The sequence below is a fragment of the Andrographis paniculata genome, unplaced genomic scaffold, assembly GCF_009805555.1.
Source record: "Andrographis paniculata isolate CXL003 unplaced genomic scaffold, ASM980555v1 Contig45END, whole genome shotgun sequence".
Taxonomy (NCBI): Eukaryota; Viridiplantae; Streptophyta; class Magnoliopsida; order Lamiales; family Acanthaceae; genus Andrographis; species Andrographis paniculata.
The window spans coordinates 2,722,082-2,991,260 of record NW_026137579.1 but is presented as its reverse complement, the minus strand read 5'-3'; the positions used below and the strand labels follow the sequence as shown (position 1 = coordinate 2,991,260).

The window sequence follows — 269,179 nt, the reverse complement described above, 5'->3', positions numbered from 1 at the left end:
AAGATCGATATGAAAATTAAAAGGAAAGAAATGTGAAAGAAATAGTTTAGATATTAATTTTACTTACAATTGTATTTATGTCTATAGTTCACCTAATTTATCTATTGGTATATTTAAAGTATATTAAGGATGACTTTATTTTTTTTAAAAGGGTTATAGTGTTATTTAAAGGAAATAAATTTTAACTTATATTCACATAGAAACTTGTAATAAAAATCAGATTTACAACCAAAAATTATGAAATTTAATTTCGTCGATTGTCAAGTCTCATTGGTGGCATTTATAGCAGGATGGCCTAATATGTCTTGCAACCAGCAACTCATTGATTTGAGTTGATGATCATCGATTATTACTAAAATATTTCTCGACACTAATGTGACAGCCCCAACACACACACATAGAAAAACTCTATATATGTATATACATAAATATATATATATGTATGTATATAAACAATATTTAATTCAATGAAGACATAATTAATTCATAACATTCAATTTCGAGGAAGAAATAAGAGTTGAGAAGGAGGAGGAGACAGGTTAGCTACAACATCATTTCGCTGTCCTCAACAACCCATTCACCCCCACATTATTATTACATACCATTCTACTCCAATTCTTACATAATTAAATTATTATTATTATTATTTTTATCATCGATAAATATTTTTTCTTGTGACAATATAATTATATACGAATTTGATCACTGATATAACATTTCAACTGTGTCTCAATTATATATATATATATACACATATGTATGTCTACATAATTGTAGTATTGTAATGTGTGCCTGTGAAGACTGACTAAGAAAATGACGCTGCTACTGTTAGTAGTATTTATAATTTATATACTCCATAGACCATACTTTAATGATTTCTGCATACGTGTTGTGGGGGGTGCCTGGTCTCCGGAACCCATCACGGCTATATATCATGTCATCGACGGTGTGGATTTATCGGGAGTGTGGATCCCGGGACTTGTAAAAATCAACGCCTTCTAAACAGTAAACACCAACTTCTGCAATTATTGGAGGACTGTTTAATTTATTTAGTAGCTATCTGCCAACACACGCACAAAAATAATACTCCCTTCCAAACTCTATAATATATATATTTTTTTATATGTTTCAAACATTTTATAATATTTTTAAAATAAAAAATAATTAATTATATTTGATTTTTATCTTATATTTTATCACTTTACATCGTTCAAATAAAAAAATAAAATATATATTTCTCTCTCCATCGCATCACATAATTTTTAAATTATTCTATTTAATATTACTCACCTAAAAATTTGTGCAAAAAGCAAATATTGTACCTTATTTTGGTCGGAGAGAGTACTTACATATACTCCATCTGTTCCACATACCATGTCGACGTTGCCGTTTCTGTTCGTCCCACGTTCCTTGTCATTTTTCTTTTTTGGAAAATGATTACACACTTTAATCTCATTTTAAATTTTTTAATTTTAATTAAACTAATTAGTTGTTTTAATTTTAATTTATAATTATTTCTATGATAGGATAATTATTTTTACTAATACATTTTTAATTATCTAATAATTACATCCCTCCTAAAATGCTGTATCTACAGTGTAGCAGATACGGTATATGAGACGGAGGGCGGAGGGAGTATTAGGGAGTATTAGATATGTCTGAACTCAACAGTATTGTCTGAAAAGAATTATTTATTGACTTAAGAAGATGTTTAAATTAAAGCTAAATATATTTGTTGGTGTGTTTTTGACTTTTAGCAGTACTTAGATTTTGTTTTAATTCAAACATTACTAATAATTCTCTGGCGTTTACCTTTGGCTTTCACAATTATTTGACATTTCTAATTTTGTCCCCCACCCCATATACAAAAAGAAAAAAGAAAATAAAATTTATGTGCAAAAGGCATTTCTGTTCGTCATTTTTTTTTTACCCATTGGGTTTAAATAAATTAAAGCTGAATACACACACTTTGACAGTGATCTTACCATTATTAATATTTTACTCTCGCTTAATGATGATTCTTAAAAAGGGTGTATTAATTGTCATTTTTAGTTTTAATTTGTCACTATAATATTTTCAATTAATTTAACTGTTCGAAACACGTCCAACCACACCCTAAATGATTTTATTGGTTTAATATACTCTAATATAAATGTCAACTTAGAAATACATATTTATTTATTTAATTATTTATTAACTCAATAGGTAGGCATACACATCAAATCTCACTGTAACGACTTTTAATAATGCTAAAAAATTAGTTGCAGCAGTAATCGAGGGCATTTCCGTCAAATCATCACCGTTCTGTCACAGACATAAATTCACTTGAATATATTTTTTGAAAATATATTAACGTTAATCGACCGTTACTAATTTCGTAAGTGGCTGTGGGGCTGAGCCAGAGCCGTTCTCTCTTTTAATTAACCACATTTACAATAATTACAAAATTAGCGGTATTGTGTATATCCACACTACACAGGCAACCTTAATTAAGTACGTAGTCAAGGCTGTAATGGTCGCCGGAATACGGTCGGAATCTCAGCCGTTGGGGGGTGGTTTTCGCGGTTGCGCATAACCACACGGCTCATCCACAAAATCTGGGGTGAAAAATAAAATTCATTAGAAAATCAATTAATCTTACATCATTAAGGATGAAGCCGAGAAAATGGAGGCTTCTATAAAGGGAGATTCTTACATCTCTCTCATCCCCTCGCACCACTCCTCCAATCAATCTTTCCCCCTCTTTCTCTATCTACACTTCCTTTGTTCCACCTTTCTTTCTTTTGTTTTTTTTTTTTTTTTCATCATATATGGCTTGTCCCACATTCTGCATTTAAAGTTTCTGGCAAAGAATTTCTGGGCTTCACATGAAAACGGCAGAAAACTCCCATGTTTTCTGTCTGAAAAAAACAAAAAGGAAGAAGAAGGGTTAAAGGGGTTGGCTTCCGTTGGTTGCTTTGATTATTATTATTAAGGGGGAGCTGCATTGGGAAATTTCTGACCCATTCTGTGTAATAATTTTCATTTTTGATTTTTCTGGTGAGGAGTGGGTTTTCGGGTACGAATATATAGTGTGGGGAGGTTCGAGCTAAGTGTTTTCTGACATTCCAGCTCTCGTGCTTTCATTTGCTTTTGCGTTTCAACGAAGCAAAATTTAAAGAAAATATTCTTGCACTTTTCGCAAAGGGGGTAAAGGAAATCCTATATATTCTCGCCTGATAGATCTTGATTTTTGCCGCAAGCCTTGTCCTGTCCTGTTCGGCTCTGTCTTTCTTTTTTTTTTTTTTCCTTACAACATTAATATTTGTAAGGATTAGAAGAAGAAGAAGAAGAAGTCAATGAGTCAGTTTGGGTCGTCGACGTATCTTCCCGACACGTTTTCGGGGACGAGGGATGATTTCACAGAGCAATTTCTGGTAATATGGGGGCAGATCAAGGAGCCGTTGATCGTCCCGTTGCTGAAAGTTGGTGTGTTTTTGTGCCTGGTGATGTCAGTGATGCTGTTCATCGAGAGGGTTTACATGGCGGTCGTCATTTGCCTCGTCAAACTGTTTGGTAAAACGCCCCATAAACGCTACAAATGGGAGCCGTTGAAGGACGACTTGGAGCTCGGCAATTCTGCCTATCCTATGGTTCTTGTCCAAATTCCAATGTACAATGAAAAGGAGGTCCGCTCTAATGATCGCTATCTCCCTGTCCATATATATATATATTCTTGTCTGAACATTTGTTTCTTGATTTTGAACTGTACCAACACACACACAGGTTTATCAGCTCTCCATTGGAGCTGCATGTGGCCTTTCTTGGCCCTCCGACAGGATCATCGTTCAAGTCCTCGATGATTCAACCGACCCTATCATCAAGGTATGTTATCCATTCTTTGAATCTCTCCAGTTTTGCATGCCGCAGCTAGCTACCATGGAAACAACCAATAAATCAATTAATTAATTTAATTTAATTGTGTGGTGTCTTGACATGGACAGAATCTGGTGGAGATGGAGTGCCAGAGATGGGCAAGTAAGGGAATAAATATCAAATACGAAATCAGGGACAACAGGAATGGCTACAAAGCAGGAGCCTTGAAAGAAGGCCTAAAGCACTCATACGTCAAACAATGCGAATATGTCGCCATTTTGGATGCCGATTTCCAGCCCGAACCCGATTTCCTCTGGCGGACAATTCCCTTCCTAGTCCACAATCCTCAGCTCGCCCTCGTCCAGGCACGTTGGAAATTCGGTACGTATCAATCATCATTATTAATTAATTAATTAATGCATTGCTTCCAGCACCCTTTCAGTAGCTAATAATATTATTAATTGCACTGCTAATTATTACTATATTATATAAATATACATATAGTAGTATTTATTGCCCTCCTTCCTTCCCCTCCTTTTCATCTAATTATAGCTTGCAATAATACAAACTTTTATTAACGTCATAATCAGAATGTTAATTGTCCGGATCAGAAACTGTCGGTGAGACCACAAACAGTAGACCGGACCAAAATTGACGAAAAAGATAGAAATAAAAGTGTGCTAATAATAAAATCCAGTGGCTTCCGAATAGCAGCAGCCACTGCGAATTGGACAGACAGGTAGGTAGGTGTAGGTGTGGATTTGGGAGTTTGTCATATTATCTTATTTAATCAAAATCATTAATCAAAGTCTGAAGGCTTTGAAAGAAGGCTGGCTGCTCAGTGCTCAATCACTGTGTTTGACCATTACATCACAGAAAAAAAGTGGCGATATATTTTTCTAGGATTCATTTTCTGTGGTGTAAGAAAAAAAAGCTGGCTTGTCTATTGTAAGTAAAAAAGAAAGTAGCAAATTAGTAAAAGGGGTTTTCGTTTTGGTTTTCTTCATGAGCACTTCATGACTGGTGGATGGACTTCATTATCGTTGTGGTCTTTTCCATGGAGGTAAATAAAAAAGCTGCAGGTGGCACAAACTGGAAGTGTGGTAGAAGATACATAGGATAGGATAGGATATGTTGCATGCAATAAGGAGGGTGTTTTCGTCCTTTCACAGGCCTAACTTTCCATACCCAGCAATTCCATGTGCTGCTGTGGCTATGGGCTGTCTGAAGTGGTGGACCTCTTCTCCCCTTCTATAGTGACCCGACCGACAATGCCTCATTTATATCTGTGGCTGGCACCTATTTTGCAATAATTTTTCTATGGGGGAAATAAAATGGACTCGACCTAATAATGGAAACAGAGTTTAGTTGTCACTACTCTGTGACTGTCCAAATAACAATAAAATATACTAATTCTGAATTCTTACATGAAAGTGTGTGTTTGTGTATCCTTGTCAGTGAATGCGGATGAATGCTTGCTGACAAGAATGCAAGAAATGTCACTTGACTATCACTTCACCGTGGAGCAGGAAGTAGGCTCTTCCACTTACGCCTTCTTTGGCTTCAATGGTACCAATCCATCAACACCATCAATTCACAATGTTAATTCCTGTAATAAAAACACTTAATAATAATAATAATCAATTCAAGGGACTGCTGGCATCTGGAGAATTTCTGCCATTGAAGAGGCTGGAGGATGGAAGGATCGGACCACAGTCGAGGATATGGACTTGGCTGTTCGCGCCACGCTTAAAGGATGGAAATTCTTGTATCTTGGCTCCGTCAGGGTACTTACATTTTTTTCTATTACATGTCTCTTCTTTCCTGTCGTCATTTTCAGACATTTTATAACTGTGTGTTCTTTCCGTACAGGTTAAGAACGAATTGCCGAGCACGCTCAAGGCTTATCGCTACCAACAGCACCGATGGTCGTGCGGCCCTGCTAACCTATTCAGAAAAATGTTTGGAGAGATTGTAAGAAACAAGGTTAGTTCGATTTTCAATTTCGTTTTCCCTCCCATTTGATGCAATTTAAAACTGACAATGGTGTTTTCCAGAAAGTGTCACTGTGGAAGAAGGTCCACGTCATCTACAGCTTCTTCTTCGTGAGGAAGATCATCGCCCACATCGTGACATTCATATTCTACTGCGTCGTGCTGCCTGCCTCCGTATTAGTCCCTGAAGTTGCTATCCCCAAATGGGGAGCAGTTTACATCCCTTCCATCATTACATTGCTCAATGCTGTCGGAACTCCGAGGTTGGATCATGATCATGATCTGCATAAATCAAAGTGAGCTCGACTTAGAGTCTGCATGTATCATTTCAGGTCACTCCATTTACTCGTGTTCTGGATCCTCTTCGAAAATGTGATGTCGCTCCACCGGACAAAAGCCACATTCATCGGCTTGCTCGAGGCAGGCAGAGTCAACGAATGGATCGTCACAGAGAAACTCGGCGACGCCCTCAAGTTGAAATCAGCTCTCAAAGCTTTCAGAAGGCCACGTTTCAGAATTGGAGAAAGGTAGCAAATTTACCAATCTGAGTTCGATAATCTGAAAATTACATAATCTGAAAATTATATGGCCTAACAGAGTTCATCTGCTCGAGCTCGCCACCGGGTGCTTCCTCTTCTTCTGCGGCTGCTACGACATTGCCTTCGGGAACAACTACTTTTTCGTCTACTTGTTCATTCAGGCCACGGCATTTTTCGTCATCGGATTCGGTTACGTCGGAACCTTTGTCCCTTCTTAGCTTTAACTATCAAGCATTGCTGGAATGATCGATCAATGCTCTTCATCATCCATTTCTTTCTGTGAATGTATGCAAGCTTTTTGATTTGCTGCTTTTTTTTTTGGCTTGATTTTGTATACTTGTATTTTTACATGTAGAAAGAATGTCGTTATTCTTTAAAGGTTTAAGCATAAGAGAGTGAGTGAGTGAGTTCTTCTTGCTCACCATTTGAGTTCAATTCAAATCATCTTTTATTTAACTTTTTGTTACTTTTGCATTTTTTGCTATGATAGATTTGTCACATCGCTCCATCTACCCGTATATTAATAGCACTTATGATTTTCTGATATGAGAAAAGGACTTGAATTGAATTGAAATAAAAATAATTGTTGAAATTGAGGAATTTAATAAATAGAGGGGGTTGAATAATTTTTTATTTATATTTGCAATATTGATTCTCAATAGGAAAATGAATAATAACGATAATAAAGAGAGCGGTCAATAAGGCCGGCAAGTGGTTTGCGTCTTTAATACGAGTTTACAAACACTACACCCTGTACAACAAACTACTGCATTTATTATTTGCAGGTATATATATATATATATATATATATGTATACATTGAAAGCATTATACATTTGTAATTACATTAATCTAATTAATTTCTAATATTCATTCATTTTTTATTTTTTTTTAAATTTTTTAAAATTTAATAGAAATGGGTTGGACTGATTTGGGATGTAAAATAATTGGGCGTATACTAGGCCCATGCCCATCCCCAGAAAGAAAGTAGTACTCTCCACGCACTCACCGGAAAATCAAGTGCTGCGGAACGGAGTAACTATGGCGGCGAGACGGTGGAGCCGTCTGGTTCCCTCGAAATCTTTCTGCAGCTCCTCCGCCACAGAGCGGATAACTGAAAACAAGCTTCCAGAAGATCTCAGGAAAATCAGAGTCCTCATCCAGCAGAATCGAATCGAGACGGCGAAACGCCACCTCCATGCGCTCATTCCTCTTCACTCCGTTTCCCAGCTCCACAGTGTTTTCTCCCAATCTTCGCCCCCTCCCAACACTAAGCCAGTTTTCGAAGATGTGCTTTTGACAGTTTGCGCGGAGTGTAAGCGCGTCAAGGAGGCTACTGAATTGTACAGTTTGATGAGAAGTAATGGTAATTTCCCTTCCCTGTCGTCTTTTAATCTGTTTCTGGGGACTCTGGTGGGCTCGCGTCAGTTTGATAAGTGTTTGAAGGTTTTTCCCGATCCTGCGGATGCTGGATTCCGGGTCGATAAGTCCAGTTATGAGTATGCAATACAATCCGCAGTGAAATTGAGAAATGTGGGAAAAGGTTTGGAGTTAATGAATCAGATGAAGAAATTCGGGGTGCGGCTGAGTGGATTTGTGTACAATGTTTTGATTGGTGGTTTGTGTAAGGAAGGCAGATTAGATGATGCGAACAAGCTGTTCGACGAAATGCTCAAGAGAAATGTGGGCCCAAATAGAGTTACCTACAATAGTCTTATTGATGGGCATTGTAAATCCGGACAATTACAAAGGGCATTTGAATTGAGAGATAAGATGAAGAACGACAATGTGGAGCCTAATGTCGTGACTTACAACACCTTGCTGGGGGGACTCTGTAAATTGGGGAGAATGGAAGAGGCAACCAAGGTTTTGCAGGAGATGGGTGACAACGGATTAGTCCCTGATGCATTTTCGTACAGTATTCTTTTTGACGGCCATTCAAGGCGTGGGGATGTAGACACTGCCATGACATTGTTTGAAGATGCTAAGAAGAAAGGAGTGGTAATGAATGAGCATACATACAGCATTTTATTGAATGGACTGTGCAAGGAAGGTAAAATGGATAGAGCAGAGGAGTTGTTGGTGGATTTGAAGGCCCGTGGGGTTGTTTTGACAGAAGTGATATTGAATACGATGGTGAATGGTTATTGCAAAGTGGGGATGATTGACCAAGTATCACTCTTTGTTGAAGAAATGGAGAAGGAAGGGGTGAAGCCCAGCAGCATAACTTATAACACAGTTATCAGCAAATTCTGTGACTTGGGTTGTATGGATGATGCTAATGAGTGGGTAAGAAAGATGAAGGTGAAGGGGACCTGTCCAGATGTGGCGACCTATAATATCTTAATAGGTGGCTATGGCCGTCATTGTGAGCTTACCGAGTGCTTGAAGATTCTTGAGGAAATGCAGAATGATGGGTTGAAGCCTAATGCAGTCACTTACGGATCATTGATAAATAGTTTCTGCAAGAAGGGGCGACTTCTTGAAGCCGAAGCTATTCTCAAAGATATGTTGAACAAAAGCATTACACCGAATGCCCAGATATATAATATGCTCATAGGTGGGCATTGTGCAGTAGGAAACACAGAAAATGCATTCAAAATTTTTGAGGAGATGTTAAGAAGTGGTATCCCTTCGTCTGTGGTGACACTCAATGAACTTGTAAATGGGCTCAGCAAAACCGGTAAAGTTGTAGAAGCCGAAGCATTCACCTTTAGTGGATCAAATAGTGCAACTCCGGACATCATCACATACAATTCCTTAATCACTGGATTCTCAGTTGCCGGTAATGTGGAGAAATGTTTGGAGTTGTATGAGAGGATGAAAAACTCAGGCATCAAGGCAACCTTGCACACCTATCACCCCCTGATAAGAGTATGCAGCAGAAAGGATCGACTAGATCTTGTAGAGAGACTTGTTGACGAAATGTCTGCATCAAACCTGACTCCCGATCGCCTTGTATACAACGAGCTAATCAGTTGCTATGGACAGCGTGGGGACATTCAGAAGGCAGTTTCGCTTGCCTCTGAGATGCAAAATCATGGGATCCCACCCGACAATATGACATACAATAGCTTGATTATTTGCCGCATAAAAGAGGGCCATACTGAGGGAGCAAGGGCCCTTTTTGACCACATGATATCCATGGGTGTATCCCCCAATGATGCAACTTTCAACGCTTTAATTGAAGGGCATTGCAAGGTGAAGGATTTCGACGGGGCCTATGTTTGGTACAAAGAAATGCAGAAAATGGGATTGTACCCTCTTGCCTCCATTTGCAAGGAGCTTCTATCTGGGCTTCGGGACGCCGGGAGATTTGAGGAGGCTGATGCACTTTGCTCTGAAATGAGCAATGTTAAAGGAATCGATGATGACCTTCCAGCTGTTCCGGCCACATAAGGCAGCTTCAATATGCTACAATGGCCTCACCACTTTGATCATTTTTGCAACCTAAGAATCATGGTGTGCTCATTAGAGGTAAGTTGTATAATGTGTTCTTATGTTTTTACTTTTTGCTCCAGAATCTTTTATTTTGTTCCACTGTTTTTAACATTACTGTTACTATTACTATTTTAAGGAGTGGGAATTGTTCTAAGTTGCTGTCCCTGTCTGATCTGTGAAGATAACAAGAAATGCATGAACTTATTTGGTAGGTGACAAGCAATGTCCAAATACACTTGTGAACCTTTTCTATTTATTTGGTTGACCTTAGTGGGATGACACACAACACCATGCTCGTTTGCTCTCCGCACCAAATTGTTGACTTCATGCTTCATGTGGCTTATGACTTCATCATTTGTTGTTCTGCTGCCTTAGCCCTACATTTTTATTTTCTATTGTTGTCTATTGTGTAAAATTAGCAAGGTCTGACTCAAATTTATTATATAAAATTCAATAGTTTGTTTATAAAATTTTGGTTTTGCTTAGAGATTGGTATTTGAAATTGAGATTTTTATTTGAATTTTTATTTAAACAAATGTTTGTGAAATGAAACATGAAATACTGACTGTGACCATGAGATCATTGTATCAAACTATGTCTTAGATAGTGAGAAGAGGAGTGGATAAGTATTAGAGCTTTGTAAAAAAAATAAAAAAATACTATAATGGTAAAACTACTTAAAAGTATATCTAAATAATGCCAAAAATGATTTTAATAAAACAATCCAGATATATGAACACGTTCTAATATTGGGTTGTAATACTTGACTATTATAATTGATTATTTAGAGCGATGGTTGATATAAGTACCTTACATTTCTTTCTTCAAACATTTCAACTATAATAAATTTAACAAAAAACAATACGGAGTATAACGTATATTTAAAAAATATATAAATATTTTTATGAGCTAGTTTATATTAATTATGATTCTAATTAATAACAAAAATTATCTATTGTTGTAGATAATAATAGATAAGAAATAATATAACAGATTATATTTAGAATTAATCCTAGCATAACATGACTTGAGAGGCATATGCTATTTTCAAAAATTGTAGCCCTAAATTTGGAATATTCTAGAGAACCTTTCGGCTAACGGTCGTTTAATATGTTCCAAGGGTTGGTTTTCTTGTTGCCCAATTAATTAACGTTAATCTAATAAAATAATCGACGGCTAAGATAAACCCACGCTCTTATTATATAAAGTGGTGGGCGAGTCCAACTCCTCCTGTACTTCTTTCATCTTCTTCCAAGTTCCTTATTCACAGATCTAATCACTCTCTAATGGCCACTATCAAGTCCGTCAAAGCTCGTCAGATCTTCGACAGTCGTGGAAATCCTACGGTCGAGGTTCATTTCCACCCTTTATGCGCATCTTTATCGATCCTGTCGAAGTTGAAGATTTTTGTTTGTTGGTTTCAAGTTCGAGGTTTTGTTTAAATTCACTGTAATACCTTGAGTAGTAATTATTGGTTGACTGCAGGTTGATGTGCATGTATCTACTGGTGTCTTTGCTAGGGCTGCTGTCCCTAGTGGTGCATCCACTGGTAAGATCCATTAACAACTCGCTCATCCATTTTTACTGTTTTCTGTAAAATTCTTAGATCAGGGTTTTGAACCGTATTGATTTTTGTTGATGCTGTAATCTTAGTTTGGAAGGTATTTGAGGTGTTTGATTTGATTTTATTGTTCATCGTTTGAAATTGAAATAAGCCTTCACAACTATGTTGAGTGCATGTTCTTTTTTCCATTTATATTTCTGAATAATAAAAAAAATGACACTGTTTGCTGGTTAGTGATTCCTCTTTGTTTCTGTTCTTATTTTAGGAATTTACGAGGCTCTTGAACTAAGAGATGGAGGATCAGACTACCTTGGCAAGGGTGTCTCAAAGGTCAGTGTTTAAATTTGGATTACTGATGAATCTGTATTATAATTTATTCGTAGTCAATAGGATACGTAAATTTGGTTGATAATCTAAAGATTCTGGTATATTTGTGTAGGCTGTGAGTAATGTCAACACCATCATTGGCCCTGCCCTTGTTGGGAAGGTTTGTGTTTCTTTTAGTGATTTTCTTGGTTGTCAAATGCGTAGATGTGTTTATACGCCATGGCAATGCTGAATATATAAAAATTCCTTATGCAGGACCCAACAGATCAAACTGGTATTGATAATTTCATGGTTCAACAACTCGACGGAACCCAGAATGAGTGGGGTTGGTGCAAGCAAAAGGTGCCTTTGTAAATCAATATATAAGTCCCTGTAAATTTTGTCTTACCTCTGGGTGGTATGTTAAAACAAGTGCAATTTGTGTTTCTGCAGCTTGGTGCAAATGCTATTCTTGCTGTATCTCTTGCTGTATGCAAAGCTGGGGCAGCTGTCCTTAATATTCCATTGTACAAGGTTTGTTATAAGCATTTCTTTAAATCCATCGGGTTTCGCCATTTTGATCACTGACATGGTTGCTTTCTCTACCTTCAGCACATTGCTAACCTAGCTGGCAACAAGAAACTAGTGCTACCTGTTCCGGCTTTTAATGTTATCAATGGTGGATCACATGCTGGAAACAAACTTGCTATGCAGGCATGTCTCTCTATAAGTTTATGCTTTGACGATTTATCTTAATATTGTTATTAACACAAACTATTTGTGCCAGGAATTCATGATTCTTCCTGTTGGAGCTTCTTCATTCAAAGAGGCCATGAAGATGGGTGTGGAAGTATATCATCATTTGAAGGCAAGTCTAGTCAAATATTTCCATCACTTTATGAGAAGGCTGATAGATTTTTGTCCTTAGTGTGAAATATAGTGCGAGACAACATCAATTTTGTAGTTTCATTGGCTTTTATGGAAGTTATGAATGGTTATGGCTTAGGTTGCAACGTTTATTCTGCTTGCATGATTGAAATGTGTGGATCTTGTTGTTTTCAGTCTGTTATTAAGAAGAAATATGGGCAAGATGCTACAAATGTTGGTGATGAGGGTGGCTTTGCACCCAACATTCAGGTAAAGCAGTATTCAGTATTCATAGCTTCGTATCTCTATTTTTTTCTCAATGTTATATGCTGACATTTCTAATTATTATTCCAGGAAAACAAGGAAGGTCTTGAGCTGCTTAAGACAGCCATTGAGAAAGCTGGTTATACAGGAAAAGTAAGGTTTTGTAGTGTCTGTTGTATGTGTATTGAATCACATTTATTAGAATGGTGCTGATGAAAGGATTCGTGTAGGTTGTTATTGGAATGGATGTTGCTGCATCTGAATTTTATTCATCAGACAAGACTTATGATTTGAACTTCAAGGAAGAGGCTAGTTCCTATGCTGTCTTGAATATCCTTAAATATAAGAGGGTTCAGTAAATGCTACATTTGTTCTTGAGTTCTCACCCATTGCTTTGTCATTGCAGAGCAATGATGGGTCCCAAAAGATATCCGGCGATCAACTCAAGGATCTCTACAAGTCATTTGTTTCTGAGTACCCAATTGTGTCTATTGAAGATCCATTTGATCAGGATGACTGGGAGACCTATGCAAAACTCACCAAAGAAATTGGTGCTGAAGTACAGATAGTGGGAGATGATCTCCTCGTCACTAACCCCAAGGTGATTGATTCTGATGATTGAAAACCTTACGATGCTTATTCATAGCCTTGTTTTGGAGTAAATGTTGGTTTTCTTGTTTCTCATTATTTTTAATTTTTTTTAATGTGGACAGAGAGTTGAGAAGGCAATCAAGGAGAAGACTTGCAATGCACTTCTTCTTAAGGTATACATTGTTACCGTATATTACAATGCGCGTATTCATTCAAGTTAAAATTTCTTTGGGGCCTCAAAAGACGATTCTTGCCCTTTTTGTTGGACTTTCAGGTTAACCAGATTGGTTCTGTGACTGAAAGTATTGAAGCTGTAAAAATGTCGAAGCATGCTGGTTGGGGAGTGATGGCCAGCCACAGAAGGTATGAAATGTGGACTTAAACAGTAGTTTGGCAAATTTCAAAAACTATTTATTCCATGTCTTAACAATCAATACAATATCTGGATACAGTGGAGAGACAGAGGACACCTTCATTGCGGATCTCTCTGTTGGACTGGCCACGGTAACTGTTCATTAGCTGTTTATTGTATATATCGGTATCACACCTATAATTAACTATTACTATGTATTAACTGAAATCTAACAACATCGTTATTATCAGGGCCAAATCAAGACAGGGGCTCCTTGCAGATCAGAACGTCTGGCAAAATACAACCAAGTAAGAGCATATTCTGAATTTATTAGTGTCTGATATTACACAACAGACGGACGACAAGAACCTTACGAGTGAAACTTGAATTTTCTTTGGATGCAGCTGTTGAGGATTGAAGAGGAATTAGGTTCCGAGGCAGTATATGCAGGAGCAAGCTTCCGCGCACCTGTTGAGCCTTATTAAATTTGCACTTTGCACTGCTCCAAATGCAGCTTGAGAATTTATATCCAATTATTAGAAGACCCGATCTTTGTTTTGTGGATTCCGAGCCTTTATTTTTCTTTAATAAGCGAGAGTTATGTTTTGACCTTAAACCTTACCACTCTGGTCTTAAACTGCGAGAACACTGATCGCATTTTGTATTTTGGCATTCTTATCTTTGCTATATATTTATACAGCCTCCGAACTCACTAGCCTTTGATGCATTAGCTTTATTCTATGTTTCATTATATTTGTTATTACTTTTATTCTCACATAGATAAGGAGTTTGTTTACTAAGTAGATCTGTACGAAAGTATTGTTATTAATTTTTTTTTTTTGTTTGCATATTATATTTTATTTGATGATATTTAGAAAAAAAAATATACTATTTAAAAAATATATTTTTATAATTTTGACAAAAAAAATCATATTTTCAATAATATTTTTAGAAAGTGGCCCAGATTAGGCGTTATTACTTGGGCATTATTTGTTTCTAGGATGTTATTACCCCGCTGCTGATTTGAAATCTACAGTTTCTTCTTGGTAAAGTTCCCTGTACGGTGCGAGTACATTGCAACCTCACATGTGCAAACAAAGTATATTTTGTAAGATAAGATGGCTCCTAACAGAGCACGAAAGAAACCAACAGCCAGCAAAATCTAAATGGGGAAATATATATATGTTAATCTAAAGGAGAGATGAGCTAGAAAAAGCAAAAAAAAAAAAAAAAACTTATGGAATTTTCAATCAATCAATCCAAAATTGTCAAGAAATGCAAAAGAACCTCACAGCACTCTTTGATTAATCCCCCAATGCAATCATTCACCCATCTGAAGGGCTATGCATCGTCTGTAAAAGGTCCCCCCATAAGTTACTTGCCATGCTTAGCTTTTGTGTGGGATTCCAGGCCTTTTTCGGAGCCAAACGTCCTGCAGCACATAACCAAGTTATCAATTATTTAGGTACCATCGTATGTGTATTTAATTAATCTTCCCAGTGTATGAAAATGTACTTGTTGCAACTCTTGCAGGAATGTCCTCCAGATTTTGGTGACTCTTGATTTGGCTTATTAGCCGGAGTCTTCTTCCCCGCCTGCTTTGCTGGGTGAGGTGTATCCACGTGACCACCAGCTTTCTTGCCGTCTAAACCAATATAACATACATAATCATACTGATATACAGCTAGACATATAATTGCTGCATAATAGGAAACATCGTATGCAAGATAATCACCAGTTTTTTGAGGAGTAACTTTCGCCTTTTTGCTCTGAACAGGAGTTTTGGTGGCAGATTCTGGGGCTCGCTTCTTGCTCACCACATCCTTCAGGAGACCAAAACCAATGTTAAAGATTGAAATGAATAAGACAAACCATTGCACATACAATAGTGACTGATATTGCAAATTACCTTCTTAGGCGTCTCTTCTTCGCTAGTATCATCTTCAGAATCATCCTCATCCTTCAATTTTGGCAAATAAGCACCACATTTTAGCAAGACAGCATCAACAAATTGCAGATGGACATCCCCAAATAAATGTCTAGATGTACAAACTAAATTACACAAGACTATTACACCTATGAATGCAAATTCAGTTAAGTGACTAGATGCATCACCTGATAAAACTGTAACTTACAAATATACCAGCAATGTGAAGATTTATCATCATCACAAATGCAATGTCAGGTCTTTCAAATGAGACGTGTATAAATTGAAATTCATACAAGGTTATTCAGAATAAACAAACAAAAAAGGTAATTCTGAAACAGGTAATTACCTCAGAGTCATCATCGTCGTCATCGTCCTCAGACATTGAGTCATCATCACTGCTATCATCCTCTTCAGGTTTCTCATCTTTCTTTGGCTCTACAATCTTAACCTTCTGCTTACCAGTATCAGAATCCTTGGCAGCCTTGGCCTTTTGTGCATCTGCAGATGTATCTGGCTTCGCCTTAGGCTCAGGCTTTCCTGTGAATATTCAAATCACTTCAAAATCATACATAGACCAGCATACTAATTTATCTAATATTAACTATAAGTTACAACTAGATACCATTACTTGCAACAGTTAATGGTATATCTTCCTCCTCTGAATCTGATGAATCTGAAAATAGAAAATATTTATATACATTATAGGAAGATGGATGTATAAATGAAATGGTGAAGGGGGTGAAAAGGAAAAATTAAAAAAAAAAAATACCAGAATCTCCTACTGGCATCTCCGTGGCATCAATAAAACATTGAGTCAAGGATCTCTCAAATAATAAATTTATTGTGCATAATTTAACGGACAGGGTATCATAACAATTGAAATTTTCGAAGGATATTCTTCTGGAGCATTAGAAGCCTTGTATCCATAGAAGTAGACGCATCCAGCTTTCCAGTTGTGAGATAGCTCAAAATCTCTGTCAAACACTAGATCAAACTGTTGCTGGGGTAGCTTTTCAGAAAACAAAGTTCCAAGGACAAGTTTTTTTCCATCAACATCCACAGACAAGCATACAGATTCATTCCCTTTCTCCTTTTTTAGCTCACCTAGACAAGCCTGCCAGAAAATGTCAATTTAAAAATACTAGAAAGGCTATGACAGGGAAAAATCAGAAAAAGTAGATGTAGCACTGCAAGACCTGAGAAAGATGCAAAACCATGCCATCACCTGGCTTAACCTTAAGAGTCTCTCCACTTTTTACCTCAACACCTGCAGTAATACAAGCATTCAGTATGCTATACGCCAAAAACATATAACTTGAAAGCTTCTACAAGAAACTGCAATCTCGCAATAAATTGAAACAGAAATCCAATACAATCATACCCTAGCATGCTTTTTATATAGCAATCAGTTCATGATCGGAAATGACACTTAAAATTTATACTGCAATTCGTTAGTGATTCTGTTTCGAAATCACTCCCCACAATCAACCACAGCAGTAAAATAGGATGACTGCATCTAAAATGTTATCCGTCACCTCACCGTAATACCAGCGCTGGCATCACAGCATAGCGAAGTGCGAAAATATAAGTAATGTCAAAAGTGCTAGTCTAATATGCAGTCCCTAACGCAAACCGACTCTATCAGAAAACAGATGCCACGATCTCGCGCGTTACATGGCCACTAATCAGCACAGAAGACATGCTTAAATACGAACACAGAACTAACATATCAGAAAAAAAATCTACGCTGTAATGTAACCATTTACATTCAACTACCAAACCATCCGATTGACACAGAAATACAAACGCAAACGTAAATGAATAAAACATAAAGTGAGGGCAGATAAAAAAAAAAAAAAAAACACAACGCAATTTCCGAATAATAGAGAACAATAAGCACACGTACAAAAAATGTAGCCAATAAATAAATAAGCTGCGATCACCCAGAATTCGGAAAGATTGAATAGAGAAATGAGCAACAAAAGAACTCACCCCAAAACTCCATAGCTGAAGAATCCCAGAGAAGCTCAGAGGAGTGCAGGCGAGAGTGGCGGGAGAGGAAAAGGTGGGTTTTTAGGGTTTAAGGAACCTTGTGAATTGAATATATAGTGGTGCATGTTTGCAGGCCCAACCGTATGTAGGCCTCCGGCCCAAATTTGGATCGTGGACTCGGTCTAACTGCCTAACCTAAAAAGTGAGTCTAGAAATATTATTTTCAAATAATATATACATGAATATATAATTCGTCATCAGTTACCATCAATAGGAAGGAATCCATGGATCTCGACGTTGTGCTGTCTGCTCTCACTCCTTCATGGACTTCGGTCAGTCTGCTTGGTCACTCGTTTCATGGATTGTAGATTTTTCTGTGTATTGACCTAATGATCGATGCTGGTTTGTTATCCTGTTAAATTTTCCACTAGGCTGTTATGCTACTCGCATTTTTCACCTACTTGGCAATAGCTGGTTCCATTTTACCGGGTAGAATCGTTCCCGGAGTGCCACTATCAGATGGCTCTCGCCTCCATTACCGCTGCAATGGTTAGAAATCTGATTTTGTCCTGCCTTTCGTTTGCTAGAGAGAGAATGCATTTTGGATTTGTTTTTTCAATTTATCTATATATATATATATTCTCCTGATGAATCTAGGATTACTTGCGCTGCTATTACTGGTTTCCGTGCTGGGAATCAGCAGTTGGATGGATCTTCTATCTCCCGCGGTGAGAACTGAAATCACTCATTATTTCATATGGTACTCTTATTGGAAAGAGTTGGTGGTGTATGTTTAATGAAAGCTATGGCGCACATGGGCAAACGTGTTTTGTTGATTCATATTGTAGGCTATTGCTGACAGAGGTCTTGAGCTTCTATCGACAACATTTATATTCAGTGTACTCGTAAGTTTCAGCTTCTACATTTTTAGGTTTCATTCAGTACTTAATCGACACAAAATCAAGTACAGTCATAGCATTGTAGATATTTCATCGTTCTCAAATGTTTTGGCCTATTCCAGGTAACATTGCTACTTTACATATCTGGTTGTGGATCTCATCATCAAAGCTCGTCTTTGAAGCCTCACATTAGCGGGAACTTACTCCATGACTGGTATGCCTGTAGCTCTAGATTTCATCTCAGGATGTGCAAATTGCATGTATGTTTTCTATGCTTGACAAAATAAAGACTTGGAATCATTCCAATGGACATCCTAATCCAAAAAATTAATTTAATAAGCATAAAGCTTTACATATTTCATTTCTCCAATTTAGAACAATGGTGTAATTTTCTTCCACTCTCTGCCTAACTTTATTGTAATGGTCCTGTGATTGAGAAATGTAACATTATAGAACTGTAGATCATATACTGCTTAAACAAATGAGCATAAAAAGAACTTGGAAAATGGCAATGTACATATTAACTTTAAGTCTTGCATGGACCAGAGATCATTTTAATGTTTTTTTATAATCCAAGTTGTATAACCAACTTTTGCAGATTCGTCCAGCCACAAACCCTCTGTATTAATACTGCTGTGTATACTCCTTTTGTTTTGACAGGTGGTTTGGGATACAGTTGAATCCTCAATTCATGGGAATTGACCTCAAGTATGCACCAGGCTATTGACATTATAACAGTTTAGATTTGCTAAATGATACTTTAAAATCATCTTGTTTTGGCCATATATTATAATTTACTACTTGCTATATATATATATATATATATATAAAGAAATGGACAAGTAGCAAAATCAACACATTTTTACAGCATCGCATTTCTTACTGTTAATCTGCTCTCCTTTAGGTTCTTTTTTGTTCGAGCTGGCATGATGGGATGGCTTCTTATAAATCTTTCTGTTCTCGCAAAGTCCATTAAGGAATCAAACACTAGCACATCACTTATTCTCTATGAAGTGTTTTGTCTCGTAAGTTGATAATGCCTAGCTTTTTTCTTTTGTTATGGAAGCCAAAAGGATGTGTTTTTTTTAGGGTTTGGGTTTTTGAATAGTAAAATTTTTAATTTAAATAGTTGTTGATGCAATGCTATATATTTTTAATGTAAAATTGATTTTTAGTAGTATATTAAAAATAAAAAATCTACAAAAGAAGATAACTAATTTTTTAGTTTTTTCTTCGTTAATGCAGCTTTACATTCTGGACTACTTCTTCTATGAGGAGTACATGACCTCCACGTAAGTAAAACCCTTCTTTCATCACTAGTGCAGACTCTTTCTGCTCAAATGTGTCAGCATTATTATTTCTTGCCATATGCCTTTTGTTTGGATATGGCTTAAGAGCTTCTTATTTGTTGAGCAATTGAATTACTTTGCCACAAGTTTGTAACTCTAAACTTCAGTAGATGGGGCATCTTCTCAGATGGGATATAATTGCTGAGAGATTGGGATTCATGCTTGTGTTTGGAGATTTGGTCTGGATTCCATTCACATTCAGTATCCAGGTATGCTACAAGTTTTTGCTGTATGAAACTACTAGATGTTGGACAATCTAACTTATGATACGGTATGCCCCAGTTCCTACTCCATTTACACTTAGACAATATTAGATCATATGATGAATGCTTTTAGTTCCAGGTTTTATTTTCTATTTTTTCTAATTTAGTTCCAGGTTTTGAATAGTAAAAATCTTTAATTTGAATAGTTGATTGATGTGATATAAATAGGATTTGATATATGTTTTAAGTATAAAATTGATTTTTAGTATAATAATAAAAAATAAGAGTATGATTTGATGTGGTTTGGGGAAAAAAATTGTAAATAATAGAAGTTTTTAGAAAAACCTCCGGACAAAAACACAACCCAGCCACACTAAATTTAGCTTCAGTTAAAAATTTCATTAGGATGATGCTATAAATTGTACTAGTTTACACTTTACAGCCAACTTCTATGTATTTATTTTTAGTTATTTTTCTGTGTTTGAAAGGGCTGGTGGCTTCTATATAATGAAGTGGACTTAACTAGTGCAGCTATTGTTGCAAACTGCCTTGTCTTCCTGTTTGGGTAATATTCTCATTTCAGATGTCGCCATTGTTAGAACAGTTGTAAATGGTATTCCATTCCTATTTCCTAGTCCACAGAATAAGATTGTTTCAAATCACTTGGGTGATTAACTCACAATTTTCTTCTTCCTTTGATGATTTTGAAGCTATTGTGTCTTTAGAGGTGCCAACAAGCAGAAGCATGATTTCAAGAAGAATCCCAAAGCACCCATTTGGGGTAAGCCCCCAAAAGTCATTGGGCAAAAGTTGCTTGCTTCTGGTTATTGGTAAGTTCATTATGTACATTAGATCCTTTATGATATGAAAATATGACGTTACCTTGGGAGGTCTTCAGTTACTTTTTTCCTGCAGCATTATATTTTCCCAAAAACATTATGCATGTGTATTCATGTTTTCTACCTAATAAATAGATGCAATAGTTAGTTAGATCTCCACAATTAAAACGTCTCTGGCTAAATGGCGCCTTCAAATCCATTAATTCTACATTTTTTTTTTTTTTTTCATTTCATTTTCAGGGGCATTGCCAGGCACTGTAACTATCTTGGAGACTTGTTGCTAGCTCTGTCATTCAGTTTACCATGTGGGATAAGGTAACATTCTGCACTAATATTCTTATGCTCAATGAAAAAACATAACAGTAACTGCATTTTAATTTCTAGCACATCTCCTGCAGCTCCCCACTTCCATATTTCTATCCTATATACCTTTTCATACTTCTAATATGGAGAGAGAGAAGAGACGAAGCCCGGTGTGCACAGAAGTATAAAGAAGTATGGGCAGAATACAGGAAATTGGTTCCTTGGAGGATATTCCCATACATATATTGACAAAAAAGATCCTGGATTTTGTATGATGCCATGTTCTTTCATCAGTGTATCATTCCAAAAAGAATATCGTGAAGCCATTTCCAAAATGGTCTCTTGTATCATTAGTATTTTAGGGCCATTTCATTCCTCAGTTTATTGGCCTAGGGAACCCTTGAATCTAATTAACAATCTACTGATTTTCTCATTGATGTGTCTACTGATTTTGTCTTGAGATACCTCCATTCATCTTGTTGATTTTAATCGAGTGGTTTGAGTTATATTTAATTTAATATTTTGTAAATGAGAAAAAAAAAAAAAAAATGTATTGAAAAGAAGAGTGGAAAAGTCAAGCATAGTCAGCAGGACCACGCGTATTCATTTAGTACTAACAATACCAGTCTACCCTTCTTTATCGATACTGTGGGCAGAAGACACGAATTCATAAATATTCCGACAAGGCTATAAGTATGTGCAGAATAATTACACGTAAAATATCTTTTTATTTACTTCAACAATCTAGGGCACACTTGACATGCAAAAAATGTATATAAAATTCCCAGTAATAATTTATTGATATGGATGCATCGGTAAAATTGCAGCAATAAATAAAGTAACTGTAAACGTGGCAGACACAGTTGTATAACGTGTTGAATGCAACCCCCTCTTTACTTTGCTGGTTTTCTGTGCATCTCACAAGTGGCACTATAATTTTTTTTTCTTGTGAAAAATATTATTGATACATAATAATATACATTTAGGATTATGTAAATTTAAACTCTGCAGGATCATCTACAATTTTCTTTTTCCCGGCTTAGTAAACAACACCAATTTTTATGAACAAGACATTTATTTCTATGTTAAATAATAATAATAATAATAATAACCTTTATTTACTAGATTACAGAAAGATAAAGCATAGTAATAAATCAAGCAAATTGTTTATTAAATTTGGTAACTGTCGGATTTATTTGAACTCATTACAAAAACTTGTTCGTTTGCTAAATGACTCGATGAATAATACTGGTACGAATAATATGTTCATTTTGGGCTTGTTCCGACTTTCGCCGGGTCCCGAGTCAAATAAAAATAAAAGCTCTATTGCAGCGGGCTGACAGTAATCCAGCACAAAGCTATCGACAAAGACTAACAACATATTATTGTGATTTATAAATTTTAAATATGAAATTTTAGAATCAAATTACAAAATCTCAAAATAAATGAGAAAAAATAAATTGATTGTGTTATAAAGTAGGGTGAAAAAAAAAAAAAAAAAGAAAGCAAATTAAGTAATTACAAATTAAAAAGAGTGACATACATTGTACTTTTCTTTCATCATAATTAATACTATGAAAATTAATAATTTTAACCATTAATATTAAAAAATGAATTTCATAAATAATATATATTTAATTATTACATAAATTATAACATGAATTTCTTATTTTAATTATGAATAAGTTATATTTATAAAAATTATATATCAATACGCGTGTGTATATATATATATTATTATAAAAATAAATAAAATGAGCCTCAATTTACAACAGACCTTAGTCGAGAATTTCTTTTGTCCGAACTAGGGCCGGCCCTGTATTCATTTCTTATTAGAACTCATGTATAAGAACTCTAGAATCAAACCGTTGGGAACAATTTTTGTATGGCCTCACGTAAGAATAAAATATGTTAGTGGTTGTTTTTATTTTTATATTATATTAAAAATTAATTTTATATTTCAAATATTGCATTAATATGTATTTATATTAATTTAAATTTAAATTCAAATCCAAACTTTCAAATATTTTTTTTTTATTTTTGTCTATAGTTAATTTGGAAATTTAATTCTTTATTAAATAATATTTATTAATATTTTGTAAAAAAAAAAATTAATGTTTATTAAAAAATTATATAAAATTCAAATAATAAAAATTATAAAAAAATATATCAAAAGACTAATCAAAATGATTATATATGTTTTTCAAATTTATATATATTTTTTCTTGAAAATTATTTAAATATAAAAGGTAAATCAATTTTTCTCAAATTAAATCTAAAAAAATTAATTCAGATATTTGTCAACATCCTACGACATGTTTGGAGAGAGATATTACCATAATGTTACAATGCTATATTTTCTGAAATTAACTCTAATATTTGTCAACATCTTACAACATGTCTTCCTGTCTGGTCTGAAAAGAGAAGTTGTCACACAGTATATAATGTTATACATACTGTATTATTTTAAACAAACTCTAATATTTGTTAACATCTTAATTGATACAAAATATATCATGTTATATATCCTATATTTTTTAAAACTAACTCTAATATTTGTTTAACATCCTACAACATGTCTAGTCTGTATAAAAAGTTGATGACAAAATATAAAATTTTATATATGTTATATTTTCTGAAATTAACTTTAATATTTGTCAATATCCTACAAAATGTTTAGGTTGCAGAGAAAAATTATCACAAAATATATGATGTTATATATGCTATATTTTCTGAAACTAAGTCTAATATTTTTCAACATCCTACAAAATTTCTATTTTGCAAAGAGAAGTTGTCACAAAATATATAATATTATATTTTATATTTTTTAAATTAACTCTAATATTTGTCAAAATTCTACAAAATGTCTAGTTTGCAAAGAAAAATTACCGCAAAATATATGATGTTATATATGCTATATTTTCTAAAACTAACTCTAATATTTTTCAACATCCTACAAAATCTCTATTTTGCAGAGAAAAGTTATCACAAAATATATGATGTTATATATTATATTTTTTTAAATTAACTCTAATATTTGTCAAAATCCTACAAAATGTCTCGTTTGCATAAAAAAATTGCCACAAAATAATATATAATGTTATGCATGTTATATTTTATGAAACTAACTCAAATATTTGTCAAACATCCTACAAAATATCTTACATACAGAGAAAAGTTGCCACAAAAATATACCGTTATCATATATGCTATATTTTTTAAAATTAACTCTAATATTTGAACATTCTAAAAACGTTTCGTCTGCAAAGTGAAGTTACCACAAAATATATTATATTATAAATGTTATATTTTCTGAAACTAACTCTGATATATTTATCAACATCCTACAATATGTCTGGTCTGCAGAGAGAAATTACCACAAAATATATGATGTTATATGTGGTATATTTTCTGAAACTAACTCTAATATTTGTCAACATTCTACAACATGTCTGGTCTGCAGAGAGAAATTACAACAAAATATATGATGTTATACTTAGTATATTTTCTGAAACTAATTCTAATATTTGTCAATATCCTACAAAATATCTAGCTTGCAGAGAAAAATTACCACAAAATATATGATGTTATACATGCTATATTTTCTGAAACTAACTCTAATATTTTTCAACATCCTACAAAATCTCTATTTTGCAGAGAGAAGTTGTCACAAAATATATAATGTTATATTTTATATTTTTTTAAAATTAACTATAATAGTTGTCAAAATCCTACAAAATGTCTAGCTTGCAGAGAAAAATTGAGAAAAATTACCACAAAATATATGATGTTATACCTGGTATATTTTTTGAAACTAACTCTAATATTTGTCAACATTCTACAACATGTCTGGTCTGCAGAGAGAAATTACCACAAAATATATGATGTTATACATAGTATATTTTCTGAAATAACTCTAATATTTGCCAACATTCTACAACATGTCCGATTTGCAGAGAAAAATTGCTATAAAATATACAATATTATAGTGCTATATTTTATGAAACTAATTCTAATATTTGTCAACATTCTACATCATGTCCGGTTTGTAGAGAAAAATTGCTACAAAATATACGATATTACAGTGCTATATTTTATGAAACTAATTCTAATATTTGTCAACATTCTATAAAATGTCTGGCCGAAATTGCCACAAAATATATGATGTTATACATAGCTATTTTTTTAAAAAAATTAACTATAATATTTGTCAACATCCTATAACATGTGTGATCTGTTGAGAGAAGTTGCCACAAAATATATGATGTTATACATGCTATATTTTCTGAAACTAACTCTAATATTTGTCAATATATAATATTATACATGCTAAACTAACTCTAATATTTGTCAAAATCCTACAAAATATTTGGTCTACGGCAAGAAGTTGCCACAAAATATATGATGTTATACATGCTATATTTTCTAAACTTAACTCTAATATTTTTCAATATCCTACAATATCTTTGGCCTACAGAGACAAGTTGCCAGAAACTATATGATGTTATGCATGCTATATTTTCTGAAACTAACTCTAATATTTGTCAACATTTTACAGCATGTCTGGTCTGCAGAGAGAAGTTGCCACAAAATATATAATATTATATACACTATATTTCTGAAACTAACTTTAATATTTGTTTAACATTGTACTACATATCTGGTCTGCAGAGAGAAGTTCCCACAAAATATATAATATTATAGGTGCTATATTTTGTAAAACTAACTATAATATTTGTCAACATCCTACGAAAATGTCTCGCTTGCAGAGAGAAATTTCCACAAAAATATGTAATGTTATACATGTTATATTTTCTTAAACTAACTCTAATATTTGTCAATATTCTACAAAATATGTAGTTTGGAAAACTTTTCTCTCCACAAAATATACGATGTTATGCACACTATATATATAATTATTCTAGAACTAACTATAATACTTCTTTCCAGCTAGAAAATATACACATTTCTATTTTGAAACGTCCAATTACAAATTAAATATTTCATTAAATATCTCGTTTTTTTTTTTACAAATACCCTTACTTTACATTATATCATTACTTTTATACCAAAAGTAAGGGCAAAAATATCATTACACTATTTTTAACTACCAACTATAATTAAAATACTATTATTTCTTAAACACCGCACCAAAAATAAATGTTTACTTTATCCGTGGACGGAGGGAGTATTTGTCAAACATCCTACAAATTCTATGGTCAACAGAGAGAAGTTATCACAAAATATATAATGTTATACATTATATCTTTTAAAATTAACTCTAATATTTGTCAAAATTCTACAAGATGTCAGATTTAGAGTGAGAAATTGCTACAAAATAAAAATAATAATTATTATTGGACTACCTGACTCTAAATATTCAAATATTATAGGTCTGTTTTGTTTTAGTTTCAATTCAATTTCATTGTTAGCTTATATAAATTTTAATAAAAAAAATATATTTATTTTATCTATAATATATTGTATCAATTTATTATTTAAATAAGAAATTTAATCAAAAAAACATAAAACAAAAGAAAACCAAACAAATACTATATTTGTATTTTTTTTAACATGTACTCCTACAATATATTTTTAAAGAAAATTAAATAGTTAGATAATAAGTAGATAGAAAAACAAAAATAATAAACAGTATTGAATTATTATATAAATACACAAAATTAATAAAAACATTTAAATCAAATCAAAATCAAATAAATATTATACTTGTAGTTTTAACATATCTAATAATTTTTTTAAAAAATTAAATAGTTAGTTAATAAAAATAAATAGAAAAGAAAATAATAAACTGGTAGATATTTCTAAATAAATATATTTTATTTATATTATATATTATATTTAGAATATATATAATTTATTTTAATCAAATAGGTATTATCGTTATAACACAATTTATTATCAAACATATCTACTAATTGCAACCAAAATTATATATATATATATATATATATGTAATTTGTCCCTTTTAGTCTCGATCAAAAATATATAATCTCTCCGTTCCGGTGCAATATTGCCGTTTACTTTTTGCACGAAAATTTTTTAACATTAGTATTATAATAGGTTGTAGTGAAAAAGATCGTAAATGTCCATATTAGTATTGTGTTATATATAAATAATAGCATTTGTGTAATATAATATAAATTGAAATGATATTTATTATATTAATTAGATAATACAATTATTAAATTAGAAAATGGTAATCTTATTTTGAAACGAACAAAAAATAAAAATAATAATTTTACAATAGGACAGGACTGAAGAAGTATATTTTTTTATTATGATAAAAAAATATTTTCCTTACTAAAAGTAAAATATTTTAATTTTTGTATAAATAACAAATAAATGTACACGTATTTATATATAAAATTTTATTTTTTAAAGTAATATATATTAATATATATTTTATTAAAATTTAATTTTAATAATAAATTATATAAATATAAATGCATATGCAATTTGTATATTAAAGTATAAAAAATATTAGATGGAAAGGAAAGAAAAAGTAATGTGAAGAAAATATATATATTTGTAATAAATTTCATGAATGTAAATGATTTTGCATAATTTTTAATTAATAAAATATTATTATTTTTAATTTGATATTGGTAAAAAACAAATATATACATTTGATTGGCGGGAGGAAGTATAATTTATTCAGTGCAATAATTGAAAGTTTTCAAATCGCAACCAATAAAATATTTTTATCTATTTGATAGGTCCCACAACGTTGATGCCCGAAGACCAATGCACATCGCTTTCATAAGCTGACTCCCAATACCTTTTACACTAATTAAAGAGTTTGTCTGATTTTAGATTTAAATTAATATTTTTTAAAAAATAATTTATATTTATCAATAATTTGTGAATAATAATACTTCCTCGGTCTCATAAATATAATTTTAATTAAATTAGGTTCGAGATTTAAAAAATATTAATATAATATTAGTAATTAATAAAAAATATAGATAATTTTTTTTTTTTTTTTTTTACTTTTGTAAGTGTATTAGTGTAAAAAATAATAGCAATTGTGTAATAAAAATAAAAAAGTAAAGATAATTTTATGATGATATAATTATTTATAAAAACAAAGACTATTTTTTGGACGAACAAAAATAGTAAATAAGACTATTATATTGAAACGAAAAGAATATTTTTTATCTAATAAAAAATAAACACAATTTACATTTTAATTTATTTATTAAATTTAATAAATACATAAAAATAAATATAGTTTCCAAATTATTTATAATGATATATTTTTAATTTAAAGGAAAGTATGAAATACTTGTTTATAAATAAAATGTTTTATCTTATTTTAATAAAAAAATTCAAAATATTTACGGGTAATACTTCGAAACAAAGCAAACCACCGTATATATTCCAAACGTTGCCTCAAATTTATTTTATTTTATTTTTTAATAAAAAAAAAAAGTAGTATATAGATAAACTCTCATTCTCATGTAAATCTTTTTAACTAAATATGACAGTTTGATGTCCTTTCAATCATTAGGTTCACATTGTACTTTAAGTATCACTTTTGTGAAAGAATAAAAAAAAAAATTCTTCTGTTACCAGAATAGTTTTACGTCAACCTCTCCCTCTAGTTATGATGTTTATTTTATTGTAGACATATAAATTAATCAGTAAATAATTAAAAATATATTAATAAAAATAATTAATTAATTAAACTAAAATTTAAAATAAAATTTATTATTTTTTTTCTGAAAATAACAAAATTAGTAAAATAGATGAAAATAAAAAGGACGGAGAAAATAGTTCTGTATTTAAAAAAGAAAAATAGAACTAAAATATGGATAGATATTTCAAACACTCATATATACACAACTTTTTTTTAATATTAAAATATATTTAAGCTGTGCTTAATGTAATTGATTGAAATAAATAATACTCCTTTTGTCCCAGATACCATGTCCCCATTTGCTGTTTCTATCCGTCCTCACTTTCTTTTTTAAAAAATGATTACACACTTTAATCTCTTTTTAAATTTTATTTTTTTAATTTTAATTAAACCAATTAAATATCTTAATCTTAATTTATATTATTTATATTATAGAATAATTATTTTCACTAATACATTCTCAATTATTTACTAATTGCACTCCTCGTAAAATACACTGTCTACGTTGTAGCAGATATGGTATCTAGGACGAAAGGAGTATTATTTTATATGTTCTAATTAAAATTTTGTTTTAAATAATTGAAATTCGTTATTCTCTGTCATTTATAATTATTATATTAATTTATACGAAATAGGATGAAATAAAATAAACTTTTAAATTATTACTAATCAATACAATGTTAGCCTTCAAAATAAAAAGTATTCTTACATTGTAATGTTTATCTGTGTGCTTGCAATTTCAAATTTAAATTAATATTATTCATTTCGACAAAAAAATATGTTATTTTTTTATTATAAAACACAATATCAATGTAATATATAAATAAAAATTCAAATCAATATGTTCAGTAAAGAATAACAATGGGGTGTGAATGTGTGACTGTGAGATTAAATTAATATCTTCATTTTCAAACTATGACCAAACAAAATTTATCATATATATAATATATCTACTACATAAATATTACTATAATCTTTGTTAAAATAATGTTCCAAAATGTAAAAAGATTTAGTGTGTACAATCATTCTAAAATTAGTTATAAGCAAGGAAATAATAATAATAATAATAATAATAATAATAATATTTATTATTATTCTTTTTTGAAAATATTTTTAAAAATTATCAAGAATTTAACTCTAACTCCAGTATATATTAATTCATTGTAATCAAATCAACTCAATTATATTATATCAAATGAGATGCATAGGATCATATTAGGTAATAGAAATCAATTAATTTCTTTGAATGCATAAATCACATTATTAATGCTTAATATTTTCCCCATAAACTATTATATATGATACAATGGTCAAATCACTTTGGAAATCAGTATAATTTTGAGATCTTAAGGAATTAACATGGATGTTTTAGGGGGGAATATAGATAGGGATTGCCTATATCACCACATTATTTTAATGATTATGACAATAATTAACATAAATCAAATATAATAAAGGCTTCCAGCACCACTATTTATTTATTTTTATTTTATTATTATTATTTTATGACAGAAAAATCCGCAACCGCTATCCAAAAGTGAAATTTACTTCCGATCGAACCTAATACCTTGCAAGCTAAATCCGACAAACAAGTTACACTAAGTGAACCATGTGTAACAGATGACCTTGTGGCGTCGAAGGTAACAATTGCTGGTTATTTTTAATATATATATATTATATAATTATTTTGTTATTATACAATTTTGATATTTTTAATATATACTATTCTCTATTATAAAATATAAAAATCAAATTACCATACAAATAAAAATCAGAAAAAAAAATCAATATGAAGATAAGTTTGATTTTATCTTTTATATTATATATATAATAATATATTTATAATTTATATAAAATTAATAAGATTATTTTTTCTATAATAAATAAATAATAATTTTGAACCGAACAAGCAAAACTAAAACCTTCAATTGAACAAAATATATACATATTAACTTTAAAAATTTATTTGCTTTCCACCTATAAACAATATTTGGTACAATAATTTGTCCTATATAGTGATAAATACCTTTATATAAATACAAGCATAGATATCCCTTTCAACTAATTATTTTATCCAGTTAAGTGCACACACACATATAAATATATATATATATATATATCTATACATTATATGCATCAGTAAATCATAATATCACACCATTACAATAAAAATTTTAATAGAATCATTACTGTATTTAATTGTATCTTCACATTCAATTATATACTATTTTCCTTCATATTTTATTTAAAAAAAATTATTAACATTAGATATGTTTGTATTCAAAATCTTTTCTATATAAAGTACATAAATTAAAATTATGTATATATATCCTAAATAATAACAATATTTTTCATTAAAATAATTAAAATCAAAACCATTCAAAATATAGTAAAACAGGGTGTCGACAAGAACAAAAATAAAATTTATTGTTTACTATATATTTTATAATATAAACAAATTTTCAAAATATTACTAACTTTGACATCTAATACTAAAGAGTAAGTATTTTTTTTTTAATCTTTTTTCAATTTTTTATTTTATACAATACTACCAATTATTTATACAAATTAGGGAAAATTACGGTGCTAATTTGATACAATACATATGTAAAATATACAAATAATATATTTTTATTACACACAATAGGTACTATTTATAATAAAAGTATGTAATATTTAATCATAATTACACTATATATTATACAAAAATATATCACATGCTAAAATCAATTATAATACTATATGTTATGTGAAGTTATATTTTATATTTATACTATATTAATATAAACATTATATTATCAATAACAATACCGCTTATGATTTCTCAGCACATTGAATTTTAAATTAACATGGTAACCGGACTATACAAATAAATTATTCTCTTTACATAAATTATATACAATCATTATTTCAACAAAAAATGCATCTTTATTTTCAATATAAATATTATGTTAAAACAACTATTCTACTTGAAAATTCTCAATATTGAAAAATATCTAAATATATATAATAAAAAAAAAAGGAAAAGAAAAAGGAACACACCCTTTGTAACTTTATTTCTATAAATATTAAATTTAATATTCATTTTTATTTAGATACATTCAAAATATTTTAATAGTACAGATAATATGCTGAAATTAGTCTTTATTTTTAATTCAAAAGAAATTCATAAAATAATTAAAGGTGCATTTAGTTAGCAGATGAATTTAGAATTAGAAGTTAATTGAAATTTGAAAGTAATTTATTTGATTAATATTTTATTTATGATGTAATAAATATAATTAAAATATTTAAAATTATATTTTAATAAAATATATATAATATAAATATTATTTTGTAAAAACTAACATTTTATATAATACAAATTAATAAAAATTATAAACATTTATTCATGATAATAAATTAATTTTAAAAATAAATTTTTTAAAATATATATTATATAAACATATTTGCATTAAAAGAATAAAAATAATATTTTTGAATTAATCTTATATAATGTAATTTCTTTAAAAAAATAGATCGAAATGATAACCAAAATACTCTAAAACACTATTTTTTAATTAAAAATAAAATTTAATCGAGCACACGCTAAATTAATTTAAACATCAGCATGCAACCTGTGATCCAAAGGTATTTTTTAATAATATTATATTCCCACATCCACCATTAATATATGCTAACACAAATTTTAATAAATATAATACTAGGCTTATTCTAAATATTTAAATAGATAATAATTAAATATATTTAATTTATATTTATATTTTATTACATCTCATCACTCAAATAAATATATACTTCTTTTAATACTATTCAATTAATTCTAGTATAAAAATAAATATTACACTATATTTGGAATGAATTAATTAATATATTAATTGATTGAAATATAAATTAATATTATTATAAAAAAGTTTATGGATTATTTAATGAAGTGAAAAAATAGATAAATTAAATATGTAAATAATTATGACATTTATAAATATACATAAAGTTAAAGAGTGACATTAAAAGTATATAAAAAATTTCTATAAATATCTTTTGCAGGACCAAAAAAATATATATAAATTTAGTGAACAGAGATAATATTATTCAGTTTTCTTTTCGGGTATCTTACTGCTATATAAAATTTTATTTCATTTTTTTACTATTCAATTAATTATACGATACAATGCAACAATGCAAAAAATTGCATGTGCATGTATCAAGAAAAACACAAACGTACACACATAAACTGATTAAAATAAAATAATATCATAATTAACTGTTATCTCACGTATTAATATAAAATCGGTTAGTTAGAATCAGATAAAACCGAGTTATCGGTTCGGAGGTTTCCACACTTTGAATAAATGCCCTGGTCTTCCTCTTTGTTTGCACTTCCTAGTCTCTCTCTCTATCTCTTCTCAGAGGAAAAAATAAAATAAAACAAAGTGAAAAGGAATGCAGTGCGGTAAGTCTCACTTCGCCGTCCACCGCTTGGCGAGATCTTAACAAGAATTCAGCACTTAGGTGAGCGTTCTAACCCATAACCTATACAATCTGACTACAATTGCGCTTCTCTTTTCTTTTGATTTTTGTTTCTAAGAAAGGGAATCGATAACAATGGCATTTATGGTTTTCTAGCCAGATAAAAGGCAAAGGTAGCGTTTTTGCCGTTTCTTCCTGCATCCATCCTCTAAAGGACTGGCTGCCTTTGAAATTACTGAATAATTAATTGCTACCCATTCTCTCTCTACCTTAATTGTGTAAGCACCTCTTCTCTTCAATACTGGGTTTCCTGGTTTTTCTTTCCCCCCCTGATCGAAGATCTGAGGGTGGAGTTGCTTGGTTTGATTTTAGAAAATATAGACGATTTTGTACAATTCGTGTATGTCCTGCGAATTTAATTGGAGTTGCGGTTTTCTTATTTGTGTCTTTTAATTTTTATTTTTAATGTAAAGTGTGCTTAACCAGTTCCCTATATAAATAAATAAAATAACTGAAATTCAGAGTTTAAAGGGTAGAACTTTTACCAGGTTTAGATTACCAGGAGAGGTATGGCTGTTAGAAGAGAAGAGAAATGCCCGAAACTGGAGGAGTTCCAGAAGTCTAGTTCATGGGTTCCAGCTACGCCTGTAAAGCAGACATCAGACCAGCTGATCTGCGCAAATTGGCAAGAAAATATTGCTTCTGAGGTAGATTTGCCAAAATCGTTGGGTTATTCACCTGTAATCAGCCAAGAAAGATTGTGTGGATCCGGAAGATTACCAGAAACTTTACCTGAAGAAGTACAATGCCAGATAGCATCTGCATGTTGTAGTTCATCTAATCTCATTAAGGCAGGCGAAAATTCCAGCAATTGGCAAGCAAGAGCAGACAAGAATATTAATTTTGGTGGACATAACTTAAGGAATATATCTTTTATGAAGCATCTCCAGAATATAGAAGAGGCAAGGAGCCAGACAGCAGTAGTAGAAAATGCTCTTACAAGCAACTCCCCTCATTTCACAATTTCCACTGTTGACTCCTGCCTGCAACTGCAAGAAAATTGGGATTTAGTAGGGGCAAATCTTGAGGCTGGATTGGACAGACCAAATGTCTCCACTGGTAAGTTTTTTCCTGTACTTAATTATTGTCTGGCTATGTAAATCTTAGCAAGAGTAACTTTATGGCCTACATATATTGTACAAGATGCCATTCTCAATTGTGTCAAAGCCTACAAATCATGTTAGCCATCATAAAACAGTATAAGCACTTGAAAGCTCAATCTCTAAAGTTAGTCTCTTTAGTTTGGAGAGGGGGGATGGGAGCGAATAATCTTCCATTACTCTTCTTTTAAAATATGATAAGCTGCTATGCCATTTCATACCACTCAAACCTGCATTCTCCTAACTTGGTAGTGTTCTTTTGCAAACACTAATGGACTTGATTGAATCTACAGATGGAAATTTTATCCAAACTAGAGCATTCTACAACATTAATCAAACCCCCAGAACAGTGAAAGATGCAGTTTCGAGCATGAGCATACCATCCCAATTTCAACCCGTGACACCTGAACAGTACAATAAAGCAGCTTACTGGGAAGATCTGGGGAGGCAACCACAAGGGAAAGACCTGGTATCAGCTGTTATGAATGCACGGGATAACAGAATCACCACAGATGGAGAAATGGAACTTCCTAGGAATAAAGAGAAGTCCAAATTGATCATTGATCTATCGTGTGCAACCATACCCCCAGAATTACAGGAGAATCACAAGCCTGACAAGGGAAGCGCAGAGGAGACCGATTTAATCCAAACCCCTCAGCAGAAGCCAAGGAGAAAAAAGCACAGACCCAAAGTTGTCATTGAGGGCCAACAGAAAAATACTCCTAAATCAAGTGCTGGAAAAACTAATGCACCCCAGGAATCAACAAGAGTCAAAAGGAAGTACATTCGGAAAAAAGGGACCAACAATCCCTTAGAAGGGGAAACTGATTTAAACAAAAAAACTCCTCCTCCAACGGGTCAATCAGTTGGCAAAAGGAAGTATGTAAGAAAAAAAGGAATCAACAACCCAGAAGGTAACCTGGACAATGGAACATCAGAAACAGCAGATGTAAAGCACCGGAGACATACCAGAAGTTCCTGCAGAAGATCCCTGCCTTTTGACACTGATTGCCAAGCAAGAGATGAGAGCTCCGTATATTGTCCATCCGCATCCTGTAATATGGTATCACAACAAGCTGAGAACACCAATGCAACTGATCAATCAAGAACTGAGCCATGCGAGCAGGGGTTAGTGATAATGGAGAGAACTGGCATGAGCAATTTTCAGGAATGTGCACACTCTTATAATAATCAAGTATGGGAAAATTGCAAGGAAATACCTGTACAGAGTTTCCAGTACTCCTCCAAGTCTACAAATGTACATCCATTAAAGGAAACCCTGCTCTCAAATAACACCAGAGGTAAATGCCAGATTATATTCTCAGATGCAACACATGATAAAGAGGCAAACATTTTTCAAGTGAGGATGAACCCTGGTGATCAAAGGACATCAAAGAGTCCGACAGATTCTACCTGCAACAGCACATACTTGAACCTAGGAAGACAAGAAAGAGGCTTGAAAAGACAAGAGATGGACACAACTGTTGTAGTAGAGCACAACAGGAATGAGACTGGAGCATATTACAACTCCTTGCAGAAATACTTATCTATATTTTCACAAAATGGAGACAACAGTTACAGTGGTCTTGGATTGCATTCAGCACAGCATAAGAAAAAGAGAGCTGAGATGGAACATTGTGGGGTGCCATCCACCTCAGACAATCATTTGAATTTTGAAGGACACACTCCCAGAGAGTACCGCATACACGTTTTTGCATCAACTACCGCAACTGCTGGCACTCAGAATGGAAGGCAAGTATTTGAAGATCTGTTAGCTTTGGAACCCACAGGGAGAACAATAAAGAGGAGATCAAGAGCCCCAACTCGAGTGAGGAAGTTGGCTTCATTGATGGAAATCCATAAGCAGGTTCCAGCATCTTCAGGCAGGGAGGCAACAACTTCTAGACCTGAACAAGGTTTTGTATTTCCAAATAAACCATATGCCTACTTTGATGCCCAGGAAACCGCCACCCACACAAAAATGACAACTAAGCAAGCAAAGAAAAGCATGACAATGGATTCAACACTGCAGTACAGTCACCAGCTGTCTACATCAATGGGTAACCATAATATATATTACATCAACATCAAGAAATCAGTTTTTCTATATAATATCTTTTGGATATACTTAACACACTCCATGCAGGACAACCACCGGCTATGGCATGGATCACCGAAAGGCTTAACCAGCTGGATCTAAATGCAACCAGTGAAGCATTAGTTGCATACCACACAAATTATCAAGAGCTAAATGCCCTAGTTCCATATCAAGGAAGTGGAACACTTGTACCTTTTGATGATCAAGTTAAAAGAAAGCGGACACGGGCTAAAGTTAATCTTGATGATGAAACTACTAGAGTATGGAAATTGCTGTTGGAAAATATAAACAATGAAGGTATTGATGGCACAGATGAAGAAAAAGCTAAATGGTGGGACGAAGAGCGAAGAATATTTAGAGGAAGAGCAGACTCATTCATTGCACGGATGCATCTTGTTCAAGGTGCGTATGGTAGCTACCATTTATTTGAATCATGAAGCATAATTGTCGACACAATAGCTACCAATTTTTTTATATTGCTCAACAACGAACAACAATTTAAATGTGTTGCACTTTTATTAACAGGAGACAGGCGATTTTCCCCATGGAAGGGATCTGTTGTTGATTCCGTCGTCGGTGTTTTCCTCACTCAAAATGTTTCAGACCATCTTTCCAGGTTGGTTGAACTTTTTTATGGTTTAATTTATCATTTAATTCATTGGAAACTTAGATATACCAATTGGTGCTTGCAGCTCTGCTTTCATGTCAGTTGCTGCAAGGTTCCCAGCTGGAGAAAAAACCCATCCCCCGATGCCACATGAAGAAACACTGAGCCCAATCCCCAAAGAAGCTGAGGTGTGCGAGATTAAAATAGGAGAGATATCAGGATTCAACAGAAAGAACTCAACTACATTAGCATATGGCGATGATACTAAAACGCTTCAGCATTCTGAAGCTGCTAGTATTAGAGAAGCAAACATCATCAAAACATTTGGCAAGAATTCTGATGGACTTATCTCAGAAGACAACAACAGAGGCCAATCAAGGGATAGCTCTAAACACAGTCATATTTCCCATGAAACTGTTACAAACAAGTCCGGAAGTTTGGTTGAAGATAGGAAGGACACAGAAGACACACTTTCTTCTCAAAATTCTACAAGTTCCGTAATTGAACTAACAGAAGGAAGTAATTCTTGCCTATGCAGCCCCTCATTACAAGAACCAATAGCTGGGGATCAACCAGATGGATTTACCAGCTCTACTTCTTGTATGAAACTTCTACAGATGGTTGGCTCAGTATTGCAAGTTGATTGTGGAAGTGGCAATGACAAAATTGCATCTGATCAAAATCAGAAAGTGAGATATGAAAGCTTGGCCATTAACTTGGAGAGTGAAGACTATTTAGAAAATACTACTGTTTCTAAGAAACATGTGGCATCAAGTAGCATGTCTACTCCATCTCATGTACCCAAGTTAGGAATGGTTGCTGCACACTGTGACTTGTCCCAGAAAGCTAGTACGACCTCTAATAGTTCCAGCAAAAACGAACTATCTGCTGCTGAAACAAGTGGGCTGACTTGTGAGTCTGCATCACAAAGTACATTTCAGAAGGCTGCATTGATCAATTTCCAAGAGGAAGCAAAATTATACAGCAATCACCAATCTGAAATAACTCAGCCGAGTGAAGCAGCAGCAGAGAGCTCATCCCAGGACAAAATGGTGGTGAATCCAGATGGTCCTGAAGATACTGTGGATGCTACAGGTAGTAGTAGCAACATAGATAGCTCAAGGAGCTTAGAGCACAAGGATATTAATTCAAACAAAAATGACACAAAGCACCATGCTGGGAAGCCAATCGATGTGCCTAAGGGGAAAGGGGAAAAGGTGAGGAAAGGGAAAGAAAATGTTGATTGGGAGCATCTTAGAAAACAGGCAAACACCAGTAGAGAAAAAACAAGAACAGGCAATAAGGATTCTGTTGACTGGGATGCTGTAAGACGTGCAGATGTTAATGTGCTTGCGCAGGCTATCAAAGAAAGGGGAATGAACAATATTCTCGCAGGGAGAATAAAGGTTTCAGTCTAATTTTACATAAAGAAACTGAAATGTTTGTATTTGACTTGTGAACTTTCATAAACTGGTTTGCTGTTTTCACTCGTATGATATATTGAAAAACCTGTACAGGACTTTCTGAACCGCCTTGTCAGAGACCATGGAAGCATTGATTTGGAATGGCTTAGGGATGTTCCACCTGACAAAGCAAAGTAAGCTTAACTAGTTTCTCAGTACTGTCTATTAAACTAATCGGCATAGGAGTTCTATATTTACATGTTCCTTTGATTTTCAGAGAATATCTATTGAGCATCAGAGGCTTGGGTTTGAAGAGTGTGGAGTGTGTGCGTCTCTTGACACTCCATCACCTTGCCTTTCCAGTAAGTTTAAGCTCAATAATAAATGTATTTAAAATAAAAGGAAAATTTACTAACATGGTTATATGTGCAAAACATTGGAAGGTTGACACGAATGTTGGTCGTATAGCAGTAAGATTAGGTTGGGTACCTCTTCAGCCATTGCCTGAGTCACTACAGCTGCATCTACTTGAAATGTCAGTGCTTGAGTTCTCATCATGTTTTCATATCAATGTAGCATCAAACTTAATAAACTATATTGTTTCATTGTGTAGGTACCCTGTACTGGAGTCCATTCAGAAATATCTGTGGCCTAGACTGTGCAAGCTAGATCAAAGAACACTGTAAACATTCTTGTGGACATTTTTATGTCTAATGTACATAAGTCAATTTTCTTAAATGATTTATTGATGCTATCTCATTGCAGATATGAGCTGCACTATCAGATGATCACTTTTGGTAAGGTATGGTACACCTGTTATCTTAGATATCCAAAGATGAGAAAATCATTTGTAGAACATGAGGTAAGTAACATAGTTTGACTATTTCAGGTATTTTGCACAAAGAGCAAACCAAATTGCAATGCATGTCCAATGAGAGCAGAATGCAGACATTTTGCAAGTGCTTTTGCAAGGTTTGTAGTTGAATTTCAATTATGTCCCTGTCACCATAAATTTCTGTCTTTAATATCTGAACATCTCAGATAGTTCAACTAGAATCACAAGATGTTTCTTTAATGAAGCTTTATTTGAAAACCAGAAGATTGGGCAGAAAAATATCTTAATTTGAAAACACAGGAGTATGTGGACAGGTTTATTCTTTCTGTTTTTTTTTTTTTTTAACACCACACAACAGATTAGAAATGCGGACATAGACAGGCACTTAGAAGCTACTCCTTATGTAGACTTAAAGGGCTTAAATATTTTTAGATTCCTTGAGTTGAAGTGCATGTTTTAGATGACATAACCTGATGAAGCTATGTGCAGTGCAAGGCTTGCTCTCCCAGCACCAGGGGAAACAAGCATCATGGGCCTTCATGAAAATAGAAGGGGTGACCAAACTCCAATGAATAATATGAATAACTTGCGGTCGCCTCCACCCCATATGAACCAAATCGATTCTGTATCTCAAGTAAGAAACACTGAACCCATTATTGAAGAGCCTGCTTCACCAGAACCTATTATCGAAGTGCCAACAACACCAGAACCAAGTAATACAGAAGCATCAGTGTGTGACATTGAGGATGCTTTCAGCGAAGATCCTGATGAGATTCCTACTATCCAACTTAATATGGAAGAGTTCACTCATAATTTGCAGAAACTCATACAGCAAAACGAACTACAAGAAGGTGAAATGTCAAAGGCATTGGTAGCTTTAACTCCAGAAGCTGCTTCAATCCCTGTGCCTAAACTTAAAAATGTGAGCAGACTCAGAACAGAGCATCAAGTGTAAGTAACAATTTAGTTTCAGAAATCTTTGCAAGTCACACACCATATCACTACAGGAGTTCAATGTTCAAGACCTATAATCAGCACACTCATCATCTTGAAATGCCTTCTTCCCTCCATTTAGTAATGCAGTACAAATATGTTGGTCCGAATGATGAATTGTTTGGTGGTTGTAAGATCTTATAACCATTTCTTTTTATCAACAGCTATGAGCTTCCAGATTCACACCCTCTGCTCCAAGGGGTTAGTGTTATTCTCCTAGCAAACAAATTCAACCACCATCTGCAATATTCTGTCCAAACTAACTGTAATTACTTTATTTTACAGATGGACAAACGGGAGCCTGATGATCCTTGCCCTTACCTACTTGCCATATGGACCCCAGGTATGATAACAGTAAGAGAGCATGACTAGCTGAAAACTTGTAGAGGACTTTTGGCAGGTTCATATATTGGGAACAGATCCTGCATATTGAAGCAACGTGTCTATAGATAAAGGCAAACGAAACCTGGTTAATTGGTTCAATTGAATGTTCTACATAGGTGAAACAGTGGATTCTATTCAACCACCAGAAAGGAGGTGCAGCTCCCAGGGAATTGAGATGCTATGCACTGATGCATCCTGCTCATCATGCAACAGCATTAGAGAAGCAAGCTCCCAAACTGTCAGAGGAACTATATTGGTACTGATGATATGCTAGCCCTAATCTTGTTAATAACTTATTAACTCACAGCCACTGTTCCGGTATATAACTGACAAGGACAACTTCCAAACCATGCTCTTGAATCAAACATGATTCGAATAACAGATACCATGCAGAACGGCTATGAGAGGAAGTTTTCCACTAAATGGCACATATTTCCAAGTAAATGAGGTAATTGTTAGGGTCAAGTCTTGGTATAATTTAGCGCACATGTCCTTGGGTAATGTGCTGTGTAACTATATCCATTGTTCTCTCCAGTTATTTTCTGACCATGAGAGCAGCCTATTGCCCATGGATGTTCCAAGACGTTGGTTGTGGAACTTGCCAAGGAGAACAGTGTACTTTGGAACATCAATACCAACTATTTTTAAAGGTAACATTACAAAATACCATGGAGTAACTAAAGCATAAAGTCCATTTTTCCAGAATGATTACCTATGTGTAATTTCTTTCTGTTTATTAGGATTGTCCACGGAAGGAATTCAATACTGCTTTTGGAGAGGTATGTACACTTACATAGAAAAGTAATATATATATATATATAAAAGAGTAACTTCTGTATTCAGCTGATGGCTGCATATGTAATGTTGCAAATAAATAGAGAAATAAAAAAAATGAAACTAAACAAGGTACTCTTCCTTTAAAACAGTCCACCAAATCTAAACTTGTACCTTTAGTCTATATTATATATGTATTGTACATCAGATAGCCACAAATAGTTAACCAGCAACATGCTTGTATCGTAGTCCAACAAATGTGCCACAAATTACTACATGTGCTGTGTAGGAGAGTTAAATGCCTCAATTAACTGTAGAATGAGAAATCATTAAGCTTTTCTTTTCTTATCCTATATACCGCTCATTATTAATATTTCCACACCCCAGAAACAAGTACTTGTTTTATCCACAAGGATACTGATGAGTGATTAGCAGTGATCTTGGAAAAGCTGAAAGGAGTATTATAGGCTTATATGTTGCTTGTACACTCGTATGCACAAGAAAAGTTAAACATGTAATATGTTCAGCCTGCAAAGCAGATATATAACTAAAGCTAACCTAGCCCAACATAATAGTTCCTAGAATTGTGCATGATAGTGTATATTTAACCACCAATGCAGTGTAAGTTTTATAACTATCAAATTGAAAAGTTAATAACTGCTGGGGACACTAAACAGAATCTGTTGTGAGCACGCACTAGTCAACCTCAAAAGCTTACTTATCCTGCTAATTGTCAATATCTTAAGTGCATTTTTCTGTATTTCAGGGTTTGTTTGTGTGAGAGGATTTGACAGGAAAACAAGAGCTCCGCGTCCTCTCATTGCCAGACTGCACTTCCCTGCAAGCAGATTAGGCAAGGGGAAAGGAAAGATAGATGAGGACAATCAATGATCAGACTTAGCTTCACCAGCAGTAGAACAGTAAGATGTAAAGTAGCTTGTACGATATGAAGTCGGGTAATGAAAAGACTGTATCGAGCGGAAATGGTTGATTTCGACAGAAAAGATGGAATATTGGCAATCTGCCTGGATTGATGAATGGCTTGTTTTCTAAGTTATTGCTTATTGGTATATTATATTTGTGTTTTCTTGTTATTTCATGGTCTGGTGTTGTGATTCTTCTTGTTGCAAATTCCTAAGCAAGGAGGAATATTAAAACTGGGATTTATCTTAAATGTTCAGTCATCAGCCTAAATACCTAAGACAACCATGAGGAATGAGGAATGACCAAATGCAGGAAGCATTAGTCTATATTATTTAATGAATAAAACGCCATCATTTTCATTCTATGACATCCCCCGGGAGTCCAGAACTCACGGCCATCAGTTCTGGACAATAAAGCGCATAATAGTTATCCCTAACCACCTCCGTGTCACAAGCCAACTCAACTACAGAATGAAAAGGCCAAACAACAGATACGGATAGCCATCAGAAGGTTATGATCTGAATTGCAGACCCAGAGTCTAGATCCACTAACTTGTGAAAACACCAGTAACTTGGCATTCTTAAACTTATTATATTAGAATATGTAGGATCCCACGGTTCAGATCGCTAGCAAACACAACATTAATAGAACTAGGTCAAAATAGAGAGCAAGTACAATCCTTAAGCACAGAACGTAAATGCATAGGATTAGGATAAAGAACGGCAATGATTTCATCAGAGATCCAGAAACACGCTCTCGCACCAATCTTTGACAGAAGTAAACCTTATAAGAGTAAAAAACTTGGAAAACCACAATTGCAGAGCGCAAACGCACTCACATGCGTAAAGCTGCGCCTATAACTCATACAATAGAACTCATCTTATCAAAACCAATCAATAATAACAATCCACACATACATCACTGAGTAGGGAGAAACAACGAACGAGCGACTTCATCAATTAGATAACATAATTCATAGTTAATCATACAACAAAACTTTAACACACCAGTAATCTCTTATAAATCCGCATGGTTGAACGTACCTTGAAAGCGCCGAACTCAACCACCTACAACAAGCCGATAATAGGCATTACCAACTCGCCGGCTACACTATGGATGATAAATCGCCTCGGATAGTACTTATTCCATCCCGATATATTTGGTGCGACAATGGCGGTGAGAGAATATGCGGGAAAATTTTTGCCGCCTTTAGAATTCCCTCGCTTGTTAATTTGGTTTCCTTTGTTTCAAACAACGCGCGCTGCCTGGCGAGTTGATCTACTGTTTGAATGACAGTGGCGGGGCCGTTTTTAATTTACAATGGGTTGAACAAATGCTTCAGGTTGTGCAATGGTCCAGAAGCTTCTGGCCCATGGGCCTCTACAAATTAGACATTTTATGAGTAAAACAGTTTACCTATTTTAATTTAAATATTTTGTTCATCCATCAATTTTTTGTTGATATAATTTTTTATTAATGTTACTAAAAAAATTATATATACATACATTTACATTACACTTTTCGTTATGCAAATATGTATTCATTAAATCGAACACAAATTTTAACACAAATGAGTAATAATAATTATTTTGTTTTATAATTAAAAAAAAATTATGTAATGAATTTTTACTTAAAAAAATAAAAAAAATATTTTTTTTTTTATAAAAGTTAATAACAATTATTATTTTTTATTTTATAATAAAAAAATATACAAAAATATAATGAGTTTTGACTTGAAAAAGTAAAGCCAAAATAAATAAATTTGAATATGAATGATAGAGTACATAAATAATATACACTTTATTTTTATACAATAATTCAATACAAAATATTATTCTATTTGTCTATTATAAAGTAAATATTTATTTTTTTATGCAAAATTTAATAAATATTATTATCTTCTTTGCGCAATAGATGAACTCTTCTGTTAAATACACGTTATTATAGGTAGTGTAAATTAATAAATTATGATAAATTTTATTATTTGTTATATGAATAATGTTGTTGGTATTTTAAATATTTTTAAATTTTGATAAAATATATACAATATGGATATTATTTTTATGTAATACAAATGGATAACAAAATATATTTATTTATTTATCATTACTATAAATTACTTTTATAAAATGTGAAAGTTTTAAAGGTATATAAAAATATTTGTCAAGTGAAAAGATATAGAAATAAAAGAGTTTTGAGTGAATCATCTTGTAAAAGGTTATAAATTTAATTAAATTGATTTATATTTAATAACTATGTTTAATATTAATAAACTTACTTAAAAAAATGAAAAATAGTCATCTTTTGTTAAAAAAAGGAAAAATAAAACATGACGGATGGAGTATATTTTAATGACAAATTTAGTGAAAACATATAATTTTATCCTTATATATGTAAAATTAATGATGTTATTATATAAATATAAAAATATTTTTAATATGTAGTACTCATTCCGTCCCAAACACTCTATGATATTTTCTATTTTGTTTGTCCAAAACTCACTGCAATATTTCCAAATTTAGAAATAATTAATAATATTTATATACATATATTAATACATACTTCACTTTATCTCATGACGTCACTCAACTTAAGAAAATAAATAATCATTTCTTTCTCCAATCACATCACTTAATATACAAATTATCTCAAATTATCATATTTAATATTCTCCACCTAAATTTCTGTGTCAAAAGCAAATGTTGCATGGTGTTTGGGACGGAGAAAGTATGATACATACTGAAAAATAATATTAATATTTTATGTTTTAACAATAAAAAATAATAAAATATACATTTGTCATTATCGAATATTTTTTATAAATTGTTAATAATATATATATTTTTTTTATTGAATGTTGGTTTTATATATAATATAAATATTATATTATAAAATATGTTAAAAGGGAAAAAACTAGTGTGAGAAACAAATGCATAATAAAAGAATAATCGATGAGAGCATTAAAAGCGGGCGGCTCCGTAAAATCAAAAAGTGCGACGATGTTACGTATTTTATTATTACCCGTGGCAGCGGGCAGGCAATGAAATTTTATCACATTTTTATCAGTACCTTTCATTATGTGAAGTTTCAGATTTGCCCTCACCCTCACGCCCCGAACCACCAGAAAGTTGCCAACAAAAATTCCACATTTCTCTTTGGATTATATTATAAGAATTTTAATTTCTTATGTAAGATTCTGTTTGCGCGTTACCTAATTTCTCTTTAATTATTCTAAAATGATCAACAATATCCAATTTAATATCGCACCGAATATTTGGTTTTAGGAAAGAAAATCCGTAACTGTATTAATCGAGATGTTTTATTTGATATCTAATACTCACCGGACTGCGCGCTTTGATTAATCTATATGATTATTGTTATTAAGAATGGGTTACAGTAAACCAATAGCTGTAACTCGAGTCAAAGTTTGTATTATTTGACTTTAGATGGGTTTGTTTTATGAGATAATTTAAGTATATATTTTTTAAGATGAAATATAAAAAATTCTGTCAATAAAAAAAATAATAATAGTGACAATGTATTTTATATTAATATTTTTGAAAAAAATATATGTACATATTTGTTTTAAAGAACGCACTATTTGTTCTTTTGCGTTGATATATATAATTTTTTATCATCTAATGTGTATAATCTATCTTATAATTTTTTCATTACATACAAATTTCAAATTGTTAGTGATTTGTATCATTTATTTATTTATCTACAAATAAAAGTCAATCAATCAGTGGAAATAGATATTGTCAGCTCGTTGAATCAATTTATACTTCAAATAGATTGACAGTTTCATAAGCGATTTCTTAACAAATCGCAAGCTGCATTTCAAAACAACAATCACGTCACTCTCATGAATCACTCACAATGAAAGAAATCAGTTTTACGTTGTACTTCATCCATTTTACATATGTGATTTTTATTTTTTTTAGCTGTTATATCTTATATCATTTTTTTTTTTAAAAAAAATAGTATAGTAGAAATGATAATTTTGTTTTTGGATAGACAAAAATAAAAAATAATAACCTTTAATGATAAAATTTAGAAAAACTTAGAAGAAAGAAAAACAAACTACTATATTTATATTTTTAGATGTTTTATTATAAAAAGATCACAGTGGATAGTTTTTTTTTTCGTAAAAAAAAAAAAAAAAAAAAAGCCGCATAAAAAAAAAGAAAAAAAGAGAGAAATAAGCAATAAAAACATGTCGGAGTCAGTATTACATTCGAGCCGTATTAATTACAGTTGGTGAGCTACAATTGTATTCGTATAAAATGGATAAAAATAAAAAGCGGATAGAATATTAAGATTACACCATCTAACTAAAGCGTCCGACAGAAGCCGTGGATGCAAGGAAGACGAAGAAGACTTGGGAAAGACAAAATCTAGAGAGAGAAAATCGTGGAATCGCACTGCTCGACCTTGGCCTGGCAGTATCGTTGGCGGTGGCGGTGGCGGTGACGGTGATTCGAATCTTATGACTTGCGATTCAATCTTCAGCATCGCTCTTCAATGGAACTGCCTGGCAGGCGATCGAATTACACCTTATTGAGCCAGAATTTAGACGAGCCGTTCCACCACCAACCCCCGCCGAAATTCACCGCCGCAGGCGGTGGGCAAGCGGCCCAACAGCCTCTGTACGGCGAGTCTCACTCCGCCGAGAAGAACAGACTCAAGTCCGAAAGAGCCGCGGCGCTCGATTGGGAAGTGATTGATCAGAGGATGATTCAGCCGCAATCGCAGCAGAGCCGGATCGGAGCGCCGGGGTTTTCGGGGTCCTTTGGACTGCAGAGGCAGTCGAGTGGGAGTAGCTTCGGCGAGAGCTCGATCTCAGGAGATTACCACGTGTCTTCGCTTTCAAACCCCGAGGCCGTTTTTACGCATTCGAGCGAAGGAGGCGCCGAATACAGAGTGAAAGCGGGCGAGGCATCGACCGGCGGCCGAGGATCATCTTCTTCCAAGAGCTGGGCTCAACAAACAGAGGAGAGTTATCAATTGCAACTGGTTTTGGCTCTTCGTCTCTCCGCTGAAGCTACCTGTGCCGATGACCCGAATTTTTTGGATCCAGTACCCGACGAGTCTTCATCTGCTGCCTCGTCATTATCTTCCTCTCCAGAGGCAATATCACATCGATTCTGGGTAACTCAATCAAAACTGATGAATTCAAGCACGTTTGATGTTGTTTTTTCTTTTTCATTTGTGTGGGCTTTCGAAATATGAACAATTGAATTTTTACCATTTGTGTACTGTATTGATCAAATAGATCCTGAACATTTCTGCGCTTTTAGGTAGGATGAGAATCTGCATTCTATAGTAGCCATTTATTTTGGGATTATTTGTATGGGAAAATGTTTGTTAGAGTTTTCATTTGTTTTTTTCTTGCTGTTTTAACCTGAAATGTATGAGGAAGTCTTTTTGATTTAATAGTTTTCTACCAGGTAAATGGCTGCTTGTCGTTCTCAGACAAAGTTCCCAATGGATTTTATGTTATACACGGGATGGATCCCTATGTTTGGGCTGTGTCCTCCGATCATCAGGAAAGTGGGCGCATTCCATCTCTAGACTCTCTTAAGATTGTTGATCCTGCCCTGTCATCATCAGTTGAAGTTATCTCAGTAGACTGGCGAGGTGATTCAAGCTTAAAAGAGCTTCAGAATCGAATCCATACACTATCATCAAGTTGCATGACTACAAAAGAAGTTGTTGACCAGCTTGCAAAGTTAGTTTGCAACCATATGGGGTAAGAACTTGAAGCTGTTAAGTCTTCAATCATGTGTTTCTTGTTTTAATTGTGTTCTCTTGCCTTTCTAAAGGGGTGCTACTTCTAATGGGGAAGATGATTTGGTCACTATGTGGAAAGAATGCAGTGATGAATTGAAAGATTGCTTGGGTTCCGTTGTGATCCCTATTGGAAGCCTGTCAGTTGGGCTATGCAGACACCGTGCTCTGCTATTCAAAGTATCATACCTTTTCTTTATCTTTGTATTATTTTGTTTGTTTGCACCACTTTAGGAGTATTGGTAATTTTTTCTGTAAAGCTCTTGGGTTGTCCAAATTTTGTCTGTTAATTCCATTAATTCCAACACCTACACTGTTGTTGAGTCATAAAAACTGAAATGTAGCTTTTTCTCACTCCTTGCCATTTTGTTTCTTGGTATGTTTTCACATTTGATTCTATTAGCATGCTGCACGCGTGTAATAAGTTATTTTTATTGTTTGCTTTTGCACTCACCTTGTTATGCTTGCTTTTATATTTGCAACTAAGAAATAATTGTTTGGCAGGTTTTAGCTGATACTATCGGCTTACCATGTCGAATTGCAAGAGGGTGCAAATATTGCAGTAGAGAAGATGCTTCATCCTGCCTTGTACGATTTGGGCTTGAGAGGTATATATTGCTAAGGAAGTCGCTGTTATGTCTCCCTTGTTTTTTATTTACATAAGCCTTTAAGTCGGTCTACAGATGAAAGTTGGACTAACTTGAATTCAGTGGATAATATGATGTGTTAATACAATCAACACGACAAATAGCATGTTTATGAACTGTATGCTCATCCATAAAGGATCTGGTTCAAGAATTGCTCTATCATTTCGTGGAATCCTTTCTCTGTTTCTTGTTAGAACCAGCATTTGTTTCACTGTCAGGGATTTTGTGGAATGGGTGGGGGGTTCTCATGTACTTTCTTCCATTTACTACTTGCTGTGGAGCAATGTTTTTTGAACTACTTAATTTATTAAGCTGTTTTGACTTTTAGTTTTCTGAGAGTTTGAAGGAGTTTCTTAAAATGTCATGCTCCGCATCTCTCTGCAACATCCTTAATTGCTAGTACTTCAGAAGAAAGGCCTGCTATGGGTATGTTTGATACAACTGCTACATCTTTCATCTCTTCATTATGTCATTGATATCACAGGGAATATCTTATTGATTTGATTGAGAAACCGGGATGCTTATCTGAACCTGATTCCTTGCTAAATGGTCCTTCTACAATCTGTGTTTCTTCGCCATTACGCTTCCCAAGATTTAGGCCAGTGGAACCTACAACCAACTTTAGGTCTCTGGCCAAACGATTTTTCTCGGATTTTCAGTCAATTGATATTGTGTTCGATGATTCTTTACCAGGTGATTATATTTATGATTCATAAATATTGTGATTTGTGTTTGTTTGCAGATAATGACTAATTGCTCGTTTTTATCAAGTTCTCTAATGTACCTAGGCCAAGTATTGTAGTTGGCTCAGAACCTTGATCAAATCCAAATTAGATCCACTTGACTAGTTAGACATGACTTGCAACGAAATCAGATATAGTATTGTTATAGAAATACTCTATTGGTGAATATGTTCATGTCACAAGTAAAGTGTAATCCAAGTATACGTTTTAATACATAGCTGGCTCAAGTGATTTATATGAATACTATAAATTGATCTTAAATAGGTTTGGTTTGAACCACACAATGCCAAATCCACTCGCTATAGTGTAAAATCTAATATTATTTAAGATTAATATCTTTTTCTGAATTGTGATTTTTTGTGACATTGCCAACCTAAAGTTATCAAAATCTTAAGGCTATCGTGCATTATCCAAATTTCTTTACCCTTAAGAGGCATTATTGAGTTCTTATTTTCTATAGTATTTGCGATCTAAATCCCAAAACCCTTATTGTGAAGGATTCCATTCATTTGTGTACGATGCAAGTTCCATACATTTTATTCCCCTTCGATCTTTTGGTACAATGATTGTTGATCCAAGAGTTGAAAGTATGATCTCCTTTATCAAAGTTCATCATCCCAATCAAGATTCTATGTTCAATCAACGATTACTTTCCAAAACCATATTATGTTTATATAATTTCATTTTTAATTTTCCATTGTACAAGATTTAGAATTTGTGAGCCTAACTTATATGATTCATGGTGTGTCACAGCTGTTAATATAGTTGGGGATACTGGTGATTCCACACATCCTAAACAATCAGAGAGGGCTTATGTTGACCGAACCAGCTCGTCTCCAAGTTCAAGCAATCGAGAAGAAAAATCCAACCTCCCAACATTCCCCACAAATTCATGGATAAAGGTTCATGGTAAAGAGCAGTTGATATTAAAACCATCCAATGCACAAGATGTTGTGGGCTTCTCGAATATACACAAAAGCTCAATTCCGTTGAAGCATGTTCATCCAAGCGGGATTAAAGATGTTCAGCCAGTTATTTCCATTCTGGATCAAAGAGTAAATATCGGTAATGATATGAGGTTTGGGGATGGGAGTCAATTTTTTACATCTAAGGGAATGGAATTTTCCTTTGATGTTGATGATTTAAACATTCCCTGGAGTGATCTTGTTTTGAAGGAGAGAATTGGAGCAGGTATAATCTCTTGTTACTGAAATATGTGTTATGTTGTGTGCTATTTAAGAGAAAGTATCAAATACCCATGCTTTGGAAAATGTAATCATTTTTCTTTTGCAGGTTCTTTCGGAACAGTTCATCGTGCTGAGTGGAATGGCAGTGTATGATTATCTATTCCTCTATGCTTCTAGCATGTCATGCAATTTTCTTTCCACATTTTTAAACTTGAAATTTTTGCTCATTCTATTCGTAATTTATGTTTTATGGTTAACTCTGCATCAACTGCTTTATGACCGAGTATTATTTATGAGTGTTCTCCAGTTTATGATTGATATGTAATGGGTTATATCTTACAAGTGCGGATATTTTAGGATGTTGCTGTAAAGATTCTCATGGAGCAAGACTATCTTGCAGAACGATTCAAGGAATTTTTACGCGAGGTTGGTTGATCAATTGTTTCTTAACAACTTTTTGTTATCCTACTTGTTGGTTTCATTACATTTTTATTCTTGGGTTAGGTGGCAATTATGAAAAGATTGCGCCATCCAAATATCGTACTTTTTATGGGGGCTGTTACAGAACCACCAAATTTGTCCATTGTGACTGAATATTTATCAAGGTAATTTTCTGATTCTCAAACTCCAAATGTTATTTTACTTTAGTATGCATTACACAGTATGATCCGGCCTTGTATGTCTTTTTGTAATTTCAGAGGTAGTCTATATAGACTTCTGCATAGGCCGGGTGCAAGAGAGGCATTGGATGAGAGACGTAGGTTGAGCATGGCTTATGATGTTGTATGGATCCATATCCCATAATTGTTTTACAATTATCTCCACATATCTTATCTACACCGCTACTGCCCCCACCCAAAACCAAATAAATTGAAATTTTAGAGTTCACTTTATTCTTACAGGCAAAGGGAATGAATTATCTTCATAAACACAATCCTCCTATTGTTCATCGAGACTTGAAGTCACCTAATCTTTTAGTTGACAAGAAGTATACTGTAAAGGTAAGAAACAAGTTGCTGGGGGTACTACATTTTAGCTTGTATAGACAGGAGTTGATGGAGATTGACATTAACTTTATAATTTGGTTTAGAACATTCTGTCTCTCAAGATTTGGTTTCTTGGAATTCTAGATTCCTAAATGTATGTATTTTCTTCAGGTCTGTGATTTTGGTCTTTCCCGTTTAAAAGCAAACACATTTCTTTCATCCAAGTCTGCTGCTGGAACTGTAAGTTTTAATTTGCTTTTTATGAATAATCTGATGCATATTATCTACTTTTGGGCACTTATTTACGGATAAGAAGCAACTTCTTTTATTTCATTCATAGCCTGAGTGGATGGCACCTGAAGTTCTTCGTGATGAACCATCAAACGAAAAATCAGATGTCTACAGTTTTGGTGTGATCTTATGGGAGCTGGCAACATTGCAGCAACCATGGGGTAACTTAAATCCCGCACAGGTTGGTGAATTTGACCTTTATATTTTCTTATTATGATTATTATTTTTCTTTACATGCGAAGGTTCAACTACAGATATTTTCATTATTTCTTCAATGCTGTAGGTTGTGGCAGCTGTTGGTTTTAAGTCAAAAAGGCTTGAAATTCCCCCCTATCTAAATCCCCAAGTGGCAGCCATGATCGAAGCGTGCTGGGCAAAGTGAGTGTCTAATGTTAAAGTATATTTGCTTTAACTGGTGTAATTCTGTACTACAATGACTATTTCTGTAATTTCTTGGTCTGGCCATTAGATTTCACTTACAGTTGTTATTTTCTAAATTTGATGCTTTATATGCAGTGAACCTTGGAGAAGACCTTCATTTTCGACTATCATGGAAACTTTAAGACCATTGATCAAGTCTCTACCATCAAGTCAGCCGGGTGCTGCCGAATTGCCTTTGCTCTCGTGAAATTGTCCAGAATGAAGCTCGTTTGGTGTATGTTTCACTTGCTCATTTGATTTAGAACTACTTGGATTGTATAAGGTTTGTCTGTGTAAAGACTTCTTGACGCTGTTACGACAAATCTTTTTAGTTTGCTTATGAATCTTGTTGTCTATGAAGATTGAATCAAACCTACGTTTTGTCCTGTCAAGATTAGAAAAATTACTTGGAGGGCGCTCTATAGCAAGGCTCCCATTCTATCTTAACTTTCTGTATATAGAAATGGATTCGGGTTTTTGAGCAACTGTGCCTTTTGTCTTTCTTCTTCAGCTTTTGCATACTGCATTGGTCTATCATTTATAGCATATACATCATGGGGACTAATGTAATCTTCAAGCCATGTAGTAGTTTTAAATTATTTTTACATAAAGATTTGTCTTTACGTAAAAACAATGTCAAAAATCTTCATGGATAAAATAATAATAATGATAATGACAGATTTAGTTCCAAATTTGTTAGGTCTGCAGAGTTGGGTCCAAAATGGACACTATGGGTTGGGTAAAGCAGCACGTGGTTGTATGAAAGTGATGGGTAACGGATGTCAGTTGGTTCAACGGCCCGAGTAGGACATGAAAATTGATAAAAATTTATTATGTTATAAAAATGTTATCTAATATAATCACCGAAGTTGAGGTGGCCGAGTTGGTCTAAGGCGCCAGATTAAGGTTCTGGTCCGAAAGGGCATGGGTTCGAATCCCATTCTCAACAAATATCATTTTATATTTCTACCTGTTTCTGTGGTACAGGGTTGGGCCTGGACTTATGACCCACCAACTCAATTTTTACAGCACTCACAAGTAGGTCTGTCCTGGTCTGGGCTTATGTAGTAAAACTAAAAGAACCATCAATTTTTGCTTTTGCCATTCTTACTATAAAAACACCGCCAATGTACTGGTATGTCCCTTTCATTATAAAACTTGCTAATTTAGTTTATTTTCTCATATTAAATAAAAGAGTTGACTTATCAGTAGTAGAACATGTGAGTGCATCATGGTGGGTATGAATATGATGTGAATGTGCAGTCATAAACATGAACATGGACATGGTCATAGCAGCACCAAATGTGATAGATATATATATATATGTCATAATTATTAGTTTGACTTCAACCCTTTGACTTTTACCTATCTGTTTCGCCATTCAATGCAGCACACCTTCAATGTCAGCCCCTATCACCCCCACTCTACACTTTCACATTCATCTTCCCCATATTTCTTCTCATATTAGCTCTACAATGCCCTACAAATTTCATCTTATCTTATTAATTATTAATGCAAGAAGCAGCAACCACCAATAAAACGTTGAATTAGGGTTTGTAAAATCAGTCAAACCCAGCTGCAAATCATCAGCCAGTCCGAGACTATAATCACCAAAAACTACCTTTAAAATACTACTATATATTATGAAAATAATTTTAATTAAATTATTACTACGTAAGTACAGCTATAGCTGCGGATTGTAGCATAGTAGATTTGCATTAATTTCCATCTTTAGGTTCATCAACCAATAATGTAGACCGATTATTATTATTATTATTATTTTAATTGTATACATGCATGCTATTGCTGTATGTATTATATAATATATATATATTGCCATGGCCTGTGGACAAAAATCCTTCTTGCCCATGGCCTACCTGGTTATTGATCAACCCTAAAAGCACTACGCCTGCATCCCCATATATACCCCCAAATCCATATCCGATCTTCCTTCCTCACCTGCCTGATTTGCAAGATACACAATTTCTGAATTTAATTGTATATATATTTTAGAGCTTTGATTTCATGGCTGTACCTGTACATGTGTTGTTTTGAAATGGCTAGGCTATTCAGGGCGGCAGGGGAGCTGATTTTGCTGGTCGTTTTTACAGTCGCGTGGAGGTCACGTGCCGCCACAACGGAGCTGCTCGGAGGTTTCAGAGCCACTCCGGATCCATCGGTCACAGATTTTCAGCCTTTACTCGTCGACTCCTCCGGTAACTTCTCGCTAGGTTTTCTCCGTGTCAACGGCAGCCACCTCAGTCTTTCCGTCGTCCACGTTCCATCGTCGGTGACTCTGTGGTCCGCCGGAGCTACACGTTTGGCTCGATGGAAGAACCCCACAGAGCTCTTATTCAATGGCAGCCTAGTTTTGTCAGACTCCAAGACGGGGGTATTTTGGTCAACTCACAGTTCTGGAGACCGTGTTTGGCTTTCCAATAATTCGAATCTCGAAATTCAGAGCCGCGACGGCGCCGGCGCCGCCGATGGAACCCGTACTGTCTGGCAAAGCTTCGACTTCCCGTCGGATACCCTCGTCGTAAACCAGAACTTCACCAACACCACGGCTTTAACCTCATCGAACGGGCTTTATTCGATGCGATTGGGCCAAAATTTCTTCGGATTATACGCCAAGTTCACCAGCTCCGACGAACCTCCCGATCAGATTTATCTCCGGCACGGCGCGTTGGAGGCGAAGGCAGAAATAATCGAAGGCCGGCCGGTTCAATTAATACTCCAACCCGGCGGCTATTTAGGCATGTACCAGAACGGTTCACTTCCGGCCGACGTGCTCCCTTTCGACACATTCCAGCAAAACCTGACCGGCTTCCGCCGCGTCCGAATCGAACCGGACGGCAATCTTAAAGCATACTACTGGACCGGGTCGAATTGGATTCTCGACTACCAGGCCATAACCGATTTCTGCGAATTACCGACCGCCTGCGGTCCGTACGGTTTATGCAAACCGGACAATGAATGCTCCTGTTTAGACAACCGGACGGCTCATCGTGATCCCGGCGGCTGCGCGCCGTCGCGAAATCAAATTTCCGGCGACTTCTGCGGCGCGTACGACGGCCGTTTCAAAGTGCTGAGAAGAACCGGCGTGGAGTTGCCGTTTAAAGAACTGATGAAGTACAAAACGATGTCGTCTAATGAGGAGTGCGAAATGGAGTGCTCCCGGAATTGTTCCTGCTGGGGGGCGGTGTACAGCAACTCCTCCGGGTTCTGCTACACGCTGGAATTCCCGGCGCAGACGCTGCTGGCGGTGGCGGACGGCGGCAAGATGGGGTACTTCAAGGTGCGGGAGGGTGCGAGGAAGAAGGAGGTGGGTGGGTGGTTGGGGTTGGTTATAGGGGCAATATTGGTATTCGGAGTAATTGCAGGGGTAGTTTGGTACAGGTGGAAGAAGAGAAGGGACAGGGTGAAGGGTTGCGTGGCGGAGGAGGGCGTCGTGGGCAACATCGGACCGTACAAGGATTTGGGGGCTGCAAGTTTTAGGTCAATTGAATTGTGCGAGAGATGACGTAAGGGATGACCTCTTTCGGATGTCCGAATTGTATTTTAATCCCGTCCGCAAATCTTGGCCGTCCGATCGCGCTGAATTGTCGGACGGGTGGGATTAGTTTGGTTGGGATACCATGAAAACAACACAACGCATTTTATATTACTATATCCACTTCCTGTCCAACTTAGAGTTTTAAAAATATACTAACGAAAAGTAAAAAATTAAATTGGCTGGGCCCAGATATCTCGGGCCATAAACTGGGCTGGATCAAGCCCTTCTTACCTAACCCAATTTTGATATATGAATCTGTTTAATATATTTGATATTATCATTTCACTGTATAAGCATCACCACAGTTCAATACTTTTTGTATATCATTAAATTTTATATAAATTAAGAGATTTTTTAATGCCTAGTTTAAAATTATGCAATTGTTTTTTCATTATGCACAAATACTAACGTGTGCATCCTTTGACTAGAATCCCAGTTATTACACTGATTGGCTATAGTTATGCTGTGCTGATGAAGGCGCTTAAATAGTATTTTATTGTTACTGATAATATATTATGCATATAAGTCCAAATTGATGATTTTTTATTTTTTAAAATAGAATTGATTTGACAAATAAAAATTCGCGATTTTGATTTAATGGTTTCCCCCCACTCCATAAGGTAGTTGATTATAAAAATGACTTGTACAATGTTGACTTCATATAACCCTATAGCCCATACACTAAGCTAAATACAATTACTCACAGAGTAACTATATCAAATTTTAATTAAAATTTTTAAATTGAAAATAGTTCTGTCTGAGTGGTACCATAATACCCATGCTAACATTAAATTTATAAAATATATTTTTAAATATCTGTCATAAATATAAATAACGGCAATAACTCCAAAGGTATCTTGAGCAGCGGAAGCCTGCATTATAGGTGGCTCATAAAACCTTATCTTTTAAACTCAGCAATCATCACGACATCATCGTCCACATGCCTCCTCCATATTAATATTCCCCATTTTAGGACCTTGCCCTGAAACTCATTTGTCTGCTCACTGTCTTTAATTCTTGCCTCTTTTGTCTTCAGGCAGTTGCTTTCTCTACTGCATCATCTTCACCCATTCACTCACCGAAACCATGGTTTAATTAAAAAAAATAAAATAAAAGAGGAAATAAAGAATCGACACGTGTCGTCGACCCATTCAAATTTAGTCTCTCCTTAGGTTTCTGCAGTCTAAAATATGAAGGGAAATTAATTACTACACATGACAAGTTATGACGTGACAGAAGGTATGCCCAATTTTGGTTTGTTTTACGTACGTTTATTGGTGTTACAAAGTCTTTAATTGGGATGAAGATTTTAAAATTGGTGTGTGCCAAATTAGCATAATACTAAAGCACATATTTAGCAAATATGCAGATTATGTACATATCGTGATTGATACTCAAGTTTTGTTATTTTGTTTTAAGACTGACAATACAATTCCCTTTCTTAATGAAGGGATAAGCGTTGTCCTAACTATCCATTGAAGTAACGCATACGATGTAATAAATATACACTTTCCACAAATTTTCTGTATATATGTATAATTTTCACTATTACATGAAATTCGATAAGCATATATAGATGATTTCTTACTCTAAACCTTAAAACATATTCTAAAATAAATCCCCTCATTATAGGCTGAATGAATGCCAACGGTCTACGTACCTTATAAATACGTACATACCATGTAAATAAATAAACGTACGTAGCCAAAAATGTTAATGAATGAGTTACCAATCACAGTACATAAATATAAATATCAGGCAAGTAAGGGTAATGTAATAATTAATTATTAAATGAGATGACCTGTTCGATTAATGACGATTTCCTTCTCCTTAATTCAGCAGTCGTCAGTCGTCAGTCGTCCTCCAAATTCCTTTCCTTGAGCAGTTACCCAACAGGACTACTGTTGCAGCCATACATATCCACCCACCCCACCCCCTCAACCATACCCCAATTTCATTTCTCACAAATCCTAAATCAATTTCCCTAATCCCATGAAGAGCTTCGCGATTTGCTACGGGGAGCAGGCGATCAACGTGTCCAATTCATACTGTTCCAATCACTCGATCCATCATCCCTACGCATCCTCGTCGTCGTCGTCCTCGTCTCTATCGAAAAATCCAACCGTCCAGAATGCAGTTACTTGTATCTACAAAGTCAAACTCCCCAGTTCCAACACGCTGCAGTATTTCGTCGTCAGGATCACGTGGTCCAAATCGAACACAGAGGGCTTCACCATAGGCATCTGCGACCACCCGTTTTCCTCCTCCGAATTGAAGAACAATTCGAAGGTTATAACCAGGAAACGAGGCAGATTCAAAGGGTTCGATTCCGTCGTCAGTTTGAGGAACACCGAGGTTGTCTGGGATCTTTACAAGGCCAAGTACGGGTCAGGACCCGAACCCGTATCCGGATTCTATTTGGCAGTATTAGTCGATTCGGAGGCGTGCCTGATTCTTGGGGATATGGGTGTGGGGATTGGCGACGTGGAGGCTAGAAAACGTGTTTCTGAATTTTCTTTGGTTTCTCGGAGCGAGCACTTTTTGGGGGATTCTGTGTTGTCGACGGCGGCGAAATTCCGGGACGCCGGAGCTTGTCATAATATTACAATAAGGTGTGGTGGGGATGATCGGAATCATCCTGCGTTGTCTGTTGATGTGGACAGGAAGAACGTGATTCAGGTGAAGAGATTGAAGTGGAACTTTAGGGGCAACCAGACGATCTTTGTGGATGGAGTGTTGGTGGATTTGATGTGGGATGTTCACGATTGGTTGTTTCGACCCAGGTTGGGGTATGGGCTGTTCATGTTTCGCACAAGGAGTGGATTCGACAGCAGGCTGTGGTTGGAGGACAAGAATTTCGAGCAGAAGGAGTTGGACAAGATTGGATTTTCTCTTCTTGTTCTCGTATGTAGGAATTCTTCGGATTGATTTTGATTTTGTTACTACTTATTAGTGTTGCTCTGTTTTGACATTTATTTTTTTTTTGTTTGTTTGATACTGTTTTGCATTTCGATTTGTGGGGTTGTTTTTGTTTTGTTTTGTTTTTGTTGCTACTCGCTTTTGGACATTGGCGAGTGTCTCGTCATGTGTAGATAGATACATATAGCGATGTGTATACATAAATCTCAGAAAAATGGATCGATTTTATCTGCGATTTTTTAGATCAAATAAAATAATCTCTTTTCTTTTTTTCTTTTTTTTTTTGTAAAATGGCACATGGCCGGATCGCGACATTTATGTTGGGCTTTTTTAAAGCCCAATAATAACATATGGGCCAGAGTTAATATCTCAGTGGGCTAAATGTTATTCTTTAGCGGGGCCCACTTGTCTAAATTAAATAAAGTGTAAATTAGCGTAGACTTGGAGTGCATGACATTGGCATCAGCTGGAATGAAGTCATTTGTTAATATTTATTATGAATAAAACATTAATTGACTTTGTGGGTTTAGGTTCCTCTACTCTACTTAGACATGGTTGCAACTTGCAAGGTTTCCAGATTAGTATGATGCATAGAAACAATATTTGTTAATGTTGTAGGTGAGAGAGCTGATGCGAGTCAAATCAGAAACTGTTGATTAGTCTAAAGGCTATCGTTTGTATGTTATAGAAAAGTTTAACCAAAAAAAAACTATTGATAAATAAATAAGGTCTCGTTAATGCCGCCTTTTGCTTATGCGAGATGACGACGTTCAATTTTGGAGACGATAACAACATCATACCTATATTATTTTTAAAATATTAATTTTTAGTAAAAAAAAATAATTTTATTAATATTATATAATATAAAATAAATAATATTTATGTAAAATATTTTCAAACTATTTAATGGAACAAAACACCACCGTAAGCCCTCGACAATAACCTTTTCGGAGGTCTATTTTTTTTTTGGTTCGCTCGAAATCCACATGTTCAGATCGTTCTTGACGGTGGCGGACAGGAAAAGTAAAACTGTCACGTGAAGTGGATCACATGTTACCTTTTTGATACTGCTCCACCAATTCAATTGGCTCATCCCACCTACTCTTTCTAACACTTTAATTTTTTATATTAAATAAATAGCAATTTAATTATAATAATGTATCTGTATTTATATAAAAAGCAAAAATAGTTAAATAGATGCCAATTTTGTTCCAAGAATAAATTCGAAATAAAGAACAAATTTCTTTTCGATAGTGGAAAACTTTATTTAATTTAAATATATATTGTAATTGTATTAATGAAATCCACAGCCCATTGTATTTTGACCTATTGAAAAACAATACATTGGGCCAAAATATGAAAGCCAATTCAATTTGAACTAAAGATGAGGGTAAAATGGGAAATTCATCAAAGGCGGTTTGCTTGGAGGAGGGGTCGAGATTTTTGGCGATAACATCGATGTTTCAACAATCCCATTATATAAATAACGGCCGTACCCTGTTCTAGTTTATTCACTCACACCTACTTTCGTCGTGAATTCTCATCTGATTCTTCTTGTGTTTAGCCATGTCTTGCTACAGAGGAAAGTACGCTGGTAAGTGTTTTCTTGTTAGGATCCACCAATCTTTGTGCTGTTTTGGTTTGGTTGTGTTTGTTTTAACTAGATCTCGGCTTCTTTTGTAGAAGTCTCATCGATATATTGAGATCTGGAGTTGTTGAGTCTATGCTTATTGATTTCATTTTTTTTGGAAGTAGTTTGTATGTTTTGGTAACGATCTGATTATTGTGAACTAGATGTGGTGTCTTTGCTATTTTGTCTTCGTTTTGGTGTGACTTTTTTTGTTGGTATAATAGAACTGTCTCGATCTTCTTCCCCTGGGATTATGATGAACTTTATTTGTACTAAGTTGTTTTCTATTTGTCTGTAGTGGTCGGATCTTTTACTGTGACTGGTGTTGCTATACATCTAGTTTGATGATTCAGGATAAGATATTGATTTCACCAAGTATTTTATAATTTTTTTTAACTATTTTTCAAGCATTGTTCAGATCTGGTACTTTTGTGCCTTTGATGTAGCTTGAGAGTATTAATTTTAACTTTCGGCAATTTCTATCTCCTTGATCGTGAATAAACTTATTGTTCTTCCTTTATGTAATCATCGATCTTGGAGCCGTTGTTGACCTCTGTAGGTAGATTCGATGTAAATCCTCCGCTTATCTATTGTTAATTCAGTTTAGTGCTGTTTGTATGGGTCTTTGTATCAATTTGTTTGGGTTATTGATTCTTGGATTGGTTATAGCAAGCTCATTTTGCTAATTATATTCTGATGCGCCGTTTGTTAATTAACTCTTCCTATGTGATGTTTTAGAGCTGTGTGGTTAACTGATTGTTTGCTATTGTTCCTTTTGACAGATGAGCTTATTAAAAACGCTGCATACATCGCCACACCCGGCAAGGGTATCCTTGCTGCTGACGAGTCTACTGGAACAATTGGCAAGCGTTTAGCCAGTATCAGTGTGGAGAATGTCGAGTCAAACCGACGTGCTCTCAGGGAGCTTCTTTTCACTGCTCCAGGTGCTCTTCAGTATCTCAGCGGTGTTATCCTCTTCGAGGAGACTCTATATCAGAAGACTGCTGCAGGTATATATATATATATATATATTGAGATTAAGGTTATTGAATCATCAACAAATGTCATTTGCAGTTGCATACTAAATTAACACTTGTTTTCGAATTTCCCAGGCAAGCCTTTTGTCGATGTCTTGAACGAGGGTGGTGTCCTTCCCGGAATCAAGGTCGACAAGGGTACCGTCGAGCTTGCAGGCACCAACGGCGAGACCACAACCCAAGGCCTTGACGGGCTCGCTGACCGTTGCAAGAAATACTACGAAGCCGGGGCTCGTTTTGCCAAATGGAGAGCTGTTTTGAAGATCGGTCCCACCGAACCATCCCAGCTCGCCATCAACGAAAACGCCAACGGCCTTGCACGGTACGCCATCATCTGCCAGGAGAATGGTCTGGTGCCGATTGTCGAGCCTGAGATCCTCGTCGACGGGCCCCACGACATCAACAAATGCGCCGATGTGACAGAGCGCGTCCTTGCTGCTTGCTACAAAGCTCTAAACGACCACCATGTCCTCCTCGAGGGAACTCTCTTGAAGCCTAACATGGTCACCCCTGGTTCTGACGCCAAGAAGGTCGCCCCCGAGGTTATTGCCGAGCACACTGTCCGTGCTTTGCAAAGAACAATGCCTGCTGCTGTCCCTGCAGTGGTGTTCTTGTCCGGTGGTCAGAGCGAGGAGGAGGCGACACTCAACCTTAACGCCATGAACAAGCTCCCCGGCAAGAAGCCATGGACGCTTTCTTTCTCGTTCGGACGTGCTCTCCAGCAGAGCACTCTCAAGGCGTGGGCTGGGAAAGATGAGAATATCGGCAAAGCGCAGGCTGCATTGCTTGCAAGGTGCAAGGCCAACTCTGAAGCAACTCTCGGAAAGTACGAGGGAGGCGGGGCTTTGAGCGAGGGCGCGGCCGAGAGCCTCCATGTCAAGGATTACAAGTACTAAGTTGTCTGCTGCTGAGAAGAAGACCAATTTGGTTTGGAACTCCTTATCCTTTAGTTAAAACTGATGTTTTTAATAAGCTTCAAAAGAAACATATGATACTCTTTGAGACTCTTGAGTTTTTTGGCTGTCGTATTCGCCGTTTTGCTGCTCGTAATTTACTTGTCTCTCCCGGATACTGTTTTCCAGTAATCAGGTGTGATTGTTTTTACCTTGTGTTTGTTGTTATAATTTGAATCGTTTTTGCTTATGGGATATTAAATGAATTTTATTTATTTGTGTTATCTATGAACTAGTTAATTCATACTGAAATTATTTGGGGCCTGTGTTGTGTTATCTCCTCCATAGGTTTTGCGTGGAATTGACTCGACTCGGGTTTGTAAACGGGCCTGGCCGTTTTAGGACAATTGGGTTTTATATCGTGGGCTATGAGTTATGAAGCTTTGTAATTTAAAGACAAAAAGAAAAAATAAATCCAAGTTTAAACACTTGATGATCAAATTTGCAAATAATTTAATTTAATTTCATTATTTCGGGTGTACTCTATTTTGCAAAAACACTTCTTCATGACTAATAAGTTAATATTTAAATAGGACGAACAAATTTCAAGAAATATTATACACGTATTAAAATTATAGAGCACTTAGATTTAATATTTGACTTTTGAGCTTATGATGTCTACATTCAATGTTAATAATATCTTTACTATAACAAGGCATATGCTTATGCATATAAGTAGGAAGGTCTACTTTGTGTGCTAGACTATTTAACTATTTTAAGTAATATAAAAATAAATAAAAATTTAAATTTATGTTGATATAATATACTTTGGATTAGAAGTATAATTATCTAGGTCGTGAATTGCAAAAATATTCTAAAAACCGAATCAGGCTCTTCTTCTTCATTTTTATTTTATTATTATTATTATTATTAATTTTTTTATGGTATCTCTTTATTATCAGGTGTAGTCAGTGACAATATATGGAACATAGGGAAGAGAGGTAACAACTAACATGAATTCTCATTAGTGTATTAATTGAAGAAGATGTTAAGTTAGAAGTATTCAAATATTGCCAAGAAACAGTTTAATTTGTAATGCCTTCAGTATTCATTTATTTATTTTTATTTTTAATGAACAGTAACTCCAAGTTTTAATTTGGACAAGATGAAGAAGAAGAGTGTTCTCTCTGTAGAGAGAGAGAGAGAGAGAGAGAGAGAGATGCCTGAGTTTGCCATTGCCATTGCCATGGAGGTGTCAGTAAGTGGTCAAATCAGATCATTGGAAACCCAATCCAATCCAAATCCCAAATCCCAATTCCCCCTCGAAATCAAAAACAAGAAAAACTGCTTACGCAAATTCAGTTTAGCTTCTTCCAAAATCCTTTGTTTTGTTGCAGAAGCTGCAAAATTCTGTAGCCAGTCAGCTATGTATCTTAATCATATATGCAAGCAAAGTCCTTGGGGCCATCGAAGCCTTGTCTAATAGATACATCTATATTATGTATGTATATATATATATGTATGTATTGTATGTAGAGAGAGTTAGAGAGAGATATGTGTGTGTATTCATGAGAAGAGAACGATGCAAAGCACTGACTGTTACTTGGACCAGCTTTTTTCTTGGCCTGATTTGGTGTGTGTTTTCACCTCCCTTTTTTTTTTTTAAATTTACTCTGATCGATCTGTTGATGAGTTTAGTATGCAGTGGGCAGAAGAGTGTTTGTCTTCTTTCTTGCATGTCCAACTAGATCTGAGAAGGGTTGATTAATTAATTAATCAAATGTACATGTGAGTGTGTGAGAGAGAGAGAGAAAGGGAGAGAGGGTTTCACTTCTTCTTCCTCAGTTTGGAGTTGCAGGAGAAAACTTTTTGGACATATCGTGTCCGTACATGCACTTTTCTGCATGCTGCCTTTCCCAAACTGAGTCATCTCCAGTTTTTGCATTTATGGCAGCTCTCTGTGTGTGACCATCAATTTGGACTTTTATTTTTATTTTTATTTTTTGGCTCATCATCTGAGTGTAAGTAAAAAAAAGAACTGTTGGAAATGGCCCCATTGGATCTTTGGATGGATTCAATATTTGGCATTTGGTTTCTTGCATTACTGATTCTTTGCCCTTTTATTATGCAACACACTCTTACACTTATTCTTACCCTTGCTTACCTTGCTTTACATACATTCATTTATAATCAGTGTTCCAATTTAATTCCTAATTTTATTTGATGTATATAATATATATATATATAATTAATTACTTTTACGATTCTCAACTTGTAAATAACAAGTCCTAGATCTCTATTTGGAGTTGCACAATCTAGAAATTAACAGGTTTACAAAATCCAATTTTTTTTTTTTTCTTGATTTCATTTACTATTATTGTCATTATCAGCTATATATGCCAATGGTGGTGTCTTTTCAATCCAATCATGTATATTTATTTGTTGTATCTTCTCCATCATCAAATCCACTTACAAATATGCCAAATATTTCTACAAATACATATATAAAGTGAGCAAAATGACCTACTGTTGATTATAACTGCACACGAAAGGGAATTAGTAGACCAAAACAAAATGCAGATATGGACAATCAAACATGGCTACAGTTGTAATTGTCTTTACGATATTACTATATATATATATATATTTTTTTTTAAGAAAAACATTTTTGAAGTTGAGCAGATGCTTCTGGTATTCATTCAATTGTTTAGATCGAGAACTACAACTTAGAGAGAGAGAGAGAGAGAGATAGATTGAGAGTAACTGCAGTCTTTAATTAAATGAAGCTTCTGCTGTAAAATGTCAATATATGCAATTATTGAATTTGGGGTTTTTATTTTCTGGCCTTCAATAATCTGCTAATTAAGAAATTGCAAGTGCCATAGCAGTAGCAGGTGCTGCTGGGGTGCTCCTTTTAGGGTTCTTTCGTGGGTTTATTCGTAGGTTGTAAGCAGAGGATGACTTCAATATCCTCGTGTGTATATATATATATATATATAGCATCTCCCAATCCAACAATGATGTGGACTAAATTAAATAAGCAAACAATAAATATGTATATAACAAAATCAATAGTAGTTCACAAAGTCTTCAATTAATTAACAGAAGTCCAAATCTAGCAAAAAACAATACAACAAACAAACACATAACCCAAATTATTCACCCACAAGGTACGTAGACGATCAAGAACACATAAAATGCAGCTATTTAAATCAATTAATAATAATAATAATAATACTAATAATAATAATCATCAGCTAGCAGACAGACAGATAGATATATCTAATTCAGATTCACCGACATTATTATATGTCATCAGTTACCTCTGAGCAGCATTGTACTAAGCCGACCTTTCGCTATCTGATCATCGATTAATTATGAGGCCCCATTTCTTACAGTCATTTGAGCATCGAAATGAATGATCCATCCATCAATCCATAATTCTTCCATAAGCATCACCCAAGAAGTACCTCAAGCAATTCTCAGTCATGGCTGCTGCAGTGTTGTTGGGAGATGTGGAGCTGCCATGATCATTATTAAGCCTGATTGTATGATCACTAGCACTAGTCTCACAAGAAAAGACATTACTGTTATCTCCTCCTCCTCTTCCTCCTTGATTCGATATTTGTTCCATATTATTACTTCTCTGAAAATTATTATACAATACAACGTTGCTGTTGCTGTTGCTGCTGCAGCCTTTTGTGCTCTCCTTTCTTTTCTTGTTGCACTTGAGTAGATAATTATTGACTCTATCCCACTTGTCTTTGCACATCATGCCAGACCTGTCATGTCCGAAACACGCCATTTTTGTTGCTATTTCCTCCCACAGCACCTCCTCTGATAACGATCCCCCACTTTGCTGCTGCTGCTCGAATTTTGCTTCCATGCCTGTTCTTAACTGAAGCAATCTGCTGATTTCACTCTCTGCCCAGATCATGTCCCCTCCTCCTCCTCTTGTCGAATTTGTCATCGTCTCGCTTCCATCATCGTTCTGGTTTTCTGCTGCCATGATCTGATTCTCCTCCGCCGCTGGATAATCCAATTTCCTGGCGGTCAGTTTGTGAAGTGCTTCCATTAGAGCAGAATCCCGAGCTTCAATCCAGGCCCTTTCACTTGCCCAGAATTTGTGCTCTTTTTCCATCCTTGCAGCATCTTGTTTTCTCCATTCCTCCTCTCTCATCATCCTTTCTTGCTCCTTCTGCTCCATGGCCCTCATCATCTTCTCCATCCAGGCCTCCTGCTTCTCCATCAATTTCTTCATCTGTAAATCGATGAAATCCCTAATTTTCACCTTCCAGGCCCTCTTCCCTCTTTTCTTGTTCTTTCTATCGTTATCATTGCCCTCACCATTGTTATTATTATTTTCATCGTCGTCATCGTCTTCTTCATCTTCATCATCCATCACTTTGTTAAAGTTAGTGTTGTCGTTGTCTGATGAACTAGTATCAGCATCGGAATAATTCGAGAGGCTAAGGCTAGTGTCGGAGACTTTCTGGCCTTGGAACGATTCTTGATGAGTTGCTAAAGAAGTGTTTGTGTTAGGATAATTGTAGATATAATTACCTCCTGCAAGATTAATTGCTGCTTCCGAAGCTGAGGCTGCACTGTTGGAATCACCATAGAGAGCTTCGAGCTGTCTAAAGAACCTGTAATGTTTCCCATCTTGCCTTCCAGCTTTACCCTCTTTAGTCTTCTTGTAATACTTGTATAAATTCTCGAACTTCTCCCTGCACTTCTTGCCACTTCTCTGGTATCCATGTTCCTCGGACATTATCCTGATAATTAAATGTAATGTAATCAAATCATTACAAAGGGGTAATTAATTAAGGTTTTTTTATTGAACCCTAGTTTGGCTCGATGAGGTCGGAATTGGGCAAAAGCTTCATATGATAATGATATTTGCTAAGGATGGGAAGCTCATGTGGTTTCTTCATTCAGCAGTGTATAGACAAGCAACCCATTTGGAAAATGACTGTTCAATGGTTCCATGTCTGTTCAACTGGGAAAGAGATGTTACTGCTCATGTCTTTTCCTGAATACAAAAAACACTTTTTTTCTTTTTCTTCTTTCCTCTTAACTACACTCAAAAGATTGGCTTTTGTGGGGAAAAATATTACCCAGATTCTGACACAGTTAAAATGACTCCTAGAAATCCAGAATTGAAGAAGCTGTTGTAAATGTCGCTGTTGAGATCTTAAACTACAAGTTTAAATTAACCTCCTGCTGCCATTCCTCGATCGAAAAATTTAATTTTTTTGTCCTTGTAAAAAGAAGGGTATTGTTTTTACCCAGAAAACCTGTGGTGGTAGAAGTGAGAGCTGAACGAAATATCTCAAGGCAGGCAGCACCATGAACCCCAAAAATAATTATTTAAAAAAAAAAAAAAAAAAACTCAAAGAAAAAACCCTTTTATAACCCGAGCAGCAAGAAAGGAAAAGGAACAATACACAATATTGGGCAAGAAGAAGAAGAAGAAAACCCTGCAAATAAAAGGGATTCAGGGATGTAGGAAGGGAATTAATTAGGCTTTACAAGAGGAAGAATATCTGTCAAATTAGCCAGATATTAAGTTGTAGACTCAGAATTGTAGCAGTGCATGTGTGTTCTTGTCTCTTTCTTGAATCAATAAAAAAGAACAGTGAATTAATTAAGCCAAGAATCGATTGATTTGGAAACCTAGAGAGTAGTAGAGTATGGTTGTAAATTGAAATCAGAAATTAGGTTAATTGATGAACAAAAATAATAAGGGTTCATAGTATCATGGAGTAGGGTGAGGTGGGGTGCGGTGGGTGGTTCAATTTGTTAATAACAAATTACCTGGAGACTTCATCCCACAAGGGACCCTTCTGGTTCGCCTCCTTGAACTTGTGGTCGAGCCTCGATCTAATCTCCAGAAGAGTGAGCGTCTCCTGTCTCGGCCATCTCCCAGCGCCGCTATCGCCGCCGCAACCTCCGACCCCAACATTAAGCCCAGTTTCGAAAGCACTGAAACACCCAGCGGCGGCGGCGGTGTTGCTGGTGCCTCCGGCATTAGTATTTCCGGGAGTGGTGGAATCTGAGCGGAAGAGGAGCATATCGTAGAGATGGGGCGGGGGATTGAGGTTCAAGCCCCGGTGGGTGGAGAGCAAGTCCGGCGGCTGAGGGATCGCCGGAAACAATGGCCTGCTGGTGATGTACTGCCGCAGATCGGCTATCCCGTATTGATCTTCCATTTTTTTTTTTAACTCGAATTGGCTTTTTTCTGATCGATTGTTAGCTAGCTTTTGTAATTTTGATCGAAGAGAGAGAGGGGAAGGTTGTTTGAGGGTAGAGAATGGTGAAAGGAGCGGCAGACCCGGATCGTGTCCTTACAGGAAAAGGTCATGAATTCGTGTAGAGGACAATGGACCCATCTCTACATTACTGCTTCTGCTTCACCTTCTGCTTGCTGCTGCTGCTGCTGCATCTCTCTCTCTCTATATCTCTATCTCTATCTCTATGTCTATCTATATCTATATCTCTATCTCTACCTCTGTCTCTATCTGTGTATGTATTTGTATACAGTCGTCCACACCTCTCTAATTCTCTAACCCTCTTATCTCTTGTCTGCGTCTGTGCATATACATAATACATACACATATGATGTATGTATATGTCGCACATACATACAGACATGGAAGGCCCTTGCCAAATGTATCTACCTACGTACATACTGAAATACTACAAGCTAATAATTAATTAATTAAATATATATATGTATTGTGTTTGCAATTAAATAATAATAACTATATATATCAAAATTAATAAGTGCGGTGTGACGAGATGGAATAAAGGGAGACAAATGTCAAAGCTTTACAAAAAAAAGGAAGTAAAAATAATTAAATGGCCGTAGTGATAGATCTAGCTAGCCACCCTCCCTTTAGTTTTTTTTCAAATATTATATCAACTATATATTGTAAATTTAAAATATTATATTAATTTTATAAGTACAAAATATTATATCCAATATCGATATATATTAATACTAAATGTTTCTTTTTTGTTCGATTTTTTACTATTTTCAAAAAAAATATACACAAAAAGAAAACAGATTTTTCTTAATTTAAAATCTTGTGTGAGCGTATGTGTTATTATTATTAATATTATTATTAGTGTTACCAAAGCTAAGGGAGAGTATCACGGCCTCCTTTCACGTGTCTTACTCTTCTATATATTATATATCTATGCTCATGTAACCGACATGAGTTTCAACAAAGAAAAATAAGTAAATATATACATATATATTATTTTATAATAAAAATAATAGAAAAATAATATTTTTTATATAAAAAAAAGTCATAAATTTGGATGAAAAAAACTAGAGTACATAAGATTAATTGAGTATGGTGTGTGTTCTATTTCCTTCTCTTTTGTCCAGCCAATATACACATCTGCATATTTGCTGGAATTCACAATTTGATTATTATATATAATAATCTTGATTGTACAAAGCTGAATCAATTTTGAACATGCTACAATTAAGTCAATACTGCAACTGGATTATTACCTGTAGCAGCTTGCTCTACGATGAATTATTCAAAATATTGCAGCATGCAGTTGTCTCTACTTTTCTCTATTAATTATCATGCCTCCTTTATAGTTCCTGCAAATATATACATTTCTGAGCTACGTACTTAGCTTGTATTTATTCACTTGCAATGTCTATGTCTTGCATAATATATCCAACACACATGCACATATACTACTATTTTGTATATATATTTTCAAAATTTGTTACAGTATATTAAATGCAGGGACAATAGGAATTATATTTTTTCAAATTTGACAATTACAATGCAGGCTTTACGTAGAGTTTTCATTGTTGCATTTTGTTGGAGTTTTCATTTACAAATCTCATCGTATAGTATATATTTAGAGAATCTTATATATATAGATATATATATATATATTTGTTTCAGTCTCATCCTGCCAAAAGTCAATTAAGAAGTGATTAATATGCTTAGTCAGATTGGGATGGGGCTCGAGAGTGGGTGTAGAACTCGGAACACAAAACCCACCTGGCTAGCTCTATCTAATAAACCAATTTATTAAAAAAAAAATAAAATGTGTATATATATTATAATAATAATAATAATTATATTGAAGATGATGGATCCGATTCGCTTGCTTTCATGCTTCAATTCCTAAAATGGTAATTCATAAATATTATATTTATATTTGACTGATGGAATTAAGAATAAGAAATGCCAAATATATAAATTATATAATTTGAATTTAATAGTACGAATATCGATGCAGGGTGCTGGTGGGCTCACACTCGCTAAAATCGACAAGAATATTATTATTATTATTATTAATTATGCGCTCTTTAATTATAACCTCAATACCAAGCTGTCGACTGTCGTACTGCACCCAGCATTACATTAGGGGAATTAATATTAATTAATTAATTAAATTAATGCCAGCTACACACTTTAATTTAGATCATATGCACATCCCTTTCCTTTCATTGTTTGTTATTTGAATTAACATTTAGACGGTACTCATAATGGAACTTATGAACGAAAAAATCCTTTTTATTTTTGGTGGACAAACATGCTTTTTATTTTCCTGCACCAAGGCATATAGAGAAACATGTTTTTTATTTTTCTACAATAAATTTTTTTTTTTTTCGAGAAGTCTGATGTTTTGCAGATAGGTTGTCAATCCAACTGTGGTGCAGTCTGAATTTGTGGACTTGATTTTAATCATTGTGTCAAATCTCTTAAATACCCACAAGAGTCAAATACGACGGTTTGGAGATGATCAGACTCGTGCAGAATTATTGGAAAACACTTCATTCATTTTTATACTAAGAAAAATTAATGTAAAGTGTGTTTTTTCCAAGGTTGCATCGTATATACAACCAAATGAGAGAATGTTTGATGGTGAGTGAGGTTTGAGAGTCAAAATTTAGAGAGAGAAATTATTGTGTGTGCTCTCACCATTCTCCCAATTTTCTCTATGTTTTGAACTATTGTTTAACACTGAAACCCACCGGGGAGGTCGACGGAGATTGGAGATAATGGAGTTCTAACCGGAGGATGATCAAACTCTGAGTTGCTCTGCTGTATGGTCGTTGTCGGTACGCGTTTGTGATAATATCTCCTGGATTGGTATCACCGGATGTAGATTGATTGATAATCGAATCAGATCAACAAACGTCTTGTTTCATTGTTGTTTTATGTTTTGCATTGTTTTTCGTTATTAAAACGTTATTATAACTGTGAACCGTCCACGCTTAGGGAGTTGACCAGTGTTCGAATGTATTTATTCGACAAATCACTTTCCCAACAGAACATTAAATTGATTAGTGTTCAATTGTAATTAACAAGTTACCAACGATTTCCTAGTCTTTTATTATTTGCAATAATGAATTGAAATTAAATCCCACTATGCTATTTAACGTCAACATACTAATTACTTTACACTTACATATAAAAACTAAAAGTTCGTGTTCTTTGGATGATATATACTAAAAAAGAATTATGATCTGATTTATTATTTACTAGCTGGATGACTGTGCTAAGCACGGTGAAATCTAACGAAAAAAATTATAATTATATTCTTTTTAATAGTAATTTTTTTATATATTATATATATTTTAATCAATATAAAAAATAAAATAATATCAATAAATTATACTATCTCCATCCAATTATAAAGTAAATATTTAATTTTGTAGCATTTTACTTTTATTTCTTAATTGAATATAAGATTATAATATAATAGTATTATTTAAAAATATTTTTGAATGCAAAATAAATTACATTTTAAAAATTTAATATAAGTTTTTTCATATCTTCTTTATAATCGTAACTATAAATAAAAATTATTTATCAATATATCCAGAATTTACACAACCGCCATTTTTCTACTAAATATCATAAATAAATTAAGAAATAAAAATATATAATCCAACAATATTCTACAAAATAAATTTCTCATTCTATTGCTTAAAAAATAAAGAAAAAACAAACAAAATCTTCACTTCATCCAACAATAATTTTAACACATCTTCAGCAAGTTCGAACTAAAAACATTATTATCATCTACTATCATCCACTAATTCTCGGCCAAACACACACACCAAATAGAGTCCGCATCAGTCCACCTCTGCAGACACCCAACCACCACTGTTCGAACACAAAGATTTACATTATATACTTGGAATAAAATATGCAATATAATTAAAATAATTTAATGTTAAAATAATATTTTAATTTATTATGAACAAAATCAATTAAAATACATATAAAAATTATACATATATTTGGATGTGTTTAGAACTTGATTGATTATGAAAATAAAATTATTATTCATATACATATAACAATTTCTACTTTTTACAACATAAAGAATAAAATCAGTTCCTCATAACGTAATTAAAATATTGTATAATAAGAATTTAATATTGTATAAAAAAATAATAAAAATAACATATAATTTAATATAAATTATGATCAATTACACTTAAATGTATAATAAAATAGCTAAACACCTGCATTTATCTTTTTTCTGTTCTTCTTTGTTCTCGTTTTTTTTTTTTTTCTAGTTTTCTTTTCTTCTTTAACATTCTTCTATTTCTGTACTTTGATGCTACAATTGAAAACAAATCATTATGTGAAGAAATTAAACACAAAATGAAAAAGAATAATCATAATTAAATACAAAATGAAAAAGATTAACCATTAATAAATTCACATTTTCAATTTCAATGTCCAAAAAATAACCTAATGAAAAAAAATATTAGGCAATGAAAATAAATCAACAAACCTAAACAAAATTTAGAAATAAAAGCGAGTGAATCATCCAACAAATAATTTAGAAAACAACTTTATACAAAAATTAAAAAAAATATATAATTAATAAAAAATTTGTTCTATCATATAAAAAACATGGTTAAAAAATTATACAAAAATTAAAAAAAATATAATTAATAAAAATAAATATGAATCAAATAATAAGAAAATATAAGACTTGAGAAAAAGTAAAAATTAAATAATAATAAAAAAAAGAACAACACCCTTTGAAAAATTTAAATTTATTCAAAACTTACTTCAAAAAGATTGGCAAGTTTTTCCAATAAAAAAATTGTGTAATCAAATAACAGAAAAATATAAAAACTTAGACAAAAAAATAAAAATTAATTTTTTTTTAAAAAAAAGGAACACACAATGGCAAGTTTTTCTGGCAGAAAAATTTTATCTTCTACCATAAAAAAAAAAAAAAACATGGCTAAAAAATTTTGCAATAACTCAAAAAAAATATAATTAATAAAAATAAATATGAATCAATAAATATAATTATATATATATATATATATATCATAAATGTTAGTGGAGGCTGAAAGGTTTCCTTGGGTTGGTAATGCATTCCAATCAAATTTCAAAAAATATATAGTGATGATTACCACACTAGAAACTGGAAATCATTTTTATTTTTTTAATAAAATATTTGTTTATTATTATTCTCTACCCCTGCTCCAATGAGGTTAAACTCTTGGGGACATAAATGTATATAGAGAACATAAAATTTTAAAATCTATACCTTAGAGAGCCCAAATACTTGCAACAATAGAGAGGCTGTGTGGGCTGTGCTCTACATTTAATATCTAGATAGATTTAGATGGCATATATATATATATATATATATTATACACTACTACATACTTTCGAACTCTTTTGTAATAATTGGTACTCAAATTTCTTAAAAAGCAAATAATAATAATAATAATAATGGCAGCCAAATTAGGCAGATTCTTCCCCCCAAATAGCAAACGAAGCAAAATCCTCCCACCACCATCATTAACAAAATCACCCTTTAGAGAGAGAGAGAGAGAGAGAGAGAGAGAGAAAGGGAGTGTGTGTATATGTAGTGAAGGACAATAATTGAAATGGTTTGGATGGTAGTGATAATAATGAAAGGAGGACCCATGAAAATTGATGAGATGAGAACTCAACTACCAGTCTATGTTTATATGTGTTGTACATACAAGAAAGACAGCACAGGAACACCCCCCTCGCATTAATTAATTAATTAAGTAAATATACTTTATTATTATTAAATCAATTCATCTCCGTGTATACATACTACTACCGTTTTTTTTTCAGTTTCCCCCCTCTGCACTTCGCTTTGCTAGCTAGCTAGCTCGGTGCATTTAATTAAGCCCACGCCTACATCCACACCCGCAACCGTGTAATTAATGCCCTTGTACATATTCTAAACTGAAATGAAGAATACGTGTATATATATATCTCTTAAATAAAATAAATATCATAAATATAATATATTGTTTTTAAATATATTTTAATATTTTAATATATACATACACGTACCTCGTCTGTGTATAATTGTGTTCAGGTTTTGTTCTTACACACACAATATATATATATATATATAGCTCTCACTCTCCCGCTGCTACTTAAAAATGATTGATTAACGAATTAAGCCAAATCAAACAAGAATTCATCCATATGGAAAACAACATACACACAAACAGATGTAATAACATTAATTGATATAGATATATATATATATTAATGTGTGTAGTCTGAATATCCATATACAATATATAGTATAATATATATATATATATATTAATTAATTTATCAGCAATGGAGTATTAATTGATTAAATAAAGTAGTGTATATATGGTGCAGGGTACAGAGATATATGGGATTGGATGTAGTATAGAAGAGCATGGTTGCAGTACACAAAATCTCCCACAGCACCTGAATCAGACACCCCACAGAGAGGATTCATGACGATCATTATTAATTAGTGGACTAGTAGTATTAATTAACACTGCACAAGTAACTGCCCCTGCAGGCCACCCATCCATGGAATTCAATTCAAACTAGAATTGGAATTGGAATTGGAATTGCCCACCACCCACCCACCCACCCACCTACCTACCTACCTACCTACCATCCTATACCTAGCTCACCTCACCTGTCCAAACCTGTCAGTAGTATGTATGTATGTATGATCAAATTTTAGTTTCTTTTTATTTTTATTTTTTGAAATTTTAATTTAAATTTAGTATCAAAACAATATATGATAAAAAATTTTGTCGAGGTTTTTTTTTTTTTTCAAAAAATATAAAATCAGAATAATAGAAATTCAAAGTTTTGTAACTAAAGAAACAGAACCCAATCAATTAAGAACCCAACACATCAATTCAGTTCAATTCAAATCAAATAAAATTCCTCACTCACCACGCTAGAGCTATACACACACACACACACACACATATATATATATATATCATTCATGCATCTCGACAAAAACTAATTAAGAGTAATTAATGCTCAGACATATACGTATATATATTCAGACATGGGTAATTAATGAGTGAATTAATGTTATACTCTATATATATGCATGTGCACGAGTGGACCATTGATTCATTGGTGATCCTTCATCCAGGCTGATCAGGTGCTGCTGTTTCTGCTTCTGCTTCTCAATCTCAATTTCTGCTTCGCTCATGACGTCGTCGTCGTTGTCGTCTTGTCACATACGTACGTACCATTTCTGCTTCTGCTTCTGCACTAATTAATTAATTGACCCACTCCACTATTCAGCATCTCATCTCATGCATATAAACATACATACGTACAAGTACATTTCTTGTCTCCCTAATCGCAGCGTTTAATTTGCATGCCTTTAATGCCTACCTGGCCAAGCCTCATGCTAAATTAATTAATACTAATAAATATATATATATATATATATGTCATCAATACTATGTTATTCAATCACTAGCTGATCCCCAATTAATTCCATGTACAGCCTTTTACGTTAGAGTTGGAATTGATTGGTGTTGCATGCTTTGATGGGGACGACTCGACTGCATGCAATGCAATACATCAATTTTAATAATAATAGTAATAAATAATGCCTCTTATTTTATCAATATATAATAATGCATGCACAAAGTCAATGCACGTTTGTCAGCTTAAGACTATAAATTAAATTCGGCAAAATAAGTCTTGTGCTCAGTAAGCAAACCATATTTTAAATACTTTTTTCTTAATTAAAACACATTACATAATAATTCTATTATCAATTCAAAATTAGTATTGTATCAAATAATTTCTTTTATTTAAAATATTACGCTAAACATATATTTTGTATTTAGAGATTTAGTTTTTCTAGAAAAAAAAAAAAAAAAAAAAAAAAAACATCCAAACACTCGCATAACTAAACAAACCCTAACTAACTAACTCTCTGTCTCTCTCTCTAAATTACATATAAAGAGTCGAGCTACTCATCCCATGCGTCTATGGTTCGAATAATATAAGTAATAGCAAAGATAATTTTCATTTTTAAAAAAACATTAAATTAAATATATTTTTCTCTTGTAAAACTGAAAACATCACTCCAAATAATATTGTTTTATTTTTTTCAAAATTATAAAAGTCCAAAAATCTTCAAAAATCTATGTAAACGAAAGCTCATCAATTTATAAATTTTAAAAAAATTGACATTATTATTGATGTTATATAAAATATTTATTATTTTTCTTATAAAATATTATGTCAAATAATTACAATGTACTGTTCCAATATTCTTATTTAAATAGAGTCAAAATAAGGGGATTGGAAGTCCATGCAGTCAATATTATATATTATTTATTACCGAAATAAATATAATTCATTTACATGCATACATTTTATTAATTGATTATGATGGGCTGCTGCAGGGTGGGGTAGCGGATGGACGATATATGTAATAAAGTAAATAATAATTCGACGGGCACACACACAAGTGATAGATATAACAAGATCGATCGAGACCTACAAGCAGGGGATTCAAATTGATCATAAATCGATGGGGTATGTATGTCTGAAATTAAAATTTAATAATATTGAATAAAAGGTTATAAATTAATTAGTGGGATTTGTATATATAATCAATTATCACCTATCCATATAAGACATATATATACAAATTAAACCTCAGTCATGATTATTGCAATTGACTGAGTACCCAGATTTCACTCATTAAAGGTTTTACCAACTAATCTAGTTTAGGCTGTCATCCAACGTAAGTGGGATTCTCTTCTTTCTTTAATTTGCTTTTTGGTTGGAAAAACGTATTTCAAGATTTTGAATTGCAACATGGTCCCTCCCTCCATAAAATCATTTCTATTTGATTCAATAACGTTAATGTTTATCACTGAATTTTAAATTATTCTTAAAAAAAAAAAAAAAAAAAAAAAAAAACTAATTCTTTATTAGTGTCCAATAGATGGGCCGAACGAAGGTCATTGCCACATTAATGTTATATAATATCATCAGTGGGCTCAATCCTATCGACTGTTTATACACTAATGAATTGGACTGGTAATTTGGTTGTGTTGGAGTTTTATGACCTTTTTCTTCTTTTCTATTTTTATATATTTAACATTGATTTTATTTTATTATGAAATGGATAATAAATTAAACCACCCCAGCCGAATAAAAAAATAAAATAAAATATATAGGGTTTGTTCATGTGTATATCATACACTATTTTTTATTTTTGGATTCAATCTACTAATTTTTCCCTAAAAAATATTATATACATCTAACACCAATTTTTTATTTACAATATCATATTACACAGTATCTTTCACCTAAAAAACTACATATATAAAAAATACACTTATTGTTTCGAGTTTTCGAAAAAATTGAATAAAAGTTGCACCGAAATCAATATATAAGCTGATTTTTATTAGTGCCATATCTATAATAATGACATCTGGATTTGTTTTCAATTCCTGGCGTTGGTATTATCTTAGTGGAAATTTTTTTTCCTTACTCGGATTTGACTTTTATAACAACGTCATTTTTTTCGAAGCTCACCAATAAAAGATATCACCTGCATTTGATGATATGGGATCACGAATCAACCAATTAGTTCTGTATAATTAAGTTTTATTCTTTTCAAAAAGCATTTACACGTTATTACAGCTAAGTGCAGTTAAAAGTTAAAACTTAAAAGGGATGTTACCTACTAAAATGAATGATCTTGGAGAAATTTTTTGTTAATTATATACACTATGGTTTTTGTTGTCGGTGCAAGTCCCAGGACTTATGCTCCAGGAAGAAAATGGTGAATCTGTATAATATTTTACTGTCTTAATTCTATTGCGTTACCAGTAAATGAAATTGTAATCCAAGATCAGTGAATTGATGAATTCAATTCATACACCAACCCAGAAATCCGACACCACTTCGTATCTGGCTCACACAAACCAAACCCAATTTTAATTTTATATATATTTCCCAACTGGTTCGCACTTGGCCCTTTTCGCGTCGACCCCAACTGCAAAAAATCACAATAACCCCAACACTACAAATATATATATATATATGTAAATCATGGATTACCTCGAAATATCTGATCATCGATTTATAACTGTCAATGCATTCCAAATAGCTAATTATACTTACAGAAATATATATATATAAAACAATTAATGTCTTCTTCTAGTTCTTACCGTGGCGTAAGGCGGCGGAAGAGCAGCGGGAAATGGGTGTCGGAAATTCGGGAACCTCGTACTCCGAACAGGATATGGCTCGGGACATTTCCCACAGCAGAAATGGCGGCGATCGCCCACGACGTGGCGGCGCTAGCCCTTAAGGGGAAAGAAGCCGACCTCAACTTCCCGGATTCAGCTTCTTCTTTGCCTGTGCCGGCTTCCACTTCCCCGCGCGACATTCAGACCGCGGCCGCCGGTGCTGCCGCGGCGGCGGGAGCAGCGATGAACGCCAACATTATTGGGGGAGGGGATTTTAAGACATCGTCTGGAATTCCCATTTCGGAGGCGCCTCAAACTAGTGAGTTTATTGACGAGGATTTGATCTTCGATTTGCCTAATGTTCTGGCTAATATGGCGGAGGGTATGATGATCAGCCCACCTAGGATTGAATTTGGCGACGACAATTATGATGTTAATGATCATGGTACTAGTAATGATATCTGGCTTTGATTATAATTTATATATACGTAGAGATGTATATGCATGCAGTACCTCTGGGGACACACACACACATATATATATTAATTTATTTGAAAGGCTATATTAATTAATTACTTAATTGAAGTGGTACTGTTGCACTTATGGATTATTATGGTGTGCACGATTATGATGATGTTTATTATTATTATTATTATTATTATTATTATTATTTCTCAAATTTAGTTTTACCACTAAAATTTTCTTTCAAAAGAAATCATTTTTTATTTTTGTTAATGAATCACTTTCAGGATATAAATAAGGATGATACTGATAATTATCATTGATTGAAGTCGAAGGAAAAGTCGTTAAAAAGAAACACATTAAGACAAAATAAAAAGATAACTGCTTGCTACATGCGACATTCACAAATCACACAAATTAATTAATCCAAGGACAAGTGTTGAATTACATCATTTATCACCGAACCCGGCCGGGTCATCAATTTTTGCTATATTTCCAAAAGAATAAAAAAAATAAAATGGAAATATATCATTGCATATTAAAACAGTAAAAAAAGAATAAAGAATTAATGTAAATTAAAAATAGAAGCCGATTACAAAATGATAGCAAAATAGTAGTACTAATCAAATCAGTTGGTTTCTTCCTTGACAATGTTCCCCACCTGTACGGTCTTCACTTTAAATCTCTCCAGCTTTCCGGCCGCCGGAAATCCATCCACTTCTCGGACACTGATCCTCGTCCCTGTTCGATCCTCCCCGCCGTAATAATTATTATTTCTGCCCAAGGATTCACAAAGAAGCGAATTTATTTTGGAGTGCTTTATTCTCTCCAGGAGGAATCTTTCCATGTCTGTATCCTTCTCAATCTCCGAAAAGAATTTCCGCAGCAGAATCTCTTGAGTTCTCACGCCCGTTTTTTTCAGACACTCCGTCAGAATCTGAAGCAGCTCGTCGACGACTTCTGATTCTTCCACGAACGTTTCCTGTAGGAATCCAGCTTCTTCTGCGGAGCTCGAATATTCAGAATTTCCGCAAATCGGGATTCTAGGGTTTTCTTCTTCTGGTTCGTAGTAGTATTCGGAGAAATTCCGTTTCTGATACGCCGACAGCTGCTGAGGATTCATCTGGTAAGAACAATTGACTGGTTGCTCTTCAGGCTGTGGATAAATCAATGGCGAGGCATTCACGGAATTGAAATTGAGCTTCTGCATCCTAAATTGTCTGAAGCTTGAAACTAATTAACTGCGATTCACAAGTTCGACTAGAATGAATTACTAGTTCTTGTGTGGGTTAGTTTGGAATAATGTAAGAACAAAGATTGTTGAGAGATGGGAGATCAATTGAATGGAAGAATTATATTTATAGATGGGCAGCTGTTTAGATTGATCCGTTTAAGCTACGAATGCTACGATGTTGACTTTGACTCGGCAGTCAAACTTGTTAATTTCGGGGAATCATCGATTGTTGAAGCCATCAGATTTGTCAGCTTTGACTATTTTTACAGAGCCTTCGGAATTTGCCAGATGTTGGTAAAAATTGGCCCAACATACACATATCTAATTGTCATTTCAATTTTTGCAGATAATATTTTATTTCCTGTGGTAAAATTTTACGGCTTCTTGGCTAGATTAACAAACGTGATGTGGACAGGGTCGGGTTTTTTTTCGTTTTAGTGATGCAAAGTAAAATGTTAAGTAAAGACTGGGTCCATTTGACCCGATCCAACAAATCTACTTGCCATGCAAGTCGGGGATATATAGCAATTTGTTTATTAATTTTTTAGTATTTTTATTGATTTTTTTTCTTTTTTTTTTTTTTTGAAGTTTTACCCCCCACACAGTTAGACACACTCACACACATATACGCTGTTGGGATCGACCACTGGATGTGCAAGCCTTGGAAACATTTGTTGAGATTCTGTGTATATATGTTGTCCAATTATTTTTAGATATTTCATTATTACTATTGTGCATGATTTCAATTTCCAATATTAAAGGACAACAGCATACGCTCACTTTTCAGTTTGGTTCTTTTTCTGCATCTGAACAGATTTGACTGCTGCTACTTATACATCAGATGGATTTTCGCATTAAAAATGTAATAATAATAAAATTAAATTCTATAATATACATATATATATATATTTCATTTTTTGATTTTTTATAAAAATATATTACTATTTTTTAAATTTAATTTTTTTTTTTATTCTACAATTTTTATAATTTTAAATAAAAATGCAATATTTACTTTATAAAACTTTATATTCATTCTAATATTTAAATAAAATAACTAAACAAACAAATTCAAAGATATTTTCGGATTTAATTGTCATATCATCGGCTGGCAAGTTAAAAATAGAGATGAGTTTCTTTGATGTTTAGATTGGATATTAAAGTTAAAAATCTTCCCTTTTTTTTAATTTTATTTATATATACAAATATGGATATATCTCTTCTTCAAATTTTAATCAATTCTTTTTTGACCCCAAGGATTGATATGTCATTTTCTGACCTTGCTTCTAAGGATTCTCGTATTAGAGATAGATTACATATTTTGAATTTTCTCTTTTTATCAATTTTTATTTTTATTTTTTAATTTAGTTTTTCCTCTGCAAATTTAACACAAAAAATAAATATCCTTTCTAGTAAAATTCATAAAAATCATGATAATTTCCAAAAAGGAAAAAAAATGCAAATATACCAATGTACAAGAATATTATCCCTGAAAATGAATTAATGAACTCTAGGTCTATATATCTTTATACAAATTCCCCAAGAATAAATAAAATCAAATAAATGGATGAGAAGTATAATTAAAGATAATTAATTAAAATTAGATTTCCCGGAGACGACGACAGCGTCCTCCTTGACAACTCCGACGCCTGGAACATTCACTGCCTTAACCTTAAATCTTTCCAGCTTCCCCTCCTCCTCCCACAATCCTTCTGATGTCCGAAATTGAAATTCACCATTAATAATATTAATATTATTATTATTCACCTCCCTCCCCATCTCCATGAATCTCGTATCTGTTTCTCCAGATGCATTCAGGTTCTTAAGTTTCCTCTTTAGCTTTTCCAGTACTACCTCTGAAACCGATGATGCCTTCCCCCTCAATTCTTCTTCCTGTAATGATATCTCTGCATATAAATATGAATATGATTCAGTATCTATCGTCATGTCGGCGGCATCTAAATTTAATGGCCGGGCCGGTAGAGGAAACTCCGCCGGAATTGGATTGTTTTTGCGTTGAGACATTATAGTATAATTCGAAAAACAAAATTTCAAATTTCATTGCAAAACTTAGTGGACCGAAAACATTATTTATAACCACATCCTAAACTGGAAGCTAAGGCATGACATTTCAACACGGGAAATCTCTTTGACAAGTAATCCACAGAATTTTTTTGACTGACAATCTAATTAGTTCTCATCTGACCAATTCCATATCTTCGATTAGGCATCTATGGGGTTTATGTTTGTTCAGTTTTTTATTTTTAAATGGCAGTGAACTGACAAAAATGATAGCTTTATATATTATATGCTACACATACACATTATTATTATTACCTGGTTTTTCATTGTTAATTAATTAGGCTGTGTTGTGTAAAGGATAAAGCTTCGTTCTGCCCATGCTAACAACCTTTTGTCCCAATTATTACAAACTCTATTGCTCACACTTCCCACTCACGAGTGTTACTGTAGATATGATGAATAAATTAATGAATATATTTGTTTATGGAATGATTATGTATTAAACTGGGAATCCACCTAATAAAGCAGCTTAACATTATTGATCAATTTAACTTTTGGCCACTAGATATATGTAATTTAAACAAAAACCCATTCCTAATCTTTGCCAAATTTCAGTCCTTCCTAATAAAGTAGAAAATGGAGCAGCCGAAGCACATGGCAGGACTATATATCCACAACATTACAAAATTGATATTGTAAATCACTTGTAACTTCTTCTTTTTTTTTTCTTTTTTATTAAAAATGTAGTTAGTTACTTGGACTGTTGTGGAATGAAAAAAGTGTAATAATATATATAGGTGCCTGAAGAATATATCTTTATGGATAACTTTTTCTTTCCAGAACTGACAACTACTAATGAGAAAAAGAACATAATTCGTTCATCATAGGAATAAAATAGGAGTTTGATGAATCTGTTATTTTTGTCCAATTCAGCTACATTACTAAATTAATGCTCTTCTACTCCATGGATAATTTCAGTTATGATGATGATGATGATCCTACTACAACTTCATTTTTCCCAATCCTTTCGACTGCAACAACATTGCTCATTCTCCAACTTCTAAGACAACATTGAACAAGACCTAATGTGCCTTCAATAGAGAAGTTCATCGGACACTTCTTCGACAAGTAGTGCGAAAATAGCAACCGCGATGTCTGCAGCAGTGCTGTCGACTTGCTCCGCAAACTTTGTCCATTCATCGCTATCATTCTTTAACTCTAAACCGATCATTTCAATAATGGTGAATTCACTCTTTTCTTGATTGTCCGAACGGCTAATTTCACTTTCGCCTTTTACCTCGGCTGCTGCAGGATCAGTTGCTAGCTTCTTAATGTCTAAGGACATTTTCTTGTAATGACATTGAAGGCTGGACTGGATGAACGCTTCGGATACTAATGTTTGCACCGAGGGACGTCTGGACAGCGAATACGACCCCTCGTCCTCAGACACCTCCTCGACTCCCAAATCATCGTTGTCTGATCCTTCCAGTAACTTCTGCTCAAGTTCCAGCGGATCCAACTCGGCGAGACGCTCGAATCTTCGCAGTCTGTTTAAAAGCTGCTCTTTAGCTCCTGCACCATTTCGGAGCAGAACAAAAACAGAGTCATTACACTAATCGAAATTGTCATAACATGGGTAGTTACGAAGTAGTGAACAAATTGTGACATACTTTGCACATTAGCATAGCTGCATTCCGGATCGTAATCGTCGGCCTCCGCATCTCCGCTTTCGCATCCCTCGTCGTCTTCGAAAGGAGCATCCAATACTGAAACAGGGCTGCATTGCTCCTTTTCTTCTTCATCTTCTTGCACCAATGTTTCTTCATTCTCCTGCAAGAAGTGGGCAGTTCTATGATTAAGTAATGATCCTCGACTACCTTAAAAACAGACCCGCGGACACGATAATTAGAATTTGGGTCAGGTCAACTAATAGAACAAAATCAAGATTTTGTCCTGTAGTGCTTAAATTATTTGGGGAGACAGCAATAATTAAAATAAGGATTTGCCGTGGCAGCAGCTCCAGGGGCGTGATCGAAGGTACAGAATTCAAACAAACAAACGTGTACCGATAATGCCCAGTATTGGTGTAAATTTGCTACAGAGATTGTTTGGATTATTAGAGATTTTTAAAGGCAACGACGAAGGGCATCCTCGTCATATGAGATCGACATTCCGGCCACCAAATCAGACCAGTGCGACTCGTAACCGACAGTACGAACAAGTCAAACGTTTGTGCAACAGTTGGTGAAATTTACTTGTGCCAAGTTACTTAGAAATGATGTAGATAACAGTAACTGACAAATAGTGTAGACAAAGACGTATACCTTTTTCTGTGTTTGGCGAGTCGGAGAAGACGCCGGAGAACAGAAATCCGGCGTGCGACGGCCGCCGTTGGACGACGGGCTTTTGTTGAAAGAAAATACGAAGGGGCTTGTGCAAAAGCGTGTTTCTGGGGAATCGAAATCGCTGGTGATATCCTCCGAGCAATCTGAACCGTAGCCGCTGGTTGAGGCCTCAAAATCCATGGATATGTCTTCTTCGTTGTTGTCTGTCCAATGAGCGCTGCTCAGCCGCCGGTGGATTCTGCAAGTCGAAATCCTTACAGGTTGTCCGGCGGCTTGTTTGGGCCTTTCCTCGTTATTCTGAATCGCACGATTTTTATTCCTCTTCCGATCCTTGAGTCTCTTGAGAAAGGATCCGAACAGCCCAAACCCTAGATTTTGGGAATTTGGCTTCGATTGCTGCTGTTTCTGGATCCTCATCGCCGCTTCGACAAGTTTCGCGGCGGTTCCGGACGGAATGTGGAGGAACACCGGCGACTTGCGGGGGCTCTTCGCCGGAGACGGCGAGAGCGAAACGCCCGGCGAGTTCTGGAACGAGAGAAAACAGGCATGCTTGGTGAAATTGCTGCGTTTCGTGGAGGATTCCGGCAGTATTGGCTTTCGTTTTCTGAGCTGTAAACCGGTGGACGACGGCGGCGCCGGCGGTTTCTTCAGCTGAGATCGCCGGTCGGTGATGTAGCTCTGCAATCGGAACGGCTCCTGGTCTTCCTTCAGGAGCTCGTGCAGTAACTGTTTATGAGCCATCATTAGCGAATAAGGACTCTGTTCTGTAGCGGAGAAATTGGTGAATGATAAGTGTGGAAAAAGGTTTGAAGAACAGCAATGATGAATTCAGCCGTTGGGGAAATGAAAAAGGAATGTTGAAGAGGTTTCAACAGCAATGGAGAAAGGCAGCTGTGTGAGGTGAGAAAGGAGAATTCGAAAAGTGGAGATATTGGACACAAATAGAAATAGCAATGGCGACGGAGAGAGAAAATATGAGTAAGAGAGAGAGAGAGAGAGAGAGGATACGTGGATTCAAATCCGACGGTGGTTAGAAGATCGAGGCAATGGCTGCGATTTATCGCATAAAGTGATATTATTAACTTTCGTAAGTACTATTTTTGCACGTTTTATTGATTAATTAATTAAAAAGGTAATATGACGTGTTATTTTTTACCTCTGCTTATTTTGTTCTTACCTTTTAAATTAACGGTCAAATCTTTACCATATTTATCGGTTCGCCGCCGTTACAGTAGTCATTTTCTAGGACAGAAATGTGGTGAAAAATGATGAGTCATTCAGACAAACGAGATTAGATGTTATTAATTTTTAATTTTATTTTTTTATATACTTTTATATACACACAAGTGGGTTTTCTTTTCCAGGCCACCGAGGTGGGTCTGCAAAAAAATTACTGAAAATAGGATGCTGTTTACATAGCCTTTGATCGTGGCATCTCTTTTGATTATCATTTCGATGACAAATTCTTTAGAGACAAGAAATTGTTTGTGTGTGTGTGTGTTTTTCGGAACTGTAAAAAAAGTGATCAGAAAGCAGATATTGACAATGAGTAAATTACGGATAATGGGATTGGATACGACTGCATGCGTAAAAAGGCATGCAGGTCGTACCACACCCACTGTTCATTATTTTTGCCCCCGCTCCAACTTTAATTCGAAAATGAATAAATCAAGAAACTATCTATATACATACATATATATATAATTAAATTACATACCCTATAGTATACAGATCGATGTAATAATCAATTTTATTTTCTCTTTTCAATGTACTTTGCATGATTTATAGTTGTTACTACGTTTGTCTTTGTCATGCACACAATATTTGTGCATTTATTGTTCAAAAGACCTTCACGGAATTTGAGAGCTGGGGAGCCTTTTTGGCCTTCGAAGACTACACACAAACTAGCTCCCAAGTCACGTGACTCAGGCTCTCGACCTATTTATTTTATTTTATTTTAAATTTGTTTTGAATTACGGACAAGTGAATTTCAGGTTGTCGGAATAGCAATTAAAACAAACAACGTAACCTTCCTAATTTAATAAAAAAAAAATATTTAAAAATAAAAATAAAATCCTTGGATGGTCGTCACTTTTTATTTATTTATTTGGTCAATAATAGTACTCTGAACTGAAAGCTAGCTAGCTCAATGGGATTAGGTCTAACTCCAGTTTAATTTATGATTTGCAGACCTGCAACTAAAAGAGCCATAAGAAGAAGTTTCGTGTCTTTTAGTATTTTATTTTATTTTATTTTATTTTATTAATGTTGTCTGAGGCTGAGAGAGTATCCAATGCTGGAGGCATAGATCCCATCCCACCCCATCAACCCTTAGTTTACTATTTTAATTATTTATTTAATTAATGAGTCATGAATGTACGCAATTAATTAATTCTGTACAAATTGAGCAACGTACAGCAGAAATATTGTGAAAGATCTGAAATTTTGTACGTAATTACGAACCAAATTGATTCTCCAACAATTGGGCACCATTTGTGGCCTTTTCTTAAATAAATAAAACAATTGGCAGAATTTTGTCACAATTAGACATTGTGGAATATCTCTATTATTATTATTACTATTTTTATTTTCAATGGAGGAGACAAGGTTTGTAATTACTTTTTATGATTTTGTCCATTAACGCATCTGCACTTTGCAATAAATTTAATAATAATTGCATTGACCCCAAAAAAATTCGTAGCTTCCACACTTGACTTATATGGGAATAGGGGACAAATTTAAATGTCTGGATTATATTGTGTTTAAAAAACTCTCATGCTGTTCACACCATTTGTGAAAGCAACAAAACTTATACTTGATTAGTTTTATTTATTTGGAGTATGCCCTAAATAATTAATTTCAATTGGGGTTTGTCACATTAGTTTTATAACTAATTGCAATCTAATTTAATTGTATGGTTGATGACAAAATGGGTAGCGAGTATTATTGCAAAGAACAAAGCAATGTGTAGTTTCTCTGAGCTAGGATTTATTATATACACAAAACATCGATTGAAGTGATGTAATTGGTCTAATTATTATATAATGTGATGTCTTTTTATTGCTCACGTAATTTATTACACTATTCGGAAAATAGCAATAAATATCTATAAAAGCATTCTTTAAAATACTCACTTGACTTATATTTTCGATCATATAGTTAACTTGTTTTTTTTATCTGTCTATCTATTTTCAGTCAACAATTTCGATGCCAAACCATCTATTTTGCAATTATTTTTATTTTTTATTTTGCTGTTAATCTCATTGGCAATAGAGTATTTGCTTGTTTGTTTGCTTTTGTATTTGATAATAGGGTAAAACAATTTATTTTATTCCCATTCAAAAAGAGATTAGCACTATAACTATGGTTCCACTAATAACTAATTTATAGTGTTGGAAATAAATTATATCGGCATGAAATTAGGCTCATCCGATGAAAGATTTGACACATCAAATTTTTATGGTAAATATTATATTAAATCATTATGTAATTAAAAAATGAAAATCAAATGCATTTAGAAAATAAACAAATTGTACGTCTCTCAATTGATGAAGACAAAAAACAATAAATGCGAATGCGATATACGGTGGTGTGGTTATAGAAAACGAAGTGCCACGTCGTCGTCATGCAGCCATTCATTGGTCTGTTCCACACGTGCTGGTGAGGTTAATTTTCCTCCACATCATCATCATGTATATACCCACCCCCACCCCACCCACCCCATTATTCCGTGTTGTCATATTAAGATTTCACAAAAACTAAAAATAGAAATAAAACAAAAGTAGTTAGTTGTCTTAATACCAGCAAAGCACCTCCAGAAAAAGTACCTCTCACCTACCATTAATTAAATTAAATTATCACAACACCTAAAATAATCCAAATCCAATGTTATCAAAATTATATCATATATAATAACAAAACAAAATCAGGGCAAGTTTAATTTACCATTTTTTGTACTGCCAGTTTTTCCCATCTCAGTAAAAGTGAAAAATCAGCGTGCAGTCTTTTTGTCGAGAAAACTAAGAAAGAAACAAATAAAACTGGACGCATCAATGCCAGCAGACATCCGCAGATGCGAACAAACTCTACTCTGCCTCATCTATCAAATCACGTTTTTAGCCTTGTGTCACTTTCCATAACACGCTTTCTATTTCAGCGTCTTATCTAGCTGCCATAAACCGTAGTATCGTGTCCATACACATACATGTATAACAATCCGTGAATGTAATAATCATAAATAATAATAATAATAATAATATGAAACTTACAGAAACGTCAAGGCGGAACCAGACAATAGCGCTTTCTGGTTTAGAGACACACGCTTTTAATACATGATTGTGCGATTCTGTTCGGATCGGACACTCCAAGATATTGAGTGTGGCGTTTTACAGATTCATGTTCGATCCTCCCCAAAGATTACGAATCCATGTGATGTAATGACCTGAGAATAAGAACAACTCACAGGACTCTTCTCTACGATCTACTCTGCTGTAATGAACCCTAATAATGTGATTCTTGTCCGAACAGGTGGGTTTAGGTATCTGTAAGAACTGGGCTTTCCAAATTGGGCTTCTATGGCCCAACTAATATATTTGTTGCTGGCCCATACAAGATTTGCGATTGACATTTAAGTTTTTATTTATTAATATATGTAAATTATATATATTTGGAACTAATGTAGAAATTTGAATAAAGGGAGTTAGATTTAAGGCGGCATATTGTCCCAATAGACCAAAGTACATGAATTATTGCAATCTAAATTGGGGTGTTTTTATCATGTGTCAGTGTCACATCTCCCTAACAAATAATCTCTTCATGCCAGAAGTAGGGTATATGTCTATGCACACTACACATGCTGATGGTGCCACCATTTTCAAATTCGAAAAAAGGGCTAAGAAGACTGGTTGTCATGTAATAATAAAAAAAAGAAAAAAAAAAATAGAACTCCAGAAATACTCTTTCACGCCCACACACCCACAGACCAAAAAGATTATTTTTTTAAAAAAATAAAAAATAAAAAATAAAAAAAATCAATTCTTAGCCAACTTATATTACAACTAACCTAACCACCCTTTGCAAGAAAATATGTTTTTTTAGATGAAGTCAATGGAACCGAAGAAATAATGCACACAGCGCAGCTAATCCATGTGGAATCCTACAATTGTTTTGTGCTTTTTTCCCCTTTTCTAATTTGATAATAAGAACGAATCTTTTAATTAATTTGGCTTTTAGCTGTACTGTTTATGATACCTCATCGGAAAACTCGAATTAATCTAAGGTTGCTATGGTGATTACATTATACTTACATTACACAGTTGACCAAGAACATACGATACAGGTGTCCACTTGCTACAAGAATATAGAAAAAAGAGAGTAGAGTATGTATAATAATCCTTCAAGCAAACTCAACATTGAGTGCACCTTACGAAAGAGTAAAAGAAATAATTTGATTGTGTAAAAGTCCAGACATGATATTGGACTTTTTCAAGAGTGGTCTGGCAGTTAGTCCCATGTTAAAATTACTTGCAACACACAGCTTCTTGCATAAATAAATTCCAGCAATAGAGATGAAAAAGATACAACAGTTTGGCAGTACAAGAAATAAGAAGAAACAACTGGAACAAATCAACAGCACAAGTGAGTGAGTGACAGAAACTATAGTTACAGATATGTTTATGGTTTTTAAGGAAAGAGGTTAGAGAATGAATCCCCTGTCCTAAAATTAGAAACCCTTCCATCATCCAAAGACACACAAAACACACAGACACGCACATATATATATATATAGATATAACATAATGAGTCCCTTTGCTAAATACAACACACATATGATAATGATCCTAATTAGAAGTGGGCGAGATTTGGATAATTTTTAGGCCATACGTATCGTTTCTATGTTCTTGCTGAGCTCTTCCAGTTTCTTCAGCCTCATTGTCTCGCTCTCACCCACCAGCTGCGTCGAATGCAAATAATTAATTAATTATATGTATATGACAAGCAGTAGAATTAAGAATTATAAGTTGGGTGTAAGATCGTGGCAAACCTCCATCAATCTGGAGATCAGCTGGACTTTTTCTTTGTTCTTCTCATTGAAAGCTTCTAGGGCATCTTTGTACTCTTTCTCCTGCAATGGAAAATGTTAGAATCAGACAGTGAATCGATTCTCAAATGGAGATAATGAATGAATATAACGGTGTACACCTTCTTCTGGCAAGTCTGTCCCAGAGGCTTTAATTCCTTGTTGATCACATCGATCTTCTTACGTACAACAGAGACTTCTTTCTTCATCGGATCAGCCAGAGCTTCCAGTTCCTGTGTTTTATTACAAGATTTTAATCTTAGTCAATGACTTTAAGGTTGCAGCAAGCTCGAATTTTGCAGAGCACAAAGAAGTCAAATGGCAGGCATTTAAACAAACAATTGTTAAAGCATAGTAAGTGAGCATCCAAATCAAGCAATTTTGTATAATCTATGGCAAGATTATTAGCCTTTTATGCTCGGCAGAATTCATACGAAACAGAGGATAAGACCCATCTTAGTACATCGCCAAGAAAACTACGGATCTGGAAAGAAGGAAATATCGGAGGTTGAAATAAGTAAAAGTAAAAATCCTGTCTGGAACAGTCAGGTAATTATAATACTCTTTTGCCCTAATCCCTAGAAAGACCGAATTCGTGAAATTATGGTGCGAAAGTTAACAGGAAGATTGAGAAATTGAGAACCGAGCTCGTGAATTAAACAATAAGAAATTTACTGGTGTGAATTTGGGGAGAGAAGACGAAAGTGAGAAAAATCCCCAATTTGAAGAAACCCTAGCTAGGTCAAATAAAATTACTATTAATTACCTCGCGAATGGTGGCCAAGCGCTTCGTTTCTTCCTCGATTCGTCCGAGCTGCGCCTGCACTCTCTCCTTGACCTCCATCTTCTTCTTCTCGATCTCCTCCTCCTTAGCCTTGAAAGTGGAGAGAGCAGATTTGGACATCTCCTCCTCCTCTTTTGTCAGGGCGCCATTGAAGCTCAAGCTCCCGGAAATCTGACCCGATTGCATCAGCGTCTTCAGGTTTGTGGAGTTCTCAGAGTGTGCATCGATCATCGCTCCTAAACCTTTCCCGCACAGACAACCCGTCGTCGTCTTTAATTGCTAAATCCCTCTTTACTATCCTTTTTCTTTCTTCCCGCACCAGGCCGAGCTTCTTCCTCCTTTCTCCTTTCTTCTTTCTTTTCTTTCGCTTTTGCTTTAGGAATCCTGGCAAGCAGACGATTATGGCTGCTGTAATGTAGTCTAGTGTAAATAACCCCTCTTTTCTTTCCAAGGTATTATCAAGCCCTTTGTGACCCACCACTCTTAGAAATATATATATATATATTTAATCAGTATATGTATGTATGTATATCATATATGGTATTGGTACAGTGAAGCATAAGGGTGAAATGACCCAACTGCCAACTACTTGACAAAACAAACAGATGGGCTGCAGAATAATTCAAATATATATATATGGTAAAATTTCTTAGGCTGATTACTTACCAACTCTCGTTTTGTTCATTGGGACAAAATACAGAGAAAAAAAGAAGCACATGAATGAACCCCACCTCACCCCACCCCACCCCATTTATGGATGAATAGGATTTGATAATATCTCCTCCATTCAGGGGTTTCCTTCAAATATTCTCTACAGACTAACGAAAAGTTTCTTTTCTTTTTTCTTTTCTTCAATTAATTTGTGAGCAAGAAGAGTGAGTTGATTATCATGTGTGTCCTGACCTGTTTTGTAAATCAGTGTTTGTTTTCTTAAGTTTTGGTATAGCAGCATTACTCAAATTCAGAATTTTCACATGGAAATTGGTGACAACTGAAAACAATACACAATCAAATGAAATGAGAAGTGATTGATTATAAGCATGGTTTTATAACAATGATGAGTACTTGAATATTACTATTGTTCAATATATATAATGATTTTAATTATTGGGTGGGGAATGAATGAATAAGATATGTCATAATAATAATAATAATAATAATATATTTTGTGCGTGTGTGCAGATGGGGCAAGCCATTTCTTAAAGCAATGATCTTTTGGGTGATCGAAAGTCGGACAGGCTTGACATGTGCACTCCATGCCCTCCTTCTTCTCTGTCGTCTGCGTCATCATAAAGCTTCTTCTAATAAACCCACAATTATTACACTAATTAGGGGTTTCCTCTGCTCTGCAAAAACATTCCTCTTACAGGACATATATCTTATCTGAAAAGAATCAAATTAAATGTGAAAAAAAAGACACATACATAGATAGCACAATCTCACTTATAAAGATTAACTCCAGTCTCAAAATCTTTATTTATGAAAAGAAAGATTCTACATGTGAATTAGGGAATTGATTCACCTCAAATACTTTTTTTGTCACCCTTTTAATTTTCTTTTATTGTTGTAATATAATATTAATATGATTTGCAAAGGCTAGTGGGTTATATATACTTTTTCTTTCTTTATTTTATTTTTTTTGAAAAAAAAATATATATTATTGGGCCACCACCTTATCTTCTTACAAGATTATGGTGTGCAATAACCCCGGCGGTAAGTAAGTTTCAGGGTGCTAGCTTGTTTTTTTTTTTTTTAAAAAAAAATTAAATTAAATTAAATTCTATTAATTACTGAAGTAAATACGAAAATTGAAGAAGCTGAAGAAAAGTGGCATTGGGATTGTCACTTTGTCTTCACAATGTCAGCAGTTTAGTTGTTTTTCTCTGTTATCTGTCTAATTCGGCTGGGATGAAAAATATTAAATTTACTAATAATAAAGTTGTGTCATCTTAATTATATAATCACTATCAATAAATTTAATAATTAGAACTAAATATCATTAAAATCGTCACGTAATAATCATAATTAATTGGAAGGAGCGAAGTTGGTTGCAACAAATAAAACCATATACTGTCTTTTTCATACAGTGACCGTTGAGCTACTACCATTATATTTTACTTTTTTGTTTTCTCCAAAAAATCTAAACGATCCATTGGACCTAATTCTGATCCACATGAGGCCCAATAAAGCTTCAAATCTGTAAACTTCGATATTCAAGTTATAGGCCCAATCTTTTACCATGAAGCCCATTTAATAAAATTATTGGGCTACCTCAGTAAATCAAACCATGGCTGGAAGGGATCCGCTGGGCTGGGCTGGGCTAACACACTAAACTCTTAATGGCCTGGCCCACTAATCAAAAATTGTATTTTCCATATTGTAGGAAATGTAAATAATTTTTATTTATTAGTTTAATTACATTTTCTTAATATAATAAAAATAAAAATAAAAATAAAAAGATGGGAGATTGTTGGTGGTGCGGCGACCGACAGGTGAAGACGAGTGAGGAAAGCAGAAAAAGCCATAATTTCGTTAAATGTTGAGAGGTTAGAAGATAGGTTCGAAAATTGCAAAACAATAAAAGCAGGGCATTAAATTGGAGCTCAATTGTTGGGTCACATGTCTGTGCGCATGTCAGTCTGGGAACATTACAAAAGTCTTGTCAACTCATAACTCTGTGACTGTAATGGAACTGTATTTGTACGTATGTGTATGTCTGTGTGTATATGTGCGTGAATGAGAGAGAAAGGTGGGAGGTGGAGGAAGAGAGAGAATAAGGTTTATTTTAAGTGTCAGAATGTCAGAAATCGGGTCAGATCACGTGGGTCCCACGTGGCCCTTTTGTTCTTTTCCTCTCCTCCCCTGTAACCTAACCAAAATAATTTTCTGATTTACTTTATTATGCAAAGTTTTATTTACAAAGGGAAGGTGGGGAGGCAACGGGCAGCGGGCAGGGGTGGTCGAAGCACAGTGGCGCGAGCACGCCGGGCCGGCACGCGATCTCTCGTGTAAGAAAAAAAACTATTAAAATATGGGTAGACGTCACGTGGATTCACGTGACTTTATTTTTCCCAGATTTCAATTTTGTTACCGTCTGCATATTATAATCGACTGTTTAGACCATGCTAAAAGCTTCATCACTATTTATTGATTTATCTTACAGTAATTTTTGGAAAAAATATTTAAAGTTTTATTATTATATATATTCTTTTCATCCTAACTTAATGCATTTTGTTTTTTTTTTAAAGTAAATTAATAAATAATATTCACTCAATCCAATCACAAAATATACCTAGGGTGTGTTTGTTTGGGGGTTTGGATTTTGGACTGGGATTTGAATAGTAAAAATTTTGAATTTGAATAGTTGTATGATGTGATATAAATAGGGTTTGATGTGATGTTTTGAATGTAAAATTGATTTTTAGTATAATATAAAAAATGAAAAATAGGTGTTTGATTTGATATTTTTTGGGGGAAAAAATTGGATGAATAGTGGAAATCCTTCAAAATCCTTCAAACAAACACACCCCTGTTGAATTGTCCAAGTAACTTTTTAAAAATAATTATGAACTTCATCTTTTTTATAAATACTTTTAATAATAAATAAATTATTATTTATTAAAATATAAATAAAAAATTTCATAAAAATATTTCTTTTTTCATTTCCTTGGCGATGAAAATATCAAAATTATTTTAAAAACACGAAAGAGAAGAATATGTACTGCAGATAAATTTAAGAGTGAATAGTGACGGTGGTTGGTGGTCTGTGAAATGTCTGACACCTGCTCAGATAGTCAGATGTTTGGATCCTCATTAATTCTGCAATTACGCTTTTACCCCTACACCAGGCTTTTGCTCTAGAGCCCGGGTGCCGAGGTCCGGAGGTCGATCACCTACTAAGACTAGGAGTCTAAAACACACAGCACAAAGTACAACCATCGCAAGGAAGGAAGAAGGCTAATAAGATATGTAATGTGTACATAAAATATACATGCAAGGGTCATGCTGTGGGGGCTTAAAAGAAGAAGACAGTAGAGACACAAAAGTAGCTGAGAAAGTAGGGATAAATAACAGAAGAAACCAGAACACAAAGTCTTGGAAGAAATAACAAAACAAACATATTTTTCAAATTAGTGTAGAGTAGTGCATTGAAAAGTGGGGTATAGAGGGGGGTTGTCTGTCTGTGCATCTTTGGGAACACACAAACATGAGAAAAAGCAGCTGTTATAGCATAGAGTTCAAGAAGGGTGAATTAAATACCATACCAAACAAATTCACAAGATTAAACTAATGTGAGAAATAAAAATTAACTCTTTGATGATTATGATAAGAAGAGGTAAAAGGGCTAAAGTAAAATGGTGGTACTAGTATTTTAACATTATTTAGCACTACAAGTCAAAAACTAAAAAGGGCTGACAGTAGTAAGTTCAATTTTCGGCTAAAACCAACAACCTGTCTCTGCAAATTTCATAACATCAGAATTCTGCTCAATTGCCATCAAATTGGGAGCTGCAACTGTGTGTGTGTGTATATGTATGTATCTATATAACTGTGTCTGTGCTGAATAAAACAACTGTTCAGACTTCAGATTGGACAGCATGCAGCTGCATGCCTAACTTTTAGTATAATTTCAGCACATCATTTTCATTTCCAGGTAAGAACATCCAAGGACCACTGCCACTGTACATAATTTATTCATCCCATACCTGTAAGAAACAAGAATGCAGCTAATCTCACTGGCTTTTCCTCTTTTCTTGAATAGCAGAAAAGATATATATTTATGTAGATGTATTATCATATCATATTCTGACAATAAATATACCTGAAGTAAAAAAAGCAAACAAATTTCACAGATCTCATTCTCACCTTGGGCAATTGATTAAACTAATTGTTCTCATGTGGGCACATGCAAAGCCTATTTAAAACTGGAATTTTTGTTCCAAACGACCCCTTAATTACCTAATAATAACAGTACTCCCCCCAAGGAAAGGGAAAGGGAAAGGGAAAGAGCTCTTCTTGTCCTTTCAATGCAGAAGCTAAGCTAGTGTCGTGGATCCCATTTGATTCTCTAAACTTATTAGCCATCCCTGTTCATGATTTAATTACAGAGTCCAAGATATTCTATGTTGGCCCTGTCTTAAGTATTACAAGCATATAAAAATTTAGTTCTCTAGGTGTTATTTACAGAGATAACATAATATATATAAAAATGCATTGGGGCGTTAAACATGGGGTTTTCTCCACATCACATGTTGCGACAATGATAATCACGAGGAGCTTCCCTGCAGTTTTGGTCAAATTGCTAATTAACTAGTGGGATCTTTGTATCAATTATTACTAGGCAGGGATGTAGAGCGCTTGCTGGGGGGGCTAGGAACTGGTCAAAGGGCAACCCTAAAATTACACTACTACACCATTAATTCTATTTCACTGTGCAAATAAATAAATAAATTAGCTGTGAAGAAAAATATAAAATGGAAAATTCTTTAGCCTGAGCATCAAAGATTCAGAACACAACGCATACCCACCAAAAACCACTACTACAAAAGTTTCTCCTCTCCCCTCCTCTCTCTCTCTCTCTCTCTCTCTCTCCCCCGTCACAGTCTCTGTCACAACACTAACCCCTCCAGCTTTCTGTTTTGTTTTATATCTCCATGGATTTCAATCTCAAGCACTGGAGAGATGAACCAACTGAAGATCAAGAAACAGCAGCAAAGCTGCCAAGGCTTCTACTTAGCTCTTATGATCTAAACCACCACTCATCTACAGCTGCTGCAGCTTCTTCTGCACTACCCTTGTTTGTACAGTGTGAACCCCCCAATAGCAACCTGTCAGCACACTCCTCTGACAATTCAACTCCACTCTCTGCTGCTTCAAAACTCCCCAGTTCGTGCTTCTCTCTCTCTCTCTCTCTCTGACAGTCGCTCAAGTTTTTCAGAATATGTTTTATAACTATGTGATGCAGTTTTAGCTTCCAATTAAATGAGATGGTTTAGTTTGCACTTACATTGTGTGATTGCTGTCATCATCATCAGGGATGGGGAGCAGCTGCTTCAGCGTAGGGCAATGGCAGGAGCTTGAGTTGCAAGCTTTGATCTTCAGGCATATCACGGCCGGTGCTGCTGTTCCGCCTCAGCTCCTCCACCTTCTCAATAAAAGCCTCGCCGTTGGTTCTACTCCCCAGTATTACCTCTGCAACCCTCTCCATCAATGCTATTCCCACTACCAACCTGCAGCCTGTAAGTTCATTACTCTGCTTTGTTTTGAAAGAATTTTAAGTTTTTTCTCAATCTTAGCTTTCCTCTACGAAGGATTTTAAATTACTGAAAGATAATAAAACAACGAACTTAATTATGGACGTACCTGTCTGTGTATGTGCGTGTGAACCAGTGCTGCAATCTGGGTATTGGGGAAGAGCGGCGATGGATCCTGAACCGGGGAGATGCCGGAGGACCGACGGTAAAAAATGGCGGTGCTCCAGAGACGTGGTGGCGGGGCAGAAATACTGCGAGCGCCACATGCACCGCGGCCGTAACCGTTCAAGAAAGCCTGTGGAAACCCCCACATCAGCCGCAGCAGCCAACAATGGCGGCGGAGAAACCTTTCTGAAAGCTCTCCACTCGACTACTCAAGGAATGGCGACAGCCGTTGCAGGTGGCGCCCCGCCCTTTAAGCTCTCGGGACCTTCGCCTTCCATGGATCTTCTCAACACTAACCGGCGGTACTCCCTACGTTTAATTGCGTGAAATGGAAATGAGATTGAATTAGGATTTCTTTTCGAATTTATAATTTTCTGAAACTTTCGATCCGACTGGTGCTTCGTAGGGCTTCAAGCTCCATTATCCAATTTGACACTGAAACGGAAGGTCAGACGGCCAGCGGCCGAACTCTCCGCCATTTCTTCGATGATTGGCCGAGATCGGAGGACGACGCCGGCGGCTGCTCGGCTTCAGCCACTAAACTGACAATGTCGATGCCGTCGGACTTCTCCTTAAAGCTTGGGACCGGCAGCGTGGAAGACTCTAGGGCACAAATTGCAAGTGGCGAAAGAGACGGACCTCGATTGAATTGGGGCACGCCGTGGGAGGCGACTAATCGGGCGGCTCCGATGGGCGGACCACTAGCTGAGGCCCTTCGGTCGTCGACGTCCACCTCTTCACCAACGAGCGTGCTGCATCGACTGCCGCTGAAGAGCTCCGCCTCGGAAACTAGCTACGTCAGCTCCTAAAGACGATCTTCTTCACTTCCATGGCGGTTTTCACTAATCATCATCGTGTTATGCGCTTTTGTTTAACTTAAATTCGTCGACTGTTGTTAAATTTCCTGTTCTGTAATATTCACTTATTTGCTGCTGCAATCATTCCAATCATGTATCTGATGATGACGATGATGTTCTAACGATTTTCAAGAAAGGGGAATGAATGTGTGCCATAAAATTTCCATGGATGAAGAAGAATCCTTACAAAAAGACTCGCAACACAAATCAAATGTGGTACATTTTTGGATGTATTCTTCTTATTCAGTCGAGAACTGCACTGGGCAGGCATGATCCAAACAGCACCATCTTGTTCATGATTGTTTCACCAGCCATCAAGATTCACTTCATCTTCATTCTCGCTCCAAACCGTAGACTACCGCTGTTCGACAAGGCGTGTAGATCATAAAGGACCGAGGCCTGCCATCATATAGCCCTTCCTGTAGCAGACATTATCATTCCCATAGTTTAACTTTCTGAATTATTCAAGAATCATACATGTAATTTCGTAACTTCTTATTATCTGAATCAGCCAAATTTGGGAGTCGGGAACTTAGAAGTCACAAAGAACTTACGGAGGTAAAGTGCTCGGCTTCATGACTAATTCTACCAAAGCCTCCAAACTTTCTGTCGTCCGAATCCAAAACAACCTGCATGAAGACGTCAGGATGAAATAAGGTACACTACAAGATCCTTAACATTATAAGTAGCTAACAAGGCCAGAGCAGAGAAGAGTAGTTTTCCTTATACCTTGTACTTTCCAGGCTTCAAGCATCCTACCCGATAACCTGTATAGCTTTTATTCCAATGAAAATTGAAGACGAAGACCAAGTCCCCTCTTTCAAATACAATAACCTTATCACTCTCACTTTTCTTCGATATGTACTGATGCAAGGATCTCAAAAACTGCAAATAAAGTTTGCAGCATTAAACACTTGCCAAAGCTGAAAGAGTAGTCTATGAGGCTGATAACAAGGCAGATTAAGTTTGCAGGACAGGTTTTTATTTATGTGCAGTCCTTCATTCTTAATGCTCAGACATCCATCTAATGCATTCTTTGAGAATTGTCCCAACAAAATATTGTACTATCAATATTAGTTTCCTTGCTTGATTAAAATTCAATCCATTAGATCAGCAACATCAAGATACATAGTGAGAATAAAATGCATACATACCCCATATTTATCTTCAAGCCGTTGCATTGCCCTGTCAAATTCTTGCATCCCACGATATCTTAAGTAATCTGCATCTCCCTGTATATCCTTAAAATTAAATTGGAGACGTAGAAGGTCTATCATAGCATCTACAGCCAAAATCATTGAGAAAAAAAAAAAAGAAAGTTTCAAGCCTATTGTGTTGTTTTATACATTGCTACTTTGAAAGTTCAAATCACTTTGATCATATAAGCAAGCATGCTCAAGAAAACTAGAAAATTTTATGAGAAAAACATACATGTTTGAAATGGAATTAACAGAAGGTAAGGCATACACTAACCAGGTCAAACCGTCGCCTACACTTGTCATAGCTATAGTTGTTGCCTGGAATGACTCTCCCATCAGGATGAGAATGATCACCTCTAGGAAAGTCTATCCACTCTGATATATAAGACATAAGGGTCAATAATATGCTTTGCGCAATAAAAAACAATAGATTTGTTGATTTTACAGCATAAGAGTGTTTAGCAGTTAAAACACTTCAAGCTGGCAATATATATTACAGTGTAATACCTGGATGACCAAATTCATTTCCCATGAAATTTAGGTACCCTTCTCCACCTAATCCCATTGTGATAAGCCTAATCATCTTGTGTAATGCTATTCCACGATCTACTGTGGGTGTAGTTGGTCTATCCAATGACATAAAATCATACATATCCTGAGAAGAAAATTCAAGAAAACAACAGTCAAGTGTCATGGTGAAATTTGTTGCATTTCTCACAAGATATTAGACTAATCCCACTTCCTGCAGTATTCCTAGTGTTTTTAGTCCTTGCTGCTTCGAACAATGGAATAAAACAGCTATAAATTGGGAAATTAACAATTAAGAATTACCTTATCCATCAACCAGAACGCAATAGTTTTGTCCCCGACTAGTGCTTGGTCATGGCTTTCTGCATAGGAGACACATTTTTCAAGCCATCTTCTGTTTGTAAGTGTGTGCACAATATCTTCCATTTCCCAATCTTCATCCCTTTTCCTGCATTAAAAAAACAGTTTCTTTCTTGTAATTTACATTCTTTGTTCCTAGTACTCTCAGCAACAAACAAACTTCAGATAAATGTTCAGAGGCATATTTCATTTACAGAATAGTGTGTATTCACAATTTTCAGGAGCAACATACTTGAGAATCTCAATCCATTTATCAGCAACAGCCATGTGAAGACGATAGTCAAATCCAACACCCCCATCCTGAACAGGAATACAAAAGGTTGGCATGCCACTTACCTGGAATTTAAAGATTAAATGAATTAGTTCAGCACCACTGTGTAGATTGTAAGTATAATAAAGCATAATATCCCTACTTTCCATCATCAGGAACATCACTAATGTGCTAGAAGAAAGTTGAAATTTTTTGAACATACATACCTTCACCTCTGACTTTTCATAATAAAGCCTAACTCAACAAAACACGCAGAGTAGATAAATTATAAATTTACTAATGATATATTCAATATAGGCATGCTTACATCTTCTCCAATGGTTATAGCTTCAGGATACAGGCCATGAATGATCTCATTAACCAGCATCAAATACACAACTGCATTGACATCTGTTTGCAGTCCAAAGTATTCATTGTAGTTCCCAGTGAAGGCCATCTGTTAGCACATCCATAAACAGTATAACAAGGTAGCACATTAGAAAGTATGAACAAAAAAAAGAAAAAGACCCAAAGAAAAAAAATAAAAGAACAAAAGATCAAATAATCTGACTAAAAATTCTCTCTGAGTAAGTTGCCATGAGGGAGATTCTGATATGTTAGAAAGGCCATGATAATGAAAAACCATGGCAATAAATATTACCTCTAAACCATGGTGCGTATACATCATTGATGTCACACCATCAAATCTGAAACCATCAAACTTGTACTCCTCCAACCACCATCTTGCATTAGAGAGCAGAAACCTTAAGACCTGCAATGAAGTCATTAAACATGTCAGCCATGATGATAATTGTCAAAGAAATATGTTGGATAACAATATTTTCTATTTTAGTTTTTCATCTGTAGACACATACTTCCCACTGCCCATAGTTAAAAAGACGAGAATCCCACATCCAATGATGACCTTGTGATCCAGAGTGAAAGTAAGTCTTATCAGTGCCATCAAACATGTTCAGTCCATCCAAAGTATTGTTTGATGCATGGCTGTAACATTGAACAATTCTCTGTTAGACAATAGAGAACATACAGAAAACATCAAAGAAGACTGTTAAAAGAGAAGATTATAAAATATATGAACACACACACAATGTTATAAGGTTAGTGCAAGAACAGGAATAAACTCTAGAATACTGATATTATGTACTCAGCTAATTGGTTAATTGGTATTAAAACGGCCTGAGACTTGCTCTCGTTGACCACATGAATGCACCATACATATAGTATAGATAAATAATTCTTTTTTTGTACCTGTGGACAATATCCATGAGAACATACAAGCCCAGTTCATGAGCTTTGTCTATCAAGGATTTGAGATCCTCTGGAGTCCCAAATCGGCTGCTGGGTGCGAAGAAATTAGTGACGTGGTAACTGCCGAAGTCAACAAACAATAATTTTATCAGGAATCACAATTATTGTCATTATTTTTTAAGAGGAACAGAATACACAGGTTTCCCAAGATGTTGCATTATGAGAGAATTATGTAGTTACAGTCAGACAGTACCCGAAACTCGCATAATAAGAATGCTCCTGAATTGCCATTATCTGAATAGCATTATATCCAAGTCCCTTGATGCGAGGAAGCACTTCATCTCTGAAGTTTGCATATGTATTGATGATAGGGTCCTGCATCCAAAACCAATAATGTAGTGTATCACCCATTTAAAGTGAAAATGCAATCTGTACAGCGGTAATCTTATCCAACATATCGTTCCTAAATAATTGGAAATGAAATGAGAAGTGTTTCCCTGACTTCTTTCTTCAGAATTCTTACATTTGCCCCCTCCCAAGATAGAAAAAAGAGACATTTTCTGCTGGTGGTTACTTGCACTCTTAAGAGTTCAAATTGTATATGAATGGATGTTAATAGTTTCTTCCTCAATGTTAGATTTAGGAGAGTCATCATGGAACCACGCCTCAGTTTGAAGATCCACATAATCTAGGTATAGTGTAGAGACTGGACTAAGCCCTCTATGGTTTAAGTGTGACATTCTATTTGAATTAACATCAACAAAGGCACTAAAGAAGTGGGCTTTTCAGTACTGCAATTAACGCAACACACACACACATATATATATACAAGAAAAAATACAATATATAACTTTGCAACAGGTCAAACATAGATGTCACTTTTTTAAATGAGAGAGAAGTGATGCATACCGTACTGCTCATTCCAATATGACATTCATATATCCTCAGTGATTGTGGCTTCTTTGGACGAGGATGTTTAAAAACATACTTCTCCTGCACAGATAAGTAAGCAACATCTTAATCAGGAAATAAAAGAATAAAAAATATCTCAACATACTAGATATTTAGTACAGAACATTGAAAAAATAAAGAACAATGAGAGAAATAGACCATGGCAGCACTGATATATTGTAAAGGTTTTTTGATTCTTAGGTTCCAAAACATTTTTTACCTTACCTCTATATTATAAGCATTCACATAACATCTAACAGGAAAGTGTGGAACAATGCATTGCTATATAGTTTTTTTTTTTTTTTAAAAAAAAAAAGAAAAAGAAAAGAAAAAAAGTGTGGAACAATGTAAAGCACATAGAGAAACTATATTTACCTCTTCTGGTGGATCATAATATATTCCAGCATATGGAATTTCTCCAGGAGCCTGAACTGAATACTTGATCCATGCAGGTATAGAGTCTTTCGTACCAGTTGGAGTAAACATGCGAATCTAGAACACATAAGAAGTATAATCACCAGCTTTCAAGTGTTAAAAGGTTCCGCAAGAAATCAATTGATCATTGAGACAAACAATGTGCTGTTTCTTACAATGGGCAGGCTTCAATGTCTCTAGTAACGTTAACAATTTGATGATATTCAAATGAAATGTTTTAATAGTACCATTAACTAATAACTCAAATAGCATAAAGCAGTAGAGCTAATGTACACCAAGAAATTTTACCTTGACACGGGAACCATGGGGGATAGCTGGAGACCCATCTGCATTATTCGGTAAAAATGCCTCCCACACGCCAAATTTATTCTGTTGAGCACAAAGTATTATCATGTGATAGATAGAGTAGAAAGCAAACATTTGCATGAGACATTAATGCACAAATCCAAACTTAAATTTAATGCAAAAGAAAGATACCCTTGTGGATGATATGAGTTGAACTATCCACAACTCAGGTCATCTAATACTAAAAAAGAGGAACTACAACTTACACAAGTCATAATATTAGCATTTGCATTCCAGTTATTGAAATCTCCAATAAGTGCAGCCCGCTGCAGGTACAAAGGAAATAGTAAGAATAACAATGACTTGAAGAAGATATTGGTTGCTGATATTAAAAGGCCAACAACTAACAGCATGCCAAATAACAACTGCAACATGACAAAGGCGAAGAATTATTTTTGGTTAGGCTTTGGTACAATTGGCTAAATAGATCCACTTCTTTACGAGAACATGGTCAAGGGTAAGATACCGTGGTTATAATAACTACCAGTTCACAAGCATGTTTTCTATGTAAAGGTGGCAATTTCTAATGGTTGTTGAAAGGAATTGGTAGTGATAAGAATAACAGCTCGAGCAATGAAAAGTATATGTACTCTTGCCAATTCTAAATAGCTAAATAGCATCACTAACCATGGCTGCAGGTGCCCATTCCCTGTAAGTGATACCTGTTTCACTGGAAAAAGAAATTTAGGGAAAATTAGCATTGGGATTATCTGAGGGACATTTACTTGGATCAAGAAAAAGCTACAGATTTTATATAAACATTATCACTATGTCAAGCACAGTGAACACATTTTGCTAAAGAAGAGGTAATTGGACATTTCATAGCTCAATAGAGCGGCAAAAAGCCTTCAAACACCTCACAGATTTTTCATATCCCTAGTTCTTGAAAGAATCAACATGTTCTTGGATGGAATTGCAGCCTTTATTCCATTTAAATCATATAAAAAACATGATGTGTTCACCCCTCTCCAGAAATTAATGTGGAAATGTGTCACAGGGGAGAGATACTATGTCATACAACCATAAACTGAAACCTCATCAATGGAACAGAAAGGCATAGCCTAGGTCTGAGAACTGATAACAGATAAAAAATTATTTTGAGACCAGAACGGATGAACAGAGAACACACCTGCGAGTGAAACCAAATTTCTCGTAGCCACGAGAAAACACTTCCAATCCACCTTCATGAATCTCAATGACGTTCCTCGCTTTTCTATACTCGGAATACCTATAAATAAGATAAATGCAGACGATCTCAGAAGAACAGCATTATTGCAGAAAGATTGAGTAAAGAGGGCACCCAAAAAATAATTTACAGTGAAATCTATGCTTCAATGTAAAATATTTTTATTACCGATAATTAAGATGCCGACTAAAATTTCTCAAAAGTGGATCTATCACAAAAATCCTCTGGCCGGTGCCTGGAGGGGGGAAGGTCCTCTTTTCGCCCCCGGATAATTTATAACCTTTTTCGGTGCCCAATGATCCTTCAGCCACTTTTTCAACTTCACCATCCAGTTGTCCCATGGATTCAGAATCTTCCTCTCCAGCGAGTACAGTGGTACTTATTTCCTCAACTGGAGTTTCTTGATCTTTCACTGTAGTTTTGGGTTCTGCTCCTGAACTTTCTGATGTCTTTTTCTAGAGAAGAGAAACCACAATGGAACAGAAAATTACTGAAAATGTTCATATCGCTTGTACACCATAAAACTACATATGAACGATGAATAGCTACACGAAGCAGCTTGCCCGGATAAAACATTTGTTAATACACACTGAAGAGAGATCATCAGCACAATTGCCAAATTGGGCAGTTCAAAGAGAAATGCAAGTTAACCTTAAATTTTTTATACACACTTTTTTCAATCTTACTGCTACTGTTTTGCCCCAAATTTACCCATCTACTGGGCCCGGGTAGTGTTCCTGGGCGTGAGGTAAGAGATAGGGTTTAATCGGTACATGCCTGCGAATCATCTGAAACTATCTCAGGGGCAGCTAATTCCTCTGGTGTGGCTGAGGGTTCTTCATTCTCAATGGCCGGAACAAGGACCTTGGAAGATGCAGCTACTGTCGAACACTTCAACCCACACTTCAAAGATCTTTCAGAAAAATCATTTCCTGTAATTAGCGCAGACTAAATTATAGCTTTCCGGGAAATCAATTCCATTCTCTGTGCACAACATATATGAAAAAGAGTGAAATCATGGCATTTGAAAGAAAAACCAACAACAATGACAACCACTTTCAATATCCCAGATAATCACACTTCTAAATCTTACTCCATTGACCATCAAGCAGTTTTAAATTGTGAAAATAGGAAATATGAAATAAAAACCCCCATGATGCCATGAGAAGAAGACAGAGAACAATAAAATCAACACGAGAATATCCAAACTGTAAATTCAACAATCACACAACGCAACGGAGGAAAGGAGATCTCACTCACGTAAATAAGGTTTGTTTTTCAGGAGAAACGGCAGATTAACACTTCTCCGATCGACGTGCGAGCTCGCACCATTGTTTCCCAAACTGTACGCCAATCGCACAGTAGGCAAACGCACTCCAGGAAGAGCATAAACCATTTTATCTCCTCTCTCCCTTCTTCGTACTCGAACAAAAGGCTACAGTTTCTTCCTACGCAGATCTGCACCGAATCGAAGACGGTGGGAGAGTGGCGATGATATTTACTACGTAAGTATATATATATATATATATACACAGTAGTTGCTATTAGCATGCATCAAATGGCGAGAGCAGGAGGGTACGCTCGATTTTGGCGGGTGGTTGTATCAAATGCATGGCGAAACATGAAGTGCTGCCTTCTCCAGGTCCATCGGTAATTGAACAACTTTCTTGATTTTGTAGGAAGATCATTGTGCCTCCAGCACGTGGCAGTTTAGATGCATGTATATAGAAAGAAAAGATCAAATTTCCGAAGGCGGCGGGGCTATTCGTGCTTGTGATTTTGTGGATCTTTTCAATTGCTTCTTCATCAGTCGCCATTTATTTATTTATTTATTTTTCTTTTTCAGACGCCATTTAGCTGAATAAGCCAAGGTCAGCGATGCAAGATGAAATGCTTAAATTTTAGCCGTCGGATCAAACACGTGTTTAAATTTGTTTATTAATTGATATATATATATATATATATAAAAGTAATTTTTCATCATTTGCTCTGATCAATTAATATGATAGTTGTAAACTAAAATTAGTAATTTAGGAAACAATAGTTAATTTCGCAATGAAAGGATCACTTAATTGGAATCTCTCGAACATTTCTAACACCTAATTAATTTAAAACTTCTAAATATAAACAAACATTAATTTTTTTTTTGAAAAAAAAAAATATTTGAATCCATTTTTAACTAATTATATCAAAAAAATTATTCAAATTAAATTAAGAATGAAGTTGATTGCTTTTTCTTTTTGATTATTAATTAAAAACTCCTATGAGTTACATGTATATTCTTATCATACTATCCCCATCAATAATCCATTACAATCAGCTTGTTTGTTCACTCAAATCTCTTACTATGATTTTCAAATAATTTCATCAAAAATAAAATATATATACACTTTTACATAGATCAACCATATAATACCATGAAAATTAGGTTTAACAAGTTATATTAGGCTAACCATAAGTGACAGATGAATTTGAAAATATCAGAATTTGAACAGATAATGTATATTTGAGTTATTTTATTTTATTTTATGATGAGGGGAGCTGCAATCACTGGCTGTAGCCTGTAAGTCCATGGGTATATTTTACTTAAAAGTGTGTTTGTTTGGAGGATTTTCCTTAAATTTTATTATTCATTCAATTTTTTTTTAAAAAAATATTAAATCAAATATTTATTTTTTTTATAATATAACAATTAATTTTATATTCAAAACATCGTATCAACGTTCAAAATTTTTTCTATTCAAATTCCAATTCTCCGGACAAACACACCCTTATCTCTTTGGTATGGTCTATGGGCTAAAAGGTGCGGAAAATGGGCCTACGGCACTTGTATAGGTATACGGGCCACGTGCTTGCTTCCACTGCAATCCTTCTCCGGCGTTGAATTTCTACATCGCTGCAAATCCAATGCGTAGAGTGATTTCGGTTTTTCTCCGTTGAATTCATCGGCTACTCTTTGGAATCTAGAAGAATCTAGGGTGATTCTTCAAAAATAACAAGAAAAATACGGGTAGGTGAGTTTCCGGTAAATTTCTGCTATTGATCATTTGGGCTTGCCATCAAATTTTTGTTGATTTATTGGATCCGTCAATTCTCTCTCGGTTCAGCGATCGATGTTCTGACGCTTCTCGAATATTGGTTTTCCTTATCTCCTGGAGTGCTCATGCATTCTAGCTGAGGAACTGAGGTTATTATGGTGTTTTGATTTCGAATTTTAGCTCATAGTGTATAATTGATGGAATTTAGCAAATAAAGTAAGAGCAAATGCGGGTGGTTATGGATATAATCATGAAATCTTCTGTTTAGAATTTAGGTTCATATTCTGTTGTCTGCTTGTTTCGTTGAAATATTTTCAACTCGTTACTAATTGTGAAGAGAAAAACTTAAGGTGGAATTCGCAATTGAAAGGAACCGTTGCAGCGTCACGAGCATTGACAAGCTAGAAGGTTACAATGGCTGCATCTGAAGAGAACAACACGCTGTTTCCAATATTTGTATTGACAATGATCGCACTTCCTCTAGTGCCATATACTTTCGTCAATTTATATCTCACTTTCAAAAAGAAGTCTGAGAATATTAATTGCCATTGTTCAGCCTGTTTCTACTCAGGGAAGTATCGGAAGTCCATGTTTAGACGCGTAAGTCTCAAACTTGACACATTCTTTAAATTAGTTGGAACAAAAAACCACCCTTAGGAAAGCAATTATGGTCTAATCTTTTCAATTCTGTGAAATTTTCAGATTTCGAACTTTTCGACCTATAGTAACCTGACAGTAGTGCTGCTCTGGGTTGTTGTTGCACTATTGGTTTTCTATATCAAGCATAGCAACACTGAGGTATTTCCCGGTCTCTGATCCGCTGCATGAGGCAGTACTTTATTATTAGATAATGGATTGTGGCACGCATCCATCTGAGTTTATATGTGATTTTGTTTAAGGACAGATTTAGAAATCTTATAGTGGTCGTTCATTCAAAAATTACATATTAGGTGAGTGAAATTCCATAACAGAATTAACGGGGTCCAACTTTCAATATTAAATTAATATGGTTCGTTTGACAGTTTTGACAGTTTTGTTTGTCCGTATTATGGTGTTTTGGAAAAAGTAAAGATTTTGAATTTAAATTATTCGATGCAATATTTTGAATAAAAATTGTATTTTTTATGTATAAAAATAAATATGTTATATGTGACATAATGTTTTTTGGGGAAAAAGAATAGGTTACTCTAGATGCATAGCAAAAACAAGTTGCGAAAGCACAAACAATCAAACTCGAAGTATACTGTATTTATATGTTTTAAATAGGTTACTGTAGGTTAGCTGGGCCGATGCAACCACATAAACGGATGTAATCTGCCCTCAATTTTATTAATTATCTAACTATGTTTGTATGTTTTGAATAGCTTTGATTGCAATGGGAGATTCTCCTTTCTATCTATAGTATTTATGGCCTGGGAAGTGCTCATATATGGAAAAATAATCATATTGACATTGGTCTTTTGTTTGAATGTATTGATTCTCTAACTTTCTCTTCTACATGATGATGTTACAGGTCAAAGTTTTTGAGCCTTTTAGCATACTTGGATTGGAGCCTGGAGTATCTGATTCAGAAATAAAGAAAGCGTATCGGAAACTTTCCATTTTATATCATCCTGATAAAAATCCAGACCCAGGTTGAAGGTGTTTATTGACTGAAATTTGAATTATGTTCTTAAAAGCCATTCAGAAACAGTAAGATTTTTTTTGTTACAGTTGCTTAATGATTAACGGAGCTTTCCATGCAGAGGCTCACAAGTATTTTGTTGATTATATCTCCAAGGCTTATCAGGCGTTAACTGATCCTGTATCACGGGAGAACTTTGAGAAATATGGCCACCCTGATGGCAGACAGGTAGTTTACTTGCTTACAGGGGACTATTGGTAAACTTCATTAGGTTTTCTTTACTCTATGATAGGTTTACTTTTTTTTTTCCTCCCAATTTGCCTTGTAGGGTCTTAAAATGGGGATTGCTCTACCCCAGTTCCTCTTGAACATCGATGGAGCATCTGGTGGAATTTTGCTTCTTGGAATTGTTGGAGTTTGCATTATTTTGCCTCTGACAATCGCTGTCGTATACTTGTCAAGGTCATCAAAATACACTGGGAATTATGTGATGCATCATACTATGTATGCATATTACCATTTAATGAAGCCTTCATTGGCTCCAAGGTAAATGAACATTTTATGCAATTATTTGCCTAAAAATCTAATTTGCCTGCATTTAAGGAGTTTTATGACTTTCCATAATTCGAGTGTATGATTAGAGAATAAGATGTTAGTTTGATAATTGGTACCAATTGTGGAGCAATACGGAATCTTGACTTTTACGTTTTCTATTTGACAATTGATGTCCTACAATGCATTGTTGGGGTCCATTTGTATTCTCCCACTGCATATGATACAAATGGATTCTAATTTTTTATCAGATTACCTGATCCACATGCAGACATACTTTGTTTGAAAGTGTACTCACAGTGTTTGTTAGTTTTTATGCCCAACTCCCTTTAATTTCTTGGAGCCATCTTGCTGCCACTTGAAACAATGCAGAACAGAAAATCTCCACTCTTCTTAGACTGATTCTGAAATGGTTTTGCTTTCATGCTTATGTCTCTCATGTTTTATATTATTGTAGCAAGGTCATGGAAGTTTTCATCAGGGCTGCAGAATATATGGAAATTCCTGTTCGCCGAACTGATGAAGAATCTCTTCAGAAAATATTTGTGCTGGTTAGGAGTGAGCTCAATTTGGATCTTCGAAATATTAAACAAGAACAAGCTAAATTTTGGAAACAGCATCCTGCCTTAGTGAAGGTGACGGTCTGAATTTCAATTTTGACTGCTTCGATGTACTTTCTTGTTGAGTATATCACTTGTTTTCTTGCAGTCTGAATTGTTGATGCAAGCACACCTGACTCGTGAAACCACAGCATTCACTCCATCTTTGGAGTGCGATCTTAGGAAAATGCTTGCCCTTGCACCTCGCCTTCTTGAAGAACTAATAAAGGTATTAACGAATGATCTTGTTTCCCTCATAATGAATGGAGCATTACTATAATTTAGTAGACACTATTTTTATGTATAATGTTCTGCAAGAACACATTATCTGGATGCATTCCTTGACGATTCTTATGCAATATTCAACACCGTTTTTAATTCACTTTAATATTTCACCCCTTTTTCGGCGACTCTGAAAACAGAGTTTCCACATCCCTGTGCAGATGTCCACCTGTTCTTAGTTTTGTTGCAATAAATCTAGCATTGCCGTTTGTATTCGCTGAAATAACTCTCCGGACGTGTTTCTAGTATTTTCATTTCTATCCAATTGTACATTTTGATGTGTTTGGTGTCTGAATGATAATGTTGAGTTTCTCCTAACATGCAGATGGCCATTATACCTCGCACCCAGCAAGGACATGGATGGCTGAGACCTGCAATTGGAGTTATTGAGCTGTCCCAGAGTATTATTCAGGTATTGTGGGTTGCAACTAGCAGTCTAAGGGCTAAGAAAGTAGGGAGTCTTCTCACAAACTGCAAAATCATTTTATCTAGCAGTCATCATGTTCTTAAAAAATATTAAAAAAAAAAAGTGGAACAATCAGAACAAAACTAAGGGGTTTCATTGGGTGAACATTGTTCTACAAGACTAAATGATGTTTTGAACTGTAGTCAGTTACCATGTGGTGAAAAAGTGTTTCCTACATAAGAAATTAAAAGAAAAGAAAAAGAGAGGAACTAGAAAAACATATGCATAAGAGAAAGGTGGTGCTTTCATTTAAAAGAGGCTGTGATTAAATTTTAATATTTCTTGTTAGATTGTCCTGTTAGAAGCTATATCATTTAAAAAATGCACAAGCCAATGATTTGTGGCTATAAGATTATTTTTCCATGCTATTTTCCTAAGGCAGAAGTGAGAGCGATAATGCTACTTTTATGCAATAGGCTAAAAGCAGTGTTTGTATTGATGCAGGCTGTCCCCCTCAGTTCTAGAAAAGCAACAGGAGCATCCAGTGAAGGTTATGGTCCATTTCTCCAGCTACCACATTTCAGCGAGTCCATTGTTAAAAAGATTGCAAGAAAGGTTACCCTCTTACCTTACCTAAATCCGCACACATGCTGCTACCAGTTTTATTAGCATATATACTGACATTGTTATTTAATTCTCGGGTGTTCTCAACTAATTTGTGTTGATTATCTAAATCCTTGCTGGTACAGAAAGTGCGTTCATTTCAAGATCTACGCGAAATGAAATCACAAGTGCGCACGGATCTCTTGACTCAAGCTGCTGGGTTTTCTAATGATGAAGCCAGAGATGTCGAGATAGTTCTTGAGATGATGCCTTCCATATCCCTCGACATAACATGCGAGACTGAAGGTGAAGAAGGAATACAAGAAGGCGATATAGTGACAATGCAAGCTTGGATCAATCTCCACAGATGGAATGGCGCAACTCGAGCCTTTCCACATGCTCCCTACTTCCCTTTCGAAAAAGAAGAGAATTTTTGGTTGCTGCTCGCTGACTCCTCCTCAAACGAGGTTTGGGTATCGCAAAAGATCAATTTCATGGACGACGCAACAGCCATAATCACTGCATCAAAAGCAATCCAAGAACTGAAGGAAGGTTCAGGCGCCAGCCCCAAAGAAATCAATGCAGCTGTAAAAGAAGCATTAGATCGAGTGAAAGCTGGTTCGCGACTAGTCATGAGCAAGTTCCAGGCCCCTTCCGAAGGAACTTACAACCTGACCTCGTACTGCTTGTGTGACTCGTGGATTGGTTGCGACGCCAAGTCCAATATTAGATTGAAGGTTTTGAAACGAAGCCGGGCTGGCACAAGAAACTTTGCTGCTGCAGATGAACTGCCATCTCTAGATGTTGGGGCTGAAGAGGAAGACGAGGAAGGAGAAGATGAATACGATGATGACTATGAAAGTGAGTACAGCGAGGACGATGAAGATGGCGCCAACAATGGTAATAAAGATGCCAAACATCCAACGGCCAATGGCTCTGCCCGCGGTAGCGATTCCAACTCCGATGGGTCCGAAAGCGACAAACATTGATTTTATTTTTATTTTCTTCTCCATTTTTGCTTCTGATGCCATATTTTAACTTATATCAATACTGTGTAGAACCATGTTGTATTTTGACAAAATCAGAGGGCGCAGTATAGAGACTGTAAATTACATTTTGAATAGCTTCTTGAAAAAATGCACCAATAATTCAGACCAAAAAAAAAAACAACGTATATGCAATAAACATGGCTAATTTATAGATGAAACCGAACTGGAAATTGAAAAGAAATGCATAACAATATCTGCATCTGGTCTGGCATTTATCGGGATAGTGACTCAGCTTTGCATTCATCGTATTTTTTAAGCACCATGCTTCTCACGATTAATTTGTCGTATTTATACGATTTTTTCTTTTTTTGAAAAAAATTAAAAATATATGATAGATGAATAATGGTACTAAAAGTGTCTAAATTTGACCACACAGGATAGAATAAACCAAAGGTTTTATTTTAGATTAAAGCAACCACTGGCTGCCATATATATATTGTGAAGGAGACATATATATATATATATATATATAGTGTTACAGACTTAACAGTCTAGAAAATACATTTCCCTGCTTAATATGCAATGCGAGCAAGAAACATCACCTTAACAAGAAACCATGTCTTCACTAGAACAGTTCAAACTCCACATGTTCATGTTCTCCATTACCATTGTACTCCAACCTTTTCCCTTTGTCCTGATGCCCAATTTGGGGGTGGGGGTGGGGGTGGGGGTGGGGGTTTCCGCTGTCAAAAAACTCAGGGATTTGTGGAGGAACGGCGCACCGGATAAGGGCCCAGTTCAGACCGTCGAAGAAGGGGTGCCTTTTGATCTCGGCAGCTCCAGTTTCTGTCCCCAGTCGGTTTTCAGGTTCCTTGACCAAAAGGCCTCGGATCAAGTCCCTGGCATGGAAGCTGACAATGGGAGTGTCCGGAAATCTGAGGTTCTGCAAAACAACATTGGTTAATGTCTCTTCATTTCCAGCACCTTTAAAGGGTGTCTTCCCGTATAGAAGCTCGTACAGAAGAACGCCAAATGTCCACCAATCAACTGCACTGCCATGGCCGTCCCCCTTGATGATCTCCGGAGCTAAGTATTCATGTGTGCCGACAAAGGAATTGGAGCGTGCCTCTGTAGGCTCAGCCACGAGCTGAGGTAATGATCTGAGTCTTGCAGCTGCATCGTCAGCTTTGACCTTCCTTGCTCGGGAAGCAGCAGGTAACAGTCGGGGACTAAAGCACGAAACTTTACAAGAAGGTGCACTACAGAAGGGATCAATGCAGTTGGATCCTGCGCACGGGCCAGAAACTCGAGGCGGTTCAATACCCAAGGCGGATGATTTAATGAGAGTTGGATTGACAGAGCATCTGAGCGAGAGGTCAAAATCTGTAAGCATAATGTGGCCGTCTTCACGGACAAGAATATTTTCGGGTTTGAGATCCCGGTATACAATGCCAAGCATGTGCAAATATTCAAGTGCAAGGAGGACCTCTGCAACATAGAATCTGCAAGAACAACAGAGATGATTATACTCATAATTTATTAGGATCTATCCGCGACAGACATTTTAAAATCGAATCATAAAGCTAGATAGTTGGAATGGTTTCTTTATCCTTCTGCTTAAGCTGTGACTCTATTAGGGGAGAGCTAGAACAATTCAAAGATTTCTACAGCATAATGTAGGATACCTTGCTGCCTGTTCTGGGAAGAACCGGCCGGGTTGCTTCTGTCGGAGAACATGTAGGTCTCCGCCAGGACAGAACTCCATAACCAGACACGATAAATTGTCTGAAGTAAACTGGGCATAAAGTGTTGGAAGAAACGGATGGTCCAGCATTTTGAGGATTTCTCTTTCGGTTTGTGCTCTAGGCATTTTCTTCCTTCTTGCCAAGAACTCATTGTCCATAACCTTTATTGCAAAAGGGCAATTAGTCCCAATCAGCTCAGCAAGATAGACCGTTCCTATGTCGCCAGAACCAAGCTTTTTCAACAAATTAAAGTGGCTCAGTCCTAGGAATCCACATTGTTTTCTTATACGGTTGATTGCTTCCCATCTCATGTCCTTTGACATGTGTGGTCGATTGCCACAAGCTGATCCACAAAGACTGCTCTCCTCGCTGAGGCTAGTCGTACTGCTGCTAAAATCACAGATGCTGCTCTTTGAACTTTGTGAGATGTCCCCTTTCTCAGTCAATTTCATGGTTTTGCTTGTTTTGATGACAGGAGCATCCTCACCCTTCCAATTAGTTGGGATAGAGTCTGGTTTGTTTCTTACAATGTTCCCTATGAGCTCTTTTGGATCACTATCTGCTGGAGGATCTTTGCTCGCATCCCTCAAAGAACACTGACATCTCTCGCAGATCAATTGCCCTGAACTGTTGTGAGTACCTCCTTTTGGTTCAGATGATGTTTTTGACTTGACATCAATTAATACTGCTACCTTCTTCGATTTCTTTATGACGATATTCTTGTTTCTGATGACCGGTTTCACAGTACGCAAGGAGCTTCTTGATGATTTCACATCTTTACTGGCTTTCACTGCAGTAGATGGAGTCCCACTTTGCATCTTGGATTTCCTCCTTAGCTTAGGTGCAGTCTTGTTTTCGGCCGTCAAGGGAGGGGCAGAATCCTTGGTATGAACGCTCGACACCTTGTTTGAGCCAGGTAATTTATCTTTCATCTTCGATACATTATCACACAAACTATGGTGAGGAGTAGTCACTGAATTTTCTTCCTGTGAACATACGGTTCTAGGAAATTGTTTAACAGCTTCAGAACCATGTGGAGTATTAGTACGGGCAGGAGCTGATTCTCCATTCTTGATTGGTAAAGCAGTTACTGATTCTTCTTCAAGAATGGATATTTCAACAGCATGTTCTCTACAGTCTTCCGGGAGATGACCATATTCACTTGATCCACATTCCATACTCTTTATGTTCAACTCATGACTATAACCAGGAGAGAAAGATGAATGCATAGCTGATTTCTTACAAGGATCTTGATGTCGCCAGGTAGAAGAAGAAGAATATGAGGTGCTTTCTTCTGTCAGACCTTCCCTTCTGCCATCTCCACCTTGAGCTGGGGAGCAGCCCGATCCACCCGATCCACCAGCTGCTGCCGCTGCTACAACTGACCTATACAAGTTCGTGATTTTTCCAGCTTCTGAAACTCTGGGAGAGGCAGATTGCATTGAGAGTCGCTTCATGGCAGCCATCTCTGCTGCCTGAGAAATACACATTCCTCTTAGCGCCTGTTTAAGAGAAACAGGTTCGGAAAAACCAACTCCCGGAGAGAGAGAACTAGCAGCCTTCATTGGCTTCTTTGATGCATTCCTCCAAGAGTCTGTGAGATCCAAACTCTTGCAATTTCTCAGATTGACTGCATCGAAAAGCCTATTGATGTCATCTTCCACAGCTTTGTTGTGCACTTTCTTCAGAGTCGGCAGCCTTTGGTCTTTATCCTGTGATTTCACATGACGAAAAGTTTGCAGCCGGCGAGGTGTCCTCTGCTCATCTTTTGCCTCAACTATTTCACAGTTTCTGCTAGTAGAGCCCATTATAACTTCTTGCTACGCCTTCAATGATCAAGAACTTAACACCATTAAGAGAAAAGGCATAAAATCTATAGCATCAGCCGTCGGTGAAATGGAGAAACTATGGACCTTAATGCTCCCATAATTACAAAAGCTCCCGCGTTCTTACAAGATAAGCCGGTCCCCTTTCCTTAACTCAGTCATCCAAATCTTGCATCCACAAACAAAGAATGATATGTCAATCAACTGGAAGTCATATTTTGGCATGAACAAACTAAATTAACACAGTTAAAAACACATATTTACTGTGCATCAAGCAAATTGCATAACAAGGATACACATAAAACATAATCATCCTATTTTCCATTGACATTGAATCATTAGATACAGAATAATGCATAGGTCATTAAATCCAGGAGTAAGTAAAAATAGGTTTCATCACCAACTAGATCTACAATATTTCTCTTCTCCAATGTACAGAGATTTAAATGCGAGAAAGATGCAACGGAAAGTTTCTGCAGAAAACACGATTTTGTGTACGGATTTACATGTCCGTTGCTGATTACAGATCGATACCAGGTGATAAGACAACTTGACAAGTAAATAACTGTTGTGTAAAACGGCTGGTATTAATGAATGACAGCATCAATCAATTGACAGAGCATAAACCCTAACATAAAAATTATCAATCTTCCTTTCAACAATTTTTGTATATCCTTTCCATCAGGCAGCAATGTATTGTTAGAAGCTGAAACAAGAAAAAAGGCAAGAAGATCGATGATTTCAACCAAACAAAAAAGTACAAAAATAAGAAAATCAAAAGCAGCCCAGATTGATCCATTGAGCAACGACAATCCAAATCTAGTTTTGAAAAGATTCAAATAACTTCAAAATTGCAAAAGCAAAAACAGATTCGTTCACCTCCAAACAGAATAAAACTAAAACACCAACCAATTTACACAAAAATGAAGGAAATGCCACCAAACACACTGTATCACACTTAAAGCTCACCAACTACACCACTCACAAAACCCTAAAAAGAAAACAACAACAAAAACAACAAAACACTTAAATTTTCTCTCGTAATGAAAATGATACCCAAAAAAAAAAAAGGAAAACTTTCAACCTGACCCAGAGATTAGATGAGCAACAGAATGCAGTAAAGCATTGGTACCTGAAACTCACCAGAGATCCAGCAACGTTTGGGTGAGCTGAAAGCCACTCGAATTGGTCCCCTTTCTATACATGAAATTCCACTTGGTAGCTTTGTTGACGCTGATATTTTCAAAAATAAAAGGGAAAACCCTAAGGCGAAATAGGCTTTTCTGATTCTCAAGGCAAATTCGGTGGACAAGGAAATGAGGAGAGAGAGACGACAAAAACCTCTCTACACTCTCTCCTCTCACATCAGTCACACTCTCTCTCTCTCTCTATCTGTATCTCTATCTCTATCTCTATTCAGACTGTATTTATTTTTTTACAATATTTTCTCTCTTTCTGTGCTTTTTTCATTTCAAGCAATTATCAGCGGGTCCCACACATATGTGCCTATGGGCCCACTTTCATTTTCTTGGATTCGGTTCTCTATTTAAATTACTGACTTGCCATTCATTCATTTTTATTTATATTCATTCTAATTTTCACATTGCGTATGTCACATTGTCTATAATAATAAACAAATCTGATTCGATTTAAACGTTTAATTTAAATTTTAAAATGTAACGGTGCCATTTAATCATTGTTTAGTTACTTAATTCGCACTTATGTTTAACTGCTGGGATCACTCCACTCCACTCCATTAATGGGTCTTTTAATGGCATTAGCTGTAAATCGTGACAATCGCATTTACCCAAATCATAATTCGTGTACGAATAAATTTACTTAAATAAATTTTATATTCCCAATATTCTCTACAAACCACATATACTGTCGGATATCATGCTGCACCCATACATACATATACATATTTGTCATTTATCTTTCCGGTCCGGTGGATCATTGTCTTCTTGTTAAATATATTCAATTCCCACTATTTTATGACGTCATAATTGAGGAATTAATATATCCCCTCTCAATTGCCTAAAAACAAAAAAATAAAAATAACAGCGATGAACAAATTTATTGAGGCTGTCGGCAAATGAAGGAAGACAACGAGGTTTGGGGTCAGAGTCAGCACGCTTTTATTATTACCCCCCAACCGAAACTAAAATCGCTATCCCAGCCGGTTAATTTGTGCTAAAGTCGCTGAATCACGTGACAATATAATGGCCGCCACGATCCCAGCGCCTTTACCTAATTTCACAAACACGCTTTCATGGGCCATATCGTATTATATGCAACAACCAAATAATGATAATAATAAATTAATAAGAAGTAATAATTTAAGTTTAACTAATAATAATACACAATGGAATATGAAATGGGTCCACTGGTAGGTTAGATCATGGCGGCACGTTCCGAACCCTAAAAAATAATATTATTTTTTTAATAATGACGAAAATAGTTTGGTATTGGTAATAAGGTGAACGGCAGTGAAAATTGAATTATGTCAGAAGAGTAAAGGCTGGGCTGGGCAGGGTTTTGTGACCAATTATTTCACTGGCGGTGGGGTAACATTAATTTGGACATATTTTATCTATCCATCATAAATTATTTCCTTGCCCAAACATTTCAAAATAACAATAATAGATCCAGCCCCATTTCATAATTGAAATTTTATTGGATCCTCTTCCATTTAGATCCAGATTTAACCCCATTTGTTTGGACTGTGAAGTTACTACAGTAAAAATTACAAACTAAAATCAGAACAAAGAGAAGAGAAAAAATAAAAATAAAAATAAAATAAAATTGTTGAATTAACTCCAATATTGGCCCATGAATCTAATAAGGACCACAGAGTTTTTTTTTTTCTTTCTTTTTGCCCCATAAATTAAATTCTCAAGTACAAGAAAAGGCTTCATTGCAGCAACAAAGAGCGTGTAAAGTTCCCTTTGAATGTTGAAGCTCATGGACCACTTGACAAACCTTATATGTTATTACTAGTTTTTTATTTTTATTTTTTTTAATGTATATGGTTATTCTATTTATTTGGTTATTGTTTATTAAATAAGGATTTAAATTTTGAAACCAATTGTTTTTGGTCCCTAGCTGCTACTTTATTGCATAGTCATGAGTTGTTAATAACAGTAATCATCACTTGATTATAAAAACTTTCAAATTTAGTAGTCAACAGATGCGTGCTTTGATTTTTTGCCTTGTATTGTTTAATAAATTTAAATAAATAAATGTATGTAAATATAGAAGGATTTAAATACAGAGAATCCAATCCATAGGTATGAATTTCAAACAAAATTGGATCAGCTCGGACATTTGAATTGGGCCAAAAGTTTCAGTTCAATAATCCAGACCATATGTACTATTGAAAAAAATAAATAAATAAATAAAAATATTTTTTCCAAGGTGGAAATTAGGAGACAGCTGGACAGGCAACTCAGCACTGACCAGTCCTTCGCAACACGTGAATGGTCAGATAATTCGACGGTGGATCTCGTGACACGTGTCCTGCCAAGATGACTCCGTCTGTTCGAAGCACCTCCCATTCCCAATCCCAATGCCAGACGCAGTCGCTTCTCTATCCACAGATTACAGTCTCGGTTCGACGGACAAGAGCGAGCGCAATATTTTGATAGTATAGGTTAGGTTTCTGCAGGGCAACAATTCTGTGGCGGGTGTGATTGATAGTTGAAAGATTCGATGGCGGAAAAGCATTTCAAGTATGTGATCGTCGGTGGCGGGGTTGCTGCGGTGAGTGTTTTGTTTCGCAAACAGCGTTGTTATTTATTTTTACGGTAGCCTTTGGATGCTTCTCTGGTTTTGGTATTGTACGTCTTAGTCTTATCGATTGATGCTTGAATGAGCTTATTTGTGTTCCCGAGCCATGTAGCAACGTTGAACATGTCTTGTTTTTATTTGTTCGATTTCGAGTGGGAAATGCTGTCTGAATTGAATGTGTGATCCGCGATGGTCTAACTTATTGTTTATAATCGCGGATTCTTTTTCTCGCTTGTTAGTTTCGTATAGAACCCAAGTGCGTGGTCCAGATCTATTTTACATTTTTTACGGCTGGAGCTAAACGTTGTTAAGCCTTTGCTTTTAATTATGAGCTGATGAGTGTATTTGAATTCTAAAATTGATTACGAACCATGTGAGATCTTATGTTGTTGCATGTGTCTATTTTTTGTTATGTTGTCATTTTGAAGTTAAGGTCAGATATGAACAAGGAAAGATGTTCATGCTTTTGTTCAATTAGAGAATCAAGCTTATTTTCTTGTTAGGCATTTTTTATTCTGGACTTCCCTTGGTTTTCCAGATTAAAATGAAAAAATGAAACCCAGTTTTGATACTCCACATATCATTCTGACGACAACGAAACTTGATTATAATGAAACTATATGATAAAGGAATTCTGTGTTGATTCTTTTTATGGTTACAGGGATATGCTGCTAGGGAGTTCTCCAAGTTGGGAGTTAACCCTGGTGAACTTGCCATCATTTCCAAGGAGAGTGTAAGTACCTCAAGAAATTTGTTGAGAGTTTTTTCGAAGAATAAGCCAATAGGAAAGTTTTTCCACAGTGGAGATGTGTAGATGTCCATGCTTCACAGACAATCATTGAGAAGCTAATATATCATGACATTGGTTATCTTGCATGCTTAAACTTCATTAGTTTTTCAAGTCTATCCACTAATGAACCCTTTTGAGATGGGGGGGGGGGGGGAGGGGGGGAGTCTACCATTTAAGCAAAGAAAGTGAAAAGACAAGCCAAATTCTGGAAGATAAACAAGAGCATGAAACCATATATGCTTCCATAATTTTTTAGCTATACTTTTTATTGTTCTGACTCTTATATATGAAATTGAAGTGGACAACAACAAAGTTATGGAAAAGTGTGGATTCATTAAAGTAACGCCATTCTTCACTTCTTGAACCTTTTACTCCTATTACAACACTTTCATGTGTGCACTTCTTTCTTTAGTATTAACCTCTCTCTTCTAATTCTTTAATGTATGCCAGTTTATTGTGGTACACCTTTATAGAGTGCTTCTTCCTCTACTTTGGACATGAATGCTTGTTCTTGATGCTGCTTTTCAGGTGGCTCCATATGAGCGTCCTGCACTTAGCAAAGGATACCTGTTTCCTGAAGGTGAGTTAGTTTACCTTCTTTTTGTTGGTCCATTTTCTATATTTTAATCTGTAAATTATAGAAAGTGTTCTGTAATGGGGGCATTACGACAGGGGCAGGAACATCTATGTCCTGAGGCTGATTAATAGAATGGCCAAATAAAGAAGAGGATATTTGATTAAAAAATTTCAATGTTCTTTTATTTTTTGTTCTTCTTAGTAATGCCTCATTTTCTCAAACATTCTCCCATGTCTAAGATTTTTGTAAGCTACTGTATTAGGGCAATTATCCTGGAACTGTCAAATATTTCTGAGCACAAGATAATCATATCCTATTGACTCCAGGCTCTGCAAGGCTCCCAGGTTTCCATGTCTGTGTTGGAAGTGGAGGAGAGCGGCTTCTTCCAGAGTGGTATACTGATAAAGGTTGTACCTTGTCCTAATCATTTGTACATTGGAGTAACAGAAACTGTTTGACATATTTCAGTCTTATCAGAATTTTCCTTTATGTACTCGTAAAAGTCTGTGCAATACCTGAGATTAATTTCATCTCTATAATTAACAGGTATATCTCTGATTCTTAGCACGGAGATAGTCAAGGCAGATCTTGCTTCAAAGACACTTACCAGTGCAGCTGATGAGACTTTTAAATATGAAACATTGATTATAGCAACTGGTTCCACTGTAAGTATCGTGTCCAGGGATATATGATGTATGTCTCTTTTGTTCTGATTTTCCGGTAAAAGACTGTCTTATAATTTCCTATTTTCTTCTACTTAGGTTTTTAAGCTGTCGGACTTTGGTGTAGAAGGTGCTGATGCCAAAAACATATTTTATTTGAGAGAGATCGATGATGCTGATAAACTTGTTGAGGCAATAAAAGAAAAGAGAAATGGGAAGGCTGTGGTAGTTGGTGGTGGATATATAGGTCTGGAACTAAGTGCAGCTCTGAGAATCAATAATTTTGATGTCAGCATGGTCTTCCCAGAACCTTGGTGCAGTATGTTCAAATATTATTTCCATTTATAACCAATTTTCAAGCTCTTGGTATTACGATTATTTTGATTACCAATGTCTTACTTGAGTTTTGACCTTTAATTGCATTTCTTCAGTGCCTAGGTTATTCACTGCTGGCATAGCTGCCTTCTATGAAGATTTCTATACAAACAAGGGAGTCAATATCATAAAGGGCACAGTAGCTTCTGGATTTGGCACAAATGCCAACGGGGAAGTGAGTTTTTGAACATTCAAAACTTGCTAGTTCTTGGTTTGTAAACTTCATTAAGTAACTAGTGGTAACCCTTTTTCATACCTTCCAGGTTACTGATGTAAAGCTTAAAGATGGTAGAGTGCTGGACGCTGATATTGTTGTTGTTGGTGTTGGTGCTAAACCCCTCACAACATTATTTAAAGGACAGTTAGAAGAGGATAAAGGTGGCATCAAGGTGTGACTTTATTCTCTGTTGTGCTTCCTGTTTAATTGAACATTAACAAATGCTTTACAAGATTTGAGTACAGATAGATAGATATTATGGAAATTGCTATTCCCTCTCTGAAGATTATCAATTTTAGAATCAGTGCATTTAGTCCTTGTAAGTACATTTTTATAAGTTTGAAAATGTACAGGAAAATGAAATAGCAAAGCCCCAATCTTGTTCCGTCTTACTTCATAATTTGGACAGGAATGTTGTTGATGTCCTATGGCATTTTTCTTGGCAGACTGATAGTTCCTTCAAAACTAGCATTCCTGATGTCTATGCGGTAGGCGATGTCGCCACTTTCCCTTTGAAGTTGTACAACGATATTAGAAGAGTTGAACACGTTGATCATGCTCGAAAATCTGCCGAGCAGGCTGTCAAGGTGATTGATAAACACACACATGGGGATATATGAATTATTTCTGTTCTAAATCAAGTCATCGTTGTCTCTTAATTCATCTCTAACAATTATTGTACATTCAATGTTTTCCTTTTCAGGCAATTATTGCAAGTGAACAGGGACAATCTATTGAGGAATATGACTACCTCCCCTACTTCTACTCCCGCGCCTTCGACCTCTCATGGCAGTTCTACGGCGACAATGTTGGTGACTGCATTATATTCGGAGACTGCAGCCCAGCATCTGCCACTCACAAGTTTGGAGCATATTGGGTCAAAGATGGAAAGGTTGTCGGCGCATTTTTGGAGAGTGGCTCACCTGAAGAGAACCAGGCGATTGCCAAAGTAGCTCGGGTCCAGCCTCCTGCGGGCAGCCTGGATCAACTGCTCAACGAGGGCCTCGCCTTCGCCAGCAAGATTTAAGAATTGTTTATCGATACACACCACAAGGATAATCTGCTATGCCTCCAGGCGATTCAGACAGACAAATATTTACATGCCAAACCACACTTGAGGTATGACAATTTCTACTGCTGCATGGGAAATAAATAAATTGGGTCTTGATATGATATGATACGATAAAACCTCTGTTTCTTTGGTATGTTGTTATTCAGATACTTTCAATAATGGCATGGATTTTGAAATGATAAAGTTGGATGAAGTTAGTGAAATTATTGAATAGAAAGAAGTGGTCGAATTGTGCACGAAACCTGTCGTCATACATATATATATATATATATCTATATATCCATCTAAAAAGTAAGTACGTAGTAATGCTGTCGGTAGGTTGCTGATGCATTTCCTTTTATTACACAAGTCATTTCCCTTTTTTGTTATGGTCGTCGTGATCAAAGCGTAGTTCTTCTAATTATGGTCATCAGTTAATACATATTGTTTTCTTTAGATGGTTTGTAGATGGGAGGCAGTTTCCTATTCGGTTTTCAAATATTTCATTACCTATTAGTAATTAGTAATGAGTTGTTTGGACTTTGCTAAACTATTTTTAGTTGAACAGATCGATGTTACTACTAAACAGGAAAGGAAAAGACCATAACAGATCTAAAAATAGTACCAATTTTGAAATTTTGGTACTATTTTATTTTTAAAAATATCATATTAAATATATATATATATTTTTTTTTTTACAAAATATTGTATCAAATATTAATTTTATATACTTTTCAAAATTTAATACCACCAGAACTCTCTTGTCTAAAACAAAGTCTAAATATGTGGAATTTCAACATAATTAAAATTAATTCTGAAAGTGAGTGAGAGATGCCAGAAGGTGCTGCGATCTATCGTTTCGATATCAGTGAAAGGAAAGTGGAGAGCAATACATAGTGGAGGCTTGACATGGCACTTTTATTATTTTTAGTTTTTAGTTATAATTTTAATCTTATAAAATATTTGATTTTCATGTGATGTGAATTCACTCGGAACAGAAATCTATAATGAAGATTTACTGGGGGGATATGATGGCAATATTAGTACAATAATAGTCAAATAACTAGGGCACCCCATATTAGACTTTTCCTCTTCAAATTTCATCACAAGAATTAAAAACCCGAAAACAAACACAAAACCTTTGAATGGCATTGCAAATAAAATACAAATAATTAAATAAAAGGGGTGTTGTGTTGTGTTGAGTGGATAAAATTTAATGCAGAATCCATGTCAATTTGTGCTTCCACTCATTGTCTTGACAAGGACACGATGACTGTCCTAACACTTCCTTTTCTTCAAAACCAAACAAGATAAATAATAATGATAAAAAGAATGAAAAGAAAGTCTTATCTTCGCAGCATGAACACCACCCATCTGTCAAAAACCCTTTGAGTGGCAAGACATCGGGCTAGGTTTTGGATTCGATTTTGAATGAGCATATAATAAACTATCGAACACTGAATCCAATCTAGACCCAAACAAGGTATACAACACTTAATAATTGGATATTCAAATAATTAAATTCTGTTAAATAAGTGATTCACTTAAAAGTTAAGTGAATTATGATAAATTGAATCACAGCTAGCGACGGCCATGCATGCATTCATACACATCGTCTAAGAGCAACAAAAGCAAAGTTGGTGCATGAGTGGGACTGCTTTGTCTTTGTCTTGACCCACAAACTAAAATTTATGAAAATGATTCACGTGGTGGACCACTCAAAAAAAACCATAAATTAAAATAGTAACACGACTTTGACTTTTGTATTTCAGCGTTTTATGTTTACATATTATATGTGTGTGGTATTTATTATTAGTCGGTGTTCTTATATGAAACGCGCTTTCGCGCGTGGATTGAGACGCGCGTGTCGTCTCTGTCCCCTCTGACAGGTATGTATGTGTATGTACTTTAATAAATACTGCTACGCATACAGCAACCACTCCACTGGGTAGAGTGGATAGCTGCCTTTGATTCTTGGAACCACTCACCATTGATCTGTTCGGTCTCTTATGGAGGTTGAAGCTCACCCCGTTACGACTACCACTATGGCTACCTTTTCCTTCAAAAACAGTTCTGAGTTTCTGAAGCCTGACTCCTCGGTGGAGGTGACTGACCAAGTGGCTGAATGGGAAGCCGCCGGTGTTCCGTTGAGTCCTGCAGCTAATTCGGCCGGATGTCCCTATTCGGCGGCAATGAAAGTTCAGAAAGTTTATCGGAGTTACCGTACTCGGCGCATGTTAGCGGATTGCGCTGTGGTTGCTGAAGAACTTTGGTACTTATTTCTACTTTGTGTCGTCATTTAAGCTATTTAATGCTAAATGCCTTTTTTGGCGCGCGTTTTGTTTAGATTATCGTCTGTTTTGCCAGTGATTTACGTATTTTGTTTCAGTGGTGGATTGATATTATTCGTATTCAAGTTCCTCTAATTAGGGTTGATTTTTGTCTCTTGGTTGTGTAGGTGGCATGTTTTAGATTCTGCCCGATTGAATCAGAGTACAATCTCGTTTTTCAACTACTTGAAGCGAGAGACAGCGGCGTCGCGGTGGAATCGTGTCGGCCTGAATGCTTCCAAGGTATATCGATTAGATTGGGAAAATACTTCTCTGCTTGCTTTTTTACATTCGCTTCTATTGTTAATGTAAAAGTTGAAATATGACATTGCAAGAGTAGGATGAAGAGGTAATCAACTACATCAGCTACAGTGAACGTAGCTGGACTTGTGTAGTTTAAGATTTCATATTATTGAACTCAATCCCTACGAACAGGTGGGGAAAGGTTTGTCTCAAGATGCCAAGGCAAAAAAGCTGGCTTTTCAACATTGGATTGAAGCTGTGAGTAGAGCTTTTCCTTTCTTATCTTGTGTATTAGTAATATTGATATTTTGTTCAAAAATGGTAGTTGTTAATGTTTACATGAGGTAATAACCTGCTTTTCTGATATAGATTGATCCGAGGCACCGTTACGGGCACAACTTACGCTTATATTATGAAGAGTGGTGCAGAACAGATGCTGGCCAACCCTTCTTCTACTGGTGAAAATGTTTAAACCATTTTCCATGTTTATACATACGACCTTTTTCTATGTCTGCTTAGCTTGAAGAGATTACCTGATATTGTCACTGTCTATGATGCTTGCCTAAAGTGGTCAAACATGTTGGCTTTGTTTATGGAATAACTTTAGCATTTAGTTATATGATTATGCTGATGATCTAATTTCAAGTCCATTTCGAAAATATCTCAGTAAGAATTGTGGGATGCACTAAAAGCAGTAATTTTATTTATTTGAAAGGTAAGGTGAGAAAAGTGGTCAAATTTGTATGGACATGTTATTTTGAACTTTATTTCCTTATTCCTATTTTGTAGTGGCTTGGTAGGTAGATGCTTCTAAATTCTAACATTATGAAAAGCACGGTTCATAACCGAATTTATTCTTGCTCTAAAGTGGAGCAGAAAGCATACTGAGAGATATCAATTTCACAGGTTAGATGTTGGAGATGGTAGAGATGTTGATCTTATAGAGTGCCCAAGAGCAAAGCTTCGTCAACAATCTATCAAGTATCTTGGACCAGTAAGTGTCAAATTTTTACTGGTTACTGTTTACCTATACATTACATTTGTTAGAAACAACTCCTGGATCTTTTTCTTCACTTTGTATTCATTCTGTTTTGATGTATAATCACTATTGCTGAATGTGGTTTCTTGTTTGCTCCGACCAGAATGAGAGAGAGCACTATGAATATGTTGTTGTTGATGGAATAATTTTGCACAAGTTAACTGGCAAAGTTCTTAGTACATTGCCGGGATCAAAATGGATTTTTGTGATGAGCACCTCTATGAGACTCTACATTGGAGAGGTGACCTCTGTTAGAACATATTCGAAGATATATCTATTATCTAATGATCTGTTTCCTCCATAGTTACTTATAGCTAAAAGATAGTTAAATGTTTTATCTACCTTCAGAAAAAGAAAGGATTGTTCCATCATTCTAGCTTTCTTGCTGGAGGAGCTACGTTAGCCGCTGGAAGGCTCGTAGCAGACGAAGGGGTACTTAAGGTATCCTATTAAAATAAAATTGTTTGCCTCATCATAAATGTGATATTGTTACGAAGGAAACACGTAGGCCATTCGTATATATATATATATATGAATGCTTTTATTCCAACAAGATGTTTCCTCGTCATGTAATGATTACATTTACTGTTATATAAAGAAGAAAAACTACTGCCCATCTCCATTATTCAAAGCCTCTCTCTTTCTCTTGTCTCTCTCTATATTTATATATATAAATGTCATACTTATCATAATACGTACATATATTATATTCTCACACAAATATATATATATATATACATATATGTATACCTATATATATTTATAAACTTACCAAATAGTATTATATTATTATTATATAACAGATATAACATTCTCTTTGTTGGCAAATAATATTGATATCTTTCGATAAAATTTCTCTGTTTTTCAGTGTGTCTCAGCTTACAGCGGCCACTATAAGCCAACAGATGATAACCTCGATTGCTTTCTTAAAGTCCTCAAAAACAATGGAATCAACCTCGATGAAGTAGAGGTATAACACATTAATTTGCTTGGCTACAAACTATATTCTCTAGCACAAGCTTTGATCGATCAAATTCATTCTCTTGCATATTTTGTCAAGTTTTAATCGAAAATTTTCCCTGTTTCCCCACCTCAGATACGCAAGGCAAACGACGACTATGACACCTACGATACTCAAAGTGTATCTTCTACAGATCTGGCAGCATCTGAAGTTTCAATAACATCAGATTCTGTAATATCCACTGAAGATGAGAGCCTGCATTCTGAAAAAACTCAACCTTCTAAGCCGGAGGTTAGAGTCGAGTACAAGAGGACCCTGTCTGGTGGCCTCCATAGTCCCAAAACAGATGTACCAAGGAAAGCCATACTGCATAGGATCAACTCCAAGAAAGCTACAAAATCATACCAATTGGGCAATCAGCTCTCCATCAAATGGTCCACCGGTGCTGGCCCAAGAATTGGTTGTATTGCCGACTACCCGGTGGAGTTGAGGCTACAAGCATTGGAGCTCACCAACCTATCTCCAAGATCTTACACTCCAACCAAGATTCCGGCGCCATACTAACATCACCAGCTGCTTGATGATTCCGTCGTTGAAAAGAGATCGATGATAATAAGGCATACGATTGGACCTTGGTTTCTGACCATCTTGCTGCTGTATGTTGGCCTTTTTATTCTGCTTCTTTAGCATGTATAGGTACTTCTACTATCCTTCTTTAGCATGTAGTTCTTGTCTTGTTGTTCTTGAGCAAATAATAGATCCAAGTCCCGTTTTAATCTTAAATGGCTTGATGCCTATTTCTATATATATAATGTTTTGTGCAAAAAATACAAATGCACTACAAGATATTTAAATTTATGGTGTGTTCTTATAATTGTTGAGTGGTCCTTTTCAAGTAGATATGTGAAATTGTCTATGTAATCAATCGACAATAAGGACGTGGTTGTTGATAGAGAGAGACATGCACATTAATATAAGATGATGTAATTGTGATAATAAAATTAAGCACATAACCACTCCCATTACTTAACCAATTACAGAAATACTACTTCACTAAATATAATTATAAAATTAGAGGGTGAAACTGGTTGATTTGTGATTGAAAGTGTTTTTTCATTTTGGTGAGGCCATGTGCTTAATCCTCCAAGATTGTAATTTAAATCAATTTTCTATAAAGGTCACATCAAAACACCTTTTTTTTAAAGACTCTTTTGTGTAACTATTTCAATTTTTTATTTATTACATTAACAAAAAAATTATTCTTATATTTAAAATATTATATCAACTTATACTTATATTAATTCAAAATTTTATTGATAAAAATTCAACCTCAAAACTCAGAACCAATTAATAAAGTCTAACTATGGATCCAAACTTTGAGGGGTTCATATTTTACAGCCAACAAAGATATCTACTTCTATATACCCATCAGCATTATTAATTAATTGATTAATTACTTCCTGTTTAATATAATCACACGTAAACTCATGGGTGTTTTTTGGTATTTTATTTTTATTATTAAATTATTCGGGGTGATAATACCCAACTTATGTTTTTTTTTATTATTATTAAAATTATTAATATTTATTTACTAGTATTATTATTACAATCAAGTTATTATAACATAACTTTGGGACAGAAAAAGAAGAATCAAAACTTAATTTGAGAATCTTTTTGTCGCTTGTCATCTTTTGCAACAAACCAAAATCAAATAATACTGACAATGCCGATTTTATATCAATTGATGAAAAGATACTTTTATTTATAATATATATATATATATATATATTCGGGTGCGTTTCCGGATAAACTATATTTTTTTCATTCATAATGTTGTGTTTTATTTTGGATGTTTGCCTCGTTAACTTCCTGCCAAATAGTCATTTGTTTTGTTTTGGTAGGCATAAAATCGGCTGACTAAGGAAGTATTATTTGTTTTTTTCGAAAATTTATATTTAAATATTATTTAAATAAAAGTTTTAATTCAAATAAAAAATTAAAAAATCCAATAAATTGTACATCATTTATTATTGGTGGTAGTGATTATTTTAAATAGCCATCGATCAAGAGTTCCAAAAACATTAGTAAAAAATTTAAATAGCACATCATTTATAATATAAATTATAAATGCAACACAAAATCTAAAAATATATGACATATTCACGACATATTTTTATAAAACACATGACACTATGATAATTTTTTTAAATATCGCGAAATCAAGAGTCCCGAAAAATATCCATCAATGATTGATAAAGCATAATCAAAACTCATGCATAGGAAGCATGAGCTATATTAAAATTTATGCTATCTAAACTTTTAATCGACACTTTATAGGGTCTTGGACGATAATAGTGTACGAATAAATTAACAATGTATGTGCTAATTTTTCGCCATAATTACTTTATTTATAATTTGTACAAGCATGTACTTTGTATCTCTTAATACATATACTAGTTCAATAACAAACTTTTCTAACATTTGCTTAAATTAAATTTCAACAACACTAAAATTATCCATGCATCCAACACACACACACACACACACATATATATATATAAACACGTACGTCCCCAATCAATATACACATATACATACACACTAGACTAGACTAGGAATAAATTAATTAATATTCACATGCAAATCATTTCGCTTTACTGAAAGTACTACTACAACTATAGTACTGGACGGATCTTTTTGTTGTCAGTCACCGAGCCCGAACCCGAACTGGAAGCCCGTCCCGAAGAGTAGCCGTTAGCCCCAGAGAAAACCTGGGAGATTCCTCAGATAGGACCATCTCAAAACGACATCGTCGCAGCAATGAAATCGTCACTGTCTTCAGCTCCAAAAGTGCCAATTCTTTCCCCAAACAGACCCTAACCCCACCCTGAAAAACTGGATACTTAAACGGATTCGGATCAGGGAAGAAAACCCCATTTCTCAGCCATCTTTCGGGTCTGAATTTCGAGCAATCGGACCCCCAAATTTCTTCCATTCTACCCATTGCATAGGGGTGGTAAGTAACCCTAGTTCCTTTTCTTACAAAGCTCCCATCAGGCAATAAATCATCTTCCAGACAGAATTTCGAATCGAATTGGATGGGTGGGTACAATCTCATGCTCTCGTACACCGCCGCATTCAGCTGATGAAGATTCAGAATTTGATGGTAGTTTGTCAGCCCTAATTGATAGGGTCCTAGAACCTTGTCGGCTTCTTCCAGGATCGCCGCCTCCGCCGCCGGGTGGAGGGCAAGCAGCCGGAAAATGCTTGTAAGGGCGGAGGTTACGGTGTCGCGGCCTGCCAGCAAGAAGCTTATGATGATATCCCTCAGAAAATCTTCGTCTCCGACAATGCTCATAAATCTCGACAGGAGATCCTTCTGGTCGGAGAATCCTAGTTTCCGGCGTTGTGTGATGATGTCACGAGCTAATAATCGGACGGTCCCGATCGCCTCCTGGAGCGTCCTCTCGCTTCCTATGTTGAAAATTCTTTTGATTTTCCATACGATCGGCGATGCCGACGTGGCTCTCTGAGCCGACAGCTTCGACGCTGCGTCGAAGGCGGCGGCGAATTCCGACAGCGGCAGCGACAGTTCCAGACACCTGGGGTCTAATCCGAACGAGAATTTGCAAATACTGTCGAACGAGAATTTTCTGAACACGTCCTGCAAGTCGACAACCTCGTCCGAAATCGAAACCGATTCCAGCAGAGGCAGCAGCCGGCGATGAACCTCGTGATTGACCACCTCGAAAAAGTAAGCCCGAACCGAGACCCGGCCCAGTTCAAGGCTCGCAATTTTCTTCTGAAATCTCCATAAATCTCCGTCAACGTTGAAAATCCCTCGTCCGAGGAAATCCCCCAAAATCGCAGAAAAGGGCTTTCCTTTGGGGAAATTATCGAAATTTGTCTTGAGCATGTACTCAACGTTGTCGGGATTGGCAGTGATCGTGTTGTTTAGAACGTGGATATGGATCGTGCGGGTTGGGGATTTGATCAGCAGGTGTGTGTACCAATCGGAGAGATTAAGGAACTGGTCGGTCCAGGTGGATTTCAGATAATCTTGGCAGATGTCGCAGCCGCAAGAAACCCTCGTTCCAGCGAATCGGAGGACGATGAAAAAGATGAACGACATGATTGTTGCTAAGGATAGGAATACAATTAGGTTAGAATCATGGAGGATTTGGGGCCAAGCTGCAGAATCCATGGCCAAAAACTATGATGGATTGGGGAAGAAATGTTAATTGTAATAAATATATGTAATTAAGGTGTGGATAGAAGAAGAGTAGCAGTACAGTACAGTACAGTACAGTCATGAGAAGTGAAGATGATATACATACAAACAACACAATTCATGGTAATAATTATAATCAAGTGGTGGGGTTAATAAACATATATGGCACGTGTTTTTTCTTGGTGTATAATATATACTTATTTTTTATCTTTCATTATTGCAAGTTGGTGGAGTGTTCATATAGTATTTTAATTAGTACTCCATTAGTCAATTTTATGCCTCATTTCCTACGTTTATTTCGCAGCTAAGTGTAATGCAAATGGCTCTGTCGGAATATTATTGTCCTTCAGTTTCGCTTATGATAATTAATAGTGAATAAAGCATTTATTCTTTTCTTTTTAATAATATTAAATTAAATGTTTTATACTCTTTAATTTCGCTTGTATTTAACATTGTCCCATTTTTAGTTTGTGAGTTCTCGTTCAATTACCATTTTAATTATTTTTATTTATCAAACTATCATCTCACACTTAAAATTCAAAAGTATTATTATTATTATTATTCTTGTTTGATATATGTTTCGAGCTTTGAAAAATATTTGATATATGTAAACAAATGGTGAACCAGATATTTTGTATAAGAAAATAAATGATTACTATATTTGATATGATATACTTTAGGAAAAAATTGTGATAATTAAATAATACCAAAATTAACAGAACTTGTAACTATAGTCTATAAATATCAACATTTGTATGTAACCACTGAAATACTTTCGATGAATAGATATTGACCAAACTCAGTAATAGAAATCAAAATGATAACCATGTTAGGTCCACTCACTGAATAATTGATCAATCAAGAAAATACTTTAAAGGGGATAAATATGTTTCATATGACTAATATGAATTTCAATAATTGCGATAATGATGGACAATACTTGAACATGTATGTATAATTAAATATTAGGGTAAAATTTATAACAGGTACAATTTCATTAATTTTTAGGTCATTTGGTCCTCCGGTGTCGGTGTTGGAGATACTTACGTAGCACTAGCATGGCACGTCGGAGAATATGTATTCACCGGATAAGCACCGCCTGACATGTCATGTGACATTTAAATACTCTGTGACACGTATAAAATTTAATTTTTGTAAAAAAAAAAAATTAAAAAAAATTGATGTACTAACGGACATATATGTGAATAATTATTAGTATTATTTTTTTATTGGCACTTATCTGGTAGCTACGTATCTAAGACGTGCCACTAAAGCATCTAATACATCAATTAAAAGAAAAATAAAATAAAAATCTATGAATCCGTCAGGTGACATTTAACTGATAGACACGTATTCTCCGTCATGCTATGTGGATGACATGCAAACATTTTTTACATTGGAGGGTCAAATGTGCCAAAATTTTTGGCTTATAAAATTATTTCAAAACAGTTACGGAACTAAAGTAATAGAGGTGATTAAAAAAGAGTTTACTTAAATATTAAAAATAGTAAAATTTAGGGCCGGGTGTGTTTATTTGGATTTTAATATTTTGAGTTTGACTTTTAATAGTAAAATTTTTTTAATTTAAATTACTGTTTGATGGATTATAAATATATATCACAGTAATTTGAATAAAATTTATTTTTTTTAGTATAATACTATACAAAATAAAAATTTATTTGATTTTTTAGAAAAACGAAAATGAAATAATAAAAACCCTTAAAAAAATCCCAACCAAACAAGCACATGATTTGTTAATTTTTAACTTTTTAAAGTTTTTTATTATTTACTGTTTATATTTTTCATAAAGAAATAAATTTTGATAAAATATCGAATCAAAATATTAATTTTAAAAAGAAAATTCACACAATCAAACACAACCTCTTAAAGTAGATCATGTGACGAGCAACATGAAAATACAAATGTAGGTAATTTGCATATTATATTATTAATCCACGTGTCATGTTTATTCTTAATTTTTGCAACAGATTTAATAATTGTTGATTTTAGTTGGCTAACTTGTCGTCCCTATTGCAATTGTTATTTATTTATTTATTTATTTATATTGGAATTGTTATTTATTTATTTATATTGGAATTGTTGGTGGTACTACACGTCAATGTTCCCATCGACAACCAATGGAGACGCCGCAAATGGCCAAACCAACTTCTGCTCTTTGAATATCGCCATATGATAAAATAAAAAAAAAAAAAAAAAAAAATTAAGAGATAAAAAAAATTATATTAAAAATATAATAAAAATTCTTTCAAAAATTATAATATTCTATGTCAAGTGTTTACGGTACAAATGAAAATTGTTTAGCATCGTAATTTAAAAAATATTAGTATTATAATAGTAATCGATAGAAAATATGAGTAATTTTTTTTGTTTGGTTAGTTTTTTAACTTAAATATAAAAAATAGTGAATTTTGTGTAATAATAATAAAAAATTAATAGTAGTAATATTTTATGATAATATGATTATTTATGAAAATAATTTTATTGTTTGAGACAACAAAAAAATAATAAATTGGAGTTTACAAAAATAAATAAATAAGCTGGATCCCAATCATGAGTTTCACTTTTAATTAGTCATTATCCTTGTGTATTAATTAATGATTTTATCCATTTTAACCGCTAATGTTACCTTTCAACCATCAAGACCTATTTAGTAGTTAATTATACTTATACATGAATAATTATTATAAATAAAAACTAAAAATTGATTGGTTGGAATAATTTAGACAACCAACCTCTCAAGTCTGACGTCAGATGCATCGAATGTTGCTAACATCTGAGTAATGAAAATTAAATAGTGCATGACGAGTTCAATTTAACCGCTAATTGGGGATTATATTATTTTTTTTTAACCCACAAAGTCAAGTTATTTATACTTTAAGCTTGTTTATAGTGTTGATTTATCAATATAAGAGCTTATTTACTTTAAAAATAATTATTAAGATTTTGGAATAATTAGGGTTTGTTTATTTGTGTATGTGTACTTTAGGTTTTATATTTTTAAAATAAAAAATATATATATATATTAAATGTAACACTTTGTATAAAAATTGATATTGAATGTGACCAACAGTTATGGGATTGGTTAGTGTACTAATTTGGGTTAATCGAAGATAAATATATACTCCTTCTCTCATGCAAATCGTGTGTTCAAAAAAAAAAATGGGTATAGATTTTAATGTAATTAATCAATTAAAATTATTATCATTAAATAAATAAATAAATAACCCTAATGATGGTGGAATCTTTGAATAATTAATTGGGCCGCATTCATTAATTCCCATTAATTTATTGATAATATGACGTGAGCTGAACTTACAAATTACTACTACTACTAGTACTAGTACAATTGTAGTTGTTGGAATGAGTTAGTGATCAAACGACATGAATGTATGTAATTATGGATCCCACAAAGAATGTGACATGCTAATTTATTTATTTATTTATAAATAAATAATTATCTAAGGAAACCGTATTGGCTAAATCTGTTAACAAAAGACGATAAACGACAATGATCCCAACAGTCTGTCATTATTAATAATTCCAATATAGGATAAGAGCAAACACAAATAGTTGTTAGAAAAATGTTATGTCCAGTCATTTCTTGTCATCTAACAAATTCTAGTCCAACTTATTATACCCTCACCCATTTTTTATTTTCACATTTTACTCCGTTAGACAAATGATTTTTAAAATGGGAATTTCTGAATATTTTAAAATAATAATAAAAAAATAAATAATACCAATTTATTTTTTTTCATAATGATGGGTATAAAATATTAAATTATTTTAACCAGTGGCCTGACCCGGTCCAATCCATAGCTGAACGTAATAAGTCGGGCCGGGCTGGCCCAATCCCATAGCAGATGTGTTTGTACTCTATAATACTAACACAATTTAGCCCAATAATTACGCTGTTGTGTATTTATCTTTAATACTAATACGACGTCGTCTCTTGACTCAGAGGTTACAACGGCAAGATGACCAAGACCACTTAAACGACGTCGTTTCCAATACTGAATCATTTAACAACTAATCTGAATTCAAAGAATTGATATCGGATCCATGGAGCAGCACTTCACTGATACAACAACTTGAGTGCTATCAAAACAAATCGAACACATCACAAAAACAGAAAGAAAGAAGGAACATACATGGATGCAATTCAAACGATCGAACCTTGGAACATGACAAACTCCTGCAATTAATATCCAAAGAATTGTTGGAGACTCGACTGGAGGTTCATAAACACAGCCTCCCATCCAGCCTCAGTTGGATGCGACGAATCCCAGAAGAATGCCGATTTCGGATCACTGCAAACCGTATACATCTTCTTCCCATTCTCGTCGACGCTGCCGCAGAAGTATCCGGCGCTGTTCGCCACACAGCATGGCTTCAACCCACTCTCGAACCCTCCGTTTCGATCCAGCACACGCTCGAAGGTGCTGTAGAGATCGACGACGAAGAACGTCGAGCTCCTCGTCTCATTATTCAGCTCGGCCACAGCTTGCTGCAAGAGGAGGTTATGGTAACCAACAGCAGAGTTCTGAGTAGCATTGCATCTCTGAAAAGAATTTCCTGCCGTCATCTGCGGTAGGCATCCGAGCGGCGGCAAGGCCGTCACAAGAACACGGCGAGCGCCCAGTTCGTACATCCGGTTCAAGTTCAGTGTAAGCTGATTGATCACTCGAGGGATGAAGCTTCGGATTCCCTAAGAAACAGAGGAATGCAGTTTTAGCAACTGTTGATGTTGGAATGAGATTTTCTGAGGTAAGAATGGATGAATATCAAATATCGAATACTACCTCCATCGTGCCGCCGTTATTTAGATAAGCGCCGTAATCGTTGCCGGTAAGAGAGACTAAGAAAACAGAGCATTGCAAGTCTTGGTTAACGTAGAGGGGATGATCATGATCATGATCAAGATTGTTGTTATCAATGAGATTCTCAAAAAAGCCAATTTGAGTGGTCATGTTGGGAAGTATATCGGCGAGAGTGTCGAATACGCCGCTGCCGCCATAGGCGAAGTTCATCCCGTTGCGAAACTTTTTGCCTCCATACTTCCTCCATTCATAGGCCAGGGGAGATTTGAGCCCCAAGAACTTTGCTGCAAGATTGATTTGATCAAGAACAATAGTTAGAACAATTAAAGGTCATCTTCAAGTTCCGATCAAAAAAGAAAAAAAAAAGGTCATCTTCAAGTTAACAAATTACAGTGCTTTCTTGATCTGTGAAAGATTCTTTTCTTGATCAGTTAGATCATCTTTTGAAAAATATACATTAATGCTTTCTGTAATTAAGGGGTGGATAGACAATTAGAAGTAGCTTTCAGTCACAGTTAGGGTTTGGAGATAGACATGATCAGCAAAGAGACAGCAGCATTAAAAGAGGGTGGATTTGTAATTTTGTATGATGTTTATGGAATGAGAATGAGTCATTGCAGCGGGTGGGTAGGGGGGTGGTTGGGTGGTGCATAAATGATGCTCTGATTAATCGACGCTTTTAGAAGCATTATGTTCATGGCGGACACAGACTCGTAACTTTTTTCCCCAGAAATTATTATTATTATTATATTCAGAACAATTAAAGGTAGACGATTAGCACAGAATCGAGTACGTAGTGCATGTGTGTGTATGTGCTGTCTGTAAAGCTAATTGCAGAAGGAAATAATAAACAAATGGAGAAGATAACAATGGCCGAATGAAGATTAACTAATTTTATATACAGCATCCATCCACGTACGTATCCCACCAACGCAAAATTAAAGCACACAGGGAGGAGAGAGAGAGAGGAGAGAGAAAGCAAAAGGTAAAGTGAATTGGTGAATTAATGATGACGATGAAGAGGGCATTAATGGTAGCAAACTGGAAAAAGGGGAAGAATAAAAGAGGGAGGGAGGCGTGGAGTAATAATTAATAATTAATCATTACAGAATCACTTTACCGATGTAATCAGTGAGAACACGGCCGTCGGAGAAACGGCCGGCGGGTTTTCCGGGGAAGGTGGAGCCGTAGGGGTCCTTCCACGCGCCGCCGAAGGATTTCCTGATGTTGCCCGTGTCGGCATATGAATCTCCGAAGACGAACAGTTTTGTCGGCCTGGAGGCGCCATCGGTCACCTGATGACGGTGGCGGTGGCGGTGGCGGTGGCGGTGGAGCGGTGAGCCTTGAATTAGTTGAATACCTGATCCTGATGTGAGTAGAAAGCAGCAGAGGAAGAAGATGATTTTGAGGGAGAGATTGGAGGGCTCCATTGGAGATGGAGAGAGAATTTACTGTAATGTGCGATCAAGAATCTGCAGACGAACTTAAGATTTGTAAAGGACTGATGGAAATAAATGTCCACACCCACACAAACACATATATATAAATGTGTACCCTTTAGTTACATGGGGTTATGGCATTATTAATGAATTTCTTGCAAGCCCTTTAAAGGGAATTTATGAATGGTACAAATTTGAACAATGGGAACTGGGAACTTGTCAATGGGTTTTGGTGGTTCGGGTCAAATCATGGGTGGGCTTTATTTTTTCCTTACATGGATTTGATTTTATAGAGTTAGTTTCTCACTGGGCTGCTGGCCACAGTGCTGTCCTGTCCTGTCCACATAATTAGTGCACTTTTGTTGACCTCTCATCAATGGGGTGGATAATAGTAAAATAATAATAATAATGGAATATGCATAATTGGTGCAATATATGTATGGACACGAATGGGGTGCCAGAAGCTGCCTACAATGGGTGATTTGGTGTTAATCTGTGAAAGCGATTTGCAGACAATGGATTGGAGTAATTAGTTAATTAATTAATTTAAATGGGAGATGAGGGCCAAGTGTAATTCCATTTACCTTCTCTTCACCTAAATATTATTCTTTTCATTTTGTTACATTTTGTTGCATTGGTAATGTAATGAGTTATTTATGGAAATAATGGACAACAATTGACCGCTTGTATTAATTAATAATTTTTTGCGTGTGAAAACAAATGACCGCTTGTATTAATTAATTAAATTGAAAATGGCACGTCATCGCTAGAACAAGTAGCGGAGAATTCTCTAAGTCGTGGTAGCTCCCTTTCTACCAAAAAATAAATAAATAAATAAAATTATAAATTATAAAATTTAAAATAAGATTAAAAAGTAAAATATTTTTTTAAAATAATGGTTCATTCAACATATTGACGTTGTATCTTTGTTGATTTTCTTTAATTGTTTAAGGTTTATGAAGGAAAAAAGAAGAAATAAAACTGTCCCGTGATAGTGTGGGGATGGTTTTTAGATAATATGTTATAATTATAATTATTACTATATTTTTATAATAAAATATAATAACATTAATAAAAATAAAGTAATAATAGAGTTTTTTTTTTTTAAGTTTTGAGAGTAAATGTTTTATGAAAAATTTGCTTCTTACTAGACATTTTGGGTGTAATTTGTTAATATTAGTCGGTAGTAGTTCCCTAGATGTTAAGAATTTTTTTAAAAAAATCTTATATTCTATCAGTGACAATTATATTAATGGATTAAAAAGAATAGTTGGTAAAATGTTTAAAAATTAATTAATATTTATTTTTAAATATAAAAAAACATAAACATAAACATGGTGGAAAAACTAAACACATAATTTGTCTCACATTTTAAATTTTAAATTTTATAATTTTAATTAAATTATTTACTTATTTTAATCTTCGACGGAGCGAGTAAAATAGCATATCCTCGGAGAGAACGAAAGTACTTATTTGGCATAAAACATCTACTTCAGTTTTTTCATTCTTTTTTCGGCTATGGCTATGTGAATGAGAAAAGCATTAGTAATTTATCGGGCCTGAATAATGGCTATTTGGGCCGTGGTTGAGCTGAACGGGTGGCCCAATAGTAGAAGTTGCCATAGTTGTATTGACGAAATCCATTGCCATTCCAGGCTGCAGAGTGAATCCAGATCTTGATTGTGTTCATTGGAAATCTCTTTCATCATATATATATATATATATATATATTTATTTATTTATATTTGAAAAGGGTTCATTAATCATTCTCTCGTACGTTCGACATTGTCTCCATCGAGCACATGCACATCTTCCACGCGATTGCTGAGATTGTCTTTGGAGTTTCAAAATGGTAATATTTTTTTTAGGTATGTGAATTCACAGCTTATGTGTTAAATCATCAAAGACAGCAGTTCATTTTCTTGCAAGTTTTCAGTTTATTACCCAAAAATATAAAACAAAAACCTGCAATTAAGGGCGTAATCTTGATAGCTTGGAAAGCAAAGGTCGATATTTACAAAGAACAACTCAAATGTGTTGAATAACAGACAAAAATACGGTATTGGCAAAGCAGCTAGCTAAGGTAGTGCCGAGCAATAATGTATATATCAATTAAAAATTAATTAATTGTAAATATTGTTGAAAGGTGTGATCTTGATAACCAAACCAGGGAAGACGTCGTCGGGGTCATGTATATGTGGATTCTCCTCCACAATGTAGGGGTCGCCGCACTTCTCGCTTATGGTGTGCAGAGTCTCTCCTTCTCCGACCACATATATTTCGTCGCACCGCCTGCCTAAGTTCGCCGCCTCCGCCTGAACCTCGCCGGCGGCGTACTCCCCCGATTCGCAGCAGCTCAAAATCAGCATCAGTGCCAGCAGCAGTGAAGTGTACCACGACACGGCCTCCGCCACCACCGTCATTGGGTTCACTCGAGACATGACCAGACCGATTATTACAATGTCTGTATGTATGTATGTATGTATATCTGCAGAAAATTAGGGTTTGTATATATATATATGTGCAGTTTTTATAGAGGGGTTGGGTTAAGTTAAGATGACGAAAATGGTAGTATAAATGGTTCTGGTTTGTAGGTGGAGTGGGTGCGTGCAGTCGTGTGTAACTGTCGGAGACGACGGGGATTCTTTCTGTTCTCTCATTCACATTCAACCATTACTGCACTTTTCTGTACGTGTCAAACTATTGGGATTGGTAATGCTATATATATACAGATATATATATATATCTAGAGAGAGAGAGAGAGGACTTGGTTGGGACTTCGTCAAGAACAAGTAATGTTAGTAATTTGGTCAACAGCCGGGAGGGTTAGTTTAACTGCTTTATTAAATGGTCTGGAAGAGATATCTTTAAATTTGACTTGTATTTCGATCTCTTATATGGCAATTATTGGTGGAGTTTGGGTCCTAAGATTTGACTTTATCAGTCATTTCAGTTGAGCATTAATCAGCGACAATTTGAGCAGTCAAATACGGTTCAGTGGGCAGTGATTTGATATGTAAGATTGCTTTAGCGGCAGCTGTAACAATAAAGAGCTGCAATAATACTAAAGTTCAATAATGATGTTGATAAAGATCGATTTAGCAGATGTACCAAGAAAAAGTTGCAATAATAGAAAGTTTGATGTAGGAATTATGGTCACTTTTTTGATCCGATATAAAGTTACCAGAGCAATGAAGAAGATTGGAACATAAAACAAAGTGCAGAAGCAACAGTATTGAATTATGGAAATCAGGGCTTCATGAGTATACTGTCGACGAAGTTAAGGACTCCTTCCACATTCACTGTCCAGGCAACTGAAACAGGGGATAGATCCGACCATGGGTTGTTCGAATTCCACCTGGAAACAAATGTTACAAACAAGAATGTAAAATTCTCTTAAAAATAAAATTAAAATGGAGAAGACATACTTTTTTAATCCTTGATCCATCAGCGTGTGGCCGGCGCATATGCCCTGCGTTTCGACTCTCACGACTCCTTTCTTGAAGGTGAAAAGATCGGGCCTTACGAGCGCCACAAAACTTACGGGATCGTGAAGGAAAATTCCTGAAAGATGTGATTGTAAGAGAACTAAGATGTAAGAAGGGGTAGAGGACATGTTCAAGATGCTTTGTGTTAACAAAGAAAACTAATACCATGAACACCATCAGATTTGACATGCCAGTCGCGGTAAAATTCGCACATGTCGGATAGGAGAGCGGCGTGTCTTCCTTCAGAGCTCCTTAGTGCATCCAGGTGTTTGTCTGAAGACAAGGTGTAAGTTCATATGAGAAAAAGCTAGAACAGGGGAAGCAGTCATATTTTCTTACAAGATGCAGTGAGAATCTACCTGTCAATTTGACCTGTGTTGTGATATTTATGCCAACAACATCAATATTTGCACCAGAAGTAAACACAATATCTGCAGCTTCCGGGTCGCCATAGATCTGCACGCCCGATCAGAAAAAAATTAAATGATCCATCAGCAGCAGAAGATGCAAACATGATACAAGATTATTGCATAATCAGGCTCAAAGAAAGCTAAATGGATGCAATAAAAAGACGGAAACGTGCAGTATTATCAACAACACAGTACATACATTTGCTTCAGCAGCAGGATTGACGTTCCCTAATGCGAAGAAAGCTCCACCAAGAATAACTATTCTCTTGACCTTGTTTGCAAAGGTTGAGTCTCTCTTAATAGCCTAAATCAAGAAAAGCACATCCATCAGCATCAAGTAAATTCAAATTTATACAATTAAAACTACATGGCGAAAACACGTACTAGGGCGAGATTAGTCAAAGGCCCCAATGCAAGTATGGACACTTCACCAGGAAACTCAGAAACCTTCTCTACCAAAAATTCAGATGCAGACTTCTCAGATTTCTTAGATTTTACAGGGGGGAGAGGGATTTCCCCAAGTCCATTTGAACCATGAACGAAATCGGCAATTCTTGGTGGTCCTCTCTGAACAAAGTTTAAGCCAGGTGAAGATACAGCAAGTGCAGAAAGCTATGGCAGAGTTATCGGCATTATCTTTCCATGATGATGACATATGAAAAGATTTTCAACAAGATTGAAATTGATCACTACCACTAAGTTTAGCTTCATTTTACCTTTAATGGTTCAGGATTGCCCTCTGCCACAGGAACATCTGGACATCCAGCAATCTCACACTATCCTTTTGCATTAAAGTAGCAATTGATCATGAACCTGGCCTAAAACTCTTTAACCTATATCCAAATTACGAAAATTTGTAGAAAAACATGTACCAAAAACAATGCGTTGCGAGTTGCATCTTCTGTTGTCACATTGCCAAATATTGTTGTTAATCCCAAAATCTCCAGATCAGGTGACTGAAAGGCCATCAATATCGCCATACTATCATCTGTACATTAACAACGCTTATCTCAGTTTTCAAGTATATCCTGCAAGAACACTAATTTTCAATTGAAACAAAATCCTATTGTTTTTTTAGCAATCCGTCAGTGTAAGAAGTTCCTAAATTCATACTGTTGATCCGTAGCATCTATGGACAGAAACCCCCCAAAAAGAAGTAATTAAATTCAAGAAAGAAAAACCCTAGAACAGAACAAGTGAAGTAATTCTGCACCGCTTTTAAATCTACTGTACTTCGTACAGGTTAAAAAAAAAAAAAAACAGGACTGACGAAGAATCTTCAAACGATGCCACATTCGAGATTACAATAGCATACAGGGCAGAATTAACCTAATTGTGTAATTTCGAATTAATCGCTTTCAGAGAAATTATAGATAGGAGAGGAGGATTGCGTTTTCTTACCGATTCCAGGATCGGTATCAATAATAACCTTTACGCTTTTCTTCGCAAAACCATTCTCGGAGCCCACAACCCCATCGATCCCACCGCTCTGATGATTCGACATCGCCACTTTTTCTAACAGATTCCAACCCAAAAAGGCGACTCACTTTAAGGCGTCCCAGAAATTGAAATTAAAATCTCAGAAGAATGAATGGATAGAGTATCGAAAGATTCGCAGCACACACAAGACGAACAGCACAACCTGTCAAATATACACGTACATACAATACATATATATAGACAAAATCAACAAAATGCAATGCGGTATTTCTTGAGGAAGCCAAAAAGGCAAGAACTAAGAAAATATACTACTGTCCGCGCTGGCGATGAGCTGCTTCCCTTATCGGAATTGTTCAAAAATGGATTAATTGCAAATATTGGGCATAATAAAGAGTTGAATCATTTCTGGCAACGCATCCGCCAACCATCTGCAGTTCTGCCCTTGTCTTTGCTTGGATCACACAAAACTGAGAAAAGTATTTATTTTTATCATAAATCAGCATATACACATGGGTTGGTTACGTGGGATTTCTCTCTTAAAATTTTATTTATCTTTCTTCTATTTACTCTCCTGAATATTCTTTTATTTTATTATTCATACATGGTTTAATTAATCGAATTACCTTGAAATTTCCGAAGTTTGTTATTACCTAAACATCAATCGGATAATGCTATATTGAAAAACCGGAAAAGCATCTATTATACACAAACCAATGATTTTTTCTTTCTCATGTTAAATCAAGAATAGTTACGTAAGTAAAGTGACCACTTTTATTGAAAGGGAGGCTATGTATGAATTAATAATTATAAAATAATTTTCAAACTTTAGGGTGGGTGGAATCTGATGCATCATTTTACATTCAATGATAATTTTTAATATTCTTCAATAATTTGATTTTGCATGGATTATGCTTTTGGCTATACCTTTCTACCACATATAGGATTTTTTGTCCCAATTAATATATCATATCCCCCTATCTCTATATACACAATATGTATATACATATTATGTATGCAAAGATAGGGAGATATAATTTATTGTTTGGACAGATGATTCCATGGATTTTCAACCAATAAAATAATTTTACAAATCACGTCGCTATTTGAAGATGCGTAAACTTTCGGTTAAGCCTAATATCCTACAAACTATGCTCGACAAGAAAAGTCACACTAAGCGAACCTTGTATGACAGGTGGATCTGTAAATGTGGAGGAGGTGGACAAATCTTTACTGGGCAAATCATTAATTTTATAGCTCGTGCATGACCTGGGCTCAAGTCGAATACATGTGCTATATAAAATCCAGGACGTGGCCAAAATATTACAATAAATTTCAATGATGAAATTGGATATGCAAGAATCGACCTTTCAACCCTCAAATTCAACTGCACATTGACATATTTATACATTCATTCAAGGATGCATAAACAAAATTGATACACAACTAGTACAACATTTTATCTTCTTTACATTTGACTGAAATTATTCGAGTAAGTTACCGTTTCCGCCTTCCTCGTCGAGAAGCCCGGTGCTTCCATCTTCAACGGCTTCTGATCTTCGAGGAATTTTCTGTCTGAATAGGGCAGTAGCAAAGCACGTAAGGAGTAGTCGAGCTCAACTAGGTTACATAAGAATGTAAGCTTCTTTGAAAACTACGTACGTCGTGGAGTAGATTACAATCCCGATGAATACAAGAGTGTAGGCTGGATACAACAACCATTTTACCTGAAAATTTGCGGTCGAGTGACTTTGTGTGTACAAGTATGTTTAAATTGAATAGGTTATATAAGAAACCTGCTCTTTGTAGATGAAAATTTTGATTAAAACTGCCCACAGGTTGGATGTTAGAACAGACATATTGAATAGGGTGGCACCACTCATCTGTACCAGATTAAGAATTTGGGAATGCTCTGTCAGAAAACTTACAATAAGAACCAAAATCTCTAGACAACAGGGGATTTGTGAAATAGATACATATCTAACCTTAAGGACTAAAGGGCCAACCGTATAGAACACAAAGCCTGGTATCAAGACCCCGATATACAACAATCCCTGCAAATTAAATTGAAATCTAGATTCGACGTCTCTTGATTTAAAATTGTAAGAGACAGAGTTGTCATAAGCCTAATGAAGATTGCTTACAAGATGGGGAGTCCATGGGATCGATTCTACTGTCTCTTTTTCAAAGACAATGCTTAAGAAAAGTAAAGGAAGAACGGTATCAGTGTGTTATCAGGTTTAAGTAATCGAGATATGGAAATGGATTCATTTTAGAAAGGATACATTCCCAGCACAGAAATTAGTGTTCCAAACACACCAAGCATTGTCATGGCTTCAACACGATCTCTATTCTTAACACAATATTCCTGCAAAGGGATCGGCAATTAAGGTTTGAATCTAGTAATGTGAAGAGAAGATAGCATTACTAACCAAGCCAACATTTCCCATTGTAAGAAAAACAGTTCCTACAATGACAAGCATATCCCCAAAAAGAGGGCTCTTGCCACCTGATAAATGCAAATCCAAAAGCATTATCAGCACTACATTTCGAAAAAACATTTAAGGATGTTTTTTCCCAAGTATATTACCTCTTATATTTGCCTTAGAATCAGCGAGCAGCACTACACCAAGGCCTCCTACACATATTGCTGCCCCAATGAATTGCAACAAGGAATATTGTGTGCCCAGGACAAGCCATGTAAGAACTATGGCCCACACGATCGACCAGCAGAGTAAAACTGTGACGCTGGTGATCGTGGTGTAATTATAGGATTTGATCACTGCAATCCATTATCTTACATGAATCTTCATAGGTCTATTACAAACAAATTAGATTCGACAGAAAGCTTGTTGAGTAAGTACCAAGATAATTGCCTTGGACATCAGCCAAACCAAGAAAAATATACCAATACCATGAGACCTGCATTTACGGTACTCAAGCATGTCGATAAAATAACATTAATTTAGTCGACAAGGGATATGTTTTAGGAGAGAAATGGCTAAGGTTCTTACCGACAACTTCCGGCGGCGGTATAGCATCACAGCGCCGTATACGGAAGCCAGCGTCACATACGAAAGCAACGAGATTGTAAGAGGTGCATCCACTCCTACAGCGGCAATAAATCGAGCAGAATTAGGGCAGATTATAAACAAGACAAGAGCACCGAATCATAAGGGCATATATTATATATACCTTGTTTGGCGATCAAGGAAACTGAGAAATTGGTCATGGCGATGGAAAGGGAAATAATTTGACCTAAAAACAGGACCAGCACTGTTCTGCCCATGCCAGGATTATCACTCCCACCCGCCATGGCCGCTGCTTGAATTAACACGAAAATCAAGTGTTTGGGAGGGAACGATAAATAATTAAGTTGTAGTGACGACGGAAACCATCAAGCATTAAATTCGGAGACGCTTGCAAGTATCGAGGAGCGGTTACCTACCAAAATTATACGCAAGGAGCTGTTTTTTGATGACGTTAGAGTGTCGATTCCACCATGAACGATAGATTGGTGGGAAATCTCGGGAGGCTGCATGCCGCCGGGCCTCTTCAATCCCAATGCTACACTTTCCAAAATCATAAATCTAACGTAATTTTTTTTTTTTTTAATTTTACTTTTTATTTTTAAATCAACATCTACTATATATTTTTATTATAAAAAAAAATTGAAAATTAAAGTCATTCCAACATAATCTGTACGTACAATACTTCTTTTATGTGTCTTATTAGTTGTAAGGATGAGCGGGTGGTACAGAAACTTTAGATTCGATCGGGTTTATTCGGTGCACACTTTCGGAATTTAATTATTTTGATTAATTACTAAGAATGTGCTATTGGATATTTATACATAATGCTTTCGAAATATTCCAAGTGATTTTACTAATGTGTATTTCACAATACACCAAGACAAAATTTAAAGCCCGTTATTTTTTTTTCCGACTATCTTATCTAATTAACCTAATTAATTAAATATCATGTTCAGACCAATAAAGTATTCATATAGGCCCATTATATTTCTCAAATTCACTACGGAACAAATGAGTAAATTAATAATCAATTAACACACAAAATGTGTTTTAGTTTGTTTAGATGTTGTGTATTGGGCTGTCTTTTAATTTAACAGAAAAAAAATTAATTTCAATACTGATAACCCAACTCCAAATATTGGGCTGGGCTGGGCTGAAAATGAACGTGACCATAATTAAAATAAATATATATCTATAAATATTGGGCATGAATTTCTAGCAATTTTAAATTTTTTTTCATGTTTTTTGATTGGATAGAACCTTTGATTGATCATTACAAGAATGTGAACTAATAATTTTATTCTATACAATATAAATATAAATATATATTTTTAATAATTTTTTTGTTTCATAATATTATTTTATTAATCTATTTAAATATTCGTAACATTATTTTTCTTACTTATACAAGAATGTGAGCCAATAATTTTTTATTTATGCAATTTTAATAAAAACATATATTTTAAATTAATAATTATTTTTTATTTGATAAAATAATTTATTAATCTATTTAAACATTCATAATTACTTTTCCTATTTATTAAAAATATAAAAAAAAACCCATTGGATAACTACATCTAAAAAAATATATATAATATATAATTTTAATTAATTTACAAAATTAGATTTAAATGAAATTTAAAATTATTATTAAATATTGTTGAAAATTTAACATATTATTTTTATATTATAATATAAATATTGTTATTTAGTTCAATTATTTAAAAATTTAACATATTATTTGATTGCTTAAAATATTTGATTGGCTATTACAAAAATTAAATATAAGACTTTTTTATTTATTTAATTATTCTTAATACTTATTTAGTACTAATATTCAATAAGGTTGATGATTTTAAAAAATATATATTTATTTTAATGTAAAAAATAATATTTGGTTAAGCTTTAATTAATTGTTAATATTCTAATTATTTTAAAACTTTTTATACTTATTAATTTTAATTAAATTTTAAAATAATTACCTTTAATAAATTAATAAATTTTTTTTTAAAAAAATTAAAAGTAAAATAAATATGTATATACTATATGACATATAAATATCATTATAAATAGAATTAAAGTAATTGCTATTATAAAATTATAACGTTATTTTTTATACAATGATTGTATTTTATTTAATAAAATTTTTAAATGATGAATTGCATAAATAGTTCATAATAAATTTAAAATTAATTATTATCTTATATAAACATATATAGTATATACATAGATTGTATTTTATTTAATAAAATTTTTAAATGATGAATTGCATAAATAGTTCATAATAAATTTAAAATTAATTATTATCTTATATAAACATATATAGTATATACATAGTCTCTCTCTATATAATTTATTTAACATGAATTTTCTTTTGACTAAAAATATTCATAAATTATGGTATTCTATACATATTCTAGATACATTAATAATAATAATAATAATAATAATATAGGTATAATTCAATTGTGTAATTGTTAATATGCATTAGATTTTACATTAAATGTATAAAAATAATAATAAAAAAATAATAATTGTGTGCAATTCTTGCACGTTTTGTGGCCTTCATTTTCTTTGACTTCCCGGTGCAACTTTTGATTTCTCGATGCAACTTTTCGATTCTAAAAAAATTTACATATCTATCTATTTATCCAATCCTCGGTAGCAAAGACAATTTGAGGTTTACTGTAGTTGAGAGCATAATGAATGAAAAGTAAACTACTGTGAATGAAAAACCGAGAGATTCCGGTGAGTTTTCCGGCAAATTAAAAGGCCTTTTCGATGGCCGATTCCAGTGGCTGTTGTAGCTTAGAGTAAAGATGCCATGGGGCTTAGCCGAAATGTGTTGTCTCTTGGCCGCTGTGATGATCGGAGGAAAGATTGAAAGAAGGAATCTCCTGAGCTATTCGTCGCCGTTTGCCGGAGAAGACAGTAGGAGCAGCCTCTACTTGGATCGAGCCGCCGTTATTCTGTCCATCGCGAGCCCGGGGCTGGTCCCGTGAAGATCATGTCGCCGCCGTTCTCCTGCTGCCTGGAGTTGTCAATTCTGAGCCGGAGCCGAGCCGTCACAGTCAAGGCCGCCGGTGGAATCGTTGGCGGAATTGGTTTTGGAATCATTGTAGGTGGATTCAATTTCTTATATCGGTTGAATGAAGAAGACGAAACAGGAAGTCACTATGCCTGACTTTTAATCTCAAGGCGCAGTTCGGTTTTATTTTTCTGAAATATTCAAATTATGTCTTGGTTTGATTAGTAATAATTTCATTTCGATATCGTATTATAGTATTTTGGATTTATTTGATTAGTATCTTCTGTTATTAATTAATTTGTATTTTTGCATGTAATGTTTGTTCGATAAATTTAAAGGATTCGAAATAAATTCACAATATAATCAAACCCTAAAATTTCAATTTTTATAACTTTTTATATATATTGTTATAATGTTCCTAATATAAATTGAACTTGCAATGTAATTTTTGTTTGCAGGAAAGGATGCACATTGAAGTTTTGCAGTTGATTTTCAGAATAAGGTAACGAAGAAATAGCTAATCTTTGGAGAACAAAAAATAATTTTATAATTTTATTTATTTATTCATAGGAAACTATTTATTGATAAAATATCCACTATCTGCGGAAGATCAACAATCTCGACACTGGTTCAAGAGGAGAAAAGAGAAAAATTAACTAACTTGGGCTTTCTCCTCTACGTGTAAACTGGATAAAAAAAATGACTTAAAAAAAAAAAGAGAAAAGGGAAAAGGAGAAAAAACTAAGGGACAAAATGGCTGAATTATAACGGAAGGGTTCAACTAATTAATGATTTTTATGATTTTTTTTATGTAAAGTTTTGTTTTAAAAGATTATGAATTTTCTATTTTAAATTTTTTTAATCAGAATTTTTAATTTTAATTTTTTTTATTATGGTATATAGAGAATTCGTTGACAGAAGTGTTTTTATTTTAAATAGCACATCTTTTTATAACTTCTTGTTTGTTACGATAATAATTTTTATTTTCTAAATAAGCAGTGTATTTGAATATAATATCTATATTAATATTGACAAATATTTTGATCTTACTTTCAATAGTGTTCAAATATTATCATATAATTGAAATATTATGTAATGCAATATCTAATATAGAACATTTATTAATATTTTGTGTTTACTATTTTCTACTACCTTATTTTTATAGTTTTAATTTCAAATTAGAAGTTTTAACTTTAATAAAAATTTTCTTTTGCATGATGGGTCAATTATTTTTATATGTCTACATAGAAAAAATTGTATTTATTTATGTAATTTTTAATTTTTAATTTTTTATTGTAGGTTGATTAAATGATTTATTGTGAGAAGATTTTTAAGGAGGAGGAATACAAAGAGAAAGAATAAGAAGAGTAGAGAAGAAGAAGAAATAGATGGCCGGTGGTCAAATTAATTATCCAATTATTAATTTTTTAAATAAAATTATTTATACATACGGATAAAATATATATATATATATATAAAGACAGATGTTTATAATGTAAATTAGATTCTTAGAAATATTTATGTAATGTGATAAAATATGTATTCAATGACAATAATCTTTGTTTATATATAAAGAAGATATAAATTTATGTTAATTTGTAGGAATATTTTAAAATTTATAAAAATTTACAATTAAATATAACTTGAATATATATATATACGGCAACAAAACATTAACAATTAAAATGATTATATGGCATTGAAATGGTCTAGACTGGGTCCACAAAAGCAGAAGGTTTTTTTATAATAGTAATAATAATAATAATAAAATTAAAAATTACAGCAGCAAATGGGAAGCTCACGTGCGAACGGTTCAATGCACCACATCATCATCATGTAATTTCATCATTAACCTCACAGACACTCGTAATTATGTGAAATGATTAAATTTTACCTCAGAAGAATGGTTAATGATGTCACTGCAGTAACTCTTCACCTACAGGGAATCCCGGGACTCCAACGCCCAACCGCTTTGATGAACACTTCGCCGATCCACTTGCCCTCTGGTGGTCCCGGGACCCCGAAGGACGCCCATTTTAAAAATTCTAACCTAAAGGAAGAATTGAATTGAATTTATTCAGAGAGTTTGGTCTTTAATTTGGTGGTTGAAAAGGCAGTTTAGGGGTAAATAATTGCAGTAGTTTTCGTAGGCGATGCAGATAATGATGATGAACAATAATGGATGGAGAAGAAAACCAATATAATGATCAATGCTAGCTATCCTCTCGATGGCTGTGGCCATCATCATCATCATCATCATCATCGATGATCATCGTCGTCGTCATCATCCATCGATGGGTTCGAATCTTTTGACAACTGGGAAACAAATTTGAACTTTTTCTTGTAATAAAAAATACTAAAGATTAAAATCTTAGAGCTAGTGGTTTGATGATCAGCAGAGTCCATTTGTGGGGTGTTTTTCAAATTTTGTTTTAAAGGAAAATGGAAAGACAGACGTGAAATCTTACCTCAACGTTGGTAAAGAGCAGAAAGAAAGATTTGGAGGGTCAGTAGTGTAGTATCACTGATTGAATTGCAATGCAAAAACCATCATTGCCAATCATTTTTACAGTGAAATACCAAGAATGCCCTCGCCAGGCCCCATCATCACCATCATGCACAATCATGTTATTTTTGGAAGATCATTAAATCCCTTGCCCCTTCCATGCTTACACATGCATCATTGCTTTGCTGTGGCAGCAGATAGGGAGGAACTTCCAACTTCCTTACCATTGATTTAATCTGCCCCAGCTTCCCCCCTCTATATCTATATATACGTATCTATCGATCTATCTATCTATCTATCTGCCATAGGTAAATTAGTATCGGCTAAAACTCACTCTCACTTTCTCCCCAAAAGAAGCAGACGAAAAACAAAACCCTTTTTACTGCCACTCGAAGAAGAGAGTCACTCGTCGTCCTGATCCACCTTCTGCTTCTTCGAATAAGGTATGAACCCTTTTTCAAAAACATGGGGGAAAAAAACAAAGATTTAAATAAAGGAGGCCCACCGTTGTGTCTAAAATTCTTTCACCAAGAAAGTGAAGCAACAGAGTGAGTGATGTGGCTGGCAGTTGGTATATATATATATATATTTTCTTAGGAATGTCGTTTGCTTATGTGTTGTATTGTCTGCGCAGCAAACCACAATCTTGTATCAATCTGCAAAAATGTTATTACAGTGATTGGTGTTTATGTTGTCCTGAATCACACAGGCGGAAGCGTAATGGAGAAGCTGAACACGAAGCTGTACATGGAGAACTGCCATATAATGCAAGAGAACGAACGTCTGAGGAGGAAAGCTGAGCTTTTGAACCAGGAGAATCAAGCTCTTCTTCATGAGCTCAAGCTCCGGCTCGCTGCCGGCGCCGGCGCCGGAAATTCTAGCTCCTCCAAGTCTGGCAAGAAATCCAGCAACTGAAAATGGAATCGCTAATCTAATCTGAATCTAAATCTCTCCCATTTTGATTGGGTTAGGAAATTTAATTAATTAGTATTAGCAACTGAAAATAGTGGATCCGATAGCTACTACTTTTTGCTGTAAAACCTTTCCTCTCTCGTATTAATTTTAATATTATTGTTATTATTATTATCCATTTAAGAAGTTAACGCTAATTTGTTTTGAATCGTCGTACATAGGAAGATGACTAAGATCAGTCGCATGTCATTCTTCTGACAAGAATACCAAATTGGGCCGACAGCCCATTTAGGGCTCTGGGCTTTTAATTTATTGCGAGAAGACAGGCAGACTGTAAGTTGAAGTGGTTGGGTCTACCTCAACATCACAGCATTAATTTATCCAAAGATTTCACTTCGGACGCAACCATACCATATATATTCTTACGAAAACCATAGAAAAAAAAATACATATTGAAAAAAAAAAAAACCATATATAATCTCGATCAGTACATACATATCTACTACGATGTCAACGTCGAGGAAGCTAAGGTTAGTTTGGGAGAGCTGCCAAAACTTGAAAATGAATTAGAAAAACAGGCTTCCCAACATCCAATTAGATATTTAGTTGTATCTAAATTTGTCAAAGAATTTTCAACCCAGTTTTCGTCGTTCCACCAACCCCAATTAAATTCTTGATTTTCTATATATCAACCACTGAATCACAACGTTAATCCACAATTCATTCATAAATCATAACCCACCGCCATGGCTGCACTAGCAGCAGCTGGTCCTAAACAGGAGCAGGAATTTGAGCCCCAATCTAAGATGGTGATGAGATTGGAAGAATTAATCGAGGAAGAAGACGAAGGGGATCTGTTCGAGATAAATCTTGAAATCGTAAACAAGATTCCGCCGCCGCAATACTACTGGTGTGTGAGCGCCGCCAGCAGCACGCTTCTGGCCAACTGCCTGCTGCCCATTGCGGAGGTTTCCGGCGCCGTTCCGATGGTGATAACTGCGTGTGACTTTGAGGCCGTACTGCCGCCGTCGATTGCCGCCGGGATGCCTCTGCAGCCTCAGTAATTAATTAATTTGTGTCTGGTGTTTTGCTACTATACGTAGGTTGATGTTTTGTCCATACAGTAGTCCACTCGTCTCTACAGTGTATGTAATAGGATACTATGAGTTTGAGATAGCAGCACCTAGCTGGCTAGCTTGATGTCTATCTGAAATGTTGAAGTTTATCGATCCCTATTTTATAATTTGATCAGAACTTGGATTAATCTTATTATTCAAATTTGTTATTGTTTATTTATTTTGGTTTAGTTTATCTATTTATTTATTTTTTGCAATCGTTATATTGGGATCCTCTCGAAAAAAAAAATGCCAGAAAACAAACCCTTATATTTTGAGTAGAAAATATATTTTATTGTAATATTTTAAATAAATAATAAAATTTGAATATAATTTAAAGAAAACAAAAACTGAAACAATTAATAAGATCCAATAATTGAAGGAGTGAATCAATGTGAGAAGCTAAAGAATCAAAGATTCACCTCTACAGACTGAAGATCTGGTAGGCTCCATCTCCATTCCACTGTAGATTTGGTGTTGTGTTCTAGCCGTTGTTTTTGACCTTTTTACTACTTACCAGCTAAGTTTAATCTCATTTTTTTTTTAAATTATTAAAGGCCAGTCAGTCATCATGTTTATCGCTTCATTTCATTCCTTAATTACACATATTCACTCATTCAATCCCCTAAATAATATCAACGTAAATCGATGCATATGAACGTTAATGGAGTTGTGAATTATTTTGGATGTCGTAGAAACCATTAATTAATTAGTTTATTGATAATAATAATAATAAGCTCTAGGGCTTGCTTGGTAGGTTTATTACAATTACTGCATGATCGATCGAAATCATATGGAGATTGGGTGGCTAGCGGCGGCGTGCGGCGGCGATTTCGCGGTGGGAGTTGAAGAAGACGGCGGCGACGGGGAGGGAGAGGGAATTCTGGGCAGCGAAAAGCCTGGTGCTGAATCGGTCTCGGGAAGTGGGAAGAACGTTCACAGTATGTCTGCCACTCTGCCTGAAGAGGACAAACACAAACCTATGAATTCCGATGCTCGGCCGGGGGATCTCATAGCTCAATCTCTCCTTACCAAATGTCGCATCTGTTGACCCTGGAATGTCCGTCACTACCCTGTAATATATATATATATATATATGTTATCATCTTGTAGTTGTTATTATTTAGTTATTTATTTATTTCTGTAAATGTAATGTACCAGTGGAGGTGTTCCCTCAGATAAGGGTCACTGGGGCCTGGAAAATCAGGGTCAGTCATAACCTGCAATATAGAAAATGTATATATGTAAATTAATTGAATAACTAATGTTTGATTAGTTGATTAATGAATTGATTACCAGGGTGTAAAAAGTTCTCATGTCAGCTCCTTGAACCTCAACCCTGGGCCTTTTAGTGAGTGCAGATGGGAACAAGAGGTGAGCATTACAAACTTGCTTGGTACCATAAGTGACCAACATCTTGGCACTTGGACTGAACACATCCACTACTTCCCCTATTACATTCCCAACTACAAGTGGATCTGATGCCGACACCATAACTGATCTCTCCATAGAGACAAACAGTTGAGAGATCGAGAGATATATAGAGAAGTGAATTAATTGCAGGGCAGAGGAGAGTACTGAGCCCCCTTCATATATAGTGATCAATGAGTTGATGAACAGCCATTATTGATGAGCTGGCAGCAGCAGGCAGGGTGGGTTTGATGTTTTTAGGGTTTTCATTTTTTCTTTCTTTCTTTTTTTTCTTTCTTAAGGGTTATCATCGTCTTCAATTCATACTGTGCGTGTACTGTAACCTAGGAGAATGCAAAAAGTACACACACAAACACAATGTAAAGCACAATTGCACAAGCACAGCTGAAAGTGGCCCTCACCTACTATATACCTCGTTTATAAGATTTATTGATTGATCGAGGAGAGGAATCAATTGCAAAGCATATACATTGTCAGTCTCTCTCAGTATCACTCTCATGCATCAATTTTCTTCCAACAGTGTCACATATACATCATCTATTGAGCACGTGATATTGCATCTTGTTTAAATCTTTTAATGACATTTATATAATTAATTATGCATGTTTGTTTGCTGTTCAAATGTTCAATTTTTGGTAAATTTTGTATTGTATGGAATTTGAAATTAGGAAACTCCCTTAATGGTTTGTACAATTAAATTCAAACATACATAATAATAAATCATGGTCGGAGTAAAGTTATAGGTAATTGTGATTTGATTGATTGAAAGTATTAATAAAGATGTGAGGTAATATTTAAAATAAAAAAATATTTAATGTAATGTTTTTAAGGAAAAATAAAAGGTTAGAAATATAATTGAAACCCAATTCAATCAAACTGATCCACATGAGCGGAGGTTTTAAACGAACCAAACTCGTTCGCGAACGTTAACGAGCCGAGTCGAACAATATAAATAGGCTCGTTTGGTTAACGAATGAGTCCGAGCTTTGTTCGCGACGTTCATTTAAATGATATATTTATTATAAATATTATATACATATAAAATTATAATTTATAAATAAATAAAATATTAATTTAAAATATATAAATAAAATAATTTAAATTTTCTTTATAATATATATATATATAAATTTTTAAAAATAGGACAAACGAGCTCGAACGAACTTAATCGAGCCTAAACGAGCCGAATACGAACACGAGCTCAAACAAAAAAATTCTTAACGAGTCGAACTCGAACACTACGAATGAGCTCGAAAACTTAACGAACGAACACGAACCTTGTTCGCGAACGATAACGAACACTTAAAATTTGGCTGCCTGGATCGTTAACACAGATATGAGGCATTGTGAATATTACCACCCCATCGAATTTCTTTGTCTTGGTCGATGGATGTCGTTATGGAATAATGGCAAATAGTGTTTTTAACTTTATTTGTTTTCTTCTTATTACTGTTTTGACTCTAATAATATCATGGGACATCCAAAGTGAGGTTTCTTCATTATTATATTCCATTTCCTGTATTTGATGAGAAATATATGTGTACCAGAACTGAATAAAGTTCGACGATGAAATTATGCCACACTTAAAAAATGTGTATATCTAAAGATTATTTTTTACCAAACACACACACACACACACACATTATATTACTTTTTTAACATTGTATTTTGAGATTATAAAGTTCAATCAATTCTTTGCAATTTTCAGTAATAACTTAATGATATAAGAGTGAATGTTGGTATGATTTTGATTATTGTTATGTTATTGAATCCCATAAAATATGTCAAATTAAGAAATTAGAAGTTTTTAAGCTAAATGGAAGGTTCACGTACTGAATTTTAGAATAAAGATTATTTATTTATTCATTTTTTAAAATAATGCATACCAAAATTCAAGAATAGTAAGATTATTTCTTACAATATATACATATATATATAATGTCGAAATTTTTGACAAAAACTCAATTATTTCGTATTAAGTTCATGTCTGTCGTGTCATGTTAGTTTTTATTATTATTATTATTGTAGTGGAATTAATGTGTACAGTGAATTATGTTGGATTATTTAAAATTAAACTTAATATAAACTAATGTGTGATAATTATCAAAATATAATTATTTTAATATATAATAATTAATTATTTAATATCAATATATTATAATCGGATCGAGTTCGAATTGAGTTGAGGGCTTTAATCCTAATTCAATTCATTTATTATTTTGTCAAATTATGTCGAGTCGAATGGTGGTGATGTTGGTTATAATTGAGGTGGACCCGTCAATGAACCATACTTATCCACACATATATTATTCTCCGACAACACGCTTTTGTCTAGATCTTTATGGTTAATGACTGTCCTAATTAGTAATAAGATTTAATTATATATATTAACCATCCCCACCCCCCCCCCCCCCCCCCCCCCCCCTCCCAAAAAAAAAAGGTGGTACAAGTAACAATAAGCAGGTAGGTAGGGTTTTGTCATAGCGACTAATTTTCCCAAATGAGTAAATAAGTATTAAACTTTTGCTGTTTGTGTTTGGTTCAAATACATGAGGCCAAAGAAATGAAAATAGATAAATGGAGAAAAATAATGTTGTAGTATATTTATATTTTTAATTTTTTTGTATTATTTAATTTTTAAATTTTTTTTAAAATTATAAAACAAAATTTAATTTATTGTTAAAGTATTTAATTTTTACGATCTTTTCAGAAATTATATAATCTTAAAAAATATCGTATATAATTTATAATTTTTTCTTAAAAAAAGTCACCAAAAATATTTTTTCATGAATTCTCATTCTATTAAAACTTTTTTTTTATGTGGTTAATCATTTATTCTTGTTTGATCATTATATAGTTGCATTTTTTTTATTTTATATTTCTCAACTGAATTATTTGTTTTACCAAATAAGAAAAGGAATTATCATTCTCTATTCAATTTCATTCTCTACTCTCATTTCTCTACGATTGAATTAGTGGAAGGGAGATCGATATAAATATATATATATATTATATATAATTGCCACTTTCAGGCATTGATTCTTAAAATGGTAAGATGCACGCACATGCATGCATTCACAACATCTTTTAATACATATTTATATATTAAATGTTCTTGGTTTCCTAATTACCCGGCATGCATCATCGCCCTTTAAGTGGTTTGTTAATTTTGTTTAATTTACTATGGAACCTTTTTCTAGATGTCCTTAATTATATAATGGTTGATGTCTTAATATATACTGCAATAAGTATTTTTACATAATATTTTTCTTGGTTGACTTTCGTCTATAGATAAATAATTAAATGATATTGTATTTTAAAAGTTTAAACTTTTAGGTGAATCGATGTTCATATCTTCTAATAGTTTTATTTTCAACTTTTTCATCATAATTTTTTATTCTTTTGAGTCCCTTAAAATTGGACAACCTTTCCTTTAGATTTTCTAAACTTTAAAGTAGTCAAGTAACTATCTTATGTGTCGAATTTTAAACTTTTGATTAGTTTCAACTGTCGTCGTGAACTTGGATTTTCACCAATCTCGACTATACATATCTCTTGTTGGTTATTTTGTAATTTTCAAGTATGCTTTTAAACTTGATTTGTCGTTTTTGGGCTTTCGACCACAAGTAACAAAACTTGTATTACCATAACATTTGACAATTTTTTAGTAAAGACCAAAATACATAACATGCTTCTTGGAACTAGATTTTAAATAAAGATAATGATGGCAAGAGTCTACCACACAAAATTATACTCCCTCCGTCCCAAATAAGGTGCAACCTTTACTTTTGACACGAGTTTTTAGGTAGGTAGTATTAAGTAGGATAATTTAGAAATTAGGTGATGTGATAGAGAGAGAAATATATATTTTATTTTTTTATTTTTTTGGATGATGCGAGGGGATTAACTGTGGGGTAGAAATTAAGTATAATTAATTATTTTCTATTTTACAAATATTGCAGAGTGGCAAGGTGTTTGGGAGGGAGTAGTTCTATATTATACTTGGTTTATTTATTTGAATGGATAAATAGTGATACTGTGGACTCTTGTTGGGCTACAGGTAATATGGGTTAGAATCTAATCCATTAAAAGGTCCATTAAAGATACTCCACTCATATCAATTTTAGTTTACCAACTCTTATTATTATTATTATTATTATATTTTTAAAAAATATTTAAATTGAAATTCATTTAAATATTTAGTTCTGGTCTTTTAAAATGAATAACTATATATATGTACACTTAAAATTCACTATTTGTTATACCGTGTTTTATATTAATTATGTATAAATTTATTTATTTATTTTAATTTTATTATATAAAAAATTTTATTTTGTGTAAAATAATATTCATATTAAACATACATAAAGTGCTCTTTCCATCTCGATGATAGGATCATTTATTTTAATTAAAAATTGAAAATTTTAATGTTTATATATTTTAATTATTCATTATTTATTATATTTTTAACAAAATTTTTTTTATACTCCTCCCTTTCTTCTCTTTCTTCTTCCCTTGAGTCTTTCAGAACATATTTTATTGTTATCTACTTGTTTCTTTGTCTTTTCTCTCGAAATTTGACTATCCAACAAAACAATATCTCATGAAAATAATTTTAAGGTTTTCTAATAGTAGGAAAGAAAATATTTTTCATCTTCTTCCTTAGAGGGGAAGGGAAAGATATGAACGTGTTGGACAGACAAACTATATGATATAATAGGAACAGAAACATGGTTTTTGCTTTTTTCGATAAAGACAATATCCAAAGCAATTTTATAGTGTTGTCTGTTAACTCTACTCAAGTCTTCTGGTGGCATGTCACTGCCCATTTCAAATTAATAAAGCAAACCCTTTTTCGAATCACAAATGCATTTACATATGTAATTTACAAATTATTACATCCCATGAATGAATGAAGTAATTAAAGATTGGTTAGTTTTAGTATTCAATAAATTTTAATTGAAATTAAAATAAAACTGAACTGTATATTAAAGTAAGGCTCAAGATTTGAACTCATTAAAAAAAAAGAAAAGAAAAGATCTGCATGACTGTATCTGGAGATTAATAATAGAAGTCCCGTAATTGTTGAAACCTTGACATGTCCCAACTTTGGAGCAGTTGTTGTTATCCATTCTTGTTCCACTGTAATTAGAATGCAGGCATCGAAGCTAGGGTTCTTACATCAACTGCACAGCCACACCACACCAGAGATCCAACCAGCTCACCCACTCTGACTTTCTCCATGTCATTCCAAAATATAGTCATAAACTAATTAATAATAATAATAATAATATAAGACCCGAACAGGATTCGTCTTAATTAATCTCCACTCTTTCTTCTTCAAGATTCCTATTCTGTGGGGGTTGGGCGAAAGCCTACAGGAGCTGAATCTCCGGCGAGACAAGACAAGCTATGGCTGCCGGAACTACCCGGAAAATAACCGCTGCATCTGCAAGGGCTCATACCCGAAAACCAAAGGCTCGAGCTTCTTCTTCACGGCTTTCAGGTGAGCTTCTCTTGTTATCGATTCTTCTTCTTCTTCTTCCCTTTCAGCTGGATGTTCATTTCTATTCTATGACCAATCAAATATCGTCAAGTCTTGATTTTTAATTTTGAAATTCTACCTTTCCGTGAGATTTATCCGAGTCGAATTTGGGATTTAGTTCAAATTTGAATCGATACAATCATGATGGAAGATTAGATTCACAATCTTGCACACACGATCGATCTCGTGATCAGTTAGTCAGTTAAGTATACAATTCTTTCTGTAAAAGCTTCTTAGAACAGTCGTCTCAGGCTTGTTAAAGAAAACACTGTTGATCTTGGTTGCGGGGATTCTGGCATGGGGGTATCAGGCGGTGAAGCCGCCGCCTCCGACGACGTGCGGCTCCGGCAATGGGCCGCCGGTGACCGGACCCAGAGTGCAGCTGAAAGATGGGAGGCACTTGGCATACAAAGAATTTGGTGTCCCCAGAGATACTGCAAACCACAAAATCGTGTTTATCCATGGCTTTGATTGCTCTAGGCACGATGGTTCTGTCCTAACCTCGACACTTTCTCCGGTACTATATATCCATTGTTGCTTATGTATGCCAATGCCAATTCCAATGCCAATGCCAATGCCAGCAGCATTCATCTGTTGAAAATGTTAACAGGAATTTGTTGAAAGTAAACGAATCTACATACTTTCGTTCGATAGGCCTGGCTATGGAGAGAGCGATCCTAACCCCGCGCGAGGAGTGGATGGCGTGGCTCGTGATGTCGAGGAACTTGCTGATCTCTTGGGGCTAGGATCGAAGTTTTACATCATTGGATTTTCGATGGGTGGACAAATTGGCTGGACTTGCCTCAAGTATATTCCTCATAGGTATATATATATATATATACTTATTACTTAACTTACTTAGCCTCGCTATTTTTTTGTTGCGCGCAAATGTGTGTACCAACTCTAATGCCGAGCAGATTGGCGGGAGCTGCTCTGCTAGCGCCGGTCGCCAACTATTGGTGGGCTGGAATCCCGTCAAATGTTTCAAAATCAGCGTATCTTCTGCAGCCGATGCAAGATCAATGGGCTGTCAGCGTTGCGCACTATTTGCCGTGGCTTACATACTGGTGGAACACGCAGAGATGGTTCCCCAGTTCTGCTGTTATTGATCACAACCCGAGTGTTTTCAATGAGCACGACAAAGAACTCCTCCCGAAGTTTATTTCTTTCGCGAAAGAGTATGAGGTAATAATGGCTTTAGATCGTTTACAATTCGATCCTTGATGGAAATTCCGAATGCATTTGTTTTTTGTCCTGTCCAGGGATATCCGAGGCAACAGGGCGAATACGAGTCCCTTCATCGTGATATGATGATTGGGTTCGGGAAGTGGGATTTCAGTCCATTGGATTTAAAAAATCCGTTTCCGAACGGCGAAGGCTCTGTTCACTTGTGGCATGGTGGAGATGACCGGATGGTCCCTGTTACGATGCAGCGTTATATCGCGCAACAGCTGCCGTGGATTCACTTCCACGAGGTGCCCGGCGCGGGTCATATGTTTCCTTACGCTGACGGAATGGCGGATTCGATCGTACAGGCACTTTTAGCATAAGTTCCAGGTTCCGACATCATATATTCATGTCTGATCCCCTCTTTGTCGGGTCTTGAAGTTCCCTTTTGTCGATGAAGCTGTTGTTTTCTTATATTGTAATATTGTTCTCGAAATGTTTGAGCAGTCACGCCAAGGAATGTATGTTCACATGAAAACAACATTGTAATTTTCAAACAATTCTGTCACTGTCCGACTCAATTTTAATTCCCTAATGTAGCTTCACTAGTTGGACTTCGTAACTAAAAAAAATCGGAAAACAATAAGAAATGTAATCGACATCACGGGAAGAAGGAGCCTCTGTATTGACCAAAAATTTCTGGTTATTCTCTAACTACCGCTGCCATGGCCAAGAACAGAGACCATGCTCGCATAGTACAAACATGGCTTATTATAATTCTTCATAGCCCTGTAGTATTCAACCCTCCTGGCTTTTCGACTCTTGAGGTTGTAACAAAAGAGGTCCCTCTGCTCCATGTGCACTAAAATCTCTTCAGACTGATCATAGGATGGAACAAGAAACTTAGGGCAGAAAGGGAACAGATCAATGCTGTATTCCATGGCCCATGTCTTAAATCCCCTGTTGTTCTTCAACACCCATATATCCATCGACGACGCCGAAAATCCAACGACACAGAGAGCCTCCATGAGGCCAACGTACTCCAAGAAACTGTAATCTTTGGACTCGTGAATGGGATAAGAAATGCTCCCAAACTCCTCATTTTCCATGTCGAAAGACAGGATCGATCTGTTCTTCCATCCTGAGGAAAGAGCCCAGTAAATAATTCCATTCACGCAGACAGGTTGTTCATCTGTCCAGGCGATAAAAGGGCAGTCTCCAACGGTCCTCCAAGCCCCTGCCTTAACTCCTCCATCCTGTCTGAAGGAGAAAATTTCACACCCCATCTTGCCATTCCCAGCATCAGAGTGGTAGAACATGTGGACAATCTTGTACTCCTTGGAAACAGGGAGGTACCCGAATCCTACGTTGTAGAGACGGGAGTTGGATCGACGAGGGACGCGAACAACCTGCCGAATTCCGGGGTTGCAGAGATAAAGAGTGTCCATACAGCATAGTATGCTCAGAGGGCCACAGGACAAGAATGTGTGAACCGGTCCATCGATCACTTTCTGGAACTTATCTGTGATGTCTCCTTGCATGTCTATGGAGGTCAATTCTACGGCTATTTTCTCGCTGCCGGAAATCCCATCGGAGAGATACCTTCTGACCAGCAACAGAGGCCTTCTCTTGGACAGCTCCACATGTCGGGACATAAATTCGACATCGTGAGTTAGTAAGGAATACCATGATTTGGAAACGCACCTGCACCTGCAGAGGATCTTAGGAGGGAGTTTTGTCAGGATTTCGACGATCAGGTCGACAGGGAGACAATCGAGCCCTTTCGATTCATCCACAGGCTTTGGATCATTGCCATGGATAGGGGTGAGTTCATCCATAATTGGGGATCTTTTTTTTGATCACCAATTAAATATTGCACAAAGATCTTGTGAAGATATCGCAGCCTGGATGGATGGTTCTTGCAGATTGAGTACTTTGAATCTTAGGATTATGAAATAGAAGTATTGTTTTTTTTTTCTTACAAAGGTATATAAGTTAGGTGGGAAGAAAAGCTTGATGAGGATGCAGGGGTTCCATTCTTTTGTGGTCTTTAGATACGAGTTTTATTTGGTCATTTATATGTATATGAAGTTGGATTTCTTTACTCAAATTCAAATTCTTGTTCCTTAATGTCAACTTATCTGTCTGCATTATTATTTTGACTATGGAAATAATGTGAAAATTTTCAACTGGAGACAAATCACAGATGCTCACCTCCAAAACAACTGTATTTAAATCACCTTTGAAAAAGACTGCTTTTGGCACTTTGGCAATTGCACCTTACACGTTTTAAAGAAAAAAAAAAAAAAAAAAGGCACTGATTGTATCGGCATGATTATTTAAATCTTGGAACTGGTCTTATTTGTTTCTTTTTTGTCCGTACGTCATTATAGATATATATATATATATATGAACCCCTTATCCACGCACCCATCCGGATCCAATCGGATCATAATCCCAAATGGAGATGGGAGTATTAAATTAACTTTTGGTTTGTTTATATTTGATTGCATATAAATTTTATTTTTTTTTACAATTTATTTACAATAAAAAAAAAAATAGTTTGACAATAATGCTTTTATTTTTATTTTTTTAAATTTTTAATTAAATAATAAAAATAAATAACAAATGTCAAAATTATATCGTATTTGTTTATTTTATTTTCAACAATCTATTTTTATTGTTCGTTAAGAATAACACATACTCCTTTTATTGGTTTGAATGCTAAGAATTTTATAATTGATAACATTCAAATACAAAATATCAAATTCTTTTACTAAGTGTAGCTTCATTACATATCACAAATATCATAAAATTAATTTTTATTTACAACAATACATTAAAAATATTGTAACAATTTCGATAAAAAAAAAAACATATGGTGACAAAATAATATATACATACAAAAGTATAAAAAATTACTATTTCTTTCGTCCCACATATAATATCACACATTTCATTTATTTATGTCTCACATTTCATATATTTTCATATTTACACTTATTGTAATATTATATCGGATAGACAATATTAAAATATAATAGAAAACTTTCCAAAAATATATATAAAAAATAGTATATACATACACAGGTATAAAAAATTAATATTTCTTTCGTATCACATATAATATCAAACACTTCATTTATTTATATATCACATCTCATATATTCTCATATTTACACTTATTGTAATATTATATCGAACAGAGACAATATTAAAATATAATATAAAATTTTCCAAAAAAATATACATTTATTTTTATATAATATATATATTTTTCATTTATAAATACCATTTTTATTTTATTTATATCAAATTCAATAATTATTTTAATTTAAAATTTGATACACAAAAGAATATCAAACAAATAAGATATAACATAATACTCTATTTGTGTCAAATCATGTAACGGTTCTTTTTTTTATTTTTTATTTTTGTTAAACTTATATACAATTTATTTATAATAAATAATTTTATGCATTTATAATTTTATTACCCTTATTTTAACAAATAATAACTAAATTGTCCTTTTTTAAAAAAATTATTCAACTATTTTTTTTATCAATCATTTTAATAAATTTATCATAATACTGTCATTTTATTTTTTACATACATCACTTTAATATTAAAATTTCATTATTTCTTAATCTCAATTCCTAAACGACCTACCATTTATAGGATGAAATGAATATAATACGTACTATCGCACTCCACATTTTAAATATCAATCTGAATTATTGTTTTATTTGATGTAATTTTCAGCACTTTATTTTCGTCTTGAGTCTCACGTAGTATTAAAAGTAAAATATCATGAAATGATTAGAATAAAAAAGGATACGAAATCCACAGACAATTTTTTTTTTAAAAAAAAACTAGACAAATAAAATAATTAAATGAAAAATAAATCCCACACCACAAAAAAAAAATAAAGAAAATAAAAAGGATGAAAAGTGTATCTTATACCAAAACATTAAATAATACTCTATCCGTTGTATACAAATAATATCATTTCTATTTTATCTATTTTATAACAAATGATTTTTTTTATATTTAATAATATTTACTAATTTAAAATATATTTAACAAATATAAATTAATTTAATTGACTTTAAAATATATAACAATCTACTCAAAATTCCTTTATTTTTATTTCACTCATCAATAAATAAATATTTCTATTTATATTTAGAACTCTTTATCTTTAATAAAAATTAGTTTTTATTAATCATTTATATTTGTTCATTTGTACTATATTAATTTTATTATAAAATATGTATATAATATTTATATTTTGAGATTACTAATAATATTTTTTATATAAAATATATAATAAAATAATACTCTATTTGTCTCATTTATTTTGTCCATTTTTCATTTTTGATTGTCTATTTATTTTATCACCTTTTTTGATTATACATTTTAATTTCATTTTAAATTTAATAATATATAATTATTTTAATATTAATTAGAATAAATAGTTATTTTAATTTTAATATAAAATTATTTTTATTATACTATAATTATTTTCAACGAATACACTTTTAAATATTTATTTAATTATACTCATATTTATATAATCAATAGAAATATAAAAAAATTATTTTTATTGTACCATAATTATTTTTTTTAATACATTTTTATGTCTACACCGTAGCAAGATTATAGTATTATTAACTAATTAAATATAATTATTTTTTAAAAAATTAAATTAAGTTATATTATATATTATTATTAAATAGTGGACTCACTATAAATAAAAATTTTAAAAATATAACGGTGAATGTAAAAGAAATCAAATCAAATGAAATAAAATTTAATTATATATAATTGCATGTGGACCCCACGTTCAAAAATTGGAGAAACCCACGTTGCGACACGTGGTGGAAAAACTCGTCTCCAAATATTATATATATATAGGGTGTGTTTGGTTGGGGGTTTGGATTTTGGATTGAGATTTGAATAGTAAAAATTTTGAATTTGAATAGTTGTATGATGTGATATAAATAGGGTTTGATGTGATGTTTTGAATGTAAAATTGATTTTTAGTATAATATAAAAAATGAAAAATAGGTGTTTGATTTGATATTTTTGGGGAAAAAAAATTAGATGAATAGTGAAAATCCTCCAAAATCCTTCAAACAAACACACCCATACACGATTATATTTTATCCTGTTACATTCGTAAGTAGGTTAATTATTAGTATTCGTTTCTCATATGTTCACTTTTCAATGACCCAGTTTTGGTTTCACACTACACATCATATATATATATATATATATAATATATTTTCAAATTATCAAAAAAATAAAATAAAATCTATTTATCAATTGTCGGAAACTAATGACCGTCTCACCTAAAAGCTCGAACTTGTTAGGGAAACTAAGCTATTAGTTAGCTATCCCGCAAACGGGAGTCCTCAACACGCCCCCTCAGGTGCAAGTGGGTCTGTGAAACTTGCACATACATATGCCACAAACGGGGACGGGCGGGACTCGAACTCGAAACCTAGCCTAGGCTCTGATACCATGTCGGAAGCTAATGACCGTCTCACCTAAAATATATCGTACAAAAATAAAATTTTAATTCAAAATATCACGTCATATTCCAAGTGTGTTTGTTTGCGGATTGAATTTTAAATCTACTATTCATCTTATTTTCTCCTCCAAAAATATCAAATCAAACGCCTATTTTTCATTTTTTATATTATACTAAAAATTAATTTTATATTTAAAATATCACATCAATACCTTTTTATATCATATCATACAACTATTCAAATTCAAAATATTTACTATTTAAATTTCAACTCAAAATCCAAACTCCTAAACAACGAAACTCTAAAAGGACACAACTAGTAAATATCATATTAACTCATACATGCCTTCAATTCATTTACTAGGCATTATTATTATTATTATTAACTAGCCATTGTTAGTACATGATCACGATCGGATCGGTCGATATATAACTTACTACATATATATATATATAACTTGCAATATTAATTTTACACATATATATATGTCTAAATTAAGACTAGGTAGATTTAAATTTTTTAAGAGGATCTTCGACCTCCGGTGCCTCTTTCCCTTTGGCAGTTGTAATAAACGGCGGCAACCGGGCTGCCCAGATTGTAAAGTTCCGCAAAGTCTCTTGTAATAAAATTCTGGCGCCACCCCGGCGGATACACAGTTTGCCGGCCAAGTTGTTGGAACAGCAAGAATACCATCCGATGAATTCCCATCGACGGTCGAGGCATCTCGTAGCACACTACTTCGTTTCCTGCATCCATGTGTGTACGTACGTACATCTATCTATTCTTTCCATAATCAATCAATATATTCATTTTGTCGGTCAAATTTATATTTATACGGTCATTAATTATCATTAAATCACAAATACCTACATCATAAATTAAACATATTTTCTGATGAATTAATCAAAAATTATTTCAAGCAATTATTTTTTTAAAAAAAAAATGCTTCCAAAAAAATCATATTGAAATGGAATAGAATAATATAGTAAGAAGAATTTGAGGAAGGGAGTAATAATAAATGTAAGAGAATTATTAGACAAGTGATTTTAATTAATTAATTAATTAATTACCAGCATGAGATGAAGTCATTGCAAGGGTGAATGATTAATTAATTAGTTACCATAAGTGGCATCAGTGCCTCCTGGAATGTCCGTCACCAGCCTAATTGTATTAATCATATATATATACACCAAATTCAAATATATATCAGATATGTACATATCTTAATTACCATTGCACTTTAATATATAACTAACCCTAAGGGAATTTTCACTAGGGCTATCCATTTTGGTTTCGGAGACCCTCAAAATAAAAGTTTATATGTGCATAGATTTATGAATAAATTAAATAAATAATACTTATTAAGTTTATATATATATATATTTAAATTAAGAACAAATAATTAAAGGGGTGGGCATAGAATTGAAGTACCAATGCAAATACTCCCTCAGATGAGGGTTGCTTGGAGTTGGAGCATCTGGATCCACCAAAACCTATATATATATATAAAACCATTTAAATTTTTTGTCAATCTTTAGAAAATTAATTAAAAAAATAATTAATTATATATATGGCAAAACAAACAAAGCCAATAATGATAATAAAAAAAAAATAATAGTAATAATTATATATATAGTGGGTACTTACTAGAGTGAAGAAGGTGTTGTGATCATGAGTAGTAGAAGTTCCTCCGTTAATCTCAACCGTCGGTTGGGAGGCGACTTGGGAGGGCCTGAGATCGCAGCCGTTGATGAGAGTCCTGGTTCCATGCACCACTCGGAGACTCGTCAATGTCCTAAATGGATCCACCACATCTCCGATTATACGACCAACTACCAGAGGATCTCTAGCCATATAATATTATATCTATTATTTATATATATATATATATATATATAGAGATCTCTTCCTCTCTACCTAGGACCTCGTCACTTCAAATATTTATATATATAATGTAATATGTGGGCTCTGGTAAACGGCTGCAGGGCTTGTCTTCATTAAAGCTAATTCTTTAGATTTTATTATGCAGACATACATACATACATATATATATATATATAGTGAGACAGACAGACAGAGAGAGAGGCTGATCTGAAGGCATCGTATTCGAATTCCTCTATCCAAATATCTACTAGTTACTGCCTTCCTTCTTGTCATGCTTGATTGCTTTCTGCTAAGCTCTCGGCTGTGTTTGTTTGGAGAATTGGATTTTAAATTTATCATTTATTCTATTTTTTTCTCCAAAAATATTAAACCATACGCATATTTTTTATATTTTATATTATACTAAAAATTAATTTTATATTTAAAATATCACATCAACGCCTATTTATAGAGCATCATATAACTATTCAAATTTAAAATTTTTACTGTTCAAATCCCAACTCAAAATTCAAACACACCACAAAATGAAAAATATATATTATATATATATATATAACTGAACAAAGTGTGTGTGTGTGAATATATATATATATATGCTGTAAGGATTTGGTGGATATTTCCCCCTGCACTTGAGGATCGGAGGAGAAGCAGCAGCAGCACTAGTTGGTTATTGATCCCTATATTTTATACTTAATTTGATCAATGAATAATTAAATAAATATGAAAAATTCCCAATTAGCTAGTTTTTTTTTTTAAAAAAAAAAAAATGGTTCAACTCTCTCCCTCTCTCTCTCTATAGATATATATATATATGTGGATGTGGTTAGTATGGATGATATAGTTATCATGATGATCATCAGGGACATTAATCCTCAGTGGCTTTCGCCTCGACTCTACCTTAGCTCGATCCGATCCGATCCGATCCAAATGAGAAAAGCCATCGACATCGATGAATATGACTATACTATTGTTGAGTTGAGCCAGCCATGAAAGAGAGGGACAGATTCATGACCTGGTGGAAGAATATTCTACAGCGACAATATATATATATATTATAAGGTGGTTGTGTTGATGACATCCATCAAGTGTTAGAGGAATGATCAAAATTAGCTAGCTGGCTTCCTATTTTGAGTATGTCAAATCAAAGATCCAAGGCAGAGCGCTGAGGTAGCCATGGATCGATAATGGAAGTGCTTTTTGATGTTTCTGCAATGAATGTGTGAGTGGTGGGTGGGAGTGAGTGAGTGGGTGTCAGATAGATAGTTGGGTGGATGGTTGTGTTTGCTGCGTGCGCCTCAGATGGGAAATAAATGGGGCAGACCTTCTATTTATAGACAATAGGAGTTAGGGATTAGGACTGGACAACAAAATTAAAATTTAAGGGGCAGGGTAGGGTAGGGAACAGTCAAAAAAGCAATTAAGAATCATATCTCCTCGTCATCATCGTCGTCACAGTATTAATTAATTAAGAGTAGAGGATGATGGAGGTCGTCTTCAGTCTACCTCTGGCTAAGGTGAGTTGGGTTCCGTACTAATATTCCATTTTTCTTTTTAGCTTTTCTATTTGGCGTCCCACCGCCTACTTTATATATATATATATATATATATGATTCCTCGTCGCGTCCACCACCACCACCACCACCACCACCACCGACAACGTTGTTTACTTTTATGTGTACATACTTGATTAATTTGTTTCACTTCACTTCCGAAGATCATCGATCCAGATTCCAGAGCCCCTGTTGTTTGTGTTTTGCATCACTCCCACCAGGCAACCCATACTACAAACTTTAATTAATTAGGTTGGTCTGTTTGTTTGTTTATTTGTTTGTGTGTGTTAAGGTTTGTATCACCTAATTAAATCAAGTTTCTATATATATATATATATATATGTATGGATATAGGAGAGAATAGGGTTCCAAGGAGCAATGATCTGAGAACTCTTTTAAGGAAAGCTTCTTTAATCGTCTGGTTTACATGAATCACAAGTTTTAATAATAGAATTAAATAAATCTCACGCAGCATATATATATAGATTCTTACAAAAAGTCAATATTGTTCCCCAATAAAATAAATTAATTAATCTATTTATAAATTCGAAATTACAACATAAAAATCTATAACAAAGAAAATTCAGTGGGGATTCAGTGGGGTTTCTTAACAAGCATAGAAAGGTGTTAGGCTGTGTCTGAAGGCCATTGGATGGAAATCTTTTGGACCATTAAATTAATTGATTAGTATATAGTATATATAAATGTCGAAAGGTACGCACGCACGCACGTAGCCATAATTACACATTTATACGTAATGGAATATAATTTGTAGTGTACAATGTCGTGAAGAAGAAACGAATCTCCAAACAAAATATCCTACGAGTTGCATGCATTCATGTCCACACACACACACAAACACCCATTTTATTATATTATATTAAAATTATATTATATATCTTTGATGCTACCGAGGTACAACAACCCCAGGTGCATTAATTAATTAATTAATTAATTATTAATTGGGCTTGTGCACCCAATGCCATTGCCATTAATTCATTTAAGGATGTCCAATTACATTTCGGTTGCCTCGTACTCACCCAAAATCTAAAACTAATGTCGGCCTCACAATCCACCCCCAGTCCCGTCCTTTCCCAAAAACATAAAATAAAATGTTGGAAAGAAGGTGTCGATTGATCCCAAAAGAAATTCATTAATTTTGATGTCGATTAAAGATGATTGAAGATCCTTTCTCTAGTTGCAAACTTGAAACTTTAAATATTCTTAAGGCAACGTTTCAAAACGCCGCCTGGTCGGTTATAACAACTGCCATCAACCGCCCGTTAATTCCTCCTTTAATGACACGTGTTTTACCTGTTTTATCAACCGTTCCCATCAGTTACAAAACCTAACTGTTTCGACCGATCGTCTCCTGGCACCTTACCTCCTTAAATGGATGGCTGGTCCCGAACGACCACTCAAACGCCCAGCAAATTTTAGACGGACAGCAGACCGACCGACTGTCTTGAGAAACCCTTAATCAACTAATGGATCTAATGACGGGCCCACATCTCCTCTTAGTCCCCTTTTCAGACGGATCATACATTATCATCCGACTAAGAAATCGTTTGGTCCATCCACCGACTAAACCTACCGTATAATGCAACGATTGACCAACCGATCAATCCAGATACTAACTGGTCACTAGACCAAACGACTAATCAGTTGCCCACTCGAGCGACCACCATTCAGTCCCTTCAAAACGGCTGAATAGCCATTCGTCCAGATGATTCACTAGTCGTCCAACCAAGCGACTGAACTACTGTTTGACCAAATGACCAGCCAATCGACCAGGCGATTAATCACGTCGCTTAATTAAGCGACCAATTAACAGACCTTTCCTTTCGTCCGACCTCTTTTTGACCGACCTCCGCATCGGCCGTCTTATCCTTCTTCACCCGACTTCCTCTTTTAACCGACCTCCGTATGTGCCGATACTTCTTCTTTGCCCGGCCTTATCATGTCCGACTTCCGTGTCTACCGATACTTCTTCTTTGCCCGACTTTATCTTGTCCGACCTCCGTGTCTGCAGATACTTCTTCTTTGCCCGACCTTATCTTGTTCGACCTCCGTGTCTGCCGATACTTCTTCTTTGTCCGACCTTATCATATCCGACCTCCGTGTCTGCCGATACTTCTTCTTTGCCCGACCTTATCATGTCCGACCTCCGTGTCTGCCGATATCTTTGCCCGACTTCCCTTTTGACCGACTCCGCGTCAGGCCCTTGCAATACTTATTATTATTATTATTATTTGTACTCAATAGAAGGATAAAAAAAAAAAAAAAAAACAAGATATTCAAACTCATGGCAACATAGGGTTTTTGAGTTAAAAATATATGATATTTGAATATAATAGAAAATGAGTATTAGATATATTTTTTTAAATTGAATAGCTAAAATTGGAAATAAAAACCCAATTATGGACTTATATACCCATATTATTCGAGGATTAATGAGCGCTAATTTTCAAAGATACAATTACAAATTAAATGATTAATTATATATATATATATATGTAGGAATAATAATAATAATAAGCAAGTTGAGGGCAACAGGACACGTATGACTGTCGTCTGCCATAGAAACCAAATACACTTTCCGTTGGCTACGTGTTCTCACAACACAACACAACACTTACCACACTACAGCAAAACAACCTTACCTACCTACCTTCCATCTCCATTGATTTCCAATCCATTTCATTACTACATCTTCTTCTCTTCTCTGCTCATCTCATGCACACTGTTGCTCTCCGCAATTGCTTCATTATCAATTCACCATATCTCATTTCTGATAGACAGACAGAGAGACAGAGCGTGATGCAGGAGAGCAAAGAAGGTGCTGAATACACACGCCATTCCAGGGCGGCGTTGAAGAGGAAGCTCATCTGTGAAGACGAAGACGAAGACGAAGAAGAAGAAGAAGCGTCTTCAATTTCAATAGCTCATGTGGTGGAAATGGAAACTGCTCCAACTGCAGAGGATGGCGGTTCTCGGGAGAGGCTGAAGAAGCATTGGGTCGAGGTCGCGGGTCGGGTCCGGATACCCGACACGTGGGCCCAGGAATCCTTCCTCAAGGACTGGATTGACTCTGCAGCTGCCTTCGATGCCTCACTCCTCACCACCCCGCTCATGTCCGCCAGAGCCTCGCTCGCCGCCCAAGGACGACGGAGAGCCGCCGGCGCCGGCAACTCCAACAGGTTAATCATTTGAGAATTGGGGACGGATGCAGCTCAGGATACATATTGAATGAGATCACAGAACACACATTCCATCTCCATCATCCACGCATTATTTATAGATTTAAATTGCAGAGATGAGCTTCTATTTTTCATTTATATATTTGAAGGAGATAATACCTCAGAGCTGCTGTTATCTATCTCTGTGAAGAATAAATTAATCTTCTTAATTCTCCAGCTCTCACATTGGTATTTACAATAGTTTGTGCAGTAACCTATACATACTGCAATTGCTTTGTCTTTGGCATGCAATATTTTATTTATCACAAGAGACAATCACGATATATGCTGTACAGAGAAAAGAATGCACAACCAATATTTTATCCTTTTTACTATTTAAGCACAATATAAACACACACACCCTTATATGAGGAAAAACTAGTGTAAAATTTGTTTGAATTGGCAGGTTTACTCTGGACAACTTTGTTTGTGGGAGAAAAACAAATAAGGAAATATAAATCCTGTATTATTTATTTAGGCATTTACTTATTCATACACGTGTGTAATTAAATCTATGACATATTGAGAATAAAGGATTCTGGACAGTAACTCTCAATTCTATTAAATATACAACAAAAATCAGTACAAGAATGAATCCCAGTTTGCAAAAATATAAGGGGACAGACTCAACCAGTCTGTATTTAAATTACACTATTTCGCCATGAAGGAGCTTTTACAGCTGCAGCCACCAACAGCACTTGGGTTTGTAGACACCTAAACAGAAACGAAATAATTGGATTATGTTGGTCAAAATTTGAGATTCTTGATAGCCATTTAGACTGAAATAGAATTAGTTAAGAAGAAGCTGGACATCTAAACTTGGCATGGCCTTAGAAAACATAGGTGAAAGCATAAAGTTATCAACTTTGCTCATAATAAAAATCCTTCTTTGCCTAAAATTTGAGCAAAATAAACTTGGAAATTAGCATTCAAATAGAGTATTGACAGAAGCAATTTGGAACACACATGAACCGAGAGATGAGCATTAGTTGTATTAAGAAAGAAATTAGAGCAAGATACTGCAAAGACCAAATAACACTATTTAAAATAAGCCCCATTAAGAATGATGAAGCTTACAACCAATGACATTCAATACATAAACAAAATGAATGGGAAAAAAATTAACTCTAATGAACTACAAAGGAAGAGGAGCATAGGATCTCACCATCACTCTTATAAATTGAGAAGATAATAACATTGTAACCAAATGGCCAGTAGAGATTGCCTCAAAATATAATGTTTGGGGCTTATTTAATGATGTCCAATAATCGACGTGAGAAACAGATCAAATATTCATTCTTGATCCAGCACTTCTGGATAGATATTCACATAAGGATCGGAGTTATTCTTTATATAATTACTGTTTGTGAACAAAATAATTTTGGGCCAAACATAAGTGATGTCCTAAGAACTCAATACCAGAACTATAATAGGTGATTAACAAATTAGTTAAACACTGCAAAGATATAAATCTAGGATGGTTGTTTATATGTATTAACAATAAGCCACAAATCGTTATGGAACCAAGAAATCAGTAACAAGCGATATGAGCCTGGCTATAGAACACATATATTAAAAAACTGCATTAAGACTAGGCTATATAGTTTGGCTGACTCTGAGGGATCATCTCATATGGCTAAGCTGTATATTTCTAACTTCTAGAAGCAAACTTGTCTGTTATATAAGCAAAGTTCGGCAATTAGACTGAAGCAAATAATTGAGTACTGAAACATAATCACCAAAACTGTTCTGTAAATTGATACAGTTTAAATCAATAATTGTCGTTACTTCAGGTATTCAATGAGATAATAATTTCACATATTCAATGCACCTGAAAAGCAGCTCGGATAAGCTCTTCTACGTAGTCAACAGTTGCACCTTTCACAAAGTCGAAGGATATATTATCCACTACCAACTTAACTCCATCCTGCTCAAAAATCCTACAACGATTGACAACTTCAGGGTAATTTTCTTTTCAACCCATAATAAACTTCAGTTAACTTAATGAATCAACAAAAACCACCAATAAAACCAAGAAAATCATAAACATTGGAAAAGAAATCACCTGTCATCATCATTAATCTTGTTATCCAGTGAAAAGTTATATTGGAACCCTGAGCAACCACCAGCTTCAATGCTCAAGCGCAGAAGCTTTTGGCTAGCCTCTTCAGCTTGCAACTCTTTCATTCTCTGTATAATATTGAAACAAATTTTATGCCTAATCCAGCAGAATCTTATTCAGAAGACGTCCAAAAGACATAAACTCAAATCATATTTTAGACATGGAGATGTAACCCATAAATCTTCTTTATCACTTTGCTTAAAGCTCCATAATCAATACTTATATTGTCCCATTACCAGACTAATTAACCACAGGAGTAATCTTATTTCCATTCCCAATAGTTCAATACTAAATGTTGAGATGAAGATGTATATTACTTTCTCTGCTCCACACAACATGGGTGCGGGCTATCATATTCACACAAATTCAAAACACAAGGCATCGAACAATTCACCAAGACATAATATGAGAAAATTAAATCAATATATACATATATATATTTATGTATATTGAAAGAAAAAATAAAAATCCAATCATCAAGCCAATTCAATCTCCCCTAAAAAAGTACGAAGAAAATAGGAGCGGATTTAAGTACCCGAATACAGCTGTCGGTCATAAGCACGGCATCGGGAGACGATGAAGGAGACTCCGAAGAAGAAGGCCGAGATTCGCGGACGGCCGAAGACGAGCTAAGAAGCCTAGAATTATATCGAATCCCGGCGGAAAAATACGGCAAAAAGCGACGAATAAGGGAACGGGACGGCGTCATCATATCTATCCTATCTTTCTCAAAACATGCTCTTCCAAACCACCTGCTTCGAACCACAACAATCAACTGAAACAGGAATTAACGATTCAAATGGATTACGTGCTGTTCTAATTCTTTCTTGACTGCTTTGATTCGGTTGCGACGAAGAATCGCCTGGCGAACACACGACCGTATGATCCAAAATACCCAAATCAAATCAGGAAGAGTCCTAAATCCGTGACCTGATCAAATATATGTATAGGCAGACAGAAAATGCTCCATAATTAGCCAATAGTTAATGGGTCTTTATTGGACTATATGGTTTAAAGTATAGGCCCAAATTTATGATGAATTAATGGGAATCAAGCCCATTTGCAATGGGCTTATTTCGATCCAATCCATGAAAACTGCTAAAAGTGAAAACCCAAGCCCACTGACCTTTTCCTTCCCAAGAGTGAAAGCCATTGTCTTCCCGGAGCTTCTCCTCTCTGGGAGTGAAATTTTTTAAAATCTTCAGAATTCACGATCAAGGGAGGGAGATACAGTAGCCGGATTCCATTCCAAAGGATTGTTATACTTCTGTATGTTCTTTACTTCCCCTCAGCGTATCTGGGCAGATACATTTGAAGCAATTTTTAGGCCGTGCGATTTTCTTCCTAATTTTATTTTACTGTACGTTTACTATTCAAAACCCACCCTACAAATCCTACCCTCCTACCCTACTGCTAGTCCTACTGCACTGACATAAATTATTTTTCATTTTATTTATCTATTTTTTTCTCTACTAAAAACTTTTGGCAGCGGCGAGCGCGACCACCGGCAGAAGAAGCTGAAGACGGAAACAAATAAGGAAAAAGAAATGAGAAAAAAAATTACAAACATACTCGATTTCAAAGATAAATGGAAGCTCGAGTAGAGGGACAATCAGAGGGAAATTGAAGAAAGAAAGAGAAAAAAAAAAAAAAACAACTCACCGGATATTCCAGTGGGCGGCGGCGGCGGACTTCGTCTTCGGGCGAAAGGCGACGCCACAACTTAGAAGCAGAAGGAGAAGAAGAAAAAGGAACAAAAAGAAGAAAGAAAAGAGGAGGAGGAGAAAGCAACGAAGAAGAGGAAGAAGAAAGAAAGACGGGGAAGAAAGTGGGAGAGGGCGGCGGCATGGATTGGGAAGAAACAAAAATACCGGTTTGAACAGGCGGTTTATGGTTCGACCGAAACCGAACCGTGGAAAAGCCGGTTTCATCTCAGGGACGGTTCCGGTTTGATGTGATCTCCATTTTTTAATCCGTGTTACACCAAACTCTGCTCTAATTTTCCATCTCATGCTTGAAGGGAAAATGGAAACGGGAAACTCTTCCACGGAAGAAGATAAGTTTACAGTTAGGAGATTGGAGATCTCCGACAAGAACAAGGGTTTCATCGAGCTACTCCAGCAGCTGACCTGTTGCGCTTCTATATCCGAGGAGGCATTCAAAGAAAGATTTTATGAAATCGCCAAATCAGGCGACGATCATCTCATATGCGTCATAGAGGACAAAGATTCTGGAAAGATTGTTGCTACTGGGAGCATATTCATCGAGAAGAAGTTCTTGAGGTATTGTGGCAAAGCTGGTCACATTGAAGATGTGGTGGTGGAATCTAGTTTACGAGGAAAGCAATTAGGCAAGAAGATCATAAAGTTCCTTTCGGATCATGCCCAGGCCATGGGATGTTACAAGGTGATCCTGGATTGCAGCCCCAACAACAAAGCATTCTACGAGAGGTGCGGTTTCAAGCATAAGGAAATTCAGATGGTGAGATACTTCACTTGATGGATGCATCATCTTCTACTTTCTGCATTACAAACATTTCAATTAAGAGAACATAAATAATCTGATCATATTGTTGTTCTGTACATTACTGCTGTTCATTTTTGGAGAATGGTATTCTCAAAAAGCAATTTATATTCGAGAATATCAAGTTGTTTTTTACTACAAAAAGAGAGTTCAGGCAGTAAGGTTATTGCATCCTTATGAATACACAATAGAGTAAAGGCAATAATTATTCAGTTTTTTCGAGCTCTTTGAATCTTTGATCCCATTCTCGAGTGTCGTAGTCCTGCTCGTACAAATCCTTTTCGGTACTGTACACAATTTTATCCTTGCTGATGAATGTCCTCTGAGCCATGTCCCGGGCACTTAGAAGCTGAAAGTTTTACAAAGTTGTTTAGAAAGTGCACAAATGGATGCAGTCATAGTTAAAGAAACAGTCTAAGGGAAGAAAATGATGGCTGGGAATTGTAAATGTTTGTTTTAATGTGTAGGGGAAAGATCTCAAGAGGAGAGTCATTTAATCTTTTTGTTTACCTTACGCCTCAGAGAAAGATCTGGCGATTCGAGCACCTTGGCAACTTGCTCCCTGGCTAGATTCCTCTTGGCAATTTTAGCATTCGTGTTTTGAATGAAAAACCATCGAATTAATGGGATTGCAAAGAAAGATCCTGCATAGATCTGCAAGGATAATAAAACTCAGAGAACACTAGATCAATAGCTTCTAATGTTGGCTGTCCAAATGACAGGTGAAGTTTAGGGCGGTCTGACTTTTGGTGTAATACAAAACAACATTATCGTAAACTGGTAACCACAACTTTCATCATTTTCAGAGATTACAGTTGAATGAGTACCTGAAGCAGGGGAAATATGTCGGACACAAATGATATGAATCCACTTGGACTGGTGGTCATATTCCTGAATTAAATTCAACAGAAGTTAGACGATTTATGGAAAAACTCGAAGGTATACAGTGAAAACCCACAATAAAGAATCTTACTTTAACATGGTGCCAAGAATTATAACTCCAAACAGATTAAGTCCCCCGAGACCAATCACCATTGCCCTTTCTGAAGCACTAGTTTTGCTGGAGAAAAATTAATTAACATTAGAAGACAGTGTCAACCATATTAAAGCATTAAGGTATGTAAAGTCTACCTAAATTGCCATTTCTTTTCCTTAAAGAACTTCTGAACTTCTCCAACCCAATCGGACCATCTTCTACCTACATATTCTTTCTTCCCACTCCTCTGTGGAGATGCAGTACGTTGCAGTGATGGAAAACGGTACAAAATATTCCCCTGCAATGCAGATCCATTTCATTGAAAAAGAGCTGTCGGTTCAGTTTGAATAGTCATGGAATTGATAAACTAGGAGAGAATACTAGCATATCTTCATAGCAACCCTAGACCCGAAATAGACACTATCCCGTCCATACATTCAGCCATTTAGGAAAATAGAAATTGATCAAGGAACAGTTCAATTCTGGTAATGAAGTCAACGCATAATCAAAAGAAACAGATATCATGTAGGTCTTATCTAGAGCACAAGACCCGTGTGCAATCCTCCTAGTAACCCCACCCCCTCCCACAAGCCTACTGGTATGGTTTGCAAAACCAGAAACAGAAAAGGGTTCCACACAAATAAAAACACATTCACTTTGGACAGATAGCTCACAATAGCGTTTTGAAGGAAATCATTCACATCCTCCAGGGAAAAAAATAAATAAATAATCCCACATGCATTTCATAAATTATGAATGTACAGAAAACCGAATCCTGTCTGACCTCTTCATCTACTTCAGGCTGGCCCTCAAATCGCAGTAGTACTGGTAGGATGTACGAGTCATCATCCTGGAGCCAATGAAAATAATCTAATAAATAGCATATCAGAAAATTTGATCAAAATAGACAGATAAAGATTAATTAACCTGTATGCACATAACAAATCAAAGGAAAAATACAGAAACAAAAGAACGAGTGAACTCTGAAACCAAAGATATTGGATACGAAAATAAGACAACAAAACTAAAGGTCTTTCTATAAACAACAAGACTTCAAATGATATATCATAGAAAAGCTGCTTTACTAACTGCTAAAAGGATGTATTGCAAATTGATGGTTACTGAAAATATTTGACAGTTCTCTGGGAAATAGAAAGCTAGAATGTTCCAAATGTTTACAAAATCAGTAGGGGAATATTTTGTATAGCAAAAGTGAGGTTGGCAATTACCATTTTTCCAGAAGTCTCCAAGTCAAGATATGGAGCAAGTTCTTCAGCCGTGACAACTCCACCATTTGAAGCTATGTACTGTCCGATCTGCAGATTGGGTGAGACATTCATCATAATCATCATGCGGGGTCAGCAGGGAGAGAAATTATCACCGAAAAATAGTTGCTGAGATATAGAAAGAGAGGTGCAATCAATACCTAGATTCATGGATCTGATTACAGACATGCATCTAAGACAAAAGATTCGCAACAATGTGAAAGGTTCAACATTAAGTGCCAAAACCAACCAGATTTGAATACAAATTTACTTTCTTTTTTACTACTGTGAACAATCTAAAAAAGAATGAGCCTCAGCCTCAAAGTAAGTTGTCATATCTGCAGCATCAAATCCCAAAAGAATTCTCCAAAGGTGAGGTTAAAAAACCCAAAAATGGTGCATGAGTTGCAAGATGACTCCACAAAATTAAACACGATCATGATCACAGAAATCCATTAAATGCCTTGGCACTAACCAAATTAGAATTCAAGTTTGATTGCATACGACAAAATTCCCTATTATAATTTTTTCCAGATGAGGTCTAGCAACCCATTCTACAACATGCCTCTCATAATAGTTTCCTTCCATAATTTCTATGTCATCCCCTTCTCCCATTACAAGCCAATGAATCATTTTTCTACCTGTTGAGCTGGCGCATACAAGAGAAAAAAAATGTGGACTTTTGTGCATATTTGATATAATGAAAATACGTCATATTTCTGAGGTTGGAAAAAAATTTAAGATGTAACACAACAGTATAGTCACCATAGTGCAATAAAAATAATAGAGTAACGGACCACTGAAATCAGTGCCCCAATATTACCAACTTCCACCTCTCTTCTTCAATCCCTTGATTGGGATCACCATCCCCGAATACAAAGGAAAAAACCTGAAAAGTAGAGAAGGTGAATAATTTATCTATCAATAAGAGTGGGGAAAAAAATTATAGAACTGAGAATTAGGAGGTCAAATCTTACAGATTCAATGAAGTTCATTCCACCATCAGCATCTTTAACTCTTCGTCTTCGATAATAATAAGGATCCCAATACCTGGATACAGAAAATAGAGAGGTAAGTTGTCTGAAGCTTTCTCCAGGTTTGTGAAGATCATACAAAAGGTCATTAACATTCAGAGCTCATTTGGTACTTATAGACTCTCCACTCCAAAGGTCTGCACGCTATATCAAGGGAGAAATTTTTAAATTGTTTTGTAGAACTGACTATACACAACTTTCCATCATCTTTTTCACTCATTTCAGACACTTAAGAAACAACTATGACGATACAACTAGATCTTCTGAATTTAATACAATCAGGGATTAAAACCTAAAATATCTTAGAAATGCCTGTTCCTTCTCAACCCTTCCTGTCCCTTCATACCAAACTACAGGCAAGGATTGACACTGTCCATTGATTCTTCCCATTCAAGGAACCCCGATGCCAAATTAGTAGGTCCTAAGCTCTAGAAATTAGGAAAAAACTTAAAATGAACCGGATATATGATAGGACATTTGTATTTTATATAATGAGTCGGATATACTACCAGAACAAATCAGTTGGACTGAAGTAAAAGTTAAAGCCACTGTCATAAGATCTTCCTCGTCTGCCACGACTGTCGGACTCACTGTTGGAAACCACGAAGAGGAAGTAGTTATAACATGCTGTAATCTTCAAAACTAAGAAGCAGACATGCAAAAAATCAAGACTTTTACCGGCTGCTGGAGGCAATAGCAATTATGGTGGTATATACAATGACGATGGATGCAATCAAAGCTGTCCCAAAGGAAACTCTCACTAAATACTCGGCGGCCATCTGTAATTAAAAATATTTCATTTCACCCAAAAATGTAACAAGGCTAAACCAATGATAACCCACAAACAAAACGTCCATACCTTTCCCTTTTCCAACAATGGTTCAAATTTTATCCTAAATGATTTGGCAGCAAGGTTTGTTCGATAATCCTTGGGAAAAACATACAAAACATCACCTTCATCCGACACCTATCAAAGGGCAAGAACAACACAAACATAATCAATTAATTGCAATTTAGGCATATAAAAAAAATGCCTGCTCCATGTAAACCCTATCCGAAAAAGGATGAAAATGACCTCTAAGAAGCCACCGGTATCAGCTGCCAGTGCCTGGAGTGCCTTTTGTGCTTCATTCAACTTGAGCCCAGCCTTGCTAGCCACGTCTCCAATGGTTACTCTCCTCCCACTGGAATCAATGGCGTCCATCGCTCGATTCCGTACGTCGGACGGTAATTTATCGCTCTCCACAGCACCGCCGGGCCTAACTGTCGACGCCGTCGCGACATCTTCGACACTACTGCTAGCCCTAATCAAAGATATAGAGGTGTTGGGACAGCGAAATTTTGTGCGTTCAGGAACAATCCGGGATGGCAAGGGGGAAAAGTAGTGGAATTGATAGGGATTATAGGGCTTAGAAGAGATGCCCAGAGAGCGAGGCTTGGGGGCAACAGCGAAGTAGGCCGACATGGAAGCCATTTACGGCTTTGCACATGAAGGCTTTCCTATTGGTTTCTGGTTAGGTTTTCAGCCATGGAAAATAAAAAGATATTTGTGCGACTTTTCTGCTACAAAATATACCGCTGTAGCGTGGAGATAGGCAGATAGATCGAAGGGAACGTAATATATTTTCTTGGCAGGGATGAAGCCAACTCTGTAGTTGATTGGGGAGCGGGAGGATGATAGCTGTAGATTGACACTTTTACCCTCGACAAGTGTCGAGTGTAGCCACTTAATTTTCTCAAAGCCAAAGGAAGAATGAAAGAACCATCCATTTATTTATATGTCCCCGTAGGGATGAGCCAGTGATGTAATGGTTGGATTTGTAACTGTGAGGTCATGGATTCAAACCCCCAATGCTTCAGGTCCATCTGCCACACATGGTTTGCCTAGTGTTTTTTTCCGTCGAGTTGTTTAACCCCCGGCAGTTCTGATTTAGAATTTAAGTCTTGATTCAAGTCTTTAGACCAGCAATGGTGTTATAAGAGGACAAGAAACAAAGATTTGCACTAAAAAAATATACATCAATTTGGAATATTGATTCTATAGTTGCAGCATCTGTTGATGAATCAGCGACTGAATACTTCCATAATGCAATACTGCCTATGCGGCTTGGATTGGGTACAGGCCTTGGAATGCTCGTCATATATAGGCTGTTTCATCGATGAGGCCTGGCTCGGCCTGCTCGTGTGAACTCGGTATCTCCCTCTTCTTTAGAAGGTTTGCCATCGGGATTCCAGTGCTGAGTTGCCTGCATCTTTGATGTGTCTGTGTTGGAGAAAGACTCTTGCTACTGCCGTAGCCCTTCGTATCTTCTGTCACAAGATGTGGTGGAAGTCATTGATCCTGGATGCAGAAAGTTTCAGCGATTATACCATGAATAAGAATAACATCCATTCACGGTAGCCCTTTCGATGCAGCAAGATCATACATAAATTTATTGTAAGTTGCAATATCAGGAATAAACCCTCCATCCAACATCTCATTCACCAGAACTTCCCCCTCCCTCTTCCTGCCTTCACTGATGCAGCCTGAAATTAAAATCCGGTACATCATACCATCAGAATCCAGGCCCTTCCTAGAAGCCAACAACCTCAATTTATTGGCTTCCAATGTTTCTCCCACACGACACATGTAGCCAAGCAAACAAGTGAACGTCACGCCATCCGGGATGATGCCCTCATTCAGCATTTTATCCATCAACTTAACAGACTTCTTAATCTGTGCAATTTTACATAAACTTTCAATCAAAGTTGTGCAAGAAACCAAGCTAGGAGCATAACCTTTGTCCCAGAGCTCATCCACCAATTCAAGTGCCTTCTCCGGCTTCCCATGGATGCAAAGTGTCTCTGTTAAAACAAATGAATCAAACCCTTTTGGCAAAACCCCTTTTCTCAAAAACTCAATCATGAAAGCAGCTGCCTCCATGGCCTTCCCTTTTCTGCATAGCCCGTCGATCAGAATATCACATGTAGCACTTGAAAACCCACACCTCAATTCAATCATTTCATTAGCCATCCCAACTGCCTGCTCAACCTTTTCATCCCTAAAGAATGCCTTGATCAAGGTATTGAAGGTAACCACATTAGGAACACACCCTTTCTGTTTCATCTCCTCAAAAACTTCCATTGCCAAACTATATTTGTTATCCCTACAATACCCACTGATCAAAATATTGAAGGTGACGACATCAGGTTTCACCCTCTCCTGAATCATCTTTCTATAAAATTCAAGCGCCTTATCGAATTTCCCAAACTTAACATAACCATGGATCACAATATTATACAATGCAACACTCGGCTTACCATCAATTGACCTTTTCATAACATCAAACGCATAGAGTGCATCATCAAATCGACCAGTCCTACAAAACGAATCGATGGAAACGCGGAATATTGATTCAGTTTTAGAACAAGAAAAGATACCGTCCGAGCACGGGCAAGGATTGGAAGCGATGAACTCCAAAAGCGTGGTGAGAGAATCCAGGCGGTTCGTGCTCACAAGAGAGCGCACCATATACTCGAATGTGGTGTGATCATGGCGGAACGAGTCGAGTGTGGCGGCGTAACGGAAGAGATAGAAATCGAGATGGCTCAGCCTGGGGTGGTGGCGAAGTCGAGATTTGAAGAAGAGAAGGAGGTCCTTCGGCGTGATGGTGATCGAGCTCTTCTTGAGGTGCGCTTTGAGGAGAGTGGTGAGCTGTGTTAATTGCGATTTCGCGGATAAGGCATCTACTGGGGTGAGAGCAGAAAGCGCCGGGGAGAGGTCCGGAAGAGGAAGAGGGAGAGGAGGAGGCGGTGGCGGCGCCGGAGGCTGTGGACGGGGCTCTAATAACTTATACAAGGCTCTCTTCCGAGACATTCCGCCGTGGCTGCTGGTTGCTCCGCCGTCGTCTTCCCAAGAACATTCCCAAATTTATTTCGTTTTTTGGTAAAGAGTCGCTTTTCTGAATTCGAAGCTGTCAAATACCAAAGTCGCGTTTCTTAAACTCAGTAAAGAAAAAAGATTAGATTTTTCAAGACGACAAATTTAGTAAACGATACTATTTGAGTATCAATCTATTAGTTAATAAGAAGTATCATTGTACATCTCTGATCCAAAACTAAACTGACTCTATGCACCTTGACATTGTCTATCATCTAATCTAAAGCTTTGTGTTTTTTTTTTTGTTTGATAACAACTAGTTCGATTCAGGGATGGTTTCCAGGGCACCTGGTAGGCATCCTCTGGGAGAGATGCCGCCATCTCTGGAAATGCTTTGAATCTTATATGCAGCAGGGCCTGTCTGCACCTGAGAGACCACATCTCCATCTGAAATGATCCCCTCGCTTCCCAACATCTCCTGCAGCTCTTTCTTGCTTATTACAAGCTTAATTCTCACAACCTTCCCGGGCTCCTCCATTTCCACAACATCGTCAGAAAACCGGACCACCTTGTTGCTGTTCTTCTTTTTCTTCATCGGCGTCCAGGGCAGAGGAAGGAGGTAATACAAGCGGCCCTGAAGCATTTCAGTGTTTGGATGGAGGTGCTTCCCTAAAGGGAGCTGATTATCAGACAGTGCATGGTGAGAGAATTCTGACAGAACTTGATGGACTTTAATGGGGGCTTTGTATTCAATGATTTTGCCATCAGTTTTCATCACCCTCACAGGCTTTCCCTGATGAACTATGCAGTTTCCCATGGCAAGGCAAGGCAAGGCAACGTAAATTGGCTGTAAACCTGTGTGGGACTGACCTGAAGATGTGTATATATAGAAGCAGGTAAGAATGACTTTCTTGTAAAAATTTCCAAGGGCCCATTTTGATTATATTTTTTTTTCTTCCTTGTGATCTTTACTGTGGATTTGTTTTTGAGATTAAAATTTTTTGGGGGACCAATTATATTTGGAGATAGTGGTTGACTGCTGCTTGCCCATTAATTGACTCCACTCTTAGTTGCCATAATACTTGCTTATTTGGATACAGCCTCTTTTTTCTGTATGTGTTTTTTTATTGAACCTTTATTGCTTGCCACCATGATGAAGGAGAGTGGATCTTGCAAGAAGTATTCAATTTAGATAGTGGGTTTGGGATAAAAATATTCAAAAGAACGTTAAAAAGAATTACTAGCAATTTGTAAATAGGGCCTACTTGAAGATGGAGTAGGCATTCATTAGGACATCACTACAATGCATTAGTGGTGTGTGATGTTATGAAGACGTATGGTTGATATAAACTAGCCTTCTTCCCCACTGTGTTCTTGCAATTTGGCACTAAAGATCAGAGGAAGGTTTGTGGCAACTTCAAGTCACAATCAAGCCCCCACCAACAGAAAGTGCTAAGATATGAAATCTAGTAAATGATATGAATACTTTCTGGATTCGTTTGCATAAGAAAATAATTACTAATTGATAATGAATGGATGTAAGATATTTCTGTGGTGATCGACACAAATGAAACATGCTTGCTTCATCAAGACAGCCATTTTTAATTACCATATGTGCATTCATTGATCATCAAGATTTTGTTTTATATAAAAAAAAATAATAATAAATATATGTGCCCCTTTGTGTTTTGCTCTCTCTTAGTAGAGGCAGATGAGGGTCGAGTCTGAAAAGGGACAAAAGACAAATATTCCCTACGCATTCACTTCCCCCACTCAAGATCAATCACTGTCAGCTTTTGGCACACCCAAAGAAAAAAATGACAATGGCTAGGCATGCATATCTATTCTTCTAACTTTATGTAGATCATTAAACTATTGTTACTTTGCAGACATGTATATTAGGCGCTTAATCTTTTGGACCAAGTCTGAGGATTTGGGGTGGGGCGGTGGCCGCCAAACGGCTGCTAGCTGTAATAATTCCTTGATCGATTGGATTTGTATTCAAATCATACAAAACTATGATATCAATCCATATGGGAAATGGACGAACAAAGTTGGATTCTATTATTAGCTTTTGAGGATGTTAAAACTCTGAGAATGTGATGTTTGGTTTCTCTAATAATTTGAAAACTTTAATCTATGTTAATCTGAACCCGTTTAATTCCAAGCTGCTTGAACCAGCATTGTTGTCGTCTATGTTAAGGTCTAGTCTAGTCGAAAACAAAGGGAGCTTTGGTTCTGATGTTGTTATCGAATTTTTCTCCTCCAATGCTGTTAAGGCATTGCTGCTAATGTCCTGATTCAAAGCTCTGCCATTGCATTTACCAGGGCTGCTCTCAAGTCCAATGCTCATTGATAAGCAACTGGATTTGGTTACATATAAACCTCTGTTCCCTTTCGTATTTTCATGCCATCTCAGTTCAGTTTTCTGTGGCCTGTTCACGTCGTTATGGCACCATGGCTCCTCTGGAGATGCTGTAAAATTGAGGGGCTTCAAATCCATCAGACTATTGCATAGCTCTTGGTCTTTGCAGAGGGAGCCTTCGAATGAGGTTAAGCAGCTGTCTATGGAACAGTCTGTTGGCTGATGGGGTTGTCTCGGCAGAGACAGATCATTGATTCCTGGGAACGTTGAATTCAGACATTGGGAGGATACTCGGCACGCCAAGTCTGATAATTGGATCCTGGCAGCCTCTACGCCTTTCTGCCCCTCGAGTGTTTCCTGTGCTTTTTCTAGCACAGACTGCAGGTACTTACCTTGAGCCTCTATCTGAAGTTGCAAATGCCGCTGTACCTACATAAAAAAGTAACCTTAATTATCACAACAAATGTGGTCTGAACTAGCTTCTCTGTAACCTCTCAAATTCGAAAGCCATCAAAAAACACAATACATGGACCGTTTGTTTCTTACCTCAAGCTGTTTGTGTAGCTGCTGTTGGACTTCAATTTGCATCTGTATGGCTTCTCCCAATGGCATGTTCCTGATAGCAGACACCAAAATTAGTCGAGAGAATCTTTGTAACCTATGTGACTACAAGAAATTAAGGGATTTCATTACGTACTTGGTTGTTTGAGTTGCTGAGTTTGGCATGCTACTGTGTGCGCCATTTGCCCCCGGTACTCGATCCACTGCTGCTGCACAAGTTTGTATAGTCTTCATAACAATATATAAGAGGTCTAATACATACTCAAAACAGTGTTGCAAGTTGAGATTTCTTACCAGTTTTGCTGCTGCCAGTGTTCGCCTGTCCGTGGACATTTTTGCTCAGCCTGTATTTCTGGAAGCAAAAATATTCTTGTAAGAAATGATACCGGAGGCTAGTAATTTCCTATTTGTTGCTGCTTGAATTTTACCTGAAGATGACTTTTTAAATGGTACAAGGTTAGTCCTTGGATTCCCATGAGCTTCAACACTGATTTTGGAGTAGCTTCTGCAACATAACATATATATATATATATATTATAAGGGACTGTATGGTTTATCCGAATGCAGCTGAGTGCTATTTTATTGCTTTTGGATTGATAACGGCTCATATACTTACTCTGCGCTCCGCCCAACTGATTCACTGCTTCTGTGAACCGTTCATGGAGGTCCGGTGTCCATTTCAGGCGTGGCTTGGCATCCGTGGAGAGCACGAGCCCTGAATCTCCACAGCCATCAAGGAACAAGGGCCTTTCAGAAAGGACGTGCATTCTTGTGGGAGTTTGCATGTTCTTCCCGCGTTGGTGATTCTGATGATACATTCTGCTAACTTGCAATCATCAATGTCATCCAAATTAAGATCAATGATGGTCAAGATGGACGGAAACTAAACTGAAACACTGTTATACCTGAAAAGGGATCTGAATTCTTGATTACTCAATTAGTATAGTAGCATTGCAAGGCTAGGCTAAGCTAAGAAAAGCTGTGTAGTGTTGTTGGGATTATTCTGTTTGGTGAAAAGACTTGAATGGTGTGGGCATTGTGTAGAGGGATGTCTTATAAGCAGTGGAAAGAACATAAAGGAAAAGTGGGGAAAGGCATCATATCATGCAATGCAAGTGAAGGCATAGAGAATCTTGAACAGGGCTTGCAGAAGAACATCAGATCCAATCCCATTTTCCTAGCTGCATATAAGAGGGATATTGTTCTTCCATTCCCACTCATTTGTGGGTCCATTCTAGCAACATCGATTTCCATTCTAAGACAGGTGCACCAGCAATGTAAAAGTTCCTCATTCACTATGGCTTTCTTGGAGAGTTTTAAACCTTCCAATAGGTACAAGAACAGAGATCTTCTTTGCAGTGCACTCATATTTTGTCATCTGTGCAAAGATATTGGAACCTCATTCCTGGAATGAATTGTGGGATTGGAATCCCTATCTACTGAAACAAGTCGTCGCTTTCGCCTCCAAGATTCTGTTGACTAAAGCATCCATTGATAAGGGGTGCTATCAAAACTGGTGCAGCAATGATCAATTAATACAAAAATTTTATCTGCATGCTCTACATTACTTTTAACATTTGATCACATCACTCATCATCTCATGTAGGCCGTGCCGTGCTTCCGATGCTACGCGTAACTGAAATGACCAGAGAATGTTATTCCATGTAAGAAAGTGAGATTCTGCAGAATAGAATACAAGTTTGAGAATCTTTTAACTCAAACAAAAGTCAAGAATGTTTGTTTTTTCACTTATTCTTCCCCACTCAAAGCCACAGAAGATGGATTCCCATACTTTCCCCCTTTCATGCTTTATCCTCATTCATGGCTTGGCTCGACAGAGTTTCAGATGCCTGCAATCAGACACAATCAATGATTTGTCCTAGTAAGTACTGCCCTCGAAACAATATCATCTATTCCTTTCTTCATGTCTGTCCTTTTCTGTATTATTGCTGCTGCCCTGTTTTGCTTTCTCTGTTGATCAAATTGCCATGCTGTTTAATCACACTCATATTCTCCTCATCTCATCTGCATTAGTGCCTAATTTAAGCTAAGCTAGAATAGCCAGCCATTCCCACTGATTGTTGTTCCAGAAAGAAATACTAATAAAGCTGTGAACTTTAATGGAGGAAGCATTTGTTCCAGTTCAAATTGATCAGAGCAGCTCAGTTCCAGTAAAGGGGTTGAAGAGAATATGCTCATTAATCGCAGTCGGAAGCAGTAAATGCTTTCATGATCAATGGAAAGTTAAATTGTCTTATCAAGAAAATGGCAACTAGATATTAAAAACGTGCAGCTTTGGGGTGTTTCTTTTTTCAATTTAATTTCAAACAAAAACCAGAGTTGCATTTTTTTTGTGGGAAATTATTACATGATACCAACAAGATCTTGTGCAAATCTACCATGATTTCCTATTTATCTGGAAAAACTATCAAATCATTGCTGTACAATAAAGTATAATAGTTGTATCGAAATTTCAAACTGGACGTCGTTGATTGATGACAACAGAATAAATAATCAAAGATGAATGTCGAACGTTTAATAAAATAAAGGTGTAAGGAGAAAAGCAACAAAGAGTGATGATTCACACTTCTGAGGATTGATATAGATAAAGTCGAGAGCATGTGTTCGACGAAAGTGGGAAGTGGGCACTACAGACAGTCCCATCCCACCTAATCCAAAACACCAACTTGCTGCTAGATATGCATATTATATTATTAATCAGACAATATATGTTGGAAGAATGTAGGATCAATCATCCATCCACCTCAATCATCAATAATCGAAGTAAAGAACAAGAGCAAGAACAAGAACAAGAAGAACCTCCATGGCTGCTGCTGCTGCTTTTGCTCTGACAACAACGCTGTTGATTGTCGGCTCGTATGCTGTAACAACTCTTAGTACGATTCTTTGTCTCCATCCTTGTTTGAATCATTTATTCATGGATTTATAACAAAGATGGAGATGAATTTTTCAGAGGTGGACGACGACAAACCCCTTCAGTTCACTTACTCAGGAGACATGGGTCCGGACAGGTGGGCGGCTCTGAACCCAAACTTCTCTCTCTGTGCTAAGGGCAAATCACAGTCCCCAATCGACATTGTTACAGCTCAGGCTGTGGTTAACCCCAAGCTGAAGCCACTCGTCAGGGAATACAACTCTGTCGATGTCACTTTAGTCGACTACAAGTTCACTGTCGGGGTTAGGGTTTCTAATTTCCTGTCGTCTCCGTTCTTACCTTCCCTGTCGTAAAAAGTTTAAGCAATTAATTACTTAACTGCAGATAGAGTACCCTAATCACACAGGAGGTATAATTTTCGATGGCAAGAAATACAGTTTCAAGCAAATGCACTGGCATTCGCCCTCCGAGCACCGAATCAATGGCCGACGGTAAGCTTCGATCATCGATGTTTAACAGTTAACGTTGTTGAATCGTCGATGGATAAATATATATACATATATATGAGTGTGTGTGTGTGTGCAGATTTGCTGCGGAGCTTCACATGGTGCACGTTGCCGACGACGGCCAAATTGCAGTGGTGGCTACGCTGTACAAATACGGGCGCCCGGATCCGCTTCTTGCCAGTGTACGTAATGTAGACGATGACATTATATTAATTAATAGATGGGAAGATGAAGGGCTGAGATGATTTGAGGGTTTTGCAGATTTACAGCAAACTGAATGAAATGGCGGTGCGGGTTGGAAGTGAGGAGAAAAGCCCGGCGATCCCATTCGGGCCCTTCCACCCGCCGGAAATAAGACGAACTCCGAAGAAGTATTACAGATACGTGGGGTCTTTCAGTGCCCCTCCTTGCACTGAGAATATTCCCTACATAGTCCTGGCCGAGGTCAAGACATAGATTGGATTGGATAAATGTAATTAATTATGTATATTTGATGATATATATCTGTTTTGGGTGTGTAGGAGCTATCGATATCGGAAGAACAAGTGCAGGCTCTGAAGGGGCCTCTGGACATGAGGTGCAAGAACAATGCCCGGCCTTCCCAGCCCACCAATGGCCGACCTGTCGAGGCGTACGAGGATCACCACTGAACAGATTACCTTGGATTGGATTCGGACATACATACGTATTTCTGTTCTGTTCTTATGAATTAATTAAGGAACATCGATCAATCAATATGTGCGTGCGTGTGGGTATGTATTAATTTCTGGTTGGACTTGAGAACTAGACAGTTGTTGCAAATGTCGTAGCTACACTAGTGACTGAAAATAATAAAGAAGCATACATACATACATATATGTGTGTGTGCATATTTCATATTTGTTTGTGTAATTTGTCCAACTGCTCCCGAACGAACCTAACTTGGACGAAACTATATATGGCTGAGTATCTTTTCTTTCCAAGATAAGTTTTTTTCATACATTTTTTTTTTTATATTAAAACATAAATAAAAATATGCTATTTTGTTAATTTGTTGTAACTGGAAAATATGTTTACTAAGGTGGACAGATGGATGGATCAATTAGTTATTTAAATTCTCTATATTTCAAAAGCCTTTATTTAAAATATTATAGTTTATGTATAATTTTATTGAAAATTTTACTAAAATAAGATTGGAACATTAAAGAGCTAGTCTAAAATATATCTTGGTAACTACTACTTGTAGAGAGGATTACCTCTTCATGGTTTACTCATTCATTTATGAGTTGAATAAGTCAACTCTTCTTAGTCAACAAATGCCACGCCATGCCTGATGCCCCTATTTCTAGTCTAATCATTGGAAGCAATCCTGCTGGAGCTCAGCACCCGGGCCCTCCCGAGCATTGTTCGGTGGATGATTCTGGGTCATGTTACCCTGCATGCTTATGCCTGTCCAATACAGGAAACTCTCTCTACCTTATTATTGTTTAATCACCGCCGTCGATTACAATCTATATTAAAATAATCCTAAATATCTACCAGTAATGAATTCATAATTTGTGCTTGATTAAACCTTCTATTATTAAAATAATTACAAATAAAACATTAAAAATCCTCACACCCATAAACACAGCATGAATATTTACAGTATTATGTGAATCAGTGACGGTACTTTTTTTTTTTCCCCCTCAAAATTATAGTATTAATGTAAAAAGTAACAGTAACAATTAACAGGGAAAACAGTTTACCAACATGGCATTTGAATCAAACGACGCCGTTTTAAACCCGCGACGAAGACTTCCCACCCGCCTTTCAACCCCTACACACGCGCCGATCTAGGTCGCCGGAAGCCGCCTGATTGAAGTCGTCGGAGGTCCACGATCCAGACCGCCGGCCCGAAGCGAACCGTTTCATCCCTCCAAGAGCCGGCGCCTCGGCAGTTGTCGGAATTTCTAGCACTCTCACACTCACGCTCTTCCGCTGCGGTTCGACGGCCGCCGGTTCTTCCATCCGGTCCGCCACTCTTCTGCTGCCCGATCGGCTTGGTTTTTTGTGCTGCTTTCTGGACCGGAACATGTTTGCTAGTTTGGAATAAAACCCGGTCTTTTTCTTCTCCCCGCCGGCTATGGATTTCTCCGCCGGTTTATCGGCTCGTCTGGCGGAATTGGACCTCCGGCGGCCTCTTTTAGATCTGACCCGACCCATGCAAGAGACCTTCGGAGAGCCTGGTTCCGCCACAGGCGCCGCGGATTTTCCGGCGGAGGACTGGGTCCGTTTAGGAAACAGCCTTATGTTCACCGATTTGCAGGTCCGCCGCCTCGAATCGACGTAAGTGGTTTTCTGAGTCTTGGGCAATCCGATGATGGAGGGCTTCTTCAAGTGCGCCGGTAACCGCTGAGAATTAGGATTTGAGTTCGGATTTGGATTCGGATTCGGATTCGGATTGGGATTCGAATTCGGATTCGAGTTGGGTTTGGTGGATTCTTTCCGCTCGTAGAAGGCGTTGCGGTCGAACCAATCGTACTCTGCGTCCTTGGACAGCCAGAATGATTCCGGCGGCAATTCGGCGGATCCACCGTCGTGATTCTTCGGCGGCTGGTCGTCGTCCGCCGCTGGCACTGTTTCGCAAGCAATTTTAAGGTCGACGCCTCCTCCGGCGCAAGACGCAACAAGCGTTTCAAGATCGACCTGAGGCATTGTCGATGAGCGCAGATCTTATTGATGATTGGAAGAAGAAGAATAGAATAGAAGGAGAAGGTGAGAAATGAATGGGAATGGAAGAATTTTCAATACGTAATATCAAACCAGAAAAGACATTAGGAAGGAAGACTCAAAAGTGTGTTTGGAAGCGATTTCTTCCAATCGTATTATAAATTATAATTTTTAAATTATATACTCCGTCTCTTTATTATTTTTGTCCGTCCCAAAATAATGATCTCATTTCTATAAAAAATATATCATTATAAAATTATTTTACCTTTTCATTATTATTACATAATTGTCAGTATTTTTTATACAAGGACAAAAAATCTTTTAACTGTACCTTTTACCTACTATCAATATAATATCAATATTCCTTATATCTCATGTCGAATACACAGACTATAGTTTTGGGACAAAGGGGGTATAATAGTGATTTTTCTTTTATTATTTTAAATTAAAAATAAAATTATTTATTCTATAGAAATATTATACAATTTTCCATTAAGAATATACTCACTTCGTTTCGTTCTGATGCAAGGTTCTCGTTTACTTTTTTACACATATATTTTTTAATATTAGTATTATAATAAGTTGTAGTAAAAAAGGCGAAAATACTTATATTAGTATTGTCTAATATAAAAGTAATAGCATTTGTGTAATATAGTGTAAGTTGAAAAGATATTTATTACTCCATCCGTCCCGCATATTATGTCCACGTTGTCGTTTCTGTCCGTCTCACGTACCATGTCACTTTTCTTTTTTAAAAAATAATTACACACTTTAATCTCGTTTTAAACTTTTTAATTTATTTTTTTTAAATTAATTAAACTAATTAGTTATCTCAATTTTAATTTATAATTATTTATATTATAGAATAATTATTTTCACTGATACATTCTTAATTATCTACTAATTAGTAATTACACCCCTTCTAAAATACTGTGTCTACAGTGTAACAGACACGGTATGCGGGATGGAGATAGTATGTTAGTTACCTACTACAATTACTAAATTAATAAATGACAACCTTTCAATGTGACGGAAGAAGTATTATTATTTTGATAAATTAAGAAATGATAACATTTCAACGTGACAGAAGAAGTATTATTATTTTGATAAAGTATTACATCAAATACTATTTAAACAAAATATTTTTATCAATATTAAATCATAATCAAACAAATTATGGGTGTTTTTGTTTGAATTTTTGAATTTAGATTTTAAATAATAAAATCTTAAATTAATACTAATATAAATAAATATTATATACTCTCTATTCCAAATATTGTGCAACCTTATTAATTATTTCTAAATTTCAAAATGTTGCAATGAGTTTGAGGACAAATAAAATAGGAAATGTTGCAGGTGTTTGGGACGGAGAAGTATATTTTTATAAAAATAAATATTTATTTTTTTAATATTAAATTAAATTTAAATTTAATATAAAGAAGTAAAATTTAATATGTAATTTGATTTGGTAATAAAATTAAAAAAGCTTCCAAAATCCTCGAACAGTATTATTTTAAAATGGAATAAATTCGACTAATATGGGAAGTTTTAAAAATTTGACAATAATAGAATATCATATATTTGATACTACATAATATATATTTTGATATTTAAGTGTATTTCTTCTGTCTATATTTTTTTTCATTGTTTATTATAAATAATATAAAAAATTATAAAAGTTTCTATATAAATATAGCTTGAATTATTAATATTAGACACCACAAAAATGTCCCGAATTGCCAACAAACAAAACTTTATTAGCTGATGGTTTTATTTATTTATTTACTCTTGCTTTTTCTAGAAATGAAAGACTGGAAAAGAAAGATGGTTCGAATTTTCTTCAAACTTGAATAAAGTTTTTTATTTTAATAATTTTTTTAATGTAAAGTATTTGAAATATAATATAAAAATTAATATTTTAAATTAAATTTTAATTTTTTATGGAAGAATAATATATATATTGAGAATAGTATTTTTTTTAAAAAAAAAAAAAAACTTGCCCTAACAAACTTAAATGTGTTTGATTGTAATTTTAAATTTAAATAATTTACTTTTAAAGGTATAAGGAGATCTCATACAATTTCTAAGATATTATATTAAAATTTGAAATCAGAGCAATTTTACCAAATTATATATACTCACATAATATATTATGTAGAATTTTTTATTTAAAATAATTAATAGTTTGATATAATTTTTTTTATATTAATGATTTTTTTTTCTACTTAACATATAAAAAAATAAATAAATTAAAAATATAAAACAAAGACCATTTTTTTTTATTGGATTATATGTATCAAATGATGGAAAATTTTTACAGTTGATATTTTTTTAATACATTAAATAAAAAATAAAAATCTAAAATACGTCTTGTTTTTTTGGCATTGTTTCAATATTGTCTTATAAGGAATCAATTACCTATTTTGTCCACATTTGTTTTTCGAGTGTGTCGGAATCATAAGCTGCATGTTTATTTTATTCATTTTAAGGGTGTGTTTGTTTGAAGGATTTTGGAGGATTTCCACTATTCATCCAATTTTTTTCCCCTAAAAATATCAAATCAAACACCTATTTTTCATTTTTTATATTATACTAAAAATCAATTTTACATTTAAAACATCACATCAAACCCTATTTATATCACATCATACAACTATTCAAATTCAAAATTTTTACTATTCAAATCCCAATCCAAAATCCAAACCCCCAAACAAACACACCCTTAATTGTTTCTTATGGTTTGTCATCAAGGATTGATTTTAGATACTTGGCCTAATCATAATAATATTATTATTATTATTATTATTATTATTTGATAGCAATTGCGATTTTCACGTCATTACAAAAATAAAAAAAAAATAAAAAATAAAAAAAATGTACAATTAATTGAACAGTGCTAATTTGTTTTAGCTGTGCTGAAATTCAGAAAATGTCTTGTGGACAATTAATGATTCATTACTTTAAATTGATTCGGACACGTCATTAAAATCATTCAAGATATTTTTTTTTCCTCTACCACTGTTGCCAAAAATATCTCCCCCTGAGTCAATAGTCAATCAATATTAGCATAGAAAAAAAAGTTTATATTGAGTTCATTAAATTAAATATATATATTTATATATATCAATTTTATCATATCATTTTCTAATGGTTCGCAATTTTGATTCCATATCAGTCAAATAATAATTTTGGCAGTTCACTACCCAATATTATGCACCAACATAATAATTATAATTTAATTCAAATTTTCATCAATTCAACGAACTAAAGTTGATGTGGAAAGATAGTTCATTTTCCAAAATTTAATGGCCCATTGTTTGTGTGACATGAACCTTTGAACCACCCATATATAATGTACCAAAATTAATATGAAATGGCTAAGGGTCCATTATCCATTTTAAAAAAAATTAAAAGTTCATACCATCAATACATGAAAGTAATATATTTACATAAAAAAGAGTAATTAAAAAGGAATTCCCAATTAATTGTGTGACATTGAAAGGACCCATTAATTTTATTAGCAAATACAAAAACGTGGCCACGAAATCGATATCCATCATTGAAGATTTGAAGTCAACTAATAAAATTGAAAAAAAAAATAAATTGGTTTTACTTTATACAAAATTGTATCTTCGTTTGTTTCGTCTCTTGTATTTGCAACTCCCCACGCCCTCGAATTAGTACAGTTTTTGGTATTTTCTTTTTGACCCCATATACTTGTCCGGGCCCAACCGACAAATTGTGGAATGTTTATGGGGCCATTGCGATAATAGCCAAAGGCAGAGGGGCTTCCTCGCGAAATTTACCTATCTATTCGAAAATTTCCGACCGTTGGCCAAATTGCACACGGGCACACCAGGTAACGGTTTTTCTTACATCTTCAAAACCCAAAGCACATTTCGAAAACGCACAACCCCACATGAAACTCTCTCTCCCCACCACTCGCGAAGAAGAAGAAGAAATCAAATGGGTTGCGTCTCGTCGAAATTGGTAGCTAAAGAAGTTCGAGTAATCCAAACCCCCCGCAGAAACCTCGAAGCAGACCACCCCGCCGCCGCCGCCGCCGCCGACCACGTCGTGTCTCTCACTTCAAGCACCTATGGAGTTCTCAATCTGGACAAGGAGAAGGAGAAGGAAAATGATGATGAACCAGAGCAGCCTGCAGAAGTGACAAAGCAGCAGATCATTAATGAAGATGTGTTAGAAACGAAGCAGCAGCAGCCTTCCCCGCCACGAGAGGAGCCTTCTGAGATAATCAATGCGTGGGAGCTAATGGAGGGTCTTGAAGAGGAAGTTTCAGCTGTCAGAAGGAGCCCAAAATCAAGGCTTTTCGACGCCAGAAGCCCCCTCAAGTTCATGAACCAAATAGGTTCACCAAGAAAAGTGAAGAAAGTTGTGGGGAAGGAGAATAAGGTGAGAGGAAATGGCGGAATTAGGTCACTGGAAAATAGCCCTAAATTGGTACTGAAGGAATGCAGCAGCAATAGTGTCAAGAAGCCGTCGCCGAGGCTGTGGGCGTCAATAAAGGGAAGTCCCACAGTCAAGAGATGTAATAGTTTAAGGATTGATACTTCAGGTGTTGTTCTGTCCAGGAAGAGTTTAGGCCCCTTGTTGGATCCATCACTTCAGAAGGAGGAAGAGCTCAAGAAAGTTGTCTCGGTTTCGTCCTCACCGACTTCTTGGAAAGACAAACACTCCCAAGAGGCGGAGGCCATGCTCGATTCTTACAAGAGGAAGTGCCCCCCGGGAGGCATAAATGCAGTGGTGATATACACTACCACATTGAGGGGTATAAGGAAGACATTCGAGGACTGCAACATCGCCAGATCGATCATCGAATCCCAGAATGTCCAGATGATCGAGCGCGACGTGTCGATGCACTCGGGGTACAGGGAAGAGTTGAGAGCACTGATGAACAGCAAGGATGTGAAAGTCCCACTGGTGTTTGTGAAAGGAAGGTTGATTGGTGGAGCAGAAGAAATGGTGAAGTTGGATGAGGGTGGCAAATTGGGAATCCTTTTCGACGGGATCCCGAAGGCGGCCGCCGCCTGCTCCGGCTGCGGCGGCTTCCGGTTCGTGATGTGTACGGTCTGCAATGGAAGCTGCAAGCTTCTGGGCAAGGATGGGAAGAAGAGTGTCAGGTGCAACAAGTGTAATGAGAATGGGTTGATCCAGTGCCCATTCTGCAGTAGTTAACTATTCAAGTTACCACTTTTATTACCACCTGTGGATTCGTTTTCTTTTTTTTCCTTTGCCAATCTCACGGGGAGATTGAATGAATTCTCGATGGGTTTTGATTGATAGTTGAAAATTGTTCCAACAAAGTTGAATCTGGAAGTTTTTAGTGTATTGTTTGATTCCTGTGTCACTTGGTTGTAGGAGGGTCTAGTTCTAGTTTTAATGCAGATTTCCAATTCAATGGTATTATTGTCTTGCTCACCATTCAGTTTCTTGGAATATAGAGACAGTGACAGGACAAGAATTGGCTGGACCAGAGCAATGGCAGTAATTATTTGCATTCTTGTTGATGAGAAAGCGACGTTGTGTCGGATATACCCTACAAATCAAGCACACCACACTTCCAGCTGTGTTTTCACATATCTTCTTCAGATTAGTATGAATTCTTATAATTTTATTATACTATCAACCGCGGCGGGGAGGAGCGGTGCTGACCATTCTTAGGTAGGTCGGAATGGCTCAGCTGCTGCAGCTTCCCATCGTTTAGCAGGAAGATTCTTTCTGCCATCAGAATTGTCTCAAGTCTATGAGCAATAACCAACACCTGTGTGTGTTTATGAATCAAAAAAAAAAAAAAAAACATCAGGGATGTGTCCAATTGATTAATTCCAAGACAGATTAGTTTGTGTCTAAGCTTACAGTTCGATTCTGCATCAGGCGTTGAAGGGCTTGTCTCACCAGGAGCTCGGATCGGCTGTCTAAAGCAGAAGTTGCTTCGTCTAGAATAAGAATTGATGGATTCTGATAAAGTGCCCTGGCAATAGCTAATCTGAAATGCAAAATTCAGGTAAGAAAAGTGTCAAGATTCGGGGCCGGTAAACCGAGCAAATAGGTTGGGACAAAATCCATGCCTTTGCCGTTGGCCTCCGCTGAAATTTGAACCCCTGGGTCCGACATTGGCTTGGTACTGATCAGGGAGGCTTTTGATGAACTCATCAGCATTTGCAGTTTGAGCTGCAAGTTCGACTTTTTCCATGTCGATGCCAGTTATTAAATCCCTGTATCCAATGTTCTCAGCTATGGTCCCTGAAAAGAGTACCTGAAATTTGGCAAAATAATGCAATCTCTTACAAATATATCAACACAGGCATTGAAGGTATCAGATCAGTTTTTGCTAATATGCATACTGAATCTTGAGAAACCAAACCGATGTGGCGCCTTAAGCTCTCTAACCGAATGTTTTGGATGTCGTAGCCGTCTATTGTGATTGAACCTGCATGAACAAAGACAGTAAATTTCAATAAAATGAAAGATTTAGGGACAGAGAATCAGGACTATGAACAATGCCCACCAGAAAGAGGTTTGTATAGGCGTAGCAGAAGCTTCACAAGAGTTGTTTTGCCTCCTCCAGATGGCCCAACAAGAGCAATTGTTTCTCCAGCTTTAACATTAAGATTTACCTCGCTTAGGACGGGAGCCATGCTGTCGGTATAGGAAAATGCGAGCCCACAAACATTCACTTCTCCTTTAACAGAGGCTAAATCAACTGCGCCGGGTTTCTCAACCACCTGCACAATTCATGTATGCAGTAAACTATACGGGTTTCCATATACCACGGCTAGATCGATAAAGACTTACCTGAGATTCAAATAAGGTTAAATTAAACAACCGCTCGATAGCTGGTTCTCCTTGTTTCAATTCATTGTATGCTTTTCCCACACCCTGCGCAATTCTTTATTTTCAGATTGATATTTAAGACAGCTGCAAAGAAGAAATACAGTAATAAAAGTAGCCGCGCATTAGAAAATTTTGTATCAAGAATTCAGGTTGGACCATCAATTTCCCAAGTAAACATATAACCAAACATATGATCCATCCCTTCACTCCCAATCTTATACAAAGGCAAAAAACTTAGAGCTTTGGAAAGACAAACTCAGTGCATTGGAGTACCTGAATTGGATCGATCAACATTATCAGTGACGTGATGAAAGAAACAACAGCAGCACAGTCGAACAAACCTCTGGAAAGTGCAAGTGATGCCGCCGCAAACAGGAATAAAACCCCAAAAAACATTATTTGCACTATCTGAGGGATTAAAACCTTCATTTGCTTCTTTTTCAAACAAGCGTGGAGGTCAGCAGAAGCAAGCGCCTGGAATTTGATGCGTTCGTTGAATTCTGCATTGTTTGCCTTCACAAAGAGAGCAAAAGGAAAGACCTGAAACCAAAAAAAACGCAAGAAAATGGTTTTATCCTTCTGTCGAAAATCAGTAATCAACTTCTCCAGTGGCAAGAGATGCTTTATCATATGAATGCAGAAATATAATTCATCTTCACCATGATCACACCTCATTCAGGTATGCTGAGAGAGCAGCTGTACTGAGATGTGCCGTGTTGGATATCACTCGAAGCCTTTCTCCTAGGCATCCAATTGCAAGAGCAATTACAGGAATCACCTGCAAAGAGCACCAATTTTTTTAAAAAACTCAACAAAGTCAGCCTGAAGGTGGAGCATCAAACGAGATATTTAGATTTCTTACCAAGGCAGAAATCATTGACAAAGAGGGGCTTATGATCAGCATCTGAGTTGCCATGGCTGATAACTGCAGAGTGCTGGGTACAATCGTCTGCGTAGCAAAATAGATGAATCAGAAGCAAGCGATTGAACAGCTGATGCGATCGCAATGATAATGCAGAACAAGTGATCATCACATTCAGAAGAGAGTACACAGTGTCTCCGATGTCCTCTGCCTCGGCCGTGATTCGGTAAGATATGTCCCCTGGTGAGATTCCATTTTCACCCTCGAAGAACCCTAAATCCCTCTGCAAAACCCTAGCGAACACATGAAACCTTATTCGGTATACGCAATTCAGAGCCGCGTCCCATAAGAACGCCTGTTGCGAATAATTAGCCACAATTCGAATCAAAACGAGAATCCCCAATGTCAAACCCTCGTTCACGAGGCTGTTTAATTTCGCAGCGCCCATAACGGAGGAGACTTTCCCAGCCAATGGCACGATTTTGGACAGCGAATATACGGAAATTGCACTGCAGAGCCATCCACAGAGAATCGACCGCCACTCGGATTGAAGATACGGTTTTAGCTCCGTAAGTGAAGCCAATTTGACAGGCGGAGAGGAGCTGTTCCTGGAGACGGCGCATGTGGAAGATACTTTTGGAGAAGCCAGGACCGGGAAACGTTGCGCGATCCGAGACTTCCCAACCCCACCATGGATGGAAACCTTCAACTTTACCTGGAGGAATGACAAGGAACCACACGAAGAGCACGGCGGCGGAAATTGGAGAAGTCGAGCCATTGATCACTTCTGAGAATGAATTAATGAGACGCCTTTGAATGTCATTTTCCTTTACATGAACAAAGCCAGAATTGCCTGTTGGAGTTACAGAATCTTGGAGAAACATTAATAATAATCATCAAATCAGACATTCTTTTTTTTTTTTTTTTTTTTTTGAGATCCTCCATTGTTGAAATTTCTAGTATACTTCAAGAGTTATTTTTATGTCAATAACTGCTATAACAAAAATTGCCCAGGAGACACACAAACACAAAAAAAAATTGCTGCAGGGCACACCGTTGTCTTCCCCTGTCATCACATCAAAGCCTGACGATCACTTTTCTCTGAGCTTTTTTGCTATGGCAAAGACTGCACCAACCACAGCCACGATGATCCCTGAGACGATGATGGAACTTTTTAAGTTCTGCAGGGCCTTGTCCTTCTTCTCACGATCTTTCCTTTCTGTCTCTTCCTTTCGTTCTTCATTTTGTTTCTGGACAAGTATTGGACTGATAGCGTTAGCTATCAATCTGAGTTCACTAACAAGCCTTTAAACACGCTGAAAATGTTCTTGCAGGTTGTTACCTGGACATCCTGAGAAGTTGCAACAGCTGAAGATACAGAGTCAACCTTGAAGTCCCGATTCATGCCGGGATTCAACTCATTTGGTGCATCGGCAGCTGGAAATGCTTCAGAGATGGACATGTTTGAATTAGCTTGGGGTTGTTTTGCTCCCTGTTCAGTTGTTTTGTGTTATTTTCCATCTGTTCCATTTCCTATAATTGTGTTTTTGGACATACAATGCATCACCCAACACCTGTCTGGTAAATCCCAGCAATGAGGATCTCTACTAATTTTAAATCTCCATGTTTTGTTTTCCAGCTTGCTCCTGGACAATAGCAAGCCTATGGATGAATTTATCCAGTTTGGATCTTTATAGCTGATTTTCAAAGTATTTTATGCATACATCATTTGAAAAAAAAAAAACAACATTCAATATTTTTAACTAAGCAAAACCTCAGGGTCATAAAATTTAGTACAACCGGGGATTTGAGGATACTTCAAAAAGCAAGAATTGTCCAATTCAATACAACTAAGCCCTACAAATCTGATAGCATCGAATCACAGTACAGTATTTTTATTGAGCTCTGTTAACAGGCTCAAGGGCTTCAACAGTTACCACGCTGTTTCCTCTGATGACCTGCAACACAATTTTATTGACTATGAGAAACTGTTTACATTCTTGCAACAATTTGGGACTGAAGACCAAATGACTCACCACCATGCCTATGTCAGTTTTGTCAGTTCCATTAACTTCAACAGTGTTGTCCACCACCAGGTTCATAAACTGATCGAAACCGCGAAGAGTTCCAACCACCATACGATTTGCATTAAGCTTTACTGAAACACAGTGACCGTCAATGAAAAGTAAAAGATACATACATCAGAAAAATAAACAACTGAACCCTACGTAGGAACAAAAGAATAGCACAGTAGAATAAGCAAGTGTCTTAGTATGTGTTCTTTGGCAGATTTTTCAAGATTTTTTACTATTCAATAAATTAGTGACATTTGAGAGCCTCAGCAGCATGGACCCTGAAACTATCATTGACAATCACTGCTTTTATCCAAGAAAAAAAGAGGTAGAATGAATCAAAATCAAGACTTTTTCTTCAGTTCCACCATATTATCACATCTCCATTCTCTGCTCACTCAAGCTTGAAAACACAAGTTGTACGGAATTTATCAATCTAGAGCAAACAAGACTAAATAACAAACTGCAAAATTTACATTCACGCGTTCAACTCTAGAGAAAATAGCAATCCAAATTAAGCTCCGAGAGACTATGCTTAGATCATAACCCAGCGAGCACTATATTTCAGCATTTCCCCCACATATTTCATAAATTTCAACACACAAGTTAATAAATGTAAAAGAACCAGGAAACCCAAAAAAAAAAAGGATTACAAACTGCAGATAGCCAAAAAAAAAATTGCCATTTTTTAGGGGAACTCGAAACACTTTTTCAACTAAATAATCATAAGGTACAATTGAGAACTTACTTTGTAGCTTCTTGTCCATGTACCTGTCAGTAGAACAGTAGCAAGTTTTAGCAATATGCTCCAAAATAAAAGGAAACAAATAAACCACTGCAATGGCTTGAAAGGCTTACTTCTTGAGATCCGGAGGTTGCCCCGATCTGCTCATGGCGAAATCCTACAGCAGAAGGAACAACAATAATCTTTAAAACCCTAAAGGTAGTAGCGAAAGCAGAGATCGAGAACACAAAAGCCCTAGCGCGAAGATTACGAAACATGGCCATCTGTTGCACTTGTTTTATATACCTTCCATGGGCCAATTGGGCTTTATAATGGGCCAGACATTAGATTAGATGGCCCACAGATTTGAGTTGAAGTATTACATACTATGTACAAACCCAAGGCACCGTGAGGGTATATCCGTCATTTTGCATAAATCCAAACGGTCAGATCCGATTGCCCTACTGGTTGCTCAAATTTTGAAATTTCAGGGTTCCCCGCTCCCCTTCCCCTTCATTTCTCCCTTTTCATTCTCAAAATTCTCACTCACCAGTCACCGCCACACGCAATTTTCCGGGACGGATCCGGCAAGAACACCGTCTAAGTTAAGGCTTGGCATGCGCACATCCATGTCGGGTCGGCACGAGAAGGATAAGGGGGTTAACGTGCAGGTTCTCCTTCGCTGCAGGTACTTTGTTACTTGCTACTCTGACTAGGGTTTGGTTATCTTCTCGACTTGTAGGATTTTCGTTTCATTCTTAATTTTTGAGATTTTGTAGGCCGTTCAGCGATGATGAGGTGCGGAACAATGCACCGCAGGTGGTGACTTGCAACGATTACCACAGAGAGGTCTCAGTTTCGCAGAACATTGCCGGGAAGCATATTGACAGAGTCTTTACATTTGATAAGGTGCTATTTTCCTTATATTTTGGGGATCTAAGTTGATCTTTTATATTACTGTTTCGGCTGATGTTTGCTTTGGTTGGTGTTACATAATTAATGAGAGCGAGCTAACATAATATCATGGAATCGTTTTTAATTTTGATACTCGTACGGGAAGATAAAGCTGTTGGATGGGTTCGTGCATTTCTATTATTATTGGAAAAAAGGAAAATGTGGGAGGGTAGGATACTGTAGGCTTATGAAATTGAAACTCAGTGATCTGAAATTTGCCTATCAACCAGGAGTGCGAATTCTCTGTTCTATCATCTTTGGATACTTGTTGCCTCCTTTTTTTATTAGGAGAATTTAACTCTCTTTATATGTTTAGGTGTTTGGACCTAATGCTAAGCAGAAGGATCTTTATGACCAAGCAATTGTTCCAATAGTGAATGAGGTTTTGGAAGGGTTCAACTGTACTATATTTGCTTATGGACAAACAGGCACTGGAAAGACATATACCATGGAGGGTGAATGTAAAAGGTCAAAGGTATGGATTCGTCATATGTCTTTTCCCAGATGTTCCTTTTTATCGTGTTTTTTTATTTGTCATGTTTTTTAACATATTTGTGTAATTGTCTATGTTGAAGGCTGGACCAAAGGGAGAGTTGCCGCCAGAAGCTGGAGTGATACCCAGAGCTATAAAGCAAATTTTTGATACTCTAGAGAGCCAAAATGCAGAATACAGTGTCAAAGTCACTTTCTTGGAGCTTTACAATGAAGAGATTACCGACCTACTGGCCCCTGAAGATTTGTCCAGAGTAGCTGCAGAAGACAAGCAGAAAAAGCAGTTGCCACTCATGGAAGATGGTAAAGGTGGTGTTCTTGTCCGAGGACTAGAGGAGGAAATTGTGACATGTGCAAGTGAGATCTTCACTTTACTTGAACGTGGATCTGCTAAACGAAGAACAGCAGAAACTTTACTTAACAAGCAATCAAGGTTCTTATTACACATTGGATGTCAATGTCTTACACAGTTCTTTGGATTTTCTGAAATTTAATCTGGACATGTTTTTCATCAGTCGATCACATTCTCTCTTCTCAATAACAATTCATATAAAGGAAGCAACACCTGAAGGGGAGGAGCTAATAAAATGTGGCAAATTGAATTTGGTTGACTTGGCTGGTTCAGAAAACATCTCTCGATCTGGTGCAAGGGAGGTAACTTCATGGAAAATATAAGGATTTTGTTTCAGTAATTTCTTTTATTACTTTTTTACAATGTTAAAATCCATCAATCAGCTTTATGCTGCTCCAAACCTGCTTCCAAATCCACCTTCGTATTTTTTTCTTCTCACTGGACATATTTTTACATGCTTCCAGGGAAGGGCAAGAGAAGCGGGAGAAATTAATAAAAGTCTTTTGACATTAGGAAGGGTGATTAATGCACTTGTAGAGCATCTTGGACATATCCCTTATAGGTCTGATCTCCCAAGATTTTACATATTCCTTCTTTTTAATTTCTAAATTATTAAAATATGACATCATGCCCTCTTCTCTTAAACAGGGATAGCAAGCTGACACGCTTACTCCGTGACTCATTAGGTGGAAGAACCAAGACCTGTATTATTGCCACAGTATCTCCAGCCGTTCACTGTCTTGAGGAAACACTTAGCACATTAGATTATGCTCATAGGGCCAAACATATCAAGAATAAACCTGAGGTTTGTTGCTTGTGATGTGTTGCTTTATATTAAGATCAGATTTTTTATGTTTTCTTGTTCTCATCCCTCTTTTTGATGCATAGATTTCTGCATATCTATTGCTGCTAATTCTAGGAGGTTATGTTGATGCTCTGTGGTAAAACTTATCATTTGCATTGTGATGATATTTTATAATTTTGAAGTTCTCATGGTTCTGCAAAGTTCAATTGAGATTAATCTACTAATTTATTTTTTAAAAATGTATCAGTTCTAATTGGGATTAGATAAAATGGCTGTTCAGAAATGGTGTTTTCTGCAATGATTAGATCATTAGAAACCAAATGAGTGGCTAATTTGGGGCATTGTTTTTGTTGAGGATTTGTACTTGATACCACCATTCTTTGAAATATATCCTTAAGATCTTCTTTTCCAACTTGTAGGTTAATCAAAAGATGATGAAATCAACTTTGATTAAGGATCTCTATGGTGAAATAGAACGGCTTAAAGCAGGTAAAATTTTCGCCAGTGATCTGCTGCAGGCCTATTCAGGTTTCTATTAAGAGCTGCACTATATTATATGGTGTTTACCCTCTCTATCTCTCTCCCAGAGGTCTATGCTGCACGGGAAAAGAATGGGGTCTATATCCCCAAGGAGCGGTACTATCAAGAGGAGAGTGAAAGAAAGGTGCTATGCACTTTAGACTCTATGACCCTTCAGCATGGGCTATCTTGTTCTTTTTATTGGTCCTTTTTATTTTGTTGAATGTATCTTGTTCTCATTTTATAATTGTTATTCAGGCAATGTCAGAGCAAATTGAGCAAATGGGAGTGACCATCGAAAATCATGAGAAGGTTAGTAAGCATGATGTTGTTTGCACTAGATGTAAATACGTCATTAAATTGCTCTGAAGATTAAATGTTTTTGAACAGAAAATAGAGGAGTTGCAAGCTAAATATGATAGTAAGGTTGAACAATGTACTGATTTGAGCAGCAAACTTGATGCTACCCAAGTAAGTTAAACTCACCATGGCAAGCAATGATGCAATGTTTTGAAGTTTATGTGTGCCTTACAAGCAGTTTTTTGCAGAAAAACTTGAACCAAACTAGTAAGTTGTTGGCTAGTTCAGAGGAAGAGCTAAAACGATGCCGATATTCGATCAAAGAGCGGGACTTTATCATATCCGAACAGAAAAAATCAGGTGAGTTATATCCTTTTACCAGTCAAATAATTGTTATATCCCTTTTACCAGTCAAATTATGGTTGTTCATGTGGTACCTAATATATATTCTTTGATTAAATGGTCAGAAAATGCACTGACTCATCAAGCTTGTGTGTTGAGAGCGGATTTAGAAAAACTGCAGAAGGATAATGCTGCTCTGTTTCATAAAATTGGTAAATCTTTCTGCTGTTAATTGTCTTCCTAATTGTTTGGATGGCAAAATGTTTGTTCCTACTAATTGTAATTTATCTCAGTGAGGGAAGATGTTTTATGCTGATAAAATATTATTGCATTTGCAGCCAGGGAAGACAGGCTTAATGCTGATAATAGGTTAACTGTGAACAACTTTCAAGCTGATCTTACCCAACAGCTTGATGTTCTTTGCAACCTGGTGTCTGGGTCGATTTCTCGACAAAATGAACATCTGCATTGTGTTGAGAATCTCTGTAATTCTTTCCTTGTCGAGCATGATAAGGTAGTATTATTGTTGTAATACTTTTCCTCTTCTATTTTCATTCGATGCAATGTGTTATGCTTTGCAGCAGTATTGGCTAGTTCTAAAAGTGCTATAAAATTATTGTTTCTTGAAGCTTATAATCCCTTGTTATTTTTTGTGTAGGCCTCCTTAGATTTGAAGAAGAAAATGCGTGCTTCAAGGACTTTGTATATGTCACATCTTGAAGCTATTCAAAATGTTGTTCGGCTGCACAAGACAGGCAGTAATGCTGCTTTGGATGAACTGTCAGCTCTGGCTTCTTCTAATTCACACTCTATTGAAGATGTAAGAAATACATAGCTGTCCATATTATTAGTCCCATTTGAGCAGTTTTGCCCATCAATCTTACACTTTTTAACACTATGTGGCAGCTATTAGCTGTGAGGGGTGCTGAAGTGAATTCAGTTTTTGATGATCTCCAGCAAGCTCTATCAAGCCATCAAGGAGAAATGGCTCACTTTGCAAGTGAGCTTCGAGAGGTTTGGATTGACCCTCTCTGTACATCTTCTGTCTTTTTGTACTCAGCATATTGACTTATAGACTTTTCTAGAGGTTCAACACTAGCATAGAGCACTTGGAAAATACGTCAGAATCACTTCTTGGATATGTTGATAAGCTACTGGAAGAATCCAAGAGGCTTGGAAGTCATGCAACTCAAGCTGATGAAGTCCAATCAAAATGCATTTCTGAATTGCAGAAAGTCTATGAGGTTGGTCTATTTTGGGGTTAGTTGTCAAGCTTAATGACGTATTTTCCAAGTTCTATAAATTTGATTGATATCTTTAGGAGCAGTCAAGGTCAGATGCAGAGAAGCTTATTGCAGATATGACAACCCTTGTCACTGACTGCATGCGTCGTCAGAAAGAGATGGTCTGCTTCAATGTGTTCCATTTTTTGTTGTTTTCCGTATATTTTCTGTTTTGTCCTAGTCTCTAATTTTATATGGTGACAGGTGGATGCTAGGCTTGGTGACCTCAAGGACACTGTAATTGGAAACAAGATGTTTTTGGATGGACATGTATCAACAATGGATGGAATTACAACAGATTTGAAAAGGAAATGGCAGGATAGTTTTATGCAAGCAGAAAGTAATGTTAAGGATAATGTTGACTTCTCAGCAGCTAAGCATTGTCGAATGGAATTACTTATGCATAAATGGTGAGAATCTGCTAGTTTGGTAAAGTTGTGTTGATTTTCTTCTCTTCCTGGGTTGCTTATTTGTCATATTTTGATGCATTTGAATTCTTGCGTACAGTTTCCTTAATATTTTCTTGATATCACTCTCTTTTGTTTTTTTTGTTTTTTTCCTTTCATTTTTGTACCAGTGTCAATGCTTCTGATGCAGCTTTGATGCATTGGAAAACAACACAGCAATCTGTGAATGACACAGAGAGTCAGCATGCATCAAATATTACTTCATCTGTTAGGTTTGGCTTCCTTTATTACATGTTAAATTTGAGATTATATCTGAGAATTCCTTTTCCATGGATGTTATTAAGTTAGTTTGCTCTCTAAAGAACTGACAATATCTATAAGCATCCAGCCTTTATGTGCAAAGTGCATTATGAAGCTTCATTTACTTGTTGATTTCTTATATTCAGAAACATGATGGAGATCAACGAGCAACATGACACTGAGATTGATTCTATGAGAGTTACTGTTGAGGAAGACACTGCAAAGAACTGTGAAGATCTCATTCACTGCTTTGATGGTTAGTTCGACATCATTATTCATATTTCAGTATCTGTTTTCTTTCTCTTTTATATATGCCATCCATATTAGTGGGAATGATATGAATTCTAGTTTTCTACTCCTATAAACTGCATTATAACTTGTGAAATCCTACCCCTATAGGCTATACCTTAGGAAAATTACATGGAGATTTATCAAATTTTTGTACTTTTGAAGACCTTGTTTTGTTTGTTCATATAAGTTCAATTGCACTGCTACTGCTATAATGTGCTCCTCGAATTTGTGTTTAGCTTCTCTTGATAAGCCTTGTTTTTGAAGCGAGACTGAGCCTTCCCTTGTGATTTTTTCTTCAATTTGGTATGTTTTGGGTTTGGCTTAAAGCTAAATCTAGCAACAGAACTTTACCATCTATTGTCTGGCAAGAAATTAATCTGTGTTTACTGGTGTTTATTGTACTTTAGAACTTTCATTTCTTATGCCATTTTAAATGGGATGTTTGCTAATGAATGCAATGCACTCATCATTTAATACTAGACTTGTTTATATTTTCAGCCTTGTCGGAGCGGGAGAGACTATCTGTTTCTGAAATTCGGACAGCATCCAGAGCTCATTCAGAAACAATTGACAACCTCAAGAGAGACCATACTCAGCAGGCAGCGTGTATTGAACAGCATTCCGTCAGAACATTTGGGCAAACATATATGGTATGCCCTATTTTAAATTTTCAGAACTATTATGTTTAGGACAATGCCGAAAATAATAGAACTACTTTGTGACTTAGCATTATATTCCCTGTTTAAAGGAAATCATATATAAGTTCAGCAAACATTTTATTCATTTACCCTAGGGCAATATCTTATTTACTCTAGTTCTACAATCCTCATTTAATTGCAATTATGCGGAAATATCTATGATAATATGACCATATCTCTTTCTTACTGTCGACCATTTTTTTGACAATGCAGGACTATGAGCCAACTGGCGACACCCCGACTAGACAAGAGGTAGATATCCCGAGCAAGAGCAGCATTGAATCGCTCCGTGCCTTGCCCATGGAGACCCTTCAAGAAGAATTTCAGGAAAATCATTCATTTGATTCACCTCAGGTGAAGGAGCTAAAGCCCTCCCTTATTCCTACTCCTCGGGCACCATTTTCACAAATCAACAGGCAACCTTGAATAGTCACACATATATATATATATATATTCTCCATACAATTTATCTCATCCTGTTCTTTTGTTGTCTCCCCAACCTGAAGAACTTCAATGATTGTGGTCAAGAGGAATGTTAATTTTCAGTCATGTTGTAGGCCATCAAGTTTGCAATAAACCCCCCCTCAGGGTTTACCAAGCTGTAAACTTCTCTTGCTGTTTTAATCTGTACCAGTAATGTAACGTCGTGCGTGCCCTTTTTTCAAGCCCTATATATACGGAAAGATATTATTACACCCTTGAAATCATTGAAACTACAGCTTCCAGAATCTTCTGTGTGCTGAAAATTGAAGTAGGGTCCAATTCTGGGCATTGAATACAAACAGTACTTCCAATTGCTAATAATCCTTAAACAACCTGGCCAGCTACCTAACTTACTTATATAAGTCATTGTACATGCACTTTACTGGTTCATCTCCTGAGGCTTGTTCATGCTCCAAGCTTTCAGATTATCAATTCTGACAGGTTGAGTTCCATTGTTGAATGCAAATAAATGGGCTTTGTCATGTAGTGCAAGAGATGGATAAACCCTTGATGTAATGACAGTCTTCCCTTCTTCCCCAAAGCTCTCCACAACAGAATGATCAATCTACACCACCATTACCCCCATCATAATTAAACACAATAATAACAACAATAACAGCATACCTGAAAACAGAGCAACTGTACCAAAGCCCTGAGAGAAAGAGTAGTTTCACTCAAGTCGACCCTTACGAACCCCCCAAATGAAGGTCTGTATGCATCCTTCCCATCCACCATTGAGGATCTCCCATCTTCCAATGTAGACCTGCTGACAAAACATCATCAAGACAAGATAAATACATATATCTGTCATCTGGAAAACAAACAAACTGTAAGAAGAGACCTAGATGCATCAGAGCACATAAGAACTATATGCTTGTCCTGATCTCTGAAAACTCTGTAAAAGACAGCAGTGTATTCTTCAAGCTTTGCTGAAGCCAATGTCAAGATCCCAAATGGTCCTAAACCCCCCGCAACAATCGACCCCTTTTGCGTACACAACTTTTCCGCATCATTTCTATCCCAACTTGGATCGAACACCTCAGCCTTTTCCAAACTCTCAAATGAGAAACTCACCTCAACATCAGCCTGCCATCAAATGGCACACAATCAATAACACGAAACAAATATACATCCATACACACATATATATATATGCAGCAGTACCTGTGCAGCTGTTATTCCTCTGATGTCCACAGATTCTCCCTTGCTAAGCATCTGGTTGTTCATTTCCACCTTATCCCCTCTCAATGTCTTCACTTCCTCAACTGGCCACAGCCTCAACTGTCTCCCATTCGGATCGAGCACAATTGTACGGGGGATCAGCTGAATACCTGCCCACCCCTTCTTGACATCATTCTCTGTGGTGTCTGATTCATTTGCCCAACCCCACAGAACCCTTCTCTTCTTTTTGGGATCAAAAAAGGATTTTGAGGCATAAAAGTTGCCGTAGTCGTACCTCAATCCATTCCGGCCGTCTACCATATCTGGATCAGGCACATATCTATCCCTCTCATTGTCATATGTACCTATGGTGTAATAATCATACCTGGTTTCATCCAGGCTTACTTTTAGGACATGCTTCACATCCGGACCTGTTGCAGATGTCTCCATCCCTGTCTCGCCATTAACCAATACAGGGAAGAAATCAGGGCACTCCCAATTCCCTGTCCATGGAGTAGAATGAAATGGACGTTTGGCCTTGGTCCAGTGCATGAAGTCCTTGCTCCTGTACAAATTCGAAATCCCCCGATCTTTCATCCCACTGCCTACTATCAACCTCCAGCATCCATCTCCGCCCAACCAAGCTGTTGTCGGGTCCCGGAAAGATGTCTTGTTGATAGATTCATCAGCAACAATCAAAGGGTTGTTGTCAGGTTTGATCCACACTTGAAGATATGGGTCTGAGAGGTTAGCAGGAATGGCATAGTTCTGAACCCCTGTGAAATTCTTGTCGACAATCCCTGTGTAGAGGATAATAGGCCTGTTTCCTGGGAGGATCGTGGCTGAACCAGACCAGCATCCGTATTTGTCAAAGGGCTTCGATGGATACATTGCATGCTCTACTCTTTCCCAGTTGATCAAATCCTTCGACACCGAATGAGCCCATACTATGTTGCCCCATACAGCCCCTTTGGGGTTGTACTGATAAAACAGGTGATAGATTCCATTGTAGTACATTGGCCCTGTTTCGAAGAAGATCAAGAACTTGAGATGCGAATGGATGCCTAAATTTCTTCAAAATGACAATTTTGAAAAGCAATACTCAGATGCTCACCATTTGGATCTGTTTTCAGTTTATTCATTGTGTGACGAATCCAGGCACATGAAAAGAAAACATACAAATCCGTCAGGGAAACTAATTCTGATTCCAATCAAATCAAGAACCAAAATTTTGTTGATATTGAAAACTAACTGCAAACATTAATCTGCAGTTATCCAAATAACATAAAATAACTCTACACAGTCCAAACTGTTGATTGAAGTTCATGGAAGAAGACACAAGACTAATTAAAGTGATACAGAATTACCATTGATCCAGTTTCGAGTGGGTTGAAAATGGTATCCAGTTCTGTGTTCTTGCTCGACATCATCGGCAGACACAGATTGCAGGCACTTGAAAACTGTGTGCGAGGCTTCGACTCCATCTCTGAACAATGCTGCACTGCAAAGAAGTAAGACGAACAAAATACAGGGAGTACTATTTTTTGAAAACTCCATCTTTTGATCTCTCTAAGAAAAATGAAAACTGTTTATGTGCCAGTTACGTACGTTATGATATATCCGAGGTTGCATGTAGAAATGAACACATGTATTATTTATAGGACAGAAAACTGAGTGTTAGTTCCAAAAGTGGGGGAAGTTAGAACCTTCCCCAGTTTTTCAAAAAATAAAAATAAAAATAAAATATGTTTGTTTTAGGGTTTAGATTTTGAATTTGAATATTAGATTTGAATTGTACTAGATGTTAGAAAATATAAAAATAAAAGTTTCATTTTGATATTTAAAAAAAGATCTCCAAATTATTGTTGTTATTAATTTTGTTAATAATTTGTCGAGATTGTGCATGAAATTGAAAGATCACATGAAGAAAAAGTGAGTTTCAGATAAAGTGGATCAGCTCATACACATAGGGATTTTGTTGAAGAATTCATTAATCTGAAGAAAGAATAATGCAGCAACAATTAATAATTAATATATATAGCTGTGATCAGTATGTTATGCATGGCGTATCCAACTCAAAATAGAAAAAATTTCTCTGACAAAATTTAAGCCCAAAGAGAATTATTACAGTGCAAGTCAATTTGCCAACATTTATATATATATATATATATATATCTTCTTTGATCACTGGTTCATGTTCAGTGGGCTGTTCATGGTCCAGGCTTTGAGCTTGTCAATTTTGACAGCAGCAGTGCCATTGTTGAAAGCAAACAAATGGGCTTTTCCATTTACTGCAAGAGTGGGATAAACCCTAGATGTGATCACTGTCTTCCCCTTGGCACCAAAGCTCTCCACCACTGAATTATCAATCTGCCAATAAAACCCACACATTATTAATGATGAATGATCATATGATCAGACAGTTTATATATGTAATAACTTTTAAACAGATGTGCAGGCCTACCAAGCTTCTTAAAGAAAGCTTCTTATCCTTCAAATCTACACGAACAAATCCCCCAAATGAGGGTCTGTATGCATCACTCCCACCCTCCATTGAAGACTTACCATCCATCAATGTCGACCTGGCAAAGAAAAACCAAATTAGAACAAATCTTCAGGACAGAATTAGGGCAGAAAATGTGGATTTTATGAAACCTGGATGCATCAGAACACATAAGAACAATATGCTTGTCATCATCTTCATCCTTGAAAATTCTGAAGAACACTGGAGTGTATTCCTCCAGGTGTTTAGAAGCCAAAGTCACAAGCCCAAATGGTCCTAATCCTCCAGGAACATTCGACTTCTTGCGGCTGCAAAGCTTCTGTCCATTGTGTTTATCCCAACTCGGATCGAAAGGCTCCGCCATGTCCAAATCTTCAAATGAAAACACCACTTCAACGTCGGCCTACAATCGATTTAATTAAGTTGAGTGAAAATGGAGTAGATAAAAGTGCAGAAATTAAAAGACAAAAGAAATAAAAAGACAAAAACCTGATTAGCAGTCACTCCCTTGATTTCAACCATATCTCCACTTTTGAGACTTGTTCTCTTCATTTCCACCTTCTTCTTCCTTAAACTCTCGATTTCCTTAATTGGCCATTGCAGCAGTTGTTTCCCATTGCTTTCAAGCACAATAGTCCGAGGAATAAGCTTAGAACAACATCGGAAAAACAAGAAAGCACAATCAGCACAACATCAAATGAAAACAAATTAAACTAATTGCATCAACACTACCTGAATTCCAGCCCACCCCTTCTTAATATCATGCTCCGTCGTATCCGATTCATTCGCCCAACCCCACAATATCCTCCTCTTCATCTTCGGATCGAAGAACGATTTCGAGGCATAAAAGTTGCCATAGTCATACCTCAAGCCTCTCCATCCATCGATAAGTCCAGGATCAGGAACATACCTATCCAAATCAGTGTTGTACGTGCCAATTGTATAATACTCATATCTTGTGACGTCCAAGCTCACCTTGTGCACGTGCTTCACATGCCGGCCGTCGGCGGAGACATCCAATCCATCCTTACCTTTAACGGACACGGGATAGAAATCAGGACACTCCCAATTCCCTGTCCCGGCAACCGAATGCAGCGGATGCTTGGCCTTAACCCAGTGGATAAAATCACGACTTCTGTACAAATGCGTAATCCCTCTGTGCTTCCTCCGGCTGCCGACGGCGAGCCTCCAGTGGCCGTCGCGGCCGAACCAGGCGGTCGTCGGGTCACGGAAGGATGTCTTGTTGATGGAAACGTCGGCGACGATCAAAGGATTATTGTCAGGTTTTATCCACTCGCGAAGATAGGGGTCCGACAGGTTCGCCGGAATCGCGTAATTTTGAACCTGGGTTTTGTCCTCGTCGACAATTCCGGTGTACATTATAATCGGTTTGTTTTCCGGCAGGACGGTGGCGGAACCCGACCAGCAGCCGTACTTGTCGAAAGGCTTCGACGGGTAAATCGCGGGGTCGAGTCTCACCCAATTGATCAAATCCTTGGAAACGGAATGAGCCCAAACTATGTTCCCCCAGACAGCGCCTTTGGGGTTGTACTGATAGAAGAGATGATAATAGCCGTTGTAGTACATTGGACCTGTCGGAGAAATCAATGACAGGAAATTAGGTTTAAGAAGTTCTTGTGAAAACGACGATGAGGCAAGAAAACTCACCATTGGGGTCTGATAATTGATTTCCATTGCATCATCCAGCAGGTTGACATGTAAAAGAAATTAAACACGTCGTTAAGAAGTCGATCCACAATCGAAAGTGTCTCGATAAGAACACAGAAGTCAACTTCAAAAACACATTCTTAATCATTGTAAATTTTCAGATTATAATTAAGTGTACTAATACACATACAATCATATGATACATCTGAGTTTAAACAGTTAACATTTTTTATATGTCAGTTCAATTCTTTACTTTTAATAAAAACTGGGTTTCTAATTTCTATCAGCAACCCTAAATCCCAATAGAGTAGAAAAAATTTGAAGAAAATGACGTATCACTGTCAACACAACACGTATATACCCCTAGAAAATTCATCATTAAGTTTTCATTTTCATCATCATATTGTGTACTTTTTGTTAGAATATGTAAAATGAAACTAAACTAATTGTCACACGTTGAAATTAGTTTCCAGAAATTAATCAGTTTGGCAGGCCTGCGATGGTAAAGCTCTTTACCAAATCACCAAAAATGAACACTCCAATTAAGATTACCAAAAAAAAAACATTTCTAAAACATTTCAATTATGCAATCTCACGAATTAATTGGGTTTCTTTGCAGATATTCATCATTTTTTTGAGAGATCACACATTTTGTGACAAACAAATAATCAAGTTCAAGTTCTTACCGTTGATCCAATGTTGTGGGGGCTGAAAGTGATATCCAGTTCTGTGCATCGTCTTCACGTCGTCGTCTTCGTCGATGGACATGGACATGGACATGGACTGGAAGTCTGAGAAAACACGATGGGATGCCTGGACGAGTCCCCCACCGCTGAACAATGCCAAACAAAACAGCAGCAAATACAACACGATCGCCATTGAAAGCACCTGCAACTTACCTTGGTTTTTACCAGAATGAATGAAAAAGAAGACAGAATAGAGTCTGGTATTTATAGACAAATGATGAATGAGATTATGGGCGATGAAAACTCCATATGAAATCTGTGCTTTTTTTCTTTTTTTTTTTTTTTGTTTCTGCATTCACTTTTTCTAATAAAACATGGGATTAATATATCTATATCTATATATATATGTATGTATATGTATGTAGAGATCGGATATTTTGGATTACTGGATAAAATTATATATTTTGAAAACTTGTAATTGTTATCGGGATTGAACTTTCACATTTTATCGTGGTAATTATTGATATATGTCATGGTGATATGCTGATAATTTACTGACTATACACGTAATCATGGAAACTTTGAAATTTGTATTGACTAAATCAAGTAACTAATTAACTGGAATCTTGGCATTTACCATATCCGATATTTCTCATAATTGTTTTTGCAATTTTACAAAATTGATTAATTTTAATAATTTTCATTAGCTTTGTAAATAACTCTCTCTCTCTATATATCTCTTTTTTATTGCCATAATATTTAGACAATATTTCATTTTTTTATATTATTACATAACACATGGATACTTTTTTGTTACTATTTATTTTAATAAAATGATTATAAATATAATATTGTCGCGTTTATATTTTTATTGAGAAGCATGCAAAATTATATAGCAAACAAATTGAAAAAAAAAAAAAACATAATAACAAGGCTAGTATGTATAGTTATAGTTATTAATGTGTATATATTTGTATTCTTTTAATGCTCTCTCCCCGTCTCAAATACCATGTCTGCTAGTAGATAATTATAAATATATTAGTGAAAATAATTATTCTATAATATAAATAATTACAAATTAATATTAAGATAACTAATTAGTTTAATTAAAATTTAAAAAAATTAAAAAAATTAATATGAGATTTAAAATTTCATCGAGAAATGATGACTGAACAGACTGAATATATAATTTATATAGGTATATATAATATCACAATTAATTTTGCACTTATATAAAACTATATGTCCATTCTAATATATAGTAGAGATTAAACATATTTGGTTTTCATTTCAAAAATAATTTTTTACTATTCAATTTGTTCTCGATAAAAAATATGTTTCATCCGTCTCACTTACTATGTCTATATTTTTTATTTTGGCATGTTTCACTTATTTTATTACTCTTTTTTTTAAAAATAAATTATATACTTTAATTTTGTTTAAATTTTTTAATTTTAATTAGACTAATTAATTAAGTAAATCTTAATCTTATTATTAATCTATAATAATTTTTATTATACGATAATTATTTTTACTAAGATATTTTTAATTATTTACTAATTATACCCCTCTTAAATTTATGTGTCTACAATAAAGTAAATCTATAGTCGAGATAGAGGAGTAATATATTCTTTCATAAAATATTAAATTGTAATAAGTATTGATCAATTCACATGCCATATTTACTTAAATTTTTCTTTTCATTTTTCTTTTAATACGAAATATTATGTTCAATAATTATTCTATTTTTAAAAAAATGCAAAATAAATTAATAATAGTGTTTCCCATTTTTTGACACACAAGAGTGAGTGACTAAAGCCATCTAATTACTGTAGTACATGAAATTTAATTATGCATGATTCAAATGAATAGTTTTATTTTATTATTAAAATATAGATATAAACATCCAAAATAATTATGCTACTTTCTTTGTGCATAATTGTATATATATATATATATATATTTTAAAAAAAAAAAAAAATTACAAAGGAAGTAGCATAATTATACTGAAAGAAAAAAAATAACAAGTACGACTTAGACTCTATATTTAGAAATTAAAATTGAATGTCACGTATATATATATATATATATATTATTGAAGTTACTTATTAAACTATGCCCACCCTTGCAGGTACCTATCCACATTGACAAGTATGTCAAACTGTAAGATATGACAAATAATATTCCACATATAAGTTTTATAAAAAGAACAAACTAAAAGAGATTAGTTTCAAAATATTCCAAAACAATAAATAAATAAATAAAGAGGATAGAAGAATATGGCAAAATAATATTCATGTACGTTACTTACACATAAATTTAAAATTGAATTATTTATCATTACAAACCAACAATCAAATTTTAGTAAACATTTAGCAAACCAATATTGTCAATCAGTAAAATCAGAGCACAATTTTTGAAATTTGCATATAAATTAGGGTTAGCGGTTGGCAGCCATTAATTCAGCCGAATTCAATTAATTAGCAGTATGATTTCGTGATAATTACTGATTAGTAGACCACTTCAAAAAGGAAATAATACTTGACATATATTCAACAGAATATTTACTATATAAAACCTCTCTTAAGAGGAAGCTTTTTAGCATTCATTATTTTAAATCAAACCATTGACTAGTCGAAATATGGCAACAAAATCTCTTCAGATCTTTAACATAAAAAAAGGAAACAAATAAAATGATCATTAACCCATGATGAATCACCACCATTAACCTTAATTGTTATGTAAGAAAAGACAACGTGTTTATCTCTTACATTATGTGCCCATTTTTAGAAGAAATTATTATTACATTATTTAATAATATTTGAATATGTTTGAAGATGAATGTAAATAGAATTGTTGGCATCAGCTTTTTGATGCCACTATGCAAAATTTTCTGATCAAGGTAAGGCAGGACAAGACAAGAAGCCCCTGCCCACCCACAAACAAAGACAACACAAAAAATTGAGACAAAATGGCAATCCATCATTTCTTGTGAAAGAGAACTCCACAAGTATCTCCATCTTGTAATTTGCCCCACCTTCCACTGTAATGAACTTTTTTCATACTGGGAATTAGTTGGACAAAAGATGGAACATCCAAAGATCTAAATAGATTGAGCCATAGGACACATATATGTGTATGTGTGTGTATATATGTCATCCCATTATAGTTTCTTTTCTCTCCATTATATTTAATGGCTTCTTTTTTTCTTGTTTGTTATATACCTACCTACCTGTAGTTTCTAGGCCATCCCTCCCTGATGAAGGCTTTTTTACAGAGGGGTGTGGAAGCAAGATAAAATATGGGCTCTCAGAATCTATGGCATATCACAACACTCCAAGAATAAAACTGCAAAATTTAATGAGGACCATTGGTAGTGGAATCATTAATCATGCTCCTACACAGAAACACATGTACACTTCTTAGTATGAAAGAGACATGGCAGAGAATACCTCATCCATAATGTATAACTATATATCTTCTTTGTAATAATTCTAGCAGGAAATCCCATCATTGCACACTTCTTAATTCATCCTTACATCATACTGTATGTCATCTACTTGGAAGGCCTACATCAAACTAATTCACAATTATGTATGTAGTTTCATTAGTTAATTGCATATATGTAGGAGCATGGTTATAATATGAAAGCCTCAGCAAAAGCATTATGACAGATTAGCCCAGAAGATGACTTGAAAAACAAAAATCTCAACTTAAAGAGTTGTCTAAAACATTAATCCATATCATTCCACTCATTGTGTCTTCAAAATAGATGTTCTTCAAGCAAAAGCATCATAATCATTGAGGTTTAACCAAAACATGTGAAAAACAAAACTTGCAACTTCAGAACAGCAATCCAACCATAACTGTGAACGGAGAACAGCAAAATGATAAATTAGAGCCTCCTTCCCCTTCTGCCACCCTTTCTGCGAGTGCTATCTGTTGGAATTGGTGTGACATCCTCTGAAAGGAAGTAAACAAAAAAGATTAATTCTATATTATATGTCTGAGAACAGGGGATTATATGGGGAAATTCAAACATAGAAGATGAATTTGCAAGCTACCTATGCGACCAATCTTCATGCCTGAACGTGCAAGGGCTCTGAGTGCAGACTGAGCACCAGGTCCTGGGGTCTTGGTTTTGTTGCCTCCGGTGGCACGCAGCTTGATATGAAGGGCATTAATACCCAATTCCTGCAAATACCATGGACTGGTTAAAACTCATAATCAAAATATAGAGAGCAATTTTGGTGGATCATATAGTAAACCTTGCATCGTTGTGAAACATCTTGAGCAGCAAGCATAGCAGCATAAGGGGATGACTCATCCCTATCAGCTTTGACCTTCATGCCACCTAAATCATAACAGAGGGCAGAATCAATTTTCTGAGGAGGAAATTATTAAACAAATGGTTGATCTCTTTAAGAATTGTAGGGAACTGGAAATCTGGTTGTCACTGAACAAGATTGACAAATGCATCCAACAAAACAAATGCCTCCCCTAGAGGAACAGGCAAGGATCTGTCTAATAAAATACTGCTTGCTCTAAAAAATTGTACTAGTAATTTCAAGAAATTAGAAGGTGCAGATGCCACAGAAACCATCAAACAAATTAGATGTTGACTACCATTTCATGTGAGTGAATGATTTGCTCTGCAGTCAAGAGAGTGGATAGACAACTTAAGGTTTGAAAGTGATTATAGGGTTTAGGGTGCAGTTATTCATGGATTTCATTGCATATTACAAAATTGATTCGATACATTAAACATGGTTGCATGCATAGTAAGAAGTATACATGCTTATCTAAGTAAATGTCAAGTAAAGTTTTTCGGAAACACTAGAAATCAGGAAATTCACAAAGAAAGTATGTTCCATTAAAAATAAATAAATAAATCAATTACTCATACCTGTAATGCGGACCATGGTTTCCCTTCCAGACAAGTCAGTCACATGCTGCGAGTAAAATGTCGGAGCAAGTCACCAATTTTTTTCAATTTGATAATATAATATATATATATATATATATGTGTGTGTGTTATTTTTATCACTTAACACTCACAATGAACGTATCATTGAAGGATGCAAATATGTGGGCCACACCAAACACAAGTTCACCATCCCTGGTGGCAGGTCCAAGAGTAACGTTCTCTTCCTTAGGCTCCCTGGTCTTTCTCCTCGACTATTCGAACAAAATGTATATAGAGTTAATACAAACTGCTAGAACTACCAATTGAACTATTACAAATAAGTTGGAAAACAATTGCTCAACGCTCCGCGTAAAATAATTGGTGGTAATCATGCAATACATTGTGACACTAAACAAGAATGTATAACCCTCATTTCCCTGAGATCAGCTAATGACAAACTACTAACGAAATTACCAAAAGTGCAGGATCAAGCTTACACACTGTACATAATATACCGCTACACCTCATTTCAAGAAATCCAAATAAAAATCCACCAATAATTTCCGTCCAAAAGACCATCTAAAGTTAACATTAAATCAGGTATGAATGTGGTGAACAACATAGCATCCATTCGAAGCAGGTGTAATTGAAGACCCAGAAAAGAAAAAGTGACGAAAACGGAATATCCAAACAAATCTAAAAATTAAAATACATACACGAATCCATCCGAACGAATACACATATAAGCAACTACAAAGCACAGCGTCATACAGATACAGAAACCGCACGAAAGAAGAATGTGCTTGAAAATGAAAATTACCATGACTTCGGATGCCGCTGCGCGTGCTCGAGACAATGCGGTGCTGCGTTCCCAAAACCCTAATTGCCGAGGCCTTGGAAAGAGTTGAATTCTTGGATATATATATATATATACGCACACACCTAGGTTTTCTAAGCTGAAGCCCAATACGAAGACATAAACTCTAAGATAATGGGCCTTTCCTAATAGTGGGCCTAATGGGCCTCAACCCTAAGAACCGTAATGGAAGTAAAAAAATAAAAATTTGACAGCTGTGGGATTTGAACCCACGCCCTTTCGGACCAGAGCCTAAATCTGGCGCCTTAGACCACTCGGCCAAACTGTCATGTTTGAGATGTAATTAATGTTTACTTTACTTATAATAATTTATAATTATGCATTATTTATTTGGATATTGCCTGAAACATAACATACTACTCCATATACTATAATGTAAGACATAGGGCAATAATTTCAATTCTCCCTGAACAATAAAATAGATTTCGAAGACGACATTGATTGAATTAAGCATAGGATGACGATGCTATTGCAACACACTTCTTTAAGGCAGCTAAGAGGCTTCTCATGATCCTTGGCTCTCCTGGAGGTACCTGGTTGTTCTTGGGGCCCTTCCTTACAGCCCGAAACATGGGACCTGAACCATCCCTGGCTGGAAACACCAAGCAGTCTATGTAAACCAGCACTTCTGGCTTGTCTTCTTCGTTCATGCTGATGAACCCAAGTCTTGCTCCTCCTCGGATTTTATCCACCTGCAATTATACATACATACATTATATATATATATATATATATGAGTGTGTGGGTGGAAGTTAGTGATGACTGATGAGTCGTCAGTTGATCAACGTACGTAATTACCTTTAATGGTGCTGGAAGTGGCAGATTAGCACCTTGGCATAGGCTGTTTCCCCACTGCAATTAGACCACCACTCACTCACACTTGGTTAGTTAGTTAGTTATAATCATACATTAATAAGCCCTAATTATATATATGTAATTGATAGTTTAGATTATACCTGAAAGAGGAGGGTTTCGAATCTAGCAAGATCGGTGTTGGAGGGCAATTTCAGGGTTCCTAAAGAAACCCCTTTTTCTGCTTCTTCTTCGTTTTCAGCAGATGGAGGAATGCCATCTGGTGATGCTGCTGCTGCTGCAGGTTTCGACAACGACACATGAAGTTTGCTGCTATTTGGAATCATTAGCAGACGACGAGTATTAGTAGTAGGGAATGGAACTACGCTACTGCGGGTTGTGAATGGTGACGATGATGATGATGATATTGAGGGCTTCTTGCATACTGTTTCTGCTGGGCGTGAATAACGTAATTTAGCATAATTGGACAGTACTTGTCCGCCGCTGCCCATGGAAGAAGAAGAAGAAGAAGAAGCCATGGGTGAATGTTAGATTGGGTGAGTAGCAGTGGCAGTAGGTGTGCATCGAATCGATTGATCGGATTATAATTTGTGTGGTGCTGCTGAGCCTGCCTGAGACTGGACAGGGAGGAGGAATTCTTGATCTTGGATGTGGATAGAGTTGTCCAAACAACTCTTGCCTCTGTGGCCCCACCTCACCTCTCCTCCTTCGATTTCAACTGTAATTTTAATTTTAATTTTAATAATATGTTTGTTTGTATGTATGTACGGGGTTTGAGCATTGACTCGCTGTCCTTTGGCTTTGATTTCGTGAAGTCGCGTTTACGAAAAAAATTAATTAATGTCTGTGGCGACAACACGCTTTCCACTGCTCATTTCTATGCGTACCTCTCTCTCTCTCTCTTAACACAATATACATACAATACAAACACGCATATTGAATCGTTTTCTTTACCAACACCAAAAAAGGAATGTTTTAATGGTTGCCTTGGCTCTCGTATTTTCAATTCATATAAGTATTTTTTTTTAAAAAAAGTTAGAGTTTCAATGACAATCTTTTACTTTTTATGTTAGATATTATATTAAATTAATATTTTACTAGTATTTTTTCTAAATTGAACTCCAGTTTTTTTTCTATGGATTTATTTGGTTTGTACTTAAATTTTTTAAAAAATAATAATAAATTTAATTGATATTTAATTATAACTTTACAAAAATGTATATACAATAGTTATCGAAATTTGTGTGAATTAAACAGAAAAAAAAATAATAATAATAAAAAAATTGAGTATAAACCAACCAAACCCTAATAGGTGTTTTCATATTACAACATGGGAATTCTAATTCTTCATCAACTTCTATATGACAGACAGCCATCGCTAGTCACTACCACTGTCTTTTGTTTTACATGGACATCCTGGGATTTGTTTGTTCAGTGTCTTGATTTAAAATTTTTATTTTGCAATTCATATTTTAATTATAATATTTATTTTTTCATTTATGAAGTAGTGCTGGATTTAAATCTAAGCATAGTGTCGGTAGGAATGGATTAAGTAATAAATTCATCAACTTTGAAGATAAGCGAGGGACGTCACGACGTATTAGGGATTTAAAATATTCATTTTATGAAATGGAATGCATTTTTATTTCAATAATTGTTACCTATCTGAATAGGAGCAAATTAAAATTTTAAATAAATAGACCTAGTTTGGGAAATAATATATATTATTTCAATAAATACATCTCACATAAATTGATTTCGAAGCAAAGTAAGTTTGTTAGTAAAATAAAATATTAAAATTTATTGCTATTACTGGAAAGTATTAGAACGACAGTAATAGAAGTGGAAATAATTAAATAGAAAAAATAATAATAATAATAATTTAATAGAAAGGCTGGAAGAAGAGAGGCGGAAGTATAGTACTAATATTATTAATTCAGACTTTTCCATTCTTCTTCTCCTTCCCCAAAAGGCAGTGGCAATTCTGCAATTGAGGTGAAACCGAGGGGCAACAATCGAGGCGTCCTGACAACATATGGCGCCGTTGTAGCAAAGAGACGGAGCACCAGGGGCTCAGTATTTGGGAGACACCAAACCTCGCTGTCGCCGCCCCTAGCCCGCCTGCCTGAATCCTTCCACTGCGTCACAGACAAGTGCCACAGGCATAGGCGCCGTCATGTGTTGCAGGTTGTAGGTGGGTGCAGCGGGGAGCATTGAGATCAATTCATAGTAAGTGGTTGTTGTTTCTAATCGGTGCTTCTTTCGTTTCTCTCTAGATTGTTTTGGGGATTTTGTGGTTTTGATATGATAGGTTTGCAGTTTCTTGAGTTGCAAGAACTGAAATTTGTTTACTGAAAGGCACTTTTGTGGGGGATATTCTGGAATTGCGGTCGCGTTACGTATTTCAGTGAATATTGCTAGGGTTTTTGGTTTTAGTTACTGGGGAATGATTAGTTGGGAAATTTATTTTGACGTCAGTTCAGGACAGATGAAGGTTTTTTTAGGTGTTTAAGCAGGTTATTCTTAAATGTTTCAAATCGATAGGTGGGCACCTGAAATCGTCATGAATAGCTAAACTTCTAATATGCCTCACAGGTTTAGAGCTGTGATAGCTTATTTCATTAGATTTTGCGTACTTCTCCTATTGTATGTTGGTATTTATTTTTGTTTAGGGGGCATCCTAAAAGTCTCCTTTTGAAATCATATTTTTTGTTTACTGTTTGGCGCGCATTCATCTTGGTACCGGATTATCTTCCCGTACTTTATGTGTTAAAATTCGAATTTATGACTCTGGTTTTCCTTTTAGAGTCCTCCCTAGTATTTTTATCTCTACAAGATGAATTTCATGAGCTTCAAGAGTTAATTTTTTTTTGGGTTGTGTTTTGTTGATATGGCAAGAATGATGCCCTCAGTTCTTAACAGTTTTAAATTTGTTACATTCCCTTATTCTGAATCAATTGGACTTAATACTGTGAGTTTTATGGGTTTATGTTTCTTATTCTTTATCACTTGATTTCAGAAACCTACTCTCTTTGTCTAATTAGATGGGTTCAGCAGAAAAGGATAGTGACAGTGAGAAAGTGGGGACCTCACAAGATGTTAATGCTTTGCTAAAAGGACCGCCGACAGCTGGAATTAGTCCCTCGGGCGAGAGCTCCCCAAAAACGAGTATTGAAGGGATTGATGCGTTATCATATGCCAACATTTTGCGCTCTAGGAACAAGTTTGTGGATGCCCTTGCGGTCTATGGGAGTGTCTTGGAGAAGGATAATGAAAATGTTGAAGCTCTAATTGGTAAAGGGATATGCTTGCAGATGCAGAACTTGGGAAGGCTTGCGTATGAGAGTTTTGCCGAAGCCATCAAACTCCAGCCTGAAAATGCATGTGCTCTGACACACTGTGGTATCCTATATAAAGATGAGGGTCGATTGGTGGAGGCAGCTGAGGTATGCTTGCACTCATTCATCCAATTTGCATATCTAACTTAATAAATGCTGTGAAAACGATTTTTCTGATTTTGTAGAAAATTTATGCATGTCTACCTTGAAATTGAACGCCTCTGAGATTGAAAACTTTAATATGGGCTGTAACGTTTTATGATGAGCCTTGTCTGCACTTATAACATCAAATACAAACTCATATGTGCCAGTTTTTTTATTTTGTTTTTTTGCTCCCGTTCGAATGCATATATTTTCACTTCTGTCTTTGAGCTGAATAAACAATATTTTTAAGTCTTATTTAGCTAAATTAAGGGAATCTAGAAAATGCATGGATTCAATAATTATTTGTATTCCATCTGAACTTATTTTTTTTGTCATACAAATATATATGTATATAATTTTCATCTCCCCCCCCCCCCCAAATAAACGTTGCTTCTATTTTCATTATTTACTTAATATGCATGAAAGTGTGAACATACATCATATGTTGGAGTTACAACTGCGTTCTGTATTTTATCCATTTGTATATCCCCATTTTGGTTGGTTGATAAAAACGGAAGCTTTGGTGTGCTGGTGTAGCTGTTCTAATTGATGATTTGTCGAGATATGTCCTACAAGCTTCATGTCATTTTATTGAGTTTGCTTTTGTGCAGATGTATCAGAAAGCTCTAAAGGCTGATCCTTCCTACAAGCTAGCATCAGAATGCTTGGCAATTGTTTTGACAGATCTGGGGACAGGCTTAAAGCTTGCTGGTAATACTCAAGACGGAATTCAGAAGTATTATGAGGCTATCAAAATAGATCCACGTTATGCTGTAATCCCATATTACCCACTTTCCAGAATTGCATATCCTGTTTAGTTCGATATGGTCAAGGTATTTGGATTTTGATGTGTCAGCATAATTTGTGCAGCCTGCTTATTATAATCTCGGCGTTGTCTATTCGGAAATGATGCAATATGACACAGCCCTTAGTTGCTACGAGAAAGCTGCAATAGAGAGGCCTATGTATGCTGAGGCATATTGCAACATGGGTGTCATCTACAAAAACCGTGGGGATTTGGAGTCTGCAATCGCTTGTTATGAAAGGTGTTTGGTCAATTATTGATATCTCATAACTCACTGCTTTGGCATATTTTCAGCCATCTGATGCATTGTGACCTGCTCACATGCAGGTGTCTAACTGTCTCTCCAAATTTTGAGATAGCCAAAAATAACATGGCTATTGCCTTGACTGACTTAGGCACAAAGGTTGGTCTTCAATTATATTTTTTTGTGGTAACTTGCCTTTACACCTTACCTTACTGCGCGCACACACACACTCATATATAGTGGAAAGTATCACATATCACAATTTGTTTCCTTACAGGTTAAATTGGAGGGCGACATAAACCAGGGCATTGCATATTATAAAAAGGCTCTCTGTTATAATTGGCACTATGCTGATGCCATGTACAACCTTGGTGTTGCTTATGGGGAAATGCTGAAGTTTGACATGGTATTTAATATAAAGACAAAATTCCTATTTGATTCTTTTATCTGAAACAACCACATAGTAGAATATTTTCTTGTGAGTGGTTCAAAGTGGATTCACTCATCTTTAATCAGTTCTTTTATTTTGCAGAGCATGTTTACCTTTTAAGTAATATTCTTCCATTTGCTACTGCTTCTTTTGCGCACTGGAATTGTCAGAGATAATTTTGTCTTTAGTGATCTCGTGGAGGAATTTTCCTGTTTCACACGCACTTTTTTACAATATTTTTTCTGTGACACCCTACTTGTGCAGGCACTTGGATTTTATTAACTTGCATTCCATTTCTATACCCATGGCTACATGTTTATTTTTCCACCTTATGACATATTTCCTTGTGCAGGCAATTGTGTTTTATGAACTCGCATTCCACTTTAATCCCCATTGTGCAGAGGCTTGCAACAATTTAGGGGTTATTTATAAGGATCGAGACAACCTTGATAAAGCAGTAGAGTGTTACCAGGTAATTTTGTAGCTTATTATATATAAATGAATTGTATTCACCATTTTTTTGCTGATAAGTTTTTTATGTATTGACAGTTAGCATTATCAATTAAGCCTAACTTTTCCCAATCGCTAAACAATCTTGGAGTGGTTTACACTGTTCAGGTGCTTATCTGTTGCTAGGCATTTAGTTTTTGCACTTACGATCTTTACAGATGTGTTTATCTTTATTTATGTACAGGGCAAAATGGATGCTGCTGCGAGCATGATAGAAAAAGCTATCGTCGCAAACCCGACGTATGCAGAAGCATATAATAACTTAGGTCTAGTCTTCTCTGTCTGTTCCCTATCTAACAAAATGTGCAATATCTTTTCGTTTCTCTAATGAATTTCTTAACTACTGCTATATGATCATTGGAGGACTTAGTATATGACATAATGCATCTTTTTGTCATCTAGGTTTTAACTTCCAGTTGATTGGGTAAAAAATCGGGAGTCCTGTGTTATAATTGCTGCTGTCAATGATTTCTGAAAAATAATTTTGTGTAGAACTTGATGAAAGGATCTTGCCTGCATATGAATGGGTGGCAGAGTTGAAGGAGTCAATATATAAATAAATTCATCTCCCTAACTTTTTTGGCATGATGGACATATCAATTGTTTATGGCTTCACGCCCATCCTTTGTGATTTAGGTGTGAAGAAAAATATGAAAAAAGAAAAAAAAAAAAAAAAAAAAAAAGAATTTCATGCCAATATAAGTATTTCCAAAGGAGGGTACCAAAGGAGTGGAACGGGGAAGGGTTGAATAACACTAGAATTGTTGAGATTGTTTTCCTCTTTAGTAACTTAAGTAAATAAATTATCTTTAAGAAGTATTATTATGAAGATTGTGTCCTTATCAAATGGTAACATAATAATGTATTCGAATCAATGGGTAGGAGTTCTGTACAGAGACGCTGGAAACATTTCTCTAGCAGTGGAAGCTTATGAGCAGTGCCTCAAAATAGATCCAGATTCTCGCAATGCAGGCCAGGTATGACATCCTTTGTGATACTTGATCTCAGTTCATCCTTTGCACTTTGAATATATTTCTACCATTGGTTAGGTAAGTGACAACTTATCTTTATAAACTTTGATTATAGAGTCACTTTCAATGTTTAGCAATTTATAGCACAGACAATTTATCTTTAGAAACTTTGATTAGAGTCACCATCAATGTTTATCTCTTTATAGCACATCTTTATAGCTCACTCTCTTCTCTCTGTTCAAACCTCAGGTTCTCATTACCCTGAATACTTTTATCTTCAGTCACTGTATTCATCAAGTACTATGCGTTTTATTGTGTGAATTGGCTGTGTGAAATATAATTCAGGTGCTATTATTACATTTGTTGCCTCAAATCATTTGTGGTAATCTAACAGTTCTCCTGGTGTTTTACACCCTTATTGCTATTATCCTCCAGTCCAATACCAGGACAGGGGATACCTGAGGTAGCAAATAAAAGTAAAATAATTGCCGCATTGTTCTTGCCCTTCATTGCTTAGTTGAGGTTTAAGTACCCAATAGTATCATTTTCTAATTGCAACACAAGGATTTTTTATTTTTATTTTTATTATTATTTTTTTATAATAATAATGATAAAACAATTATATTATTATCATTTTTGTGGGATTAGTGTGGAAAATAAGCATTTGGCTGCTTCAATTTTATATTGTACTAATATATTAAATTGGCTTGACACTTTTTTGGGTAATCCGCTCAAGTCCTGCTCTTATTTCCTTTTTGATTGAATTAAAGTGGATTCTTATGTTTACAATTTGCAGAACCGGTTGCTTGCAATGAACTACATAAATGAAGGCAATGATGATAGATTATATGAGGCTCACAGGTCAAGCTTTTGACAGTTTATACTTTTTACTTTCACCATGAACCTGGATTCTGAAGTACTTGCTTTTCAACTTTATAGTTTGTATAAAAAGTTGATATCATGCAACCAACACTGGCATGTATGTTATTTTTGTTAAGTTTAGTGTTTATGCCTTCAAGCATGCACATGTCTATCCGTTGCAGGTGGGAGTGAATCTTCTGATTTAGTTTTAAGTCGGAAAGAATTGTATATTCCGCTTTGTATTGCTGATATATAGTTTGTTATATGATAGAAGCTTGTGCATTGGATGCAATGTTGCTTAATGTTTTTAATGTATGTGTCCGTGCCTCTTCCACTCCATTGGTTCTATTTTTTTGTGTTTTTAATGCATTCACGTTATTTATAGAATAATATAGGAATAATTTATGTTTCACTGATCAATTTCATATAAGCACCTGACAAAACAAATTATATACCAGTGCCATTTTGTTTATTTATATATTTAAAGGACTGATTAGTATTAACTATTATCTTGCTTATATAGCTTCACAATTTTATTTTATTTTTTTAATTGATTACTTGACTTGGATTTCTGATTACAGGGACTGGGGCAGGCGCTTTATGAGGTTATTTCCACAATATACTTCCTGGGATAACATTAAAGATCCAGAAAGGCCACTTGTTATCGGATATGTGTCTCCTGATTATTTCATTCATTCCGTGTCATATTTCGTCGAAGCACCACTTATATATCATGACTATGCAAAGTATAAAGTGGTTGCTTACTCAGGAGTTGTGAAGGTAGAACAACAACTCAATTTATTTGTTTACTCACCATCTTGGTTTCTACCCTTATGCCAATTATATAGAAAGTGCAACCACTAATTTTACTGGAAAACATTGATGTTCGAGATTAGTTATAATCTAGTAATCTTCCTTGTGTGGCATGACAGGCAGATGCAAAAACTAATAGATTTAGAGATAGAGTCTTGAAGAGTGGTGGAATTTGGAGGGACATTTATGGTATTGACGAGAAAAAAGTGGCAAGTATGGTAAGGGAAGATAAAATTGATATCTTGGTGGAACTTACCGGTCATACTGCAAACAACAAATTGGGAATGATGGCTTGTCGGCCTGCTCCTGTCCAGGTATTTCTTACATAAAAATACGCTTTCTAAATGTGTTAAATGCATTTCTTCTAGCAGTACCATATGCATTTACAAAAATGTGTGGGTGTGTGTTTGTGTGTATTTATGTATGTATGTTAGAGGGAAGACCTCCTATTCTTTAGAGTTGGAGTTTTAAATGCTTAGCCAAATTGAATTAGGTTCTTTACATTGGCGAGGCCCTATTTTGTGGTTGCTTGAAAGTTTTTTCGTATTACAATTTGTATAGAGTGGAACCTGTTGAGCAGGTGATCTTTTTAAATGTACCTGTATGTAAATATTTCTAGGCCTACAGAATACTTATATTTTCAGGTTTGCCTTTACCATAAAATTTAACTGAACAATCAAGGACGGAAGAGCTCACCACTTTTGATAGTTTTTGGACCATCCATGATGACAAGCAACATGTACTTATGTTTTTACGGGTTGATGTTTAATGTATTGGCTTTGTAGGTGACATGGATTGGTTATCCAAATACAACTGGTTTACCTACCATTGATTATAGGATATCTGATGCATTGGCAGACCCCTCTGATTCAAAACAGAAGTAACCATTTTTTGGTTCTTCATTTTATTTATTTCTTTCTATCTTCATAATAAATGTTTGATCCTGCTTTAGATGAAGTTAAGCTTATATAATACTTTCTGTTGTTAAACAGGCACGTCGAGGAGTTGATTCGTTTACCGGATTCATTTCTGTGCTACAGTCCTTCACCAGAAGCAGGGTCAGTGTCTCCAGCACCTGCCCTAACTAATGGCTTCATCACATTTGGTAGCTTCAACAATCTGGCCAAGGTATTTAGAATATTAAATGTAGTTAATTGTTGGCTGAGGCAAAGATTCTTTGTGCATGCCCAAATTATCTAAGTTTTAGCTCTGTATTTTGGCGTCATAAGTCTTGTTATCTAATTGTTTTCATGGTAAAATTTTCAACCAATCAGATAACGCAGAAAGTGTTGCGGGTCTGGGCAAAGATTTTATGTGCAGTTCCAAATTCACGGCTTATTGTCAAGTGTAAGCCTTTTTGCTGTGATAGTGTGAGGCAACAATTCCTCTCGACACTTGAGAAATTAGGATTGGAACCACTTCGTGTTGATCTTCTGCCTCTGATTCTTCTCAATCATGATCATATGCAAGCATATTCTCTGATGGACATAAGGTAAATTGATTTTATGTTTCAATATGATTCTTGGATGATTCTTCCCTTAACTTTTAGTGTGGTTGAAAATTTTGATAAATAGTAACTTTGTGCTGATTTGCCTCTAAGCATCAAATATGCCATCTGTAGTTAGTTCTGAGAAAGGTGGTGATACAAGTCTTTTTCATTTTCATGGCATCATGAAAAAACTTATCTGATTAGCTCTAGCTTCTACACCTGACACTGGACTTATCTTTTATAAATATTATTGTCATACTTCATCTTTTAACTGCAAAAAACCATTCTGGAAGAAGCTTGATCATACTAGCCAAATCTACAACTCTTGTGACAGTAATTATTCTCAATCACTAGATTTTTGAACATGCTTTACAAGGCTGCTCTTTGTATTTGTAGCTTGGATACTTTTCCTTATGCTGGGACAACTACCACTTGTGAATCTCTATACATGGGAGTCCCATGTGTCACAATGGGAGGTTCGGTACATGCTCACAATGTTGGTGTCAGTCTCCTCAAAACAGTTGGTATGTAGTTTCTATCTTTTCCATCTGGGAGAGTGAATTCTGATCACTGTTCAATGACATTTCAAATAGGTTAAATTTCTGAAAATCCAAATAATTGCATTATTGCATACTATTAAAATTTTCGGCCTACAGTAGTATCTGCTTAGAGAGAAAAAACCTATGCATATGCAGACAAGTTTGAACTTTGATTGTAAGATACGTGAATATGTTATCCATGCATCAAAGGCAGGAACCAAGAATGTAGAACTATGTTGTACCCTACAAGATGTGATTGAAAATGTGGCCACAATTTGCTTAAGTGATCACAAGATCAACTAAACCTAGACATATAGGATAGCAGAATGCACTCTAAGTCTGTAACGTAGGTATATTGGTCACCTAGCTGATGAAGTGGTGGTTGATGTTTGAGTGGAAGATACTATAATTTACTTGGGTGGCTTGATCCCTTTGTCCCATGTCCGCGCAACTATCATGCCACAGAGACTGGATATATTGATGATATGTGGTAGCTCCATCAGGATAACCGTAGACTTGCAGCTGCAAGAAACAAGAGTGTCAGAAGACCTTGCCCTGCAGGGTTAGTGAATACTTTGTTCTGTAGAGAGATATAACTTAAAAAAGGAAGAGTAAGGTCATAGAAGCAGATAGAGACCTCTTAAATGCAACTAAAGAACACCATGAATAGGATATAGCTCAGAGAGAAAACAAATAGCTCATAATGACAGTAGAAGTTCAATCTGATATGGAGTGCTAGAAGCAGTTAAGTAACCAGAATGGTCTCATCTCTTATTCCATTACATCTTTTGGCCAGAAGAACCAAGGAGGACCATTGCCAATTCCACCTTCTTAGGTAGGAGCAATGTCAATATTTTCTATGTTGACATTTTTGCCAACATCTTTTGTGGATGCAAAAATGTTGAATATTTTATATTTCTCTTATAAGATACTTGGCAATCCTTTTTTCTGTGTTAAAGTTACTAGCATGTATGTACGTTGTTCACACATAATTTTGCCGAAGATTTTTTGGTGTTAGGACAAGTAGAGACCGTCTATAATACTTCTTTCTTTTTCTTTTTCTTTCTTTTTTTCAATATTTTTTTCAATATACTGTGTTGCATGGCTGGATTTTGACCACATCTGAAATCTGTTTATGGCGAATGTACATACAGGATTGAACAATTTGGTTGCCAACAACGAAGAAGAATATGTGGAGCTAGCCCTGAAGTTGGCCTCTGATGTGAATGCCCTCTCAGACTTAAGAATGAAACTGCGAGATCTCATGCTCAAATCTCCCCTGTGTGATGGATCTAAATTCACTCGCAATCTGGAATCAACATACAGGAGTATGTGGCGGCGGTATTGTAATGGTGATGTGCCATCCTCGAGGACCATGGATCAACTACAGCAGCAGCAGGGCACAGCAGAATTGGTTGTGAGAGTTGCTGAACCCAGTATGATAACTACTACTAGAGATGGCTCCAACGGAGGACCAATCATTGCCAATGGATTTAACCCCGGGCAATCATCCTCGTCAAATACTTTTCAAGGAGAAGAAAATGGATCCCTGTCGAATCAAACTGCTAGCAGCTCAGGCAAGTTGAGTTGAGGTTCCTTCACTGCTTAAGTTAACGCCTATTAACCGTTGTACCATACCGCATATTTGAAAGGCTCTAAATGCTAGATTGCAAACCACTAGGGGTTTGGTGGCATTATTGGCATATTTGGGGTGATATTATTATGTATTGGATGATCCTATATATACCATTTAGGGAGCATGCAAATATGCAATATGTATTTTGATGAAGATATCAAATCTAGCTCAGAAACATGGGATGGTAGCAGTATGGGCTTGTATTAGTACACTTTTTTATTTTTTTTTTAGCAACATTACCCCCCTTTGGCTGGGGTGTATTGGGTTTTGGCAACATAAAGGTTGAATGAAAGTCTATTAATAGTGGAAACATGAAACAGTTGTGGACTTTCATCATCATCGTCCAATCATTCCTCTGTATTTCTTCTTTCAGCTTAAATATGGTGAAATGGGGCGAAGGAAGATTTGCATCTGGTGTGGATTAGGTCTTTCATCAGCCAAGTGGCCACTTCTTAATTTTCTCATCCATGCAAGATTATTTATGTTACCTGAATGGATTAGGTTCTTAAGGATTCTTGTTTGACTTCTGCAATGTCATCAACCTCTCTATCACACAGAGAGTTCCATCATATTCAAATCCAACAAGACTTGCACTGCATTACCCATCTGCCCCAACATGATCTAAAATACAAATGACAACTAACTCTTCTTGCTCCACCATCTCAACTTTTTATTGTTCATAATCCCAAACTATATATATATCAATCATATATGTATTGAATGCTTTCGCTATTCAAAATCCCACCTCCAACACAAACGCCCAATCCAGCAAAAATGCTTACCCAAATTGATTAGCTTTTGTATGTTTCTTTATCCTAACATGGAAAGAAGCCATTCGGATTTGGATTTGGGCAATGTTGAAGTTGCAGAAACCAGCAGAGATAGGAACGGCAAAGCGCCCCTTCTGGGCGGAGTCGAGAATAGTCCGGCGGCAGAGGCCGGCGTAGGGTGCAAAAGGCGCGTCGCCATATCCGACCTCATCTTCAGGATCAGCGCCGCCGCTGCAGCCTTAACCGCCACCATCATCATGGGATCGGCACAGCAAACTCTCCCCTTCTTCACTCAACTCCTCCAGTTCGTAGCCAGTTATGACGATCTCCCTACTTCCTCGTCCGTCTTAATTCCACACCATCTCTGTTTAATCTTTCCTATGCTCCTGAATTACCCCCTGCTATCTTTCTTCAATTCCGCAGGTACTTCGTCATAGCTCTGTCGTTAGTTACAGGCTACCTTGTGCTCTCCGTCCCTTTCTCCGTTGTCTGCATAGCTCGACCTCAGGTGGCAGGGCCGAGGTTTCTTCTAATCGTCTTCGACACTGTAAGATACTGAATAATTGCTTCCCCTACCCGGAATGTGCATCCATAATTGATTAATTAGGGTTGCGTTCGTTGCAGGTGTCACTGGCATTTGCTGCTTCGGCAGCCGCTTCGTCGGCGGCGATAGTTTACCTGGCTCACAACGGGAACTCGGCAGCCAATTGGCTGACGATATGCCGACAATTCTCCGATTTCTGCCAGAAGATCAGCGGGGGTGTGGTGGCGTCGCTCATCGCGGTGGCTCTGCTCGTTCTCCTACTGGCCTCCTCCGCCATCGCCTTAAAGATACATAGTTGAACGACGTCGTATACCTCTATAACAGAATATTATTATTATTATTATTATTATTATTATTTTCTAAAATTACGTTTCAATTAACATATAGATTAGCAATTTATTTTTGTAGTTAACCTTGTTAATTTGTAATATTCAGTATTTACAAAATTATCACATGAGTATTACTTATTTATATAAGACTGAATGAGCAATTAACCTTTTAATATACGCGTAGTTAACAATTCCCCAATAGCGTCTTCATCGCTCTGTAGTTCACAAAATAACAATGGCGGCCATGAGAGAACTGTCGAGGTCCATCTCCAAATTGCGGCCGTTTCCATCCATAATTCCGGCACTCTTCATTTCTTACAGAGGAATGGCTTCGAAGCTCTTCCTTGGAGGTATAGCCACAAAATTTTAATTTTTTTAAAATAAAATTGGACGTTTCTCAATTTGCTACCGTCTCCCTCGATTGTCTGCGCAGTTTTGATGTTGTCTGGGTTATGCGGAGAGTTTATGATATATTTTTCTGATAATTTGTTGTTAACTTGAGTGAGGGACGTATCTTTATGCGATTCTGGAATTCGTTAGGGTTTTAGCAATTACATACTTATCGAAACTATGAAGTGGTTTCTGTATTATCTTCAAACAGCCCTCACGCCACTAATGGTAGCGATGGAATGATACCTAACAAAGCACCCATTTTCGCGATCACCTGTTCGTCTGGAAACTTAACTGCTGAGTGCACCTCCAAGTAGATTGCAATTTTTTTTAACTTGGTTTATAATGAAAACCTAATTCAGCAGGAAAGGTGCCATCATATCCTGCTTATAGTTTTTGGATGTTGCTGCTAGTAGCCTAGTACTACTTACAGATAATATTGGTATTCACCAATGTGTTTGGCTACATGATTCAGCCAGAGGAATGTTCTTACTACCATTTCAGGTTGTGCTGACGATTAGTTTCTTGTTTGAAAACAATTCGGGTCTTCGGTGTTGTAGTCGTGGTAGGGAGTGGGAATGATTGGTGAGGTGAGGGCTAGCGATTTATGGCCGTGAGCTGATTGATACCTCTCTTTCTATGCAAATTAAGATCCAACTTTTGCAGGGCTTTCATGTTATACTACAGAACAGGGTTTATCGGAAGCATTTTCCCGGTATGGCGAAGTGACAGAAGGTGTGTGTATCTTCTTTCTTTCATTTGTCGATGTTACTAATTCGGCATTAGTTTGGCTGCCTATGGGGATCATCAGTCTCTGTTCATTTCTGCAGTATCAGTTGTGATGGATCGGGTCTCTGATCGATCAAAGGGTTTCGGATTTCTTAGTTATGCAACCGAAGAGGAAGCTGAGAAAGCAATTGCAGAAATGAATGGGAAGGTTTGCTCTGTGCTTCTTCCTTTCCTCATTGCCCCATCCATAGATCTCCATCTCCTGACTGTACCTTATTTTGTTGCACTGCATTTTGCAGCAACTCAATGGACGCACCATTTTTGTGGATTATGCAAAGCCCAGATCGCGTCGAGGTGCTGCCCAGCAACAATAATTCACTTGTTGATTTATAATGTAAGAATAACTATATGGATTTTTTTAATTTCAGTTTTAGAATAGAAAAAATGTCTAGTGCTTCATTCCTAATTGAAGTGAAAATGACACTTCTCTGTAAAATGCAGCACTTTAGTAGAATTAAATTCACACCAACCTGTCTTTAATTATTTATGAGCAAAAAGGATCACCCCATAGCATGGCAATATTTCCTATTATGTAATGAATATTTTATTATTAAGAATCAAGAAACCAATCACACAGAATCTCTCACATGTCTTGCATTTTATTTAGAAAGCCCGCCAAAATGCGTGTAACCACGTTTTGTGGTAATAATTTTTAAATAGTTTATGTATATACATATATATATATATATATATACATGCCATTTCGTTGTATCATTAATTACAATACTGAATTCTAACACGTTTAATTAATTAATTGTTTGTCTTGCTTGATGCTTGCTATGTGCACAAAAGAAAACACCAAATTGCGACAAAAGTGGATAGCCCAAATGCCACGCAAAACATGTCTAATGCCTCTTCCGTTCTAACCATCCTTTCTTTCCTTTGTCTCTTAGTTTCAAGGAACTGGTTGTACCTGCGCTTCGCTAGTTGTACCTTGTTCTTTCCAGTGCCCCTTTTGCCCTCCAATGCCCTATGTAAAAAGACAAGACTGTCCTTGCCGTTCAACCGCGTTCCATCCATCTCCTCCATTTCTAAGTTGACTTCCCTCACCTGCATCTCCCCGCCCTCAGACCCTCCGCACGTGACCACCGCCGCGCACTGCACGTGACGGGAGATGATCGCGGCGTAGCGCACCTGCACATCGCCGGTGAGCCAGTGGCGGTGCACGGCGACGGGACTGTGGGACGAGAGGTTCACCGCCCGCCGTCCGATGGGATCGATTAGAATCCAGCTCAGCGTCATGCAATCCATCATCTCCTTGCAGGATTGGTCTCCCTGGGGGTGCTTCATCGGCGTGAGCACCAGGTCCTTGGGGTCCAGAAGGTCGATCCTGAAGGGGGAGCACCGGAACCACCCGGTGACGGTTTCCGTCTCCTGAACCTTCGAGAAAATCAGCTTATCCCCGTGGAAAATATCGACGGCTGAGATTAATTCTGGCGGCGGTGGAGACGAACACTGGTTTCCGACGTCTTCGTCGTCCGCCGGAATCCTGAAGGCGTGAGAAAAGAAGGCGCGAGCTCCGCCGTTGGGGAATGCAGAGACGAATTCGGAAAGTCGCCGCAAACTCGTGGATGGCCACGTGGCGCGGCAGACGGTGGCCCAAAGGTCTTCCTCCGACGAAAGCCGCCGGAGATCGGTTGAGCAGCAGGCGGCGGACGCTAGGGCTGTACCGTCCAATCGAGTGAGTACGTGAGACTTGACAATGTCTGGATGTAAGGCGGACAGGTCGGTGGCGGTGGCTCCGCCGTCGTCCGCCGTCTCCGTCGCAGACGTCATGATCCTATCGAGTTTGTTACTGTAAATTAAGAAATTGTTGTGATAGCGTCGATCATCGTCATCGTCGTTTCGTAGTGATTGGGTTTATATAGGCAGCGCAGGATTAATTAAATGAACATCATCTGAATTTACATAAATACCCTCTTATGGATGTTCATAGGCAAGGGTAATTTGGTAGTTTTCCATGGCATTGTAAGAATAGGAAGGTCTCGTGATACAATCATTCATTCGAGATGACGTGCGGCATGGTAATGGGATAATATATAGAGTGTATAATTTATTACAAATCTTTTGTTAATTATTTTTTTTGAAATAATATTTATTTTTCGATTAAGCACTCCGATCCATCTTATGCTTGTTATTTATTTTTCATTCAATTTCAATATTTAAAAAGAATTATTGCTCATCACCCGTGTACCTTATCTTATCCCATAATTTTACATTATTAAAAAGATAAGGATTAATAAATTAATTAGAATAGACAAGTGACACAACCATTTACATCTTAGTTACGTTTGAACTAATTTGTGTCCGGACATTATAATCAATTCGATGCTTTATTTTGTTTCCTTATGCCTCAATATTATATATATATATATATATATTTATATAGACATGATTGTATTAATTCGTAAAGAAATTCAAATGTAGGATTAAAATTAGCTTTGAAAGTCTAGTGCTACTGGTTATGAATTTTCATAAAGTAACAATAATGTAAAAAGTTACTGTAACGAAAACCTGATGATTAAACAAACCGCTCATGATACGTTGACTTTAATAAGTCAACAGTGAATATTATGTCAGGACATTTCTAGTGTGAAAAATAGGATGTTAGGCAATAACTACGACCAAAAGTGAAATGACCAGGCCAACCCAAACCAACCCACTCACGCCGATTTTATTTTATTTTATTTTATTTATAATTACATTATTTTATTTCCAATATTATTATTATTAGTTGTTATGCATCCTATTATTCAATAATTCTGTTAACATTCAGTAGACACTTTTTTACTTTTTTATTTTTTGGGTGATGGCATTCTAAAGTTTTAAGGTATTGGTTGTTGAATGTTCAATGATTCGGCATATATTAAATTAATAATGTGAGCGGCCGATAACGTATTGTCTTGGTCATGTTCATGAAATCATAGTATATTATACTTTATGAAATATATATTATATTTATATTAACACATATGGTCGAATATGTATACTATTTTTTTATTTATAAATATATATTAATTTGATCCAATCAAGACAGTAGTGAAAATATAGTAATGCGTATTATTTTTTAACAAAAACAAGAGTTGATTTTTCTTAGTTATATTATAGGAAATGAAACCGGAGAGTTGAGATTCTACATAATCAAGAGATGATTGTATAGGTGATATATTATCTGGTAGAATTTATAAATAATTATTAGGCATAAGTAAAAATGAAATAAATTAATGGGTTGTACGAACAAACTATTAATTGCTTTGTAGGCCCAAATTAGAAGATTAATCTTCAATGGGCTGAACTGAACTAAACTAAACTCATCTGTTTTCAAGATTCAACCACCAATAAATTCATACTTTTTAGAATAACGAATAAAATGGACAAAATTAAAACCAACGGCATACATATAATTTATAAAGCATAAGTTTGGTGAGGGGCACTCACTTCAGTTCATTGTTCAATTTAGGGCGTGTCTGTTACAGTGCCCCACCCCACCCCACCCCACCCCACCATCAAAGGTTCCATTCCCATCTTTTCAACACACACATATATATATATATATATATCATACATAGGTACTATAGTGGTGGTGGTGGTGGTGGTGATGTTGGTGACAGTGACGGTGAGAATGGTGATGAAAAGGACCCTGGAAAGCAAAAATAAAATGGAAAAAAAAAAAAAAAAAAAAATCTATCTGGAGGAAGATCACTACAGTTGCAAAATTCAAAATGATTTTGTACAATGTTGAGATTCTTGACTGCAACTAATAATTAAAAATAAAAATAATAATCCATATATATATATATATATATATATGTTCTTGCAGCATCCACTCTCATCATCTCATCTCATCTGGGACTGGGACTGGGACCTCACCTCATCTCACCATCATTTCATTTCGTCTCTCAATTTCAATTTCACCAACAAATTAAATAAATTTATTCTTACCCATGCATATTTCTGTAGGAGTGAGCAGTAGTAGGACCCAATTAATTTCTTCACTTCCCATCCACCTATTGCTCGATCTCTTTCTATAACCTAACTTTCCAGTTTTTCTTCTTCAATAATTCCCTGTGCTGTCTGTCATTGCTTTTTCCAAGTGAGAGAAGAAGCTTGCCCAGAAAATTCTGGTATTTTCCATATCTCTTTTTCACTTTTTTATTTTTTCCTGCAAGAAATAAGGTCAAAGCATGAACGTCACATCCCTGAGATCTTATCCTTGATGAGGATATGCATCTTCTGCTCCTGAGAAAGTAGTGTCCTGCAGTGGCAACCATACACCTTAGTTAATAATTGTAGCACACAGATAAATATATATATATGTATGTATATGTATAGAGGAGAGGGTAAGAGATAAAATAGATAGATAGATAGATAGCACTGCTCTGACATGATAGTGTTTGAGATAAGCATGAGCAATAATCACATTAATTTTATGGCCATCCCTATGGTAGGCCCTTTCCCTTCCCTTCCCTTGATGATATATATACGCATACTTTCATAATCACAGCTCTATCCAGGGTTTTGTAGAAGACAAGTGTCACCTTTCTAATTAATTCACCATCACAACTAGGTTTTGAAGGTCATCATTGAATTAATATTTATATATACCTGCAATTCAATCCCTCACAAAAAGGTAATCACTTGGCCTTTTCTGATTCTAAAAATTTAACTAATAATTAATACAGCTGCCTGCCAAACTCAAGTTGAACCAAGATTTATGATGAGCTGTGGGTAATATGTTTAAACTATGGATAGGGACCCTCTTGGAAGCCAACTATATCTGGTGGGATTTGAAAATCAGGACCTAATTTTCCACTATTTTCTACTCAGGACCACTGACCAAACAGGCAGCTAGTCTAAATTTTCTGCAGGAAAAAAGAAAAAAAAATTGATGTGATGATGATAATGATGATGATGATGCATTCACACACACGAACACTACTTCAAACCCTGCCACATTTAGCAAACCACATGTAGATGCATTCCCACAAACCCCTGCCTGCTTTCACACACAGACTCATGTGCAAACACTTTTGCTGTTTCTAAAGACAAGATAGGGAAAGGGAAAGAGAAAGACCAGTGTAAAAAAGGCCCAGATATTTTTATCTTAAAATAGCAAGCAAGCATGCATGTCTATCACTACTTGATTGATTGCCTCCAATCCAATAATTATGTGAACACCTCTTCTTCAATTTACAAGATTATTCTAAGATGAATTAATATAAATTAATTGACCACCAATCCAGGTGTTGGCCAGGCAGCAATTCAGATTCAGATTCAGGCTTATCTGTTAGCTAGACAGACAGTCATTATAATAAATTCAATAATGATAATGGATGTGTTCAGAGATTACTGTTGTTCATGCTCATGTACCTGTTTCAACTGGGGAAACAGCAAAATAAAACTTGGAAATTGGACCAGTCACATCTTCTCTACACTATTCTATTCTGCTAATTTTCTTATTATTATTTAATGTGAATTCTTAGCAGCTAATTATGGATGATCAACTCATAAAATATTTGGGATTACCATGAGATGGGAGTGATGATATTCATGGCAGGGGTAGTGCTGAGTCTGACTCGACTCGGATTGAGACTCGCATTCCATGTTCACTCCGAATAATCTGAGCGTCTTGGAATTCCCACCGACTGTTGCTGCTGTTGTTTGGCTCTGTAGAAGTGATCCTGCAAATTCAACACACGTGTGGACATTCAGATACTGCTCCATCCAGCAGAAGCAGCAGCAGCTCACTTTTGTGGTGGTCGCTTTGAAACGACTCACTCACAGTGCTTGAACAGATAGATAGATATACTAATTAATGCAATTTTTTAAACGGAAATGGCAACAGCAGTTGTTGGATTCTGGTTCCACAGGCGAGAGGACAAGATATACGCGCATCGGTAGCGCGTGTAGTAGACGCGTCTTCTTCAGGTGTACGGGAGGAAATTGCAGATTTTATTTATTTAAATCAGGTTACCTGCGGTGTGGTGATGGAAATCGTGTGGTTGAGGAAGAGATGACTGCATTTGGTGTTGTCTCCGGTAAGCAGGACTGCCTGAATAGAATGCTCTGTTCCATCCGTCGCCGTTGGCTGGAGTTAGGTTAGAACCGTCTTCTCCTCCTCCGCCGCCGCCGCCGCCGCCTGAGTTCCGCCTCCTCCATCCAATAAAAAACCGTCCGGCGTCGGCGCGGTGGCGCGCGAAGACCACAACATCGCCGGCGTCGAGGCGCTTCTCCTTGACGAATCGGCTCCAGCCTTTGGTGAGCACGTAGCTCTGGCTGCTGTTCCAGTACGAGTACCGAAACCTCCACGATTTTCCGAGCTCATCTTCGAAGCTGAGGAGCATGCCGCTCTCGCCGGCGGAATCGGCGCCGCCGTTCAAGGGGAAATACTTCTCGGCGTGCTGCTTGGGTATGACGAGACGGTTGAGCTTCCCGACGTCGCTGGGCGTCAAGGGCTTCTCGAAGAGGGGCAATTTGGGGATTTCCCCATCCCCGCCATTACTGTCGTCGTTGTAAATTAAATCTTGCTCATTATTATCTACGGCGTTGAGGTTGAATGTGAAGGCGGTGGCCTGCGGGCAGAACATCGGACGTCCTCCGGCGTGCGGCGGTGCGATCCAACAGCTAGCGGTGGAGCTGGGGAGTAAATGGGCGGTAGAGATAAAGGCGTTGTGATCAGAAGATGAGGTTTTTGCAGATGACTCCATCATCAAGTGTGACCACCGCTCCCTCCCTCCCTCCTCCTGCATTTCTCTCTCTCTCATTCAATTAATTTAATAATGTCAATTTTGCTAAAATCAGATTTTCAGACTTATAAAATATTTCCAAAATAAGATTAATATAATAATACTTCAATCCCACAAATATCATTAAATAAAAAATAATAAATAAATAAAAAAAAGACCATCTACGTGTGCATAATGAAATGCAAGGTCCCGGGGCCACGAGGTTCACGACTTCACAGATCGTCCATTTCATGGGCCCCACGCAATCGAACGCCGATCTATTCAGGAGGACCAGTGGACCACGTACCCATGCTCCAACTATGTACTTAATGACGAAAGAAATTAATCCAATAATTGGTCACACTAATAAGATAGTATTTTTTTTTTTTTAATTTAGGACACGAAAGGAAGATGGAAAGAACATAGGCATATGGGAATTGAATAATTCGTGGGAGTTAATGGTGATTAAGTGTTGTGTGTGTGGTGGTCATGTTATGGAACAGTAGTAAGAGAGGGTATTGTTTTTTTTTTGCTTTTAAAGTGATTGAACTATCAAACCCACAGAAATTAATAATTATAAATGCATGACAACCTGTAACACACACTGCTAGACATGCATTGATGTTCACGTACACACATATATACATACATACATACATTAATTTATTTTATATGAACAGACTAGGCAGAGAAATTGCAAGTATTAATTAGTTTATTGTACATGTTGATTATGATGAGGAATATGTTATTGAGAGAGCACACGTGAATCCATTAGGACCATGCATTTGCTGCTTGCTTGCTATAAGGCGATCGAGATCTAATAATTAATCAGCACATATATATATATATTGATTATTGAAATAGAGATAGGAAATGGAGGGCAGGGCAGGGCAGTGCATTGTAACTAACATAGGTTTCCAAACATAGGCAAGACCAAGAACAATGCACAATCCCAAGGCTGCAATGCCTATTGATAGATAGGTATCTACATCTACTACACATCTACATCTTGTTTGTTTGATGGGAAATTGTACTTGTCAGATCCAATCAATACATAATAATGATAATGATGATAACAATGCACTGGTACAGGTGTATGTATCTCACAAATACACTAATATATCCATTTCATTTAATTCTTTTTTTTTTTTTTTTTTTTTTTTTTTTTTTTTTATTATTTGAGTGACAGACAGCCCTAAGTGTTTGTGGGCTACATTATGTGTTTGTGGGCTACATGGGTTGGGCTTTGAAACTATTAATAGTTTAGTTTCTTCTGTCGACCAAACACTGGAACTGTATTATTTGAAAGAAAGACAGAGATGGGGTATCTAATTAAGAGTGATGGTGATGATGAGAGAGAGCATGATAATATTGAGTGAGCCAATTAGATATGAGGTGGACTTCCCTTTTCCTGACATCTTGAAGCCACTTTGGATCTTCATTTGTTGAGTATCTCAGGTCAACATGGTGTGCCCCTGCACCATCACCATCACCATCACCATCACCATTACCAATTTACCATCAACAAATTAAATTAATTCTGGACTTACCTTGTTCTGCAACAATGGCTACTACACTTTTGGATATGTCTTTCAGAACACTGCCAACCAAACAACCATTACCATTCAAATTAGATATGTTATTTGATCATTTACTTCAATTTAATTCAAAGAACTGACCCTCCACCACTCCATGGATCCCTCAGCCCATTGAAGAAGATAATATTGCTCCCAAAGTGCTTCAGCACTCTTTCAATATGCTGTCATCACTCAACAGAATGAAAATCAGCTCATATAAATATATATATATATATAATAATAATTAAATAAAAATAGATTCTTGATACCAAGGATGGATCACTCACATGGGCTCCAAACTCAGTGGGAATCCAGGTTGGCCTGGGAACAACATTGTACTGCTCTTTGCAATACTCTAACCTATCAAGGTACGTGTAATTAGAGGGAGGAAACATGCTCTCCTCTGTGGTACCACCTGTAAGTAAAACCATCTCTGTGCACGCCTGCAAGAATCACAAACAACACCAACTACTTAATGTAATGACTGTATGTGTCTTTGCTTCACATTTTCTTAGTAATGTACTAATGTTACCTGCCATGACCATCCGCCGAGGTCGTGAGGATCCGAATCATCCAACAAATCGAAGCACTTAGTTTCTCCAGTGTAGTTGTAGTAAATGTTGGCAGCTTGGTATATTTTCTCGAATGTGTTGTTCCCAGTCTTAGGATCATCAATGGCCTTGCACATCTGCAGTAATTCCAAGTTCTCATCTTTGTAACAATGTCGAGACAACTTTAACTTTGTTTGATCCGAGGATGGAGGAAGGGATACCTACCTGTTTGACAGGGTAGGCAGGCAAGGGGTTGAGGAAATTGGAGGGAGTTGGATAATCTGTCATTGCAGTGTAAGTAAAAGCTGTAGAAATCCAGCCTTCAAGAAACCCTACATTTATGAAATCCCTGTAGAGATGAGATTTACAGACAGTCAAGAAAATGCGCACTTAATTAAATTAAATTAATCCCAGATTGACATGTAATAATCCTCACTTGCATATCCTGAAAGATTTTCTGAGAATCTCCATCCCACCTGCTCTTGCTGCTGTGTCTTCGATTTCTTTCCATGATTTTTTGATCACTCTGTAACAGTTCTCACTCTCACCCTATTTTGGGAACAAACAAATGTAAACCAATAGATTGTGATTAAAGTTTTTATCATGGACATGACACTTTCCATGTTTGGACAAGCACTGCACAGTGCACAGGTAACTTTAGGAAAACCCTATTCTATTTCTATCAGCAGAAATTAAAAACTGGCAGGAAGAAAGAAATACTGACTCTAAAATCTTGTGTGATGATGTTGGAGAAACTGTATGGAGAAGTAATGTTGTCCAAATTGAGGATTGGTGCAGAAGATGACAAAGCTCCCAGTGCAATGTGGGGATACTTCAATCGGAACCACGCTGCCAACACTGCAACAACCACCACACATTGTCCAATTAATTAATATACATATAAAACTGTCTGATTCTCAATCTCGAAAATCATAGAGTCAATGGTGAGTATTAAATTAATGGCAGCCATACTTCCGCCATAGGAACCTCCAAACACCACAACAGGGGAATCCATGGAAGTCAAGTTCTTTTTCAGATCAAGAATCAGAGTTGCATAGTCAGCCAAAGCTTGTGTTGAGCTCAAATAGCCAAGTGTGGATGAGTTTGAATATGCAATCTCTTTGCTTCCTCCAAAAGGGATCGATTTCCCATAGTACCTATGCTGCAGAATGCAAAGAATTCTCAATAAAAGTGAAGAGATCAAGGCCTTACAACATAGACATCTGACAACTGACCTCAATGAAAACAAGAAGGGCTTTGAAATGAGGTGCAGTCTCGAACATGAAGCCGGTGTTTTCGGCGAACCATTCGATGTTACCTTCATTGCCAGTGTAGACAAAGATCGGAGCATTATCATTAGCGCCGCCCCAGTGTTTGTCGTTGATCAGGTACCTTTGCTGGAAGGTGTGGTAGCTTTGTGGATTGTAGTTGAAGTGATCAAGAATTTGGGTATAGAACTTCTCTTTGTAGTGATGATCACTACTTTTGGTGGTAATCAATAGCTGCTGATCAGGCCTAACGATCGATGGAGGGAAGGCCGGCGCAATCTTGGCAGATGATGAATAACAGTGTGTGAAAAATGTAGATGAAAGCAGCAGGAGCCATGTTGCCATGGAAGCACAGAGTCTGTGCTCTGGTGATTTGTGGAGCGAGAAAGTGGAGAGTGTACAAGTTATGATATAGTCTTAGGAAAGGTTAGGAATTTGGGATTTTAGCCAAAGTTGGAGAGGCTTGGTGGTGCCCAATGGAGATTATAAAATAAGGCTTTTGCAAGAAAAGGGGTGTGACAAATATGGCCATATTCTAACATTAAGTGATAAAATATTTGTTGAAATGAGCTGTCCAAACATGGATTGTTCTTGTTTGTTTGTCCAAAGCTCTATAAAGAATATGGGCTTCTGAGCTACAGTACAATGAAGAAGTAATGCTCAAGAAAACCGGCAATTTTTTGTCCACAATTTGGGCATCTTCTACATAGGTTTTGTCGAATCATTTCAAGGGATATTCATCAAAGATTCATCCCTGCAAGGGCTTCAGTTCATGATAAACATTTCATTTAAAATATGAACAAGAACTGCTTTCTGCACAAACTTGCTCTGAGAAAGCAGTAATACTCAAAAAACACAGGTGTTTTCTGGCGAGTACTCGGGAATGTGAAGAACCCAAATCAACAAGATGTTAAATCCGGAGATTTCTAGGTTAAAGTTGCCTGCACGAATTAAATTCACCATTTAGATCTTCTACTATGGCTTTCAGCTGCTGTTCTTGACTTGGAACTATAGCCTTGTATTGCACCAGGCCTCTCCTCAAGCATATTGAATGGATCTCTGGAAGGCCACGACTGCTCGTTTTTCTGGGATATCGACAACCTTGAGCTAGACAATTTGTGATCCTTAACAAGGCTCTTAACAGATTTATTCCTCTGTGTCCCGTCGTAATGACTTCTTCTTGGAGCTTCCCTCTCAAGCTCATAAACTCCATCCCTGTCAAAAACCTCTACCCCGTCAGACGCACTTCTTTGAAGGGGAGAATTTCGCAGCGAAACAATGGAGCTTCTTGGTTTGATCTCATTAGTAACAGAGGTATACGACGCCCATTTCGGCCCTTTACTATTATCCATGTTCAGTTCAAGAAGATCACTTTCTTCAGATCCATCTTTCCTGTCTACACTGTCATCAATCTTTTCGTCGTCTTCTTGTACATTGTGATGGCCGCCTCTCTCTTCTTCTTTCTCCCCTTTCGTTCTCAGAAAAACCTCCAGCTGTTTCCGTAGCTTGCCAATGGCAGAAGTGCTCTCCTCAAACTGATGCTTAGCCTCTGGTGGCTTCATCTGAACTCGCTCCCCGTCAGCATTCCGAGCTAATTCTTCGCACATCTGCTCGGTTATCTCCCTCGCTCTTTTCTCACTGTCCAGTTCCTTAACAACCTTAACAAGTGACAACTTCATTTCAGACAATTCTTTCCCGAGTTTCTTGTTCAAGCTCTCGAGTCTTTGCCTCAGCTTTCGCTCTACCTCTAGTTCGCCAACAACAGACGCCACTGCAGCCTCGACTACTTGGCTCTCTTTGCTCTTCCACGACGCCTTTTCCTCAGCAAAACACTTCATCATATAGCTTATCTCACTTTTATCCGCCCGTTGCTCGTGAATGAACTGATTGACCTGCAAACGAGCTCTCTCCAGCTCGGCATGCAGGGCTGAAATCAGAGACATGCTCGATGAATTCTGATCCGAATGACCCGAGATTCGAGTGATTATCTTCAGCAGCTCTTTGGAGGTAGTCAGTGCATTGCTTACATCCTTCAGACGGCTCCTGCAGCCGTTTACCGATCCACTGGAAGTCGGAGGGCGCGATCGGCTCTCGATCTGAAATCGTGCATTATGATTATCATTAGCCATGAAATCTGAAGAAGACAACAAAATTTTAGAATGTTGTTATGATGAACCTCCATGAAACTTGCACGGCTGATGGAATCAAAAGCTCCAGCAATCTGTTCAGCTGATGTGATCCTCTGAGAAGGTGTCCTTCTCCGCTCCAATTTCTGCATAATTTCAAGAACAGTGAGTGATTTTTTAAGCACACCAAAAAAATCAATCGTTGCAGAAAGTTTCGCTCATCGGCGACCTCTGAAACGGAAGGACTGTACGAGGGATCGGATAAGTGCGGTGGGAGATGACCGGAGCCGGAGCCGGAGCTGATGTGCAGTCCCCATCCGGGCTGAAGTTTTTCCTTCTTCGAAACCATCTTATGATTCCCGTTCTTCTTCTTCTGCAGGTGCTTCATCAGCTCCAAGTTGCTCTCGCTCATCTTCGCCGGCGACGGCATCTCGTTCATCTCCCATAGCGTGGCGGCGAGCCGCCGAGCAGACACCGGTCTGGTGGATTTGCCGCTCTGAGAGTGTTTGGGGGAGTCGACGGCGCTCCTCAAAGGGGTAGTCCTCCACGCCGGCGCAGGGGTGCCGGATCTGGATCTTCCCAGAGCGATCCCGAGCCCGGCCCGATTCTTGCCCCGCAAAATGGCCCGTTTGTTGTGGATTCTCGACGACGAAGACGAGGAGGAGGAGCAACCCCTTTTCCGGATCTTGGTGGGTCCCATCAGACTCTCCATCATCGCCCGCCCTTGCCTCGACATTGTAATTTGTTCGACCTAATTTCCTCCTCCTGCAATTCCAGCTTTGGGTTCCACTGATGAAAATAAGCAGAGCATTAAGGAGAGTTTAAGAGGATGCGATCTTACAAAATTTGTTGCGAAATCCTGCTTCCTAACAGCATTGATTGCTGGTTCGATCAATGATTCTCATTTGCCTATCTATAAAAAAAAAAAAAGGACAGATTGAAATCATGAGACTTAAATATAGCAAGAAGCCATCAGTGGGAGGGGAGTGGGATTCTTCCCAGCATCTTTACAGATGGAATTGAAAACGTAGTTTCCATGAAAGAATAGTTTAACACCAAATCTAAATCTGCCGATCAAATTTAAATGGAAGAAGAATTCCAAGAGGGTAGAATGATTGGGAGGAGGTTTCTTGATTTCTTTTGATTTGAAATGATTTGCTCCATAAAAAAGAAGAGCCAGCCAGTGTAACTTGACTTCGCTTTTTGCATTCAAAGCTCGATTCTCTGTACAGCAAGGTACTCCAGACACTGCGCGGCGTACATGCAAATTAAGCAAGAGGGATCAAAAGCAGCTCAAAACGTGGTTGGCAATTAATTGGTAGTGCCAGAATGTCTTTTTTTGTATTGAACTTTTGTTGGATTTGTTTAAATCTTATTGTCTGCCAAATAATTAAAGGTGTTATCTTTGTCATGTTCTTGGTTACCTCGTAAACCCTACCATTAGATCAGGTAACAATAATTCTTGAAATTTCCAAGAACCAAATGCCATTCCTACACTGAGTAGTATAGAAGTTTATGTTCTGTTCTGTATCCTCCTACAGATCCAAATTCAGCATTCAAAAGTGAAAAAAAAAGGATTGGCTAAAAACGCTACAAGAAAGGGACATTCATTTGCACACCATACTTGAATATTTCTTTCATGCCTGAGGAGTGCTGTGGGGTAATAATCATCTTTCTATTAACAACCAAAGTATCATGACATTCTGCTTTGCTCAATCATTCAACTAAACAATCATTGAGGTTTAAATTTGATACTTTTTACCGATGTCTTGCACAGGCAGGTAAAATGTAGCCATTTAAATGTTTCAAATCATCAGCAGCTTACTCAGTGTGGCAGAAAGCAAACTTTTCTTGCAATGCATCTGAATCTTTCGAAGAAGATTTGACTGGTTCTGGATGATATTCATGAGACTAGGACTAATTGGTTCCCAAATACCTCTAGCCATTGCACAGAAGTGGCTGTTTTATTCGAAAATGCTTCAATAACGCTTGAATGAGATCCCTATCCACACCCACCTCCAATTTCAAGTGAAGATATACATGAGGTGGGGGTACAGCGTATACCTGGCAGATAAAGAGGGATCAACTCGATGCATGCTCTGTAGATTTAAAGTAGTTAGCAATAAGATTGGAACAAGATTGTCCCCAATCATTGAAAGTGTGTCCTGAAACACATTCATGGCCCAGTTGAATGTCTCAACAATGGAGGTTCCTCAATGGCAGCCATTTTTGTCAGAAGAGAGACCTCAATTCACAATCACAAGGCCATATCCATGATAGAGGCTTAACACTCAAACTGGCGTTGGCATTGTGATATTAGCAGACTTCTATGAGGATGTGACCTGCAGAGTAAAGATTCCACATGAAGAACTAAATAAAGTGGAAGATGCAATGTGATACAAGGAAAGCAAAAGGCAAATCAACTACCCGGAATGATTTGCCTCCAAGAATGAGGGCGAACACCAAATGAAATAGCTGATATCCCAAATAAAAAAAATGGGAGTGAAACATTGCAAATGCTTAGATCTACAAGAACCCTCTCAACCAACATATCATAAATTTTCTCTCCAATTACCATAACAGATGACAGCAACTGATTTTTACAAGATGAACTAAGCAATAATTTTCAATACCCAATGATTTTGTTATAAAATCACCCCTCTATGAGATTGCCTGTATAAGAGTGTTTGAGAAGCAAATTAGCACCACACCTACAGTTAATATTAAGTTTCATGATATAACCCTCAATTTGTGCCCATTAAAAGAAGTAAACTGGCGTCCAAAGAATTAAATAATGATATTCCCAGCATCAGAGATAGAAGAACATATACTTGGCATCAGCAAAGAAATTGTCAACTTCCCAGACACTTGCAGTCAAGAATTGATTTAAGTTACCCTGGAAAATTTTGGGAACTTCAGCGATTGCACAGTTCTAAGACCATTCAGAAATTTGAGTAGGTTGCCCGAATCTGAATGGGCAATGACTGGGGAAACAGTAGAATCTTGATTGATAATCTTGGTGTTATTTTGTGATTGTCAGAGCCTAATCCTTCTAATATATATATATATATATATATGTTCTCAAAGAAAGCATAGATATAGCCATATAGAGCTTGAAATGCATATATTTCAAATGCATTTGTTGGTATGCATGAGTGTCCCTGACAAGAAATTTGCCGCATGGATTATAGGATTCTTGGGAAGAAAGAAAGTGACTGGGTTGGTGGGAATCTTCTGATTTAAACATCAACCCATAGATCTATATTTGTACTGTATTGGTGGGCTTTTGTTGACGATACTAATGTTAGACACATTAAAAGGAACTGTCCTCAAGCAGTCAAAGGCTTGTCTACCATCAAACCATATAACAAATCCATAAAAAAGATAAATACCAAAACATATCAATGTAGTGTTTACGATGTGCCATTAATTGGACATTGGAGCATGAAACAATGAGATGGTATAAACTGACCTCTGACGATGTAAACCTGAGATGAAATTTACACGAAGGGAATAAACCACTTCTCTTCTGTATCATTTGATTCGCACACAATGAAATGAATGTTCACTGCAAAGTAAAAAGACTTATTAGCTAAACATGCAACCTGAAAATTCAAGAAACTCAGCTCCCTGATTTAATGCTCACGACCTCACTAAATAATCTACATATAAATTTTAACATGCCTTTGATGCTAGGGAACATCTCCAAACCACACCAGCATAGATCAGGAAGGTCAATAAAAAGTAGAAAATATGTGCATGCAGTCAATTGAAATGTGGCCAGGTAATTTTCCAAACATATAGCTTACTTAGCATTGGATATCGAACTTGATTATGATACTTGTATTTGTTGAAGAAGTTGTGTACGGCCCCGGTTGATTGTAGCAAGACATAGGCATAAAGACTCCTCAAGCTCTACAAGCTGTAGAGAAAAACTATGACTATTTTTTCTAAGTTGCTTCAATACTTCCTCAAGCACGTATCTATCCATAACCCTCTCCAATCCCAATCTACTAAGAAGTTTGTCAAGTTCAAATGCTTCATGCAGACGGGACATCATGCGATCAATAGTGGCTAGATTCATACAAAGGACATAAACATTCCTTGCTGCAGTAGTATCGATTACAGCTTGATGGCTCATTTCTTTAAAGCAGTGGCGTGTGAGATTGAGTTTGAACCGTGACTTTCTGAAATGCTGATTTAGCTGCTGCTTGAGCTGGGAGAAGTGGTTCAGCATATCACCAAAGCTCTGAGCGTCAGGGGAGTGAAAGGGGTTTTCAAAACGGCCAAACTCAAGAATTGCACCCTCCAAATTGAATCTAGAATAGGAGAGACTGTCGGACTCCAGGGGAAGGTCATCAAGAAGTTTATGTAGGGTTGTATACATAAGGCGAGCACGGTGGATGCTATGTATGAGGAGGACGCACAGGCGCGATGCATGTGCACTATATTCAAAGTAGGTAGCAATAAGATTCGACAGAGAGTTGTGCCCAAGCAGGGGAAGCACCTCTCGAACATGCTCATAGCTTGGTTGAACAACATGCTCCAGCAGTCGAGGCTCCTCAATGACATCAGGAAGCCTTACATCAACCATTTTGTCAGAGGAGTTGTCTCGGCTGAATGTTCGCCAAAGCTTCCAATTGCAAAAAGGCATGTCTCCTGGGAGAGGCAACAATCGTGTTGAAGTATAGTCAGCAGAAAAACCTGGATAAGTAGCATACTGTTAATTCTGCAACATTGCATGTCTCCACAAGAAGGAAGTGAAATAGTAGTGCCCATCTTCTCCCTAACTAACAGCAGCTCAGTTACAAGATGAACATAATTATCAAAGGCTAGGTCATATAATTATAAAACTTCTACGGACATTTGTGAAGATCAGCAGCACAACATTTATGGAATTATACATCGAATCCACATGTAAAAAAAACAGTCACCGTTTTTTCATGAATGCCAGTATACACGTATTGAGATAACAAAAAAGATTCTTACTTTTGATAAGAATCGAATCAGGTTACCTTAGAAAAATAGTGGAAATTCAACGAATGCACAGTTTCGAGATCACCCAGAAATCGAAGTGGGTCAACGAAATCAAGATTGGGTAGTAAGGAATCAGCAGAACCTTGATCAATAATCTTCCAGGAATACAACTGTAGATCAGAAGCAAGAAACATTAGAGCCGAGCTATTCTTCGTCTAGCGAATCGAATCACGGAGAGACTTCAACTGTGTGTTTGAGTATGGCCTCGAGCGGAAAACAGGTGACCTGGCAAGAAAGTAGGACAGGAAGACGAAGTCAGAAAGTTGCCCCATTTATTATTATTAATTTATTTCAAACTCTATTCCGAAATTTATACTTCAATGTTTGATAGAATACGAAGTTATAATCAAACAAACCTTTCCATCCTCTTGCAAGATCCTCCCTTAAACCAGTTAAGCATTGCCATTGCGTTAACATTTTTTTAAATACAAGAATTTGGAAGCAGAAGAACCCCAGTAGTTAGAATGTCTACATTATAATATCTCTACACATGGAAAAAGAAATGGACTAACTACCTCCAATGGCTATGATCTCAAAAAGCATGCTTCAAATCTCCTGCATTCTGATATTACTCAGAGCACTCTTTCGTTTTCTTGCAAATGAAATTTGTTTGCTCTACTTTTTCTCAAATAAATATTATCTTATAAAAAAGAACCCAGGCCAAGTGATTCATCTCAACCTTAGTATGCTTTAACATCCCCAGTGTTACATGAATCTAGTGTGTTTCTACATGGTCATCCAAGTAAGCCAGTGCGACCGCAGCATGCAGTGACGCTCCTACCGGAAGAATATCTTCATCGATAATGAAGTGGGGGTTGTGCAAACCTTTGACAGGATGCATCGTTTCGTTTGCTACTCCAATCATATAGAATGACACGGGCATCCTTTGTGAGTAGAAGCTGAAGTCTTCAGCTCCCATGGTTACTGAATGCAGCTTCACACGGCTCTTCCCGAGCAAGCTTTCTCCAACTCCTTTAGTATATTCATACAGGGTAGGATCATTGTAGGTTGGAGGATATGGGATTAATGTGTCCTCCAAGAAGTCAACTGTTGCAGTACACTGAAGCACTTGAGCTTGAGTTTCTATCACCTGTAAATAGTGTGCCAGAATTAACAGAATGAAACACATCTGAATGTCTAAATTGACTGCTTCAAAATGATGGCATGCAAGCAATTAAGAAATAGATATGATGAACTAATTATGGTTCCATTGGGTTTCTTGCAGCATATCTTTTTACATGACATTTTATTCAACTGCAGCACAATCTTGGGAGAGGAAACATGAGAATACTTGTTTAAAGACTAAGCAAATCATTACAAGAAAAACCGGAGTTTACTTAAGTCTACAAGAGCTTAAAATTGGTCGACAGTACTTATTTCTCAAATCGGTGCCACTATGTCCAAATTGGATGAGCAGCATGAATGCAAATGGAATGCATACCTCTTTAATCCTTTGTTTAAGGTAGTTAAAACTTTCAGAGTCCATGAACCGGAAAGTGCCACCAAACTTGACACTCTCAGGGATTACATTGAATGCTTCACCAGCTTCAATATATCCAATGGAGACAACCTATGCGCCATTTCACACCGAAAAGTAAAACAAAAAGATTGTTATTAGCATTTAGTTTTATTAATCAAAAGATCGAAGTTTATAAACACACTGGCTTAACATTATATCATTACTATGCCTCAGATAGAGAAGAAAAGAAGAGCAAGTGCAGTAAATACCCTGGCTTCCTGAGGATCAGTTTCTCGTGAAACAATATGTTGAAGTGCAAGGATCGTCATAGAAAGTGCCAGAACAGGATCCTTGGTTTTATGTGGGGATGCTGCATGTCCACCTTTTCCTTGAATGATTGCAATAAACCTGCCTGATCCAGCAAGCATCGGACCAGGTCTGGAACTGATGGTACCAGTAGGCAATGACGGATCTACATGTAAAGCGAAAATGCCTTGGAGTCCATCAACAGCCCCAGCCTTGATCATATGGTAGGCACCCGCATGACCTTCTTCCGCAGGTTGGAAAACAAGTTTAACAGTGCCCTTCCATATACGAATACAAGTCAGGAAATTCAGATCAACTCAAGCAAGCATTATAACACGGTGACCTCACAGACATGGATATACATATAACATATCATTTCTTTACCTTTAGTTTATCAGAGTTGTTCTTTAACAATTTGGCTGCTCCAAGCAACATTGTCACATGAGCATCGTGACCGCAGGCGTGCATTTTGCCATCAACTTTGCTCTTGTGCTCCCATTCCACTAATTCCTACAAATTACAGTTGGTGTGAGCTGAGACGATCTCACAGCTTCCACGCTGCACTCTGCTAAATTAGTACTATTCAATTGGACAGACTCCTGCTCTTGCGGAGGTTAGTGATAACTTGTTCTTGTAACATTTTAGTGGCCAACAAACTATCAAAACCTAAGTCCAAATAATGCTCAACTTGAAGCCAGAAAGAAATCACCAAACTATACTAACAAAAGTTCCTTGTACCAACAAACACTTTTTCATGGTTAATATTAATCATTAAAACGAAATAAACAGTAGTTGAATGAATCAAGCCCTCATATAGAGCAAGAAAGCCAAATTCCTCTACTTTTCCATGGAAGTGATTCATAAAGCTAAAATTTCTGGAGAGAAGAAGAACAAAAAGTCGCACCTGCATAGGGAGGGCATCCATGTCCGCCCTAAGCCCAAAAGATGGCTGAGCCCCCGACCCTATCGTGGCCACCACCCCTGTCTCTGCAACTGGCCACTCATACTCAATCCCCAGCGAATCGAGCTCACTTCTAATGAGCTGACTCGTTCGCTGCTCTTCAAATGATAATTCTGGAAGCTCATGGATTCTCCTCCGAACCCCTTTCAACCAGTCAACGAACCCCCGATCCCTCGCCGACTCCAACAGCCTCTCCGGTTTGAAATCCCATGCTCTTGGGCAGGTTGCCGAAGACAAAATAGCGACAAGAGAGAAGCACAACATTGGAGTAATTGTAAAACGCTCCATTCGGGAACAAGAACAACGATTAATTCCTGTCCCTGGTAGACCAATTTGTATTTCTAGCAAATAATTGAAATCCAATTGGCAGGTTGGGAATCGGTACAAGGGTTTTTGGCGTCATCTACTAATTTATCAATATACACATAGATACCTCCAATCAGCTTTACTTTTCAAGAAATTGAATTTTTAGCATGAATTAAAATAATGACTGACTGATGGTCCCAAAATATCTGATCAGAGTCCAACTCCAATAAAATTTACATAAAATATGATCTCAAATTAGCAAACGGGCAAGTGATTCAGCAAAAACCAATCTTTTTCGCTTTGACAGTCTCAATGTAGAATGAATCTTCTAATGTTTTTCTACATGGTCATCCATCCCATCAAAATCCAAGTAAGCCAGTGCGACTGCAGTATGGAGTGAAGCTCCCACTGGAAGAACATCTTCATCGATGACGAAGTGGGGGGAGTGGGACCCCTTGACAGGTGTCATCGTTTCATTTGCTACTCCAATAACAAAGAATGACCCGGGTATCCTCTGTGAGTAGAAACTGAAGTCTTCAGCTACAGTGGTTCCTAAATGCAGCTTCACTCTGCTCTTCCCCAGCAACTTTTCTGCAACTCTTTTAGCATGTTCATACAGTGTGGGATCGTTGTGGGTTGCAGGATATGATATTAGTTTATCCTCGAGGAAGTCAACAGCTGCTGTACAGTGATGCACTTTAGCTTCAGCTTCTATTACCTGTAAATAGTAGTGTCCCAGAATTAACTAAATACTTAATTCATTAATCTTCATATCTTTGAATTCAAATGCAATGCTTATACCTCTTTAATCCTGTGCTTAAGGTAGTTAAAACTTTCAGAGTCCATGAACCTGAAAGTACCACCAAACTGGACACTCTCAGGGATTACATTAAATGCTTCTCCACCTTGCACGTATCCAATGGAGACCACCTAGTTATATATGAATCAAAGCTTGTAAGCAAAGTGGCCTAAGAATAAGTCAAAGGAAAGAAAAGCTAGTGAGAAAAGTACCCTAGCTTCCTGAGGATCAGTTTCTCGTGAAACAATATGTTGAAGTGCAAGAATGGTCATAGAAAGAGCCAGAACAGGATCTTTAGCTTTATGCGGGGCTGCTGCATGTCCTCCTTTTCCTTGAATGATTGCAGTGAACCTGCCTGATCCAGCGAGCATCGGACCAGGTCTGGAACTGATGGTACCTGTAGGCATTGATGGGTCAACATGTAAGGCGAAAATGCCTTGGAGTCCATCGACAGCCCCAGCCTTGATCATATGGTAGGCACCCCCATGACCTTCTTCCCCAGGTTGGAAAATAAGTTTAACAGTGCCCTTGAATGTAAGGATACAATTTAGAATATTCAGATAAACTCAAACAAGCACTGTAACAAGTAATTAGTTGTTTCTTTACCTTTAGTTTATTAGAGTTGTTCTTTAACAATTTGGCTGCTCCCAGCAACATTGCCACATGAGCATCGTGACCACAGGCGTGCATTTTTCCATCAAGTTTGCTCTTGTGTTCCCATTCAACTAATTCCTGCAAATTACAGTTGGTTTGAGTTTATGCAATCTCGGAAATTAAGCCCTATTGTCTGCTAAATTAGTGTTATTCAACTGGGCTGCTAAACTGCTGTTGTGGAGGATTATGAACTTTTAGAAAAAAGTGCCATTCTATGATGCTAATCATATAAAATAATACCAGAAAGTATCAAAAACCCTAGCCCAAATAACGACCAAATTGGACACAGAAAGAAATGAAACAAAGCTGTACTAACTGCAGTTCCTTTCACCAATCAATTCTTGTTCATTGTCTATGCAAATCATTAGCTCCTAAAAAAAAAAGAAGCACCAGAAAATCACAAAATTATATTACCACAAAACTATCAGAACCCTAGTCCAAACGATGATCAAATTGAAACCAGACAGACACCTTATGGTTTATACTAATCGTTAACACAAAGAAGATATGGTAATCAAATAAACAAACCCCCCGTACAAAGCCAATTCGTTTTCTTCTCCATGAAAGTAATACTTAAGAGAGAGAGAGAGAGAGAGAGAGAGAGAGAGAGAGAGAGAGAGAGAGAGAGAGAGAGAGAGAGAGAAGTTGCACCTGTATCGGGAGGGCGTCCATGTCCGCCCTAAGACCAAACAATGGCTGATCCCCCGACCCTATCGTAGCCACCACCCCTGTCTCTGCAACAGGCCATTCATACTCGATCCCCAGCGAATCGAGTTCACTTCTAATGATCCGACTCGTTCGCTGCTCTTCAAATGCCAATTCTGGAAACTCATGGATTCTCCTCCGAATCCCTTTCAACCAGTCAACAAACTCATGTTCCCTCGCCGACTCCAAAAGTCTCTCCGCTTCGAGAGCCAATGATGCCGCTGGGCAGGAAACAGCAACAATGGAGAAGAACAACAACAATTGAAAAATTGTAAAACGCTGCATTTCGGAAACAGAGATCCATTTCGACCCTTCGTATGCCGATATGTATTCGCAGTAAGCCAGTAACGTACTGAAATCCAATTGGCAGATTCCGAATTCGCATTAGGGTTTTGGCGCTATCCACAAATTCTGCAAGTCTTTTTGAAGTGCTGCAGTTGATAGTTACCATTTTTATACATACGCGTAATCAATTTGATTCTATTTATTTATTTAGTTAGAATTTTGTAACAATGAAAATCGTAAGTGGTGGTCCCCGTACAATATAATTTAGTATAACATTTACTAATGTAGAAACATTTAGGAAAATAATTTTGAGTTTATACCTTTATACCTTTTCAAAATATTGTTGTCTTATACCATCTTTAATCCATAACTCCATCTACAATACATTTTTTCATTTTTGCAGGTCTGCGGTGTGGAGTAATCCCATCTCCAAATTATATTTAAAATATTAATGTTTTATCTGTTAGTTTGATTAATTAATTAATTAATTATATTTGAATTTTGATTATTTTGAATTATCTTATATAATTAAATTAACCTAAAATTGTGGCTCATTTTTTTTTTTTTTTATTATAAATACTCTTACATACTGGTTACTAAACCTATTCTCAGAAAATTAGAATACACTATTGTTATTTGAGAACCAGAGTTTGGCAACATCGTTCTAGGGTCCACGATCTGGCACTGTCTTCGGAAGTAATGGCGGAAGGTTTGTTTAAATTTCGCTTCCGCTAATATATTTGATTATATGCTTATTTTCTAACATTATCATACAGTATTTGTATATTATCATTGTTCGATAAATGATTGAGCGTTGAATTAAGATCACATTACAGTCCATCTGAAATTTTCCAACGTTTATAACAATGAAAACGACAGACGGATGGATAATGGATGAGGAGGGTCAACGTCAATCATATTGGTAAACATTAGGGGGGCCGGGGGCGAATCGTCTTTTAAGTTTTTAGCACAAACATTTAAATAAAGAATTACCCCATCCGTCTCGTATAATTGGACATGATTTTAAACAAAGTATTCGCCACTTAGCGGATAGTTGTTACCCGATTCAATTAGCTGATATTTATTAATTGATTCAATTAACTGATTTGACTAGCTGATTTGATTAACAGTTTGTATTAAAATATTTGTAAAACAACCATTCAATATTAGTTGTTTATACATAACATAACAGTTGACGACATTTCAATTATATTTTTTTTTCTAACGTATTCAATTGTGTTTGAAAATTTTTGTAATTAGTTATTGAAATTTGTAAAAGTGTTATAAAATAATATTTATTTTTATTATAGTTAGATTTAAAACGTAATATATTTTTATCGAAAATATAAATAGTTTTTCTATTGAAAATGATGTAAAATATAAAATAATAAATTTTTCGTGAATATATTTATTATATTAATTATCGATTAGTTCATTATATTTATAATTTTTAATAAATTTAATTTATTTTTAATAGAAAATTTATATAATATAATTTTAATATAAAAATAAATTATTAATATTTGTATTTTCTATTTTGTATTGATTTTATTAAATTTATATATTTTTCAATTAAAATAATTTATATATAAAAATTAATTATTTTAAATTTGTAAAAGTAAAACTATAATATAATAAAATATCTAATATAATTAATAAATAATCAAAATATATTTATTGATATAAAATGTATAATAAATTTTTAAGGACAAACAAGGAATAAATATATTTATTGATATATTATTTCCGTTGGGTAAATTAGCTTTTCAAAAATTAGTTTTTGTTCCAAAAAATTATTCCAAAAAGTTAATTTAACAAACACTTAAATTAGTTGTTTGATTCATCAAACAACTAAAAACTATTCAATTAGCTAAATACTCTCTAAAAAGCTCCTAGTCAAACACCCTAAAATGAGTAAAAAATAATTTTTTTAGTAAAAAAATTATAAAAATGATATTTTTTTTCATTTAAAAATAAAAACAAAAATATCTTTGAATAAAAACCTTTAAAAAAATAAACCTAAATTTAAATGACATATGAAATATTAACACAATATGTCTCCATATACAGCTATTTTTACAAATGACATTATTATTCTTTTATTTCAATATAAAAAATAAATAACTTATTTTTCCTTAGGGTAGACTAAATAACGATAAAAATATATATATATATTTTTAAAACTATTATATTCGTAATATGAAAATTATTTAATTTAAATTGGATAAAATAATTCGCTCTCCCTCGTTAAAAAGAAAAATGTTCAAATTTTTAGATACAAATTGTAATACTTATTTCGTCTCACATGATTTATTTATTATTTTTATTCTTGTTTCTCCCACATAATTTGTTATTTTAATTTTTGAAAATATAATTATATATTTTAATTACATTTCAAAAATTATAGTTTATTATTTTTTATTTTAATTAAATAATTAAGTCATCTTAATCTTAATTTATAATTATTTTTATTAATATACTTTTTAATTACCTACTAATTATTCAATGCCTAAAAGTCTGACATAAAGTGGACAATGTGAGATGGAGGAGATATGAAATACTCCCTCCGTCCCCAATCTAATTTTAGGAATATTAATATTATATTGAGATAAAGTAGAAATAAAAAAGTAAGAAAACTAAATTAACCCTATTAGTATTGTATGATATAAACGTAATGACATTTGTGTAATATATTGTAAATTAGAAGGGTATTTGTAATGTTAGGTAGATAGTACAATTACTGAAAAAAAGAAACGGATACTTTGTTATGGGATGGACCAAAATGAAAAAATGGATAGATTGTTAAGGGACGGAGGGAGTATATTTTTATCTTTTATACTCTCTCCGTCTGATAACTAGGTATCCATTTACTTTTTACACGTAATTTTAGAAATATAGTATTATATTGAGATGTGGTATAAATAAAATAGAAATGAATAAAATAATCTTATTAGTATGGTGTGATATCCATTTACTTTTTACACGTAATTTTAGAAATATAGTATTATATTGAGATGTGGTATAAATAAAATAGAAATGAATAAAATAATCTTATTAGTATGGTGTGATATCCATTTACTTTTTACACGTAATTTTAGAAATATAGTATTATATTGAGATGTGGTATAAATAAAATAGAAATGAATAAAATAATCTTATTAGTATGGTGTGATATAAAGACAATGGTATTTGTATAATATATTGTAAGGGTATTTGTAATGTTAGGTAGATAATACAATTATTAAAAAAAATTGATATTTTATTATGGGACGAACTAAAATAAAAAAAAATAGATATTTTGTTATAGAATGGAGTAAGTACTATAAATAAAAAATAAGGATGTTATAAATAAAAAAAAAAAAAAAAAAGCAAGAATTTATTGTCAAGAGAAAGTTTGTCATTTGTTTCGATTGGATTTTTTACTTATTTGAGATTTTTCCATTTTATTTGATTTTTTCTAAAAATCAAATATAAAATTTTTATTTAATACTTTCTCTATTCCTCAATTTTAGCTCATTTTAGGAAAGCATGAAAATTAAAATAATATGAATATTTTATGAAAAAAATTAAAATATATTTTACAATATATAATTATATAATTTGTTATTAAAATATATATTTTATATTATTTTAATATTTATTACTTTCTTCATGAATATTTCGCTACAAACAAACAACATAGTAACCAGTAACCGGGACGGGATGTAGGTACTACTCCATGAGTCTCAATTTTACTATTTTTATGTCCATTTAAAAATATTTATTTTATATTATAGTAAAAATAATTAAATAATTATGTTAAAATATTTTTGATTTTTATATTTCCTTCTAATTCAAAGTAATTTGTTTATTATTTTCTTTATATATTATTTCAAAATTTTATATTTTTTATTTTTTATAGCCCATTCAATTGAAATGAATTGAGCATAAATTATAAATATATTTTTTATTTTCTATATTTTAAAAAAATCGCATTCTTGCAGCTATATATAGTGAAAATATAAAAAGTAATATCAAAATCATTTTATATTATATATTTATCTTAATAAATAAAATATAAATACTATTATTTTAAAATTTATTATAAAATTAAAAATAGATTGTTTGAATGAGTATTATAAAAATGGAATCGCGTCTAGTCTAAGCACGTGGGCTAGTTGGCCCTCATTTATTGGTGGTTGGTCGTGGGCAGCCAAATTAATGGCTATTTTTCTTTTTTCCTTAAATTTCGTT

The 269,179-nt window shown here is 35.6% G+C and overlaps 56 protein-coding genes, 1 long non-coding RNA gene and 2 other non-coding genes across 84 annotated transcripts; 25 read left to right on the top strand and 34 right to left on the bottom strand.

The window, feature by feature from the left end:
* Positions 1–2,687: 2,687 nt before the first annotated feature.
* Positions 2,688–6,862, top strand: LOC127251903 (glucomannan 4-beta-mannosyltransferase 9-like). The gene is made up of 9 exons (XM_051275849.1): positions 2,688–3,668; positions 3,766–3,864; positions 3,984–4,236; positions 5,314–5,424; positions 5,506–5,642; positions 5,728–5,841; positions 5,913–6,112; positions 6,182–6,376; positions 6,447–6,862. Exons 1-9 carry the CDS (start codon positions 3,339–3,341, stop codon positions 6,604–6,606), a joined length of 1,599 nt encoding a protein of 532 aa, XP_051131806.1. The 5' UTR covers positions 2,688–3,338; the 3' UTR covers positions 6,607–6,862.
* Positions 6,863–7,324: 462 nt separating this feature from the next.
* LOC127252138 (pentatricopeptide repeat-containing protein At5g12100, mitochondrial) lies at positions 7,325–10,675 on the top strand. Of its 2 annotated transcripts, none has more exons than XM_051276187.1 (2): positions 7,325–9,864; positions 10,041–10,675. In XM_051276187.1, exon 1 carries the CDS (start codon positions 7,354–7,356, stop codon positions 9,784–9,786), a length of 2,433 nt encoding a protein of 810 aa, XP_051132144.1. In that variant the 5' UTR covers positions 7,325–7,353; the 3' UTR covers positions 9,787–9,864; positions 10,041–10,675. The 2 variants fall into 2 exon arrangements, with proteins under 2 accessions (XP_051132144.1, XP_051132143.1); XM_051276186.1 differs by having other exon boundaries at positions 7,326–9,864; positions 9,965–10,674.
* Positions 10,676–11,026: 351 nt separating this feature from the next.
* Positions 11,027–14,484, top strand: LOC127252139 (enolase). The gene is made up of 17 exons (XM_051276188.1): positions 11,027–11,180; positions 11,314–11,377; positions 11,658–11,722; positions 11,832–11,879; positions 11,975–12,061; positions 12,152–12,232; positions 12,311–12,412; positions 12,486–12,566; positions 12,761–12,835; positions 12,920–12,982; positions 13,060–13,137; positions 13,236–13,430; positions 13,543–13,593; positions 13,695–13,783; positions 13,873–13,924; positions 14,024–14,080; positions 14,177–14,484. The coding sequence occupies exons 1-17, from the start codon at positions 11,115–11,117 to the stop codon at positions 14,255–14,257; spliced, it is 1,335 nt and encodes a 444-aa protein (XP_051132145.1). The 5' UTR covers positions 11,027–11,114; the 3' UTR covers positions 14,258–14,484.
* A 375-nt stretch (positions 14,485–14,859) lies between these two features.
* On the bottom strand, positions 14,860–17,793 carry LOC127252141 (histone deacetylase HDT1-like). Of its 2 annotated transcripts, none has more exons than XM_051276190.1 (10): positions 17,695–17,793; positions 16,899–16,969; positions 16,599–16,816; positions 16,472–16,494; positions 16,325–16,375; positions 16,049–16,239; positions 15,682–15,732; positions 15,508–15,595; positions 15,288–15,417; positions 14,860–15,204 (listed from the first exon to the last, which is right to left on the bottom strand). In XM_051276190.1, exons 1-10 carry the CDS (start codon positions 17,705–17,707, stop codon positions 15,147–15,149), a joined length of 894 nt encoding a protein of 297 aa, XP_051132147.1. In that variant the 5' UTR covers positions 17,708–17,793; the 3' UTR covers positions 14,860–15,146. The 2 variants fall into 2 exon arrangements, with proteins under 2 accessions (XP_051132147.1, XP_051132148.1); XM_051276191.1 differs by having other exon boundaries at positions 16,331–16,375.
* Positions 17,794–17,940: 147 nt separating this feature from the next.
* Positions 17,941–21,724, top strand: LOC127252140 (delta(14)-sterol reductase). Its single transcript, XM_051276189.1, has 13 exons — positions 17,941–18,026; positions 18,126–18,243; positions 18,352–18,422; positions 18,543–18,599; positions 18,716–18,807; positions 19,254–19,301; positions 19,498–19,618; positions 19,839–19,885; positions 20,070–20,151; positions 20,634–20,710; positions 20,856–20,975; positions 21,225–21,299; positions 21,383–21,724. The coding sequence occupies exons 1-13, from the start codon at positions 17,979–17,981 to the stop codon at positions 21,534–21,536; spliced, it is 1,110 nt and encodes a 369-aa protein (XP_051132146.1). The 5' UTR covers positions 17,941–17,978; the 3' UTR covers positions 21,537–21,724.
* An 11,615-nt stretch (positions 21,725–33,339) lies between these two features.
* LOC127251489 (DNA glycosylase/AP lyase ROS1-like) lies at positions 33,340–42,743 on the top strand. 2 transcript variants are annotated; one of them, XM_051275209.1, is made up of 20 exons: positions 33,340–33,459; positions 33,966–34,536; positions 34,871–36,637; positions 36,724–37,077; positions 37,201–37,291; positions 37,368–38,688; positions 38,800–38,879; positions 38,963–39,047; positions 39,129–39,220; positions 39,299–39,367; positions 39,451–39,487; positions 39,575–39,657; positions 40,010–40,471; positions 40,678–40,714; positions 40,799–40,856; positions 41,014–41,153; positions 41,280–41,345; positions 41,433–41,547; positions 41,638–41,676; positions 42,438–42,743. In XM_051275209.1, exons 2-20 carry the CDS (start codon positions 33,987–33,989, stop codon positions 42,560–42,562), a joined length of 5,571 nt encoding a protein of 1,856 aa, XP_051131166.1. In that variant the 5' UTR covers positions 33,340–33,459; positions 33,966–33,986; the 3' UTR covers positions 42,563–42,743. The 2 variants fall into 2 exon arrangements, with proteins under 2 accessions (XP_051131166.1, XP_051131165.1); XM_051275208.1 differs by lacking the exon at positions 33,340–33,459 and adding an exon at positions 33,574–33,695.
* On the bottom strand, positions 36,302–43,849 carry LOC127251490 (uncharacterized). The gene is made up of 2 exons (XR_007838917.1): positions 43,639–43,849; positions 36,302–36,484 (listed from the first exon to the last, which is right to left on the bottom strand). It is a non-coding gene; the product is annotated as an uncharacterized LOC127251490 (long non-coding RNA).
* A 3,054-nt stretch (positions 43,850–46,903) lies between these two features.
* On the top strand, positions 46,904–53,081 carry LOC127251762 (serine/threonine-protein kinase CTR1). Its single transcript, XM_051275620.1, has 15 exons — positions 46,904–47,746; positions 48,046–48,347; positions 48,421–48,565; positions 48,890–48,993; positions 49,517–49,725; positions 50,529–50,966; positions 51,069–51,109; positions 51,320–51,388; positions 51,467–51,567; positions 51,661–51,745; positions 51,865–51,963; positions 52,120–52,188; positions 52,289–52,420; positions 52,523–52,617; positions 52,756–53,081. The coding sequence occupies exons 1-15, from the start codon at positions 47,120–47,122 to the stop codon at positions 52,865–52,867; spliced, it is 2,628 nt and encodes an 875-aa protein (XP_051131577.1). The 5' UTR covers positions 46,904–47,119; the 3' UTR covers positions 52,868–53,081.
* Positions 53,082–53,527: 446 nt separating this feature from the next.
* TRNAL-AAG (transfer RNA leucine (anticodon AAG)) lies at positions 53,528–53,608 on the top strand. Its single transcript has one exon. It is a non-coding gene; the product is annotated as a tRNA-Leu (tRNA).
* Positions 53,609–54,433: 825 nt separating this feature from the next.
* On the top strand, positions 54,434–56,329 carry LOC127252035 (PAN domain-containing protein At5g03700). Its single transcript, XM_051276031.1, has one exon. It carries the CDS (start codon positions 54,701–54,703, stop codon positions 56,180–56,182), a length of 1,482 nt encoding a protein of 493 aa, XP_051131988.1. The 5' UTR covers positions 54,434–54,700; the 3' UTR covers positions 56,183–56,329.
* Positions 56,330–58,031: 1,702 nt separating this feature from the next.
* LOC127251401 (uncharacterized) lies at positions 58,032–59,369 on the top strand. Its single transcript, XM_051275066.1, has one exon. The coding sequence runs from the start codon at positions 58,208–58,210 to the stop codon at positions 59,141–59,143; it is 936 nt and encodes a 311-aa protein (XP_051131023.1). The 5' UTR covers positions 58,032–58,207; the 3' UTR covers positions 59,144–59,369.
* Positions 59,370–60,561: 1,192 nt separating this feature from the next.
* Positions 60,562–62,978, top strand: LOC127251692 (fructose-bisphosphate aldolase 6, cytosolic-like). Its single transcript, XM_051275510.1, has 3 exons — positions 60,562–60,728; positions 61,547–61,774; positions 61,877–62,978. The coding sequence occupies exons 1-3, from the start codon at positions 60,701–60,703 to the stop codon at positions 62,695–62,697; spliced, it is 1,077 nt and encodes a 358-aa protein (XP_051131467.1). The 5' UTR covers positions 60,562–60,700; the 3' UTR covers positions 62,698–62,978.
* Positions 62,979–65,751: 2,773 nt separating this feature from the next.
* On the bottom strand, positions 65,752–69,260 carry LOC127252221 (trihelix transcription factor PTL). Its single transcript, XM_051276308.1, has 2 exons — positions 68,512–69,260; positions 65,752–67,469 (listed from the first exon to the last, which is right to left on the bottom strand). The coding sequence occupies exons 1-2, from the start codon at positions 68,904–68,906 to the stop codon at positions 66,125–66,127; spliced, it is 1,740 nt and encodes a 579-aa protein (XP_051132265.1). The 5' UTR covers positions 68,907–69,260; the 3' UTR covers positions 65,752–66,124.
* A 9,674-nt stretch (positions 69,261–78,934) lies between these two features.
* On the top strand, positions 78,935–79,693 carry LOC127251568 (ethylene-responsive transcription factor ERF024-like). Its single transcript, XM_051275307.1, has one exon. The coding sequence runs from the start codon at positions 79,181–79,183 to the stop codon at positions 79,691–79,693; it is 513 nt and encodes a 170-aa protein (XP_051131264.1). The 5' UTR covers positions 78,935–79,180.
* A 4,100-nt stretch (positions 79,694–83,793) lies between these two features.
* On the bottom strand, positions 83,794–86,268 carry LOC127251339 (uncharacterized). The gene is made up of 3 exons (XM_051275000.1): positions 85,262–86,268; positions 84,608–84,767; positions 83,794–84,509 (listed from the first exon to the last, which is right to left on the bottom strand). The coding sequence occupies exons 1-3, from the start codon at positions 86,024–86,026 to the stop codon at positions 84,031–84,033; spliced, it is 1,404 nt and encodes a 467-aa protein (XP_051130957.1). The 5' UTR covers positions 86,027–86,268; the 3' UTR covers positions 83,794–84,030.
* A 4,533-nt stretch (positions 86,269–90,801) lies between these two features.
* Positions 90,802–92,614, bottom strand: LOC127251782 (uncharacterized). Its single transcript, XM_051275652.1, has 4 exons — positions 92,128–92,614; positions 91,484–91,594; positions 91,326–91,406; positions 90,802–91,235 (listed from the first exon to the last, which is right to left on the bottom strand). The coding sequence occupies exons 1-4, from the start codon at positions 92,374–92,376 to the stop codon at positions 91,155–91,157; spliced, it is 522 nt and encodes a 173-aa protein (XP_051131609.1). The 5' UTR covers positions 92,377–92,614; the 3' UTR covers positions 90,802–91,154.
* A 5,185-nt stretch (positions 92,615–97,799) lies between these two features.
* LOC127251781 (growth-regulating factor 3-like) lies at positions 97,800–99,373 on the top strand. Its single transcript, XM_051275651.1, has 4 exons — positions 97,800–98,031; positions 98,181–98,384; positions 98,536–98,866; positions 98,971–99,373. The coding sequence occupies exons 1-4, from the start codon at positions 97,800–97,802 to the stop codon at positions 99,371–99,373; spliced, it is 1,170 nt and encodes a 389-aa protein (XP_051131608.1).
* Positions 99,374–99,593: 220 nt separating this feature from the next.
* On the bottom strand, positions 99,594–107,662 carry LOC127251780 (1,4-alpha-glucan-branching enzyme 2-2, chloroplastic/amyloplastic-like). Its single transcript, XM_051275650.1, has 23 exons — positions 107,524–107,662; positions 107,205–107,402; positions 106,722–106,876; positions 106,113–106,399; positions 105,888–105,986; positions 105,386–105,428; positions 104,965–105,024; positions 104,702–104,782; positions 104,354–104,470; positions 103,937–104,020; positions 103,281–103,402; positions 103,028–103,147; positions 102,634–102,763; positions 102,420–102,530; positions 102,087–102,215; positions 101,741–101,844; positions 101,452–101,596; positions 101,128–101,275; positions 100,895–100,995; positions 100,576–100,653; positions 100,151–100,306; positions 99,976–100,050; positions 99,594–99,840 (listed from the first exon to the last, which is right to left on the bottom strand). The coding sequence occupies exons 2-23, from the start codon at positions 107,338–107,340 to the stop codon at positions 99,754–99,756; spliced, it is 2,568 nt and encodes an 855-aa protein (XP_051131607.1). The 5' UTR covers positions 107,341–107,402; positions 107,524–107,662; the 3' UTR covers positions 99,594–99,753.
* A 1,117-nt stretch (positions 107,663–108,779) lies between these two features.
* On the top strand, positions 108,780–114,162 carry LOC127251778 (dnaJ protein ERDJ2-like). Of its 6 annotated transcripts, XM_051275647.1 has the most exons (13): positions 108,780–108,954; positions 109,052–109,131; positions 109,333–109,438; positions 109,539–109,582; positions 109,685–109,780; positions 110,496–110,616; positions 110,728–110,834; positions 110,935–111,152; positions 111,616–111,793; positions 111,867–111,986; positions 112,365–112,451; positions 112,950–113,060; positions 113,195–114,162. In XM_051275647.1, the coding sequence occupies exons 4-13, from the start codon at positions 109,571–109,573 to the stop codon at positions 114,035–114,037; spliced, it is 1,893 nt and encodes a 630-aa protein (XP_051131604.1). In that variant the 5' UTR covers positions 108,780–108,954; positions 109,052–109,131; positions 109,333–109,438; positions 109,539–109,570; the 3' UTR covers positions 114,038–114,162. The 6 variants fall into 6 exon arrangements, with proteins under 6 accessions (XP_051131604.1, XP_051131602.1, XP_051131603.1 ...); XM_051275645.1 differs by having other exon boundaries at positions 109,333–109,582; XM_051275646.1 differs by having other exon boundaries at positions 108,780–108,958; positions 109,333–109,582.
* Positions 114,163–114,473: 311 nt separating this feature from the next.
* On the bottom strand, positions 114,474–118,997 carry LOC127251777 (protein kinase G11A-like). 5 transcript variants are annotated; one of them, XM_051275640.1, is made up of 4 exons: positions 118,741–118,997; positions 117,696–117,776; positions 115,723–117,608; positions 114,474–115,539 (listed from the first exon to the last, which is right to left on the bottom strand). In XM_051275640.1, the coding sequence occupies exons 3-4, from the start codon at positions 117,588–117,590 to the stop codon at positions 114,663–114,665; spliced, it is 2,745 nt and encodes a 914-aa protein (XP_051131597.1). In that variant the 5' UTR covers positions 117,591–117,608; positions 117,696–117,776; positions 118,741–118,997; the 3' UTR covers positions 114,474–114,662. The 5 variants fall into 5 exon arrangements, with proteins under 5 accessions (XP_051131597.1, XP_051131598.1, XP_051131599.1 ...); XM_051275641.1 differs by having other exon boundaries at positions 118,752–118,997; XM_051275642.1 differs by lacking the exon at positions 118,741–118,997 and adding an exon at positions 118,488–118,657.
* A 2,186-nt stretch (positions 118,998–121,183) lies between these two features.
* LOC127251866 (monodehydroascorbate reductase-like) lies at positions 121,184–125,331 on the top strand. The gene is made up of 10 exons (XM_051275777.1): positions 121,184–121,370; positions 122,059–122,130; positions 122,716–122,767; positions 123,091–123,171; positions 123,311–123,429; positions 123,526–123,745; positions 123,858–123,976; positions 124,065–124,190; positions 124,465–124,605; positions 124,722–125,331. The coding sequence occupies exons 1-10, from the start codon at positions 121,320–121,322 to the stop codon at positions 125,043–125,045; spliced, it is 1,305 nt and encodes a 434-aa protein (XP_051131734.1). The 5' UTR covers positions 121,184–121,319; the 3' UTR covers positions 125,046–125,331.
* Positions 125,332–126,997: 1,666 nt separating this feature from the next.
* Positions 126,998–130,418, top strand: LOC127251730 (IQ domain-containing protein IQM3-like). Of its 2 annotated transcripts, XM_051275570.1 has the most exons (9): positions 126,999–127,341; positions 127,528–127,642; positions 127,835–127,900; positions 128,012–128,100; positions 128,549–128,636; positions 128,785–128,922; positions 129,030–129,122; positions 129,550–129,651; positions 129,778–130,418. In XM_051275570.1, exons 1-9 carry the CDS (start codon positions 127,079–127,081, stop codon positions 130,204–130,206), a joined length of 1,383 nt encoding a protein of 460 aa, XP_051131527.1. In that variant the 5' UTR covers positions 126,999–127,078; the 3' UTR covers positions 130,207–130,418. The 2 variants fall into 2 exon arrangements, with proteins under 2 accessions (XP_051131528.1, XP_051131527.1); XM_051275571.1 differs by lacking the exons at positions 128,785–128,922; positions 129,030–129,122 and having other exon boundaries at positions 126,998–127,341.
* Positions 130,419–132,099: 1,681 nt separating this feature from the next.
* On the bottom strand, positions 132,100–133,965 carry LOC127251729 (cytochrome P450 94C1-like). Its single transcript, XM_051275569.1, has one exon. The coding sequence runs from the start codon at positions 133,844–133,846 to the stop codon at positions 132,350–132,352; it is 1,497 nt and encodes a 498-aa protein (XP_051131526.1). The 5' UTR covers positions 133,847–133,965; the 3' UTR covers positions 132,100–132,349.
* A 3,933-nt stretch (positions 133,966–137,898) lies between these two features.
* Positions 137,899–140,297, bottom strand: LOC127251790 (GDSL esterase/lipase At5g03610-like). The gene is made up of 3 exons (XM_051275662.1): positions 139,835–140,297; positions 138,697–138,998; positions 137,899–138,602 (listed from the first exon to the last, which is right to left on the bottom strand). The coding sequence occupies exons 1-3, from the start codon at positions 140,142–140,144 to the stop codon at positions 138,096–138,098; spliced, it is 1,119 nt and encodes a 372-aa protein (XP_051131619.1). The 5' UTR covers positions 140,145–140,297; the 3' UTR covers positions 137,899–138,095.
* A 1,809-nt stretch (positions 140,298–142,106) lies between these two features.
* LOC127251791 (uridine nucleosidase 1) lies at positions 142,107–145,965 on the bottom strand. The gene is made up of 10 exons (XM_051275663.1): positions 145,801–145,965; positions 145,453–145,693; positions 144,924–145,039; positions 144,768–144,827; positions 144,436–144,618; positions 144,251–144,355; positions 144,001–144,097; positions 143,807–143,914; positions 143,582–143,717; positions 142,107–143,511 (listed from the first exon to the last, which is right to left on the bottom strand). The coding sequence occupies exons 2-10, from the start codon at positions 145,553–145,555 to the stop codon at positions 143,403–143,405; spliced, it is 1,017 nt and encodes a 338-aa protein (XP_051131620.1). The 5' UTR covers positions 145,556–145,693; positions 145,801–145,965; the 3' UTR covers positions 142,107–143,402.
* A 768-nt stretch (positions 145,966–146,733) lies between these two features.
* LOC127251984 (uncharacterized) lies at positions 146,734–149,034 on the bottom strand. The gene is made up of 12 exons (XM_051275970.1): positions 148,937–149,034; positions 148,684–148,809; positions 148,503–148,597; positions 148,353–148,410; positions 148,079–148,270; positions 147,921–147,997; positions 147,774–147,856; positions 147,633–147,684; positions 147,474–147,542; positions 147,285–147,371; positions 147,151–147,215; positions 146,734–147,063 (listed from the first exon to the last, which is right to left on the bottom strand). Exons 2-12 carry the CDS (start codon positions 148,802–148,804, stop codon positions 146,973–146,975), a joined length of 990 nt encoding a protein of 329 aa, XP_051131927.1. The 5' UTR covers positions 148,805–148,809; positions 148,937–149,034; the 3' UTR covers positions 146,734–146,972.
* A 5,217-nt stretch (positions 149,035–154,251) lies between these two features.
* LOC127251991 (protein LITTLE ZIPPER 3) lies at positions 154,252–155,137 on the top strand. 3 transcript variants are annotated; one of them, XM_051275976.1, is made up of 2 exons: positions 154,252–154,497; positions 154,764–155,137. In XM_051275976.1, the coding sequence occupies exon 2, from the start codon at positions 154,775–154,777 to the stop codon at positions 154,967–154,969; it is 195 nt and encodes a 64-aa protein (XP_051131933.1). In that variant the 5' UTR covers positions 154,252–154,497; positions 154,764–154,774; the 3' UTR covers positions 154,970–155,137. The 3 variants fall into 3 exon arrangements, with proteins under 3 accessions (XP_051131933.1, XP_051131934.1, XP_051131935.1); XM_051275977.1 differs by having other exon boundaries at positions 154,252–154,602; XM_051275978.1 differs by lacking the exon at positions 154,252–154,497 and adding an exon at positions 154,535–154,602 and having other exon boundaries at positions 154,689–155,137.
* Positions 155,138–156,797: 1,660 nt separating this feature from the next.
* Positions 156,798–157,575, bottom strand: LOC127251875 (CEN-like protein 2). The gene is made up of 3 exons (XM_051275791.1): positions 157,378–157,575; positions 157,240–157,301; positions 156,798–157,154 (listed from the first exon to the last, which is right to left on the bottom strand). The coding sequence occupies exons 1-3, from the start codon at positions 157,573–157,575 to the stop codon at positions 156,890–156,892; spliced, it is 525 nt and encodes a 174-aa protein (XP_051131748.1). The 3' UTR covers positions 156,798–156,889.
* Positions 157,576–162,667: 5,092 nt separating this feature from the next.
* LOC127252032 (probable lysophospholipase BODYGUARD 1) lies at positions 162,668–164,792 on the top strand. Of its 2 annotated transcripts, none has more exons than XM_051276027.1 (5): positions 162,668–163,018; positions 163,300–163,574; positions 163,668–163,879; positions 163,975–164,242; positions 164,320–164,720. In XM_051276027.1, the coding sequence occupies exons 1-5, from the start codon at positions 162,925–162,927 to the stop codon at positions 164,605–164,607; spliced, it is 1,137 nt and encodes a 378-aa protein (XP_051131984.1). In that variant the 5' UTR covers positions 162,668–162,924; the 3' UTR covers positions 164,608–164,720. The 2 variants fall into 2 exon arrangements, with proteins under 2 accessions (XP_051131984.1, XP_051131985.1); XM_051276028.1 differs by having other exon boundaries at positions 162,671–163,018; positions 163,309–163,574; positions 164,320–164,792.
* Positions 164,671–166,276, bottom strand: LOC127252033 (F-box protein At3g07870-like). The gene has a single exon (XM_051276029.1). The coding sequence runs from the start codon at positions 166,060–166,062 to the stop codon at positions 164,935–164,937; it is 1,128 nt and encodes a 375-aa protein (XP_051131986.1). The 5' UTR covers positions 166,063–166,276; the 3' UTR covers positions 164,671–164,934.
* A 3,890-nt stretch (positions 166,277–170,166) lies between these two features.
* Positions 170,167–171,687, bottom strand: LOC127252038 (protein RICE FLOWERING LOCUS T 1-like). The gene is made up of 4 exons (XM_051276035.1): positions 171,409–171,687; positions 171,193–171,254; positions 170,882–170,922; positions 170,167–170,507 (listed from the first exon to the last, which is right to left on the bottom strand). Exons 1-4 carry the CDS (start codon positions 171,613–171,615, stop codon positions 170,281–170,283), a joined length of 537 nt encoding a protein of 178 aa, XP_051131992.1. The 5' UTR covers positions 171,616–171,687; the 3' UTR covers positions 170,167–170,280.
* A 4,126-nt stretch (positions 171,688–175,813) lies between these two features.
* Positions 175,814–176,618, top strand: LOC127252041 (protein BIC1-like). Its single transcript, XM_051276038.1, has one exon. It carries the CDS (start codon positions 175,932–175,934, stop codon positions 176,406–176,408), a length of 477 nt encoding a protein of 158 aa, XP_051131995.1. The 5' UTR covers positions 175,814–175,931; the 3' UTR covers positions 176,409–176,618.
* A 261-nt stretch (positions 176,619–176,879) lies between these two features.
* Positions 176,880–179,826, bottom strand: LOC127252042 (iron-sulfur assembly protein IscA-like 2, mitochondrial). Its single transcript, XM_051276039.1, has 5 exons — positions 179,683–179,826; positions 179,092–179,486; positions 178,500–178,624; positions 178,266–178,374; positions 176,880–177,148 (listed from the first exon to the last, which is right to left on the bottom strand). Exons 2-5 carry the CDS (start codon positions 179,266–179,268, stop codon positions 177,086–177,088), a joined length of 474 nt encoding a protein of 157 aa, XP_051131996.1. The 5' UTR covers positions 179,269–179,486; positions 179,683–179,826; the 3' UTR covers positions 176,880–177,085.
* A 740-nt stretch (positions 179,827–180,566) lies between these two features.
* Positions 180,567–181,291, top strand: LOC127252040 (glucosamine 6-phosphate N-acetyltransferase-like). The gene has a single exon (XM_051276037.1). The coding sequence runs from the start codon at positions 180,567–180,569 to the stop codon at positions 181,053–181,055; it is 489 nt and encodes a 162-aa protein (XP_051131994.1). The 3' UTR covers positions 181,056–181,291.
* LOC127252036 (uncharacterized protein At5g03900, chloroplastic) lies at positions 181,170–185,964 on the bottom strand. Its single transcript, XM_051276033.1, has 13 exons — positions 185,430–185,964; positions 185,214–185,321; positions 185,033–185,133; positions 184,864–184,944; positions 184,298–184,370; positions 184,144–184,209; positions 183,285–183,371; positions 182,840–182,905; positions 182,211–182,353; positions 182,053–182,139; positions 181,907–181,970; positions 181,590–181,733; positions 181,170–181,428 (listed from the first exon to the last, which is right to left on the bottom strand). The coding sequence occupies exons 1-13, from the start codon at positions 185,826–185,828 to the stop codon at positions 181,285–181,287; spliced, it is 1,563 nt and encodes a 520-aa protein (XP_051131990.1). The 5' UTR covers positions 185,829–185,964; the 3' UTR covers positions 181,170–181,284.
* A 203-nt stretch (positions 185,965–186,167) lies between these two features.
* Positions 186,168–188,384, bottom strand: LOC127252037 (pentatricopeptide repeat-containing protein At2g36240). Its single transcript, XM_051276034.1, has one exon. It carries the CDS (start codon positions 188,208–188,210, stop codon positions 186,747–186,749), a length of 1,464 nt encoding a protein of 487 aa, XP_051131991.1. The 5' UTR covers positions 188,211–188,384; the 3' UTR covers positions 186,168–186,746.
* Positions 188,385–188,477: 93 nt separating this feature from the next.
* LOC127252039 (uncharacterized) lies at positions 188,478–189,085 on the bottom strand. The gene has a single exon (XM_051276036.1). It carries the CDS (start codon positions 189,028–189,030, stop codon positions 188,530–188,532), a length of 501 nt encoding a protein of 166 aa, XP_051131993.1. The 5' UTR covers positions 189,031–189,085; the 3' UTR covers positions 188,478–188,529.
* An 810-nt stretch (positions 189,086–189,895) lies between these two features.
* LOC127251432 (myb-related protein 2-like) lies at positions 189,896–192,155 on the bottom strand. 3 transcript variants are annotated; one of them, XM_051275116.1, is made up of 7 exons: positions 192,045–192,155; positions 191,756–191,958; positions 191,568–191,644; positions 191,434–191,491; positions 191,276–191,348; positions 191,125–191,194; positions 189,896–191,007 (listed from the first exon to the last, which is right to left on the bottom strand). In XM_051275116.1, exons 2-7 carry the CDS (start codon positions 191,955–191,957, stop codon positions 190,351–190,353), a joined length of 1,137 nt encoding a protein of 378 aa, XP_051131073.1. In that variant the 5' UTR covers position 191,958; positions 192,045–192,155; the 3' UTR covers positions 189,896–190,350. The 3 variants fall into 3 exon arrangements, with proteins under 3 accessions (XP_051131073.1, XP_051131072.1, XP_051131074.1); XM_051275115.1 differs by having other exon boundaries at positions 191,756–191,965; positions 192,045–192,148; XM_051275117.1 differs by having other exon boundaries at positions 191,276–191,345; positions 191,756–192,140.
* Positions 192,156–193,867: 1,712 nt separating this feature from the next.
* On the top strand, positions 193,868–195,419 carry LOC127252047 (alpha carbonic anhydrase 1, chloroplastic-like). The gene is made up of 6 exons (XM_051276044.1): positions 193,868–194,036; positions 194,114–194,337; positions 194,420–194,526; positions 194,621–194,723; positions 194,803–194,985; positions 195,063–195,419. Exons 1-6 carry the CDS (start codon positions 193,964–193,966, stop codon positions 195,189–195,191), a joined length of 819 nt encoding a protein of 272 aa, XP_051132001.1. The 5' UTR covers positions 193,868–193,963; the 3' UTR covers positions 195,192–195,419.
* A 913-nt stretch (positions 195,420–196,332) lies between these two features.
* LOC127251555 (uncharacterized) lies at positions 196,333–197,217 on the bottom strand. Its single transcript, XM_051275285.1, has one exon. It carries the CDS (start codon positions 197,215–197,217, stop codon positions 196,333–196,335), a length of 885 nt encoding a protein of 294 aa, XP_051131242.1.
* A 3,642-nt stretch (positions 197,218–200,859) lies between these two features.
* Positions 200,860–202,697, top strand: LOC127251859 (uncharacterized protein At5g39865). The gene has a single exon (XM_051275769.1). It carries the CDS (start codon positions 201,199–201,201, stop codon positions 202,426–202,428), a length of 1,230 nt encoding a protein of 409 aa, XP_051131726.1. The 5' UTR covers positions 200,860–201,198; the 3' UTR covers positions 202,429–202,697.
* Positions 202,698–202,730: 33 nt separating this feature from the next.
* Positions 202,731–206,593, bottom strand: LOC127251858 (ABC transporter B family member 29, chloroplastic). Its single transcript, XM_051275768.1, has 12 exons — positions 206,524–206,593; positions 206,292–206,441; positions 205,122–206,199; positions 204,950–205,036; positions 204,758–204,865; positions 204,361–204,627; positions 204,049–204,132; positions 203,762–203,978; positions 203,598–203,683; positions 203,322–203,509; positions 203,110–203,239; positions 202,731–203,014 (listed from the first exon to the last, which is right to left on the bottom strand). The coding sequence occupies exons 3-12, from the start codon at positions 205,725–205,727 to the stop codon at positions 202,868–202,870; spliced, it is 1,920 nt and encodes a 639-aa protein (XP_051131725.1). The 5' UTR covers positions 205,728–206,199; positions 206,292–206,441; positions 206,524–206,593; the 3' UTR covers positions 202,731–202,867.
* Positions 206,594–206,677: 84 nt separating this feature from the next.
* Positions 206,678–208,010, bottom strand: LOC127251861 (probable small nuclear ribonucleoprotein G). The gene is made up of 4 exons (XM_051275770.1): positions 207,880–208,010; positions 207,770–207,792; positions 206,986–207,107; positions 206,678–206,907 (listed from the first exon to the last, which is right to left on the bottom strand). Exons 1-4 carry the CDS (start codon positions 207,912–207,914, stop codon positions 206,845–206,847), a joined length of 243 nt encoding a protein of 80 aa, XP_051131727.1. The 5' UTR covers positions 207,915–208,010; the 3' UTR covers positions 206,678–206,844.
* Positions 208,011–208,226: 216 nt separating this feature from the next.
* Positions 208,227–215,033, top strand: LOC127252182 (kinesin-like protein KIN-5C). The gene is made up of 23 exons (XM_051276251.1): positions 208,227–208,433; positions 208,525–208,654; positions 209,016–209,174; positions 209,275–209,624; positions 209,707–209,845; positions 210,008–210,105; positions 210,192–210,348; positions 210,768–210,837; positions 210,936–211,012; positions 211,126–211,179; positions 211,258–211,338; positions 211,416–211,527; positions 211,635–211,721; positions 211,848–212,023; positions 212,168–212,329; positions 212,416–212,523; positions 212,595–212,753; positions 212,831–212,914; positions 212,997–213,202; positions 213,370–213,471; positions 213,646–213,755; positions 214,289–214,440; positions 214,702–215,033. Exons 1-23 carry the CDS (start codon positions 208,363–208,365, stop codon positions 214,912–214,914), a joined length of 3,057 nt encoding a protein of 1,018 aa, XP_051132208.1. The 5' UTR covers positions 208,227–208,362; the 3' UTR covers positions 214,915–215,033.
* A 63-nt stretch (positions 215,034–215,096) lies between these two features.
* On the bottom strand, positions 215,097–217,149 carry LOC127252183 (beta-fructofuranosidase, insoluble isoenzyme 1-like). The gene is made up of 4 exons (XM_051276252.1): positions 216,136–217,149; positions 215,813–216,057; positions 215,617–215,734; positions 215,097–215,536 (listed from the first exon to the last, which is right to left on the bottom strand). The coding sequence occupies exons 1-4, from the start codon at positions 217,147–217,149 to the stop codon at positions 215,351–215,353; spliced, it is 1,563 nt and encodes a 520-aa protein (XP_051132209.1). The 3' UTR covers positions 215,097–215,350.
* A 905-nt stretch (positions 217,150–218,054) lies between these two features.
* On the bottom strand, positions 218,055–220,927 carry LOC127251369 (beta-fructofuranosidase, insoluble isoenzyme 1-like). The gene is made up of 6 exons (XM_051275031.1): positions 220,304–220,927; positions 219,368–220,227; positions 219,125–219,283; positions 218,788–219,038; positions 218,597–218,714; positions 218,055–218,502 (listed from the first exon to the last, which is right to left on the bottom strand). The coding sequence occupies exons 2-6, from the start codon at positions 220,220–220,222 to the stop codon at positions 218,317–218,319; spliced, it is 1,569 nt and encodes a 522-aa protein (XP_051130988.1). The 5' UTR covers positions 220,223–220,227; positions 220,304–220,927; the 3' UTR covers positions 218,055–218,316.
* A 3,750-nt stretch (positions 220,928–224,677) lies between these two features.
* On the bottom strand, positions 224,678–226,838 carry LOC127252194 (40S ribosomal protein S14). The gene is made up of 6 exons (XM_051276269.1): positions 226,716–226,838; positions 226,048–226,167; positions 225,896–225,941; positions 225,258–225,343; positions 225,054–225,183; positions 224,678–224,952 (listed from the first exon to the last, which is right to left on the bottom strand). The coding sequence occupies exons 1-6, from the start codon at positions 226,716–226,718 to the stop codon at positions 224,885–224,887; spliced, it is 453 nt and encodes a 150-aa protein (XP_051132226.1). The 5' UTR covers positions 226,719–226,838; the 3' UTR covers positions 224,678–224,884.
* Positions 226,839–226,960: 122 nt separating this feature from the next.
* TRNAL-UAG (transfer RNA leucine (anticodon UAG)) lies at positions 226,961–227,040 on the bottom strand. Its single transcript has one exon. It is a non-coding gene; the product is annotated as a tRNA-Leu (tRNA).
* A 74-nt stretch (positions 227,041–227,114) lies between these two features.
* Positions 227,115–228,253, bottom strand: LOC127251435 (uncharacterized). Its single transcript, XM_051275119.1, has 3 exons — positions 227,729–228,253; positions 227,571–227,624; positions 227,115–227,464 (listed from the first exon to the last, which is right to left on the bottom strand). The coding sequence occupies exons 1-3, from the start codon at positions 228,101–228,103 to the stop codon at positions 227,219–227,221; spliced, it is 675 nt and encodes a 224-aa protein (XP_051131076.1). The 5' UTR covers positions 228,104–228,253; the 3' UTR covers positions 227,115–227,218.
* A 1,278-nt stretch (positions 228,254–229,531) lies between these two features.
* LOC127252089 (probable UDP-N-acetylglucosamine--peptide N-acetylglucosaminyltransferase SPINDLY) lies at positions 229,532–239,698 on the top strand. 2 transcript variants are annotated; one of them, XM_051276107.1, is made up of 18 exons: positions 229,532–229,814; positions 230,630–231,031; positions 231,679–231,840; positions 231,938–232,113; positions 232,200–232,275; positions 232,394–232,522; positions 232,899–233,018; positions 233,096–233,164; positions 233,241–233,322; positions 233,939–234,033; positions 234,824–234,888; positions 235,470–235,668; positions 235,821–236,015; positions 236,487–236,581; positions 236,694–236,829; positions 236,976–237,193; positions 237,587–237,714; positions 238,884–239,698. In XM_051276107.1, the coding sequence occupies exons 2-18, from the start codon at positions 230,630–230,632 to the stop codon at positions 239,318–239,320; spliced, it is 2,784 nt and encodes a 927-aa protein (XP_051132064.1). In that variant the 5' UTR covers positions 229,532–229,814; the 3' UTR covers positions 239,321–239,698. The 2 variants fall into 2 exon arrangements, with proteins under 2 accessions (XP_051132064.1, XP_051132063.1); XM_051276106.1 differs by having other exon boundaries at positions 230,605–231,031.
* Positions 239,699–240,116: 418 nt separating this feature from the next.
* On the top strand, positions 240,117–241,133 carry LOC127252091 (casparian strip membrane protein 1-like). The gene is made up of 3 exons (XM_051276109.1): positions 240,117–240,475; positions 240,559–240,682; positions 240,760–241,133. The coding sequence occupies exons 1-3, from the start codon at positions 240,168–240,170 to the stop codon at positions 240,976–240,978; spliced, it is 651 nt and encodes a 216-aa protein (XP_051132066.1). The 5' UTR covers positions 240,117–240,167; the 3' UTR covers positions 240,979–241,133.
* A 30-nt stretch (positions 241,134–241,163) lies between these two features.
* LOC127252092 (small RNA-binding protein 11, chloroplastic-like) lies at positions 241,164–243,212 on the top strand. 2 transcript variants are annotated; one of them, XM_051276111.1, is made up of 5 exons: positions 241,164–241,358; positions 242,065–242,133; positions 242,229–242,335; positions 242,427–242,521; positions 243,081–243,212. In XM_051276111.1, exons 1-4 carry the CDS (start codon positions 241,244–241,246, stop codon positions 242,499–242,501), a joined length of 366 nt encoding a protein of 121 aa, XP_051132068.1. In that variant the 5' UTR covers positions 241,164–241,243; the 3' UTR covers positions 242,502–242,521; positions 243,081–243,212. The 2 variants fall into 2 exon arrangements, with proteins under 2 accessions (XP_051132068.1, XP_051132067.1); XM_051276110.1 differs by lacking the exon at positions 243,081–243,212 and having other exon boundaries at positions 241,167–241,358; positions 242,427–242,708.
* On the bottom strand, positions 242,782–243,963 carry LOC127252090 (probable F-box protein At2g36090). The gene has a single exon (XM_051276108.1). It carries the CDS (start codon positions 243,961–243,963, stop codon positions 242,965–242,967), a length of 999 nt encoding a protein of 332 aa, XP_051132065.1. The 3' UTR covers positions 242,782–242,964.
* A 1,894-nt stretch (positions 243,964–245,857) lies between these two features.
* On the bottom strand, positions 245,858–249,019 carry LOC127252075 (B3 domain-containing protein At2g36080). Its single transcript, XM_051276085.1, has 3 exons — positions 248,162–249,019; positions 247,714–247,868; positions 245,858–246,442 (listed from the first exon to the last, which is right to left on the bottom strand). Exons 1-3 carry the CDS (start codon positions 248,949–248,951, stop codon positions 246,395–246,397), a joined length of 993 nt encoding a protein of 330 aa, XP_051132042.1. The 5' UTR covers positions 248,952–249,019; the 3' UTR covers positions 245,858–246,394.
* A 704-nt stretch (positions 249,020–249,723) lies between these two features.
* On the bottom strand, positions 249,724–252,947 carry LOC127252073 (uncharacterized). The gene is made up of 10 exons (XM_051276082.1): positions 252,276–252,947; positions 252,013–252,202; positions 251,765–251,898; positions 251,477–251,589; positions 251,266–251,389; positions 251,022–251,177; positions 250,777–250,932; positions 250,592–250,671; positions 250,463–250,512; positions 249,724–250,387 (listed from the first exon to the last, which is right to left on the bottom strand). The coding sequence occupies exons 1-10, from the start codon at positions 252,651–252,653 to the stop codon at positions 250,245–250,247; spliced, it is 1,524 nt and encodes a 507-aa protein (XP_051132039.1). The 5' UTR covers positions 252,654–252,947; the 3' UTR covers positions 249,724–250,244.
* A 130-nt stretch (positions 252,948–253,077) lies between these two features.
* LOC127252072 (uncharacterized) lies at positions 253,078–255,719 on the bottom strand. 3 transcript variants are annotated; one of them, XM_051276080.1, is made up of 4 exons: positions 255,276–255,719; positions 254,664–255,211; positions 254,485–254,580; positions 253,078–254,404 (listed from the first exon to the last, which is right to left on the bottom strand). In XM_051276080.1, exons 2-4 carry the CDS (start codon positions 255,168–255,170, stop codon positions 253,265–253,267), a joined length of 1,743 nt encoding a protein of 580 aa, XP_051132037.1. In that variant the 5' UTR covers positions 255,171–255,211; positions 255,276–255,719; the 3' UTR covers positions 253,078–253,264. The 3 variants fall into 3 exon arrangements, with proteins under 3 accessions (XP_051132037.1, XP_051132038.1, XP_051132036.1); XM_051276081.1 differs by having other exon boundaries at positions 254,664–255,199; XM_051276079.1 differs by having other exon boundaries at positions 254,664–255,718.
* Positions 255,720–256,015: 296 nt separating this feature from the next.
* LOC127252076 (UPF0496 protein At3g19330-like) lies at positions 256,016–259,955 on the bottom strand. Of its 4 annotated transcripts, none has more exons than XM_051276086.1 (5): positions 259,828–259,955; positions 259,554–259,696; positions 258,244–259,138; positions 257,907–258,002; positions 256,016–256,776 (listed from the first exon to the last, which is right to left on the bottom strand). In XM_051276086.1, exons 2-3 carry the CDS (start codon positions 259,603–259,605, stop codon positions 258,267–258,269), a joined length of 924 nt encoding a protein of 307 aa, XP_051132043.1. In that variant the 5' UTR covers positions 259,606–259,696; positions 259,828–259,955; the 3' UTR covers positions 256,016–256,776; positions 257,907–258,002; positions 258,244–258,266. The 4 variants fall into 4 exon arrangements, with proteins under 4 accessions (XP_051132043.1, XP_051132045.1, XP_051132044.1 ...); XM_051276088.1 differs by having other exon boundaries at positions 258,244–259,093; XM_051276087.1 differs by lacking the exon at positions 259,828–259,955 and having other exon boundaries at positions 259,554–259,817.
* A 58-nt stretch (positions 259,956–260,013) lies between these two features.
* On the bottom strand, positions 260,014–262,623 carry LOC127252074 (IAA-amino acid hydrolase ILR1-like 7). The gene is made up of 5 exons (XM_051276084.1): positions 262,141–262,623; positions 261,621–261,746; positions 261,200–261,514; positions 260,913–261,041; positions 260,014–260,561 (listed from the first exon to the last, which is right to left on the bottom strand). The coding sequence occupies exons 1-5, from the start codon at positions 262,483–262,485 to the stop codon at positions 260,187–260,189; spliced, it is 1,290 nt and encodes a 429-aa protein (XP_051132041.1). The 5' UTR covers positions 262,486–262,623; the 3' UTR covers positions 260,014–260,186.
* A 110-nt stretch (positions 262,624–262,733) lies between these two features.
* On the bottom strand, positions 262,734–264,694 carry LOC127252077 (IAA-amino acid hydrolase ILR1-like 7). Its single transcript, XM_051276090.1, has 5 exons — positions 264,608–264,694; positions 263,909–264,034; positions 263,515–263,829; positions 263,305–263,433; positions 262,734–263,221 (listed from the first exon to the last, which is right to left on the bottom strand). Exons 1-5 carry the CDS (start codon positions 264,626–264,628, stop codon positions 262,832–262,834), a joined length of 981 nt encoding a protein of 326 aa, XP_051132047.1. The 5' UTR covers positions 264,629–264,694; the 3' UTR covers positions 262,734–262,831.
* Between the last annotated feature and the right edge of the window lie 4,485 nt (positions 264,695–269,179).

Coding starts and splice junctions, on each gene's coding strand:
- LOC127251903 (XM_051275849.1), top strand. CDS start 3,339: ATGAGTCAGTTTGGGTCGTCGACGTATCTTCCCGACACGTTTTCGGGG. Junction 3,669..3,765: donor CAATGTACAATGAAAAGGAG/GTCCGCTCTAAT, acceptor ACACACACACAG/GTTTATCAGCTCTCCATTGG. Junction 5,425..5,505: donor CGCCTTCTTTGGCTTCAATG/GTACCAATCCAT, acceptor AATCAATTCAAG/GGACTGCTGGCATCTGGAGA.
- LOC127252138 (XM_051276187.1), top strand. CDS start 7,354: ATGCCCATCCCCAGAAAGAAAGTAGTACTCTCCACGCACTCACCGGAA.
- LOC127252139 (XM_051276188.1), top strand. CDS start 11,115: ATGGCCACTATCAAGTCCGTCAAAGCTCGTCAGATCTTCGACAGTCGT. Junction 11,378..11,657: donor CCCTAGTGGTGCATCCACTG/GTAAGATCCATT, acceptor TTCTTATTTTAG/GAATTTACGAGGCTCTTGAA. Junction 13,594..13,694: donor GCAATGCACTTCTTCTTAAG/GTATACATTGTT, acceptor TTGGACTTTCAG/GTTAACCAGATTGGTTCTGT.
- LOC127252141 (XM_051276190.1), bottom strand. Junction 16,495..16,598: donor GCTTCTAATGCTCCAGAAGA/ATATCCTTCGAA, acceptor TATTGATGCCAC/GGAGATGCCAGTAGGAGATT. Junction 15,205..15,287: donor TCCTGCAAGAGTTGCAACAA/GTACATTTTCAT, acceptor TATGTGCTGCAG/GACGTTTGGCTCCGAAAAAG.
- LOC127252140 (XM_051276189.1), top strand. CDS start 17,979: ATGGATCTCGACGTTGTGCTGTCTGCTCTCACTCCTTCATGGACTTCG. Junction 18,808..19,253: donor GGGAACTTACTCCATGACTG/GTATGCCTGTAG, acceptor TTGTTTTGACAG/GTGGTTTGGGATACAGTTGA. Junction 19,619..19,838: donor TCTATGAAGTGTTTTGTCTC/GTAAGTTGATAA, acceptor TCGTTAATGCAG/CTTTACATTCTGGACTACTT.
- LOC127251489 (XM_051275209.1), top strand. CDS start 33,987: ATGGCTGTTAGAAGAGAAGAGAAATGCCCGAAACTGGAGGAGTTCCAG. Junction 34,537..34,870: donor CAGACCAAATGTCTCCACTG/GTAAGTTTTTTC, acceptor TTGAATCTACAG/ATGGAAATTTTATCCAAACT. Junction 40,857..41,013: donor ACTTGCCATATGGACCCCAG/GTATGATAACAG, acceptor TGTTCTACATAG/GTGAAACAGTGGATTCTATT.
- LOC127251762 (XM_051275620.1), top strand. CDS start 47,120: ATGGAACTGCCTGGCAGGCGATCGAATTACACCTTATTGAGCCAGAAT. Junction 47,747..48,045: donor CAATATCACATCGATTCTGG/GTAACTCAATCA, acceptor GTTTTCTACCAG/GTAAATGGCTGCTTGTCGTT. Junction 48,994..49,516: donor GTACGATTTGGGCTTGAGAG/GTATATATTGCT, acceptor TTGATATCACAG/GGAATATCTTATTGATTTGA.
- LOC127252035 (XM_051276031.1), top strand. CDS start 54,701: ATGTGTTGTTTTGAAATGGCTAGGCTATTCAGGGCGGCAGGGGAGCTG.
- LOC127251401 (XM_051275066.1), top strand. CDS start 58,208: ATGAAGAGCTTCGCGATTTGCTACGGGGAGCAGGCGATCAACGTGTCC.
- LOC127251692 (XM_051275510.1), top strand. CDS start 60,701: ATGTCTTGCTACAGAGGAAAGTACGCTG. Junction 60,729..61,546: donor CTACAGAGGAAAGTACGCTG/GTAAGTGTTTTC, acceptor TCCTTTTGACAG/ATGAGCTTATTAAAAACGCT. Junction 61,775..61,876: donor ATATCAGAAGACTGCTGCAG/GTATATATATAT, acceptor CGAATTTCCCAG/GCAAGCCTTTTGTCGATGTC.
- LOC127252221 (XM_051276308.1), bottom strand. CDS start 68,906: ATGGAAGATCAATACGGGATAGCCGATCTGCGGCAGTACATCACCAGC. Junction 67,470..68,511: donor TTGTGGGATGAAGTCTCCAG/GTAATTTGTTAT, acceptor TTTAATTATCAG/GATAATGTCCGAGGAACATG.
- LOC127251568 (XM_051275307.1), top strand. CDS start 79,181: ATGTCTTCTTCTAGTTCTTACCGTGGCGTAAGGCGGCGGAAGAGCAGC.
- LOC127251339 (XM_051275000.1), bottom strand. CDS start 86,026: ATGATGGCTCATAAACAGTTACTGCACGAGCTCCTGAAGGAAGACCAG. Junction 84,768..85,261: donor CTCGCCAAACACAGAAAAAG/GTATACGTCTTT, acceptor CACTTCTTGCAG/GAGAATGAAGAAACATTGGT. Junction 84,510..84,607: donor CAGCTATGCTAATGTGCAAA/GTATGTCACAAT, acceptor GAAATGGTGCAG/GAGCTAAAGAGCAGCTTTTA.
- LOC127251782 (XM_051275652.1), bottom strand. CDS start 92,376: ATGATCGATGCACACTCTGAGAACTCCACAAACCTGAAGACGCTGATG. Junction 91,407..91,483: donor GACAGACTTGCCAGAAGAAG/GTGTACACCGTT, acceptor TTTCCATTGCAG/GAGAAAGAGTACAAAGATGC. Junction 91,236..91,325: donor TGATCTCCAGATTGATGGAG/GTTTGCCACGAT, acceptor CATTCGACGCAG/CTGGTGGGTGAGAGCGAGAC.
- LOC127251781 (XM_051275651.1), top strand. CDS start 97,800: ATGGATTTCAATCTCAAGCACTGGAGAGATGAACCAACTGAAGATCAA. Junction 98,032..98,180: donor TGCTGCTTCAAAACTCCCCA/GTTCGTGCTTCT, acceptor CATCATCATCAG/GGATGGGGAGCAGCTGCTTC. Junction 98,385..98,535: donor CCACTACCAACCTGCAGCCT/GTAAGTTCATTA, acceptor CGTGTGAACCAG/TGCTGCAATCTGGGTATTGG.
- LOC127251780 (XM_051275650.1), bottom strand. CDS start 107,340: ATGGTTTATGCTCTTCCTGGAGTGCGTTTGCCTACTGTGCGATTGGCG. Junction 102,216..102,419: donor ATACGCACCATGGTTTAGAG/GTAATATTTATT, acceptor ATGTGCTAACAG/ATGGCCTTCACTGGGAACTA. Junction 100,051..100,150: donor TGAAGCCTGGAAAGTACAAG/GTATAAGGAAAA, acceptor GTCTTCATGCAG/GTTGTTTTGGATTCGGACGA.
- LOC127251778 (XM_051275644.1), top strand. CDS start 109,397: ATGGCTGCATCTGAAGAGAACAACACGCTGTTTCCAATATTTGTATTG. Junction 110,835..110,934: donor GCCACCCTGATGGCAGACAG/GTAGTTTACTTG, acceptor TTTGCCTTGTAG/GGTCTTAAAATGGGGATTGC. Junction 113,061..113,194: donor TTAAAAAGATTGCAAGAAAG/GTTACCCTCTTA, acceptor TTGCTGGTACAG/AAAGTGCGTTCATTTCAAGA.
- LOC127251777 (XM_051275640.1), bottom strand. CDS start 117,590: ATGGGCTCTACTAGCAGAAACTGTGAAATAGTTGAGGCAAAAGATGAG. Junction 115,540..115,722: donor TTCCCAGAACAGGCAGCAAG/GTATCCTACATT, acceptor TTGTTCTTGCAG/ATTCTATGTTGCAGAGGTCC.
- LOC127251866 (XM_051275777.1), top strand. CDS start 121,320: ATGGCGGAAAAGCATTTCAAGTATGTGATCGTCGGTGGCGGGGTTGCT. Junction 122,131..122,715: donor CCATCATTTCCAAGGAGAGT/GTAAGTACCTCA, acceptor GCTGCTTTTCAG/GTGGCTCCATATGAGCGTCC. Junction 124,606..124,721: donor CTGCCGAGCAGGCTGTCAAG/GTGATTGATAAA, acceptor TTTCCTTTTCAG/GCAATTATTGCAAGTGAACA.
- LOC127251730 (XM_051275570.1), top strand. CDS start 127,079: ATGGAGGTTGAAGCTCACCCCGTTACGACTACCACTATGGCTACCTTT. Junction 128,101..128,548: donor GGCCAACCCTTCTTCTACTG/GTGAAAATGTTT, acceptor TCAATTTCACAG/GTTAGATGTTGGAGATGGTA. Junction 129,652..129,777: donor TCAACCTCGATGAAGTAGAG/GTATAACACATT, acceptor TCCCCACCTCAG/ATACGCAAGGCAAACGACGA.
- LOC127251729 (XM_051275569.1), bottom strand. CDS start 133,846: ATGGATTCTGCAGCTTGGCCCCAAATCCTCCATGATTCTAACCTAATT.
- LOC127251790 (XM_051275662.1), bottom strand. CDS start 140,144: ATGGAGCCCTCCAATCTCTCCCTCAAAATCATCTTCTTCCTCTGCTGC. Junction 138,999..139,834: donor TGTTCTCACTGATTACATCG/GTAAAGTGATTC, acceptor TCAATCTTGCAG/CAAAGTTCTTGGGGCTCAAA. Junction 138,603..138,696: donor ATAACGGCGGCACGATGGAG/GTAGTATTCGAT, acceptor TCTGTTTCTTAG/GGAATCCGAAGCTTCATCCC.
- LOC127251791 (XM_051275663.1), bottom strand. CDS start 145,555: ATGTCGAATCATCAGAGCGGTGGGATCGATGGGGTTGTGGGCTCCGAG. Junction 144,619..144,767: donor GCAATCCTGAACCATTAAAG/GTAAAATGAAGC, acceptor AACTTTGTTCAG/AGAGGACCACCAAGAATTGC. Junction 143,512..143,581: donor ATGGATCAAGGATTAAAAAA/GTATGTCTTCTC, acceptor ATTTGTTTCCAG/GTGGAATTCGAACAACCCAT.
- LOC127251984 (XM_051275970.1), bottom strand. CDS start 148,804: ATGGCGGGTGGGAGTGATAATCCTGGCATGGGCAGAACAGTGCTGGTC. Junction 148,598..148,683: donor TTCCTTGATCGCCAAACAAG/GTATATATAATA, acceptor TTGCCGCTGTAG/GAGTGGATGCACCTCTTACA. Junction 147,543..147,632: donor TCCCATGGACTCCCCATCTT/GTAAGCAATCTT, acceptor TTTAATTTGCAG/GGATTGTTGTATATCGGGGT.
- LOC127251991 (XM_051275976.1), top strand. CDS start 154,775: ATGGAGAAGCTGAACACGAAGCTGTACATGGAGAACTGCCATATAATG.
- LOC127251875 (XM_051275791.1), bottom strand. CDS start 157,575: ATGGTGTCGGCATCAGATCCACTTGTAGTTGGGAATGTAATAGGGGAA. Junction 157,302..157,377: donor TGAGAACTTTTTACACCCTG/GTAATCAATTCA, acceptor TCTATATTGCAG/GTTATGACTGACCCTGATTT. Junction 157,155..157,239: donor CTGAGGGAACACCTCCACTG/GTACATTACATT, acceptor TATATATTACAG/GGTAGTGACGGACATTCCAG.
- LOC127252032 (XM_051276027.1), top strand. CDS start 162,925: ATGGCTGCCGGAACTACCCGGAAAATAACCGCTGCATCTGCAAGGGCT. Junction 163,019..163,299: donor TTCTTCTTCACGGCTTTCAG/GTGAGCTTCTCT, acceptor TTCTTAGAACAG/TCGTCTCAGGCTTGTTAAAG. Junction 163,880..163,974: donor CTCAAGTATATTCCTCATAG/GTATATATATAT, acceptor AATGCCGAGCAG/ATTGGCGGGAGCTGCTCTGC.
- LOC127252033 (XM_051276029.1), bottom strand. CDS start 166,062: ATGGATGAACTCACCCCTATCCATGGCAATGATCCAAAGCCTGTGGAT.
- LOC127252038 (XM_051276035.1), bottom strand. CDS start 171,615: ATGGCTAGAGATCCTCTGGTAGTTGGTCGTATAATCGGAGATGTGGTG. Junction 170,923..171,192: donor CTGAGGGAGTATTTGCATTG/GTACTTCAATTC, acceptor TAATACAATTAG/GCTGGTGACGGACATTCCAG. Junction 170,508..170,881: donor AGGCACTGATGCCACTTATG/GTAACTAATTAA, acceptor ACATGGATGCAG/GAAACGAAGTAGTGTGCTAC.
- LOC127252041 (XM_051276038.1), top strand. CDS start 175,932: ATGCACACTGTTGCTCTCCGCAATTGCTTCATTATCAATTCACCATAT.
- LOC127252042 (XM_051276039.1), bottom strand. CDS start 179,268: ATGATGACGCCGTCCCGTTCCCTTATTCGTCGCTTTTTGCCGTATTTT. Junction 178,625..179,091: donor TGACCGACAGCTGTATTCGG/GTACTTAAATCC, acceptor AATATTATACAG/AGAATGAAAGAGTTGCAAGC. Junction 177,149..178,265: donor TTATCCGAGCTGCTTTTCAG/GTGCATTGAATA, acceptor GTTTCTGTTTAG/GTGTCTACAAACCCAAGTGC.
- LOC127252040 (XM_051276037.1), top strand. CDS start 180,567: ATGCTTGAAGGGAAAATGGAAACGGGAAACTCTTCCACGGAAGAAGAT.
- LOC127252036 (XM_051276033.1), bottom strand. CDS start 185,828: ATGGCTTCCATGTCGGCCTACTTCGCTGTTGCCCCCAAGCCTCGCTCT. Junction 182,354..182,839: donor AGCCTGAAGTAGATGAAGAG/GTCAGACAGGAT, acceptor TCTGCATTGCAG/GGGAATATTTTGTACCGTTT. Junction 181,971..182,052: donor ATTCTTGGCACCATGTTAAA/GTAAGATTCTTT, acceptor AATTTAATTCAG/GAATATGACCACCAGTCCAA.
- LOC127252037 (XM_051276034.1), bottom strand. CDS start 188,210: ATGTCTCGGAAGAGAGCCTTGTATAAGTTATTAGAGCCCCGTCCACAG.
- LOC127252039 (XM_051276036.1), bottom strand. CDS start 189,030: ATGGGAAACTGCATAGTTCATCAGGGAAAGCCTGTGAGGGTGATGAAA.
- LOC127251432 (XM_051275116.1), bottom strand. CDS start 191,957: ATGTATCATCAGAATCACCAACGCGGGAAGAACATGCAAACTCCCACA. Junction 191,492..191,567: donor ATTTAAAAAGTCATCTTCAG/GTAAAATTCAAG, acceptor TTTTGCTTCCAG/AAATACAGGCTGAGCAAAAA. Junction 191,349..191,433: donor CACTGGCAGCAGCAAAACTG/GTAAGAAATCTC, acceptor AAACTTGTGCAG/CAGCAGTGGATCGAGTACCG.
- LOC127252047 (XM_051276044.1), top strand. CDS start 193,964: ATGGCTGCTGCTGCTGCTTTTGCTCTGACAACAACGCTGTTGATTGTC. Junction 194,037..194,113: donor GTATGCTGTAACAACTCTTA/GTACGATTCTTT, acceptor TGAATTTTTCAG/AGGTGGACGACGACAAACCC. Junction 194,986..195,062: donor CCTACATAGTCCTGGCCGAG/GTCAAGACATAG, acceptor TTGGGTGTGTAG/GAGCTATCGATATCGGAAGA.
- LOC127251555 (XM_051275285.1), bottom strand. CDS start 197,217: ATGCCTCAGGTCGATCTTGAAACGCTTGTTGCGTCTTGCGCCGGAGGA.
- LOC127251859 (XM_051275769.1), top strand. CDS start 201,199: ATGGGTTGCGTCTCGTCGAAATTGGTAGCTAAAGAAGTTCGAGTAATC.
- LOC127251858 (XM_051275768.1), bottom strand. CDS start 205,727: ATGGCTCGACTTCTCCAATTTCCGCCGCCGTGCTCTTCGTGTGGTTCC. Junction 203,979..204,048: donor TAACCTTATTTGAATCTCAG/GTAAGTCTTTAT, acceptor TGAATTGTGCAG/GTGGTTGAGAAACCCGGCGC. Junction 203,015..203,109: donor GCCTGATGCAGAATCGAACT/GTAAGCTTAGAC, acceptor AAACACACACAG/GTGTTGGTTATTGCTCATAG.
- LOC127251861 (XM_051275770.1), bottom strand. CDS start 207,914: ATGAGCAGATCGGGGCAACCTCCGGATCTCAAGAA. Junction 207,108..207,769: donor CATGGACAAGAAGCTACAAA/GTAAGTTCTCAA, acceptor ACTGTGTTTCAG/TAAAGCTTAATGCAAATCGT. Junction 206,908..206,985: donor AAACTGACATAGGCATGGTG/GTGAGTCATTTG, acceptor ATTGTGTTGCAG/GTCATCAGAGGAAACAGCGT.
- LOC127252182 (XM_051276251.1), top strand. CDS start 208,363: ATGCGCACATCCATGTCGGGTCGGCACGAGAAGGATAAGGGGGTTAAC. Junction 210,838..210,935: donor AATAGAACGGCTTAAAGCAG/GTAAAATTTTCG, acceptor TCTCTCTCCCAG/AGGTCTATGCTGCACGGGAA. Junction 212,024..212,167: donor TCCTTGTCGAGCATGATAAG/GTAGTATTATTG, acceptor TTTTTTGTGTAG/GCCTCCTTAGATTTGAAGAA.
- LOC127252183 (XM_051276252.1), bottom strand. CDS start 217,149: ATGTACTACAATGGAATCTATCACCTGTTTTATCAGTACAACCCCAAA. Junction 216,058..216,135: donor GAGGAATAACAGCTGCACAG/GTACTGCTGCAT, acceptor ATTTGATGGCAG/GCTGATGTTGAGGTGAGTTT. Junction 215,537..215,616: donor CTCTTTCTCTCAGGGCTTTG/GTACAGTTGCTC, acceptor ATGGTGGTGTAG/ATTGATCATTCTGTTGTGGA.
- LOC127251369 (XM_051275031.1), bottom strand. CDS start 220,222: ATGTACTACAACGGCTATTATCATCTCTTCTATCAGTACAACCCCAAA. Junction 219,284..219,367: donor AGGGGTGGGCTGGAATTCAG/GTAGTGTTGATG, acceptor TGTTGTTCTAAG/CTTATTCCTCGGACTATTGT. Junction 219,039..219,124: donor AGGGAGTGACTGCTAATCAG/GTTTTTGTCTTT, acceptor AATCGATTGTAG/GCCGACGTTGAAGTGGTGTT.
- LOC127252194 (XM_051276269.1), bottom strand. Junction 225,942..226,047: donor CCTTCAATGATACGTTCATT/GTGAGTGTTAAG, acceptor TTTTACTCGCAG/CATGTGACTGACTTGTCTGG. Junction 225,184..225,257: donor ATGTTTCACAACGATGCAAG/GTTTACTATATG, acceptor TGGTATTTGCAG/GAATTGGGTATTAATGCCCT.
- LOC127251435 (XM_051275119.1), bottom strand. CDS start 228,103: ATGGCTTCTTCTTCTTCTTCTTCTTCCATGGGCAGCGGCGGACAAGTA. Junction 227,625..227,728: donor TCGAAACCCTCCTCTTTCAG/GTATAATCTAAA, acceptor GTCTAATTGCAG/TGGGGAAACAGCCTATGCCA. Junction 227,465..227,570: donor CACTTCCAGCACCATTAAAG/GTAATTACGTAC, acceptor GTATAATTGCAG/GTGGATAAAATCCGAGGAGG.
- LOC127252089 (XM_051276107.1), top strand. CDS start 230,630: ATGGGTTCAGCAGAAAAGGATAGTGACAGTGAGAAAGTGGGGACCTCA. Junction 231,032..231,678: donor GATTGGTGGAGGCAGCTGAG/GTATGCTTGCAC, acceptor GCTTTTGTGCAG/ATGTATCAGAAAGCTCTAAA. Junction 236,016..236,486: donor GTCGGCCTGCTCCTGTCCAG/GTATTTCTTACA, acceptor TTGGCTTTGTAG/GTGACATGGATTGGTTATCC.
- LOC127252091 (XM_051276109.1), top strand. CDS start 240,168: ATGTTTCTTTATCCTAACATGGAAAGAAGCCATTCGGATTTGGATTTG. Junction 240,476..240,558: donor GACGATCTCCCTACTTCCTC/GTCCGTCTTAAT, acceptor TCAATTCCGCAG/GTACTTCGTCATAGCTCTGT. Junction 240,683..240,759: donor TTCTAATCGTCTTCGACACT/GTAAGATACTGA, acceptor CGTTCGTTGCAG/GTGTCACTGGCATTTGCTGC.
- LOC127252092 (XM_051276111.1), top strand. CDS start 241,244: ATGGCGGCCATGAGAGAACTGTCGAGGTCCATCTCCAAATTGCGGCCG. Junction 241,359..242,064: donor TTCGAAGCTCTTCCTTGGAG/GTATAGCCACAA, acceptor CAACTTTTGCAG/GGCTTTCATGTTATACTACA. Junction 242,134..242,228: donor GTATGGCGAAGTGACAGAAG/GTGTGTGTATCT, acceptor TCATTTCTGCAG/TATCAGTTGTGATGGATCGG.
- LOC127252090 (XM_051276108.1), bottom strand. CDS start 243,963: ATGACGTCTGCGACGGAGACGGCGGACGACGGCGGAGCCACCGCCACC.
- LOC127252075 (XM_051276085.1), bottom strand. CDS start 248,951: ATGAGAGAGAGAGAAATGCAGGAGGAGGGAGGGAGGGAGCGGTGGTCA. Junction 247,869..248,161: donor TTTCCATCACCACACCGCAG/GTAACCTGATTT, acceptor TTGAATTTGCAG/GATCACTTCTACAGAGCCAA. Junction 246,443..247,713: donor ATCATCACTCCCATCTCATG/GTAATCCCAAAT, acceptor TTGCCACTGCAG/GACACTACTTTCTCAGGAGC.
- LOC127252073 (XM_051276082.1), bottom strand. CDS start 252,653: ATGGCAACATGGCTCCTGCTGCTTTCATCTACATTTTTCACACACTGT. Junction 251,899..252,012: donor TGGAGGTTCCTATGGCGGAA/GTATGGCTGCCA, acceptor TGGTTGTTGCAG/TGTTGGCAGCGTGGTTCCGA. Junction 250,933..251,021: donor TCGGCGGATGGTCATGGCAG/GTAACATTAGTA, acceptor TGATTCTTGCAG/GCGTGCACAGAGATGGTTTT.
- LOC127252072 (XM_051276080.1), bottom strand. CDS start 255,170: ATGTCGAGGCAAGGGCGGGCGATGATGGAGAGTCTGATGGGACCCACC. Junction 254,581..254,663: donor ACAGTCCTTCCGTTTCAGAG/GTCGCCGATGAG, acceptor GAAATTATGCAG/AAATTGGAGCGGAGAAGGAC. Junction 254,405..254,484: donor GCCGTGCAAGTTTCATGGAG/GTTCATCATAAC, acceptor GCACGATTTCAG/ATCGAGAGCCGATCGCGCCC.
- LOC127252076 (XM_051276086.1), bottom strand. CDS start 259,605: ATGTTTCTTGCTTCTGATCTACAGTTGTATTCCTGGAAGATTATTGAT. Junction 259,139..259,553: donor CTGGAAGATTATTGATCAAG/GTTCTGCTGATT, acceptor CTACTTATCCAG/GTTTTTCTGCTGACTATACT.
- LOC127252074 (XM_051276084.1), bottom strand. CDS start 262,485: ATGGAGCGTTTTACAATTACTCCAATGTTGTGCTTCTCTCTTGTCGCT. Junction 261,042..261,199: donor CTGATCCTCAGGAAGCCAGG/GTATTTACTGCA, acceptor AATGGCGCATAG/GTTGTCTCCATTGGATATAT. Junction 260,562..260,912: donor TTAAACAAAGGATTAAAGAG/GTATGCATTCCA, acceptor CACTATTTACAG/GTGATAGAAACTCAAGCTCA.
- LOC127252077 (XM_051276090.1), bottom strand. CDS start 264,628: ATGGACGCCCTCCCGATACAG. Junction 263,434..263,514: donor CTGATCCTCAGGAAGCTAGG/GTACTTTTCTCA, acceptor ATATATAACTAG/GTGGTCTCCATTGGATACGT. Junction 263,222..263,304: donor TTAAGCACAGGATTAAAGAG/GTATAAGCATTG, acceptor TACTATTTACAG/GTAATAGAAGCTGAAGCTAA.